The sequence below is a fragment of the Eptesicus fuscus genome, chromosome 20 (assembly GCF_027574615.1).
Source record: "Eptesicus fuscus isolate TK198812 chromosome 20, DD_ASM_mEF_20220401, whole genome shotgun sequence".
Taxonomy (NCBI): Eukaryota; Metazoa; Chordata; class Mammalia; order Chiroptera; family Vespertilionidae; genus Eptesicus; species Eptesicus fuscus.
The window spans coordinates 35,139,004-35,414,239 of record NC_072492.1 but is presented as its reverse complement, the minus strand read 5'-3'; the positions used below and the strand labels follow the sequence as shown (position 1 = coordinate 35,414,239).

The window sequence follows — 275,236 nt, the reverse complement described above, 5'->3', positions numbered from 1 at the left end:
GCTCCTGCTCCTGCTCCTGCTCCTGCTCTGGGGGATGTGTGTGTCCTTCTTGCCAGAAGAGTTTGGGAATCCAGAGGCACTTCTGCAGCAACTAATGTCCTCTCCAGGCTCAGGGGTCACTCTGAGAAAACCCCCCCTTCCCGCCCCCGCAACACCCCACTGGAGGGCAAGGGCAGGAGTGTAAATGAAGGCTCACATACGTAGATCTAAATAATGAACAGGTCAAGCTACCAAACTGTTAACTAAGATACACCTTGACAAGTACACCTTCACAATGAACTGAAGGGCTAGGATGGAACTGAGAATTCTGAATCCTTCTCAGAACATGGCAGCCTGGGGATAACTGTCCCCTGGCCCCAGCCCCTGGGCCATCTCCCCTTTCCTTCGCACCATGAATCCCCCCGCACACACACACACACACACACACTGCAGAGGACCTCCAGTACATGCGTGTAGACACCCCAGCTTGCATATCTGTGACGTGTCCATCCCTCCCCCATAACTGCCCCTGTCAGCCTTTGCCTGGTGCTGCTGGCCTTTCTCAGGAGGCAGGGCCAGCGGAAGGGACCCGCAGGTCCTACCAGCAAGAGTCAGTGATGGGTGAGGGGTTCCAGAGGGTCTGGTACCAGGATGTGGTCTCCAAGGGGAGAGGTATGAACTCTGTGTAGGCCTGTCCCCCTGGCCCTGTGGGGAGGGTGCGAGCCCAGGAGGGCCACGGGGCCTTCCCAAGGGCAGGAGCCCCGTCCCAGCCTGTGGATGGCTCTGCCTGGCTGAGAGAAAGGCCATGCTCACGGCGCCTCTTGGTTTTTGCAAAGCCTTGGATTCCAGCGCCTGCAGGGACCGTCAGTCCAGTGCCTGCTCTCCTTCCTGCTGCTGCACCGTGAGCGAGAGCGGCTGTGTGGTGAAGAAGGACCCTCATCAGCCCGAAGTTTGGCCACCCATCTGCTCGCCCAGTCTTTCTTGTTAGAGGTGGCCCTTCCTGAGGAACCGGCTTAGGCCCAGCAGGAGAGAAGCGTGTGTGTGTGTGTGTGTGTGTGTGTGTGTGTGTGTGTGCATGCGCTGGGGGGAGAGAGCTGACAGCTGACACGGCTGGCATTTGTGTATCTGAATCTGTGCCCAGGAGTGTAGATCCCTGAGGCGTGGGCACGGAGGCTGTGTGTGTGACTGGTGCAGACCTACATCTCTGCCTGCCTCTGCCTGGGGAAGGGGCCCCCACAGAAAAAGGCCAAGTCTGAACAGAGAACAGAATCTCCTCCACATCCTTATATGGGCCAGAGGCCCGTGGTGGAGGGCCAGGGAAGCCGACACAGACGCCGTTGGAGGAGGCCCCTGGCTGTTGTTCACCTCCCCCACCCTAGTGTCTCCCCACCCCTCACCCACTCCCCTCCCCCCACCAGCCCCTCACCTCACCCCTCTTTGCCAGCAAACTCTGTCTCCGGGGCAGCCTGGGACGGGCCACTTGGTGCTCTTTCCTGCTTTGCTCTGAGGCCCCAGGAAGCTGCAAGGCTGAATGAAGCAGATGTGGTCTTGGAGGCCCAGGCGCTCGGCTTGCACCGCGTTCTGGGCAAGAGAGATGAGTTTAAACTGCAGAAACATGAATTGAGGCTAAACAGCAGAAGGAACTTACCAGATTTAGAATAAGGAGACAAGGGTATTCACACGAGGCAGGCTGGGAAATCTCCCTTTCTAGAGATCCAGCAAACAAATCCCTGCCTTTAAAGGCTTGTTGGCAGGGGACTGGGTAAGATGGTCTTGTGGCCTTTCCTTCAAGTTCAAGCTACAGAGGAGGCTGTGGTCACAGACTCTCATTCTGACCCCTTATCCTTAGGCACCTCCTCACCCCGAGACCACATCCCCCACACAGACAGCTGATTATAAGAAACATCACTTTCTGATTCTTTTCTATTACCCTCAATGCCTGGCGCACACACACAGTAGGTGCTTAAGAAACGTCCAGAACATTCCTTGGTACAGCTCCTATCTCCGTCTTTCCTGATGCTGGGGTGGTGCCGCCTCCACCCATTCCCAGCCCAAGCGCTTAGCTCTGAGGCCATCATGTTACAGCACGTTCCAGGCTGACAGGCAGGGAGCATTTCGGGGAGACACACACACACACACACACACACACACACACACACACACAGGCTTTATTCTGAAGCCTTATTCTGCCCCTCCACCCCACTCACCACTCAGGCTCCTCCACCCTTCTGCAGTCAACCAGCCCTACCCTGCCTGTATGCTGAAGCTGGGAGAAAGGCAGGACTTAAGCCAGTCTTGGGTCTGGGAGGTGTGTGTGTCAGTGTGCAGGGTGGGGGTGGGGAGGGGGGCAGGGGAAGGTGTGAGGTGGGAGAGGGCGGAAGTGAAACCTTGGTGGTGGCAGCAGCCTAGGATTGTGAGCTCTTTTCCTCCCAGGCCGGGGACTGGCCACTACACCCCGTGGCAGTGTGGCAAGCAGGTGGGTGGGGCAGGGGTGAGGGAGGAAGAAAGATACTGAGATAAACTGGAGGAGGGGGAGTAAGGGAAACCAAGCAAAGGGCAGTGGTCCTGGCCTGTGGGATGGTAACTGGTTGGGAATGTTGACGTCTCCCTGGTCTCTCCCCCCCCCCCCCCCCCCCGCCTCGAAAAACTTCGTGGATGGCACAAGCGAGACTGTTTAGCCACTATTCCTTTCTCTGGTGGGGAGATGGGCCAGGGATGCTGGGGTACCGCTGCACAGCCCATCCTGTGTGCTAGCTTTGGGACTCTAAAGCTTTTCGGAGGAAGGACTCTTTCCTGACAGCCACTTCCCCCACATTCCCACACACAGAGTGGCTAACACTTAGCCCTTTGGGGGTCCTTTGAGGGCTGGGTCCATGTTGATTTTCCGTGTCATCAGGGTCTAACCCAGTGCCTAGCAGACAGCTGATGCTCAATACTTAAGTGTTGGTGAATGAATGTCTCTAGGACGCTTGGCATGTTTTACAGCCACGAGCAGGCGTTCCGTCCATCAACCACACAGAGGAAAGGCCCTCGTCTTCGTGACCTGCCTGTTGGGAATTTAACTGATAACTAATCCAGACGCTCCCTCTCACGAGGGGCCCTCTGCCTCACCTTCTTTTATGCCAGTGTCGATTTCCTTTAGATCTGCTGCCTGATGTTTTACCAACGATTTTTACAAATGATTTTCTCCAAATCATTGCTCTTCTGTCTCTACCCAAAAATATTTGTGTTTTTTTTTTTTTTGCCTTTTCCCGGCCCCACCCCACTACTTTGACATCTTATATATATGATATTATTCCCCCAGAAGAACACGTGGTTTAGTGGGGCTTGACATGAGAAGGGGGTCTAGTTCTCATTTAGGATGTGCCATTTTCTAGGCGTGTGACCTCCCTGAACCTCAGTGTCCTCATCTTTGAAATGAGGATCATTTTGTGGTCCTCATGCTTTTTCAGCATTGTCATGAGAATTTAAAAAACCATATCATTCATTTAAATTCTGGCATTTAGCGGTCGTCCCAGGGATTTCACAAACCTCACTTCATTTCATCCCCACACACAGCCGTGCGAGAGATATAGCTAATGTACCCATGTTACAGATGAGGAGAAACAGGGTGAAAAATGAAGTAACTTGTCTAAAATGAAACAACCACTAAGAGGCAAAACCCAAACTTTGGTGTTTTTATTCTAAATCTCACGGGCGCTCCATCTTTGGGGAAACAAATCCCGACCCAGCAAAAAGCCCATGAAATCCTATGCAAAAATGTTATTATGACTTTGTGGCAAGAGTGAATAAGCCCAGAGAAGCATCATAGCTGACGCTGAGTTGGCTGGCCTGGGAAGGCATTTGTGCTTTCCCACGGCGCCCCCTGACTCACCTGTTGGACAGGTAGGGGGAAGGGGAGAGTAATGAGTCCTACCTGCTCAGAGGTAGGGTGGGGCAAGACACACCCCATCCCTCCCATTGGTTCTTTCCTTAGGCTTACTGACAGAGCGTTGCCCAATCAGGAGGAAGTAACCTTATATTTGCCAATAGGTGCGGAGTTAGGATGGAACCTCAAGTTGGAGGCCGTCCCCAGAGCCGACTGGCAGTCCCTGGGGCCAATGGCCAGTGGATAAACAGAGGCGGCGGTGGACGAGGACTGGGGGCGAGGCTCCGCCCCTCGACGGGACAGTCAGGCGAGGCAGCCAGTGAGCCCGCACCAGCGGGTGGGCGTCTCCCTCGGGGGCGGAGCTTCGAGGGGGCGAGAGGCGTGGCTTGGCTGTCAGGTCCCTTCGCCTTTTGTTCAGTTACTGAGTTGCTGCCTTGGCCAGAGTCCGGAGCAGCCGCCGCCCGAGCTTGCAGAGCGCAGTTCGCTGCCCGCGCCGGCTCCCAGCCCGGCCCGACCCCATCCCAGCCCGGCCAGGTTCCACACGCAGGTGCGGACGACCGCAGCAGGTATCGCCGGGGCGAGGGGAGGGCGGCGAGTGGCGGAGAGGCCGAATCCTCCGTCTCTGGGCAGGTGAGGGCGGGAGCCGGGGAGCGTCACCCTGCACCGGCGGCAGGGGGCGCGCCGGGGTCCGGGGCGCGGCGACCTTAGGGGACGCGAGGCTTAGGGCCCAGGGCGCTTTCGGGCTCCGGGAGCCGGGGATCCGAGAAGGGCGGGAAGTGGTCAGGCAGGTGCCTTCCCCGGGACCCGCGAACGCGCCCGACGCCGCGTCCCTGACTCTCGCCTGCCTCTTGCTGGGGAGACTCTGACCTGCTCCTCCTCCGTCCAGGGCTCGCTCCGGTTAGGAATTCACTGTTTGGGAAACTTGCTGCCGCCGGTCTCTCAGGGCCACCCACACCCCACCTCACGCGTCATCCTGGCTTTCCCTCCCTCTCTACTCCCTCAGGCCTGGGTGGGGCCCTATTGTCTGCGCCCTGCTCGCCCAACTGTGGGGGCCGAGCGCACATTTTCCCAGCGACGCGGGCCCCACCTGCCGAGCAGGTGAGCACCCGGAGCCCAGAGGCCCAGTCCTCCAGCTCCCGGAGCCCCACGGGCACTGTACCTGCGGCGCCTCCCGCCGCCCGGGGGCGCCGGGCTAGGGGCTCACCGGCGGAGGTGGGGGGGCCGGGGATGGCAGTGGGGCTGGTGCAGGGCCAGCTCTGAGCCCAGCCGGTGCCTGGCACCCGTGGCCCGGACTGGGGGTCTGGGCGGAGGGGTCGTTCGTGGGTGGAGAATCGCCGGCCCAGTTTCCATGAGCTGCAGCTTCCAGAGTGTTAACAGGAGGACTACCCTCCTCTCTGATCTCTTATTGTCGGGAAAAATCACCCCAAACAAACTTTACGGGAGAAGTATCCGCGGCAGCTTTTCCTGCCTCCTTGCCAAGGGCTTACCCCACGTTTACGGGGTCCCCTTCTTGGAGCAAAGCCTTGTCCTCCAGCTGGCCAGGCTGATCCAGGGCCAGTGCTTGCGCTCCGACCCTGTCCTCCCTGCCTCCACCTCCATCCTGTTTGCTGGGCCCCTGGGGCCTGAGGTGGGGGTGGGGTGGGCCGAAGGGGAAGCAGCTTCTTCCTTCTCTTCCTGCCTCCGGGGACCACCACACCCCCTCACTGGAGGCCTGAGCTCGTGGCTCTCGCCCAAGCTCTGCCCCCTCCCCAGGAATGGGGGTGGGGCGGGGCCCGGCCAAATGACGTGCGCGTGGGGGAAGCGACTGCTCTGGCCCTTCCCCCCCCCCCCCCGACCCCGTCCCCCACGTTATTTGCTAACTGGCTGGTAATTGAGGCCGAAAAACGCGGAGCAGTGGAGCTTGATCTCCATTCCATTGCTGGGTTTTGAAGGAGCATTCCTTCTGGAGGCCTTTGCTGTCCTTCCCCCCCCCTCCCCTCTCTCCTGGGAGAAGTTGGTGGGGAAAGTGGGAGAGGAAGGCTTCTAGAAGGGGGAAAGGGTTTTCAGGTGGAGCTGCATAAGCGCCTCCCCCACCCCCAATTTGCTGAGAGCCCTTCCCCTGGCCAGAGTGGGGATCCCCACCAAGCTTCCAGCACTGGTTTTCAAAAACCTGAAGTGTGGTCTTTTTTTGCGGGGACTTGGGGCCCAGCCTCCTTGTTGGGGAACAGGGGCAATGTAAGAGCTGGGTTCTCCCTCGGTCCTGGCGTGAAGGGAAGAATGGGGGAGTCAGGGCTGCTTGTCTGGACTCAGTCGCCAAGACCTACCACCTCCTTCCTGTTTGTAGATGGAAGAGTGGGGGCGGGGGGTCACACCCCCATGGAGTGCCCCCCACCCCCAGGGATCAGGCTTCCTCCCCATCCCACTTCTGCTCTAGTGGGTGGTGTGCCTGTGGGGAGCCATAAGGGCATGGAATTTGGGCAAAACAACCTGTTTTCCCTCTTCTGGATGCCAGCGTGGAGGAGGGGAAGGCGTAGTAATTACATTGGTGAAATGATTAGTTTAGCTAATCTGGTTTGTGGCTGTGATGAAAAGATAATTCTGAGGAAGGATTGCTAGGAGGTGGCTGGTGAAAACTGGCTCCTTACTGGATGGGAGTGGAGGGAGCGGGGAGGTAGGAACCCAATTAGTCATTTCTTGCTAGATCAAGCCCTAGCTTGGATGACTGGAGTCTTTCCTGCCCTTCCTCCCCGCGTTCCCCCCTCCCCCCGCCTTCCACCCCATTCCCTTTGGAGCTTCTTTGGGGCTGAGGCTCTGAGAATGCACCTGTAGGCATGAAGGAGGTCAGGGCTGCGGCTGCTGCCTGCTTCCCCCCTGGGCCTGGCCGGGGAGGGATAAGGACAGGAGCCTCCTTGGAATAAGATGGGACAATAGACTCATCATGAGAAGGGCTGTTAATCTGGAGAGGTGTTACAGTGGGACTGTTCTGAGCACAGGGATTTGGACTTGGCCCGAGCAGGGTTTGAATCCTAGCTTCATCACTCCTTGGTCGAGTCACTTTACCTCTCTGAGCTGCAGTGACCTCCTTGGTAAAATGGGAATAAACCTACCTACCCAGCAAGTACTTGATAAATGGTAACCTAAGCAAGGGAGGACTCGACTGATACCAAGCACCTTCATTGACTGTTCTCACTTAATGCTGATGCCTGTCCCCGGAGGCAGTACCATGACCCCATTCTACAGATGCGGGAATGGAAGCTCAGGGAAGTTAAGTCACTTGCCCAAGGTTGCACAGGGAGACTCCAGCAGAGCCGAGACTGGCATTTGGGACCTCTGGCTCCCAACCCAGAGCCCACCCTGGTGTACTGGCCCACTGTGGCCCTGGGAAGTTTTTCCTGCCACTCCTTTGTGAGAGCCTTTGCTCAGAAGGACCCCTAGAAGGTACGCGTGGGTGGTGAAGGTGGGGGCAGGTTTATCAGGTGGGGGTGACTCATGGCCTAGCCTGCAGCCCTCTGAAACCTCCCCTGTGGCTTGGTTTTTAGTTTCTGGGTGGGGGGTGGGGGGAGCTCTCTCCCCAAGGTTGGGGTCTGTGGTGGATGTGTGGAGGAGGTTGGGGGTGGGGCGAGGAGGGCAGGGGTCAAAGCTGCTGCTGCTGCCTCCTGGCTTGAGCTGGGCAGAACCAGGGGCTGTGCTGGGCTGTCCCTGTTTAGGAAGTGGGAGCTGCCTGCTTTGCTGGGGGCGGGGCCTCTGCCAAGATAAAGGGGTCCCGCTCCCTGGAGAGGGGAGAGCAATGAGAGTCAGATTTAGACTGGGCCCACGTCCTGGTGGATTGGAGCGGGCAGTACTGCCAGGCGGCTTTGGGGTTGTCCTTTGGAGGGCTGCAGAAGGGTGTTTTTTTGCTGCTGGGAGGGTCTTTCTGGTGATGGGGCTGTGGTCCTTGCAGGAGGGGCTGGTGTCACTGTCCTCTCACTGTCCGCCTGGGCACCTGACACCAGATCGGGCCTGGGAAATCGGGTCCTCGATCTGAGCCTTTCGGCACTGGGCTTCCGGATCCCTTGAGGGCAGGAGGGGACCCCACATAGGATTATTGGGGGCTGAGGAGACGTGATGTGACGGCGAAGGAAAGAGAAGGAACTCGGTCCCGCCTGTTGGCTACAGAGAGGGTGAGGGGCTTGCAGTTGTTCGTCACCCCTGCGGGCACAGGAGAGACGGGACGGATGCTCTGTGAAGGGATGAGGTTAGACAGGAGGAAGGACTTTCTGGGTGCTACCGATGAGAGGAAGAGGGAGAGGTGGAGGCTCAGAGTTGAGTCTTCTCTCGAGGCTGAAGCAGGGCCCCATCCGAGTGAGCTGGAAGCACCCTCTTGCCCCAGGAGGGAGGCCAGGCAGCAGTCACCCTTGGGGTGAATCCGGTCTGTTGGGGTCCCTGGGGAAACTCTCAGCCTCCTGTCTTTGGGGAGAAAAGAGACCTGGCCTGAGAGGGCAGTACCCATGAGCGCCAGCTGGCCCGGCCACCCCTGTGAAGAGAGGGAGGAGTGTGGCTGGGGCGGGCCCTCGGGTGCGTGTCCCGGAGGCTCTCTCCTGGGACGGGACTGAATCTGGTGGGGGTCTGGGGCGCAGCACTGCCCCAATTCCCAGCAGCCTCTTAGGCCTGAGAGAAAGTTCGCTGGCCACTCCCCTTTGCTCAGTCCAGGGCACCTCCGCCGTTGGGGCCGAGCTCAGCTCTCTGTGACCTGCCAAGTGTGGGTTCATGGGCCTGTTTTCTCTCCTTACTGTGGATTCTTATCTCCCAGGCGTGGTGGCCTGGGGGTGGAGTTGGGACAGGGGCAGGGCCATGAGTAAAAAACAATTGGGAAGTTAGAAAAAGTTGCGAGGGAAGGAAAAAAATCCTACTCCATGGAGGCAGCGACTGGGAATATTCCTTCCCCGTCTCTTTTCTTAGCCTCCTCTTGTTTCGTAGCCTCGATCTTGATCATCTCACGCTCTGTGTACAGTCCCAAACGTCAGCCAAACCTGTGTCCAGAGCCTCAGTCTCCCCAGCAAATACTGAACAGGGAACGGACAGGGGGTCTTCCCTGCTGTCCCAGGAGAGGGCCAGGCCGCCATCCTTGCAGCATGAAACCCAGTGACACCTGCGGAGTGACGCCAGGCGAAGGGTGCACAGAGCACTGACATGTTTCCTGAGGCTGCGTGAAGTGCTTTCCCATTCCCAGGGGTCCCGGTGTGGGGTCCTCTGCCAGTTTGGGGTTTTGCCCCCTCAGGGTCACCAGCAGGGAATGGAGCTCCAGCAGAGCCCTTTCCGGGAAGCCCGGAGGTTCCTGGGCCGAGCACCCGGCCTGGCATTTCCCTCTCCCCCGAGTCCGTTTTCCCACCCCGGTTTGTTTGCTTTGGGGAGGAGCCCAGGAGGAAGAAAACAAACGGCAGCTGGGTCGGCCTGACCCCTAGCCCGTCCCCTGGCCACTGCTTGGGTGTCCTCCAGGCAGGAAATGAGGGCTCTGCTCCAGAAGCTCCAGATGGGCTTCTGTCTTCCCCTGTCCCAGGGCCCCGGCCATACCTAGCTCCCGCTTCGGGCTCTGCCCACTTGCAGTGACCAGTCTCATGGGGGAGTCTACAGCCTCCTGCCAAGGAGCGTCTAGTCTGCTGGGGGGGGGGGGGAGTCCTCGGGTCAGAGGGGAGAGGCCTCCTTGGGAAGCCCCAGCCTGATGGGGAGACAGGGCTCTCAAGGGATGCCGTCGTCTGTCCCTGTACTTTTCTAGAGTCTGTCTCCGTCGACATCGCTGGCCAAATCTCCGTTGGAGCCAGACACAGTGGGGAAGGGTGGGGGCGGGTGACCTGCTGAGCCCGGCCTCTCCCCTGGGGCTGCTATGTGGGGAATGTCCATGCCTGACCGGCCTCACCACCCTGCCTGCAAAGGCAGCGCATGTGACTGCGGAGCGGGGCGGCCCTCCCTCCCAGGACCTGGGCAGCACACTTCTTTCCCAGCCGTGCCCCACCCCACCCCACCCCACCCCACCCCAGGGACTCTGGCCTAGGCCTGGGAGGCAGCACCCCTCCGAGCCCTCATCAGGGGGCTCAGGGTCCTGGGTCCCAAAGAGCAGGCTGGCTGCCGGCCCCCTTGCCAGGCCCCTCTCTGCTGGCCTCCTCCTCTACCATCTCTTTGCTTCCTTAATGGAAGGATGCTTCCCTGGGTCTTTTCTGTCCACAGCCGGCTTCCGGGCAGTTGTGTTTGGTTCTCACAACGGTCTGAAGAAGGGGGTGAGTGAGTAGCACGGTCGTCTCCACTTAATAGAGGAGCACAATGAGGCTTCAGGACACGGAGTGACCTGCCCAAGGGCACATGATCCGTGAGCCGTGGGGTTGAAGCCCCTCGCCTCACTCCCAGGCCCTCCTGCTGCCCACAGCTCCTTTCCTTCGCTGTCTGAGTCCAGGATTTGAGTCTGCAAAGGCTGTTGGCTTCTGGCCCAAGGGACCTCCGGGGGCCCTGCCCAGCCTGCTCCTCAGGCCTCCAACGCAGTGTTTCTGAGCCTGGTTCCAGCCGCTTGGCCCCTTCCTGTCCTTGCTTCCACCCTGACGCTCGGTATCCTGCAGCCCAGCCCGCTGTGCCCGTCACTGACAGTGCGCGCTGGTGGGGGGAGGCAGGGGGCAGGAGCTGATGGGGCTCTGGTGGGAGTTCTATTTAATGTCAGGGCTGGGCCACACTCTGCCGGGACAGGCTTGGATTTAGGGTGCCCAGGGCCCGCCTGCTGGGTTGGCCGTGCCAAGGAGGAAGCAAGAATGAAGGGCAGAGTATGCCCAAGGCAGCCTCCTTGCTTCCTCCCAGATCCTTCCCCGGTGTGGACCTGCGGGGGGAGGCTCCTGCACACAGCCTCTCCGGGCCCTGTCCCCTCTCTTCCTGCCCCTCGCCGTCCCCCACCCCACCCTGTGGCCTCCGAGCTGCCCTCTTCCTCCTGTGGTGCCAAGAATAGAGTGCGCTGCTAAAGACAAAGGCTCCCCATTCAACTCAGAAAACCCGCCCTGTGTCTGGCTCTGCCCGTCTGTGTCCAGGGCGCACGGGCAGGGCCCGCGTCTGTCTCGCCCACTTCCCCCCCCCCCCCCCCCCCCCGGCTCTGTCCAGGGCCATTGTGGCAGGTCTCGCTTCAGGTCCTGGGTGGAGAGGGAGGGATGAGACCAAGCAGGGTGCGGCCCCCTCGCCCTGGGAACTGCAGAAACGGCACTTTCGTTCCTTGTGGGAGACTTTCCCTGTTCTCCTGGGGAGTAGGTGGGGAGAAAGGTGCGGCTGGATGACGCTCCGCTCCCGTCTGAGGTCTGACGTCTGTCTGGCCTTCCTGTTGCAGGAATAGCTCTCCCTCCCCAGGATCCGCCCCCGAGGAGACTTCTGCAGTGTGTCCTCTCAGAAATGCTTCCAGTGCTGCCCACCCGCAGCCTTCTGTCTGTCATGGGAATTCTGGTTCCTTATTCCTAGAACCTTAAATATCACATTCCTCTGAGGTCACCTGGGCCCTCTTCTGGGCGTGCAGCGCAGAGGAAAAATAATTGCCCAAGGACACTCTGCAAGTTTGTGCTGGAGCTGGGACTGGAACCGGGGCCTGCTGATTTCCCAGCCGCTGCTCTGCCTGCAACTGTGAGCACCCTTAGCCTTACCCACTGCCTCTCCCCTTGGTGAGGGGCTCAGCCCCCCTCCCTCCCTGCCCCCCATCTGCAGCTGTGTGTCTGGCCCTCTCTCCTTGACCCCAGGGGTCCCTCTTTCCCTGGATCCCCTGTTTGGTGGCTGGAGGCCTGTCTGCAGTGAGGCAGACCTGGAGTTGAGTGGAGCACCCCATTTCCTCAACGTGGAGCCTCCATTTCCTCACCTAGAAATTGGGAATAATAAAACACCTGCCAGGGTTGCTGGGAGGGAAGGATGAGATAGGAAAGGAAGCAGATGCCCTCTCTGCCAGGGATCCTCTGACCTGAGACCTCTGTGTCCCCTGGGCTGATGGGGGGAATGTGGGGGGGTGAGGGGCCTGCTGAGGAAACCCTCCTCCTGGGGCCAGCCTTGACCTTGGTGCTTCCTTTGGACACTGGTCAGGTGAGGGGATGTCCCTGGGGTTCTGGGTGAGGCCTGTGAGCCTCAGAGGTAGGCGGCTGTTTCTGCTGGGGGTGGAGGGGGCTTTTTCCAGCTCCAGTAGTGGGGTGTTTTTACTGATCAGGGTTCGAGATGCCCAGCCCGTCCTGAGTGGATTTGACGGAGGCTCGGTGTCCAGGTGTGTCGGCTCAGCCCTCCTCCTGGCCAAGTGGCATTTAGAGGGTTAATGCAGCTCATTTCCTGGTGCAGTTTCACCCTTTCTCCCAGTTCTGTGACAGCCTTGCTTCTCCGGACTCTCCTCTCTTTTCTCTCTCCAGAGAAGGCATGAGTGCTGGGCATGGGTTGGGGGTGGGGGTTCCTTCTGGTATAGCCACACTTGGTCAGTGCCTGGGAAGCAGCTGGCACCGCTGGAGGCACCGAGCCGCCTGTCTGGTACTCCGGGCCTGCTTCTGTTTATCAGCACGAAACTCTGAGTCACTGGGGCTGACGTGATGGGAGGAGTGGGGGGAGGGAGGAGGGGACGGAGGTGCTGGGAGCTGGTCTGGCTCCTGCCTCTGCCTGTCCAGGTGTGCTCAGGGCCAGGGTAGGAGCCAGGTGTCGCCATAAAAGGAAGTGAGTCCTGAAGGACATTTGTCATCCCTTCCTCCTGGAGGGTGGCACCCGCCAGGCCTCACCGGGAAGACACATCCCTGGTGATCTTTGTTCCTGGGTGGGGCCAGGTGCACCAGCCACCCCACCCTCATGCTCACCGGTCCCCCAACACAACAGGTTTGAGGTGCTGGGTGCTGCCCAGTCTCACGGGTGGACCAGCCCGGGCTCTGCGTGCCGTCTGAGGGCACCCTGGGTATGCAAAGCCCGCACACGCACACGTGGGTGTCACGCATGCCCGTGCCTGGACCCGGCTCTGCCATTTCTCTGCCGTGCCACCTCGCCTGGTGGAGCCTCAGTTTCCACATCTGTGAATGGGGACACAGAGCTTGTGCTGCGAAACCTGCTTGTGAGGGCGGCGCATTAGTGAAAGGTCTGGCACGAGGTCGGCCCTCATTGGAGCACAGCTTCCCTTGCCTCTCCTCCCGGGCGCTGACTCCCATGGTCAGTTCCCAAGACGGGGAGCCAGGCAGCAAGTGGGAATGCACCTCCCTGGTACACAGTAGGGCCGACTCTTCACTAATCCAAGTGCCCCAGGTCTCTGCAGAGAGAGGGAGGGGCTCTTGAATGGCGGTGAGCACCCCGAGGCCTGCCTCTCTGCCTATCCCTGGCCTGGGTTCCCGGAGGCCAAGAGGTGGGCAGACACTACAGGGGAGAGTAGAGGGGGGCTGACACACGGCCACTGCCACCAACATCTGTGCCTACTGTGAGCCAGGCACCCTGCTGGGTCCTTTACAGAGACAGCCCTCACCACAACCTGCTAGGGAGGCGGCATGACCCCGTTTCACAGATGGGGACACTGAGGCTCGGCAGGCAGGCGAACTGCCCCGGTAGTATGTGGCTGGCATTTGAAACGGTGGGTGGGACTCAGAACTCTGGGAAAAGTTTCCAGGAACTGGGGTGTCGGAGAGATGGGGGGATCTTAGGCCCTGGACCTCTGAGCCCACTTGTGATCCTGCCGCATCTGCAGGAAAGTGAGATCCCGAGGGATCCTGGGGCGCCTCTGACTTCCCAGCAGCCTCCCTGGCTTCCCCGAGAAACCTGTCTGACTGCTTCCCTGTCGGACCAACCGGTTTCTGGTGCAGCCGCCTCACATCCAGCGGCCTTTCCCAGGGGAGCCCCGGTGGATGGGGTGGGCCTGCGGGGACCCCAGAAGCTGCTGGAGGCCCTGAGTGGGAAGGTATCCCTCCCTGGGCCTAGGGCCCTTCTGCCCCCACTCCCTCCACCACAGCCCCCTGGGGCCCTTGGGGTGGTGGTAGGAGTAAGGGGTACCGGGCAGGGGCTGGGGAAGCCAGGGGCTGGGCCAGCTGACTTCCTGCCCTTTCTTTGTGTCCCCAGCAGCCACCATGGAGGTGATGAACCTGATTGAACAGCCCATCAAGGTGACCGAGTGGCAACAGACGTATACCTACGACTCAGGCATCCACTCGGGCGCCAACACCGGCGTGCCCTCGGTCAGCAGCAAGGGCATCATGGAGGACGAGGAGGCCTGCGGGCGCCAGTACACGGTCAAGAAGACCACGACCTACACCCAGGGGGCGCCTCAGAGCCAAGGTTGGGGACTATCCCACGGGAATCCATCCTCCAGCGGAAAACTGGGCTGGGCCCCGGAGGGAGGTCAGGGTACAAGGAGGCTGATTTCAGGGGCCTCCCAGTCTGAGGGGGGAGGCACAGCTGCTTCAGGAGGCCCCCATCGGGGAAGGAGGCAGATTCTTCTCCGTGAACCTCTAGAATGGAGGGGAGGCATAGACCCTGCCCATCAGTCTGAAGGGAGAGGCACAGTCCCTGCCTTCTAGGAAGTTACGGCATGATGAAGAGGCGTCGCTATTGCCCTCGGGGACCCGTGGACTGTGGAAATCAGAGTCCTTTTGTTCTGGGACCTTCAAGTTTGATGGGGAGGCAGAGCTCCAGCCCTCAGAGAGCCCCAGTCTGATAGAGGAGGTGCAGTTCTCAGCCTGACGGCTCCTGGTGGGGGGCGGGGCGGAGTCAAGGCTGGCATGCGGAATGCGCTGGCATGGAGGTGGGCCAAGGTCAGGTGGTGAAGTAACCAGCCCTGTTCTGGGGCTTAGGGATGGGGATGCCCCACCAGCATTCAGGTGGGAAAGCCATGTCCACGTCTCCTCCCTGATTAATTGGAGGGTGGAAACTCTGCCTCCCTCTCCCCAGGGCATCGGGACACTGGCCAGGACAGTGGACTCCCAGGTCCACCCAAGAGGTGGAACCTGGAGTCGGAGCTCAGAACCCACCTCCTGCTCTCCGAAACCCACAGTTCTTTCTCTCTGGTCTGCCTTATGATATTGGGTGTCTCCGGCCTCTGAGCCTCGATTGCCTGTATAATGGGAGAGTTGCCTCCTTTGGAGGTGATGAGGGTATAATTAGAATCATGAGATTTCAGGGTTGAGGAGAACCAGGCTGTCTCATCCGACCTTTACCTGGTTGTTAAGGGAGGGACGCAGAGTCGAGGTTGGGGCTCTGGAGTCAGATTGTCTGAGTTCAGATGCCTGCTTGGGTTTCATCATCTCTGCCTCAGTTTTTCCATCTGTAAAGTAGAAATAATAATAGTATTTATCTTGGCCCTGGTTGGTTAGAGCATTGTCCTGATACACTGAGGTTGTGGGTTCCCTATCTGGTCAGGGCACATACAAGGATCAACCAACGAATGCATAAATAAGTGGAATAATAAATTGACCTATCTCTCTCTCTCTCTCTCTCTCTCTCTCTCTCTCTAATCAATAAATAAAAATTTAAAAAATATATCAGTATCAAATCTTATTAACTATATTAAAATATTTTTTCAAAAATAGTACTTACCTTGTAGGGTTATACGATTAAGTGAGAAAATACAAGAAAAATGCTTAATTCACTGCCAGGTACCTAATAAATACTCAAAAAAGGTTAGCTATTCCTATTAATAATAATAATCACTAACATTTCTGTAGTGAGGTGTGCCTCACACACGAGTCCTTTCTTTTCAGAGAAATTCACAGCTATGATCTCATTTAATTCTCATAAGAATTCCCTGTGGTGGACAGAACAGGTGGTGCCCCAGGTTAGAGATGACGTGACTGAGGCGGTGGTGACCTCCTCCAGGTCCCTGGTTAGAGGCGGGACTGTAGGTGGCGTGCTGGGCCTTTGGTCGGGCTGGGAGGCAGCCCAGAGAATGCAGCCACCTGGGCTATTTGCACAGCCTGCCCTGCGCCCTGCTCCCCCGGCCTGCCGTCGGCGGCTCAGCCCCTGCCCTTTGGTCTCTAGGTGACCTGGAGTACCAGATGTCCACCACGGCCAGAGCCAAGCGGGTGCGGGAGGCCATGTGTCCCGGCATGACAGGAGAGGACAGCTCGCTGCTGCTGGCCACCCAGGTGGAGGGGCAGACCACCAACCTGCAGCGGCTGGCCGAGCCGTCCCAGCTGCTCAAGTCGGCCATTGTGCATCTCATCAACTACCAGGATGATGCTGAGCTGGCCACCCGGGCCCTGCCTGAGCTCACCAAGCTTCTCAACGATGAGGATCCGGTCCGTGAGGGGCCTGGCTGGGGTGGGAGAGGTCGGGTGTCCACCGGGGAGGGCCCGGGATAGAGGGAGGTCTTTGACCCCGAGCCCCATCCGTAGGAAGAGTCTGACCTGGGTCCCACTGAGCTTTGTGAATGGGTCCCCTGGCCACCACCTTTTCACAGTGGCAGCTGGACCTGGCCGATCTGCTCACGTCCATCCTCCCCTCCCCCCCTCCCCAGGTGGTGGTGACTAAGGCAGCCATGATCGTGAATCAGCTGTCGAAGAAGGAGGCGTCGAGGCGGGCGCTGATGGGCTCGCCCCAGCTGGTGGCGGCCGTGGTGCGCACCATGCAGAACACCAGCGACCTGGACACGGCCCGCTGCACCACCAGCATCCTGCACAACCTCTCCCACCACCGCGAGGGGCTGCTTGCCATCTTTAAGTCTGGCGGGATCCCCGCCCTGGTTCGCATGCTCAGGTAGCCACCCCTACTCACTGGAGGGCCTGGGGTCTCCCTCCCTTGGCCTTGTCCCTCTCTTCCCCGGGCTTCCATACAACATTTACTGAGCGCCTACTGTGTGCCAGGTGCAGAACCACGCCCAGTCTTGGTGCTTAGCTGCTTATAAAATGAGAGGTTAGACATGAGGCTCCAGTATAGACCAGGGCAGAGGTGTGTCTGAGACGGCTCAGACCTCGAAGCTGCTGTAGATGAAGGGAAGAGCATTCCAAGGGAGGGATCAGCATGCTCCCTGTGTCTTTTGGGCCTTGCAGTGTTGATCGGCCTCTTTCCTCAGCTCAGGACCAGCTGTGAGTTCCTTGAGGGTAGATGTTGATCCTACTCCCTTCTGAGCCCCTTCCAGAAGGCATGTGGCCTTCTATGTGGTAGTTATTCTACATGGTAGGGGCTGGTAACAGGGACCTACTCTCTGCTCAGCCCGGGCTGGGGCCTAGGAGCCGGAGGTGACGAGGTCCCAGTGGGGAGAGGAGAGGTGCTGTGTGCATACGTGGGCTGGGCTGGAGGGACGATGAGATTTTAGCAAAGGGCCGTTTCCATGGGGTATGGGTGCTGGAGAGGGCTTCCCGGGGGAGGTGGCCTACATTTATGCCAGGCCCCTGGGACCCGACTCACCCTAAGCCCCCGCCCGCCATCCCAGCTCGCCCGTGGAGTCGGTCCTGTTCTACGCCATCACCACGCTGCACAACCTGCTGCTCTACCAGGAGGGCGCCAAGATGGCGGTGCGCCTGGCCGACGGGCTGCAGAAGATGGTGCCCCTGCTCAACAAGAACAACCCCAAGTTCCTGGCCATCACCACCGACTGCCTGCAGCTGCTGGCCTACGGCAACCAGGAGAGCAAGGTGGGCCCCTCCCCGCCCCATCAGGACCCGCAGCCCCCTGTCCGTCACCGTCTGTCCAGCTGCAGCCTCAGACCGGTGCCTCCTGACCGTGTGTAGGTTAAATATACACGTATGTGCAGCTATGCATGTTTCATCATATATCTGAGTATAAGGAAAAGAAGAAAATTCATTATCCTCACACAGCCAGTGTTATCTCGATGTGCTGCCTCCAGTGCTATCCTGTGGGCATATTTGTACGTAGCCGTAGTCATAGCAGATGTCTAACTGTGCATCTGTCCTCAAAATTATCCTCTATGATGGCAAACAGCATTTCATTCAGTGGAGGCTCCAGACTTGATTCTTAGGAAGGGCATCTGAATTGTTCCTGATTTTCCACCTTTTAAAAAAATATATATTGTTATTGATTTCAGACAGGAAGGGAGAGGGAGAGAGAGATAGAAACATCAATGGTGAGAGAGAGTCACTGATTGGCTGCCTCCCACGTGCCCCACTCTAGGGGTCGAACCTGCAACCCGGGCACGTGCCGTGGTCGGGAATCGAACCATGACCTCCTGGTTCATAGGTCAACACTCAACCACTGAGCTACACCAACCGGGCTGATTTTCCACCTTTGTAAACAGTGCTGTGATGAACATCTTCAGGCACACAGCTTTTCCCAAAGAATGGAACATTTTTCATCATCAGGGCCAAGGGGTTTTAATATTTCTAGGCTTTTACCCCGATTGCCAGGTTGCTTTCCAAAATGATTGTGTTACCATGCCTCAGCGGTGATGTTTGTTAGCACAGTTTCACCTCATCCTTGTCAGCATTGTGGATTACCCTTGTGTCAGGATTTTGGCTTATTGAATAGTCACACCATCGATTCAGGTTTTATCTGAAGTTCAGTAATGGCAGCTCCGTGAGCCCCCTTCCCTTCCTTGTTCCTCGTCATGGTCCCCGTCTGTCTCACACTCCTTCTCCCCCTCTCCCCACAGCTCATCATCTTGGCCAATGGGGGACCCCAGGCCCTGGTGCAGATCATGCGCAACTACAGCTACGAGAAGCTGCTGTGGACCACCAGCCGCGTGCTCAAGGTGCTGTCGGTGTGTCCCAACAACAAGCCTGCCATCGTGGAGGCTGGTGAGTGCGGTGGCCTGAGGAGAATGCCCGTGTGGCCAGGAGGGCCCAGGTGGTGCCCTGTCTAGCGGCCAGGCTGTCAGCTGTGCTCCGCTGTGGCTGACGTCACCCCTGTCCCTCCGCCCCAGGTGGGATGCAGGCTCTGGGCAAACACCTGACCAGCAACAGCCCCCGCCTCGTGCAGAACTGCCTCTGGACCCTGCGCAACCTCTCAGACGTGGCCACCAAGCAGGTGAGGGAAATGTCCGGGCCTGGGTTCGCCTCATCAGCCCGCTTGTCCTCCTGTCTCACCACGTCCAGCCTCCTGTCTAGGAGTCTGACCTCAGGAGCCGGGGGGAGAGGCCTCTACGTCTTGCTGTGCTGTGGCCGAGGCTGGAGGGACCCTGACCCTCATCCCTTTAGCTTAAGGCTCTAGTCCCCATTAGGAATTCGGGAAGGGGAATCGATAGCGGGGGCTGATTTTTCTAAGCTGGGTTTCCGGGGGCCAGGGGGACAGTCTGACCTAGGCCCCGAGGCAGGGAGCAGCAGGTGTCAACAAACAGCTTGAGGGCCCAGTGGCTAAAACACAACTTCAGAAAAACTGTAGTTTCAGGACAAGCCTCCCGGCCCCTCCTTCCAGCCTGACTCACCCCTCAGAGCCCGTCAGCAGGTGTTTAGTGAGCACCGCCGTGTGCGGGACTGGGGGACATGGTCTTGCTCACCCCTTTTCACACTTGAGGAGTGTGGGACGGGGTTGGTTAGATGAAGAAACAGAGGCTCAGGAAGTCAAGCCGGGCCCTCGGTCCCAGCTAAGAAGTGGCGGTGCTGGCAGGTGAACGCAGGGCTGTCTGTCCCCAGAGCCTGGGTCTCCCTGTGCCACCACAGGCCCACAGGGCCCCCCCTGGGAGAATGAGGCTGCTGGGTTAGGGGTGTTTGCTGAGAGCGGATTTGGCCAGGGGATCGCTGAGGGGGCAGCGTGAAGGCCCAGAAAGGTAGAAGTGTGTAAAAATGGGTCAGCTGGGCCACTGAGGCAGGGACTTCAATTTCCTCCTGACCTGGGGGCCTCCTTCAGCCTGAGTGGGGCTCTGCCTGGTCAGAGGATGCAGAGGAGGAGCAGGGCGGCCGGAGGAAAGAGCGTGGAGCTGAGACACAGGCCGGGGCTCAGATCTGGCCCGCTAGCTGTGGGTCCGTGGACAAGCCACCTACCCTCCCTGAGCCTCAGTGCCCCGCAGGAGAGCTCTGCCCTCTCACAGGCATGCGCAGGGTCCCGGGGTGAAGGCTCCCTGGCACACCGGCAGGGCCCATTGAGGTCAGCCATCAGGCCATCGCGGTCCCCTGGGGCATGCCTGGGAGCGGTTGGGAGTCTCTCTCACTCATCCCTGCCTCCCCCACCCCCGGCCCAGGAGGGACTGGAGAGCGTGCTGAAGATTCTGGTGAACCAGCTGAGTGTGGACGACGTCAACGTCCTCACCTGTGCCACGGGCACGCTGTCCAACCTGACGTGCAACAACAGCAAGAACAAGACGCTGGTGACGCAGAACAGCGGCGTGGAGGCGCTCATCCACGCCATCCTGCGTGCTGGCGACAAGGACGACATCACGGAGCCTGCTGTCTGCGCCCTGCGCCACCTCACCAGCCGCCACCCTGAGGCCGAGATGGCCCAGAACTCCGTGCGCCTCAACTACGGCATCCCGGCCATTGTCAAGCTGCTCAACCAGCCCAACCAGTGGCCCCTGGTCAAGGTACCACCACCACTGCCGCGGTGGGGGGTAGGCCAGGGAAGGAGCTCTGCAGTCAGGACTAGGTGCTGTATCAGTATAGGCAAAGCTGCTGTAACAGAGAGGCCCTCAGTAAGACAGAAATTCTCTCCTCATGGGATGGTTTAGACCCCCACAGCGGCTCTGCTCCTGAGACCGAGAATCTTTCTCTCTTGTTGCTCAGCCATCCCCAAAGGCAGCGCTTCAAAGTTTTATAGTCACATGACCACCTTGGGCCGTCTCATTAAACTGCAGGTTCTGACTCTGTAGGCCTCGAGGGGAGGGGAGCTTCTGCATTTTCTAACAAGCTCCTAGGTGTTGCTGCTCGTCCATGGAGCTCACTTCTTTTTTCTTCTTCTTTTTTTTCTAATATATTTTATTGATTTTCTACAGAGAGGAAGGGAGAGGGATAGAGAGTTAGAAACATCAATGAGAGAGAAACACCGATCAGCTGCCTCCTGCACACGCCCCACTGGGGATGTGCCAGCAACCAAGGTACATGCCTTTGACCGGAATCGAACCTGGGACCCTTCAGTCCGCAGGCCGACGCTCTATCCACTGAGCCAAACCGGTTAGGGCTGGAGCTCCCTTCTTACGCTAGAGGGTCTCACACCAATGGTTGGGCGGTATCATCCCCACAGGTGCGTCAAGCCCCAGGAAAGTGGGAGGCGAGCGGTGAGCAGGGCGTGGGACGTGTCAGTCTAGCCCACACCCTGGAATTTGATCAGTTGGCTGCATCGAAGTGCAAGGAGGCTAGCGATGTGTCATGTGTCAGAGGGCGGTGTGTCTGCTAAAACTCAGGAGTGATGCTAAAAGGGATAGAGTGGATCCTGGGGGACGCCTGGTGTCAGCCATAGGGAGTCCAGGGTGTGAAGGGGTGGGGCCTTCTCAGGAGGCCAGCTGGCATTGGCTAAATTTTAGACAGTCTAACAGTACAGGTAAGAATGACTCTAAGTGATTATGTACATTTTTTAAAGGTCCATAGTTTCCGGCCGATGTGGCTCAGTGGTTGAGTGCTGACCCATGAAACAAGAGAGTTGCTGGTTCAATTCCCAGTCAGGGCACAAGCACGGGTTGTGAGCTCGATCCCAGTGTGGACCGTGCAGGAGGCAGCTGATTAATGAGTCTTTCTCATCATTGATGTTTCTATCTCTCTCTCCTTCCCCTTTTCTGAAATCAATTAAAAAACACACACACACATATATATATATATATCTCAAACAGACAAACAAAAATAGGGCAGCTCATGCCCCTCCTTGGGCTTGGTGCCTGCTGCAAGGCCGAGGGGGAAAGGATTTGCATCCTGACCCAGCAGCTAATGGACAGCAACCTTGGCAGTTCATCCACCCTGTGCTCACGTCCTCATCTCTCACATGATTTTCATCCCTGCCCTCGTGGCTTCTTGTTTTGAGGATTAAATGAGACAATAAATTGCTTTGCAAGACCCTGAGGGACCCTGGGAGACTGGAGTGGCTCCTGGGAGTCGGGGGACCCTGGGGAGGAGACCTCTGCCAGGCTGGGGATTGATTGCTACATGAGCATCACCAAAGGAGGGGGCTTTAGGGTTGACAATCACAAGGACTCCCTGATAACCAGGGTTTGGGAACTATCAGAAAAACAAGTATGACTCTGTTGTCTTGAGCGGGGGTCAGGGGGGGCGGGCGGAGCAGAGGCGTGTTAAGAGAAGGGATAAGGGTGAGGGTCAAGGCATGGGGGCTGGTGGAATGTTCTGGAATGGGATATCATTTTATTTTTCTTTTTTAAAATATATTTTTACTGATTTCAGAGAGGAAGGGAGAGGGAGAGAGAGCTAGAAACATCAATAATGAGAGAGAATCATTGATTGGCTGCCTCCTGTACACCCCACACTGGGATTGTGCCCTGACTGGGAATCGAACCATGACCTCCTGGTTCATAAGTCGACAATCAACCACTGAGCCACACGGGCCTTGCTGGGGTATTATTTTAGCAGGGGCTATTAGAGTTAGACATTAGACAGATGAGAAACCACAGATCCTATGGAATAAGGGACATGCGCTGGGGTGGTCTCATTCTTGGGAGACCATCCAGCACATCCATGTCCGGCCAGGGGTCAGAGAGATGATAGGGGAGGAGGAGATGATGCTGGGAAATTGGGATCCTCCAGACACACAAGAAATGACCCTGATTGTTCCTTTTCTTGCCAGGCAACCATTGGCCTGATCAGGAACCTGGCCCTGTGCCCAGCCAACCATGCCCCACTGCAGGAGGCAGCCGTCATCCCCCGCCTCGTCCAGCTGCTGGTCAAGGCCCATCAGGATGCCCAGCGCCACGTGGCTGCAGGCACACAGCAGCCCTACACGGTGAGTGAGCTGCTGGTGCCCGTGACTGCCCTCCCGGGGGGTCAGGCCGTCCTCTGTGAGCATGTGTGTGCACGTGAGCGTGCGCTTGGGGAGGCGAGTTGCAGCTGGTGCCACTCCAAGGACCAGTGAGATCTGTCAGTGTCAGGGGGTGTGAGGCCACGTCCAAGGGCCACCTGTCGCCACGCCCCAATGTCTCCTCTCGTGCAGGATGGCGTGAGGATGGAGGAGATTGTGGAGGGCTGCACTGGAGCCCTGCACATCCTCGCCCGGGATCCCATGAACCGCATGGAGATCTTCCGACTCAACACCATCCCGCTGTTTGTGCAGGTGAGTCTGGGCAGGTGGGCAGGAGAGGTCCCCCCAACCCCTGCTTTTCCCCACTGCTGAGCCGGGAAGGTTGGCAGCCCTGGGTCTGGTGGGCGGGGTGTGTGTGGTGGTGGTTTTGCTGCAGCATTCTCTTTCTTTCTTGAGTTTCAATGTGAACTCAGACATTTTCAGGAAAAGTCTTTTAACAATACAGGAAACGCTTTATGCTACGTCAGATGAAGAAACTAGGCTATATTGGCGACTATAATAAAAACCCAGTGTCAGCATGCCCGTGTGTTCACAGAGGCTGTCTGTCTGGGTGGGGAATTGCGGCTGGCTTTCTTTCCCGTTTCTTCATACGTTTCTTAGAATTTCCACACTTTCTTTATGAGCTTGGGGTGAATCCACAAAGGGAGGCGGAGAAGGGCAGGGCTCTGCGGGGTGCTGCCACCTGCCTCACCCCCACCCTGCGCCCCCGTCCCAGCTCCTGTACTCGTCGGTGGAGAACATCCAGCGTGTGGCCGCTGGCGTCCTGTGCGAGCTGGCCCAGGACAAGGAGGCGGCCGACGCCATCGACGCCGAGGGCGCCTCGGCCCCCCTCATGGAGCTGCTCCACTCCCGCAATGAGGGCACCGGTGAGAGGCTGTGCTGGGGGCGGGGGCGAGGGCGAGGAGGGGGCTGGGCCTTGGCCCCCCAGCCAGGGCGGAGGAGATGCCTGACCCGGCCTTCCCTTTCCTCTCTGCTCAGCCACCTACGCCGCGGCCGTCCTGTTCCGCATCTCCGAGGACAAGAACCCAGATTACCGCAAGCGCGTGTCCGTGGAGCTCACCAACTCCCTCTTCAAGCATGACCCCGCCGCCTGGGAGGCGGTGAGTACCCGGGGGGGCGGCAGCTAAGGCTGCGCGAGGTGCCCGCTGCACAGGGACAGCACTTCCATGGGGCTCCTGCCGTCCTGGCCACTGCATAGATTTTTATTTCATAGTTGAATCATGAGTGACGCTTCTCAGGAGATGGAAAGAGTAGGTTGAACCATCTGTGGATTTTAAAAAAGATTTTTAAATTGATTTTGAGAGAGAGAGAGAGAAGCACCGATGTGAGAGCAGCTCATCATCAGCTGCCTCCTGCGTGTGCCCCGACTGGAAATCATACTGGCAACCCCTGGGTGCCCAGGACCATGCCCAACCTGAGCCACACCGGCCAGGCCTCTCTGTTTTTGACCTGCCAAAACGGCGGTTTAATTTTGTCCAAGCTGATACAAACCGTGGAGGCGGGAGTGCCTTTTTCTAACCTGCACAGAGGTTCTCTGGAGGCTCTCGGGCTCCCTGATCCTGGGAGGGGCAGCTCCCGGCACCCAGGCTCAAGTCCTCCCCCCTCCACTCCCCTCCGCAGGGCTGTTCTTGTTCTGTGGGTGCCCCCAAGCATGAATGGTGGGACCCCCCGCCCCTGGGGCGGTGCCTGAGGAGAGGCGTTTATCAGGGTACGGGGTTACCCTCTTTCACCTTCGGTTCCCTCAGGTGATCTCGCTTTTCCTCTGGCCCCTTTATGGACGCATCTCTAGCTGCCCACTCGCAACCCCTGCGTCTCCTGCCCTCCCCCCTCCCTCACTGCTTCTCTGTCTCCTTCCTCAGGCCCAGAGCATGATCCCCATCAATGAGCCCTACGCGGATGGTAAGCGTGTGCAGAGTGCTCAGCAGCCTAGAGGGCGGGGGGGACATGGGGTGTGAGGGAGGGAGAGCCACTGTGTCTGCAGGGCCGTGGCAGCTGCTGTGTGGCATCCACACGCACTCCTGTCCGGGTCTCTGACGTGGGCGTTTAGGGAGGCGGGTCGGGCCCTCTGGGCTTGGGCAGGGGGCGAGGACGTGGCCGAGGGCTGTCCAGACCCCGCCACGGGGTGGCCTACAGACCCTGACAGAGGCCCCTTCTCCTTCCCAGACATGGAGCCCACCTACCGCCCCATGTACTCGAGTGACATGCCCCTGGACCCCCTGGAGATGCACATGGACATGGAGGGGGACTACCCCATCGACACCTACAGCGAAGGCCTCCGGCCCCCCTACCCCACCGCCGACCACATGCTGGCCTAGCCGGCCTGACCCGGTATGGCGCCTCCCGCTGACACACGCTTTCCCTTCCCTCTGTGCTCCCTCTCGTGGGGGCCCGCTCGAGTTTCTATTGAAACTCTGGCTCCTTTTGGGGGGAACGAGTGTGGGGCCTTTTGCTATTGAGCTCCCCCAAGGAAGCCCGCCTTAGTCTCTCTCTTTGCTGGGTGGGGAGTCCTGTCTCTTCTGTGGGTGGTGGTGGTGGGGGGGTGATGGGAGCTTCTAGGGGACACAGTCCTGCCCTGACCTCTGTGCCTGCCCATCCCCAGGTGCGGCTCCTATCGGAGAGGCTCTCCGTGCGGACGATGGGGCGAGACAGAAAAGTGCCTGAGCCCGGGGGACCAGGGCCGTGACTTCCTGCCGAACCCCGCGCCGCCATAGGGTCTTTCTTGGGATGATGATCTGCTCCTGCTTTTCTGTTCTGGGCTGTGGGTCAACGGCCCTCGGCCCCTCCCCCACCCGGTGGCCCTGGCACTAAAGCTTTAGACTCTGTTTCCCCAGCGGTCCCCCTCCCTGCGCTGGCTGCCTGCCTCCAGCCGCCTGGGCCCCACCGGGCTCTGGTTCCTTCTCTGGGCCTGATCTTCTCATTGTACTCCACCGACCAACTGTCCTGAGCCCCCGGGGTCTCCAGGACCCGGGTACAAGGCCCAAAGCCCCAGAATCCAAAGCTTCTCCTGAAAAGTTCAGGGACCGTCCAGGAAGATGTGGAGCGTGAGTCCCCACTCCAGACCCCTGCCTGCTCCTCTCCCCAGGACGCTCACTGGGCCTTGGCCCCCTCCCGGGGAGCCCTGGGGACAGCTTCCTCACCCGCCCCCCAGGGCTCCCCCGCCCCCCCCCCCCGTCCCACCCACACAACTGCCCTAGCTGACCCCAGAAGTGCTCTTGGCTGACCCCTCTGGTGTGCGGTGAGGGGCGTTCTCTTCCCCTTCCTGTTTCACCCCCCCCCCCCCATCTCCTCCTGCCTGTGGGTGTGGAGGCTGGGGAGGTCCCTGGGAGAGTTTTATTATTATCGCTTGATGTTTTTGGTTATTGGTTTTTTGTATAGACCAAAGCAATGAAAATAAAACTAACACACAGATCCAACGGATGCTGTTTTGGGGGCATGGGATGGGGAGACGGGGACTCTCTTGGCAGCCTCATGGCCATCCTGTTTGTGGGCAAGACACGGAGAGAGGGCGGTCAGGGAGAAAGGAACGTTTAAAGAGGCAGAGTCCATTTAATGCAGTACAAACGCCTACCTTTTCAACCCGGAGCCTTGGGAGCCTAAGAGGGGCTGAGCGCTGGCCTCAGGGACACCAGGCCTTACTCCTCTCTCCGATGGGCCTCCTCCTCGCTGGCCTCTCAGCCTCAGCCCTGCCCCGTCTGGCCTGAGTGTACATTTGGTGGGTTTCTCCTGGGTGCAACACTCCCTGTGGCCTACAGCGTGGAGTCCAGGCCCCTCTGGTCTGCGGTGGGCCTACCCAGCCCCTCCCCCCACCCCCTGTCCCCTCAGCCAGCATCCTGCACACAGTTTCTTGCCTCCTGATCTTGGTCCATGCTGTTCCCTCTGCCTGGAATGCCTGCCCTGCTCACCCATTGGGATCCAACTCGGCCCACTCCAGGAACACCTTCCCCAGGCCTCCCTGCTCCCAGCCAGGCCGAGGTGTTGCCCTCCTCTGCTCCAGGAGGCCCCGTGCGTGGCTGTCATTTCACTCACATTGGTGTAACTGTCAGCTTCTGTGACAGTCCCCCTCCACATCCCAAATTCTCCTGCCTGCGGATGGGGTGGGCCTGTCCTGGAGAAGGCTGATGGGGGTGTTGGGCCCAGGTTTCCAAGCTGCCGGGGTACGGTGTGTGTGTGTGTGTGTGTCCTGGGAGAGCTGAGGCTCTGCCTGGCCTCACACAGTCAGTGTGGACACTCAGCCTGGACACTTGATTCCACCCCTACCAGCACCTCTTCCCCATACTGATTGCAGGGCTCAACAGAGTGGCTATCACTGCAATTGTCTGAGGTTCTGGCTTTCTGAGAGGTGGATGGCTCAGCTGCTAAAAAAGGGGAGAGGCCCGGCCTGCGTGGCTCAGTGGTTGAGTGTTGACCTATGAACCAGGAGGTCACGGTTTGATTCCTGGTCAGGTCACATGCCTGGATTGTGGGTTCAATCCTCAGTCTGGGGCATGCAGGAGGCAGCCCCTCAATGATGTTTTCTTTTCTTTTATAAAATATTTTTAATTGATTTTTTTCAGAGAGGAAGGGAGAGGGAAAGAGAGTTAGAAACATGGATGAAAGAGAAACATCGATCAGCTGCCTCCTGCACACCCACTACTGGGGATGTGCCCGCAACCAAGGTGCGTGCCCTTGACCGGAATCGAACATGGGACCTTTCAGTCCGCAGGCCGACGCTCTGTCCACTGAGCCAAACCGGTCAGGGCTCAATGATGTTTCCTTATCATTGATGTTTCTATCTCTCTCTCTCTTCCTTCCTCTCTAAAATCAATAAAAAATACTTTTTAAAAAAGAGGGGAGAAAAATTGGACAAGTGAGCCCCCAGACAAGAATCCAGCGCAACTGGAGGCGGCCTCAGACCCAGCCCCTTCTGGTGGGGTCTCTTAAGTCAAGATCAGCAAAGGCACTGTTTATTTGTTTGCTTACTTACCTACTAACTGGTAGGCATTGAACTGAGAATAGAGATCCGCTCATCAGCATGAAAAGAGCAACACCCAAAACAAAGCAAAAAAACAACAACTCAAAGTATATGTTTGCAAACTCAATAGTGGTTACTCTGGGTAGCCACAGAAGCACAGGTGTGGTTTATAATCTGTTTGTTTATCTGCATTTAAGGACTATTATCTTGTCACATGCAAATGTTTGAAACTAGCTACAAGAATTTTTATTGGAAAATGTGCAAACATACATAAAAGTAGAGAGAACAGAATTCCTGTGGGCCCTCACCCAGCTTCCATAGTTCTTAACCTCCTCTTCCTGTTTTGTCTGCTATTCTCATTGTGCTAAGTCTGTTGAAGCAAAGTCAGGCATTGTGCCCTGTCATCCATAAATGCTTCCGTGCGCTTCTCTACCCCAGGGGTCTTGAACCATTTTTGTGCTGCAAGCACGTTTGGCAGGCTGGGGAAGTCTGTGAGCCCCTTCTTGGGATAATGTTTTTAAATGCCTAAGATAAAACACATAAGATTGTAAAGGAAATCTATCGTGTATATAGTATAAACTGAAATATAGTGAAGTTTTGTGTTTGTTTTTGCCTTTTAAAATTTATTTTAGAGAAAGGAGAGGTAGAGAGAGAGAAACATTGATGTGAGAGAGAAACATCGATCAGCTGCCTTCTGCACCTCCCCTACTGGGGATGGAGCCCACAACAAGGGAATCAAACCAGCGACCCTCTGGTGCATGGGATGGTGCTCAACCAACTGAGCCACACCAGCCAGAGCTGGTTGAAATATTTTAAAATGTGTGATATAGTAATATATGAGTGTCCTTAATACTTTGGATTATAAGCTCTAACAGCAGGCCTGTAACTACTGTTCTATGGAAGGAAGTCCAATGAGTATAGCCAGCCCCAGGGTGGGAGAGGGTGCAGATTCCCATGCCCCCTCCCGGATCTGGGAGGCAGTGTGGGACAGTGGACAGCACATGGGATCCTGGTCAGACAAACTGTGGCCTTATCTCCCGCTACGTCGTGGTTGTGTGGCCTTGGATAAGTTACTTGACCTCTCTGAGCCTCTTACTCATCGATACAATCCTTCCAGCGATGATACAATGAAATAACACGTACGAAGCGTGGACTTCGTCTGGGCTCCGTGAATGTGTGTTTCTCCCTCCCTCCCTGCCCTCCAACCCCATGAATCGCCCTGGGAAAGGCTCGGAGTCTGGACATGAACCCAAGGGTCAGAGGAAGCTGCTGACTGGGGACAGAAGTCAGACACTGAGGGGCTCCTCAGTCTTCTCCCTGAGCCTCGCGGTAGCTCAGAAGGCCCGAGGGCCAAAGAACATCATCCCGGGCCACCGCCCTTGCCTGCCCACAGGCGGCCCGGTCCTCCCTCGCCGATCTAATCAACTCAGTCCAATCAGAGGAGTTAATCAGTCCTCATTCTCTCAGTTTTCTCTCATCTCTCACTTCTCTCCTCCTACTTCTCTGAATTTTGCCTAAGAGTGGAGCCTAGTGCCAAAGTGCCCAGTCCAGTGCCCAAAGAGCTCACCCTGGTCCCGAGCAGCTGAGCCCAGCCCAGAGGGCGGAGCCAAGTCCGGGAGGGCGGGGCCCAGCCCAGAGGGCGGAGCCCAGTCCGGGAGGGCGGGGCCCAGCCCAGAGGGCGGGGCCCAGCCCAGGACAGCCCAGTCCTGTCCAGAAGGTCAGAGCCTCGCACCTAAAGCCTAGAGTAGCTCCAGGGAGTCGATTTGAGGCCTGAAGAGATAAAGCTGGTCCCCAGCGAATGACCTTGACCCCAAAGAGCCCAACCTACCCCAGAAGGTTGAGCCCAGTCCCAAGGGCGGGGCCTAGGTCCGCAGAGCCCTGTGCTGGGTGAAGACTGTTTTGGCTCATTTCGTGGAGAGACAGAGCCCAACCCACACGCTCTCCTCTGGACAGAAAGCATGCAGAGCAAGGCGGGCCCTGATCACCGCCACCCTCTCTCGCCGGCTCCTCCTTTCTGGGCGCGATGTTTATTTTTATTTTTTTAAAATATATTTTATTGATTTTTTTACAGAGAGGAAGGGAGAGGGATAGAGAGTTAGAAACCTTGATCAGCTGCCTCCTGCAGCCCCCCCCCCCCCACACACACACACACACTGGGGATGTGCCCGCAACCAAGGTACATGCCCTTGACCGGAATCGAACCTGGGACCCTTGAGTCCACAGGCTGACGCTCTATCCACTGAGCCAAACCGGTGAGGGCTGGTGAGGGCTGGGCCCGATGTTTAAAGGGGGACATTGACAGATGGGGGCGGAGGACAGTGAGGTCGCAAGGCATGCCTTTTAGGGGGCAGGTGGAAACTGGGTCTCTTTAGCCTAAGAAAATAAAACAGAATGGGTGTCCGGCCATGCTCTTGGCATTCAACTAACTGAAGGGTTATCGTGTGGAAGAAGCAGCTTTACATTTTTTTATTGTTATTTATTTATTTATTTTTGGTTATTCCTCACCTGAGGATATTTTTTCCATTGCTTTTCAAAAAGAGGGAAAGGTAGGGAGGGGAGAGAGAGAGAGAGAGCGCAAACCCGCAACCCAGGTACCATGCCCTTGACCAGGAATCAAACCCAAGCCCCTTCGGTGGGCAGGCCAACGCTCTAACCACCGAGGAACACCGGCCAGGGCAGGAGCAGCTTCGAGACAGAGGCGTGAAGAGCGCAAGACCCATCCAGGTGCCCTGTGAGGCGGGCGTGTCTGTCAGGGTTCCAAGGAGAACGCTCAGGTGGCCGCGTGAGAAGACGGGGTCCCCAAGGGGCCGTCCGTGCACACGTGGGAAGACCCGAGAAGGTTACAGTTCAGGGTACGACCTCGGAGTCAGGCCCCTGCCACGACCACCATCACTTAGGAGCTGTTTCCTTGGATACCGGTAAGGGACTCCCTCTTTCTGAGTGTCCGCGTCCTTACCTGCCATGGCAGAGGAGGCAGGCCTGTGCCAGGGATTGGTTGCAGGGTTTAGTAGGGTAAGGCACAGGACCCGTTTCATTCATTGAAGCCAGCCAACTAAATAACTGAATATCCGCGTAATGAGTGAATTGTGAATGAATAAAGGACTCCGGCCCTGACCGGTTTGGCTCAGGTGGATAGAGCGTCGGCCTGCGGACTGAAAGGTCCCAGGTTCGATTCCGGTCAAGGGCATGTACCCTGGTTGCGGGCACATCCCCTGTAGGGGGTGTGCAGGAGGCAGCTGATCGATGTTTCTAACTATCTATCCCTCTCCCTCCTTCTCTGTAAAAAATCAATAAAATATATTTTTTTAAAAAAGGATTCCGTAAGCAGTGTGAGGGTAGCAGTCAGGGCAGTAACCTACCTAGACCCATGGTCGGCAAACTGCGGCTCGGGAGCCACATGCGGCTCTTTGGCCCCTTGAGTGTGGCTCTTCCACAAAATACCACGGCCTGGGCGAGGCTATTTTGAAGAAGTGGCGTTAGAAGAAGTTTTAAGTTTAAAAAATTTGGCTCTCACAAGAAATTTCAGTCGTTGTACTGTTGATATTTGGCTCTGTTGACTAATGAGTTTGCCGACCATTGACTTAGACCAACCACTGCACCTGTAGGTCTGAGAAGGAGCCGACAGCTGAGTGAATGAATGAACTGTTGAGGTTTTCAAAATAGACGGCGTCTTTACTAACGAGATCAATCCCTGTGCTGGGGAGAGCCTGGACCAAATGTCCTCAACAATCCTCTCCAATTCTTAAATCCTGTGAGAACAAGCATGGTCAGACGGTCCAATTGTACGGTCCAATTGTACGAGTCAGGAAGTTTCTCTTCCTCCAGGGCAGCGAGAAAGGTCAAGGAACTGGAATCACAAAGCCGTGGCTAGAAAAAGGAACGAAAAGGCCTTCTGGCAATCCCCCCAAGTGCTCCCGAAGTAACACACCCACGAACTGCAGGCATCTTCCGGTTTTGAATTATGGCCTTGGACAATACTCAGTCTTCTTCTCGTCCTGCTCTGGACCTTTGACCTCGGTGTGAAAAGCAGAAAGGTCTGGCGGGCTCCGAGATGCGGACATACAGCTTCAGATTGCGCCATCTCCTGGTCACAGGCGGAAACCGACGCGGCAGACTCGGGTTCCTTGTTTGTTTGTAGTCAGGCACCAGCCCCCGCCACGGGGGGAGCCGGGCAGGAAACAGTCTTGCTCCCCAGAATTTAATCCTGGCCTCAGGGGAGCCGACAGCTTGAAATGCATTCAAATGCAACGATGGGACAGTTTGCAAAGTTCAGAGCTGGTTTATTTGGAAGCACACATTTCTACCACGGAGCAGTTGCTCATGCATCTCTAATGTCCCCTTTGGAAAGGGGACTGGAATTAGGACCATTCCGTAAAGTTCTGAGCTGCCAACGTCATCGGACAGGCAAGGCATTTGGTTTTGTTTGGGGGGACTTATTTATTTTTTTGATGTCTGAACACACTCAGAACTGTTTCTGTGACTCTGATAAAGAGAGAGGAAGAACCAGGATCTGAAACCCCCAATCTACTTACTGTGACCGGAGGTTGGCCAAGGAGCCATTCCAGGCCAACCCTGACGTGTGGATCCTTGGACGGGGTCTATGAGCTGCTTCACAAAATTGTATCTGAAAACCCCAGCTGACAGGGTGTTTTTCTGGAATAGAGAGCTACCAGGAAGACGTGGTCGTAAGGTACAGGTTGAAGTAATGCAGCATGCCCCCAAGAATGGTTCTTGGGACACCAGCCCCTCCAGCTGCTTGGCCAAAAAGAAAAAAAAGATGTTTTTACTAAAAAAAAGTGAGTGAAATGCTCTGGGCTTTATCTGCCTTCTAGGAGATTCACGAGGTACATGAACTTAGGAGGGATCTGAGACGTGTGACTGAAGTAAAGGAACCTTTTTGTGACAAACTAATGTTGCTTCCATCAGCATTTTAAGACTTCATTGGCCGAGGAACACTCGTGTAGACGACCATCTCTGGGCCTCCGGGAGCCGGGGCCTGAGGGACAGGTCGCAGGAAACTGCTCAGCAACAGGCAGGTGGCGAGTCTTTGGCTGGTCTCCCGGCACCAGGAGAGCCGCGCCTCAATAGGAGGACCGTGCGCCGTTGCCGTGGGACCGTGAAAACAGCTCGGTGGCTTGAGAACAGAGAGGAGAGACTGACCCAATAGGCCCTTCAGTCGCCGAGGACCCGGCTACATCACCTCAGGCAGCTTGGCCCACAATAACGATCTGGCTCCCAGGAAATGGCAGCGCAGCGTGTCGTTATGACAACAGCAACAACAAGATCATCTTCCCCACAGACCACGTGGTAGTGAACCGGCCAAGGAGCTGGCTTCTAACGTGAGTATTGGAATATTCTGTCCCCACTAAACCTCGTGGAATTTTATTATTATTTTTTTCTGCAAAACGCTTTATTGTTTCATTTGGTCGGATGCCTGGGTGAGGGCTTCAGGGTGGTTAAAAGAATGGCTAGTAGTTTCGGGGAGAGGCTCAGGTAAAAGCCAGACGCCAGGGGGATGCAGAGGGGCCCCTCCAAGGCCTCTGGGCTCCAAAGGCTCCTAGTCGTGCTTGAGGGTGAGCCTTTGGAAGAGATACTCGCCCAGCTCAGCCTGGGGGCTGGCAGCCTGCAAGGTGAGGCAGGTGTGGCCCATCTTCTTGATGAGTTCCACCTCCTCACCCCGGAAGTGGTTCTGCAGGAAGTCACGGAGCTGAGGGTCTGCGCGGGTAGAACCCAGGGCCGGCGGCTCCGGAAGGGCCTGGGTCAGGCTCCTCTCCAAGGCCAGGGCGGCTTCCATGGTGTCCTGAGTTTTGCCCACTCATCTTGGGAGGCTTCAGCACGTCCTGGAAGAGAACGTGGCCACCGCGCTCACTGCCCTTATGCTTCTTCCCTGCCAAATCGAAGAAGTGGCCCACGCCCTCCAGAGCCACATGGAAATAGAAGCCGAGAGAGGTAGGTGTGGGAGGCCCCAGAGGCAGGTTGGCCAGGCGGTTGACTGCAGCCTCCACCTCGGTGGGTGGAATAGTTCTGACAAGTTTGGGAGCTCATGGTTGTTGGGCAATAAGGAGTTAAGGTAGAAAACAACAACAACAGTGTGTTGTCTGGTCCCGGAGGTGGTTCTGAAGGTGGTGACTGGATAAGACGTAGGAGCGTGGCCGGAGGCTGACAGAAGGGGCCGTCCTGGGTCTGTTCCGTCCAAACACCGTTGAAGCACGAGACAGATCCGTGCCCGCCGAGGGCACGGCCCCTCGTGGAATTCTTGCTCTACGTATCTCTCTTCCAAAAACGATCGGACGCTGTATCTCCTCTGTAAAATGAGAATGTGTGGACTGGGGCTTGGAAAGGCCGTAAGAGGTATTAACACTTGCTCTAACCGGTTTGGCTCAGTGGCTAGAGCGTCAGCCTGCGGACTCAAGGGTCCCAGGTTCGATTCCGGTCAAGGGCATGTACCTTGGTTGCGGGCACATCCCCAGTGGGGGGTGTGCAGGAGGCAGCTGACCGATGTTTCTAACTCTCTATCCCTCTCCCTTCCTCTCTGTAAAAAATCAATAAAATATATTTAAAAAAACCCACAAAAACTTTTAAAAAAGAGGTATTAACACGCACACACAGCAAAAAAGAAAACCATCATGTCCTCTTTTTTGATGCTGCTCTAAAAATGTTAAATTCGTAAGGAACCTCTTTGTATGCTTCTTGTACTAAACGTAACTACTTTTTATTTCTGGGTCGCTGTCGTGGGACATTTCGTTTCCTGGTTTGGGGCGGAGGAGCAGGGAGGAGTGTGTACCATGAATTTTTTAAAAAATATTTTTATTGATTTCAGAGAGGAAGGGAGAGGGAGAGAGAGACATCAATGATGAGAGGGAATCATTGATGGGCTGCTCCCTACTGGGGATCGAGCTCGCAACTCAGGCATGTCGACAATTGCTGGGAAGCAGAATCTCAATGGATCGGGATAATGGGCCAGAGAATGGCCGTTTTTCACCTTGTTTTATACATGACAGTCAAAGGAGGAGACGTAAGTGGGTTACACGAAATCCATTGGTGATCGATTAGGGAGGCGGGAGAAAGCAAAGCGGGGAGGGGGGCACCTCTGGGATTGGATATAAAGTAAAATGATAGACACATACTTCTTATACTTACGTGGGTACAGGATAGTTAGCAGTCAGCAATAACATGATAACAGTAACAGTGAAGGAATTGGTGGTCTCCTTCCTGGTGCCCAGGGCTTTTGGTTGTGCCCCGAGGGGTCCAGAAAAAGGGAAGTTACACGTTACCCTGACATTTCTTTTTTTTTTAATTGTTTAAAGTATTACACACGTCTCCCTCCCCATTGACCCCCCCCAGCCACTCCCACCCCCGATGACAAGCCCCCACCTCCCCAGGGTCTGTGTCCATTGTTTATGCTAATGTACGTGACATTGCAGTGATATACAATAGGCTCAGTTAAGGTAAAGACTGACCTTTGTCAGGGAAGGTCCCGGCCTAGGATGTGGCTGTCCACCATAACTGCTTTTATTTTTATTTTAAAATATGTTTTATTGATTTTTTACAGAGAGGAAGGGAGAAGGATAGAGAGTTAGAAACATCGATGAGAGAGAAACATCAATCAGCTGCCTCCTGCACACCTCCCACTGGGGTTGTGCCCACAACCAAGGTACATGTTCTTGACCGGAATCGAACCTGGGACCTTTCAGTCCGCAGGCCGACGCTCCATCCACTGATCCAAACGGGCCAGGGCCACCATAACTGCTTTTCGTTACAGTTTAATTTCACACTTCCCCGTGGCCGCCCCGGCCAGCCCTTAGCACGAGAAAGCACTGCTCCGGGAAACTTTCATTTCCATTACGTCGGGGTGTGGGTGTGTGTGTGTGGGGGGGTACTATAATAATTTAAATATATTTGTGACTCCTGGGAGTGCAGAAAGCCTGGAAGGCCGAGGCTTGCATGAGAACGAGCCTTTGTCTGCTACGCATGCGAACTCAGACCTATTAAGTGACATTGAATGGCATCCTCATGGAAACCTAAGAGAATTTCAAATCTCAAATCATTGAAATTCTCATCAACTCTACAACAGTGCTACACGCGGGAACGTTAAGGTGGAAGAAGTACTGAAACACCCGGGTTTATTGGTTCGCTGGGCTGCCATCACAAAGTGCCACTGGCTGGGCGGCTGCTAGAGGCACCTCTCGCCAACATCAGAGAGGTGTTCCCCCGTCGCCCCCTCCTCCCCCCAGTCAGTGGGAGAGGGCTGCTCCCAACCTCAATCCTTGTCTCCTCATAGAAATGAATTTATCCGGGAGACCTTGGCCGCGTGGTGAAAAGCCAGTTTATTAAAGCAGTGAAAGCACGGCCCTTTATTGACAAAGCAAAGCGAGCAAACCTGCGCACCCGGCTGACGGAGCACAGACAGCTCTCCACTGACCTGAAGAGCAGGGTGGGTGGCGGCCTACGGCGTTATGTACCCTCCTGCCTGTAGGTCTCACATTTCCTCTGCTGAATACACGGTCCCTTTTTACCTGGTGTGGCCTTCCCAGAATTCAGGAGAAGCTCCTGGCAACTTGAGCTTGCCAAGCCTCGAGACGGCTGGCTTCTCTGCTTAGGGAGTAAAACTGCCCTTTGGCCCCTCTCCTCCCCGCCCTCCCTTTCTGCATTCTCTCCGTAGGGAGGTTTTTAACCAGTGGCTCCGTGTCCTGGGCTGGGGAAGACAGTGGCTTGCTCCTTACCAGCTGGCTGCAGGTTTGCCCACACTGTTGGGCCTTGTTTTAACTTTCCTGCCTCCGTTTCCCTATTCCTCCTGCCCTGGAATCCTGTAACACAGTGGTTCTCAACCTTCCTAACGCCGCGACCCTTTAATACGGTTCCTCATGTTGTGGTGACCCCCAACCATGAAACTATTTTCGTTGCTACTTCATAACTGTAATTTTGCTACTGTTAATGAATCGTAATGTAAGTATCTGTGTTTTCCGATGGTCTTAGGTGACCCCTGACAGCGGTTCTCAACCTGTGGGTCGCGACCCCTTTCACAGGGGTCGCCTAAGACCTTCGGAAAACACAGATATTTACATGATGATTCATAAGAGTAGCAAAATTACAGGTAGGAAGTGGCAACAAAAATAGTTTTATGGTTGGGGGTCACCACAACATGAGGAACTGTATTAAAGGGTCGCGGCATTAGGGAGGTTGAGAACCACTGCTGTAACGGCTTCACATAAATTTATTTGCTCACAATTCTGGAGGCTAGAAACCCGAGATCGAGGTACGGGTGGACTGAGTTTATCCTGAGGCCTGCAGGTCCCTTCACGTGGTCTGCTCTCACCATGTGCCCCTATTTTTATAAGGACACCAGTCATAGTAAGTGAGGACCCACCCTAACGACCTCATTTTAACTTACCTTTTTAAAGGTCTTAGCTCCAAATACAGGCAACGCTGTGATGTAGGGGGTTTGGACTTCAGCACAGGAATTTGACGGGGGCACGATCAGGTGATTGGATGGTGTGCCTCATCCAGTCAGTTCAAGGCCTTATGAACAAGCGCTGAGGTCTCCTGGAGATGGAGAAATTTGACCTCAAGATGGTAGCATCAATTTCTGCTATAATGTGTAGTCTATAGATTCTGAACTTGTCAGACCCCGAAACCACATGAGGCAATACCTTAAAATAAATCTCTTAATGGTGAGCCTCTATACACCACTGGTTCCGTTTCTCTGGAGAACCCTAATTGATACTCTGCCGTAGGAACTACCGAAATACCTGTTTTTTGACTTGCTGGGCCGCCATAGCAAATGCTGGGCTGGCGGGGAGGTTTTGTTGTTGCAAAAGGGAACCAGCCCCATTCACGCCACCTCAGAACTGTGAATCAGCCAAGCGCGGGCTGCAGTACTCACACAGGACTCCAGGTGGCGCCCCTGCACTACTCAGAAGAGGCTTCCTGGCTGCAGGCCTCACCTCACAGGCTTTTAAACTCAGATTTCAAGACAACCCAATGACTCAGCAATGCCAAAGGGGAAGCAGAACATTTGGACAAAGGATACTGCCTCCATGCCCGATGTTCACAAGCTTGCCACCACAAAAATCACTTTTTCCACGTGTCCTTTCTTGGAAGTCCCGTCTCTTTGGTAGGCATTAGCATGATCTGAGCCAATAGCTCCTTGGGCAATCTCATCCCTTCCCTCCCCTCATGAATAGGACACCCCAGGGTTAATAGAAAAGGAGGATAGCATTGTGGTTGAAGGCTGACGGGCCAATTTGTCTTGTTCTCTGTCTGCAGCAGAAAAGAGGTCACCTGCTCATTGTTCCAGGTTTTCTTTCTTTTCAAGTCTCCAGGGATGTGAGCCACTATGGCCCAAGGACACAGCAGGCCTGGGTGTTTGTGCCCACAGGGCATGACTCACCCTGACCCCAGGATGTCAGCTACCCACAGTGCTGGCCGGACAGACGCTGTGCCTGCTGGGCAAACCCCTCCGTTAATCCTGCCGGTGGTCAGGACCCTACCCTGTCATTAGGCCGTGTCCTTGACCACAAGCTCAAAACGTTTGGCGGCATGGGCTTGTCGGAGCCTTGTAATATTTTGTAAGAAAATGTGAGATGCCTTTACTTTTTAAATTTCTACGTTGGAAATGGGAAGCAGAACCAGCTTTGTGGAGTGACCCTGGGAAGGTCACCCAGGGATTCAGAATCAGAGTCAGGGGCCTGGACCTGCCATCGGGGTGCTGACTTTCCTAAATCTCTGCCACAAAGCTCTCCCTCCCCAGCCCGCCGCCCCCACCATCACTCCTCCTTTGCTGGTACCTAAGGCATTTGTTTGGCTCTTTTCTAAAGGATGCACATTCACACACGTACACAAATCCATGTCTGTGTTCTGCAGTTTTAAGCAATGATGTGCTCCTGGTCTAACCCAAAAGTAAGTGGAAGCATCACCTACCGTTTACATTAGAATCTGACTTTTTAAAAAATATATATATATTTTTATTGATTTCAGAGAGGAAGGGAGAGGGCGAGAGAGAGAGAAACATCAATGAGAGAATTATTGATCGGCTGCCTCCTGCACGACCCCCACTGGGGATCGAGCCTGCAACCCAGGCATGTGCCCTGACCAGGAATCGAACCGTGACCTCCTGGTTCATAGGTCGACATTCAACCACTGAACCACACCAGCCAGGCTAGAACCTGACTTTTAAAACATACACACAGTCTTCTTCTGGGAGATACACAATTCAGGGTAGCAGATGAGAAGCCCTGAGGAATCCCCGTAGAAAACAAACCTCATATTTTTCAAACTTACTTGAATATACACGACCTTTTCCGAGAGGGGGTACCCGTGAACATCGCTGGAACAATATTCCCGGAATACCACTTGGCAGTGCTGAATGCAACTGTCATCTCCTCGTGGCGCAGGGTTGGGTGTGTGGGCAGTGACCCCGCCTCCTGCTGTGCTGAGCCACTGGGGAGTTTACAGAGTCAGTGTGAGAGTTCATTGGGTTTTGTGGGCTCCAGGGCATTCTAATGGTTGACAAAAGCCAAGTCTCATGGCAGTTTCCCAAGTCTGAGATGACGGCACAGAGAGTAGAGTGAATAGTGCCCTCGCCTACCTCTGCTGGGCCGTCCCATCCCTTCCAAAGCACACAGGCATCTCCACCCAGGGCCACCCTGGGACCCCTCCAGCTGTTCCATCTCTGGCATCAGGGAACCTCCCATTCCCAGTCCCTGGGAAGTGACCTTCAGTCCCTTGAAAGACAAATTGAAAGGCAACTTGATGACTGGGATATTCATCTGCTCAGTTCTTCATCCCTCTCTAAACCAAAGCCATGACCCGGAGGCAGTAATTCTTTTAAGGATAATGAAAAAAATCCCTCTCTCTCTCCCAGGGATACTCCCTTCAATCCTTTCATTGGCCTCAAAGAGTGGGCAGCTTTGCACCAGAGCTGAAGTTTCTATACCACCCCTGGTAGTGTTTCATAATCATAGGAATTAGGAAGAGGTACATATTTAGTTTGAAGTCTTTTGGGGGCCAATGACCTTGTAGCAATGACCCTATGTGATGGCAATAAGTAGTTGAATGTTACTGCATGTGTTAGATTTAAAACTCTGTAGAAGTTCCCTGAGTTTTCCCAGAAAAACATATTGACTTATCTATATATCTATATATATAAAAGCCTAAGTGACGGGCCGAAGGCCGACTGTTTGACTGGTAGCTATGACGTGCACTGACCACCAGGGGGCAGACTCTCAATGCCGTAGCTGCCGAGTTGCCGTGACTTGGCAGCTGCGGTTCTCGGGTGATGCACCCGGAACCAGAGAGGTGGGAGCCCAATTCCGGGGTGCGGCACCCAAAAACTGCTCTCAGGGGATGTCGGAGAGCTGGTCCCTGGCCAGGCCCAGAGACCCCACCGGTGCACAAATCCATGCACTGGGCCTCTAGTAAGGAATAAAATTGCTGGGCAGTGGTGATGGTGTCATGTTGGGTGATTCTCTCTGGCTTCTTCTTTTTTTGTTAATCCTCATCCGAGGACATTTTTCCATTGATTTTTTAGAGAGAGTGGAAAGGAGGGGGAGAGACAGAGAGAGAGAAACATCGATGTGAGAGAGACACATTGACTGGTTGCTCCCCGACCCCCCGCACGCACCTAGACCAGGGCCAGGGATCGAGCCTGCAACCAAGGTACATGCCCTTGACCAGAATTGAACCTGGGACTCTTCAGTCCGAGGGCTGATGCTCTATCTTCTGAATCAAACTGGCTAGGCCTCTCTCTGGCTTCTTCATGAGCTTTGGGACCATCAATGAGACTTGCCTTCACTTTGTGGCTCTGGTAGAGAGGTCAGATGGCAACATCTCTTAATTGGTAAGTCTGGCTTTCAGAATCTGTCACACACAACTCATCAGTCAGGTCACCTGACAAACATTGATTGGTTATCAGCTGGACCAATTCTCAGGTGCAGGGCCACTAAATTCAATGAGATGCGAACCCTTTCCTAACGGAAGATGAGGCAGAGTCAAGGACATTCATCTGCTCTTGAAGAAATGTGCTTGCTCCAATATTTCTCTAAGTCACGTTAAAAGTCACAACTTTTTTAGCCTAGTGGTTCAGGGTACAGCCTCCAGCATCAGAGGGTCTTGTTGAAGACTCAGTGCTGTGAACTAGCTGTGTGCCCATGAGCAAGTGATGTCACCTCTTCAAGTTTTGGTTTCCACGTCCACAAAACAGAAACAATCATAGCCCCTGTCTCTAACTTGTCGAGAGGATTAAATGAGATCCTGCATTCAAAGCACGTGGTGCACCACCTAACAGATAGTAAGCTCTCAATAAAAAGTAGCATTTGCTAGTCATCTCCTTCTTCCCCATCCCAGCCACGTTCCGAGCTATCTCTCTACATCTCCAGTCTGTACATGGAGCCTTTTCCCAATCCAGCACATTTCAGAGAACCAGATCATTCCATTCTCCGCCAGCCTTCACACACTCGCAGGCATCACAGACGTTGGAAAACTTGGCTAAAAGAGAAAAACTACAAAAGGAGTGATAAAAGGAGGAGTTTGAGATCTACCTGAAATTCCTTTAAAATTCCTTCTAGCCCGTGGTGTTCACCCACACGGCCTTGTGGTATTGTTATCTGCTCTCCCAGGGGTCACACGCTTCGACTATTGCAAATCCCTGAGCTTCCCTGGGACGCTGTGGAGTCCCCACGTCATGGACCTCCCAGCAGCCATTCTCCAGGGACCTTGCCCAGACATTTGTGGGCTCGCCTGCCACCCATGAAGCTCCAGGGCAGGTTCTCCAGCGATTTCCAAGGATGCAGCGCACGGACTTTGCTTTTGTTGGCCCTTGCTATCCGTGGAGCTTGCCTGGTGCTCTTCCCACAGGGAGACAGAGTAGGGTGTTTTCTTCTGGCAGCTCTTCCTTAGCGGAGAAAACACTGCACCTCCCGCCTTTGGGGTGTGGTGCCTTAGAAGCACCTGGAGGATCACGGGTGCAGTCACCTGGGGACAGACCTCATGCCAAGACTCGCGGGCTCGTTGCTCGCCATCCTGACTCACCCTCACGGCACCAGGGCAGCTTGGTCAGTCTATTAGAACATGGCACTTGTACAGAAGAAATCCTAGTTGTTTCTTTTTTTAAAAAAATTTCTTTATTACCCCCAACCCCCAATTCATGCCCTTACCCCCCTGTTGTCTGTGTCCATTGATGAGGCTTATATACATGCATATAAGTCCTTTGATTGATCTCTCCCCCTTACCCTCCCCCTCCCCTACCTTCCCTGCCTAGTTGTTTCTAACCATGTTTTACACTCAAACGCCCTTAAAGAGAGAGAAAAAGGTCTGAAAACGAAATCAAGCCAACAGGATGTTTTAAAGAGGGTGAAGGATACAGGTCAAAGGATCACAACGAATTGATGAAGATTTTTACAAAGAGACCTCCATAATAGTTCATCATTGATCAAGTTTTTGCTGTGTTCTAGGCCCTATCCTCAGTGCCTTATGTCGATTTTCTCATCAAATCTTCTCAAAAACTTTTTAAGAGGGTGCAGTTATTATCCCCAACTAAAACCGAGAAAGCACGGAAGCTTGGTGGGGTTAAGCCACATGGTAAGTTTTGGGCTCGTCTTCATTTCTTTAAAATCTGGATCTGGGTAAAGTCACGTTTTAAAAACCCTGAAGAGGGAAAAAGAAAACATAATTTCAACATGTCTTAGATTGCATGTATAATAGAAGGGTGTCCTGGGCTGGCTGGATGAGTGGGATCTCATGCCTTCAGGTGTTGGCTGGGTGAGCCTTCTTCTTTCGCAACCAACTGTACCTGAAGCCTGGGCTGACGTCATCAACCGACTCTGGAAGTAAACATGTGGTCTGCGTGGTTTCACAGTGGGTCCTGGTCTCACCTCTCAGGCTGGGACCATCTGCTGGAACGGAGGAGGGAGAGGAGGTCTAAACAGAAGCAGAATCGAAAAGCTCAAAGCTGCAGGGGACCAGCGTGGAGCATCTGCGCGTCTAACCACTGTACTGTACACCCAACACTCACACAGAATAATCTCGAGTGTCAACTGTATTTAAAAATAAATTTTTTAGTGAAGAATTATGCTGATTTTAAGAAAAAGAAAAGCTCATAACCTTCTGTTCCTCCTCAGTTGACTTAGGCCACCCTCATGGTGTGGCCTGGTTTTCTTATTCGAGGTATAAACACAGTTACCTCCTGGCAGTCAAAACCCTTTGAGTCCTGCTGATTCCACAAAACAGAGTCAGCTCATCATGTTATGTTCACATACGCCCCCACGCATGCCAAACCCTCTCCACTCACATTCATCTGCCGACCACCGCTCACTAGGTTCAGAGTTAAGTATCCTTGAGTGTATTATCGCATGGGGAATCAAGCTGAGGATGGAAGACAAGCAAGAGTCCCAGGAAGGCATTTGCCTTCTCTCAGAAAACAGAAATGCGCTGTTGAAAGAGATTCCGCAGTTAACAAACTTGGTCATTAAACACATTTACAAATGCGGCATTTAAACTCACTGGCCTGGGCTCCAGGTCTGGACGGGCCACCCATGGGGAGGGTAAAACAGAGAAGTTACTCAACAGCCCTAACCTTCACCTCCCCGGGGTGTAGAGAAGAATTAATGTACATGGAGCAGGTTCGATGAAGGTCATATTTCACTTTCATTATTGCAATTATTATAGTCATGAAATGTCCTTGCTGCCAGGTGTATTCATAGCTCTCTCCTTGTTGACGGCCGCACTTTGTTTTGTGTGTTTTTAATTTATATATTTTTTAATTAAAAAATTATTCAGTTACAGTTGGCATTCGATATTACATTAGTTTCTGGTGTATAGCATCATGGTTAGACATTTGTAGAACGTATGAAGTGATCCACCTGGTAAGTCTAGTATCCACCTGGCACCAGACATAGTTATGACAGTATGATCGACTATATTCCCTATGCTGTACTTCGCAGCCCCATGACTGTTTTGTAACTGCCAATTTGTACTTCTTCATCCCTACAGAAGGAGTTCTTGTAGGAACTCAGTAACTGTTTGTTGAAATGGATGGATAGATGGATGATTCTAAAGCCTCGTTGTGTGTGTGTTTTCATATTTGACTATTCTGGAAGAGTGACACCTTCAATCTACAACATTAGGTGGTGAATGGAGCAGTGGGGCCATGAGTTTCTCAACACAGGGACTTCTAACAGGGTCTATTGACTGTCCATCTGCTGAGAGAAGTGTTTCTCCCCTTGCAGAGTTAAGTATCAGAAACAATCAGAACTCAGGGAGTATCTGTCATAGAGGCAAATAAAGCCAGAAATAGAAAGATGCCATTTCTGAATGGAACAGACTAGAGTGAATGCAGGTGGGACAAAGGAGTCCGAGAAGCAGCCCTCAGCCTAGATAAGAAGGCCACAGTCTCTACAGAGAAGGGATTTCATCTTCCAACAGGTCCAACCTATGAATTCCCTATCTTGCACCTCTGCCCACACTAGTCCTGCTTCTCCTTTTGTATTTCCCAGCTTCATTAATATTCTCATTATATACCACCCACCCATGCATTTCCTTCCAGCTCCCATATCTGCCCCACTGTCTCACTTCTGCCACCCTGAACCACATGGGACTTCTCTCCTCTTTCTCACTCTCTCAAACATTCTTCTTGCCTGGCCTTAGCTAATTACTGGAGTTCCCTAAACACATGTTGGTCTTTTTTTTAAATTCTCACCTGAGGTTATGTTTTTATTGATTTTGAGAGAGAGAGAGAGAGAGAGAAACATTGATCATTTGCCTCCCATACACACTCTAACCAGGGATCGAACCCACAACCTTTTGGTGTACAGAACAATGCTTCAACCAACTAAGCCACCTGGCCGGGGTGACACATCTTGGTCTTTCTAATCATTCCTTTGCACATCCTCTTCCCTCCACTCATCTTACAGGGCTCAGTTCAAACATCTCCACGTTCAGAGAAACAATGAAACTCCCTGATCTTAAGCAGAATTCACAGTTCCCGCCTGCATTTCTCTCATACACCCTGTCACAGGACATTTTAACTATTTGTTTACATGTCTGTCTTCCTAGCTACATGGAGTGTTTCTTGAGGGGAGGGCTCTTGTTTTGTTTATGTTAATATTCCCTCGAACCCAGTCATAATATGCCTGGTATTCGATAAATATTCATTAAGTGATATGGACAAAGATAAGAAATTAAAAACCCATTCTTGATTCCTGCCTCCTACCACTGCCAGGGACGGGCCACTGTCTTCCTTCCTGCAGAGATAACATCAGCATCTGGCTGTTTCCGAAATCATTATCCCCATTCCGCCCCCACATCTTGGCCGTGAAATTAAAAGGCTTGTCATTGCAATGACTCACAGTCCACCCACGGCCGTGTATCTAATGTTCAGGGTATTGTGGTTCCATAGCCTCGTAGAAGTGAGTGAGGATCTTCAGCTAAAGGAACTTGAGTGCGGGAGCCATTAGCACAGGGTCGTAGATGAGCGTGGCGACCTGCATAATAACACAGGTGTGGGGTGCTTCAACCCGATCACAGTCCAGAACCCCGTGGAAATGACGGCTTTCCTCCTTTCTTAGGAGATGAAGGTTAGGACATTCCCTCCCACACATGCCTGGAGCCCATGATGCTGAAGGAGTCATATCTCCCTGGGTCTCCCTCCGGAGCAGGGGAACCCAACCCCCACTTCTATGCGTCTGGCAGTCTGTCCTCCTCTGGTCCCCTGTACTGTGTTGGTCTGCTCAGGTTCCTCAAAGAGCCACCCTATACCAAGACCCCGCTGTGTGAGTCTTGGACAGCCACAGTTCCGACCAGGTTAGACACTGGGACTGCTCCGTCCTAGGGTTTTAGGGCCACACTGATGTGACACGCAGGTCACAGATATGGCAAGGGGTACGTTTGGTCTCTAGCCTGCTCTGCTGTTACAGTGGCCAGTCCTGGCCTGAGCAGTGAACTAAGGAAGCGTGAGGTGAAGGAGAAGGAAATACAGCCCTCGATGGGTCCAGAAATGCCCAGATGCAGGTGATGTGCAGTAGACCTACCTCCTGCAAAACACGTAAGGTGCTTTATCTTCTGAGACCTCACACCACAGATCCTGGAAGCCCCAGGGGCCCGCTCTTCCATTGTGATTCCCAAGTAGAAAGCATTATCCGGGGCGAGTGAGTGCGATAGGAACGGAGAAGAAGAAATCCAGGTGCAACCAACGTCTCCAAGAGTCTACTCCGGAAAAGAAGGAAAGAAGAAGCTCTTAGGCACACAATTATGTCTTCTGATGCAATCGCTTCTTGAGTGTTGAAAACCCCCATTTAGTCTCTGGACATGAATTACTTTCATGCCGAAAGGGGTAAAAGGCAGCCTCGGGACTGGGTGGGGTATCCATCCTCAACTTCCCCCTCTCCACCTCTCAGCACACTTCTAGCCGGGCCTCTAATCTTTTTTTTTATTTAAAAATATTTTTATTGATTTCAGAGAGGAAGAGAGAGGGAGAGAGAGAGAGAGAGAAACATCAATGATGAGAGAGAATCATTGATCAGCTGTCTCCTGCACTCCCTTGACTGGGGATCGAGCCTGCAAGCCAGGTACATGCCCTTGACTGCAATTGAACCCTGGACCTTTCAATCGGATGCTCTGTCCACGGAGCCAAACCAGCTATGGCCTCTTTATGTGTTTTTTTAAGTGCTTTATTGCACTGACCTTGAATAGAGTATCGGGTAGAAGTAATTGTAAGGAGACTTGTCTCATTCCTGACTTTCAATCATTCACCATTAAGTAGGCTGCTTCCTGTAAGTTCTTTATTGATAACCTGTGTCAGATTAGTTTCCCAGTTCGTAAGGAGCTCTCATGAATTAGGCATTGAATTTTATCAAATTCACTCTACGCGAGTTCCGAGGACCATATGGTTTTACTCTTGATTCCGTGAATTCTGTGCTGCGATGACCAAATGTTACCACAGAGCTGCAGCCCTGGATGCAAATGCACAAGACGTGTTAGTCTTCTGCATCACTGAGCTGGGTCTGCTAATATGTTCTTTAAGCTTTTTACATCTGTTTGCAAGCGGGATGGGCCTAGAATTTTCCTCTCTTGTGATGTCTTCATCAAGTTTTAGTATCGTGGCTTCATAAAATGAAAGCTGATGAATCATCTCAGCCTTTTTTTTTTTTTTTTAAATCTGAAAGTGTTTCCTCTTATATTTTCCAGGAAGTGGTTGCATAGAATTGGTTTTCATTCTTCTTTAGACAGTTGATACTCATCGCCAGCAAAGTCATCTAGAATTAAGGATTTCTCTCTGCAGAGTTTTAAAAGTACAAATTAAATTTTCTTAATGGTCACAGGGCTATTCAAACAATCTATTTTAGATTTTGTGGTAGCTTGAGCCTCTTGAGGAATTGGTCCATTTCACATAAGTTGTCCAATTTATATGTGTAAAGTTGTTTGTGATCTCTTACCATCCTTTTGTTGTCTGCCGTCCGCAGTGATACCCCTGTTTAATTTCTGGTATTGCTAATTGGTAGTTTAAATTCAAGTCACTCTTCCCGCCCCCCCCCGTAAGACTTGATAGGATGTTTCCATTTTCTCAGTCTTTCCAAAGAACCTGGTTTTTGTTTATTTTTACCTATTTTTGGATTTTTAAAAATCAGTCGCTTTAGGGAAGGTGGGCTGGTGACAAGTTCTCTCACTTCTCCTTCCTCTGGAATGCTTTTCCTTTCATTCCCGAATGGTATTTCCACTAGATGGGAACCGTGCGTGGGTTTTTTTCGCTCTTTTTTAAAAAATATATATTTTATTGATTTTTTACAGAGAGGAAGAGAGAGGGATAGAGAGTTAGAAACATCGATGAGAGAGAAACCGATCAGCTGCCTCCTGCACAACCCCCACTGGGGATGTGCCCACAACCAAGGTACATGCCCTTGACCGGAATCAAACCCGGGACCCTTGAGTCCGAAGGCCGACGCTCTATCCACTAAGCCAAACCGGTTTCGGCTCTTTTGCTCTTGAAAACGATCATGCCTTTTCCTTTGGCCTCTGTGGCCTCCAGAGAGACATGACAGTGACGGTGTCACATCTTTCTTCCCGCTTTCAAGATTTCCCCTCTGTCTTTACTTTTTTTATTTTATTTTATTTTATTTTTTTACTTTATTGATTAAGGTATCACATATTTGTCATTCTGTCTTTACTTTTCTGGGGTTTGATTGTTCTGTGTCTTGGCCTAGATTTTGTGGGTGTGGATTCCTCCGGGGGAAGGGCTGGATCTGGCCAACGGGACCTGCTTAGATGATCGATGCTACAGAAAACTTCAGGCCCTTTTCTGATTTTACAAGAGAACCTGGAAATATGGAGTTTTTAAAATTTGAAACCACCTGATTTTTAAGTCTTGCAATAAATTCTTTTTTCCTCCCCATTAAAGTACTGGATAAAAAAAATGAAAACAAAAAGAAAAATGATCTTCCAGGCCCCAAGGACTATGGGACATATTTGTTAGCCCTTACCTGTGGTTCTCTGGGCAGTTGTTTCATTTGATGCTCTTGGCCTTGGCTTGAACTTTGACACTAAGATGAGGGGTCGTACTTCCTTTTAATTGCATTTTCCCATTCCTTATGTTCAACTGCCACGAGTTACTTTGTTGTATTTTTTTTTTAAAAAATTGTAGTGCCTTATAAGAACAGTTTTATTGTTTTAAATATATTTTTATTGATTTCAGAGAGGAAGGGAGAGGGAGAGAGAGATAGAAACATCAATGATGAGAGAGAATCATTGATAGGTTGCCTCCTGCACACCCCACACTGGGGATCAAGGCCGCAACCTGGGCATGTGCCCTGACCAGGAATCCAACCTGTGACCTCCTGGTTCATAGGTTGATGTCCAACCACTGAGCCACACCTGCTGGGCTATTTCTTTCTTCTTCTTCTTTTTTTAAATCCTCACCTGAGGTTATGTTGAGAGAGAGAGAGAGAGAGACAGAGAAAGAGAGAGAGATGTGTCAGAGACACATTGATCAGCTGCCTCCCCTGCATGCTCCAACATACAGGCCCCAACCGGCTAGTGAAACCACAGCCTAGGTATGTGCCCTGACCAGGAATTGAACCGGTAGCCTTGTGGTGTGTGGGACGATGCTCCAACCCACTGAACCACACTGGCCTAGGCTAGTCACTTGGTTTTAACTACGCCTCTAGACTCAGTTCATCATTGGGCTTTCGCTCGGTAATTATTTTTGAAGTTAGGAGATCTAGCCCACTTACAGTCATTGACATGCTAGAGACGGTTAATCTTCATTTGCCTCCTCTGTGATGAATGTCTGGGCTTTTACACGTGGCTTCTGAAGACAAGGAACCGGCTACAGAAGAGACACAGCAGAGATTTAAGATAGGCGTGTGGTCAAGATGGCCACGTTGGCTGAGTTAACATGCTTAGTACTCATTCCCACACATACGTAACGTTTGGTATTCTGAATATTTAAAAGACCCTTCTCATTTATTTATAGTTACATCGTAGATTCCTTTGAACTAAAACCATTAAAAACAACGATTCTTTCCTTACTCTGCCCCTCTCTCAACGTGTCTAAAAGAGCACAAAGCCAGTTAGTTCGGGGGGAGGGTGTGGATGCTTCCTATCCGCCAGCTGGCACCCCACATTCCTCAGCGGTGGGCTGCTCAGCAGCTGGCCCTCGTTGAAATGAGAGCCCCAGCCTGTGACTTCGGGGCTACCTCTTCAGCCCAGGCCTCTGGAAACACCTGCTCTGCTCTTGCAGTCCTGCAACCCAGGCTGCCAACACCCAGAAAGGAGCGTGAGGAGATTACTTCCTTCCCTCACGCCTCCTGCTTCTTGATCCTAAATGGGGAAGGTTAGCAGGCAGAGCTGTGTCATCCGTCCTTGTCCTCTATTTCATGGACCCCAGATTCACTTCCTCCCTCCCCCTGCTTTCTGAGTCCCACATTCAGACGGACAGGGGCCAGGGGCGGGAGGGAAGGGGGAGCTGCTGCCAGGAAAGACTGAGGCGGAATGGAAAAGCAGAGCATCTCTTTGGACGGCTGTGGATGGGATAATGGACTCCCCAGCTGAGCATCCAGGCACCTGGGGTGGAAAGAAACATCATCTCTCCTCCCGCTGAGACGGAACGGCTCAGAGGGACCCGGTCACTCTGCTTCCAGCCAACCTGCGCTGGCAGGAGCCCGGGGCTGTGTTTTCTCTCCTCGCAGGCCGCAGGGAGGCAGGGAGCCCAGGGACTTGACTCTCCAGTCGGTCCCCTGTTCGGTTCCATTAGAATCTTCACACCAACAGGAAGTCCGTGATTCCAGTTTCAGTTTTTCAGAAGCCCTCCCCTGAGCCCCACGATGTGTGATTTGATGAGCAGAATATGGGGTTTGAAGTCAGGCAGACTTGGATTGAAGAGCTGTCTCGGCCTCTGAGTAGCTATGTGACCTGGAATAGTGCTCTTAAGAATGAAGTGAGCCCTGGGTGTGCTCAGTGGTTAGAGTGTTGGTTCAAGCACTGAAGGGTTGCAGGTTTGATCCTCGATCCCCCGGCCCCTGTCGGAGTGTGTGTGTGAGGCTACCAATCAATGTGTCTCTCTCACATCGATGTTCCTCTCTCTCTCTCTCTCTCTCTCTCTCTCTCTCTCTCTCTCTCCTCCCTCCCTTCCTCCCTTCCACTCTCTCTAAAAATCAATGGGAAAAAACATCTCCTTGGGTGAGGATTAACAACAATAAAAAAGACTGCAGTGAGATATTAGACAGGGTTCTGCAGAGAAACAGAACCAATAGGATGCGCGCGCACACACACACACACACACACACACACACACAGAGAGAGAGAGAGAGAGAGAGAGAGAGAGAGAGAGAGAGAGAGAGAGACTCTGATTGATTTGAAGGAACTGGCTCGTGCACTGGGGACGCTTGACAACTGCAAAATCGGATGGGGGAGGAGGGCAGGCTGGAGACTCAGGAAAGAGCTGCATTCAAGTGCAAAGGCAGGCAGCCAGCTGAAAGGAAGCATCCTCTCCTCACGTGTACACAGCCATGCAGGGGGGATGAGGAGGGATGGGGGATGTGCATCAGAAGGCAACAAGGGTGGAAACGGCCAAGTTTCACACTCATCAGTAATGCTGCCTAAACGATGAAGGGTGATTATAAAAATAACTCTGAATTCACACACATTTATTTTTAAAGAAGAAGTCATCCCATTCAGTTCTGTATTATTAGTAACAAATTGCTGATGACACATTTCACAGCTAATTGGACTCACCAGAGTGTGTTCACAGCGAGGCTGGAAACGGCCGCGGTCATGCCTCCTTGGGCTGGAAAGGCTGCAGAGGCGCAGGCTGCGTCTTACTTATTGAAAGAGCCTAGCTCTGTGCTTCGGTCACGGGAGGAATGTATTATCTACGCGTGGCCTTGACCTGGACTGCCCGGACCAGACGTGATGGAAGGTTGGGTCAGACGAGCTCGCAGAGGCGCAGAGAGGGCATGAGGAGAAATCGGGGCCGTGGGTAAACAGGCATTTACTGCACCCCTGGGGGCACGAGGCCCTGTGAGTAGACACTCCAGATAATGGATAGTGAACAGGCCCATCCCCACCTTTCAAAGAGGGTGTATGGGAGGCAAGAGCGACCAATATGTAATCAGCATAAACACGAGGAGAAAAAGACAGTAATTCCGAGAGTATGTTGAGGGGAAGAATGAATGGGTAAGGTGGGAGAAACGAACCACAAGATCACTGGGGAGAGAGCAGACTGCTTGTTGTGTCTCTGGTTGACCCCGTCATTAGTAGCCAGAGAAGAAAACCCCAGAAAGCAGTCTGGAGAGGGCCTCCAAGTGCACGTTCTCCACTGTGAGGGGATCAGCAGGGCCCTGCTCGGGGCTCCCGGGAGCCCCATTTGGAGTGCGGGGCTGTCGGTACCCACCCAGCCCACTAGGCAAGGGGACCTGTCCTCTCTGGGCACAGGGATTGGGCTCTCCCTCTACGGTTCTTTCCAGAATACCTTTGTGGTCACCCACTCTTCTTGGTAGGAAAGACAGCTCTCCATGGGATAGATCTTAGCCGTGGATGGCTGTTCACTTCTTGACCTCCTCGCTCCCGCCGGTGTGGATGGAGAAATCATCGTGGGGAACGTGGAGACGGTCGCTGCTTCAGAAAGTCACTGCGCGTCCCTCTCAGAGAGAGATGTGCAATGACAAAGGAAGCTCAGGAGAGACTGCTGGCTTCCCTCCAAGTGACATTAATTGGCGATTAGGTGAAAAAGGAACCTTTGTGCTGATAGGCTGTCCTTCCCATAACCATTTATACTCACTATTTTTACATACATTTCAGGAGCTCTCCTTTCATAGGAAAGATTCTTATTACCTCCTTCCTGCAATGCCGTTTTAATGGACTGTGTGAATCCGCAGGCTTCTCCTCCTGTATTTGACTATCCTGAGACTTGTCAGATGATACAGCTTGGTAGTTTTGGAGTGGCCCCCGCAAAAAAACTGGAAAATCTGTTCTTGACCTATCAAACCATTCCATTGAACAACTTTGCGAAGCTGCCTACCTGCCTGGGGAAAAACGTTAACAGGCTGGTAGAAAATGATGGCCTGCATATTATCCCCTAAGGATCTAGAGTTGCTGTTTTTTTAAAAAATTTAATGAGTTAGTTATCTTTTTGGCATTTACTTGTAGACTCATATTTTCTATCATACGCTAGATCTGTTTTTATGAACATCCATACCGTAGACTGAATGGTGGTGTTCTCCCCCAAATTCATATGTTAAGTCCTAACAACCAATGTGATGGTATTTGGAGGTGGGGCCTTTGGGAGATGATTAGGCTGTGAGGGTGGAGCCCTCATGAAGGGGATTAGTGCCCTTATGAAAGAGGCCCCTGAGAGCTCCCTTGCCCCCAATGCCAGTCGAGGACACAGCAAAAAAGATGGCAGTCTCTGATCTGAGAAACAGGTCTTCACCAGACACCAAATCTGCCAGCACCTTGATTTTGGATTTCCCAAGAACTGTGAGAAATAGTGTTTATAAGCCATCCAGTCTAGAGTATTGTGTTATAGCAGCCCAAAGGACTAAGACTATCAATCTTTCCTATCGTACATTGGTTACTTTTGGGTCAGAAGCAATGGAACAGAATGAAAGTATCTCCAGTGTTTAGGTAATTACCTGGGCTCATATCCTGGACCTAACCAGTACGCCGTGGTACACGGGTCTTACAATCTCTTTGGACTTCAGTTTCTCCCACTTCTACATGGAGGCAACTGTAGTTCCCCAGACAGAACTCTGGGAGAGGTCACATAGGAAAATGCCCAAGAAGCTCCTTTGTGAAGGGGGTATACTGATGTTAATTACAGTACTGCTCGCGGAGATCACAGGGGACTGGCCACCAGATTCCAGAGGGTCATTAAAACCCAACCCGAGGCATCAGCAGAATCCCACTGCTTACATCAAAACGTCACAGTGTGGCATTTAACTAGTTAGTGTTGAACCTCAGAAATGTACTTCAGTCAAACCGAGAAGGACTGAAAGATTTTTGCGTAATCTATATGCGTCAGCGTAGCTAAGCTTTCCTTAATTCTTCCTTAAGGAATAGGGGTGAGTGTTTACCACCCCCATGATCATTTTTCCTCCTGACATCATGTGGAATCAACACTTCTTCTTACGTGCAGAACTCCTCAAATCCACCTGATTCATAAAGAACAAGAACATTACCTCAGAGGAGATGACAGTAAACCTCTAACATCCTCCCCCTCATGTATGCCCGAGGCAGGCTACATGATCTGCCTACTTCTTTTTTAAAGTTTATTTCACTCTGGAACTCTGACTCCCTTCAGAGCCCTTCCAGAGAAGTCTGGGGTCCCCAGAGGGTGTCTCCTGCTGGCCTCTATGAAGAACTTGTTTCTGGGCCTCCTACAAATTGACCCACCTCAGTAACCCTTCTGGTCTCCAAGGTACCCTTAAGTCCCCGGGTAAGTATAGTATCTATCATTCACCGAGGTAGGACCTACCTAGAGCAGGGTCCCCACGGGAGACAGCACAGCCATAGAGCCAAGCTTTGGGACTCAGACTCAGATCAAACCCAGGCACAGCCACTTACTAACTCTGTGCCCTGAGTAAGTCGCTTGACCTTCCTGAGCCTCTTTTTTTTTTTTTTTTTTTAAATATATTTTATTGATTTTTTTACAGAGAGGAAGAGAGAGGGATAGAGAGTTAGAAACATCGATGATAGAGAAACATCGATCAGCTGCCTCCTGCACAACCCCCACCGGGAATGTGCCCGCAACCAAGGTACATGCCCTTGACCGGAATCGAACCCGGGACCTTTCAGTCCGCAGGCCGACGCTCTATCCACTGAGCCAAACCGGTTTCGGCTTCCTGAGCCTCTTATTCCATCTAAATAATAGTATCTATTCAGAACCCAAAAGATTTTTACATTATTTCTGAAATATACATAATTTACTAAGTGATTATCAACATATTTAATTCTAACAAGCCTTTCATGTAGGGACTATGATTATCCTCACTTTACAGATGAGGCCATTAAGCACAGAGAGGTTAAGTACAGTAACTTGCTCAAGGTCACACAGCTAATCCGTGGCAGAGGTAAGATTTGAACGCAGGCGTCTGGCTACCGAATTCTTGCTCTTAACCACCATCCCAACCAATTTTTTCAGAGTCAAACAAGGAAATATTTTTTTATACTTTTGTTATGATGGAAATTTTCAAACACAAAAGTAATGAGAATCCCTTGTACCGAGCACTCGGCTTCAACAAGTATCAACATCCCACTGTTGTAAACAAAGAGGTTTTTAATTTGTATTTTCCTTAAGTTGCAATAAAAAATATTTTTGTTGTTCTTTTTGATCTTGCTTAAGTCACTGGCTAAATTTAGGCAATTTCCTTTGGTTTCCTTGCACAATCATAAAAACAAGGCAGCGGGTTCTTATTTTTGTCCAGTGCTTTTACAATGACATTTGGGATGTTACTTTGTACAGTTTAATCAGTACATGGACTTCATTATTCCATTGAATTTTTCAGGGAACTTTTTAGACAAGCAGTAAGATTGCTGTGATCCCCATTTTACAAAAGGGTCAAATGAAGCCCAGAGAGCTTAAGGAATTTAGCCACGTCACATTCCTAGTAAGCAGAGGAGTATATCGAAAAACAAGTTGATTTTTAATGTTTTTCAGTTGATGTAATCTCTGGACATTAATACAGAGCAGAAAAGTAGCAGTCTCTGGAATTTGATAGACGTCAGCACAAATCGCTATTCTTCTCATGTATAATCTTACACAGACAACTCTCTGAGTCTTCCATTCCTCATCATTAAAATGGACAATACATCACAGGTTGATTGCAATGATTATATTTTTAATTATTGTAATATATTAAACTAGATGCCCTGTGCACGGATTTGTGCACTGGTAGGGGGCGTGGCCTGCAGGGATCAGCCCGCTGTGGTAGCACCACTCATGCTGGTCAGCTGAGCGGCTATGGACCCACCCTCTGAGCTGCTGCTCCTGCTGTGGGAGCGCCACTCATATGGGTCAGCTGAGCGGTGCTCCCACTGTGGAAGTGCACTGACCACCAGGGGGCAGCTCCTGCATTGAGCGTCTGCCCCCTTGTGGTCAGTGCACATCATAGCGACTGGTTGACAGGTCATTCTGGTCATTCCGCCGTTCCGTCACTGGGCTTTTATATATATAGATATTAATTATAAATACATAATGTGTGTAATCTAATATATATGCATATAATCAACATGTATGCATGTGTAAGAGTGTGTGCATGTGTGTGTGTATCACCCATACCATGACAATACCACCACACATGCTCATTAAACATCACTTCCTTTTCTCCCTTTTAGATGAGATCAATCTGAAGAAAATCTTCCCAAACCTTTTCAGCATTAAGATATTGACCACAGTCCATGTATGCTTTTATTCTTCCCCAAATTTTTTACTTCTTTGGGGCTCAGTTGCCCCATTGCCCTAAGGATGTCCCAGTAGTTTTATCAATGACATTCTTTACCTCTTTGGAAAATCTGACCCAAATCTCCATTATTTCATGTGAATTTTGTTTCCTTCTGCAAGCCACTTAGAGATTATATATGCTTTCATAAAAAGAATCATTTGTCTCTGATCACTAAATAAAAGAATGCACCACAAATTGCCCCTCCCCCATCCCGGTAGGCCTTTTCTTAGTCAAATAAACACATTCATGCTTTGCATTTTCCTTCCATGTTTATCCATAGAGTTTATTAAGATCATCATAGATGACTCATTTCTAGTTCAAGTCTGTTAGACTCTAACAGTGAAGGAACATTTTGTCTTCGGTGACTGGAAGCGTCATCTCCGCTGTTTCTGTCCTCATGTTTGCACTTAAGCTACTCTCCTAAATCAGTAAAATCATCAAGTGACTTAAAAAAGAAATTCAAGGAAAACAGTTCCTTTTACTTGCTCCATTCCATGGTGAAACTTCCCTACTTCGGAATGGACGGCACAGTGCCCAGTGCAGGTTGGCCCTCAATATATTGCTGAATGGATGACATCATCTGAGCATTAAGGAAGTCTGTGAATTATTACTTTTTCAAGAAATCTGTTATGATTCTTTTCCATACGTATGTGAGCTCATAGTTGTTTTCAAGTAGTAATCATTTGGAAACTTGTTTAATGACTAGGGCGTAATAATGTTTAATGGACATATTGATCATCGTATGCAAGTAGATATTTTTAAGTAGAAGAAAAATTGTACTATTTTAGTGTAAGTCTCTCACACACATTCTAGAACACACCTCGAGCTCAGGTGAGCTTACCTGGGAGAAAAATGAAGTCATCAGTGTTGAGACTCTTGGTAGAAATAGAATATATAACTCCCAAAAGTGTAGATGGAGGGAGTAAGTAGATCAAAGAAGACATAGTTCACTGAAAAAGTCAGAAATAAGCGGGGGGGAGAAGGGCAGAGAAAACGTATAATAATTAGAAAAAATAATATGCCAGACATTGGTACAAGTAGATCTTAGAATAAAGATACATAGTTTATACTAGAAAAATACTGATCAAAATAAAGATGTTCTAATCATGTAAGTGTCAAATAGAATAGACTTTAAGAGAAAAAATTACTTAGGAACAAGGAAGGTTATCATATACTACTAGTATATCAGAAAAGCATAAGAAACTAAAGACAACAAATATCAGCAATATAGCCTTAAAATATTAGGTTGAGCCGTATAAAATTGTCAATATTTGACTGACCTCCAAAGGCAGTAATTTCATATAAAGTAAAAGTCAATAAAATTATGAAAAATTAAATTTCGTAAAGTGTTATTTTAACATGCATCTGTTACAAACTGGTTGATCAAGTGACCAAATAATTAATAATGATGTTTGATATTTGAGCAACATGATTAAGACACTTTATAAAATCCACATATTTAGAATTTTATCTCAACTCTTAAATAATCTGCATTCTTTTCAAGTTTTCAGGAAACATTTCAAAAATTGAGCACATACTAGGCCATAAAGATTATCTCAATAAATATCAAATAATTGACAAACCATATGGACTATATTCTTTGACCCTCAATACAATAAAACGAGAACACCATACCCTCCCCAAAATAGCCCAAAATACTTTTGTATATTTAGAAACTAAAAATGGTTCTAAATCATTCATAAGTCATGATAGAAATTAGAAATAATGCCAACCTGGTTCATCATGATGTGATTTTCCCCATATTATTCAGTTAGTGTAATTTAACATCTGGCAATGCCAGGCAAACTAATATTGCGGACGTCAGGAACAAAACAAAAAAAAGCTGAGTTTTCAGTGGGAGAAAACCAACCTATAAAGTCTTATTTTACCTATTTGCCCATAAATTTTGTGTCTGGGTTTTATTCATATCCTCTCTATTTTCTTCCCCAGGGCTCATCTAAGAAGTGCCCCCTCTTTCTTCACCGTGGAAAAGCCCACAGGTGCATTACCACCCGTGTTGAGTGCTTCTCATGTGGCCCCCAGGCCCTCACCATCCAAGGCTCTTCTGAAAACACCTGCACCCTGTGGACTACTGAGGGAACCACCCTGGGAATATGTGGGGAGACGACAGAATGGCCCCTCAAAATACCAGCTTCTTTCATTTCCCACGGTAGGTTTCACAATCCATAATATCACATCTAAGTTAACCCTGGTAGGTGGTTTTGTTGAACGAGGCATCTCGCTACTCATGGATGTGGGTGGGTATGACCATGTCCCTTTAGAGTTCCAGGTAAATGGATCAAGCACCTGCTGAGAACAGCACCTACGTCCCAATCAAGAGCAATACACATTTGAGCAGGGGAATGTATTTTCCTTCACGGCTCACTTCCCAGTCCAAGTAAAACACTTTCTTACAATGCCACAGGCATTAGAACACAGCGGGCAGAGGGGAGGAATATGCAGAGGTAAGCAAAGCTGAAATCCCTTCTTTAGGACTTCAGTTAGAAAGACCTAGGGATTCCATCTGCAACATTCTTCCAAGAATATCACAATGTCAATGTTCCAAAGAAGTCTAGAGCCCCAGAATCGGGGTCTAGGATACCAGAGAAAGGATGGAGAGGGAAGCCCCTGAGTCCTGGGATTTTGTATAAGGGCAAAGGCTAAGCAGTAGGAAACAAAGTGAAATCCTGTCAACACTGTTGAATCTGAACAGCAGCCAAGAATGTCCCATTTCACGCATTGGAAGGTCTCCCAAGTAAGCAAAACCTTGAAGCCATATGACAATGTCAGGTAATCAGCTCTTCTCTCTTTTCCTCTCTGTGACCTGGGACACACTCTCAATGTAGCAGCACAGTCTTTCTGAGTCAGAGGCGTGGGCCAATCTGTCAGCCAGTATTTTAATAATGTGGATGAGGAAACCATAAAAAAAAAAAATAGGTGCACGTCCTTGCCATGGGATATCCTTGCCTCTGGATATTTTTCTTTCCATATTAATTTCCTTCCATGTTATTATATTAAAAATAATGTAATGGGTAAAAGTAATCATTGTATTAGATGAAATTCATTCACCACCCCAAATATGACCCTGTGGTTCAAAGGTAAAAGTCCAGCGTAAAGAGTCAACCTCGTAAGGAAGTCAAGGAGAGGGCATCAACCTTTATAGAGACCACTCAGGGATGTTGAAAAAAGTGACACTCCCTTCTCAGCATTCTCTTGTTCTGGAGCCCCTAGTCCGTCTACTGTCAGGGAAAAATAAACACCACCAGTGGAGGGTAACTTCCCCTGTTCTTGTTGGAAACATTTCACTGTGAGATGAACTCAGCCTCATTCAGGGAAAGACCCAGTCAACGCAGAGCCTGTTTCTTCCCTCTCTCCAGGGGTCACTGGTCCCCTCCTCCTTCCCAACGTGGTACCTGGGCGTGGAGGAAGTTGAAATAGCCTTGTGGCAGGGGTCCTTAGCTACAAACTGGTCTTGTGCTTAAAGGTCCCAGGCTGTCGTTTACTTAGGTGTGGCTAATCTTGCTGTCCTTCTTGAGCATCCTGCTGGCATCTCCTGCCAAAACCTGAAGTTCCTGTGGCCCCTCAAATCATCAGGTCCCCGTGCTTTGAGGCCCTGGGCTTCGTTGCCCTGGCCACAGGTCTGCGCCGGACACCGCTGCCTTCAACAGCTTAGGGGCCTCTAACCGGAGCACACAGGGGACTCTGGGCCATGAGAAACCCTCTACTCTGGCTGTTCCGACACCTCCAAACCTGGGGACACACAGTGGAGGCAGAGAATGAGCCAAGATGCGCTGACTCGCCCCCAGCCTTCTGGGCTTCCTGGGAGGACTTCTCATGCCTCATCCACGCCCTGCCCCAGTTTTGCTTAGGCCTGGTGGGGTGGCGGGAGGGGAGAGGCAGTCACTTCTCAGTGACCAAGCAGAGATGCTCAACGCTGGCTCTACCCTGGCAGAGGTGCCCTCTCATCTCCCATGGCAACGCTTTCTACTTCCTCTTCCGGTCTGGTAGAAATCTCTCCAAGTCATTTCTTCTGCCTGCTCGGCACCAGGGTTTTGATCCTGCTTGATCTAGCCTGGCTCTCTATATGTTCAAGGAAACCTCTAGAAATGTAGAAAACCCCTTCTCTCTTCACAAAGCCTGATTTGCACCTCGCTGTGGCTTCAACACGCCACCTTGAGACTGGGACCTGTATCCGAGTCACTGCTAGTGGGCATCCGAGTCACTGCTAGTGGGGGCCACCCGGAATGGTGGGGGCCCTGTACCACCTGACAGGCTTATAATCCACACTGCATAGGGAAGGTCTCCAGTTTTTAATTTAATTGTTCAATTTAACATTTTCCTTCACTTAAAACAATGGGTGAGTTGAAGTTAGCACACCAGGAGTTTCCAGTTTGCAACCTTTGCTAAATCCCATCCCAGCGCCCAGCACCCAGTACCCCAGCGCCCTCTACCCTTGGCTGTGAAGTTTGTCCCCAGCCTTTACAGGGTTACTGACCCAGAATGTGTTCCCTGTCAAACAGACAACCCTAATGTTTGTAAGGTTAGGAAGAGTGACATGATGGACTGTGCGTGGACACCAGCATGAATGAGGTAGGTAGCAAGCGAAGACCTTCCCCTGTGCCGTATGGCTTCGTCTCCACAGCAGCCTGCAGTTTACATCTAGCCCATTATCCACACTCTCAGGTGAAGTTACCTGGTTCAGGGACGGCAAGTCCCGAGCCTGAAGCCACAAAATAGAAGACAGCAGCGCTAAGGAGTCAGCTCAGGCATCTCTGACCGCAGCACTTCAGCTCTTTCTATCAAAAGTAGACAACTTCCTCCTGTACAACCCTGAGACTCTATGCGTGCAAACCGGAAACCCACAGGACAATCTGTGCTTCCAAGTCAGTTACCGGTGACAACCTCGAGATAGTGCACTTTGCGTTGCAGGCAAATTCACCCACCACCCAAATATTTGCTTCCTAAAAGCACCCTGGGCACCGCTAGAACACCAAACAGAAAGCGATAAGCAAAGTAAAGAGAGGGATGGCGTGTGCTCAGAAGAGGCAGGCTGGTGGAAAAGTCAACAGAACCTGCTGAGAATGAATGGGGAGGCAGAGACTTGGCTGAGGAAATGCTAAGAGGCGTCTCCTTTCATTTCATTTTTTCCCCCCCAAATCTGATTTACAGAGAAATGTCATTTTTAGAGTGCCTTTTTAAAAGATGGGTTCCACTTGCTGAAACTCACAGGACAATATTAAATCAGCAGATGGTATCACCCTCTAGGCATGTCTTGCGCGTCCCATGTACTTCCTCCTCTCTTTGCATCGTAATTCTCGTCCTCCTTTCCAAAACTTCCTGACATCCCTCTCAGCACACGCAGTTCTCAGACTCCCTGCACCCATATCTCATCGAGCAGTTTTGTTCCGATGCAGGAATGAAGTCTGGTCGGACAGGATGCCGCAAAGGAGAGAACCCATGCTTCCGTATTCCCATAGGCTCTGTCATTCACTAGATTTATTGCCGGCCCTTAAGTCATCTCTAATTCCCAGCTTGTGTCTAGCTCCATCTCATGTTCTTCCAAATGTTTCTATCATGACTTCTAAACTTAAAACAATAAATCAAAAGTGAGTCTTTTCTGAACAACATAAACTGATGAACAAACACAGAACCAGAGACATAGAAGCATCGAACAGACTGTCCAATCTATGAGGGAAGGCAGGGGAGGGGGTGGTGGGAAGAGATCAACCAGAGGACTTGTATGAATGCATATGAGCATAACCAATGCACACAGACAGTAGGGGGGTGAGGGCATGTGTTGGGGGGGGGGGGGGTGGGAGCGGCCGGGGAGAGGTCAATGGGGGAAAAGGAGACTCATGTAATACTTTAAACAATAAAGAACTTAAATTAAAAGTAATAAATAAATAAAAGTGGACCTTTTCAATAGGCTTATTGCCAAGGGACTTCTTTGTGTCTACATGGAAGCAGGAGGTGTCCCCGATGAACAAGTTCAAAATGGACTCTCATTCCCCACCTTCCTCTCCCAAAGCCCCCATCACTCTGAGTAGCACCATCACCCACCCTCTTGTTCAGGTCAGAACATCAGCAGGTCTCTCGAGTCTTCCTTTCCCTTATCCTCTCTAGCCAACACATCAGCAAGTCTTGTCCAGCCTACCTCCAAAACCCCTCGAGCCTACCCTCTTCTCTCCATCTCCAGTGATGCCATCCCAGGGCAGGCCACCATCACCCCTCACCTGTCATGGCGTTTCCCCCTGGCTTCCCATTGCTTTGAGAATAAAAATCTGAAATCCTGAACGTTTCTTACGAGGCTGTGCCTGACCTGACTCTGGCCTCTCTCCAGCCTCCTCCCATGGCTCTCTCTCCCTCCTCTCCCCTCTCACCACGCTGGCTTGTTTTCTCCTTAATTATTACAAGCCCTTGGCTGTCTCAAAGCCTTTACAATGGCTGTTCCCTCTGCCTGGAATACTCATCTTCCAGATTCTATTTGAGTGGTTTCTTCTTATCCTTCAGGCCTTAGCTCCTAACTCTTTTGCCCAAGAACCTTTTCTGACTACCCCATCCTTGATAGATACTCACTCTGTCTCCCTGGTTTATTTCCCTTCATAAACTACGATTGCTTCACTTATATATTTACTAACTAACTATGTTGTTCCCGCTCTACTCCTCGCACCCAACATAGAGCCTGAGGCAGAACAGAAGAGAAAACGAGTGTTGAATGAGCAGAGCCCACAGACACGGTCCTACCGCTCCAATAAAGCACACAGCGGAGTCCAAGCGAGGGAAAGGCCCCGCCTGATTGTGAAAGCAAACAGCCAGTTAAACTTACAAAAACATGCTTCCCGTTAAAATCACAGAAGATATTTTCTAACTCATTATGCTGAGCCGGGGAGCGACATGCAAAGATAATAAACACATTTAATTTGGAACAGGTGGCAATCTGGCCACTTCCCCACTGGCTGCTGACGTGGGGCCCTTTGAAAAGCATTCTTGTCTCTGACATTTTCTGAGTATAATTTTTATGGGCCAGAGTGGGCTCTGGGGGTGGTCACCCCAGCTCCCCAGCAGTCACTTGAAGCCCCTATTCATCTTGGCAAGACAAAGCTTACCTGAGCAAATGAGTCCCTGGGCCCACCCTCATTTGCATATCTGCCGGAGTCTGGCACATGGTTGTTCTTAGCTACAACTTTATACACAAGCAACCCAAACCTAATCCGATCAGTTGATCGATCAGCTTAGACCAGTCAGCTGACCCGATCAACGTGATCCGATCACCTGATCTAATCAAACTTGGTCCTCCCTGTGGGACTAGCTTCAGCTCTTAGGGTTAGTCTCAGCCCTTTGGGGCTAGCTTGGCTTTCGGGGGCTTTGCTGAGCTCTTCCGGGCTGGGCTCAGCTATCTTCAGAGCCTATCTCTCCTCCTATAACTAATCAAATAAAGGAAAACTTTCCTAACAGAGCACAAGTCTCTGCAGACCTAGGCTCCGCCCTTTGACTGTGTTTGGCTGTTTGGGACTAGATTTGGCCCTTCGGGGCTCGGCTCTGCCTTTCAGGGCTGGTGTTCAGCTCTGGGTTCGGGTCTTTGGGGCAAGGCCTCAGCCTTCGGGACAGGGCCAATCCAATCAGCTGAACCAACCAACTTGATCTAATAAGATGATCTGATCAAGCCTCCTTCTCTCCATTTTCTCTCATCTCTAGCTTCTCTCCTCATTCTCTCAATTTTCTCAGATCTCTCAGTTCTCTCCTCATTCTCCCACTTTAAGATCCTTGAACGGGGCACTCAGGCTTGTCAGTCTGAGTGTTACAACTTGCTAGAAAAGTTGGAGGTATATCAGTGATCACACACAGAGCAGATGTTCTAAGCTGAAGAGTTTTGTTTTTCTAAAAAACTGCCCAGCACACAGAGTGCTTCAGATGGATCTTCTGAGAAGAGCAAGTAGGGACACTGTTATTTCTAAATAATTAATTGTTCTTTTAGATTCTCACCTTGAGGATGCTGGTTTTCAGATTAAGTTTCTTCGGCTTTCAGGGGAGAAAAATAAACCCACACTAGATGTTACAACGTGGTGTTTCTGCAGATGGGCTGACTGAATGATGCCAAAACAAAATCCTATCATGCTCTCTGAGCCCTTACTGCAGCAGAATATTCTTAATGAGCCCCAGATGCAGCCTTCATGGGTACAGATGCACCTCCTTGACTGTCTGCTCCTGAGTCTGCTCATCGCTGTAGATCTGGGGCTGATTAAACATGTTCCCCACCTCCGACTCCCCCTTCCACGTGGTTAATATTTGGAATCTACTGTCTTTTGTTTCCTTCTACCTTCACCTAATACTTTGTCATCCATCCATCCATTCATCCATCCACCCATCCATCCAATATGAGTTGAACCAGACACAGTCCTACATACTAGGGATACACTAGTGAACAAGATCGAGTCTATGACCTCGTGGGATGTAAAATCTAATAGTGGATATAGGTATGAAGATGGACTGTTTGTTGCACAATTGTTCATTACTAGATGGAGATACTGTATGTTAAAGGTGATAGAGACTGGTGGGCGGGCAAGAGTGAGAGTTGAGGGGTATCGTGGACAGCACCATGAAGTATCACATAGGAGTCCACCAGGAGGAGAGGGGTGCAGAGGAAAGGGGTACATTCCAGGTAGAAGGACAAATACAAGCCAAGTCACGGAAGCCTGAGAGCCTATAGCATGTCCCGAGCACTGGGGCGGTTCTGCTGGTGAAATGGCACTAGGGGAGGCGTGGAAGAGAGAATGGACAAGTGAGCAGGGTCAGGTCAGGAAGGACCTTCTGGGTCTCACCAAGTGGGTGACTTGGATTTTTGAGAGCAGAGAACTGTTTAATACTTCCCCAAAATGTAAACACATAATTGATACGATGGGAAATGGGAAAAAAGGAACAGAAAACACAATTTGACCTGTAGTACATTAATCCTATCCCAGAAAGACAATATACTAGTTCTTAGATATTTCTTGACATGCAGTGTTTCATCCCTATAAGAACTGTCTTCTTTCTAATATATATGTGTATGTCTGTGTGTGTGTGTGTGTGCACCTGTGTGTGCATGCACACACGTGTTTAATTCTTCGGTGTTATCACTGGAAGCATTATATGTAGAACACTTGTCCTGCTGCTTGGGAGACATTCCCACCCTTTGTCATTATGACTATCTATATATATAAAAGCCTAAGCGACCGTCTGATCACCTGACCATCCAATGTCCAACAGTCCGGTAGCTATGACACACAATGACCACCAGGGGACAGACGCTCAATGCACAGGCATGGAAATATGGAACAGACTGATGAATCTCAGAGGGAAGTGGGGAGGGCAGGAAGAGATTAACCAAAGATCTTATTTGCATACCAGAGGCCTGGTGCATGTATTCGTGCACTGGTGGGGTCCCCCGGCCTGGCCTGTGGGGATTGGGCCAAAACCAGCTCTCTGACATCCCCCGAGGGGTCCCAGATTGCGAAGAGGGTGCAGGCCAGGCCGAGGGACCCCACCGGTGCACGAATCTGTGCACCAGCCCCTAGTATGCAAATAAGCAAAAATAAGCTGAAAGCATCCATTTCTTTTCCTTCCAGATTAAATACATGTTCATTAAGTTGGGGGTCCCACTTCAGCTCCTTCCTCTTCCGACCACTTGCGGGGCCACTCCCATGGGGCTGTTGCATCACTCAACACATCACACCTGATGGTGTGGTTTTTTATTTTATTGTTTCATGTCTAGAGTTCCCCACGAGAGGAAGAAGGAGAACAAGAAGCATGAGGAGCTGCCTGAAGGCCCGGCCCCGCCTTGTGGCCAGCTGCTGCAGAAGGGCGAGGGTGTCCACATCCCTGAGGACAAAACAGAGGACACAGGAGGGGACCAGTCTACTGAGGAAGGCCCTCCCCTCAGCAAAACAGAAGCACGAAAAGAAGCCAAAGGTAGGGCCAGCGCAGGGCTAGGGACCCAGTCCTGGTGCACCTGCCAGCATCCTTCGGTTTTATGAAACGGGGTCCCGGAGTAGGCGCCTCCTGGGCCGGGGGCAGAGCGGATGTGAGAGGAAACTAAGTTGTAAACAGCAGCTCTGCAGAGCTGCCGCTATTTGTGACAACTCCTGCCCCAGAAGCTCTCATTTCCAGATTGAAGGGTTATCTGGTATTGGGCCAAAGAGAACTGCTCCCAATGAAGCCAAAGGCTGTGCGTGTCAATGAGCTGAATAGCCACATACTGGCTCCTGGGTGCCTGAGGGTCAGCCTCATCTTTTCCATGAATCTGGCTCTCGGAAGGAACAGCGGAGAGCTCCATCTCCAAGGGGATGGCTTGCTTCTGGCCAAGGGCCCACCACGCCTTACCCCGTTCATTGCCTTTATTTGTGCAGAGTCGGGCCCTTCCACGTTGGGCTCAGTCTCTAAGCCCAGGAAAGCACACACCTGAGCCCCGGGCACATCCCTTTAAGGCAGGGGCCAGCCACCAGCCAATGAGGTATCTCAAGTTGGAGGAACAAATCGAATCCTTGGCCTCGGCTCCCAAAGCTCTCATTTACCAACCCTGAGTTAGACGTAGGGAGTAGCCTGTACTGTTTGTGCCCGGAGAGCTGGGGAAGGTGCAGAGGCAACACACCCCTGCATTTCCATCGGTGCCTCTAGCTAAAGAAATCAAACGATTTTTGCAAATACATCTACGTATGTGCTACGTGTGCCTTGCTGATCGAGGAGGGGAAAGCCAGAAGGTGTTTCTTAGGTGAAAAGTTACCTTTAAGCCTCACTGATTCACCGGCAGAAGCAACTCTGGTCATTAGCGTAGACCTATCACTGCAAGTGTTAAACGCAGTGACCAATTGCAGTTGCCAAAGGGGATACATCGGTTCTCCTAATTACCTCTGGAGCCCCATTCACGGAATCAGAAAGGGTGTCTAGTTACATCGACGCCGCTCACGTTTTTGAAAATCAGTTTCAATTCCCTCATGGTCTTCTTGGTTGTAGTCACATTCAGACCAACGAAAGCCGTGACGATGTAAACCAGGTAAGACCAAGGTTGGAAAATGGGCCTTTTGCAAAGCCCGGTCTTACTCCCCAAGGACGGAAACCGGTAATTAAGGGGAATCGCAGGGTAAGAAAAGATGCAGCAAAAGTAGGAGAGCGAGGGGAGAGAGAGAGACCCTTATCTTAGTGAAGCCAGGGCACCATCTTCATCGCACACGGAGTGCAGAATGAGCGTCAACTTGGGCCAAACTGCCTCCTCGCTCAGACACTCTGAGGCTCTGCCCATGGCCGACAGCTTTCGCAGACACCCCCACCCAGCTCCCTGGATCCCCCCTCACTCTCCCAGCCTCCCCAGTGTATAGTCCTCTCCACTCTGCTTAGAGGCCAAAGCCCCCTTGGCTTAGTTACCTTAGTTTCCCGAAGCAACCATTTATACAAAGTCAGCGAAGCGAAAGAACTGCAGAGAGTGCCGAGGACACAAATGGAATCGTCCGTTCGTTCAGTGACTTTGTTGAGCACCCACTCTGTGTCAGGCACTGTTCCAGGTGCTGAAAATGCCTCAGTGGATGACATCGATGAAGAAGATCAAAGAGACTCACGCAGGGAATGCATTCAGGGGCCCATTCCATTCCCCAGCTGGTCTCCAGCCTCAGAGAGCCACGCGGGGAGAGGGTGAACTGGAACACCACCCCCTCCCACGTATGGTCCAGTCTGGGCCAAGTAAAGACCTCGGAATGTCCGCGCTGGCTTCCCAAGAGGGCAGGGCTGTGGCCGTGCGGGGAACATTTGTCCTGGGAGCCTGCAGCTCCGAATCCACAGTCTGCACCCATGTGCGCTCATCTGTTTCTTATTTTCCTCCCACTTGAAAGCGATTAGCACTTTCTTCCAGTTGGGGGGTTCCTACCCACTTCTGACCCCGAAAGGCACAGGAAATTACAAAGCAAGTTTTCCAACAGATGCTTTGACCAGCGTCAGACGGTCCTACCCAGCTGCCAAGTTGCTCTCGCTACATCTTGTAGGCCTGGCGCGTTACGACGTCAGAGGTGGCCCGAGCGGGTGGGCCTGCTTGCTTGTGGAATGCCCAGCTGCACTAGGCAGTTGGCCCTCCGTGCCCAAGGAGAACCCTGAACCCACGGAGATTGTGCCGGGCAAGAGATCCTGGCAGGAAAGATCCATGCACATCAGATGTAAAGATTGGCAGTGGAGTGGTGTGTGTGTGTGTGTGTGTGTGAGAGAGAGAGTGTGAGAGAGAGAGGAGAGAGAGAGAGAGAGAGAGAGAGAGAGAGAGAGAGAGAGATTTTTCAGAAATATTTAAAAAGAAATGGGCTTCCACAGCAATTTGTGGAATCTCTGTGCAGGGAATAGTGGGGTGAGTGTATTTGAAGAACCCGCAGCCACTCCCTAGTCAGAAAGCCACGTGTTGCACGAAATGTGAACCACAGCCCTTGCCTATAACCCGCGTCTGCTCCGGGGTAGCTGGGGAGACTTGGGAAATTGCAGATCAAAGGGAGGTTTTGCTCCAATTTGCCGGAGGCAGGAAAACACATCATCGAGACCAATATTGAGTAACTGAGCATTCCCTACGCATGCTCACCCTGACGAGATGGGTGAGCCCAGCCCAACTTCGTTGTTTTTTTTTCCTTCTGAAAAGAACAAATGACTGAAAAAGGAAGGAGAGTCGATAGAGCAAAGGCTCAGGAAGAATGCTGTGTGGCTCTGTGCATCTCGTCCCAGGTCGTAGTGCCTTGGTTTTTTTTTTTTTTTTTTTCCTTTTGCAAGATGGAGCTCATCCGGCTCAGAGCATCAAAGAATCACAACGTTAGGAGAGATCTTAAAGGCTGATGTCTGGCCTCTAGGAGCCTGACACATAGTAGGTGCTAAATAATTCCTGAATTCACCAATGGTGAAGTCACTGAGAGAAGGAAGCAACCTGGGAATGTATGCTGGCAGCCCTGTGCAACATCCCTGCAAACGGTAGTTCAATCCACGCGTAAATATCACCCGCGATGGGACCATCTATTGGTGGTCCAAGCCTCCCCCACCCCCTACTGTGGATCCCCGGCCAAGTCCTTCAGCGTCTCTGTACCGGACTCCCTCAGGGGTGTGTTAGTGTGCTATTGCCATGTGTCCGGTCATCACACACTTAGCAGCTTAAAACAACACCTGCTCTTATCTCACTTTCTGTAGGTTAGGGGTCTGGGCACAACTTAGCGGGGTCCTCTGCTCAGGGTCTTATCCGAGGCTCCAGGTCATTGACAGGATCCATTTACTTGCAGCATTAGAACTGACAGTGGCTTTCTCTGCCTGGGTGGCCTAGTGGGTTGGGGCATCATCCCATACACTGAAAGGTTGTGGGTTTGATTTCCAGTCAGGGCACATATCTAGGTTGTGGGTTCAATCCCCAGTAAGGTACATGGGTGGGGGTGGGGAGGAACAATCGATTGATGTTTCTCTCTCACATTGATGTTTCTGTCTCTCTTTCTCTCTCCTTCTCTCTATCCCTGCCCCTCTCTAAAATTAACAAAAAACATATTCTCAGGTGAGGATTAAAAAAAAAAAAAAAAAAAGGCAAGGCCAGCAAGACTTGAGTATAACTTCTCAACCCTCTTTTAAAGGGCTCACCTAATGAGGTCAGGCCCACCCAAGTTAAGGTCCCTTTTTAATTAATCTAAAGTCAACCGATCAGAGACCTTAATTACACCTGCAGAATTCCTTCATCTTTGCCATAATGTAACATAATCAGGAGTGACATCCCATCATATTCATAGGTCCTGCCCACACTCAAGCGGAGAAGATAACACGGCAACACATAATTGGGGAAGGATCTCGGGGCACCTTGGAGTGCTGTCGACCACATCCTGTGCTGGAAATGCTGATGGCACCCGTCTCATCTGGTTGCTTGGAAGACTAATGAGATAGTGACTGTAACAGTATGTGACCAGCCGGCAGCAGCTGCTATAATTATTTTAGCATTTTTGAGCATCTGCTACATGGCAGGCCCCATAGTAGGAGCTGGGGATTTGGAATATAAAAATGCCAACATTGCTCTGGAAGAAACCGTGGCATTTCCCTAACACTAAGATTCCCTCTCCCTCACCCCATGCGAAAGTTGGCAAACAGCCAGAAAGCTAAAATACTCCAACTAAATAGACTCAGAGTTTTCTCGGCCTGTGAAAACCACTGTCAGAAAGAAAAAGTGCTGACTTCAATCCAATACTGCAATCCACAGGATTCTCATTTCCACCCGTAAGAGCTACTGGCTCTGACCGCTGATGGCTCAGATGGACTCGAACTCGCGCCCAGTGGTTCTTAGCCGCGGCTGCACACGTTTGAGTCACCCCGAGGGCTTGGGCAACTCCCATCTGCCAAAACTAGGATACCTTTGGCCTGGGGTGTGTCCTTGCATTGGAATTCTTTTTAAGCCCCTCACCCCAGGAGTCTCCAACACTCCACCAGGGATGAGAGCTGCTGCTGGGGCTGAAGCGTGAATGGTCTGGAAGCTAAATCCCCCTTAAAGAGAAGCTGCTGAGAATATGATATGCCAAAGAGACATGAGGGGCAATAAAGCATTTTTTCATTGGCTCCCAGCAAAGACATTGAAATTCACCACACATCACACCTTTACAAGCCACTCTGACATTAAAAAATAAATAAATAAATAATAAATAAATAAATAAATAAATAAATAAATAAATATTGATTTCAGAGAGGGAGAGGGAGAGAGAGATAGAAACATCAATGATGAGAGAGAATCATTGATCAGCTGCCTCTTGCACACCCCACACTGGGGATCGAGCCTGCAACTCGGGCATGTGCCCTTGACCGGAATCGAACCCAGGACCCTTCACTCCGCAGGCCGACGCTCTACCCACGGGGCCAAATGGCTAGGGCCCCTCTGGCAGACAGCTCACCTACTAGCCGGGAGAGCGTTGAGAAAAGATGAAAATGCCCACATTGCCCAGAAAGCCGCTGGTGCCGGCTTGCTTTCTGCTTGCTCATTCAATGCTTACTCCATCGCCTGCATGTATGAAGCACCCACTGTGTGCCAAGCTTCATGCCGGGGGCGGGCCTTCAAAGATCTGTAGGACCCAAACTCTGCCTCCCAGACCGCGGCCTCCAAGGCCGAAGACGCGCCCTAAGGATGGAGAGCGTGGAGCTCGTTCTTCGGTTATGAAGACTCATTTTTGAAACTGCCTCCGTCTTCCCTGACCCTGTGTATTTCCCTTCAGGGTTTAATCACTTCCAGAGAGCAGCCTCTTTTCAACATCCCTTCCTGCCTCCCCCGCCAGCATCCCTCCCAAAGAAAAATCACTACCAAAGATAAGAACTGAAAAATCGCCCAAGTGCAATCCTTATTTCACAAGGAAAAAGAGCAACAGGAAGCGGCAGCCTCATCCTCCCCCACCCCCTCTAACCTCCAGATCCCTCTCGGGTACCCAGGGGCACACGCGCTCCCCACCCAGGACGGCATCCTGAGCTGGGTGGGTGCCGGCCCCTGCTCCTGCCGGCTGGTCCCCGGAGGTGCTTTGGCAAAGCCCACAGAGGCTGTGTCCCCCGTGTAAGGTAACACTGAGCCGGCGGCAGCTGCTGAGACGGAGAGCCGTGTGTGGTCTGCTGTTGTAACGTGAAGACTGGACTTGGTTCCCCAGAACCTCACAGGCTCCTCCAAAGCCCCGAGACACAACAGTTCAGCTGGAAGGAAGCCAAAGTTCCGTTCAGACAGAATCTTCTCCAACCCCCCCCCCCGCCCCCTCGCCTCTGTTTTGTACACATTTACTGAGCATCCACTATGGTCAAGACATCGTGCGAGGCTGTGCTAGCCGCCACCCCCCTACCCCGCTCCCACCAAGGGAGGTTTTTAAAATGTCAGCCTTCCACGACGACCCCACAGAGTAAGTGTTTGGGCTGACCCCACAAAGTCATTTTTAAAAAATATGTTTTTATTGATTTCAGAGAGGAAAGGAGACGGGGAGAGAGAGAGAAACTTCAGTGATGAGAGAGAATCATTGATTGGCTGCCTCCTTCATGCCTCCCACTGGGGATGGAGCCCACCGCCCTGGCCTGTGCCCTGACAGGGAATCGGGAATCGAACCCGCCCTCCTTGTTTGTAGGCTGGGAGCACACAGCCATTCTGAGGGTTTTTTTTATCCTTCCTCTGACACCCCGGGGAAACGGCGAAGCCAAGCTCACTGCGTTCTTTTTAAATTCCGCGAGAAGAGCAGCGCTTCACTTCAGGCCGTGGAGCTTCCCGAGACGTCACCCAGGCTCCCACCCAGGCTCCCACATCAGCTCCTAAAACCTGGGGGAAGGAAGTGAGCAGCACCCAAGGTCCTGCTGGAGGAGGAAAACGTCAAAGGAAACCTAGAGATGCAGACGTGCCGTTCTGTAGCTCTTCACTGCATACGTGCGGGAGATGACTGTCTGACAGCAACAGGAGTTAGGTGGCACTGAGCTGAGGCGGAATGGCATCGCACCCCTGGATGTCGGCCAGCACGAAAATGGATGACTAGCGGACAGCGGAGACTTCACTTACACTAGGAGCTGGGTTTCTTCCCTTCTTCCCTTCCTTCCTTCCTTCCTTCCTTCCTTCCTTCCTTCCTTCCTTCCTTCCTTCCTTCCTTCCTTCCTCTTTCTGGTTTAATAGAAGGGAGCCTTGTATCCTAAGTTGGTGTTAAGTGTGGTCACACATCAAGTCTAGAATGTGAACTGGTTGACTTCAAGGTCCCGTGCCGCCCTAGATTCTGTCATTGCGTTGGGCCAGCCAGCCTGGGCTTGGTTTGTTTAAGGCTTGATCATGGGCCAGATGTCCAGCTTGCATACGGGTCTTGGCATTGCCGAGAAACTTCAGAATGCGCGTTTCTACTTTGGAAGCCAGCACATGTCTCCTGGCCACAGGAAGTGTATTGAGGCATCACCAACGCAGGGGTCGGCACACCAACGCAGGGGTCAGCACACCGACACAGGGGTCAGCACACTCCACGGGCCAAATGCGTCCTGCGACCTGTTCTTGGATGGCTTGCAAAGTAGGAACGGACTTACCATTTTTAAATGATTGAAAAGAAACCAAAACTATATGACATTTTATAGTGCCCACAAATAAAGCTTTATTGAAATGTAGCCACGCCCACTCATTTACATGTTCTCGATGGCTACTTTTGTGCTGCAGCAGCCGCGTTGCGTGGTTGCCATGTTGTATAGTTACAACAGAGTCCGCATGGCCCATGAAGCTGAAATATTGACTATCTGGCCCTCGACAGACAGAGCTTGCTGACCTCTGCACAAAAGTAAAAGGATAATTCTGCACAAATGCAGAAAAATGAGAGGGCCGCAGGACTCATTCTTTAGCTAACCTGATTAAATGGCATGCGGAGCCCTTGGTTATCTTCTCTACTTGGTTAACCCCTCAGCGTCAGAATCAACCCAACACCTGTGGCCTTGGCAAAGCAACTTCCCCATCCTTCACCTGCGGCGAGAAAGGCCCAGCCTGCCCATCACGTTCTCAGCTTCCAGAGAGCGGGTCAGAGTATCCCGTGGCTTCCCTTTGGGTCCCAACAAGCGCTTCCACACTTGGCCCTGGGTTGAGGGGCTCTTGCTTGTTATGTTTTGGGGTCAAACCCAGAGACGTCAACCCTGGTCCAGGCGGGGAAGAAGCGAGCACTGGGCGTGGGCTTCTACAACGTGGCCTCTCTCTCCTCGTCTCCTTGGAACAGACTGGAAGCTGCCGACGCCCCTGGGACCTGTGTACCCACCATTAATCTCGAGTCCGAGCTCCAAAGCTGTGGGACGAAGCTGGCAACTGTCGCCTCCCGTGGCGAAGAACTTCCAAATACACGACGTGAGTCTCCAAGGGTCCCTTTCTTCCCTCGGCCAGGCGGGCTGAGCGGTGCGACGGGGCCCCACATGGGGGTGAGCTGAGCAAACGAGGTGCCGGTGGCTTCTCTTTACCGCTGACCCCATCCCACCCCCATCACCTCCTGCCTCCACGTGAGACCGGTGCAGAGAGAGAGATGAAGCCCTGAACACGGGTCATGATGCGTTGTGAATCTCATCAGGGCTCCCCGAAAGAAGGAAAGAAGTCCTCAAGATCGGACAGTTTTCTGAGGTCCCGCATGGTCTCTTCCACCCCACGTGCCTCTGTTTCCCCCCCAGTTGCGGCTCCATTTCCACTGAGTGAGCTGCGATCTCATCCCCTGCCTCACCCTCTGGTTCACAGGCTCATTTTGTTTTGTGTGAAAGAGGCCTTTTGGGAAAGTTCGGTGGCAATCTAATCCTCTCTCCCTGCTGTCTCACAACCCAGAAATGGCCTTCAATTGCTCCTCACGTGACAAATCTCTGTTGAGCACTTAGCACGGGACATGTCATCCATCCAAGATGGTGAAACGCAGGCTCTGATTTTGAGGACCCTGGGGTGTAGTTGGGGCACGATTGGGTAGAGAGACCTTGCAGTAAGTCAGGTGGGGGGCACAGACTCTCGGGGGAGATGGTTTGGAAGCCCAGAGGAGGAGCTAGCTCTGCCTGGGGGTCACACACTTCCTTGGAAGCCAACATCAGGATTCGGAAAGATGAGGAGGGGAGGCAGGAGAGGAATAGAGGGGGGCTGCTCTGGCAGGAAAGGAGGTGCGTGCGGGTTTTGGCTCCTCTGTGGGAAATGTCCTGGGGTGACGATGGTGATGACGGCCTTCCCGAAGAGAGGCGCCATGACAAGGCGGGGAAGGAGCAGACAGAGGGTCCAGGGTGGAGGACTCTCATCGTTCACGGGATACGGCTCTGCTCTCGGTCGGCTCCAGCCCGATCCAGAGTGATGGGGCTGGTCTGGCCCGTTAAGGTCCCCTGGCACCCGTCTGCCTGTCCCCAAGGTGGACTCTGGGGCCGCCTTCCTTGGAACAGAGTCACCCCCTGAAGCTACCCAGGTGAATTTAAACTGGATGCAAGAGAAGGCGACAGAGACCGCGGGAAGCCCTCCCACCTTGCTGGGTCTCACTGTTTCCGTTTGGGATGTGGGATGTTGACCTGTAATGTCCCTAGGGGCCTCCGATGTTGGTCAGCTCCTCTGTCCCCGCAGCCTCCAGAGCTGCCATCGCAATGGCCGCCTGGCATCCCCACGGGCAGTGCTGGGAGAAATAAGCCAACACACATTCGTTTCCTGCTGTGTGGGAGGCAGGAAATGGTCCAACCCCCTAATTGGGATGAGGTTCCTGCGGTGTGTCCAGCCACCCACTCGTCAGCACACCCCCACGCCCCAGGTGTGTCTGCGAGAAAGGCGGGTACACTCGGCCATCAGAGGCCAGGCTCCATCTACCACCACCACCTTGCCAACCATTTCCCTGCCTGGAAGGTCTGCTCAGTGGTTGGACCATTGGCCCGAGGACCGAAGGGTCGAGGGTCCGACTCCTAGTCAAGGGCACCTATCTCGTTTGTTCATTCGTCCCTGGGGTCGGTCAGGGCATGTGCAGGAGGAACCAGCCCATGTGTCTCTCTCACATCGATGTTTCTCTCCTTATGTCTCACCCTCCTCTCTCCCACTCGCTCTCTAAAGATAAACGGAAAAAAATATCCTTGCGGAGGATTGTAAAAAAAAAAAAAAAAAAGAGTCAATTATGTAGAGAGAGGCAGCATTTGCTGGGAGCCGAGCATGTCCGGGGTGGGCCCTGTGGCCAAGAATTAGGCTGGACCTCGCTCTCCCGCTGGCCACACACGGCAGAGCAAGAAGAGGCGCCAGCTCTTCTGGAGAAACCGCTGGGCGGTTTGCAGGACTCGGTGGTTAGTCCAGAGAGGCGAGGCCGGAGGAGAGAAGGCAGGTGAGGGTGAGGTGGCTGGGGCCTGGGAAAGTCAGTTGAGAGCAAGCATCAGAGCAGCCGTGGGCACCCGGCAGGAGGTGCCTTCGGTAGAGAGCAGGGACGGCGCTGTGCAAGGAAGCCCTCTGGCTGGGGCGGGCCCCTGGGCACCCTGTGTCAGTGTCTCTGCAAGTGACAAACGGGGCTCCTTTGCTCCTCAATTTCTAATAGAAGTGAGATTAGAATCACAAGGGAGGGCCCTGCGTCACACAGTCACACGTCGGAGCCTGCCTCCGGCCTTCAGCAAGGATGGCCTCGGTCGGTGGCATTCTTGGCATGCCAGTGTCCCACGAACCGTGCCATTTCAAGGCCGGAAAGGACCTCAGCCACTGCACCGCCACAGAGGTGGGTGGTGAGTCGAGGTCCTGCAGTGAGTGGCGCAGTCAGAATAGAACTCAGTGCTGTGCAGACCCAGCGACTCCTGGAGCGGACGGCCCTTTTCTCTGCCTCCCACGGCTGTAGGCCATTAAGAAAGGCAAATGGCGGTCCGCCTAAAGCAGGAGAGGCGTGCAGTCGAGGTGCCTGTTTTAAGCAGTACACCCTGACCGTGTGAGCTGGTGGGAAGCGCTCTCTGGGCTCCTCACCGCAGGTGCCTGTGGCCTGCCTCCCCCGCCCTCCCCCAGCAGGGCCCTTTCCGGAACCTCCTGGACATGAAGACGGAGAAGAGACTGGCCGGCTGGAAGGAGCGTCGCAGTCGCTATGGGGACATCAACATGAACAAATGCTATCAGCTCGGGCAGGTCTTCACCCCTTTCCGGGCCCTCGCCACCATGGTAAGCTCGCTTTTCTTCTGGGAAGGGTTTCGAAGTCCTTTAGTGAGACCGGTGACAGACTTTTTGTGGGATGGATGCGTCCGTTCTGGCCACGTAAATGCTGCACAACCAACCTCCCCCAAACTCAGCGGCTTTCCCTCACAAGCATCTGTGCATCTTGCTCGTCTGCAGAGAAATAGCCTCATTCCGCTTCTGTTGACTGTGAGCTCCCACGGTAGGAGGGAGCAGGGAATTGAGGACAATAACCTCATTGGCCACAAGAGGCTAACTCTAGCCTACCTGAAGGTCGGTGGCCCGAGGTGGAGGAAGAGCTGAAGGCAGCTGTGATGTTCAGAAATACCCATCTCAAGGGGAGGAACAAGACTGGGGAAAGGAGAGGAGCCTGTGATGATGAAAGATGGTTCTGTTCCATCCTTTTATCTCACCTGTTACCTTCTGTGCCCAAGTCAATTCAAGTGGAACCATTCCCAAATGCACTTCCTTGGAAGTATTGTTCTAGCTGTGCATATGTTCTAGCTGTGCATATGTTCTAGCTGTGCATATGTCCTAACTATACATATGTTTTAGCTGTGCATATGTTCTAGCTGTGCATATGTTCTAGCTATACATATGTTTTAGCTGTGCATATGTTCTAGCTATACATATGTTTTAGCTGTGCATATGTTCTAGCTGTGCATATGTTCTAGCTGTACATATGTTCTAGCTGTGCATATGTTCTAGCTATACATATGTTCTAGCTGTGCATATGTTCTAGCTGTACATATGTTCTAGCTGTGCATATGTTCTAGCTGTGCATATGTTCTAGCTATACATATGTTTTAGCTGTACATATGTTCTAACTGTGCATATGTTCTAGCTGTACATATGTTCTAGCTGTGCATATGTTCTAGCTATACAGATGTTTTAGCTGTGCATATGTTCTAGCTGTACATATGTTCTAGCTGTACATATGTTCTAGCTATACATGTGTTTTAGCTGTGCATATGTTCTAGCTGTGCATATGTTCTAGCTGTGCATGTGTTCTAGCTCCATATATGTTTTAGCTGTGCATATGTTCTAGCTGTACATATGTTCTAGCTCTGCATAAGTTCTAACTGTACATATGTTTTAGCTGTGCATATGTTCTAGCTATACATATGTTCTAGCTGTGCATATGTTCTAGCTGTACATGTACTCTAGCTGTACATTCTTGGGATTCTCAAATCTGGGTGTGCAAATGAATCACTGGGGAAGCTTGGTCCCAATGTAAGGTCCCAGTTTGGAGGGTCTTGGGTGATGCCTTGGAATTTTCGTTTTTAACATATTCTCTCTTCACCACCTTTATGGAGCATGACTCAGTCAGTGCTTCCCACCCCAAAGTCTGAAGGGGGCCATTGTTCAGGCCGCCTGTATCCCACTCACAGCTCCAGTGCGCACAGGAACCCAGGCAGTTAATGAGATCAGAAAATTTGGGGGCGGGTCCCAGGCATCAGCATGTTTTAAAGCCTCTTGATTCGATGACGAACCCGCTCAGTTTTCCCAGGACTGACTCTCACACTTTTCCTGGAATTTCCCATCTTTTGACACTAAAAGTCCTGAGTCCCCAGGAAACCCCTCAGTTTTTTTTTAATAATAGAGTGTTGTTGTTTTTTAATTTTTTAAAAAATATATATTTTATTGATTTTTTACAGAGAGGAATAGAGAGAGATAGAGAGTTAGAAACATTGATCAGCTGCCTCCTGCACACCCCCTACTGGGGATGTGCCCACAACCAAGGTACATGCCCTTGACCGGAATCGAACCTGGGACCCTTTAGTCCACAGGCCGACGATCTCTCCACCGAGCCAAACCGGTCAGGGCTCAGTTTTTGTTTTAAAACTGAAAGTCTCGAGTCCTTGGAATTTGTACAAACCAGATGGTGGGGTCACTCTATCCAGGCATGATTTTAATGCACAGCCACGTTTAGAAGGACTGCTCTCTGAACATTCTAGAAATTAGCCCCAATTCCTCATGTCACAGCTGCTGCCCATCTATCCATTCACTAGCCAACATTCCTTAGGCATGTACACAGCCTGGAGCTGAGAACTCCGGAGGACCCAGCAATGAAAATCTCCATCCTACCCCCAAGGAGCTTCTAGTCTGCTAGGGATACCGAGTCATGAGCCAAAACCATGCTGCAGACACAAGTACGGTGACACATTCATAAGAACAGCTCCATAAATTGATAGGCCCAGAAGGAGACAAGGGCTCTCCAAATATGAGCTGCTTTCTGCTAAATCCAACCCCCAAGGTCATGATGAAGAGCAAAGCCTGCACGTAGGGACACCCTCTCGACTCATAGTGCCAATCGGGAAGAGCAGATCGGCCATGTATTGGGAGCAATGGCCCCCGTGTATTAAGTTCTTACTATGTGCCAGGTAGAGTGCCAAAGACTTCCCAGATCCTGAGCCTTGGGAATTCTACCCCATTAACATCATTTTATCAACGAGGAAGCAAAAGATGAGGCGTGTTCAGTAACTTGCCAGCCAGCGGCGGAGCCAGGATGAGCCTGCTGTGCTGGAACAGGTGTTCCCACCCTCCATGTGTTATTTCATTGCCGTTATTCTCTGCCTCACAGGAGATGCGAAGGCTGGTATTTCCCCAACACCTGCCCATGAGTCTGCACATGCGCAAAATGGGCATTTCGTGCACCGACGAAAGGACTCTCCGAGACTTACCTTTGTCTTCCACAGAGCTGGGCTTGGGAACGGATGACAACACCCATGAGAAAGAGAAACCAGCAAGCCATGTTAGAACACCTTTATTCCCCCCAATAGTTAAAGCAACAAAATTTAATAACATGAAAAAATAAAAATTACATAACTCCTCTCCGGCCCTTTGCTGCAAGGCTTTGCATTAAAACGCTTAAATCCCAGGGATCTGGGAATGCTAAAACATTCTCAAACCTAACATGGAGATAAGTTGAAGAGTTCCACCAGCATGCCTCTGTGTGGACATCTGGAGGAGGGTAGAACAATTAGGAGCTGTAATACCCAACTAGAATGGAGTCTGCAGTAAGTACACTTTTCTTCAAAAGTCTACAGGTAGGGGGAGGGAATGGTTACAGTTCAATAAGTCAAGGACCCCACTTTTGCCATCTTTCTGGTCTACCATCCCCAGAGTGTTGGATGATAACCTCAGGATGAGTTCCTCATGGTCACAAAATGGTTGCCACTGTGCCAAACACCACATCCTCACATGAGCACATCGAACACCAGAAGGCTGAAGTTTCTCCCCCCATGCCAGAAACTTCAGCCTTCTAGTGTTCGATGTGCCACACACACACACACACACACACACACACACACACACACATACACATACACACACAGCTGGAGAATCTCTTCCAAGAACCACTCAACAGATTTTCTTGGCAATTCTCCTTGGCCAGGATGGTAAGGCTTGCCCAGACCATAACTCCAAAGGAATCTGGGAAGATAAATATTGGGTATTTACAGGGAGGCAGGTTCTACGCTCTGGAAAGGAAAGTAGGACAATGGCTGATGGGAAAGTCTTGCATATCTGCCACAGTGGGGCACTGGGTGGAGGGTCGTGTGGTTTGCTAGAACAGGGCTATTCTTCTGGGCTGGACTGGAGATGTAAATATCCCCATCTCTATGCAAACCTGAACGTCAAGTTGCAAGACACAGACCTAGCAACGAACTACTGGAACCGGGCTCATGGAGAACGTGCAAACAGCCTGCACTTTTATCATGTGATTAAGATCAGGTACTTTCAAATGAGGCTTGTTCTTGCTAAAAGCACACCTGGGTCTCAGACCTTCCATATCCTTAAGAAGCAAAAACAAACAGAACACCCGCCCCCCATTTTGTTGTGCTTTGTTCCTGTTTCTTGCTGACTAGAACTAAATGTTGCCATACGCTCCGAAAATGCCCAGCGTTGGCATGTTGTTGTGTTTTTTTTTTAATTTAGTTTTATCTGGTCAGGGCACAGAGCCTTCAGCTAAGGAACCCTGTAATCTGTCCTTCATGAAGAACCATATAATTGAGCAATTGCCGTAATCGCTGAGGGCTGCTGTGTGGACAGTAAGCTTTGGGGTATTTTCCTTTTTTTTTTTTTCTGGAAATGCCAGGAAAGGGAAGGCTCGCATTGAGTCTTGGGCCCCAGTGTCCTTCCTCCAGGAATAACGAAGGTGAGGACAGAGGCCTCGGTAAGCCGAGTGGATCCTGCACCCAGCTTGGCAGCATTTCCCAGGCTGATCTGGTGTCTTTAAAAAAAATATATATATATTTGTTGATTTCAGAGAGGAAGGAAGAGGGAGAGAGAGATAGAAACATCAATGATGACAGAATCATTGATAGGTTACCTCCTGCACGCCCCACACTGGGGATGGAGCCCGAAACCCAGGCATGTGCCCTGACTGGAATTGAACCGAGACCTCCTGGTTCATAGGTCAACGCTCAACCACCAAACCACACCGGCTGGGCTGGAACTGGACATCTTGGGATCTATCTTCACATCCCTCTCTCTCCTTCCTTCTCTGCATGTCCCACTTATTGCCCCTACCTTCTAAGCATCTTTCCTATGAATTATGTCCGTCCTCTCCATCCGCCCTCCATGATTAGCCTTAGTCTTCACTATGCCTTCTCTACATTTACAATAGCCTCAGAACCATTCTCCTGGTCAGAAAGATTTTTCTGAAGCACAAACATGATTGTCTCTCCACACCTGGAATGGCTCCCCGTTGCCGCTGTAAGAGCCCAAGTCCTCAGCCTGTCGCACAGGGCCCTGCTTCACCTGTAGCAGCCTCTTCCAACTCCCCAGCCTCACATCCACGCTCTTCCCCTCACACCAACTTCCCTTCGCCATTGGCTGTCCTGGATTCTTATACTCTTACCTCTGCATCCAGTATTCCCTCTGCTGTGGCTGTCCTTCCTCTCCTCACCTCCTGGGGGACTCCTACGTACCCCCAGGAGTCAACTGGAAAGGCACCTTCTCTGTGAACCAACCCCCAGCTCCCAGGCAGGATCAGTGCCCTCTGTTTGGCTCCACTGTTACAGTGTTCATCACCATGAGTTGTGGTTGTCTGTTGTCTGTCTTGAGGGCTCTGCTTCCCTGAAGAGCAGTAATTATATGTATTATTCACCACTGTATTCCCCCGTGCCCAGTCCAATGCCTGGCACTTAATGGCTACTCATTAAGTGTCTGGCAAAGAAGTGGATGCACGGAAAAAACGACATGGCAGCCAGGCCTTGGAAGACGGAGTGTGGTTTTGCACTAACGTGACAGCTGTTACTAAAGATGCGAACGAGAGAGCACAGGGTGACTCAGCGGTGAGTGGACCTGTGACCCAGGGCAAGCGGGATGCTTGAAAGCTCCAAGAACCAAAAAGGAATGCCAGCAGACTCCCCTGCCGTCAGCAGGACTTTGCTCAGGCAGCGCTGTGTGCTTTGTGTCATTGAGGCAGTTCTGCCCACCTTGTAAACCACCGTCTGAGAACGGCCATGTTGCAGCAGGCTTGCCGGGGAACGAACGGGGGAGGGCTCTGCTTGGGGAATTGGTATTCTATCGTAACAGGACTACAGTGCACACCTACTGTGTGCTTGGCTTTTTGCTCTTCACTCGCATGAAATTTTAAGTATTTGATGTTCTCTCTCCACTCAGGAGATGGCAGTCTCACTGGAAAAGCTGGTATATACACATGGAATTATTAGAAGTCACAAGGCCATATGAGATCCATGTTAGATTGTAAGAAATGAGCTGGGAGCCCTGGCTGGGTAGCTCAGTTGGTTAGACCGTTGTCCTGATACACCAAGGTTGTGGGTTTGATGCCAGGTCAGGGCACATACAAGAATCAACCAATGAATGCATAAATAAGTGGAATAAGAAATTGATCTCTCTCTCTCTCTCTCTCTCTCCAACGAATACATTAAAACAATTAGCTGGGAGTAAACAGGCACCTAGGGAATGGATGGATGGATGGATGGGTAGATGGATATGGATAGATGGGTAGATGAATATGGATGGATGGATAGATGAATTGGATGGATGAACAGACAGAAAACTAAATATTCTCGCAACTTGTAATTGCTTTCATCTAATAAGATACATGAAAAAATTATAATCCTTCAAGGTGCCAATCTTTCAACACTCCAAGTAGCACAATGATTTAGCCCGTGGTCGGCAAACCGTGGCTCGCGAGCCACATGCGGCTCTTTGGCCCCTTGAGTGTGGCTCTTCCACAAAATACCACGGCCTGGGCGAGTCTATTTTGAAGAAGTGGCATTAGAAGAAGTTTAAGTTTAAAAAACTTGGCTCTCAAAAGAAATTTCAGTCGTTGTACTGTTGATATTTGGCTCTGTTGACTAATGAGTTTGCCGACCACTGATTTAGCCCAACTTAAAACACTCGCTATTACTTTAAGCTGTGATACCGATGAACGAGAGGTGAGAGTTTTTGGAAGGTCGCAGGTATCGGTATATTTTGGCCCCCAAATGACACCTTCTTCACCTGCATAAAGTGCTAGTCCTGGCAGGAAGTCCCAGCAACTCCTCACCACTTAGGACTGAAAATAAGAGGCAAACAGGAAACCGTGTTTATTTTTTGCCACGAGTCAGCCAAACTCCCACACCTGTGCTGTGCATTTCCTGTTGGGTGGTGCTGTTGAGTCCAGTGAGAGAAGGACGCTCCCCTCCTCCCTTTGTCCCAGGGAGCGATCTTACTGTCACCCTGCTGGGTACAGAGTGTGTGAAAGGTTGCAGGGGCACAGCGAGGGACAGGTGCAGGGAAAAGTGTCCCACCCTCCACCCAGCATTCCTCAGGAGGGTGGTGTTGAAACTCTCCCTAACGGGAAGCCACGTAGCTCTTTGGCAATGGCCATGCTGGCAGGGACGAGGCAGCCTGTGCTGGAAAGCCCTAACAGAACATGACTGAGTCACCGGGTAGACCAAGCAGCTTCTGAAAATGGTTCTGTAGTGAAATGACTTGGAAGAAAACAATAGAACCCTTAAGACCATGGGATGTGCTCCTTGTTTCTAAGCCTCGCTCCCCAGGCTGGTCACGTCCACCTTCCAAAGTTTATTTTGCCCGTGAGTCCTCCAGCGAGTTTTCTTTGTCCCACAGAGACTCCTCGAGAGAAGTGGAAGCGTGAGTACCTGCTCTGATTTAGACTCTTCTTTTAACTTCCTCTAAATTACTGTCATCATGGCCAGTCTCCCATGATGATGCACCTTGGGAGGCCAAGATGTCTCTGAGATGCAGGCCCTTAATGAGGGTCTTAGTCCAAGAGATGTAATTTGACGAGTCTGGCATTCACCAGCTCAGCTGGGCCTTGTCCCCGCTTGCCCTGAGCTCCCCTCACCCCTAGGAAGCGCTCTGCTTGGTTCTTTTCCGTCTTCTCGTGGCCAGGGCACCTGACCATGTCTGTCTGCTTGGATCTGCCTGTCTGTCCTTCACCGAACAATAACATCGCCACTGGACGCTGACAGGCAGATTGGAGAAATGCCTGAGAGGAAGTCCCAGCCGAAGTATGTCACAGATCAGTATGCTGTACAGCTTGAATTAAGAAGTAGAGGAGTTTGCCTTGGAGTAAAGGGAAGTCGAGGTGAGATCGGTTTAGTAACATTTAAAAACACCAAAGTAGAGAATGATGAGTGGAGGGCATAGTCTTCCCTCACTTATCCCCCTCCTATTCTTACCACTGTCCTGTCCAGAGATTAAATTACACATAAATAGTTGGGCCCTAGCTGGTTTGGCTCAGTGAATAGAGCATTGGCCTATTGGTTGTGGGTTCAATTCTGTTCAAGGGCACATGCCCAGGTTGCGGGCTCGATCCCCAATAGGAGGCGTTTATGTGCAGGAGGCAGCTGATCAGTAATTCTCTCTCATCATTGATGTTTCTATCTCTCTTTCCCTCTCCCTTCCTCTCTGAAATCGATAAAAATATATTTAAAAAATACACATAAATATTTGGTTAGTCGAGGTGATGGTCACCCCCAAACAAAATCTCCTCTCGGGAGTGCCTTGCTGCTTGCCCTTTGGCCCCCTAGATGCTGACCTCGTGTCTCCAACCAGAGGAAATGCTGAAGGGAAGACAATGACAGGCACGCCTTGAACCGTAACTACTGTTTCCTTAGGCCGGATGGGTCTGTCCTTAATTCCACGTCCTACTAATTGGTAGGTCACTGCTGTTATGAACTCGCTGGCATTTGGGCCTGGTCTGGTCTTGATTTAAGAGAAGGAAATAAGACACAAATCCTTATGGGCAAAGATAATTGCAATGGGACACGTTATTCCTAACCAAAGTCCCTTCCTCATGGCCACTGGATTCAAGGGGACTGTATCTTGCCAGGCTCTGCCCCAGTGCCTCCCCAGATTGGGCATCCGGGTCCTTGCCCTCTCAGAACCTAATCTTTGAGTTTCTTTTCTTCCACCTTCCTTTCCACTAGGTATTTCCTGAGGGTTAACCCTTTGCACTCGCTTGCTTTTTTCTCAATTCCTTTATTCTAATGCTAACCGTGTCAAGTCACACTTGACATCTGAGTGCAAAGGGTTAAAAGAAGTTTTTCTTTAGGATAACAAATTGAAATTGTCCAGCCCTAGCTGGTTTGGCTCCATGGATAGAGCGTTGGCCTGACGACTGAAGGATCCCAGGTTTGGGTTTTGGGCTCGATCCCCAGTAGGGAGCGTGCAGGAGACAGCCAATCAATGATTCCCTCTCATCATTGATGTTTCTATCTCTCTCTCCCTCTCCCTTCCTTTCTGAAATCAATTAAAATATATCCTAATATATAAAAAGCCAGGGGCCATCATGACCGAGACAACCAGATAGATGACCAAGCACAGGCTGCATGGGGCGACTAGGACAGCAGGGGGGTTAGTGAGGGACAACCAAATGACTGAACAGCAGGCTGTGTGGGGCTACCAGGCTGGCAGGGGGGGCAGTTGGGGGCGACCAGGCTGGTGGGGGAGGCAGTTGGGGGTGACCAGGCTGGCAGGGGGTACAGTGAGGGGAGACCAGGCTGGCGGAGGGGGGGGCAGTTAGGGGCAACCAGGCAGGCAGGCAGGCAGGCAGTTGAGCAGATAGGAGCCAGCAGTCCCGGATTGTGAGATCCCTGGGATCGGGCCTAAACCAGCAGTTAGACATCCCCTGAGTGGTCCTGGATTGGAGAGGGTGCAGACTGGACTGAGGGACACCCCCCCCCACCCGTGTACATTTCATGCACCTGGCCTCTAATGTGTGTGTGTGTGTGTGTGTGTGTGTGTGTGTGTGTGTATGAAATTGTCCAGATAAAGGACTTTGTGCTTGTGCATCCGAAGTCTAATTGTTCAGTGTATAAATTGATGAATGAATGGGGCTATTACTTCTACACTAGAAGCCTGATTCATGAAATTCATGCAAGACTAGGCCTTCCTTCCCCCCGCTGCCAGCACCAGCATCCCTCTGGCACCCGGGACCCCGGCTGGCTTCCCTCCGGCCGCCCGCAGGCACCTGGGACCCGGGCTTCGCTCTGGCCACTGGCAGGCACCCAGGACTCAGGTTTCCCTCCGGCCCCGGCTTTGTCCGGAAGGACATCGGAAATGACGGCCGGTCTAATGAGCATATTACCCTTTTATTATCATAGATAGCTACGTTGTGAACCAGCCTGAGGGTCATGCACACCACGTACATTCCTTTTGACAATAATGGTAGCTGCTAAGACAGTTTAGAGCGGGGAAAGTTCAGCTATTCTCTCCTAACCTTCCTGGCAGGTTATCAGGAAAGACCGAACTCTTCCTCTTGCACGCACATTTATTCAACAAACATTTATTGGCAAGCAGACACAAACAGTGCGTGGGGCTGCTTCTGTAGATTCAAACCAAGTCCCAGTTCTCTGCCTTTGGGGAGCTCTGAACACCACCTTCACGGGAAAGGCTTCATCCGGACAAACGCAGCGACGTTCCAGACGCAGGATTCAGTTACTCTCAGGTGGATCCAGGCTACCACATATTCCCAAGTCAGAGGCTGGACACAGGATTAGTCACCAGCCCAGCCTCAGGGGCCCGCTCGAAGAGCCCGGGCGATCCCTCGCAAGCTTTTCATACCCTGGTCATGAAATGGAGGAGGTGTTTCCAAAACGTTTTAGCCAAACACAAAACCTGAATACCTTCCTTTCTCCAATGAGAGCTCATTTCTAACAGCCGTCATGCTAGATGGAAAACTAGTACCTGCACCAATAAAAGTCATTCTAACATCCCCATGTGACCTAGCAATGGCTGCTGTTTCAGCCTCCCAGCGTGCAGGAATTTGTTACTGAAGCCCCAAGGAACTAACGCATCGTGGAAGAGGAGACATCAGTGGCTGGCTCCAGGGATCTGGAGCTCCGAAGACCGATCTGGACTGACATATGGACTACAAGTTAATGAGAAATAGATGGTAACCAAAGGGGAAGGATGGGGTCGCCTGGGAAAGAGTTGTAGGGTGAGCAAAGAGGATGTGGGACAGAGCGATGAAAAAGACCAGTATTCCTGGCTAGAGGTAGAAGTGAGAAATTTGATGAGGATGGATGCAGGAAACTGATGAAATCAGGGTAGGGTTGAGATAGGGAAGCTCAAGAAAATGAACAAATAGTGTAAGATCAGGGCCTGGGTGCCATGTGGGAAGACCTGTAGAAATACCCGCGAATTCAGGATGCGGAGGTGCGCGGTGGCAAGTGCAATGGAAGGGACACAGACCTGGACGAGAGGGCTGACAATCAAATGTCACGGTGTCGTTCTATTAAGATTTATGGACTCCTACCAAGCTTATAGTCACAGTACATGCTCGTGAAGAGCAAATCAGAGCAGGCCAGGGCATCCATAATAGTCCTTTTTTCCCCTAATGCAGACCTTAAACTTAAGGGGGTGAATAGCTCTGGAATTATAACTATTTATGGACTTACCTGGAGAGTCCCCTAACTCTGATATGTCCTCACTTCCTTTCAAAATGAGAGTCCTTTGAACGGACGACATTTAATTCACTGGAGGTATCTGTGTTAACAAGCCCACACAGATTTGTGAGTTTCGCTTTGTCCTATTACACCCTATAAAATGCTAATAAACACAGACCTTATGGTCTCCTGGCTGCTTTATAGAAAGAGACAGAAACATTCCCCCGCAGACAGTCCTCACTGGATTTTGATGATGACCCTAAAACTTCCCCTCTGGTACCCAAAAGTAATCACGCTCCATTGGGGCAAAGAAGTCTTTGTTTTTTAATTATAGAACAGATGTTTACAGAAGCAATTATCCCTATGCCACCCAGAAAAAATAATCTGAAAACGTGGTCTTGGATTTAGGAAACAGCTGTGTGGTTCTGCCAGCAACAAATCCTTATTAGGGGAAAAAAAAATGAGTCATCATTTATATGGACCAAATGTATTTCAGAGCAGCTTTTCCTGCTTTCCCAATTCGGAGATTCCAGGAATCGAGAGCAAGTACCTGTCACTGCTGGTTCCGTGGGAGCAGGAATGAGGGCTGGGGGACCGCACACTTTCTCTTGGCAGAAGAGGAATATCATGAGCACGCCTCTGCTGGGTCTCAGACCTGGGTGCACCTGCCTGAAGAGGGAGTGGTGACTCCCTACAGGACGGATGATCGGTCATTCACCTAACACTGAACTTTGACGAACCTACAGTCTCAGGGACAGTATCGCCGCCCTGCTCAAAAAGCGCTCAGTGGTTCCCCGACTGCCTCCTAAACTGAGCATCGGTGCTTCGCCTGGGAATTGGAGACCCTCCATGGATGCTCCCCTCATCCCTCCCCAGCCTCATTTCCCTGTCCTCTGTGCTCCCTCCACGCTAGACCACACACTGTCTCACCAGCACCCTCAGCTTCCCTGCCTCTGGTCCTCCCGCCTCGGGTGGACCTTCCCAGCCACACGTGGTCCCATGTTTATGCAAGGAAAGTGCTTCTTCACTTCCTGTATCGTAGGACTATTATCCTGTAGCAACATGTAGAAAGTTTGGCAGGTATGTTCTCCAAGCACAGAAAGCTACGGGCAATTTTGTTCTTCCAGAAGCGTAGCCACCAGTTTTCTTCATTGCCCCCATCATTGTGTGCAGGTACAGAACTTTTTGTGTGAACCTAAGCTCGGGAACCCACTTAGGAACCCATAGCTATGCGTTGTGTTGCTTTTTCCTCAACGTGAGCTCCAGTGCTTTGCAGAGAGCAGTCTTCTAAACCACAATCGCTGGGCATCACAACCTTCAGAGCTTTTCTCCACATCTAACTTCATTGCAAAGTGATTGATCTTTAAGGCACATTTGTCTTTGTATCGGGCTTAGCACCAGCAACTTTTAAAAAAATGTAGATAATATTGTCTCGTAACATATAAATATTTAAAATTACTAATAATTGTAAAAATTAAAACAATCTAGATATATCTATAAGGCTAATATGCAAATTGTCCTCTCGGGAGTTCAACCGGGAGAGTGGGAGTTCGATCACTTGCTATGATGTGCGCTGACCACCAGGGGGTGGTGCGAAACATGGCAGTGGGGCGCTGAGGGAGTGAGGGAAGGAGGAGGCGGGGAGGCGGGGAGGCCAGGCCTAGGGACCCTACCCTGCACAAATTTTGTGCACCAGGCCTCTAGTAGCATAATAATGGCCAAGATCATCCACAGAATTTTCAATACCCACAACAGACAGATTGGAATAATAACAATACGACATGGAATAGTGAGTATTTTGTTTTACCAACAAAAGAGGCATCAACATTTACTCATAATTTTAAAAAAATAAGTTTTTATTGATTTCAAAGAGAGGAAGGAAGAGAGAGAGAGAGAAACAGAAACATCAATGATGAGAATTATTGATTGGCTACCTCCAGCATGCCCCCTACTGGGGGATCGAGCCTGCAACCTGGGCATCTGCTCTGACCGGGAATCGAACCGTGACCTCCTGGTTCATGGGTCGACCCTCAACCACTAAGTCACGCCAGCCGGGCTACTAATAATTTTTAAATGCAGTTTACTAGCCACTTGGCCCATCAGCTTACAAATTAATTAAACAAGAAACTGTGTTTTTAATTTGGGGAATAAGAATCATTCCAAAGATGGGCAATTAATGAGACTTTATTAATATCGCTATATGTCCCATTTTCAAAGTTTAGATAGGACTCTTTCGGGGAAATCCATGGGGTTGGTGATAAAGAGCAGCAGGCAGGTGGGGAGGGGTGTATGAGTCAGAGTCACCTGGAGGAGCAGGACAGTAGCAGATCCACCTTAGGAAGGTCAATGCAGGGAATGGGCTTCCACCATGGCGGGGCCTGGCTAGGAGCCGGTCAGGAAGGGCAGGCTGGCATGGGCTGAGGCCACTGCCCACAGGCAGGGTTTCTTTTCATGGAAGCCTTAGCTCTGCTCCAAAGCCCTTCCTGCTGATGAATTATTTATTGGATTATTTAGGAGACTCTCCCTATCTTTCAATCAACTGATTATGAGCTTTCATCACATTTACAAAATACTTTCACAGCAACAGCCCAGGTTAAAAGTGTTTGATTGCAGAAGTAGAGTCAGAAGCCCAGCTAATTGGACACATCAAAGTGCTCTGGGTGGGATGGTAAAAACAGAGTGAACAAAAACTTGAGAGGAGAGAGAAAGAGAGAGAAAGAGAGAGAGAGAGAGAGAGAGAGAGAGAGAAAGAGAGGGGGGGGGCAAGCAGAAGGGAAAACAAGTATATAGTCTTGCTTGAGTTACTACAGGGAGGCCAATAGGCCTGGACTGTTAGAAGCCAGGAGGGAGAAAAGGCAAAATTCAATGGGGGATACCCAACTGTGTGGGACTTTCAGGTCATAGAAAAACGCGTGGATTGTATTCTAACTCTAATAGGTAATATTATAAGTTTTAAGCAGCAGAGCAACATAAAGCTACATCCTTTTAAAGAGACTAGTAGCCCATTTGCAGGAAGAATCCTGCAAGCGGCCACTGTGGCCGCGTGTGCTGCTGCTGCCGCTGTTGCCGCCATTGCGGCCGCTGTGCCTGCACCTGTGCGCCGCTGCCGCCCGCCCCGCTCCTCCCTGCTCTGCCCTGCCCCACCGGGGCTTTCCCTTTGGCAGCCACCTTGCTTTCTGCTTTCCTCCCTCTTCCTTCTAAGTTGTCTTCAGTCTTCACTCCTCCCTCCCTCAGCATATGCAAATTAGCTGCCATCTTTGTTGGGTAATTTGCATACTTGCCCTGATTGGCTGGTGGGTGTGGCTTTGGCTGGTGGGCGTGGCTTGGGTGTAGCAAAGGTGTGGTCAATTTGCATATTACTATTTTATTAGGTAGGATACCCATTCGCTGTGCAGAGAGACCAGCAGAAGGAGAGCCAGGTGAGAGTGGCTTGTGGTACGCCACGGATGCTGGGGCTGGCGATGGAGGAGAGTGGGTAGCTTTGGGGAGTATTCTGGAGGGGCACCAAGACAGGCATTGCTGTCTAATTACAGGCACACCTCGGAGATATTGCGGGTTCTAGATCGCCGCAATAAAGTGAACATCTCCATAAAGCGAGTCACACAAATTTTTGGTTTTGAGGGCATAGGAAAGTTATGTTTCCTCTCTAGTGTAGTCTATTAAGTGTGCAATTGCATTCTACCTAAAAAAAAAAAAAAAAAAAAGCAATGTACAGACCTTAATTTAAAAATACTTTATTACTAAAATATACTAACCATCATCAGAGCCTTCAGGGAGTTGTCTTGTTTTTGGGCAACAACAGACTTGCTCAGTGCAGGGTTGCCACAAACCTTCCACTTGTAAAAAAAAAAATTGAAATATTTGCAAAGAGCAACCATGCAAAATGTGGTACAATGAGGCATGCCACGAAAGGGGCGCCTTCATTCTCCCCTTTCCGTTACCGACAATCATAGTGTTGTTGCAGGCAGGCATATGCCGGGTTGCAACGTTCATTGTCCCCAGCTCTCCTGTCCCTGGAGCTGAGCACAGATGGGGAAGGGACTCCGGGGGTTCTTTTGAAGGACAGACTCCACTGGCTTGACTGTCTTCCTGCCTGAACCCGGCGTGCGGTTTTAAATACAACAGCCATCTCTCAACCAGGAGGACAATAGCCACACACTTATGAGTGTGCATCTGGGGTCTATCTGTACCGAGGCAGGGCGCCTTTATGCATATACGGTTGGCATTGAGAAGTCGAAACCTTTATAAATGAACTAATTTGTTCAGTCAGGACTTGAGTTATAAGAAGTAAAAGTTCTAGAAATCTCTTGACAAACAGAGCACCCATTTGTCCCCCCCCACACTTTTTTTTTCGAGACCCAAGTAGGCTTGAGGTAGAGATGGCAGGTTCAGATAGTATGACGCCATCCATCATGCTCGTCATTCCTTTATGCACTCGCATCTCTAAGGAACCAGATCGGAATAAACAAACTCCTGGCATCCTCTCAAATTTTGCTCTCTGCCATCTATCTCTCAATAATTTCCAGACGAGATGGTGAAAAGAAGCGACGGTTCATTCTGGGTCAGCTTCCATGGCAACTGACTGATGTTCGCATTGAAGTCTTTCTTCTGGAAATGTCTTTAGAAGAGAGAGAAGTCGGCGGGAGGGGGGTGGGGGGGGGTGGGCGGCACGCATAACGAGCAAACCCCATTTATTCTGAAGGAACGCAAGACAGAGTTGTTTGCAATCTGGTGCTTTTTCCTTTCTTTCTTTCTTTCTTTCTTTCTTTCTTTCTTTCTTTCTTTCTTTCTTTCTTTCTTTCTTTCTTTCTTTCTTTCTTTTTTCTTTTTCTTTGCTGGTTAGTTTGTTAGGAAGATACCTCCAGCTTGTTTCTCAGCAAGGCATGGGAGTTAACGTCAAAGTGGCTTTTGGAGTAAGAGGACTCAGGAGTTTACTCGTAGCATCTCATTATGAAACTAGAACAGCAGCCCAGAATCATTTGCTGCCCCGAGGTTTTGTTCTCACAGCTCTGGTGGCCCGATTGTCATCTTATTTAGAAACCAGGGACTAGCCTCACAGGCTGAGCCAAGGCCTAGGTTTTAAAAAGTGCAGATTCTAAGGCTAAACCTCAAACCAGCAAGCCAGAACCGTTAGGGTGGGACCCGGGACCCGGTGTGAGATTCTGATGACCTATGACTTCTTCCCAGCCCTAAGGGCCCAGGAGATTGTCTTGTGTCCTGGAAGCAAACACGAACAGGGCGTAGGGCAGTGGTCGGCAAACCGTGGCTCGCGAGCCACATGCGGCTCTTTGGCCCCTTGAGTGTGGCTCTTCCACAAAATACCACGGCCTGGGCGAGTCTATTTTGAAGAAGTGGCGTTAGAAGAAGTTTAAGTTTAAAAAATTTGGCTCTCAAAAGAAACTTCAATCGTTGTAACTGTTGATATTTGGCTCTGTGGACTAATGAGTTTGCAGACCACTGGCCTAGGGAATAACCCAAACGCAGCGCCTATTGAAATCGGCTCAGTTCAGTGCTCCCTCTACAACCTAATTGTGTTGGGGAATATGCAAGAGAAAAGCCAGACTTGCCACCATTTTTAAAAATGCATTTTTATTGCTTTCAGTTCCCTTTCCCTCTGGCCTGTTTCAAAACCCTCTGTGCATTTCCTACATAGGACTTAGGATTAAAGTGATTAAACAACCCTGTAATTATTCGCTCAATAACATTAGAGCTGTGCCGCTCTGGGGGCGACCTGGGTGCAGAGCCCAGCCTGTGCCTGACAGACAGTGCTCATGGGATGCACCAGCCTTTCCAAGCCTCCATCAAACACCGAGGTCAGCTATTCAGGAGAGTGTGAGACTCCGAGAAGGACCCTTGTCTCGTGAACATGACCTTAGACGAGGGACCAGAGGACTTAAGCTAAACTGCACCCATAGCTCCCATCACCGTGAACAAGTCATTTGACCTCCCTGACCTGCAGTTAACACGTTTGCAAAGTGAGAATACTACTGCCTGCCCTTCGGAAGGACTGCCGTGGGGATGAATGAGATAACCTTGGAGGAAGCTTTAGCTTCTGGGCACCTGGAGTGTTTCGTGCAACAAAATGAAAATGGAAAGCTATTGGTGACAGCTAATGGCTTCCTTTAGGAAACAGTGTCTTCAGGTTCTTAAAGACATGTACCACCTGACCCTCTCCCTGGCACAGACGCATCAGCAGAGCCAAGAGCGACCCGAACGGGAACTCCTTCTGAGCTGTCAGGAAACAGGGTTCCGTTTCAGGAAAGAAAACAAATGCTCGTTTTGTTTCCGTCTGAGACGCGGTGCTGGGGTTTGATCACAAATCTGACCTTCACTTCACCTCCTAGGAATGTGCAGTGGATACTTATCAGAGTGTAGGTCCAGCATCCCATGACCTGGCCCTGGTGCCCCTTAGCCAGAGCCAGGGCCTCTGGAAGCCACCTGTGCGCCGTGACGTCACCCCTGGCCACAGACGACTGCTCTAGGAATGGGCAGCGTGCCTGAGCCGGTCTAATCAGACTGCCTCTTCCAGGGACCTGATGAAGGTCAGCCTCTCTGTGGACTGACGCTGTGAAGCTTAACCCTGAAATGGCTTAACAATCTTCCTTTTTGTGGCTATTAGAAGTGGGATTCTGGCCTGGCTGGTGTGGCTCAGTGGTTGAGCATCGACCTATGAACCAGGAGGTCACAGTTCGATTCCCAGTCAGGGCACATACCCGTGTTGTGGGCTCGATCCCCAGTGTGGGGCATGCAGGAGGCAGTCAATCAATGATTCTCTCTTATCGTTGCTGTTTCTCTCTCTCTCTCTCTCTCCATCTCCCTTCCCCTCTGTTAAGTGGGATTTTGCCTTCCATTGACTCCCACCCCAACTCACAGGAGAGAATTTATCAATAGAGGTGAAACTCAAATCAAAACCCATTATCTATTTCTGGCTTTGGTCTCTCCCTCTCTTCCTCCCTTCCTGCCTCGGGTCATTCTCTTTGTAATCATGCACATAAACATAGAGGAAGATAAATTCACAAAGCATCCGTACGTGTCATGAACAAAATTTCCCCACTGCTGTGCAAATTAACCCCCACCCCCACACACAATAATAGGCTTTGTTATCCACACCCTCCACTCTCCACCAGCTGTTGAAAGCTTATAAGCCAACAAAACAAGGCTGTGGCTGGACAGAACAGCATGTAGAAGAAGTGGACGAATTACCTCCCGGGCCAGCAGTGAACTTGGATACAGTGGAGAAAACAGCTTGGCTTTTTCTGGACACTTGAGGCTGCCTTTTTGTAGCCACCACTTTTGTTAAAAACCCCTGAGTCACCAATATGGAAAGTCCCCAAACAAGTATTTTCAGAGAATGAGTTTCACGGCCAAGCTTATGTGATCGCCTCCCTACCCAACCCAACCTCCCCCGTAAGGAGCTGCAGCCTGGAGGGTGGGGTCGGAGGAATGAAGAAGTTGGCCAGAGAAACGTAGAAAAGAAAGGAGAATCATTGTTCCTGGGCTTCCGAAGGCTTTCCTGCTCCTGGTTCCTGTTCTTCTTAGGTTACAGGACACGCTCCAGCCCTTAAAATAAATTCCCCGGTGTTTTGCTGACGTTGGCTTGAGTGAGGTTCGGGTATTTGTAGCAGAAGAAGCCAAGGTAATACCGAGAGATGATACGTCTCCCCACCCCTTTCCAATGAGGAAGCTGAAGGTCAACGAAGGCCAGGCATTCATTGTACTAAGCTCTTAGCATGCATTATAGTATCTCATTCAAATGTAGCAATCCTACCACATACTCTCGTTATTTCACTGGAAAAATGGGTGGGGTTGAGTAGCTTGCCCAAGGTCAAGAGTACAGGAAGTGCCAGAGCCGGGGATCGAACACAGGCTTTCTCATTCCAAAGCGGATGTCTTCACCACCACCCTATGGGACACAGTAAAATGACCTTGCCGGCAGTATTATCTCAATAATTGAATTACTTACCATCAGTTCATCTCACCTCGCTACAAACTCACATGGGCGGGCCATCAGTATGAGCCCCATTTTGCAAAACCAGCACCCAGCAAAGTTCCCAGGTGTGCTGTGTTACTCTCCTCCTTCCTCCAGCTCTGAATCTCCCACCTCCCCCAACTCCACACTTCTTTGGCAGAGAATGGGTGAAGCTGAATAGAGAACGAATATGAGGAATCGCTTTTAGGAGAATGACAGTATCATGAAGCCGTTTACAGGGTGGTCCGGCCGGTGTGGCTCCGTTGGTTGAGCGTCGTCCCATGCACCAAGAGGTCGCCTGTTCGATTCCCAGTTGGGGCACAGCCTGGGTTGTGGGTTCAATCCCCAGTAGGGGGTGTGCAGGAGGCAGCCAATGGACGACTCTCTCATTCTCTGTCATGGATATTTCTATTTCTCTCTCCCTCTCTTTTCCTCTCTCTATAAAAAAATGATAAAAAAACATATAAAAAATGTTTACAGGGTGAAAAATAGTCTAAACACACTCAGATCTACCACGAATTACATCTGGGAATTAATCTGGGCCTTAGATTGTGTAGCAAGGTAATATGTTTCAAATATTAACTTATGTCCTTTCTTTTTTGGCCCTTCTATTTTTTTTTTTAACAGCAAAGCTATTTTATGATTATTGATTCAGGGAATGATGTAAAGAAGGAAGCAAATGGGGAAAAATATATTTTTCCTGTTTCTGAAGTTTTCAAAGCCTAGGATGTTAGGTCTCTCGGCTTAGATCAATGTTTCTTGGAAAACATCTCGAATAAGAGGAAAGCCGTGTAGGAACCGTACAAACCAGAACAAGAAAGTCTCTATGGTGACTTGCTTGGACCAGGGAGGAGGATAAATTGGGTGGCACGCGGCCCATGCAATGCCCTTATAACCAGGCTCCGTTAAAGGGCTAATAAGCCCACGGGACCTCTAGTTGCCCTACAATTTTTAAAAATATATTTTTATTGATTTCAGAGAGGAAGGGAGAGGGAGAGAGAGAGAGAAACATCAGTGATGAGAGAGAATCATCTATCGGCTGCCTCCTATACGCCCTCTACTGGGGATCAAGCCCGCAACATGGGCATGTGCCCTGACCGGGAATCAAACCTTGACCTCTTGGTTCATAGGTTGATGCTCAACCTCTGAGCCCCACTGGCCAGGCATAGTTTCTGTGATCCATAGTACAAAATGCAATCCTAGCGCAGGAAGAAACCTCACATGAACTGAAATTAAGTTTTTACCACCCTGGGGAAGTGGGGCCTGAAATAGAAATTAGACGGAATTTCAAAAAATCCAAGTTGTTTCTCTTGTGCCCTCAAGCGTCTGGGCTGAGATTCACACCCATGACAATTTATACCAGTGACTGCAACCCAGGAGAGCATCCCGGGCAGAACCCTGTCTCCAGGGGATCTGGAGAAAGGACGGAAAGGCAGAGGCTCCGGGCCACAAGGGTGGGAGACTTCTGAGCAGCCGAAGGGCCAGGCCGCGCTCCGCTGCCAGGCCAGCTCACACAAAAGGACACGTTGTCTCTTGATCGTCACCCCAGAGCAGGGACGTCAAACAATTTCGAAACGCTTCGCTTCTTCTTAGGGAAAGGGCCAAACGTTACATAATCCGAAAGGCCGGCTGGCAGCCCGAGGCCCGAGGCTGAGACTGAACCCGCTCCAAGGGTATCAGGAACCCTGTTTCCCCGGAAACGATGGGCTACGGCCTCGGACGCTGTGACCTTGAGGCCATTGTTCGCGCTTCTCTCTGAGAGGCGCTGCAGAGGCTCCCTCATTCGCCACAGATGCGGGGAGGGAGGACTCCGCAGTCACAGTCACAGTCACGTGCGCTGCATCGGCTTCCCTCTGATTGATGGCCCAACATCCTGTTTCCCTGCCACGAGCTGGGATCCAGCTTCCCGCACACTCTGAACTCGATGGATGCCTCGGGGACAGCGCCTGCGGCCGAGGGCAAGAGGGGCGCCTCCTGCAGTAACAGTAGGTTCCTGGTCTTTCTATGGAAAGCGCGGTCCACGGCCCCGTGGGAACAGTACCGCCACCTGCGCGCCTGTTAGAACTGCCGGACCTTGGGCCTCGCGCCAAGGCGGGCCCAGAGGAGGTTGTAGGGCAGTGGAAAGGTTCTGTATGGTTTTGTAACAGTGGGTATAAGTCAGGGTGCATTGGTCCGAACCCAGGGAACGCACAACACCGGGAGTGAACCCTAAGGCAAACTGTGGATCTGGGTGATTCTGATGTGTCCACGTGGGTTCATCAGCTGTTCACAAATCTACTCTAGTGAATGGGGTTGACGATGGGGGAGGTTGTGTACGTGTGGGGGCGGGGGTGTATGGGAAATCTCTGTATCTTCCCCTCAGTTTTAAACCTAAAACTTCTCTAAAAAATATAAAGTCTTTAAAAAAAAAAAAAGTGAGGTCCCCAACTGCTCCAGCGGGATTCCTTGTGAGGGCAGCTGTGTAAAATCAGAGCAGGCGCATGGAGCAGAGGGCAGGCCCTGGAGTTAAACCGCCCGAGTTCAAACCCAGCCCTCGTTGCTTATTAGCTCTGGGGCCTTCAGCACATGCTCTGTGGGCCTCAATTTCCTAACCTGTAAAATGGGACAATGATAATAATGGATGTAGTCCCCAGGGTCATGGTAAGGATTTAATGAAACAACCTAAAATAAAACATTTAGCATAGTGCCTGGTACACTGAGCCCACAATAAATATTAGTATTTCCTCCCTAGCTGGTTTGGCTCAGTGGATAGAGCATCGGCCTGCGGACTGAAGGGTTCCAGTTTCAAGTCTGGTCAAGGGCACGTACCTCGTACCTCGGTTGCAGGTTCCCGGTTCTGTCGGGGTGTGGGCAGGAGGCAGCCAATCGATGTGTCTCTCTCACATCCATGTTTCTCTCTGTTTCTCCCTCTCTCTTCCACTCTCTCTAAAAATCAATGGAAAATATCCTCAGCTGAGGATTAACAACAACAATTAGTATTTTAAGAGGAAGTGTGTTGTGTTTTGAATACCTGACAAAGGTGCTGACACAGTCTTGGAGATTCCGTCCACGTTCCTTCTTTCCAGCTGGGAGGACGCAGTGAGTGATTATCACCGCTTCCGGCGGGTCCATGCTAAGCGGTGGGCAGTGCTGCCAATTCTTGGAGGGAATGGCGTACATCACTGCTTCTCCAACTGTATTCACCCCACTCGTCACTCTTTTTAAAAAATCATTTCCACACACAACCCGTATGTATTATTTTTATTTAAATCAATTTACAATGAATTTGTTCTTTTTAAAGCCACATCCTAAGCAATAGACAACGTCTATGAAGTCAGTAGCTGTGTTTCTTTAATCCACATTCAAGTGGAACCGTAACCATGGAAATAAAAACATCCACACACACATCAAATGTTACTGAGAGCTCCAGGAAGCCCCTCCATTCTTCTTCTTCTTCTTCTTTTTTTTTTTTTTAAATCCTCACCCGAGGATATTTTTCCAATGATATTCAGAGAGAGTGGAAGAGAGAGGGAAAGACAGAAACATCGGTGTGAGAGAGACACATCGATTGGTTGTCTCCTGCACAAGGAGGGCCAGGGCCTGGGCCAGGGAGGAGCTCGCAACCAAGGTATGTGCCCTTGACTGGAATCGAACCCGGGACCCTTCGGTCCGCAGGCCAAGTCTCTAACCACTGAACCGAACCGGCTAGGGCCCCTCCATTCTTACATGAGCATTTTGTTAACTCCCAGCTGCCGCTCTGAAGGTTTTGACTTCACATCTCTCCACCCCAGTGATTTGAGCAAAACCTTTTGGCTTCCCTCTCATCCAGCTCAGCTGGGGACCAGAGCCACCGAGTGGCTTGCCCAAGATAACCGAGCTCGCAGGCAGGAAGGTGGGGCCACAGCGTTTCTAAAATACAAGCGGGGGAGGCGTCCTTACTGTCCGCAGCCCCGGGAGACCGCTGCGAGGCCGCCTGCCCGCTCGGGGACCTTGGTCTTGTCCCTGTGACTGCTTCGAGCCCCCTTCCCTCCACATCCCTGTGCTGGCTGGCTCAGACCACAGAGCAAGAAGTCGTCATTTCTAAAGGCCATGGCTTTCATTTCGCCGTTGGCCAACGTCAGAAGGGCCCCTATCTGTGGGCGTTATCAGGGTTTTTCTCACGTTACCAAACAAACAACGGCCGGGCTGGCTCCTTTCCTGCCCTCCTGCTGGTCACAAAGCGGATTTCAAAGGAGGAGTCTCACGGGCCAGATTCCATTCCCCTTAAATATGTGAGGCTGCTGCGGAAGGAATGCCTGAGCGCTCCCACCAGGGAGGCCTGCAGCCCAGTGGTTGCGTCTCTGCGTTTTGCTCTCTGAGAATTAATCCAGCAACATGCTGGCCATCCTCGACCACGTTCGTGGATGTCCGAGGAAGGAGGACAAATGGGCAGCATCGCTCTGCTCCGCTTTACGGCCGGCGTGACCGTGTGCTTGGGCATCGTGTTATCCAGTCAGGTCGGTTCAGGAAATGTTTTCTGAGGGCTCCAGGCAAACGACGAGTCACAGGTCACAGGACAGATCTGGCATCGCGCAGCCCTCACCAAAGAGGGAGGTGTCTTTGCAATAGGGTCGGCCGATGAAAAAGCGTTCAACTTGTGTTTGCCTAGACCAGTGGTCGGCAAACTCATTAGTCAACAGAGCCAAATGTCAACAGTACAACGATTGAAATTTCTTTGGAGAGCCAAATTTTTTAAACTTAAACTTCTTCTAACGCCACTTCTTCAAAATAGACTCGCCCAGGCCGTGGCATTTTGTGGAAGAGCCACACTCAAGGGGCCAAAGAGCCGCATGTGGCTCGTGAGCCGCAGTTTGCCGACCACGGGTCTAGATCATGCCTTCGGGAGGAGGGGTGTTTAAAGCCCCCAAGGGGGAGTAGAAATGGTTGTTGGAGGTGAAAATATTGTGGGTACTACATTGCTCAATTCTACCCAACAGAATCGTATTCTTTGGGGAGAAATTGAATCTAATTAATTTAAGTAACTAATGCCATTTAATCACTTAAGTTTAATTTTTTTTCTTAGTGTGGGGTGATAATGGGGAAAAATGGTAGAGAAACAGTCATGTGAGTGATCTGTGTTTCCGAGGTGCTTCTCTTTGGACCTAGCCATTCTGTTTCTATTTTCTCTCCTGGAGGAAGAGTCTCCGCAAGAGGCATGTGTGCAAAGTCGCTGACTGCATCGTCTTTTAAAACAGTGGAGCAACCTCCCTGGCCAGTTTGCTCAGTGGTTAGAGCATCGGCCCTCAGACAGAAGGGTCAAGAGTTCGATTCCTGGTTAAGGGCGCGTACCTGGGTTGTGGGTTTGTGCGTGCGGGAGGCAACCAATCAATGTGCCTCTCTTCCATGGATATTTCCCTCTCTCCCTCTCTTCTGCTCTCTCTAAAAATCAATGGAAAAAAATATCCTCGGGGTGAGGATTAAAAAATAAGTAAGTAAATAAATAAAATAGTGGAACAAGCTAAATGCCCATCACTTGGAAATGGTTGAAAACCTACAGTGCATCTGTAGTATGAGATACTATATGTCAGTTAAAAGGAATGAGGTAAATCTAGAAACAGAGAAATTGACATGGAGAGGACTTCAGGTCATATTATTGGGTAGAAAAAGCAATCTGCAGAATATATATGCATGATCACATTTATATCAAAACAAACGCCCAACAGATGTGTGTTTCCATATGCAAATGTTATATATGTAAATGCAAAAGAAAATAAAAGTAAGGGTGCCTGCCAAAGTGATAAACCCAGCCAGGTTACCTCTGGGGAGAGTGATGCATTTGATGGTAAAAGAGGTACATCCAGGTTTGTTTTACATGAAAATGATTGTGATTTGGGTTGTAGATGTTATGTCCCCAAATGGAATCTTAACTGATACATCAAATTATTTTCAGTATTTAGGTAAGCCCTGTCAGAGAAGATAATAAAAGGCCACATGAGAGCCATGGAAGCGGAAGAAATCTCTCAGAAAGAGTCCATAGAATGGGGGAGAAGAATAAAAAGAGATTTCAGGAAACCTCAATACGAGAGACAATTCAGCTAATGAGTCTTGAAGAGTCAGAAAATTGAAAGATGGTGTCAAACCTAGGGCTATGCCACTCAGATCCCCTTCAAGAAAAGACTCCCTGCCCTGGCCAGGTGGCTCAGTTGGCTAGAGTGTTTGTTATCCGGTACACCAACAAGGTTGTGGGTTCAATCCCCGGTCAGGGAACATATGGGAGGCAACTGATCTATCTTTCTCTCTCTCTCTCTCTCTCTCTCTCTCTCTCTCATTTCCTCTCTCTAAAAAACCAATACACATATCCTCGGGTGAGGATAAAAAGAAAGAAAAATCTATAATAATCAAAGCATAATATGCTAATTAGACTGGACATCCTTCCGGAAGAAGCCGGGGCTGCGAGGGAAGCCTGGGTACCAGGTGCCAGAGGGAAGCCGGTGCCAGCACCGGGGGAAGGAAGGCCTCCTCTTGCACGAATTTCGTGCATCGGGCCTCTAGTAACTGAAGAAAGGACTCACTGTGAGGAGTGTAGTTGATCGATGGCCTCCAGCTGTTACCTCCACGATGGTCCACCTCAGCTTCTCAGGCTGTGCGTTGAGTGAGGCAATGGTAGCTAAGATCACTTCTGGTTAGGACAGCCCTGCCAGTGACCGAGCAAAGCACAGCACAAAGTTTCCCCCACACAGGCCTCCCCCAGCAGGCCCTCTTTGCTCCAGACCGTCCGCTAGGCTGGTAGAGATGGTCACATCTGCTGGCATTGAGCTAGCCCCTCGGCCCGGTACCTCTTCTGCACGGCTCACTCACTTCAGCATCTGCTTCCTAGACAACCCAACTGGCGCAGAGGATGCTAAGAGGCTCCACGAGTTAACACATGTTACCTGACTTGGTTAAAGAGGCATTTAATAAGCGCTAAAGTGAAGAAGTAGGAGGTTAATGTTTCTTCAGTGAAACTTACCAAATATAAACCCAAACTACCAAATACAGGTATTCCTACTCAAAGCAATTCACTCCCCAACTCATGTGCTCAGCCCTTCCTGGGTTTTTTATTTCCGCTAACCCAGAATATAACCATATTTCAACCACAGTCCCTCCAAATGTTATCCATTTTTATTGTCTTACTTGCCTCTTAAATTTTATCTTGCAGCCCTGGCGGGTTTGGCTCAGTGGATAGAGCATCAGCCTGCGAACTGAGGGGTTCCGGGTTTAATTCCGGTCAAGGGCACATGCCCAAGTTGTGGGCTCGATTCCCGATGGGGGGCGTGCAGGAGGCTGCTGATCAATGATTCTCATCATTGATGTTTCTATCTCTCTCTCCCTCTCACTTCCTCTCTGAAATCAATAAAAATATATATTAAAAATTTTTTATCTTGCAATCAAGTATTATGCAGAGAAAATAAACAAGGATGAACTAACAAATCACGGGTAAAGGATTTCATTCAAGCCCTTTGTGGATGTCACTACTGATTATTTTCCAGATTCTGCTATATTATAACATAAACCACAATCTTTCAACACATAACTCCGTATGGCAAAAGCTCTGTACAATCAGATGAACTTATAAGGCAAGTATTAAATCTGTTCTCAGAACACAATGGCCAATAGAATTAATTGAAAAGATTCTTGTTTCTGAGAATCTAACCATTTATTTCACAAAGACAGAGGTACATTTTCTCTTACTTCCTTTTATGTCATTTAACCCACATTACTCTTCCAAGAAAAGCATGCATATCTGTTGTCATTTCCTTCTTATAAGAAAAACAACAAAGCAGATACAAATCTGCTCTCCCCAATGCTAGAGAGCTGGTAGCATTGGTATACTAATGCAACTTTCTACTGTTTTCGTTTGAGGGTCAGCAAACTGCCACCCATGGGCTTAATCTGGCCCACCACCTGTCTTTATAAATAAAGTTTTATTGGAACACAGCCATACTCTTAGTTTATGTATTGTCCATGGCTGCTTTTCTACTACAACAGCAGAGTTGAGTCATTGTGACAGAGACCATCTGGCCTAGAAAGTCTAAAATACTATCAGAAAAAAAATTGCCAACTTCTGTCCTAGTTTGAAAAGTATGGCATGTTTTTGCATTTCTCTTTATCCATTCTTAATTATTCATTCACTAGAGGCCCGATGCACGAAATCTGTGCCAGAGTAGCCTTCCTTCTCCTGGCTGCTGGCACCAGCTTCCCTCGCAGCCCCGGCTTCATCCAGAAGGTTGTCTGGAAGGGTATCTGGAAGGATGTCCAGTCTAATTATCATATTATGCTTTTATTAGTATAGGTAACATTCTAACTGACATCTTAACATGTTAACATCATCTATATACACTGAGTGGCCAGATTATTATGATCTCTGATCGCATAATAATCTGGCCACTCAGTGTATATCCTATATAATAAAAGGCTAATATGCAAATTGTCCCCCCAACCAGGAGTTCGACCAGCAGGCAGGCCGGCCAACCGCCCATGTCCCCTCTCCCTGGCCAGGCTGGCTGGACCCCACCCATGCACGAATTCAAGCACCGGGCCTCTAATATATATATACATACACGGAGACTGAGTGGCCAGATTATTATGCGTTCAGAGAGCCTAAGCAACCGTTATAATTATAATTATATAAAAGCCTAAGCAACCGTTAGGAGCAGTTGACTGCTCTACTGGTTGACCAGTTGCTATGACATGCACTGGCCACCAGAAGGCAGACACTCAATGCAGGAGCTGACCCTTGGTGGTCAGTGAGCTCCCACAGCCAACCTTCTGCGGCCAGCCAACCTCCCGTGGTTCCTCCCCCAGGCTGGCTGTGAGGCAGCCCCGATCGGCCCTGATCTCCGGCCAGGCCAAGGGACCCCACCTGTGCACAAATTCGTGCACTGGGCCTCTAGTTGTTATTAAGTGTCGATCTGAAATCAGCAATGATTTTTAAAGATAATGAATGCTCTCATTTTCCTTTAATAGGTGGTTATTATTTTTAGTAAACCAAATTAAAAAAAAAAATTATCTCCTACCCAGAACACAGAATCTTGAGTAGAGCACTTGATAGTCACCCACGTTTCAGGATAACTTTAAACATCAAGAAAAACAACAACAAAGTTAGTCCTCACAGGAGACTGGAAATAAAACATCTATGGCTTTAAGAGAAATAAAAAGGTAATGATGCCCTGATCCCATGTGTCCCTCTCTTTCCTTTGGGAAAGATTGCCTCTCTACATAAAAACGATGATAGCTTTTTCAAGTGCTTTTTGATCCTCGGATCTTTGACGTCACAGACCCTCCTCGGTTAGTGGAGCAACAGCGTCCTAGGAATTCATCAAAGATATCGTGAGAACAGGAGACGGGGGGCAGGGAGGAGATCTGCAGTGACAGGCAATAGGGAGATTCCAGGCTTGGTCAGCTGCCTCAGAGGTGGGGCTACCCAGGCCACAAATTTGCTCGACTCAGATGCCCAGGAGGCTGAGTGTGGGTTTCTGGTTATCAGCTTCCCTCTGTGCAGCGCTCGGCTGGGAACCCTTCAGGTACCCCTTGAGCATAAATGAACATAGGTCTCCAGTGATGAATGGGCCCCTCCTCCTGAGCTTCTTTATTTTCTCTGCTGTCTCCTTCTCCAGGTAGGCACAGTTGTTTGCACTGACGTGAACTGTGGGCTCAACCATACCCTCAAGACAAAGAAATCAGCACGTCTCAAGGTAGGCCCTCATTTTTCATATGGCAAGTACTTTTTTGTTTTGTTTTGGTTAATCCTCACCAGGGGATACTTTTTCCCATTGATTTCTTTTTAGAGAGAGTGAAAGGGAGGGAGGAGAGAGGGGGAGAAGAGAGAGAGAAACATCAATGTGAGAGAGACACATCGATTGGTTGCCTCCCTCCCACAACCCAGGCACGTGCCCTTGACTGGAATAGAACCCGAGACCCCTTGGTCCCTGGGGCCGGCGCTTTAACCACTGAGCAACAACAGTCAGCACAACCAAGTACTTTTTACTTCAAAGAGATGTTTACATGAAGTCATAAAAATACTGGTAAGCAAACAAAACAAAAAAAAAAGAGAGAAAAAACCAAAATTCTTATTACCTATCAATCCTACCACACAAGGAAGCCACTGTAAAATATCGCTGTGTATTTATTCACACAGTAGTGGCTTGAATGGGGCTCACCCACCCTCTCAAAAGATATGTCGATGTAATTACGTTAAGGATCTCAAAATGAGGTCATCCTAGATTATCTGGCAGGCCCTAAATCCAATGATGAGAAGAAAACCCGCAGAGGAAAAGGCCATGCAGTGAGGGAGGCAGAGTTTCCATGGATGAGGCCACAAGCCAAGGAAAGCCTGGAACCTCAAGAATCGAGAGCCTCCGGAGGGAGCCCTGGAGTTCAGACTTCAGGTGTTCCGAATTATGAGAGAATAAGTTTCAGTAGCTGTAAGCTGCCAAGTGTGTGGTATTTTGTTCCAGCAGCCCTGGGAAGCAGGAACAATACATTGGTTCCGTAAATGTGTACAGAATAACTATGAGCCATGATCCAAGGAGCTGATGAATAAGACACCAAGCTTTTCAAAGTTTTCTCTGCATACATAGAAATAAATGTATATTTTCATGAGTCCTAACAGTTATGAACACACATTTTTCACCTCATAATATAACAATAAATCAATCTGGCTTTGCCTTGGAAATGACCACATTTTGCTCAAGCAGTCCTTAATTTTTGAATGGAGCTTGTTTCCATTTTTTTATTACCGCAAGAACCATTCTTTAAGTCTGAGGCACACCTTTAAGTATGTCCTTAATTTTTAAAAAACAGAATTCTGAAGTCAAAGTCTCTGCCAGTTGTGAATGTGTTGTGTCTCAGCTCCAAACTGACCCTTCCTTCCGCGGCTTTGAGAACCCGGCGCTGGGTGGACCCCACAGACATTTCTCCTCCACCAGTTGGCACAGTGACAGGCTTTGTCCATAGAGGGCGCCATAGGAACACTGCAACCCACTGAGCGGTGGCAGGAAGGCATCCTGGGTCCCAGTCCATTTGTCATGCAGCATGGAAGCCCAGCAGCCCCCACAGGCCTGTTCCAACCACTCTCTGGGCCACACTCCCCCACACAGGGTAGCAGTTTCCCCAGGAGCTCTGGCCATGGCCTCATGCCTCTGTCTCCCCTTCCCATGGGCACATGGCCTCCTACGGGGAAAGTTGCCTCACCACCCCTGGCTGTGTTCCCAGTGGCGGACACGTGGTCCTCAAAGAAGCCTAAATCTCGACCTTGGGCTGGGGTGTTGGAACCCTCTTAGTCCTTGAGTCCTCACTGTCCACTTTCCCCAGCCTACAAGTAATAGCTTCGTTTTGCACATGCTGACTTCTGGATCTTTTAGAGGTGTGACTTTCACTCGTTAACAATTTATTTTGATTGAAATGTTCTTATTCAAATAACTGGCACGTGCTCAATCTCCTGACTGACATCAAATCTAAATGTGTTTACGTTTCCAAATTAACTTTCAGAGCCGTGGCTCCAATGTAAAATTCCTTCCCAAGCCCTAGCCAGTTCTGAATATTTTCATTCATTTGTAGTGATGAAAATATGATAAGAAGTTGTCCCTTTCCATTATTTCCATTTGCATTCCTTTAATTACTAGTAAGGTAGAGGGAAAACGATTCGAGTAGACAATATATTGAAAGGAGTTGTAACCAGCCAATAGTGGCTACCTCTGGGGAAGGAAATGAGAGAAGGGGAAGGGGGTCCCACTTTTTACTCTAAAATGTTGCGTAGTGTCCAAATATTATACAAAGATAAAATATTTGTATATTGTTCATATAACTAAATATAGATGCATTATGAAAGGCGCAGCCGAACCCTCTGACGACACACGCGTGCTGTGGCTCAGAGTTGCCTTCTTCAGCAGAGCTGAGCAATCAAAAGGAAATGAGGCCCTGGCTGGTTTGGCTCTGTGGATAGAGTGTCGGCCTGTGGACTGAAGGGTCTCGGGTTTGAGACCAGGCAAGGCCATATGCCCGAGTTGTGCACTCGATCTCAGTAGGGGGCGTGCAGGAGACAGCCAGTCAGTGATTCTCTCTCATCATCGAGTTTCTATCTCTCTCTCTCTCCCTTCCTCTCTGTATACAGGCAGTCCTTGGGTTATGTTGTTTTACATCGCCATCTCCATTTATTTATATTAAAAGAAAAGGTTCGTCATTTTGACGTATGTATATATATGTGCTTTGTTTTTTATTATTTATTTAGCACAAGTAAAGGTCAGGAATTATTATCTTTCTTTTAAAATTTGTTTTTACTGTTTCACTTCATTACTGCTGTGTATGTGCTCCATGTGAGTGACGTAGGTGCTTAGGTAGGTGGGTTCCGACTTACGGCGAAAATCGCATTACGTTGCGCCTTAGGAACGGATCTCTGATGTAACCCGAGGACCTATTGTATATATAGAGGCCCGGTGCATGAAATTCATGCACTGGGGGTGTGGGGGGGATTCCCTCAGCCTGGCCTGCGCCCTCTCAGTCCAGGAGCCCTGGCTCTTGACTGCCTGCCTGCTTGCTGCTCCTTAATACTTGGCTCGCTGCTTCTTAGCACTGCTGTGGAGGCAGGAGAGGCTCCCGCCACTGCTGCTGCACTCACCAGCTGTGAGCCCGGCTTCGGGCTGAGCGGCGCTCTCCCTGTGGGAGTGCACTGAGCACCAGGGGGCAGCTCCTGCATTGAGCGTCTGCCCCCTGGTGGTCAATGCGCATCATAGCGACCGGTTGTTTCGCCGTAATGGTCGCTTAGGCTTTTATATTTATATATATATATTATAATAATTATTATTTTTTTAAGAAATGAAGAGGGGAATGGCAGCCAGCAGGAATAGAGCAGACTGCCCTACATATGAAAGGATTGGGGAGTGATGGAATAAAGAGAAGAGGTACAAGCATGTGGGGTGGAGTTGTGGAGGCGGGACATGGAGGGGAAGAAAGGGAGAAGGTGAGACCATAAAGCATGGACTTTGTGAAGAGAGAGGTCTGTATTAAGGATGTTTAGAAAAGTAGAGGGTCATCACATACCTCACTAGTGGAATTCTCACTTCTCCACCCCCTCCAAAGTGACTGAGTCAAGACCTATTCTAATTTTCAGAGCTTTTTGGGGTCATTTCTATTTATTTTCACTGTATTGGTGTTCTGACACTGACCTTTGAGCCCGTCCAAGATATTGATTTGTGTGACATTTGTTTAATGTTTGTCTCTCCATGAGTTGTGGACTCACATACGGGATTATGAGTTGCTAGACAACAGTTAAAATACTTTAAGAGACGGCTTTCTAAAGACCCCCCAAATCCCAACTTCCCTCCTTCTGAAAATAGGTGTGCTGTCAAGGGAGTAAGAACTGACGCAGGGAAAACACATCTGTTGTTATTCTGGTATAAAAACTCACATAATGTACAGGGTGCTGCTTAGAAGAATTGCATGATCTGAAATCAGCTACATGAGTGTATGGATTTCTTCTGATTCAAAATATAAACACAAGTCAAGGTTATTCTTACACATATATTTTGCCCTCTATCCTGTATCTCCTTTCAAAAAAAAAAAACTGATGCAACTTTCTGGACTGCTGACCTTTATTAACCTGCTTATTCTTAATATCAAAGCTCAACACGTTGGTTCAACCATCTCTTTAAGAAAATAGCAAAAGCTAGGATATGAGACCACAAGGTAAGTTTTTTGTTATTTTTGGATTTAGTTGATTTTACTTACAGCTTGTTTTTTTACATTTCAGAGCATTACACAATTACAATTTTCTGACCTGCAAATAGATACCTTAAATGGAAGTATTTTTAAAAAATTATCAAATTAGGTACAATGCAACAATTACACATATGACATTTTAAATGAAATATTGTATGGAGAATAATATAACCAACCTCCATATATTTACACTCAACTTTTCCAGCCTCATCTCCCACCTCTCCTTTATATGCTCCCCCCCCCCCCCCCCCCCCCGTCATATAAAACTTGGACGTTTTGATTTGCATCTCTCGGATGATTAGTGCCTTTGAGCAAAAACAAACAAATTAAATAAAAAACGTAGTCAAATTTTAACAGTTTGTAATATATCCTTCAGACTTTCTTTCTTTCTTTCTTTCTTTTTCTTTCTTTCTTCCTTTTTTTCTTATCGATTTCAGAGAGGAAGGGAAAGGGAGAGATAGAAACATCAATGATGAGAGAGCATCATTGGGTGAACACGGCGGGGAGGGGCGTGTCATATAAAGGAGGTGGGAGACGAGGCTGGCCAAGGAGACAGAAGCCAAACGATGAAAAGTCACCTCAGGAGTGAGCTAGTCCAGAGGCAAGGTGAAGTTATGAAGGCTCTTCAACCATGAGGGCATCAGGGTTGTATCCGAATGCTACAGAGGTCACTCTGGCAAGGGTTCTGATGACGTCAAAACACGGCGGGGGGGGGGGGGGGGGGGCCCCGAAATGGGCCATATTGGAAACAGAGACCAGGTAGGAGCCCGTTTGCAAGAGCCTAAGAAACGACGAGGCCCCGGGAACCTTCGAGGGTAGGAGGAACGGAAAGGGGCGATGAGGAGGCTTGAAACTGCAGGATGAAACAGCAGCTGGGAATAAGCTGGTGTGAATTGAGGGGATGTACAAGAGGCTGGTGGGGAAGCCAGGAGCCAAGATGTGGAGTCGGAGCAGGAGCAGAAGGGAGAGGCTCGATTCTGGGAGGGAAAGGGAGAGGTTTGGACAAACCTGAGGAGCGCGGCATCTGACTGGCCAATCCTGCCTGCAGCATTGCCACTCTCCCGCTCCAACCCCGTTCCCACTTAGAGTCTGACTTCCACATAGTTTTGCCCTTGACCTTTATAGGGCAGGGAAAATGTGCTTAGTTAATCTCCAGTCCAGTTAGGCATATTGCTCCCTAATTGAGGCCGGACAACAGAGTCCACTCGGGGAGCAGGACCCCAGGGATGGGGGAGGACGGGAGGCACAAGACCTGTGAGGCCTCCATGCCGTGTCCTTTGCGAGGCCAGAAAAACGCAAATCAGCTCGCCACTCTTACTGTGCAGGGAACACGGTTCAGTATCTGACTCCCTCATCCACTGGCCATGACGTCAGGAGCTGAAACGTTTCTCTGACACTGGAGACCAGCTAAAGTTTAATTCCAGATAAAAAGAAGGAGGTGGGTCAAGAAACTCTAAAAAATGCCCCTCCCCATACCCAGCTGGCAATCCTGTCATCCCGAAAAAGGTCCTTTTCTGGTATCTTCCTTTCCCATCCTTTGCTATTTGTGTCTCACTCATGAAACAGTCTCGAACCTACCCCAGGGGTACTCCAGAAACCAAGAAGTCAGCGTATTTCTAGCAAACACATTTCACTCTGTCCTGGGGCTGGCTGTTCTAAGCAGGTTCTGTACTTTAATTCACTGAAAGCCGTACAATGACCCCAGGGGGAAGGCTCAATGCTGTCTTCATTTACAGATGAGGGGCTGGCAAAGGCCGCAAGAACCACCCACAGATGGGAAGAACCGCGATCCGAACCCACCAGAGTGTGTCTGCGGGTCTTGACTCCAGCAGCGGAAGGAGGATTAACGTGCACGGGAAGCGTCGCTGCCTGGACAAGCAGCTCAAGGCGAAGATGTATTTTCCTGAACATTCAGGGCGGGGCCGCCTCTTCAGTCCCATCAGGCCATCAAGCGGAGGAGCCAGGAGTTCAGGCCCGGGTTCCCCCGCCGCCTCCCACTTTCTCAAAAGGACAATGGGGTGGGGAGGATCCCGGGAGAGGGCCTACCTTGTGTCCTCCGGTGATTCATGTGGGTGGACTACTTTCACCCCAAGCGAAAGGCAAAGGCGAGAGGTCAGAGTGGGGGCAGCAGGAGGCCGCTCCCTCCTGGAGTGCAAGGAAAATTTCCCCTTTGTGAAGCTCAGGCCCCGTTGGAATCAAGCTCCATCCGAACAGGAAATCACCAAGATTCTAGGTTCAACTTGGTGCCTTCTTTTTAAAAAGCCAAACGTTTTCATTCACGAATCCGGGGGGGGGGTTTCCTGAGCGCCTATTTCGTGCCGCGCGCGCGGCGCACAGTTGATCTGGATGGAGTGTGTGGTCTGTGGGTAGAAACAGAGAGAGAAACGACAACACGCACACATCTGGCCAGTCTTCCAGGAGAAGGGCTTTCAGGGAGCTGTCGTGTGTCTAAAAAAATAAAATAAAAAATAAAGGAAAGCAAAGGTTTCACACACACACACACACACACACACACACACACACACACACACCGCTTGAGCCCCGCAAAGGACAGGGCAGACCCTGGGCTGGGAAGGGGAAGGCCTGGGGCGAGGGGGATGGGCGCGAGGAGAGGGCCGGGTGACCAGGTGGAAGGGCAGAGCCGGCGGAGGAATCGGAGGCGGCGGGCGAGCTGCGCCAGAGGCAGGTGCCAGCGGCGAGGGGGCGGAGGTGCGGGCGCCCGGCCAGGCGGGGGAGGCCGGCGCTACCTCCGCCTCTCGGAGTCGGGCGCGCAGACCCGCTCGCCCGTTGGAGCCGGGGGCACGGGCGTCCCCGCCGCCCGCAGAAGGAGCCGCGGGAGCAGCCGCAGCAGCCACTGGCGACAGCATCCTCCGGAGAGACGCCCCAGGCTCCGCGGTCGCCTTGCTCCTCCTAGAGGCGAGCGCGCCGCCCGCGCCCTGCGCTGCTGCCCGCCCGGCGCCGCCATCCGCCGGTCCGCAGGGACAGCCACGCCAGCGCCCCCGGCCCTTCACCTGCCGCGGGCTCCCGGGCGGGCGGGTGCGGGGAGAGACAGGGGCGAGAGAGACACAGGGGGCCCCGGAGACACCAGCCCCTGGTCTCCACTCCGCGCAGAGAAGGAACGCCCGCCGACACCGCGAGACCACGCAGTCCCTGCACCCGGCTCCCAAGTTCAAGGGCGACGCCCCTCAAAAGCGAAGTTACCCCGCGCGGTGAGCTCTCCGGGCCCTATCGACCCCGGCCGACCCTCTGCGCCCAGCGCCCCTCCGCGTCCCCGGAGCCGCCCGCGCGCCCGGCGGGGCCATGCCCGGGCTGCGCCGGGACCGCCTGCTGACCCTGCTGCTGCTGGGCGCGCTGCTCTCCGCCGACCTCTACTTCCACCTGTGGCCCCAGGTGCGGCGCCAGCTGCGGCCCCCCGGGCGCCCGCGGAGCTGCCCGTGCGCGCGCCGCGCCTCCTCCCCGGCCCCGGGCTCCGCCGCGGCCGCCTCGGACCCCCGCACGGCCGCGCACAACTTTTCCCGAGCCCTCCGGCCCGGGACTGAGCAGGACCGCGCTGGCCCCGGCTCCAAGCTGCAGGCCCTCTTCGCCCACCCGCTGTACAACGTCCCGGAGGAGCCGCCGGCCCTCGGGCCGGAGGACTTGCTCCTGGCCGGCCAGGAGGCGCTGCGGTACTACCGGAGGAAGGTGGCCCGCTGGAACAGGTGAGCGCCCCTCCGGCCCGGCCTCCCCGCGCCCCCGGCCCCCGGCCCCCGCCCCGGCGGCGTCGCCCAGCCCACGAGCCCTGGCCCCGGGCTCCGAGTGCGCTCCCCACCCAGACCCCACCAGCTGTTGCAGACCTCAGAGTTCAAGTTGATCTCAGGGCAAGAAAAAAGTTTCTCTGCAGCAGCGCAGCCAAGCACTGTTCCCAGCCCCTCCCGCTGGAGCTCCTCTGGCTCGCTCCTTCGCCCAACTTCTGTCCCCCGGGCCATTTCCGCCCTCTTTCTTCTCGTGGAAAGTCGCCGTTGGACTCGGGTTTTCCAGAAGGAGGTTTCCAAGCAGAGCCATTCCAGGGCTGGTTGGAATTCAGCGCTCCGCGCGCAGGGCGGACCTGGGCGCCTTCCAGAAAGCCAGGCTACTCCCTGCAAACCGGCTCTGCCCCTCTCCCCGCGCCGCCGCCCCGCCCGAGGTCAGCCGGGCCGGAGAGTAAACCGGCGGGTCCCTGATAAGGTCGCCGCTCCGTTTTATTTAAAAGCCTGGTTTGTCCCTTTCTGGTGAGGGTTACAACCCGAAGGCGGCTTTCGTGTCCTGGGGGATTTGGGTTGACTTGGGTCTGAGGCTTGATGCTTTCACAGAGGAAACGAAAATCTACCTGGGAGTTTTTTAAACCCGAAGCAAAAGATAAAGGAATAAGATCCCACACGTATTTAGGATACAATTAGGAGGGATGTTTCTGTAAAAGCACGGAGAGGGGAGGTTTTGGAGAAGATGAAGTGGTCAGTGCTGAGATCCCTGGCTCATGGATAAAGCTGTCCTGCGAGGTAGGACTCCCATTTGAAGTACAGACTTGTCTGAATATCACTCACATCCATGGTTCACTTGCGCACCACACCCATCCATTTTCTTAATACAAGAGATTGCAAGATGAGATGTCATGGGGTAAGCCGTCCCTCCGGACCGTGGGGGTGGGGCGGGGGGGACCATGGGGAGACCATAGATCGCAGTGCCAGCCCCCCCCCCCCCCCCGTTACTGTTTGCTCATTATTCTGGAGTGCTGAGACTGCCTGGGGGGAGGGAACTCTCCAGAAATTAAAGAGAGAGTTATTGGCAGAAATCACTGTGGTGAATTTCGGTGGCAACTCTGTGGCTGCTGATTTTCTATTAGAAAGAAAGTGGTTCTCAATTCTGTCGCTAATTGTGTGCCAAAAAAAAAAAAAGAGCAATTTGTGATTGCTTCTCAGACAGTCACTTTGGACGTTATCTTTATTGCGTCAATAACATGGGAGTCTGGCTCAGTGAACTAGGAAATGCTGCCCTTAGGAAATTACATGTCTGCTGCCGAGTTAAGAACGAGGGACTGCGGGCAAGTCCCTTGCTTTTGTAAATGTAGATCAGCCTTCACTTAGTCACAGCGCCGTGGCCTTAAACTTCCCCAGGTTACTCTGGTCCTGAATATTTTGGCAGAAAAGCAAAACTCTTTCTCACCAATCTGTCCGACAGTCGATACTGAGCTTGGTTTCTCCGCCGCCGCCGGTGTCACAGAAGTGCATTTCCTGGTCAGAAATGATCTTGGTCATTTCACTGAATATAAACGGTCGGGGAGAGGGAGGGCTGGTGGCCTTGCTGTAGTAACAGGCATGGAGCAGTTTTGTGTGGCTGGTTGAACGTGACAGTGGTGATATCTAGTCATCCCTTCCTTCGACTGCTGGAGGTCACAAGTGAGATGTGTGGGCCGTAGCAGGCTGGCCCGCTGCAGAGAACACACTACCTGCTCCCAAACTGTATTGTGAACGCCAGTGGGGGGGTGTTAGTAAGCGCATCATTGTTGCGTATATCAGGGTTACAAGTGGAACGGGGAAGACTCATTAGCGTTCATTGGAATCAGCTCAGAGCTCAATTGTGCGAGAGAGTCACTCCTTACCTTAAGGGAGCGAGTGCTCTGACCACTGGTCTAGGAGGGCGGGCGGAAGCCTGGCCAGTGGAGGCTCCAGATCACAGTGCAGACAAATAAGTAGGGACAGACAGCAAAGGAAGGAACATCGAATGGCCTCGCTCATGGCTCACCTCGTGCACAGACGAACCTTCCTTATTTGGAGCCACAGCCCAGCCACTGTTGGAACACCAGGGGCTGACAGACGTGTGGGAAGGCTACCCTGCCAATAATGACCTGCGTGTACTGCTGCCCAGAAGGGTTGTATCAGCAAACCGTCTGCCATAGTGAAAGAAGCCACGTCATCATTCTTCTCCACTTGCCCGAGAGGCCATTAGTCTGAGTGAGGGATTTTTTTTTTTTTTTAAACCATCACGCTAATAAGTAATGGTATGAAGCCGGAAATTATCTTTCTATAACTTGAGCTCATTACCAACGGGAGAGAGGTACCGGCCCCTCTTCCCCCCAGGACATTCCTTTGGGGTTTCAGAGCGTGGAAGATGGAGCTTATCCATTGTTTTGGAGGTCGTAGGCTCTCGATCAATATTTGCCCATTTGGGTGGCCGTGATCAGTGGCGGTGAAGGGTAAAAGGCATGCTGTGCGGGGTGGGCTGTGCACGCGCTATCCGACAGGCTGTCTGCGAACCTCCGGGACCCGCTGTTCTTCCCTCCCTCCCTCTCCTTCCTCCTCCAAAATGTAACTAAACGCGGCACCATCCAGGTTAAAATGTAATCAGGGGAAGTGTTTCTGCGACTGATCGCGGCGGGCGGGTGAGCGAGCCAGCGCCGGGCTCCATCAGGCATGGTGGCACCTGTCTTGAATAGTGAAGAGGAGAGAGCTGCACAGGGAGCCAGGGAAAGGCAGTCCTCACGGTTTCAGGCCACGGACTTCGCAGCCAGACAAAGCCTTTCCCTTCCTAAGGGGCGATGGGAGGCAGGGCCGACCTGGAGCCCAGGTAACTCCTGTCCAGGCTGTTACTGTCCTGGCCTCCTAGAGGCCGAGCTTCCGAGGGCTCCCCTGCCCACGAGCTGCCGGGCCAGAAGACATCTGTCCTTTGACACGTCACAGCACGGGTGCTTGGCCTGGTCTTCCCGCCCACGTGTCTTCGGTTGGCTCCTCTGGATTCCGCTCGTCTTGACAGGCAAGGTCAGACCGGGTCAGGCCTCACTGGTGAGAAAACTGCAGCAGCCACCACGCAAACATGAGTTCTCTGCTCTCTGCTCTTCTTTCTTGGCACCTGCCTCGGGCATCAGGGACGTTACAGGCTCCCGCAGGGACCGACCCGGCGTTTCTCAGGCGGGTGCGCCGACACCTGTGTTCTTCCCTCCTGAAGTTCCCTTCCCTCCTGTCTCCGGGCTGTCACTGAGAGAGAGCAATCTGAGTCTCTCTTTGAAAATCACCGCAGAGAGACTGGGCAGCTTTTCAGAAATGACAGTTGTGCAAGCGGGAGTACATTGACCCAAGTTTCCCAGGGGGTGGGGTGGGGGGTGAGGAGGAGGGGAGAACTTTGAGAAGATCCAGAAGCTGAGGCAGATCTAGGAGGGAGGGGAGAGAAAGAGCCACGATAGAGGGCAGAGCACCAGCTGGAAATGAGAATTGTCTAATCTAGGCAGTTTTGAAAGGAAAGCTTCTTCCCACCATGGCATCTGTGGAATGAAAAACGCAAGCTTTTGATTCTCGCCGCCACTTTTTTTTTTTTTTTTATCTCTTTCCTGCTTACCTCATGCTGGCCCCAGACCACTGGGAACGTAGCTTTATTGGGAGCAGGCAGTTCAGCCCACAGAGCGGATAAAAGCCCGGGTTCTTTCTCATGGGTGACGGCCAGTGGCCTTCCCCCGGGGTCAGCAGGGCCTGGGACCATCGTCCGATTCTCCGCCTGGGATGCCAGGCTAAGAAAGGAAGCGGCCTCTTCCACGTCCTGTGTGCGGTTAGCAGCGCGAGTGGGGACCCGACTTCTGTTTCCCACTTCCCTCAGTGAGATCCTTGCTCGTCCTGTTTGGGGAAAGCTATGATGTGAGGGGTTTCTGGATCCCTGGACCTATAGCCGGAGGAAACGTCTTCACTCTTCCCGAAAGTCAAAATCTCGGAGCAGATGGTTCCTGAGAGAGCCAGTCCAGAGGCCCCTTCCTATCCCGAAGCCCGGCCCATGGCCATTATTAGTGCAGCAAAGTCAGGGAGGGTATCAGCGTTGTTCATCCAAGGAGGAGAGGCACTTCCTGTTTCCAAATATATCGAAATAAAGCCCCTCAGCCGAGAACTGGAGGATGTTCTTCAGCTGTCCCATTGCTCCCACCCCTTACACACTCCTTTCACCCCAACCAAGGTCTCCCCAATCCTGGGAACTCAGCTGGCTAATTCTTTGCTGGCAAATCTCTACTCGAAACTTGCTCGGTATGTGCTAAGTACTTACCTACACTTGCTAATTAGGCCTCACAACTTCTCTACAAGTAGGTGGGTGTGGCAGACAGAATTCTAAGGTGGTCCCCTGGATTCATGGCCCTGAGGTACCCACATCTTCTCCTGCGTATTCAATCAAATGCCCACCCAGGTACTACCATAAGGGCAGCTGATCTTGGCATAGGGAGATTATCCAGGTATGCTTGACCTCATCACACGAGCCCTTTAAAAGAAGAGTCTTCTCCACCTGGTTGAAGTTGAGGACGTCAAAGATACAAAGCAGGAGAAGGATTTGCTGACTTGAAGTTGGAGGGGGCCACCAGGCACGGGAGGTAAGGGATCTTTAGGAGCTAAGATTGGCCCCCAGCTGACAGCCAGCAAGGAAGCGGGGACTTCAGTCCTACAACCACAAGGAACTGAATTCTGCCAACAGGAATGGGCTTGGGAACAGATCTCTCCCCTCCCCCAGCCTCCTGAGGAGAACTCGACCTAGCTGACGACTTTGCTTCAGCCTTCAGCCCTGCAGAGAACAGAGCCACACTAGTGGACTTCTGACCTCCAACTCTGCAAGCTCCTATGTGGGTGTTGTTTTGAGCCACTAGGTTTGTGGTCATTTGTTACACAGCAATCGAAAACAAACAGTACCGCTGTTTACTTCGTTTTATAGAGGAAACCAGGGACCAGGAGGTTATATAACTTGCCTTCTAAAGTCAGGCAGTAAGCAAACCACAGGCAGGCTTTGGACCTGAGGGCCTGGCCCCGGAATCCATATTCCAACCAGCGACTCCTCCCCAGGCATCCTTTGATGTCCATAGGTCCTCACTTTTCCTCATGGGGAAAGGCTGTTCTGACTACCTCCACCCACCCCACCCGCCCCTCCCTGGCAGGATGCATCCTCTCCATATAATACCATATTGCTTTTTATGACTGTGCACTGTCTGGCTTCATGGCGGCTGTCTGGAGCCTCAGGTGACAATAAATAGCCACTTGCTCCCGGCAGGAAACGCGCCCAGCTTGCCTGTGGTCACACGGACACATCTGTTTCGTGGTTTCCCACAGGGGAGAGCCCGGGTAAATATCTGTGGAACAGATGATTGGGGACAGAGGACACCAGGATTTCGGGGGGCTGTTAACCAATGGCCTGTTATCGCCCATGACAAAAGCCTTGAGCAAAAACAATCCCAACCCTAAGATCGCCCCACCTATCACTTGTCTGCTCCTCCCTGTAAACGTCTAAGGCAAAACCACCTTCCTGAGACGGTCTAAAATTTGGATCTGTGGTTCTCTCCAGATTTGGCTGTAGTCTAAATATAATCAATTGCAGCCGTCTAGATAAAATCAGTTTTTAAAAAAATGCCCCGAACTGGGAAAGGGGCAGTCAAAAAGAATCTTTCTGCCCTGGCCGGGTTGCCCAGTGGTTAGGGTGTTAGCCCTCAGACGGAACGGACTCAGGTTCAATTCCAGTCAAGGGCACGTACCTCAGTTACAGGCTCGATCACCGGCTCCAGTTGGGGCACATGCGGGAGGCATGTCTCTCTCACATCAATGTTTCTATCTCTCCCCCTCCCTTCTACTCTCTCTAAAAATCAATGGGAAAAATATATTCGGGTGAGGAGTAACAAAAAAAAAAAAAAAAAAAATTCATAAGAAACACCCCAAAGTTGAGAAGGTGCCATTTGCCAACAAGAGGGAATTTCCGGAGCTTCCGGTGCTTTCGGAGAAAGCAGCCAAGGCCAAGATTGTCTTGCGTTAACGTGGGAAACGCGGAGACCCCGACTGAGCCAGAGAAATCCATGCCCTGCCCGCGGGCAGGTGCCGACCTGTGCTTCTCCTGTGATTCTCCGTTAAGCCGGAGGCTGGGAGAGCCTGCGGATCCTGCCGAAGCAGGCTTGCCGCTGGCGGCACGCCGCCCGGGAGGGCGTTTTAAAGAGCCGCCGTGGCGGTGAAGCAGAAGAGCATCTGTGTACCTGTCATTACAGGCGGGCACACACTCAGAAGCCTAATGAAAACCAGAGTACGGAAAGGAAAAAAAAAAAAAAAAAAAAAGGCTTAGCTCTTTTTGCGGCCTGTCGCTTGGCAGGGTGTCCTGCGTGGAAATGTGAAGTCAGGACAGAGCTGAGTTGGAGCGCCTTGCAGATGCTGGCATCCCGGACTTCCCGTCCCTCGAGCTGACCTTGGAGGCCGGGCGCTGGAGACGGCCAACCTCATTTGGCTTGAGCGAGAGGCAGAGTTAAGCAGCAGCGAAGGGCCTCTTTTATTGGATTCACTCGCAGTAAACCGCATACATTTGGGAAGCCACAGGAAATAGAAAATAGTAGAGGACTACGGTTCCTAAGAAACCGAGAACCTGCCATAAAATTCAGCAAAATATGGAGAGTGGAAGGGAAACCTCGGGAGGGCTGGCCCAGGGGCACAGGGACGGAGAAGCCGGGCCGTGGCATACAAGGCGGCCCCCGGGGAGGGACGGGGTTGGAGGGAACGTGGGCAAGGTCGATGGGTTAGTAAAGAGCTCTGCTGGCCTAACATCGGAGCTGCTCACCCCGGGAAGCCAAGCGCCGCTCTCCCATAGGGAGCGAGCCTTCAGCTGCCGATGCCTGGGCCAAGCTCCGTAGGGCGTGAGTCAATACTGTTGATGATGGTAACCAAAGCGGAGTCCGTGGGGGAGGGACAGATCGGCTCTCCTGGCCAATTCGAATGTGCCACGGGGTCTCAGTTTCTTTCTTTTTTTTTTTTTTGGGTCTCAGTTTCATGCAAGTGGGATTTCTGTATCTCTGACTCATTTTCCCCCCTGGCTGAATGGTTACCAATCCTGTAGGGAAGGTGTATTTGTCTCACACCCAGCTCAGCTCATGCTTTTTCACTCTGAGGGAAGAATGATGCACACCCAGCAGCTGATTATTCATCCATTCCGTGCTCCTCTGAGCATTCAGGAATATGAGAGAAAGTCAGATTGACCAAGCACAGCTTCATAAGCAAATCAAGCCCCATTGTTTCATTGTAGGGGTTTTTTGTTTTGTTTTAATATGTGTGTGTGTGTGTGTTTTTTAATTGATTTCAGAGAAAGAGAAGAGGGGAGAGGGAGAGAGAGAGAGAAACATCGATGAGAAGGAAACAGCAACACTGATTGGCTGCCTTCTGCCGGGGACCAAGTCAGCAACTCCGGGCATATGCCCCGACCAGGAATCAGACCAGCGACCTCCTGGTGCATGGGTCCAGGCTCAACCATTGAGCCTCACTGGCTGGGCTGTAGGGTTGTTTTTTTTAATAGGGTCATTGGAGGCCCCTTAGTCCAAGTGATGAGGCCTATATTTCCCTTAAATTTTATGCAAAATTTGCATTCCGTGCATAGTTCATTATTTTTGCAAAGTGTTGCCTGCATTGGTTTCAAGTGATAGAAACCCAACTCGGACGAACACAAGCAGGAAAAGGGAATGTGGAGACTCAAGAAACCAAAACTCAGGGCAGCTGTCTCCACTCTCCTTCGCCTTAGTCCATCTGCCTGTCTTACTCCCCTCCTGCAGTTTCAAATCCCAACAGCCCTGGGACCACAGCCACTGAGTCAAGGGCTTCTCCGATTTCCAGAACGAAAGACCTTTTACAAAGACGTTGATTGGCCAGGGCTGGGAAACGTAGAGGGCTATGATTGGCCCAGCTTTGAGGCGGATGCCAACCCCTCAACCAATCACTGACACGGGGAGGCGGGGTCATTGGAAACTCACCATTCAGTCCTCTCTTCAGTCCACGTGGCTCAGTGTGGGGAACAGCCCGTCCCCCAAAACCTGGGTGGGTGCCCAGAACTGCTGTGACCAGAGTGATGTTCGAAAGGGTCTCAACGTATGCCTCCCACAGTGTCTGACTCCTAGAGCTACTGTTCTGGAGTTTTAATAAGACTTTTTAAAAACAACTTCATTTGTAACAAATTCCTAACATGTGCAGATTTTTTTACAGCAACCATTAAAAGCCTCCCAAGAAGATAAGAATCTTTATTTATTTGGGCTTTCTCTTAAGCCCACCTTACTCTCTTCGTGGGAGCCTAAAGAAGAAATGACGTAAACTCAGCTCATTCATGGGCTCAGGTCTCTTTCTCCTGAAAAGAGATTCCACGTGGAGCCAATAGACCTGCATTTGAATCCTGAGGAAAGCCCGCCCCTTGTTCAGGAGGGTGAGTCTGTGGTCCCTGAAGCCTTCCGGAGCCTCTGTTTTTCAAGCTTTGCCCATCTTCAATCAGAATTTCTTCTTCAAAGGCTGTCGGAGGGAGAATATGGGGCATTTTCCAAGTGTGCTTTGTGGATTTACAGGGTTCTGGGAGGTGCTTCGTGGGTCGTGCAAATGGCTATTTTCATCATGAAAAAGTGTCCCTTAAGGTAACGTTGATGAGAGAACTCGCACTGGGTTGTGTTATGCACATGGTAGCACACTGAGCCTTCCACGTGGAACTTACGTGGACAGATGGCTCCGCCAGCCCCCCGCCGTGCGTCTCTGTTTAATTGAGGAGAATCTTGAGATTGCAAGGTGAGCTGTTGAAAACCGTTTCCAATCCCAGCTACTTATGTGTGCTTATCAGGATCTTTTAGACTCTGCTGCCAAACAATGTGCAGAAATTAATTAAGTGCAGAAATAAGACTATTCCTGTCTTCCCTGCGCCCTGGTTTTGAATGCTTGAGTTCATAATCCTATTATCCCTCTTGTTCTTACAGATTAGCTTTTAAAAATAATTTTACATATTTAACCACCTAAATGAGATTTATAGCAATAAATTACAATTTTTACCTGTTTTATACATTGGGGATTCGGTATAAGATTTTTTTTTTTTGAAAAGAAGGTTCCATTTCTAGAAAAAACAACCAATTTGGAATATGGAAATAGAGTCAACTTCTTTTCTTCCGTTCTTTAAAATTGATGTGCCTAAAACTCAAGCCTCCTTCTCCCATTGCTCCCCCCGTCCCAGCTGTTATCACCAATGAGAGCATGGTATTTACTCTCTACCACCTGCTCCCCACCCCCATGGCTTAACCAATGTTTCTGGTCCCTTGAACACAAGAGAACATCTTTTAGGCCCGAGAACTAAAATTTGTTACCTTTTCCATTTAACAAATCACTTCAAAACTTAGTGACTTAAAGCAAGAACCATTTACTTAGCTCCTGATTCTGCAGCTCGGCAATTGGGGCTGGGCTCAGCTGAGTGGTTCTTCTGGTCTCTGATGGGCTCACTCAGGCATCCGTTATCAGCTGCTGCCTGAGCTCTGCTGTTCTGGGTCCCAGTGTATGGATTTGAGACCTTGACTGAGATGATGACCTCAGCTCCACACGGCCTTTCATCCCCCAGTTGGCGAATCAGGCGTGTTCACCGGGCCTCAGCAGGTTACCAAGAGAGAGTGGAAGTGTGCATGGTCCCTTGAGGTCCTGGCCAGAACCTGCTAAATGTCACTTCTGCCACATTATTGGCCAAAATAGATCAAAGGCCATCTGGGGAGATTATCAGGTATCGTGGCCATCGAAGAGGAGGTGGTCTACGTAGCTTCGTACTATTCTACCAAGCAAAGGTTCAGGGAAGTCCCTTATGCTGATGAGTTGTTGGGCAACGGGCAGGCAGCTGTTAGTGGTAAGAGCTCTTCTCGTGTCAATGAGAAAGAAATCTAATAGAACCCTAATGAAGCTGGTGTGGACTGAATTGTGTTCCCACAGAATACATACATTGACATTCTAATGCACAGGACACCTCAGATTGTGACTGTATTCGGTGATAGGGCCTTCAGAGAGGTGATTAAGGTTAAATGTGGTCGTAAGGATGGGGCCCTAATCCAACATGACTGGTGTTTCTATAAGAACAAGGAGAGGCACCAGGGATGTGTATGCTGTTCGAGGACAGAGTGAGGAGGCAGCCACCTGCAGGCCAAGGAGAGGGGCTTCCAACCTGCCAACACCTTGATCTTGGACATTCAGCCTCCAGAGCTGAGAGAAACCAACTTCTGTTATCGAAGGCACTCAGTCTGAGGTGTTTCGTTAGGCAGCCTGAGCTGACTGCTACAGAGGCAAAACCATTTCCGAAACTGTCTCTCCTCCCGTGTGGTCCTTCCAGCTTCAAGAAGCACCCCTCCCACGCCCCCTCGTCAAGCCTCCGTAGCCTCCCTAAATCCCAAACAAGACAGCCTCAACCCCCTCGTAGGACCAAGTGATTAGCTCCTTCATTTGTTCTCTTTTTAATCTGTTTCTGAGTAGATATCAAGCTCCCCTTCTTCTGAAGACAATTTTCTGAGGCCAAAAGGTGGAAATTGGCTCTTTGTCTCTCTTTGCATTCCTCCTGTAATAGCCCGAACCCGGATCCACGTGACACTCTCGGGATAGGTCTTACTCAACCGCTGAGCCAGAGCAGTGGCTGTGAGGTCAGGATGGGGCTGGGACTCAGTTAGCCCAGAGCGAGCACAAGTGGTCTGTTGCAACACAGCATGAGAGCACTTCTGAGAGGAGGAAGTGATTGTATTTCAACCAGAAGGGAAATGAGTTTGTGTCGGGAAATCAGCCCATTTGGCAAAATCTCACTAACATCTTGGTACAGTCATTGCTTTCTCAAGAGCAGCCGGATCCGGGGGTTTCACGCTCCCACCACACCACCACCCTGGTCTTCAGGGCGGTTCCATCAACAGTCTTGATAAATCTTGACAAGGCCTTGCTTTCTCAGCAGACTCTGTGGGAAAGCAGAAAAGATCCAGGTCAGACAATCAGGCTGTTAGCTCCTCCTCACTTACTCTGTTGTCACCTCCACCTTGTGCACCTTCCTTTCCTCCCTTGTGGGTCCGAGGAGTGATCTAGTCACAGGCCCCAAGGGGACCCCAGTAAGATAATACGTGGAAAGAATCCCCAACATATATTTGTGACAAGCTCTACACAAATGCAAGGTATTGATAGCATTAAGTGAAAAGACATCCCAGCCCGGCTGGTGTGGCCCAGTGGTTGAGCATTGATCCATGAACCAAGAGGTCACCGGGTCGATTCCCGGTCAGGGCACGTGCCCAGGTTGTGGGCTCGATTCCCAGTAGGAGGTGTGCAGGAGGCAGCCGATCAATGATTCTCTCTCCTTCTCCCTTCCTCTCTGAAATCAATCAATCAATAAAAAAAGACGCATCCCATATTAAGCCAGTAGTTAACCAGTTGCTCCCTTTTCTTGCCGGGCTGACTAGGAAGGCCTCGCGGTGGGATCTTGGTGTGTCCACCAAGCTGGGTCCCTGAGTCACTCAGTGGAATCCCTACCGATCTTCACGAGACCGGTGGCATGAATGAGAGAGGAAAAGGCTTGGTTGTGTCAGGCCACTGAGATTTCAGGGTTCAATGGAGACTGTAGCAGGACCTTACTTCGTTCCACAAGTGTGGAAGAAATACAACATTGATTATTTTCCCCCTAAAATTAAACCAAAAGGAACTTACGCCCCTTTTCCGTGAGGTGGGTTGGCAGCTCAATCTCGGTCATCGCGGGGACCCCTCTCTCCATACCCGCTAGTGTTGGGGGGCCGGGCCGTCCTTAGGGTCTTAGGTGGCAGGACCTTTGAGGAGGGCCCTCTCGCCACGTGCCAACACCTGGTCTCGTGCCGGTGGTGGCACTGTTGTTCCTGTGCCAACCTCGGGCTCAGGATTGGGATCATTTGCTGGCGTGCACCTTCCCAGGCACGGCACACGGCCGTCTCCTGCCCCCGGCTCACCTCCCGGCCCGCACACGGCCCCAAACCAACTCGCCTCTCCTCGTCTTGGGGTATCTACGTGCTTCCCCCGAAGTCTGTGCTTCTGCAGGCACTGCCTACTGTCTGTCAACCCCCTGGTCTAGCACATTCCTGGACTTTTCCAGAAATAAAAAACACACCAAAGCCGGAGGAGCAGGGTGACCCGTGGAACCATCCGCTGGGTCTGGGGCTATGGACGCTCTCAGACACCTGCTACCTTCCTAGGACGGGGGCGCGTGGAATTCTGTAAGCACAGAAAACACACTCCTATCTCCGTAAATTACCCTGCCCCCTGGGGGACTGCCGATGCTGAGGAGGGGAGCGGGCCAAGATGTGCAGTCATCCCGTTTGGAAATCAGATGGAAAAACCAGACCATGCAAATGAGCACCAGCGCACAGGCCACGGCCTTGAAAGAATGTCATCGGTGGGCGGGCCGCCGGGAAACGGGCCTCCGGACCATGAAAATACGTGGCCCGGCCTGACCCCCCCGTCCCACCCCCGGCGCTCAGCTCCCTCTGCACTCGGATCTCCTTCAGATGCCCATGCCTGCGTGACAGGCAGGAAGGCAGAGTTGAAACACTTTTTTAAAAGAAATATATTCTGGTAAACCCTTGAATGTTAGAGGCCCCAGGGTGTGGATGTTTAAAGCTCCCCCTTTTTCTTGGTCCACGCTGAGTACCGCTGTTTTCTGCGCTCAGGAAAACGGTGCAAGAGAGAGAGGACCCACACTCGTCGGTGTCACTTGCGAACAGTGTGAGTGTGTGTGTGAGTGTGTGTGTTTGTGTGTGTGTGAAACATTTGTCTATTTCAGGGCTGCACAGTTCGAGGATGAAACGAACCGAAATTATGACATTTAAATGGATCAGTATCGCCTCCTTTGCAAGTAACACGTGTGTTCGTGTTTTATCAATATGCTTGTTAGGTTGGTCTGACCACCGAGTGTGACTCACATTTGTTTTTTAAACAATGAAACAACATTTGCGGTTCTTGCTGAGCAGAAGGTGCAGCAGGAGCTCAGGAGGCCCCGAGGCAGGCTTTTTGCTATCTATGGACGATAGGAACTTGCGCAGCGTCCAGAATCCACCCGAGCCACGTCCGGGTCCATCATCAGGGGGTTAAGTGCTTTATTTGCTCCCGATTCCCTGGCTCCAGCCCAAGGTTTCTCACCCTCCGCTCTACGGACCTTCGGGGCCAGGTAATTTTCTGACGTGCGGGCTCTCCGGTGCACTGGGGGTGTTGAGCAGCACCTCCTAACACCGGCTGTGACGCAAACACGTCTCTCAGTACTGTGCCCCTTGAGGCGTGAAGCGGCCCTGAGTTGAGCACCTCTGGCCTCCACCAGGGAGGCGGGTGCCCGGTGGAAAAAAATAGCCTGCGGCTGTGGACTCACCATTAGGTTGAGGGGCTTCTCGGTCCAGTGTTAATATTTACTGTTTCCAGAAATGAATTGTGTGGGACACAGGCTCCAGGGCATGTGGACTGGGGCTGTGTCAGGGAAGGGTTTTCCAATGCCCCCTGAGCAGAAGGCCTGACTGCCGAGCCTTGACTGCCGGGATGTGACTGACTGTCCGAGGGGGTCTGCAGCTCACAGCTCTTGGCGGTGTTTTTTGCGTGCAGCCAGTGACGTTTGCCAGTCCTCTTTGGGGCTTAGTTCTATGGAAGAGAATCTTGGAAACTTGGCCCAGCTCGAAGCTTTCTGCTAGTTCCCTGCCATGACTCTGGGGACCCCTTAGAGCGGGGGTCATTTTTACCGTTTCCTCCAGGGAGTCCACGCTATCCTGTCTGGAAGTTGTTTAGGCTTTTTTTTAATCCTCACTCGAAGGTATTTTTCCACTGATTTTTAGAGTGGAAAAGAAAGGGAAAGACATAGAGAGATCAATGTGAGAGAAACACATCGATTCAGGGCACGAGGCTGGGAAGGAGCCTACAATCAAGGCACGTGCCCTTGACTGGAATCGAACCCGGGACCCTTGGGTCCCCAGGCCGACGCTCTGTCCACTGAGCCAAACCGGCCAGGGCTGGAAGTTGTTTTGAAGATAGAGAAGCAGGTGTCTCACTGAGGTCATAGTCCTAGCTTTTGGGGTGTCCCTCCTAGCTGAAAATGGGCATGTAGCGCGTTCTGTTAGGTCATCCAAACTCGGATGTCTACGGAGATGCTCTCCCTCCCTGGATCGAGCCTCCTGGTTGCATTTATGGGCTTCCAGGTCCCTCCCTGGGGTGGGGGCGGGGGAGTGGAGCCTCGGCTCGGAGCTGCAGGGTGAGGAGCCAGAGCGTGGCACGTGGACCAGGTGATGAAGAGCTTGGCCTCGGAAGCCAGTTGGCCAGATTCCAATCACTGCTCTCTGGCTGCCACTCACCAGCCAGGGGACCTTGAGCCAGCTCAGGACAGTTTCCCAACGGGGTCAGTCTGTCCTTCTGTAAAATGGGGCTGGCGGGTGTGACTACATTCAGGGCCCGCCCGGATCAGCCGGGACCATGGCGCCATCTCTGATCCCTAACGTAATCGCTTCTGCAATTCCTTCGCTCATATAAGGAAACAGTCACCAGTTCCGGGATTAGGATGTGGATATCTCAGGCCATTACTCAGCCTCCCCCGGGGCTGTCCCGAGGGGTACAGGAGCGAGCTCTTGCTGTTACCCTCCTAGGCAGACTCAGGTCACGGGGAAATTAAACAGTAGTTGCAAATAATTCTTCAAGGTCCCCCTTCCCCACCCACAGGAGGCAGAGCGTTATCAGCTTCATGGTTAATATGCCTGTGACCCACCGGTCTGGCTAAGAAGGGCCATATACAAGTGGAATCCCGGAAATCACCGTGATAACAACTCACATAAACACCTATGAAATTCGCTCAGTCCTCACTCAAATCGCACAAGGGCAGACACATTTATTATACCTGCCTTGTAGTTGGAGTGGGCAGAGTGGTTGGATAACTGCCCTGCGTCACACAGCTGTAAGCGGCAGAGCCAGAACTTGGGGCAACAGACCCGTCCCTCCCACCCTCCTCTCTCTCTGGATTTGCAGACGCAGCACTAGGAGTGACTCTGATTCACGATACAGCAGCCTTGCCACCCACCACCTACCCCTAAAAACCGAGCTTTGGTCCATGAGGGAACGAAGCAGATACTCCTTTAGGGCTGGAAGACAGACCCCAGAGGGTGCACTCACTTCTGTCTGGGAAGGGAAGTTAGGGAACGCACTTCGGGGCCTGCCAGGTGGCTGCAGCTCAGGCTCGCTCACACTGCCTCACAGCTGCCTGCCATGGGCTTCCCTCGGCCTCCAGGGCTCAGAGGTCGAGATGGACGAGGAGGCAGATGGGCAGAAAGGGATGACATGGGAGACATGCCCTTGGGGCCCCTGGGATGAATGGGGGGAGCATTGTCAGCATCCTGTGGCCTGTTGGATGAGCCGCAGGGTTCTGGTGGTGAGCCAGCCGGTCTGCTGAAGGGGCGTTGGGGGAGAGTTGGTCGCCCCACATATTTCTGTAGTGAGCACATGCTGTTGTGCTGACGGTCTCACACATAGGCGCTGGCTGAGACGGTCCCTCAGAGAAAGCTAAACGAATGGGCCTGAAAGGGACAACACTGGGTGTCCAGGAGACATCTCTGGGTTGTGAATTGCACAAATCACAGGCACATTGACCACAGAACTGACAAAGCTTCAGCCCAGGGGCTGTCCCTCCCCTGTGGGGCAGAGAGCTGTAGGGCGGGGAGGGAAGCTAGCTGGGGAGGGGAGAAGGGGGGTGAGGGGGTGGGCAGGTCACAATCAGGACATAGTGCATGCAAGTATGGAATCTCAGAACAAGAGACCTAAGTCTTCGAGGCGCTAGTGATTTGTTGACATCTTTTCTCATTCTGCATAAATAGTCACGCTCCTGCCTAATTTTGTATTCGTAGTTTTGTTCTCTTTTTTCCTAAAAACGGGCCCCCAAATTGTCTAAGCACAGGAGAAATAAAACATTACGAAGGAGGATTTTTCCAAACTCATCACCATCATGACAGAAACAACTCTGAGGAACAGTCTTTCTGAGACGAATGTCAAGAGAAAGAAGATTGAAACGGACAGATGCACGGATTTCATTCGAAAGCCCAGCCCCATGGAAATTCACTCTGATGCTTTTCACATTTCTTTGTGAGTGCTTCTGGACCAACCTTAGGAGTCCCCGGGACCTGGAGCATGGGGCCCAATCCTCCCTGAGCCCCTCTGAGTCGCCGCTGTCCCCCCTCCTTGCCAGGCTTCCTTGTAGACCCCAGAAGGGACTGGGGCATGGGTGGTCCCCCTCCACGTGCTCTCAGCTCCCCACGTCCCAGGAAGAAGATCCAGGCCCCCACTTAGCCCACCAGTAGCAGCTGAGGTGCCCAGCTCCAGGCTTCCCAGCCCCCGCCCCCCCATGCCGGGAGCCGCCCCCTCCTATGCCCCAAGGCCAGACCTGCCTGAACATTCAGAGGCTGGAAAACAGCGCTTCTCTAAAGCCTCCATCACTTGGTTCCTTGCTTAGTTCGCACACGGAGAGACCGCAGACAAGCTACAGCAGCAGCCAGGTTGCCTGGGTGATCCTGCACTCTGCAGACGTGCCAAGGCATGACCGTGGCGGTGTCTAATGCAGCCGCATGACACAGATGTCATGCCCTTGCTTAGGGGATATTCCGGGGGTTTGCTCCGGCTTGCAAAGCTGGCTGTTTCTGGTTACCCACGACAACTGTGTCGTTGAAAACCTGTCCTCCACCTGGTCTCCGGTCTTCACAAACACTAACAATTAGAGAGAGCGACCGTGCCTGGGGGCCTACTCTGTGGTTGGATGTCACCACGCTTAATTCCTACGACGCAGCGAGACAGCTGTCAGCATCCCCATTTTCCACAACAGGTAAACTGAGGCCACCCTTTTGAAGGCCATGCCCTGTCCTCAGTCTTCTCATCCGCAAATTGGGAATAAGAATAGGTGTCTTGTAGGGGGGGTGTAGGCTCGCAGGAGACTGTGTGTATGGCAACGGCACCTGGCCCGATCCTCAGGGTCATGTTGCTGGTGAGGCAGGACCAGGCCCTTGTGACACGTAAGTCTGTGTCCTTTTCTTCTGTCCCCTCCCGGTGAGCTCTGGCTGAACTTCACGGTGCTTAGTCACGCCTGCGTTCTGCTCACCTCCTTTCGGCAGGGGCGGCACTTTGTCACCGTCATCACTGTCCCCCGAAACAGGCCTCGTGTTTTGCTTCTGTGCTGTTGATTCTTTCTGTGGGAGAGGCGGTAAGGTGTTCATGCCGGAGGGGGGGCATTTGAGATGGCCCCGGTAGGAGTTCTGTAGGTGGAGACGGCTGTCCTGCCACGTGGACTGAAGACTTAGAAGCATCCTAGGGACAAGAGTGGGGTTACCTAGAGAATGAACATGCTCGCTAAGGAGTCTCGTTTAGTCTGGAACTGAAGCAAGGGTTTAAGCAGGCACTGCGTGACAATGATGATGATTGAGAACGGCATCTATCGTGTCCACTCACGTGGGTCTAGGAAATGGTTTTGTTTATGAGAAAATTCCCTAATAATTGCGGACATGGGGAACGAATCCCGGGGGTGTTGATTGGGACCCAGGGGACACATGAGGTGGCCGGGCTCCGTCCTCCCCCAGCGCCCCCGTGTGTGGGCCGTGTAGAGTGGCAGGCGACGCCATCTCCCCAAACCAGTGCAGGTGTGAGACAGCAGAAGTGGGAAGGATGCTGTGAGCCCCCCGCCCCCCCCCCCCCGGGTTGCTCTGGGAAGGGCAGAGGAGCACACCAGAGAGCCATGTGCGCCCAGCTAACAGGAAACGGAACGCTTGCAGAGCAACATGTCCCCATCTGGAAGGGGCCTCCAATTCGCCGCGTTTGGTTTTGGACGTGGTAACCCCAGCCGCTGTCGTAGCTGGAAGCCCTCGGCTGTCAGTCCACTTAAGGACGCTCCGGCCCTCCCCGCCCGCCTCCCCGTTATGACTGTTGCCCTTTCTCCTGCCTTTCTCTGCGGCTCTGGTCCCGGGTGACTAACGTAGCTCAGGCCTTTGCAGGCCTCCCATCAGACTCCCCAGGGAGTTCAGCAGTCGCAGAGTCCTAGCCTCCCAGTAGCCTTGGGAACTGGAGCCTGGCCCGACTGTTTTTCCAAATAAAAATAAATGTTAACATAGTGTGTTTTCTAAAAACCTGGCAGGAGGCCTACTGACCTAGTCAGCCACTTGCCCTTTCCCTTGACTTTCATAGAGCCCTGGGTCTGAAGCAGTTTAAGAGGTGTCACTTTAAACAAGTATATCAGTTACCCCAACCTCCCCCACCCCGAGCTGGAAGGCTGCAGAGGAACTCGCTCTCGCGGGAGAGAAATCTCAGCTTTGAAAATGCTCCGAGACCTGGACAAAGAAAAGGTGTTGGCTCACAAATGAAAACTCCAGAATCAAAATGAATGAATACAGAACCAAATGTTTACAAAACCACGACTCAATGTTGAGTCACTTTTATGTTACTAGATACTTTATTCGGCACAGAATTCACGATAATAAAAGGAAACATGCAAAAATTTTAGCAAAAAAAAAAAAATTTGATTGTGGGGTGGACTTTCATATGTTAGTAGAAATGCCGAGAGGCTGCAGGGGACCTGGAGCAGGTGCTGAGAGAAAGCCAGGACCTAAGGCTACCAGGGCCCACTCGCCCGCTGATGTGAATACCTTATAAACCTGTGCGCCTTCCTCAAGAAGCTGCCTTTCACCCACAAAGGACAGTCATGCTGTTACTTTATTCACATGGAGGTGGGGGGGTGGGAGGTGGGGTGATGGACAGCTCAGTTGCATATTGGACCTGAACTCAGTGACCCAAGTTGGTACTCAGCACTTCCCCAACACTTCCACTAGGGGGCAGTGCAGAATCAAAACGCCCTCTGCTCCCGAGGGTCTGGGTTCTGAGAGATATGGTCTGGGGGTGACCAAGTGAAATTTTCTTTGAGAATTGGGGTTTTATCTTAAAAATTATTGTGGATATTGCTTTCTTCTGCATAACACGTCTACATTTAATATAGAGGTAATTTGAAAAACTTTGGACGAATAAGCAAGTGTAACACTCTAAGAACATCGGCCATGTCTGATTTGCCATTGGCTCCATCACAGACCTGGGGGTGTGGCATCACAGTTGGGGAAAACGCATGTGCAGGAGCACCCAAACCCTGACCCGTCATCAGCTAGACCCAGCCGGGTGACATCGTGCTAATTTGCCTCCTTTCCAACCAGAAGGCTTCCATCTTTTACTCAACCATTGACGGACTCAGCTTCCTCTCTAACCCCCAGATACGCCTGTCCCTGCCTGCCTGCCCCGCTAGTGCTCAGATGGTCCCTAATCCAAGAGCACCCTCCACAGCTCCTCTTCCATCCAAACCCCCACCCACCCACTGAATCCCGCCGAAGTCCGCCTCCTCCCACCGTAATCTTCCCCTGCTTGTCACGCAGTCGTCTTTCCTTCCTCAAACCTGTGAAGGCGTGTTCGTCCAAACCACTGCCTTGCATGTTGCTCTGATCATGTCCTAGACATACAACTTGTCCCCCAAACTAGACTCTACGCCTCTCAAGGGCAGTGGCCTGGCTTTTCACATTGTTCTTTTTATCCTGGAGGACAAACAGGAAATGGACCATTAATTCTTCTTTTCCTATAAGATGTAGTAGTTCATCTAACTCGGCCTCCGGCTCTACGTCAGGCCCCTCAGCCCTCTAGTCTTTCCATTCCCACCAGTTACCTTCTCTCCCATCTCCGGACTCCTTAGGTCAGAAAATACTGGGAAACAGGATACAGACTTGTTGATGGGAACGTGCACGGAGAGGCTCAGGACTGCTTCCTGAGCCCAGATCCTATGAGGTCCCCAATTTCACTTTTAACCATCTGCCGTCTCCTTCAGTTTGTATTAGGTGTTTGTGTATTAGGTGTGCTATTGTGTTACTTGCTTGCCTGCTTCGCTCACTAGATGGTAAGCTCTCTGAGGGCAAAGGAGGGCTGTGTGGCTATTTTGCCGCCCCCCCCCGCCCCCCGGGGTAGGTGCTTAATGCTCCTGTTGATAATTTCAGCGGGTCTTTGCATTGTTGTGTCTCCTATTTAAACAAAACCAACTCTCCTGCTCTTTCAGACGACACAAGATATACAAAGAGCAGCTGAACCTCACTTCCCTGGACCCCCCAGTGCAGCTCCGACTCGAGGCCAGCTGGGTCCAGTTCCACCTGGGAATCAACCGCCACGGGCTGTACTCCCGGTCGAGTCCTGTCGTCAGCAAACTGCTCCACGACATGAGGCACTTTCCCACCATCAGTGCTGGTGAGGTCCCAGCATCAGGCAGGGGCTGAGTGTCCCCCGAGAGGCTGGTTAACCACCCAGGTGTGGGGTGGAATAGCAGAGGGTTGTCTCTGACTCCTGATGGGCAGAAAACAACACACACACACCCTCACACACAAACACACACACCCTCACACTCTCTCTCCTCACAACCCCACAGGGGAGGCATGAGGAGGTGTCCGTCCACTTAAAGAAACGTGATGGCTTCCCTTTAGTGAGCGCTCCCTTTCCGCCCGGCAACCCTCTCTTGTCAGTGACCTTAGGCGTGGACCCCTCACTGCCATCTTACTGATGGGCGAACGGAGACTCAGAGAGGATGCACAGCTCGGCCAGGGACCAGGGCTGGAGCCGGGTTCCGACAGGCCTGCCGTCTCCAGGTCTGTGCGGTCAGGCACGACAGTCTACCTGACGGAGCAGGTTGTTAGCAGACATAACCAGCATCGGCTCCCCAGACAGGCGCTGAGGCCTGCCCATGAAGGGCCAGCGAGCACGGGGCTGCATGGAGCAGGGCGAGAATTCAGCCAACTGGGGCTCCGGGAGGTGCCCTGGCTGCCTCAATGTCCCCTTTAGTGAGTCCAGGGCCCCGTGTTGTTGGCGCCCCTCCCGACGGCTGACGGTTCTTTCTGCCCTTCTCCTCCAGATTACAGTCAGGACGAGAAAGCCTTGCTTGGGGCGTGTGACTGCACCCAGAGTAAGTGAGCTGGCCCTGCCCGCCTCCAGCCCTCCACGTCACCGCTGTGTGAACCCTGGGACCTGGCGGCCCCTCTGTGGGGTCCTGGTTGAGGACTTGAGGGGGCGGGACTCTGCCTAGTCCCTGAGAAGCCAGCATTTCTCCCCATCCTCCACCCCCCCATGACGGAAAATCAACCTTTTAAGAGGGGCTGGTGTGTAGGTCCCTGCTGGTCAGTGCGTGATCCGGGGACCAGCTTCATCGGGGTTGGAGTGCCTTTCAGATTTAACAGGCAGTTGTGCAGGACAGTGGTTCTCAACCCCGGCAACTTATTAGAGTCCCCTGGGAGCGCCAAACAGGCAGAGGCCCGGCCTTGACCCCAGGTTCCCATTGGGTTGTATAGGACGAGGCGCGGGCATCGGCATTTTAAAACCGTTCCTAGTGATTCTAATGCAGCCGAGGTTGAGACCCCCTCACTAATAGGACCAGAGAGACAGGCGTGAGATGCAGCACAGGCCCCTCCCAGGGGTCATGAATTGGGTATAGACGTACCCAGACCCTACACAGCCCTCAGAGTGGCCAGGCCTGGACACCAAGCCCCAGACCAGTCACCGGCCATGAGAAGCCTCATCCGTTTACCTCAATATACCGAACACACATCAGACATTTCCATGTGTGTCGTGACGTGTTGAAGGTTTGAAAGAGGTTCGTGGGGCCCAGGACTTCCCTTTTCTTTAACACCTGCCATTTGCCATATTATAGAGCATAGACATTGTCTGGACTCTACCAGGGCTCACAGCAGGTGGGGACAGGGTGGGGTGAGGGCTGTGCCCAGGACTGGACACATGAGGAGGGAGCTCTCACTGGCAGGGTCATGCGAGCTTATCTTAGGTGCCTTGCTCACCCAGCCGTCCCAGCCCCGTTTGGTTTTGACATGGAAGATACGTAAACTAGTCCACTAATGCAGGTTGGCAGAGGGCATCATCAGAAACTACAAGGTGCCAATGGACAGAGTCAGCGGCAGTTCTTAGGGAAAGTTCTTTGGGGTCTGCTGTGTCTGTGGGGGAAACCTATATTGTTTGCTCTTTTCCCATAACCCCATAACAGCAGAAAAGGTATTGTCTTGAGCTGCTGGCACCCTCTCCCTGGCCTGATGCGATGGAATGTACCCTGCAGGCTTTGCAAAGCAAATTCTAGTCCTTAGAGAAGAAATCGGTTGGGTTTATTGAATGAACGAAGGTCCCAGCCCTGAGCTTCGTCCCAGAAGCATGGTTAACTCACCCTTGTCCCCTCACAGTTGTGAAGCCCAGTGGGGTCCACCTCAAGCTGGTTCTGAGGTTCTCGGACTTCGGGAAGGCCATGTTCAAACCCATGAGGTAAGTGACTGCCTTCCTCACCTCCATACCCAGCCTGGCAGCTCTGCGGGGTGTTGACCCAAAATTAGTAAAAGTGGCCTAAGGTCTTCAAGCCAGTCATCTGTAGACTGAACTGTTCATGGTGATAATTTTAAAGGAAGAATAGACCTTATCAGGTCATTGCTAGCATCTGTGCTACCACAGTACATGATTATCTGTGGGTCATCTATAACTTTGAGCCAGGAACTGTTCAAGTGCCCACTTTACAGATGACAACACGGAGGCTTGGAGCCTCCCAGCTGCAGACAGTGGAGCCAGGATTCAAACCCGGGCAGCTGGACTGTTAACACTCTACCACTGTCATTCATACCCATTTGTTTCCAGGGCTAGAACTCTCAAAATGGTTCTAGAACGCCACACAGTATTTGTTTTGACTGAAAAACTAGGCAATGAAAAAGGCTACTGTGAAGTCAGTTATCTTAAATCAATTTCATTTCATTTATAAGGCAAATATATGCCTTTAAGACTTTGTAGCACGTGGGTGAAATAATGTGTGTCGTCTACAGAGCTTGGTATACCTATAGATTCCTGGCCCCCAAGGGTCTGCAGCCCACAGGCTGGGGACTCCTGAAGTTTATGTCCCCCTGGAGGAGACATGCACAGGAGACAATGGCCCCAGGAGGGAACCCAAGTCGTGCCGTCCTCCACTGGAACCCACTAGAGGGGTTTAGGTTCCAAATGTCCAGTCAGTTGAGAGGCCCATGGGCTGAATGGCTCAGTAGATGAGCCTGGGGCAGGGCCTCGTGGAATGAGCATTGAATACAGAATCTTAGTTCTGGTCCCTGCACTGCTTTGACAAAAGCACCCTTTAAGGAGGGGTTTGCAATAGACTGGCTCCTGGGAATCACTTGGGGAGCCTTGAAAGATCCTGGTGCCCGAGTCCCACCCTCAGAGTCCAATGGGATGGTTCTTGGACCCCAGGGCCCAGAGAACCTGAGAACCGCGCTAAGGCAATCCCTACGCGTACACGAAAAGCAAAAGGCCTTTTCCTTCCCCTGTGGTCATGCTCATCAGTCTTCTCCGGCTCCCACTGCAGCCTGCGTCCAGCCTGATTCCTCCCTTCTTTTCAGACAGCAGCGAGAGGAAGAGACGCCCGCGGACTTCTTCTACTTCATTGACTTCCAGAGACACAATGCCGAGATTGCAGCTTTCCACCTGGACAGGTAGGGTCTGGCCCTGCGGAGCTGGCTTTGATGGCAGGGGCCACGCTCAAGAGGGGGCCCTGGGCAGATGCTCAGGGGGGACTTCCCTGGAATGTCTTCCCTCAGTGATGCCTTTGGACCCAGCAGGTCCCACCCAGCCCCGAGTGAAAAACAAAAAGACGTTGCAGGTAACAGAAAGAACAACTTAGAAAACTAACCGCCAGGCGGGTCACGCTGCCATCTGGGCATGACGTTGCCCTTTGCTCTGGTTCCCAGATCTGAAAAGGAGAAGACTCCGCTCCCATTTATCCGGGCAGCCTGAAGGCCATGGTTTTAAGAGGTGAAAGCACGTTCCTAACTTCCCGGCTCCTATTGGCCCAGTCCTTGTGACTCATGGTGCAGTCTGCGCACTGGCAGCCAGACACCGCCCGGGAGCGTTTCAGAAATTCAGCATCTCGGCCTGGCCCACCGAATCAGAGCCTGCACTGGAACAAGACCACACACACACACACACACACACACACACACGGAAACATGAGCTCTGACCTAGAACACAGCGGGTGGGCGAGGGTCCCTCCTCCGCCCCTTCTGAAGTAGGGCTGCAGAGACCCCAGCGGCTGGGTGTGGTTGGGAATGTCAGTCCATTTCTAACGGGCGACCATCTGACTCCCCAACCATCGCTCCGATCTGAACAGGGCTCCCCCCCCCCCTCTCTTTCAGGATCCTGGACTTCAGACGGGTGCCACCAACAGTGGGGAGGCTAGTCAATGTCACCAAGGAAATCCTAGAGGTCACCAAGAATGAAATCCTGCAGAGCGTTTTCTTCGTCTCTCCAGGTAGAGTCTGGCCAAAGCCATCTAGGACACGGTAGGCCAGCGTGGCCACCGGTATGTTCAGCAGTGGCCTGTCCAGCCACTAGCCGCGGCCGTTACTGGGATGGGTGTATGCCACCATCCCACTCTCCACCTTGGTCCACCCGAGCTTCACAGGAGCAACGGGGAGTGGGAAGGGTCATACCTGAGATGCTAACTAGCCTGGGCGGGCACCCAGCTGCAGTGCAGCCTCCCTGGAATCAGGAGTTATCCAGACCAAGACCACTCTGCTCCTGTGGACAGGATGCACGGTTTAATAGCTTCCACCACCTGGAAAAGGCAGTACTTCCTCCTCCCGCCTTTCCCCAGCTGTGAGTTCAGGGGTTCCCTTTCCTCCCGTGGATCTCTGGGGACAGGAAGATGGTCTGCCTCCCTAACCCTTCTCTCACTCCTCCTCTCTCCCCATTCCCCAGCCAGCAACATGTGCTTCTTCGCCAAGTGTCCGTACATGTGCAAGACCGAGTACGCCGTCTGTGGCAACCCCCACCTGCTAGAGGGCTCTCTCTCCGCGTTCCTGCCGTCCCTCAACCTGGCCCCCAGGCTGTCTGTGCCCAACCCCTGGATCCGCTCCTACTCGCTGGCCGGAAAAGAGGAGTGAGTTGGCCCCCTGGCCGTGCACGTTAGCCTCCGAGAGTGACCACAGTCCTACAGGAAGGACTTATGGCTAGCCTGGCTTTTGGACCCCAAAAGCGACCTCAGCCTTCCTTTGTCTCATCTCATATAGATCACAGATCCTGGGACCAGCTGGCCGAAGTCATTCTCTCCCCTTAGTTCATTTATTCAGTTAAAAAGACTACTTACTGTCTACCCAGCTTTAGGTGCTAGGGATACGGAAATGAGAGACACAGGCTCCCCCTCCAGAAGCTCCGCTGTCTAGCGGGTGTCATAGAAACAGCCCGATTCTGAAAACACAGCCCAACACCCGCTGTGATAGAGCAACACACGAGGAGCCCGCATGTCTGGGACGCCTGGTCCACCTGCGTAAGCCCGTGAAGCCAAGGACCCATCGTGTATCCCTGGGGCTCAGCACACTCCCTAGCACATAGTAGGCACTCAGTTCCTATCAGCTGACTGAATGAACAGGGGCTGAGGAATGTCAGAGGAGCTGCAGAAGCAGCAGGGAGGAACACGGAGCCAGGCGTTCCCCTGCTGCCCGCCATCTCCCCGCTGGCACACGGTGCCCAGCCATCCGTATGGCGCCCAGGACAGCAGATACTCAGGAGACATGTCCTAAAAGGACCCAGAACCTTCTCACCACATGGAATCTGCGCCTCCCAGGTCTTTGCTTAGCGCCCACCTGAATGTACCCAACTACCAAGTGTCCATACAGGCTTAGGGAGGCAGGGGTTTGAGGGGTGGGGAGAGGTGTGAGGAGGGCCCCCAACACCTTGCCATCTTGGCTTTTCCAGCCCCAGGACTGGTTCTCCCCCTCAGGTGGGAGGTCAATCCTCTGTACTGTGACACAGTGAAGCAGATCTACCCGTACAACAGCAGCGACCGGCTGCTCAACGTTATCGACATGGCCATCTTCGACTTCCTCATCGGTAGGTCCCTCCCCCCTCTCCCAGGGCTCCGGGCACAGGGCTCTGCTGCTGGTCCGGATTGTCCCCGACCTTGGGCACCAGTTAGAGCCTGGACCACGAGGCCTGATTAACCCCACAGCGCTCAGGGCCTCAGAAGTTAGCATGTTCCCCTCCTGAAAGGGGGTGCCACTCCAAAGGCAGGGGTATCAGCTTACAAGCCAGGCCCACGCGGGCCTCAGGTTTGAAGTCATTGACCCCTTTGACCAAGGCAGGCAAAACCAGGGAGGAAAGGAGGAGGGTATACACTGAACGGGGAGCAGCGGAAAGGCCTCGGTGTCCCACCCAGAATGGTCAGGAAGAGTTGTTATGAATGCGGCCAGTACACACGTACACAGACCTGAAGGCCTACAGCACCTGCCCCAGCTCACTCACACCCTTGGGGAAGTCAACCTGTGTCTGCTTTCCCAATGGGCCTCCGTTGAGGCCTCAGGTGAGGAAGGAAAGCCAACATGGTTGCAGAGTATTTGAGTCCCAGGCCTGAGGGTTTGCGGAAACCCTGTGTACGCCTTAGATTTGCAAAGCCCACACTAGGGTGTGTTGGTTTGTTTAGTTTCCTTCTCCCTCGGCAACATCCCTAATCGCCCTGGGGAAATGACAGCTTGTGGCCCTGGGTTCAGACTCTTGTCTGAACTGCTAACAGGCCTCTCTGTGCTGCCCCCGACCCCTCAGCCTATGGGCCCTCGCTCCAATGCCTCCCTCCCTTTACAGGAAATATGGACCGTCACCATTATGAGATGTTCACCAAATTTGGGGATGATGGGTTCCTTATTCATCTTGACAATGCCAGAGGGTAAGTATCACCCACTCCTCCCGCACAGCCGCAGCCCTTGCAGCCGCCGAGGGGCTCTGAGGTCCCTCCCGTCTCCTTGCCTGCTTCTCCTCTACCCTGAGCACTAGTGAAACGTGGGAGCTTTGCATAGGTTTTTCCTCGAGGGCTCCCTCCCGGAGGTAGAGCACGTGGCTCATGCTCCGAGTCTGGCCCTCAGTAGTTGGTGAGTAGATGAAGGGTTGCTTGGGTTTAACATCTTTGGACATTTAGACAAAGGCTTTTGTGACCTGATTGAGGACAGGGGCTGGAGGGGCAGCTGCCATGAGCCCTAAGCTGTGCTTTCAAAAGAAAGGCTGAGGCAGAGAAGAGAGAAAACACAGTGAGGAGGGAGGTCTGCTGGCCACTCACAAGATCCTGGTCCTCCTCCTAGGTTTGGGCGACACTCCCATGACGAACTCTCCATCCTCTCGCCACTCTCCCAGTGCTGCAGGTGAGCTTTCAGGTCAAGGCACCATTGCGACACTTGATCCTGCTCGCAACCCCGTTCTGAGGCTCTCCCTCAGTTTCCATTGGTCTGGACGGGTGGGTGGAATGACAGGAATTACCGACATCTCGGAAGCTTTCATCTTTCAGCACGGGATGAATTAGGACCTTTTTTTTTAAACCTTTCACTCACTAACTTCAATATTCAGGCCACTGTGGCACAGCCTGTCTCTGATAGGAGTAATCAGACCTCTGCTTCACCCAGCACTCACAGAAGCTCATAAATAGGACTACCTGACCACCTGAGTAAAAGGCTGTGTCAGATGGAAAGGAAGCAAGACACCTTCGCCTGGCCACCGTCTCTCTGCAGAATCTCCAACCTCCTTCAGGGTCCTCTCTGGGCTCAGCAGGCTTGTGAAGTTGTCCAGCTGCTCAGCTGCAGTGAGAGCTAATCAGAACCATGGGACTCACACCTAGGAAAACCATCTCATTCATTTCCAGCTGAAAATCTCGGAACAAAGCCGGACTTTTCTTTATAGCTTAGTTTAGACGTGCTCCCCTTCCTGAATAGGGCAAGCGGTTTGACAAAAGTTGGACAATCAGGCTGCATCTGAGTCCAAGTCAGATTTCCACATGGAAATAAATCAGAACCCTAAAGTCAATGGCAGTTCCACCTACCCTATTTTCATCCCTCGGATTCAAGAATCTCACACCGAGAAATAAAGTTGCCAAGAAACAACTTGGAGGCCGGCAGTACCTAGAGCTCCTGAGATGCCCAACTTCATCATTTCATGACTAGAAACTTCTCGCAGCTTTAAATCACTTCTGATTCTCTTAGCAATATCACATGTGTATGACCCAGCATTGCATTACAATTACTATAGTATAAACAGTTCAGCAGGCCTTTGACCAAAAGGCAATTGGGAAGGGGCTGTGAAATATAGGGGCATCTTTCATTCACTCCCTTTTTACCTGGTTTTCATTAAAATGTGCTCAGAACATCAACAACTACAACAGTTTTTTGTGTGGGGACAGTCAGTTCAGGATGTTATTTTCTTTACACTTATGTTCCTATGACTGTGTCCTTCCAGGATAAAAAAGAAAACGCTCTTGCACCTGCAGCTGCTGGCCCAAGCTGACTACAGGCTCAGTGACGTGATGCGGGAGTCACTGCTGGAGGACCAGCTCAGCCCCATCCTCACAGAGCCCCACCTCCTCGCCCTGGACCGGAGGCTCCAGGTCATCCTAAGGACCGTGGAGGGGTGCATCGCGGCCCACGGAGAGCAGAGTGTTGTAGCCAGTGGCCCAGCAGAACAGGCAGCCCCAGACTCTGGCCAGGCTAACCTGACAAGGTAGGGGCTGGATGAACCCAACTGCAGACACAACACCTGGAGCCACGGTGGACTCGAGTGCGGACCTCTGCGCCCTCAGGTGCCCCGGCCCAAGCTGGGGGCCCTGGGTCGTGAGCTCAGGGAGCAGGCAGGGCATTGGGACGGACCTCAAAGAGCCAAATGGGACCCTGGCCTGCCTTCCTGGCGCACCGCTCCTCGAGTGGACTGACTGCCCTGGCTCCGCAGACCACCTCCTGAGCCCACTGGGAAATGTGGATGAACCCCAGGTCAGGCTTGAAGGGTATGGAAGCCTTAATCCCAGAAGAGAGTATTAATTGTTACAAATAAAATAAAAGGACATCAAGTGGACACCTAACTGACCTCCAGATCCTTACTGTATCTGAGGGTAACTCCTAATCCAGACAAAACTTCTGACTTATCACAAGTGAACAAATCTAAAACTAACTCAAATAGGTTCCAAGTAGACCTCACACTTTCCACTTCCATTCCAGTCACTGTGGCCCAACCTGAGGACAAGAATCACTACTGACCGGTCCTCCAAAGTAATTTCTGTGCAATGGTATTACAAGAGGTAAAAATAACAGGGATTTGCTCAGAATATCAGGAAAGGGATGTTTCAATCTAAAGACTATTTAAATATCAACTGAAATAACACCAAGTATGACAAAAGAGCATCCAACACAGGAGGGATTTTAGTGAAGGGACGCGGGGGATGGGGTGGGGGGGTCTTGAAGGCGGGACAGCACAGGAGGGGGCTCAGCAGGTTCATGAGCCTGGACTGAGGCTGGAGAAAGCCAGGGCCTAGCACAGCTCACCAACCGGTGTTTCCCAAGAGCAGCAGGGACCACCTTGTGAGCTCTGGCACGCTAGATGCCCTTTCTCAGCTTCTTCCTCAAAAAGGAATCAATCTAAAGTTTACTTCCCAAACCTCCCTCAAAAGTGGGTCTTTTGAGGATTCTCGGTCTCTTCTCCCTTCTCCCTCCTGACTTGCTGACGCCTGAAACACCTGTATTAGGAGATGTTTCTTAGTCTGTAATTCATGACTGAGAATACAAATGAGAGGAAAGTGTTCATACTATAGAGCAGTGGTCGGCAAACTCATTAGTCAACAGAGCCAAATATCAACAGTACAACGATTGAAATTTCTTTTGAGAGCCAATTTTTTTAAACTTCTTCTAATGCCACTTCTTCAAAATTGACTCGCCCAGGGCCGTGGTATTTTGTGGAAGAGCCACACTCAAGGGGCCAAAGAGCCGCATGTGGCTCGCGAGCCACGGTTTGCCAATCACTGCTATAGAGTAACCAGTTAGTCAACAAGTAAAAACTCCTGGTTCTATCAGGTCAACTCACAGATAAACATCAGAAGAGCTCAAATACAGTACAAGTGTAAGGGGAAGGGAGAGGGAGGGGTAGAAAAAAGTTATCACTAAAAGTACAAGGTCAAGACTAAAAAAGTCATCAAAGACTTCTGCAATGTGTCCAGACAGCCCCAAAAGGCAAATGGCAAGGAATTTCTGCCCCACCTGCTGCCCCACAGCACACTGCCCCTGAACCTGGTCTCCATCACTCCCATTCGCTGAGCTCTTCCCGTGTGAGAATGAACACACAAGGTTTCCAATCCTCCCCAACATAGATAGGATCCCCTGCTTCCAATGCACAGCCAAGAAAAATTATGCTGAGATTAACGAAAACCACACAACTCAATGATTTAAATCTCAATTTCCAAAGTGCTCTTTCTACCGGAATACAGAAGCTCAAGAATCTTGCCCAACTTATGAAGCTGCATCTCTTTAAAGAAAACAACTCTTAATTAGAGGAACCTTAATTTAATGCAGAGACTTCTGCAGCCCAGGACTTCCCACTTCATGAACTGCTTGCCTACTTCGGGCCGGTAATTCCCTTTGGGGGAGGGACTGGGTAATTAACTCAGAAGAGAGAGAAATATTCAGGCAAAGACCTTGCAAGAGCAGCACGGCGGCCTGGGACTTCCCGAGGGCAGAGCGTCAGGAGGTAAGCTGCAGCTCCACCTCAGCCTTGCCAGGACGAGCGCTGGGTTCCAGTGGCCTGTACCACAAAACCTGGTGTACTTTACAGAGAACTGAATTTGACCGCAATGTGTAGATACCCAGGTACCTAACTATCCCCTTATCCTAAACATTCCATTATGTTTGCACTAGTAACAAAATTAAGACACTGTCAATTTGTCAAAAACAGCAGAAAACAAGACTCTCTCCTTAGAACTTTCAAGTTCTTGTAACATGTTCATTTTGGACAATCGTTCAGCTTCCCGTGACACAAACACTGCCCGCCCCCCTGTCCGTCCCCCCGGGTCTCTAGGTAAAAAGTTGTTTTCACTGCTGACAGCAAACTAAAAAGTGAAAGGGAATTCTACAGCATGTGACTTGTCGGAGAAAAGGCGTTTGGAGGAATTAATCCACTGTATCCTTCCTGAAAGTCAGGAGGACATTTGAGTTTGCAGATTGTAAAAAGTAAAGTTGATTCTCTTATTCGGGCTAGTTTCAGGGTCTACAGTCACCACAGGCACTAAATTAATGGACACTGAACCGTTTGCTCCTAGAGGAAATGAGGGTTTAGGTTCCTGTGAGCCTCTGATTATTTTGTCAACCTATCAATACATAATCTTGCTTTATGTGTTAAGTGTGTCAAAGAAACCTTAATAGTATTGTTGATTCATTAACACTAAACTTGTGGCCAACAGCACTGTATGTAACTCATGCCTGAAAGAAGCTTACTTAATACACTTATTTTCTCCAAAAGGCACACCACACATCCTTCTTGCACTTAGGAATGCTGGCCAGCACTACATTCGGGGGCCACTTTAAATAGCGAAATCACCAATAGAAAGCACAAATACACAAAAAAGGGGCACTAAATTCCCGAGAGCACGAAAGACACCTGATAACAGTATGACGGCAAACCAAAAGCAGAGCATCGCCTTGTTCAACCTGAGGGGGGCGCATGAGGGAGACTTGCTCTTCGCGGCGTGTGCCTGGAAATAACTGTGAAGGGCTGCAAGTATTGATTCTGGGGTTACAAATAAATTTTAGCAAGTCGGCAAATACACAAAATTCACAAACAGTATCTGTGAATGAGAATCAACTGTAACTCACTTGGAGATTAACCAAGATGACAAAAAAGCTCTCCATCTAGTGGTGACTTTTAAAATCACAAAGCTAACAAGTTCAATTGGCAGGACTTTCACAAAATGAAAACTTATATTCAGTAGCGGTTGTGGTACAGTGGCAACAGAATAGAGTTGAGTCAACGCTCAGAACTTAGGTCGGTAAGCACATTCTAACTCTATAAGTACACAATACTGATTTCTGTGTAAAAGTTCCATAGAGTAAGAAGAGAGATTATGATTTCCCCTTTTAAATTCTATTTACAGCCTTTACTGATAATTATTATGATAGCTACCTTGGGGGACATATTAAATGGTGATCTAGCCATTGCTTCTCAAGGTTGTTTTACAAAAGTGATCAGCTATTAATTTGTGGTTGGAGATACAGTAGTATTAAGAAAACCAACATCATGCTACTTCAATTTTAAAATGTTGGTATTTGAATCATTAAAAAGAGAAACCAATTCTATATCAGCCATGTTTTAGAGAATTAAACTATAACCAGTATAGTCCACCTAAAAACATTAAAAAATATACATATATATCTATACCTCTCTCTCTCTCTATATATATATGTTTTAAGCCCAACTGGTGTGGTTCAGTGGCTGAGCATTGACCTATGAACCAGGAGGTTGAGGTTCAATTCCCAGTCAAGGCACATGCCCCGGTTGTGGGCTTGATCCCCCGTGTGGGGTCTGCAGGAGGCAGCTGATCAACGATTCACTCTCATTATTGATGTTTCTGTCTCTCCCTCTCTTCCTGTATGAAAATAAAAATATATTTGTCTGTTTTTACTGATTTTAGAGAGGGAGAGGGAGAGAAACATCAATGTAAGAGAGAAATATTGATCAGCTGCCTCCTGCACACCCTTGGATAGAACCCCAGCATGTGCCCAGGTAAGGAATCAAACCAGACCTTTTGGCATATGGGAGGACACTCAACTGAGCCACACTGGCCAGGGCAACCTAAGGAACATTTTTAGTTGTATTCGGTTGTAACTCTAAGGGTTCCACTCCAGTAAGCTGATGGAAGGGATTACTGAATCTGGATGAGATACAAAGCAGTGCAAATGAAAGGGTAATCTAGAATACAACACATCTCCAACTCGTTGGACATAAAGAAATACCGATATACTAATGAGTACAACTTAATTAAGTCACTCATAAATAAAACTTTATATATGCAAAATATATAAACAGACCTCAATATCTAAGTGGCTATTGAGTTTAACCAAGGCGAGTATGCTGACCAGAAATATTTCCCTGTTAAGTCTGGGAAAGTTCCAAACCAGAGAACCAGTCTTCAATAAAAAGGAAATGTTGAGCTTCTGATTTAATCCTTCCTCCCACTACCCTGTGAACAGACGTGCTATATCTCAATTACTCTTTAAGCAAGGTTTTCAGATTCATTCTTTGACAAGCTGACTTGGAAGCCACTGAAAACAAACACTAATTTGACTCTTTCCAAACACTAATTCCATAATTCACTTGTGATTTTCATCTTGCCCACCAGATTTGGAGATTCCAGAGAGAGAAGGGGAGGGAGAAGGATAGGACAAAGGGAAGAAAAACGGATTCATTTAAGAATTTAAATTATTTAATCTTTTTTATTACTTGACCTACCATTAAGACAATCTATAACAAAAAGAATAGAGTATATTAGCACACACAGTATAATCAGACTAGTAACCAGGAAACAATATAAAATGTTCCTTTGGCCATCTATACTTTCTAGAGCAATAGATCTGAGAAATTCACTTACCAAGTCCAGAAATGATGACTTCAAAAGTCCTGATTATCAACTAAGACAAATTACACCATCGTGATATCTCACATATACTCAGATTGCACAAAGATAAAGCTTTAAATGTGTTAATTTTTAAATTTAGACTTAAATTTTCTTAGATTAAAAACTACAAAAGGGAGTAAACAGCAAGCCAAATTATTTAAGAGCAAATTTCATTTAGGAAGCATTATATGTGAACATGATTATTATATACAGATATGAAACTGCAATTTATGGCATTCTAAATAATTCACTGAAGTACAGTTTTGGCATTTAAACAAAGATCAAATCAAGCTTTACAAAGCTAATAAGAACATAATTTTTACTTTAAAATTTTTAAATATAAAAGGTAGCTAAACACAACACAGAGATCAGAAACCCTCACTTAATATAGATTTGAAACATAAAAAATTTGTAATAAGGTGGCTTTCTATCCCACACTAAAATGTAAATAAAATCTCTTTCCCAGATTTATACTTTAAACTGAGTAACAACCTAAAAACTGCTCAAATCTATGAAAAAACTCTACCATGACCAATTTACCTTTTAAATGGCCTGGGAAAGGGTAGGAGAAAGGATTAGTAATCAAAGCCAGTTGCATACAATTGGAAAAATGCTTGCAGTCACTCCCAAGTATAACCCTACATTACATATAAATCACGACGAAAATAAAAGTGCCCACATTACAGAACTGTGAGATTTTGTTTAAAAAAAAATAACATAATAAAAATAAACTGTTGGGTATCATTGGTGCACGTGGAATAATGTAACACATAAGGTTGACAAGGCTGGAAAATACGGAAATACAGTTAAGACGCAAAACACAAGCTTACTTTAAAAGAACAAAACATCTGCCAGAGAATAAATGCTAAATAGGAAAGCAGAACTTTTCAGCAGGATGGCCTTTGAGACCAATTTGAAACAACACAGGCACCCCCCACCCCACCCCCACCCCCCATACACTCTAGTTGATGTAAAAAGGAGGGGAAAACATCAAACCAAAGTAAAAAACATCTCCCCAAAATCTCTTGTCCCAGTGAATTTAGTGGGGCAAAGTTCCCAACAATGAACTCTCCACCTGGCATTTCTTCCTTTACCAACATCACCTCCGTTTTTGTTATGACTTTTGCTCCATATATTCTATCTATTCCCAGCAAACTAAATCTCTTGGAATCTGTGTTAATGAGCACAGATTACCCTGGAGTCCACTAACCAAAAGCTCTAAGTCAACAACCAAGAGTGGAGACCTGGAATTCTAATTCTCAATGATCAACATTTGGCACTAGCTGGATCAATAAAGAATTTCTGAGCTGAGGCAGATGTAGTTAAACCATAATCAGTATTTGCAGCCTATGATTTAGTTTCAAACTCAAAAGGCAGGTATGAATAGCTACACCTAAATGTATTTCAGAACTGGAGAGGAAACAATAAAAAGATATAATCAATACCAGGCAAATTCGCTTGACAAACACAAATTCTGGTTAAAAGGAAGAAGAAAACATAACAGATCATATCCATCTGATAACTAGAAGAAAATGGGTATTTTCCCACCCTTAATCTAGTTTAAACACAGGCAGATATCTTCCTAAGATTTTTTCTGTATCAGTTTTCCTAATCCTTAGAGCTTAATGAGAAATCGTTTATTTTATAAAGAAATACAGCATAAATGGCCACAGTCTAAATATGCTTATGATAATTAGAAAATTATATCACTTAAAAAAACATCTTGCACTGTGACATTACTCTATGGTAATTATTTGGTGCAGGGATCTGCCCTCACCAAAAAGCATGGCATGTATTGCCAGATGGAATACTAACACTGCACAAAGAGAAGCAGTAACAGCAAAGTCTCCATAGAACTCTCTATTTATTTAACTGTGTAGGAGCATCCAGTTAATGCTCCAAATTAAAAACAGTGCAATAAAAGCAACTTTAATATAAACAGACAAGAAGCTGCAATGCCAGTGGCCACGTGGTGCTGCAAATAGGGAAAAGAAAGCAGTGTGCAAGAGTGAGGCATGGATTGGGGAGGTGAAAAGGGAGGCACAGGAGGCAGATTTCAGACAGACAGTGACACAAAACTATTGTACTGCTGGATGTTTCGTTTGAGGATATCTGAGCACGGGCCAAGAACACGTTCAAATCTAGGTCGGTCCAGCTTAACGCACTTCAAAGGGCCACGAGCCACCACCGTGGCAGCTCGGGGACGATTCATCAGTAGTGCTATTTCACCTGGAGAAGGGAGAAAGAGGAATAAGAGGCGGCTAACTTCTATGAGGAACATTTTCTGAGATGTGCACTTCTGAGAAAAAAAACAAATACGTATTTCTCTTAATAACTTAGTACAGGCCACATCAAATCTGTACTTAAAAAACTGATCGGCCCAGCTGGCATGGCTCAGTGGTTGAGCATCAACCTATGAATAAAGACCCCCCCGGTTCAATTCCTGGTCAGGGCACATGGGTTGTGAAGGCAGCCAACCAATGATTCTCTCTCATCACTGATGTTTCTTTCTCCCTCTCCCTTCCTCTTTGAAATTAATAAATATGTATTTTTAAAAAGTATTTTTTAAAAACTAACTGATCGATAAGATAATCAATAACTTATTTATTAACTGAGTAAAGGTCAAAATCTCACACTGGTTCTCTGAGAGGCAAAAAAAAGTGCAATCTATATATATATAAAAGCCTAAGCGACCATTCGACCGGTAGCTATGATGTGCACTGACCACCAGAGGGCAGATGCTCAATGCACAGGCATGGAAACATGGAACAGACTGATGAATCTCAGAGGGAAGAGAAGGTGGGGAGGGCGGGAAGAGATTAACCAAAGATCTTATATGCATACTAAAGGTACAGTGGGGTCCCTCGGCCTAGCCTGTAGGGACTGGGCCAAAACCAGCAGTCGGACATCTCCTGAGGGTTCCCGAATTGTGAGAGGGTGCAGGCCAGGTCGAGGGACCCCACCGGTGCACGAATTTGTGCACTGGGCCTCTAGTTAAAGAATAAAGTCCCCGGATATTGGCACCAAATCTCCACCCCTACCCAAAGAATAAAAAAATTAAATTCAGGAGAAGAAAAGACAAATCATGAGACTACGATATTGCACTTAAAGGTGACTTAAAGAAACAATGCCTGTATATTATATTGTGAGGAAATCTACATACCAAAATAATCAGAAGGCCCCAATCTTCCCACTTCAACGAACTCTTCATTTTCTGATCTACGCTGCAGCACAGCAGCTGACCCCTATAAGAAAATCACCAAGAAGCAAAACAAATATTTTCAAATTTAGGGTAGCATTTTTACTAGTATATACTATGCAATTTTAGCTACTCTGAAAGAAAAAAAAAAAAAAAAAGAATTTCACGGTTATTTAAAATCCTGTGTGTTCATATGACAAAAGCTGACTGAAAAGAGTAACTGCATGAACTTAATTCCTATTTACCCAGCAGCCCCTGATAAGGAGCCCTTCTCATCAAGCTAAGGTGCTTGGGTAACTTGAAGGGTTCACACAGATTAGTAAGCTAGGGGAGGCGGGAAGCGGGTGATCTAAGCTTGCTACCTGTTTTTATAGGTAAATTTCATAGGAACAGTACACCAGTTTATTTATAGTGTCTGCGGCTGCTCCTGCACTATGACGACAGAAACTCTAGGGCTCACAGAGCCTAAATTACTTATCATCTGGCCCTTTACAGAAAGAGTCCCTTGATCCCCCTCACAACACCCCCAGGTTAAATAAAACCAATTAGCATCTACGGTGCCACATTCATAGAAAATACACTTTTTGGATCTACTTTTCAGTCGAGAGTATCTGCTATACATTCCCATGGGTTGTGAAGCTATAAAATATAGTAACTTTTAGAATTTAAACCCTTGTCTTTGATCTTTGGTTGCCAAATAGCCCAAACACATAATTTTAACAAAGATGGTGTGGAATCATTATAGTCTGCTATGCTGATAGTTTGTTTGGCTTGCTTAAGGGGGATTAATTTCAGCAGGCCAGAATTGGGCTATTACTTCATGAATAGCCCTTCCAGAATTCTGACTCAAACACATTTAAAATGTGGTGGTCTGACAGAAAACCAAACAACTGCATTCCAAGATGAAAGGCAATTTTTAAATAAAACTGTCAGATATTCTTTAAACCTAAGAGTGTAAATAAGAATTAACCCTTTTTTTCTCTACAACTTCTAAAGGTATCAAATGCAAAGTCCTTTACCTCTAAGATAATGAAGAACTCATCCCCTGGTTCTCCCTGCACCACAATCTTCTGCCCATCTTCAAACTGGACTGGTTCCAATGCATCAGCTACTGTGAGACGTTCCCACTTGTCCAAGGATTCTGAAAAGAATGACAATAATTTCTCATAATTCGGTATTGTTAAAAACTTTAAAACAAAAAGTATAAAGAGAATCAACCATATAGCCATGCCCATTCAATACTCGGTGAGTGTCTCAGATTAAGCATGGTGCCTCTCTTCAATTTCCTCTAGTCTCAAGCAAGATCCTCCGATTACTCACAGATAACCCTTAGGTCCTTACTTAGCAGTCCCAGTGGCCAGGTTAATTTAGACCAAAGGCACCCAATGGTAAAGGAATTAAAAATGTAATCATTACGTATTCCTAAAGACTGCCATCAATGCAAATCAAACCTGCAATTACAGAACCCAAAATAGTGTCACCATCCATATTATTCCAGAGGTTTATAGAAGTCATTTATCTATTTAAATCCTCACTTGAATTAATTTATCAAACTACAAGAACTAGAAAATAGTTTGGCCTTTGGAACATAAGTTAAGACACTAAGCAAATGGAAACATTTCAGAGAAAGGACAAATAAGGGGGTGGGAGGATGGAGTCAATTCACTGTAACAAAACAATGGCAGAAGGCATCCTACCTTATAAAAACTGCCATTTACCCTCTCAATGGTTGTAACAACACATAGACATAGCTCTAAAATTTCAACAAAACTTGTAGCTTTTTTTGAGAAAGCATACAACACCTCATCTTTCTACAGAGGAAATACATTCTTGGAAAACTTTCCTTAACCAATAAGCTCACTGATGGAGCAACAGAGACAGACGTCACAGGAGGAACTGTAAACGTGCAGAGGCAGGGAGAGGACACAGCCTTCCTGTCTCTCCAGGAGAAGTGAGTAGCACCTAATTCCAGAAAGCTGCTCCCAGCTCCAATCTTTCCTAAGGTCTGTCGTATACTAGCAAATTAAGCACACTTTAAAATTACTTCTTGGTCCTACTTTAACTCTGTATTCCATGTGTTGTATGTTACTATTAGTAAAAACAGAATTGTTAACAAGTAGTTTTTATGAAATACAATAGATTCTGCTTAAGTATAGCTAACACTTTCAACTTAATAATTCTCTATGCCATCTTCCAAAACTCACCTAAAATAGACACTTTACTAAGAAACTCCTCATACATCTTCCGCTTTCTCAGAGTGCTTCCCTATAAAAAAAAACACACACACACAAAAAAAATCATGTCAAAATATGTGTAATTATCAAATAATGCTGTGGAAGAATAAATACTAAGTTTCAAGTAAATTGAGAGAGAAGTCACAGCTTGCTGCTGCTGCTTCTTGATACATGATTATTTTTCTTCATGTGACTATAGCTGAATATAGTTCCAGCTCAGGGTTGTTCCCCATAACTCCAGTCCTCCACAGAAGGAAAAAAAAAACACTGCTACCACTTACAGCCCTCCTCCATCCCCCAAAAGTGCCAAATTGTCTTATCTGCAAAGTCTGTTAAATATATGTAGGGAGGAAAAAGGGGAACAAACAGTACCCTATAATAGACATTCCTTACACAATAAATTGCTTTGGCAATTATAAATATTGATATATATACACACACATCTACCCCCCAAATACAGAAAATTTTCAAAGTACATCTAACTGCATATTGTCAAATAGCCAGATAGGCTCTGCACAAATTTAGAAAACCATTCAAGGTGACTAATGCCGTCATCTGGGAGTTAAACATCCAAAGCTACTCTATTAATTTGCCACGAAGTTCTCAAAAAGTCTGACTATGTCATCAGAATGTTCCAAAGGTTTTATTATTTTGTTTATTCCTTTAGTGAGAGGGAACATGACATTTTCATTACCGATTACCCACTTTCAGTTTAGAGAGCTGATTACTTCTGAATGGCCTTAAAGAACTTTATGCACTTAGAAGCAGCAGCTATCAGACTATCTGTGATGTGTAAAGAGTAGGCAGGTGAAGATGTGCCTATGAGCAAATGGAGAGAATTCCAAAGGTATGCTGACCATTTCATATACACTACATTTGTTTCCCATGTAATTCCTGGTCAAACTTTTGTTCTAAAAGATCACTGTCTCAAATGGTACAATGGATAATGCTAAACTGGGCTCAATGCAAAGCACTCAATCATTAAAAGTAATATTCTCATTTTATTTTGGTGATATTATTCAATTTAAACATTAGTTACATGGACAGGTAGTCTAAATCACATTTCAAAAACCACGGTCTTACCATAAGGATTCTTCTATAGCTGTCTCGGTCAATACCCCACAATTTCACATTTGTCTTCGCTTTGACAGTGGCTGCTCGAGGTGTTCCATAAATCAAAGCAAGTTCTCCAAAGCTTCCTCCCTCCCCAACGCTGGTTGCCCATTCATTGTTGACATAGACCTAAAATGCAAATGACAACTGCTTTTTTCCTAAACACACAAATATCTTATTAAAAACAGGCAAACCTTTTTTAGGGGTCAGAATCCTGAACTTGTTTTAAAACAGAATATACTGTTTTCAATACACAGCAGAGCAAAATACTTGACTTCTGACAATGAGTTCAGTTCCGAGTGTCTGTGATTTACCTGGTTTAATCATCTGATAAGAAAAAAGTACTCACTCAACTGATGATCAGGGCAGAAAGGTGAAGTAAGCATTAATAAAAACCATACACATTTACAGAGTACTGTGCTGAGCACTGTGCTAATAATAAGCATTTCACTTGCATAAGGCACTGAATTTCCTAATAAGCCTGAGAACAATGCCATTAGTATCTCATTTCATTTATTATCAAAACTTACAGAATCAAAAAAAAAAAAAACAAAACAAACAAACTTACAGAATCAAAAAGTTGTAACAAGTCTCATTAACTAATGACAGGGTCTAGAGCAGGCGTCCTCAAACTACGGCCCACGGGCCACATGCGGGTGTTTTTGCCGTTTTGTTTTTTTACTTCAAAATAAGATATGTGCAGTGTGCATAGGAATTTGTTCATAGTTTTTTTAAACTATAGTCCGGCCCTCCAACGGTCTGAGGGACAGTGAACTGGCCCCCTGTTTAAAAAGTTTGAGGACCCCTGGTCTACAGTCTCCCCTACACCTGTCTTACTCCACAGCACACACGCACAACTTAACCATTACTCCAGCAAAAGTTCTGAACTGCATGTCTACCTAAAGAAAATAAAGTTTCTGTGTCATTAAAATATGTGGCAAAAATATTGATGGAATTAACATACAAAGGCTGTAACAGCCCTTCAGAAACTCTTAGAAGCAATATATATATCAATACATTGACTTTTAAGATTATCAACATATTTTTGTTATTAAATCTTACATCCATCTCTCCTTGATCAATCACATAGAAGTTATCCCCTTCATCACCTAAAGGAGAGGAGAGTAAAAAAGTTAGAAGCATTTTACAAATTAAAGAAACACAAAGGAAACTATGAAATTAATGTAAAATAAACTTATTTCCAGTTCTACTATGAAAGAAGAGAGTGTGTTATAATTAACACAATCTTTCAAGGGGAAAAAGTCCAGTAATATATTTTAAAAATCATGAAACTGATCAAATTTTCAGTCATCTCATGATGAAAAATACCTCTTAAAAATAACTTCAAAAACAGCCATTATGTGTGTGCAAAAATATTAACTGCCTATCATCTGTAACAACATAAAAACCCAAATAAGTAAAATATCAGGCTGTCAAATATAGGAAAATATATGGATCATAAAAACCCACAAAGATATCAAGAGTACATAAGAAAGGCAAAAGGTGGGGAAGGACCCAAAAGAATAGATCCATGTTAGTATATGTGGGCAAAAAGGTAACAATCATTAGAAGGTATAAAACCTCATAAATAGAGAACTACATGACAGAGAAAATAGTTATGCTTATTTCCTACTTTATTTTATGTGATTAAAAATATGAAGGATATGAGATTCTGAAATTCCATACATCCAACATAAAAAATGCAGGAATTTCCTTTAACAGTTACTATAAACAAAATTGTATCAGATGATAGGGAAATATTAATCCCTTAGGGTAAGTGTGCCTTTTAGCTGAGTCAATTTTAATTTTCAAAAGAAATAAAAAAGTTCAGTAGTTTAACAAAAAGGAAACTGGTAGGTTGAAAGAGAAAAACAAACTTCAGTATTAAAAATCCTACCATCTGGTCTCCTATCCCGGAATAATATTGCATGCACAAAAGCAGCAGCCCTTACCTTGCTGAATAACAGTCTCTCCAGCAATAAAGGAAAGCGGAAACATGGCATCAAAAATATCACTGCAAGGGACAGAAGGCCTCGTGTTACATTTCATGTGCCTCTTCTGTGGATTTCAAGCATTAACCTTAAAATTCAAGCTCCTAAAATATTCAGCAGGGATTGTCATCAGGTGAGTCATGAACGTGAAAATGTGCAACTATGATGAGACTAGTTTGGGACTACAGCTATACAGGAAAAGAGCACATAACAAAGAACCTCTACCTACCTTCTCTCATTATCATCAAGATGTGAAAACAGCACATTCTTTTCAATGGCCTTGGCTAACGCAGCCATTGTCTTATAATCTTTTGGTATAACCTAGAATAGAAGGTCAAATGATGATTGCATAAACAAAAAACATTTCATGCTTGAAACCTGCATGTCAAGTAAATGACAAGCTACATGATGGTATTGAAACAAGACTGCTTTGAGTTAAGTATTTTCAACATAACCCGCAGGTACTACTCAAAGTACTCAACAAATACTAATTAATCCCCTTGCTTATAGCCAGACCTGTATTTAAAAGCTGGTATTTGGTTCCCAGTAAGCAACTAAAGAAACAAACCAAAAAACGCCTTGACCAAGGTCATTATTCTAAGGCAAAGTGAACATTTTATGATAGTCATTTTTTAAATTGTGATCATGTGCCATTAGTTCCACAAGCTTCTTGGCAGAACGATTCTCTTCCCCCTTCAAGTTAATAACATCACCTGAAATGGCGGGTGGGTTCTAAGGAAGAACCAATCAGGTTGATGCTTACATGATATAAGGTTAACAGCCAAAACATAAATTACAGGATGCCAAAAAAATTGACACCATGATTCAAGAGAAAAAGGAGTACTGCCGCCTTCTACTGCAAAACATCATGGAAAAGAAAACTCCCCAAAATGAAATTATTCACTGTTTAATAACCACTTAGTTATTTTCTCTGATGGTACTGTCATCACAGAAATTTGTCCCTCAGTACCCAAGAACAACACAGGGTGGATATAATCTAGCCTGTTTGTGTTTTACTATTCAAAATCATGAATGCATTCATCAAAGAAACTAGAAGATTACCATGTGGGTCCCGAAAACATTGCCCCAAATGTTTAGACATCCAAGCTACCTTTCTAACATATGATGCAGCGTCTTCCTCCGTGTAGACTTCAGCGCTGATAGCACCTCGTCGCCTCCGGCCTTTAACCACTGGGTTCGGTGGAGGAGGAGAGATTTCATCCTCCCTCGAATCTCCACGAGTGCTTGCTTTCTGCAGATTCTGAATCTGTTTGGCCTCCTCCTGAAAAAAAAAAATTATACATTTATAAAGGAGATCTTTCAGCATGTAAAGTTGGTGTTCTCATATTTCAATGATAAGTTACCTCAAATCTCTTCCTCAACACCAATGTAAAAGGGAAAAAGCCAATTCCAAATGGGGAAAAATGGAGTTGAGTTTGAAAAGAAATATTCTGAAACAAGGACTGTTTCTCAGATGATAATAGATGCCATACTTATTAATGAACTAAAGTCATTAGTATAAGAATACATAACATGCAAGTAAAAAATTACTCATTATAATAACACTAGAGGCCCGGTGCACGGATTCATGCACCGGTGGGGTCCCTCGGCCTGGCATGCAGGGATCAGGCTGAAACCGGCTCTTAGACATCCTGAGGGATCCTGGATTGCGAGAGGGTGGTTCTTGGGTGACACACCCTGGAATCGGGCTCCCTCCTCTCTGGTTCCAGATGCGTCACCTGAGAACTTCTGCTGCCAAGTGACTGCAGCTCTGCAGTTCCTGCATTGAGCATCTGACCCCTGGTGGTCAGTGCATGTCATAGCTACTGGCCGGTGGCTTAAGCTTTTATATAGATAGATAGATAGATAGATAGATAGATTGACAAGGATTGTAACACACACAACAGCAATAAACTGCAAAACAAAATCCTGAGGAATTAGGTTTTTAGTATGCTGCTGAAGATAGCATGAGATCCCTCCTTCCCCCCAAAATAGAATGTATTCAGGCATAGCAAAGTGATTCAAGAATGTCTAGATTACTGTGTTACTTCATTCATTCAATAAGCATTTGCTAAATCTGCATGCTAAGTCTATGATAGGCAAGGGAAATATAAAAACCAATGGAGGAGGGTCCTGAGCCCATGGAATTCATTTCTAACTGGAGTCTCAGAAAAAAACAAATAATGAAATTATGTGATGATGGTAACCAAGAATTTAAATTAGATCAATATTTCTCCTAGCAGAGCTATAAGCATTCTTTATTATTATCAGTGTTTACACTTGTAGTTAAATTTTAAAAACGTTACCTGCTTTTAAGAACATCTTGCTAAATTAATTCACATTAAAAACGGAAATGAACTATTTAACATTCTTATTTATCAAATCTAGAGCCTTAAAAAGAAATTCCTCAGGTCTGCAGCAAAGAATGAGTTTATTATGCCAAATATAAACTAAGAATGAAAACACAGAATGTGTTACCCACTACTTTCTCATTTGACTCATTCTCCATTATTTTTCTAAACCATCTTTCAAATTCAAAATGAAGTTATTAGCATTTATGATTTCAGAAAAGTTTTTGATAAAAATGAAATCAAGGAGATGCCTACTTTTTCCCCCTCTTGCATGGTACTCAGCCCTGACTTTGGCCTCAAGCCAATACACATGCAACAAAACATCCGGAACAGTAACCATCAAGATATTAATAGTGTTAATTTCTATTAACAGAACCATGCCCGATTATTACTTTTTTTTTTTTTTTTTGGAGGAACAGGGTTTGCTTTATTTTCTCATTTGTTTGGATTTTCTAATTTTCAATTAAGAAAACACACAATAGGAAAAACATATCACAAAAATAGATTTAATACATTTGTATATTTGATTACAAATGCATTTACTTCTTGCCTAATCCATTCTACTTCTAAAAATTTATTCTAAGATATGCATATATGAGAAATGACATATATACAAAGTTACTCCTTGTATCGTTTTTAGTAGTAAAACACTGGAAACAACCAAAATGGTCATTAATGGAATGACTTTAAATAAATTATGCTATATCTATGCAGGGAATTGCAACACACACATTTGAAAATAAGAAACTCTTTTACATCTGAATTTGTCTATAAATGCCCATAGGCCTATGAAACAGCGGTTGCATTCAAGGAAGACAACAGAGATGATTTTATTGTTACACCCTTTTGTACCTGCAGAATTTGGAATTATGTGTAAATATGTAACTAATTTTAAAAAAACAAACATTTTTAGAAAATTCACTTCCATTTTCATTCTGGTAACTGCAATAATCAGTAAGGTTTTCTGATTCCTTATTAACATAGAACTATAAAACTCAAGTCTCCCCTAAGTTTAAAGAGTATAAATGAAAACACAAATTCCAACCCCTAAATTTGTCATTGGAATATCACAAAAATTTCACAAATGACATCTCATTTGGAACTGTATTCTATCTAACTGTATTTTTAAGATTCTTTTGAAGGTAACTTTTTCTTAAATCCTCACCGAAGGAAATTTTTCCATTGATTTTGAGAGTGAATAGAGGGAAAGACAGAGAGAAATACTGAAGTTAGAGAAACACACATTGATTGGTTGCTTCCTGCATGAGCCCAGGGCCCAGGTCAAGGAGGAGCCTGCAACCTAGGTACCGGAATCGAACCCGGGACCCTTCAGTCCACAGGCCAACGCTCTATCCAAGCCAAACTGGCTAGGGCAGCATTTTGATTTTAACAATGTGCATAGATTCTCATCTTTACAGCAATCAGACATAACCTAATCTTGATGACTCAGAGCCATTATCAATTTCGATTTCTAATTATCCTCATTCTTGCTGTTGTCATTCTGTCAGTCTCTTCCCACTTCATTTCTTTCATATATTAAAACAATCCACCCCCTTCCCCCAAACCCTCCCAGACTATCCTTTTTCATGTTCAAACTAGAGGCCCAGTGCATGAAATTCATGCACTGGGGGGGGGAGGGGAGGAGTGTCCTCTCAGCCTGGACTGCGAGCCCTCGGGGGATATCTGAGTGCAGCAGAGGCGGGGAGAGGGTCCCACCATCACCACTGCGCTGGCTCAGGGCTCTTGGCTGAGTGGCGCTCCCCCTGTGGGAGCGCACTGACCATCAGGGGGCAGCTCCTGCGTTGAGCATCTTCCCCCTGGTGGTCAGTGTGCGTCATAGCGGCCGGTTGTTCCACAGTTTGGTCGATTTACATATTAGCCTTTTATTATATAGGATTATATAGGATTCTGTCCTGACCACTTAGTGTTTTTAACAATTATTTGTTCCCTCCCTTTCCTTACCAGTCTATTCTTCCCTGTAGGTAAAGTTACCACCCCACTGACTTGGGGCTTGACCTTATGACTTGCTTTGACCCTGGACTATAAGTGGACATGCCATACCATGCCCACTTGTGCGGTCTGACTCTGCCCCCTTGAACTCTGTCCCCTTTCTGCCTTGAGAAGGGCATGCTCTAACAGTGGCTGCTCCTTCCACTCAGCCCCTGAGTTAAGACATGTGGAGACAAGACAAGATGTGCTGAGCTCAGAAGATTTGCCTAGGATTGAGAAATAAGAAAGGTCTTTTGTATAAACCACTGAAATTTGAGGGTTATATGCTGCTGCAACAATAACTATTACACTGTACAATCATAACCAAGTTAATCACTCTTAGTTTTATCTGCGACCTCTGTAAAATGGTGATAATCACCTAACTCACAAGTTTGAAATGAGTATGTATGTAAAGTGCTTCACATAGTATTTGGCACATACATACACTCAATGGTCGCAGCTATTGAAATTCTTCTATCAGACAGGCAAAGTTCTAATATATGCATAAAAGGGAACTTGAATTCCAGATGACAGTCTGAAGTAAAACACAGCAGCTTTCAATAAACGCTGTGACAGCCTGGCTGGCGTGGCTCAGTGGTTGAGCATCGACCTATGAACCAGGAGGTCACGGTTCAATTCCTGGTCAGGGCACATGTGCCCTAGCTGTGGGCTCAATCCCCAGTGTTCGAGTGCAGGAGGCAGCCAATCAATGAATCTCTCTCATCAAAGATGTTTCTCTCTCTCTCTCTCTCTCTCTCTCTCTCTCTCTCTCTCTCTCTCCCCCCTTCCTCTCTGAAATCAATTAAAAATATATAAAAATTAAAATAAAAAATAAAAAATGCTGTGAAAGTTTTTGGTGCACTGAGTAGTTGAGGATACCAGAAACATGACCCTTGGTTAACACAAGGAAGGAGGTGAGAAGAATGTGACTGATTTTCAGATATCTAAACCTAACACCTAATATGTAGAACTGACCTGTTAAAAAATTGAAAATCTACTTACTTAAAAGCCCTGGCTAAAGAAATGTATGCAAGTGAACAAAGACCCTTGCATTATAGGAAAAGCTTGTTAAGCTGTGACCTTCATTAAGAGGTAAAGAAGCCAACACACATTAAATCTAAAAAATCCCACCTGCAAAGAAGCTAATAATGATTTCTTGCCTTCCCCTTTGATAGTGCTTAATCAGTGCTATTGTAAGTTCAGGCTTTGAAACTAGCACCATACATTTAACATTCCCTGTAAAAAGACACATCATGTCTAACCAACTTCATCCCCTCCTTGGATGGTTTCTAGTGATATACAAAGAGAAGAAGAATCATGTTACAGTGACCCATTTCAGAAACAAATCTCTAGGAACGCACTTTATCGCAAAATAGAAATGCCCATAGCAGCTGGATCTAGAGTATCTCACTATTTGGCCACAGCTTACAGAGAAAATCTGCTCTGGCTAGGTGGCTTATTTGGTTGAAGCATCATCCTATACACCAAAAGGTTGGTTCGGTAAGTACAGAAGGCAATTGATTGAGGTTTCTCTCTCACATTGATCTCTCTTTCTCGCTCTCTCTCTCTCTCAAAAAATAAAATATAAAATAAACATATCCTCAGGTGAGGATTAAAAAACCAAAAAAAAACAAAAACCAACAACACAGACTTTCTACTACAATTCCAAGACAGCAAGGGTACATTCACAAGGACCGGTTATTTGTTGTTATTGTTAATTATTCTAATTATGGTACTAAACACCAATTTTAACAGCTTTTCAAGAAAATAGTAGAAAATGCCCAATCATTGAGCCACTGAAATTTTTAAAACCTTAGTACAGAGTATTTTACAAATAAGTAAATCTGATTAACTGTCCAAATCAATGGGATTTATCATACATATTTCCATTAGACAGATAATGATCATATACCTAAGATATCCCTGAACCATATCAAAACTTCAATATGCATAATAAAACCTGTAAATTTATCTCACAAATTTACAGAAGCAATTCAAACTACGTACTCAAAACATTTAGGGATCCCAACTTTCTCATTCCTCATTTCTTGAGGGAATAATTAAAGCATGGTCTTTGATGCAAAATTATCATTTTGCTTAGAAAAACATATACATATGCTTTGGGCACACTGATATACACACAGTGAGGATAAAACAAACAAAAAGAAAAACTGGTTTAACTTTTTTTTAAGAGGAAATGAGTCCTAACCAGAACTGTAAATAAAGTACAATTTTGACAATCATCAACCTTGATCTCTGCTCTACAGTCAATTCATCTGAGATATAGTCTATAAAAAAAATGAACTGCACTATTTCAAAAGTTCTGATATACTGGTCACAAGCTAGACTCAAATGCTTGATTCACTTGGTTTTAAAAGGTGGGATAAGGCTTAAGTTTACTTGCTTTGCTGAGGAAGAGAAAAACATTAACTGCTTTCAAGTACTTTAGAATTTCTCATTCCATACACTGCTATACTACTTCTGATCAATTGTATGCAGTCAGTTATTTTATTTAACCCGTTTTATGTATTAATTAAAACAGTTACAAGTTTGGAAACCCTTTGTTTGCCATGTAAACTTAGCATACAGATTTGTTTTCTGGTAAAGCCTACTGATTGCAAAGTTAAAAATTACAAATGCCTTAACTGCCCCCTTGTTTTGAAATTCTATTTTAGATTTCCTATTTGGTCAGAATTTTGTTTCTTCCAAAAGACAGAAATTAGCAACATTCTACAGCATTACATTTAACAATTGTCAGGGTCATCTCATCTCCCCACATTTATTTTTACCTTCTCCAACCTCTCGAAGTACTCCCTGAGGAATGCCATGGGTCTCTCGGGTCGAGCAGTGCACAACTGCACAATGGAATCCTTCAGCAGGGCCTGAATGTTGTGCTTCTGCACGTAGAGCTCACATTCCCGGAGGCTGCGCTCCTCCTCAGTGGCTGCAGAGGTACCAGTCGCCATGGTTCTCGTTCTCTACAAGGAGAGACACACATATGCTTGTGTCAACTATAAAGAGCAAATGCCAATTTGGCCTTTAACTTAACAAATTCATTAGGACTGATTCACAAAGGTGTTTTCTCCCCCTCCCTAAGTAGATTTTTATTTTAAGGGAGGCGAGAGCTAAGGAATGCTATGACATGCAGAGAAATAGCATTCTTCCAAAGAAGTGTTTCATTCTGTTTCTGCTGCAGGATCTAGACTTTGCAGGCAGCAACAGTAAGAGGCAATAACCTCAGCTCCAGGGAGGAAGTCTGAGCCACAATCCCCTACAGAGGCGGGGTGCTGAGGAGTCAGGCCCAATGGGAATTTCATTCAGTTCTCCCCCTGCAAAAAAAATCATGATGACGTGGGAAGTGTGTAAATGGTAAACAGGACAGAGAATTACAAGGGCACACAAGTAGGTTCTAAATGAAAGCAAATAAGCACAATGAAGAACATCTGACATTCCCTATACGAAACTCCTATCTCAAGGGAGTGTCCTAATGTCAGCCAGCAAACCACTGGGGCAAAGGATCTGATGCACCAACTACTAGTGTAATCAAACAATTTTAAAGCACACAAAAAAAAAACCCAGATGAGACTCTTTTACCAGATTCCAACCCTAATTGATAACACACTTATTAACCCATTGGTTGAGGGAAAATCCTTAATAGAAAAAAAAAAACACAAACACTTACCAAAAAAACTATAAAAGATTTAGACAGGAAAATGTCAAAACATTTTCTTCATCTGGACAGGAAAATATTAAAATACTCTAAGTTTTAAACTTACATAAAGATTCAATAGATAAACTGCATTCAATGAATTTTAGAGGCTTCAAACTATCTTGAACTATCTCGACATGAAGTAAAATAGAGATATAGTAACAGGTAGCTAACCTTACCTTGGAACTAAAAGCTTAGTTAATTTAACCAACAGATTCATAAACTGTTTTCCTTCTAACTCCTAATTACTGAATAATTGATTAGAAAATAAAAGCCAGGTCTGCTCTGCAATTAAAATCAATACTAATCTGACTTTTCAAAATATAATGCACACAAAACTACCGAAATCAAACGGTACATGTAAAAGTAGAAAGAAATACTAGAATAAAGTGCTACTCTATTACTCATGTTATTTTGGTGACTTTCATAAGGGTCAATAAAGAGCAGATCAATTAACAGACCACATAAAGTGTGTAGCTCCCTGACAACATACATTAAAGGATGCAGATAAGGAATCATGCTACTATTTCAGAAATAGTTAAAAAACAAAACAAAACCCAAAACATCCACTTGAGGATGGGTTTATGCCAGACACTTTTTCAGGTCAATCATATGAAATGAGAATAACCTTCACCAGAATTTTATGCATTTCTGATAATACTGAAGGCCACCAAGAACAATAATAAATCAGATCTCTTATGCTTTAAAACAGACATTTTTTTCCCCAGGAATAGCAATACATATATTCAACTGACCAGAGAAATCATTCAAAGATTAATGAGAACTGGGTCTAAAGGGATGAAACTGTTCTGTTGGAAACAAAGTAATGTATTAAAAAGACCCAAAAGTAGACGCTGGTAATACGGTAGCACATGAACAAAAATGCCCCGTTATAATAAGAGTCACCATGTGAATCCCCGAATACCCAAAATTTCACGGTCTTCATATTTTTAACTGAATATACTTTGACTCTGTACTTGTAACTTAGTCTGAAGAGCCCAACAATTTAGCTTCTCCCTCCAAAAATTATTGAATACTTTAAAATGTCAATTGCAATGTCTCTGCACTCACATTCTCTTGTTTGGAAGTTTCGGTTGGGATAAAATGCAGTTCCAAAAGGATTACATGCTAGGAAATATTAAAAACGCTTGGCGAAACGCTTGCAGATTCCGGCTGCACCCTCTCGGAGCAGCCAGGAGCGCTTCCCTGGAGAACACGTTAGCTTTCTTTCCTCGGCTGAACAGACCAGCCCTCCGGGAAGCTCTCCGGTCGTTAAGTCTTAGGGCATCGCACCTGCCCTGAGCTGCAGGGGTTAACAGATACCGCGTATTTTTAAGGGGAAGGACGGGAGAGTGCCCTTCGTCCTACTCTAGTCGGAAGGCCACCGTAGTGGCGACGAGGACTCGGGAGAGGGGAAAAAAAAAAAATCGGGAGAAGGAGGTGAAAGGGGACAAAATGAAATTTAGGAGCCAGGCTAGAACCGTGGGGGGAGGGAGGGTAACCCCGGCAAGGAGGAAAAGCGATCGCTAAAGAAGAGGAGAGGACAGTCGAGAGGAAAACAAGAACGGACGGGTCTCAAAGATCCGCCAGAAACGCCGAGGGAAACCATGGCCGAAGCCGGTAGAAACCGAGCTGTTGTCCTTCAAGAAACGAGGGAAGGCGAGCGGGGCGGCCGCGGCGCGCGGGGGCGGAGGCGGCGGGGCGCGCGGGCAGCGGTGGGCCAGGGAAGGCCGCGGAGGGCCGGGGGCCGGAACCATGAGAAATAGGGGGAGCGCACGGCCGGAGGGTGGGGGGCGGTGCGGTCGGGGAGCCCTGCACCGGAGCGGACGTCCCGGGGGCTGGAGGCCTCGGAGGTACAGAATCGGGGTCGGAGGCGCGGCCCGGGGCGTGAGGCCTGCGGGGAGGCGCCCGCCGGGGAGGGGCAGGGGGTGCGGCCATCCCCTGCAGGTCGCTCCCCGGGACGCCATCTTGGATCGGTCCAGCGCCCCCCAAACCGGCGACGGGGCGGCGAAGCTCGCCGCAGCGGGGCCCCTCGTCGAGCGCACTTGCCTGGGGACGCGAGGAGGCGAGCGCGGGACTGCGGCTGCGAGTCTGCGGCTGGCGGAGCTCTCTCGGCGCTTCCCTCCCAGCCCGGACCCACTCTGCGATAGCGGCTCCGCGGCGGCTCCACCGGAAACGACCCGGCCGCAGCCAATCACCGCTCGGCTACTGACGTCAATGCGCCTCGCTCTGGCCAGAGCCGTCGCCTTGACAACCTTAAAGGCGCAGCGAGCGGCCCCATGTACTCTGCCGCCCCTTCTTGAAGGACCCCCCCTCCCCGCCCCTCCTCACCCTCGAATCGTACCCCTTCTGCTCTTCTTTCCTTCTTAACTCCTCCGTTATCCGCAGCCCTTTTCTCACTCCCGCCTCTTCGCCTTTTCCCCCCACTCTTTCTAGCCCGGCGCTTCCCTCCTATTCACCTGTCCCTCCTTACCTGCTCCTCTCCGGATGCCTCAGGGTCCCCTTTATCCTTCCCGCTGCTCTTGACTCCCTCTCCGCGCGGCGTTCAGGAGCTCCCTTCTCTCCTCCTTTTCTCTCCTCTCCTCTCCTCTTCCAACTCTCACTCCCGCCGCCTCCGCTTTTTCTCTCTCCTTTCAACCCCACGCCCCCAATCCCACCCCCAGCCCACGTGGGGCGTCTCGGATGTCAGGTGGTCGACTCCGCCCCTGCAGGGGAGGACGCGGGGGCCCCCGCGGGGAGATTCGTGCAGTTTCCAGGCCCCGAGGAGGCGGCGGCCCCCGCGGATCTGCGGCAGCTGCGCCGCGGGCCGAGCGCGGGCGGATGCCCGGGATGCGCACGCCCGGCCGCGCATCCTGTGCCCTGCCACCAGCGCCGCGCGAGCCTCCGGCCCCGGTCCGCCATCCGGTCCAGGAAACCTGAGCCCTGCCAAGTGTCTGCTTGGCAGACCGGGCTGCTCTCCCCTCCGGGGGTGCTGTCGTCAGTGGAGGCCACACGGCCCCCGTGGGCACAAGGCACTGGAAAGGATGTTGTCAGGGTCCAAGATTGGCCCGAGTCCTAGAACCTGAAATACCACCACCACCACCACCCCATCACGCCCAAGCCCGTGGGGTGAGGAGTACAGAGCGTGCAGACGGGCACGAACGCTCTGTGACCACACAGAAAATCTCCACTGCCCACGAAAGCTGCACCAATCGAGGATGACTGGGGGAGGGGGAGCGCCTTGACTCCTTCGGCCATTTTTTTCCCCCTTCAGAGTATCTGCCCCTGGAGGAAGAAAGGGGGAGCAGGGGACAGGTTTCTACAAATAAAGTCGCTAAATGAATACAGAAGGCCCTTGGAGTACACGGGTCCTTGGGTCCGACTGGTACCTGTGGTACTCGCCTGGTATATGCCTCCAGGGCTGTAGGTGTAAATACAATGAATGTAAAACTGAATTCATAGCCCTGCCTGCCCAGGTGGCTCAGTGGTTGAGCATGGACCTATGAACCAGGAGGTCCCGGTTGGATTCCCGGTCAGGGCACGTGCCCAGGTTTTGGGCTGAATCCCCAGTGTGGGGCGTGCAGGAGGCAGCCGGTCAATGATTCTCTCTCATCATTGATGTTTCTATTTCTCTCCCCCTCTCTGAAATCAATAAAAATATATATCTTAAAAATAAAATAAGATTGAATACATAAACTATCTCACTAGTAATTTTTATATTGATTCCAGGTTGAAATGGCAATATTTGGATATATTACATTAAATGTGACTAAAATTAATTTCACCTTTTTTTGCCTTTTTAATGTAGCTTTTAGACAATTTTTAATTATGTATATTGCTGGTGTTATATTTCCGCTGGACAGCACTGATGTAGGAGGCCAACTGCTCCCCTCACTCCACTGGGCTATAATAAGAGTCCTGCTCATTAGAATATTCTAGTTAAGTACGGTTATCCCCCTGCTTTCTGAGAGAGGAAGCACAGGCAACATCAGAAAAACCGATTATGCCTCCAGGGGGGACATGTAAGAGGAAAGTTTCTCCTCCCCCAACTCGGTACCCCTGCATGTTGACCATTGGCCTTTTGCCAGGGATGGGTGGCATGGGGGATTAAAGACAGAACCTGAGTCATATAGGATTTCACCCTTGCCCGTACAAAGAAGCGCTAATAAACTGAACCCTGAGCTGGCAAGCAGGACAGGGAATTCGATAGCATTGAGCAGGCCCGGTCCTGTTTGGAGAAGAAAACAGTTCAGTCAGATAAATCTGAGTTAGGTTTCAGGCTCTGCCATCTCCGGCAATTGACTTAATCTCCATGAGCCTCAGTTTCCTCAATTATAAAAGGATAAGCAGGGCTGTGCTAAAATGACCTAGGAAAGAAAATAATGGCAAACACGTACATAGCACTTACCATGTTCCTGGCACTGTTCTAAGTGCTTTACACATAACAATTAATTTAATCCTCATAATAACTCTGTGACGTAGGTATTATTATTACTGTTATTGTTACAGACGGAAAAGGGGGCGTGGAAGAGTTAAGTGACGTGCGTGCGCAACTGGTCTTAATCACTCTCCGCAGCATGCATCTATAATAAAAGTGCAATATGCTAATTAGACTGGACAGCCAAATGACCTTCCGGACAACCTTCCAGACGAAGCCAGAGCTGCGAGGGCCGAGCCCCTTGCACGAATTTCGTGCACCGGGCCTCTAGCATATAAATAAAGTGCCCAGCACAGGGTGGGGCACATCAATAAATGTTAGTTTGCCTCCCCCATTTCCTCCCCTTGCTAAAGAGCTACCCAAACTATAAGAGTTGTACTGTGTCCCCACCATTAGTGTTACCTTCCTGAGACCATCAAGACGCTTAGAATAAGGAAACACCGCGGATGACATGGAACTGAGTGCTTTGAGTGGCAGCTGCTTCCTTGCTAAGGCCCTGCTGTCCGTGTCCCTTTCAGCTACCTTCAGTCCAGCCACGGGCCACTTCCTGTGTCAGCCGTGCTCAACCTTGTTCTAGCTGCCAAATCCTCCGAAGCTGGGGCTTTAAAAGACAAAACAGGAATTGGCCAGTGGCTCGTGGAGCCTGGGGAAGAGCTCAGGGAGACAGCTGTTCTGAAAAACCATACAGCCTCGGTGGCTCCCCAGTGATGGGAATGCTCCTTCGGTGCCCCGGTGAGGTCGTGAGAATAACAACTTGTAAGTTTCATTTCCGAAATGATCATGGCTCCACTGTCGTGTCTGGGGTCTCCCCTTCTCCAGAGGCCCTCCGCCCTGGATTCCAAGGTCTGTCGGCCTGTCCTTCGGCCTGGGTAAGCGTCTAGGGTGAGGTGGCAAGTAAAATGTTCTCTTTAAAGCAAAATTCCTTAGTTGCTGTTACAATGTTTGCGAAGCAATAGCAAACCATTTGAAAACCAAACATCAGCAGTGCGTTCAGTAGGAAGAAGTAGAACTAAGAACCAAATCATAAGAGAGAATGTGCTGAAACCGGTTTGGCTCAGTGGATAGAGCGTCAGTCTGTGGACTGAAGGGTCCCAGGTTCCATTCCGGTCAAGGGCATGTACCTTGGTTGCGGGCACATCCCCGGTGGGGGGTGTGCAGGAGGCAGCTGGTCGATGTTTCTCTCTCATCGATGTTTCTAGCTCTCTGTCCCTCTCCTTTCCTCTCTGTACAAAATCAATAAAATATATTTAAAAAAAATAAAGAGAGAATGCTTTGGTGGCCCATTTCTTAGCGTTTCTTATGCTTGAAGCTTCCCTTGGCTGAGGACAGGCCCACAGGTTTGAGATGTCCGAGGGGAACTTTTCAGACTCTCAACACCTATGTGAGGTGTGCAGTGGCGCTGAAAACAAACCCGTGGAACCCAAGGTTTGTTTCCAAACTTAACTCAGTTCCAGCGAGCACACAAATGCCCGAAGTCTTCCTACTTTTCTCCCTGGCAAAAGCTTATCTAAACAGAGAATGGGTGCTTATCTTGAGCATAACTGAAAACATCAACCACAAAACCAGAAGAGTGGCCCTCTTGGGTCTAATAGTCAGGAGATTTCCAAGTAAAAATATCTTCAGCCAAAACATGTCTTCATCCAAAATAGCATATGTAAACCCACAATGTTCAACAAGAGAGACAGAGAGTACTCTCGTAGGTTTTCCAGAGAAACATCGCCAATGGAATGTATATATAGAGAGAAAGGAATGTGTTTTAAGGAATTGGCTCACGTGACTGGGAACCCTGGCGAGGCTGAAGTCTGAAGGGCACACCAGCAGGCTAGAAACCCAGGGGAGAGCTGATGTTGCCACCTTGAGTTCGAATGAAGCCGGGTGATAGAAGTTCCTCCTCGGGGAACCTCAATCTTTTTTCTTAAGGCCTTCAACTGATTGGGTGAGGCCCATCCACACAATGCAAGGTAATCTGCTTTACCCAAAGTCTACTGATTAAAGGCCAATCACATCTAAAAAATACCTTCTCAACAACATCTAGACCCAAAGGGGACCATGGCCTAGCCACGTTGACATGTAAAACTACTCATCACAAGCATGATTCAAGTTCAGCCCAGATATTTGTATGAATCTCTTCTAAAGGTTCTCTCTCTGAATATCCATTTTCTATACCTATACTATTTCCAACTAATGCTAAGGCTTTAAAAAAAAAATAGGTGCCAAAACCGGTTTGGCTCAGTGGATAGAGCGTCGGCCTGCGGGCTGAAGGGTCCCAGGTTCGATTCCAGGTCAAGGGCATGTACCTTGGTTGCGGGCACATCCCCAGTAGGGTGTGTGCAGGAGGCAGCTGGTCGATGCATCGATGTTTCTAGCTTTCTATCCCTCTCCCTTCCTCTCTGTAAAAAAATCAATAAAATATTTTTTTAAAAAAAAAGGGGGGGGGGATTGGGCCCAGCTGGCATGGCTCAGTGTTTGAGCATCGATTTATAAACCAGGAGGTCACGGTTCGATTCCTGGTCGGGGCATTAAAAAATAAAATAGTGGTTGGTCTGTCACCCACAGAGACCTTTTGAGTGTGTTGACTAGGGTCAAATTGATAAAGTCAACAAATCTTATTCATGTACCTCATTTAACTGACCACGTATCTACCTATTCCAGGAACTAACTCTCTCTCTCTCTCTCTCTCTCTCTCTCTCGCTCTCACTCTCTCCATATATATGACATTTGTCATCCTTTTTCAGGGTGCTCACACATCTCGAAGCCCATCTGCCCATAGACACCAGGTTCAGAAGCCTTTAAAAGTGTTTCCTGAGCCTCCACACAGCAGGCACTAGGTGTCGAGGATGCAGAGATGAAGAACCACGGCCCACCCCCCCAAAGCTCACCGTCTCAGGGGACCAGCAAGAACGTGGTGCAAAAGGGTCAGGGCAATTCGCAGCACAGGTGGGAGACTGGCCACCAAGGTGGCACCTTTGATCTGCCATCAGGAGGGACCTATGCTCATAGCTGTTTTTCCACGTTTGCATGGACCAGACTAGAGTAAGTCATCAGGAAGCTGTCACGCTGCTGAACGTTCATTTGAAACTTGGATCAAAAGGCGGCGGGAAAATACAGGGACCGCCAAGACTGCATTGTCACTAACTGCTTGTCCACTCACGTCTCACGGGGCGGATCCCGAATCGTGTCCTTACCCAGTCACACCACAGTGTGATTTAAATATATATATTATTGATTTCAGAGAGGAAGGGAGAGAGAGATAGAAACATCAATGATGAGAGAGAATCATTGATCGGCTGCCTCCTGCACGCCCCCTATTGGGGATCAAGCCCGCAATCTGGGCATGGGCCCCCAACTGGAATCGAACCTGGGACGCTTCAGTCCACAGGCTGACGCTCTATACACTGAGCCAAACCAGCTGGGCCACAGTGTGATTTTGAATATTGTCCCCAATTGACACATTTTCCCAAGCTTCTTCTCATGCCTTCCCGGAAGTTCTGTGCGTCACCCAATATGCATTCAATAGAGTCCTTCCCTACTTCGGTCACCTAGGGTCTGTGTGCTTGCTTACCTACACAGCTCTGACTGACAGAAGCCCCGCGTCCTGACCTGGAAAATAACAGTATAAAAGTCTCCAGGCTCCTAATTGGATAATTAGGAAATGGCCTATTCATTCATGTGCGGTCTTAATGTCATCCAAGAAGGGAAGACCCTGAGAATGAGCATGGTCACCAGTCAATAGTCACAACTGCATGGCGAGCCCAGGCTGGCCACGCTTTGGCCAACTCGGACCCATGCTCACCTGAAGGTGGCAGCCCAGAGCAGGTGAGTCCATTTTATAGCTCACTGACCGCTCATCACTCCACAGCTCAGTGGCCATCTATTTTGTGTAGAGGACCAACACAAAAAGTTCTCTGGGGGGCGGGGGCAGGAGCAGGGGCAAGCTAGAAGGGGTCAGTGGGCAAAAAAACCAGGGACATATGTAATATTTTCAACAATAAACATTAAAAAAATTTCTCTGGCCCTAGCTGGTTTGGCTCAGTGGATAGAGCATCAGCCTATGGGCCAAAGGGTCCTGGGTTCGATTCTAGTCAAGGGCACGTACCTTGGTTGCAGGGTCCTCCCCAGCCCGGTTCCTGGTTGGGACACGTGCAGGAGGCAACCAATCGATGTTTCTCTCATATCAATATTTCTCTTTGTTTTTCCCTCTTTCTTCCATTCTCTCTAAAAAACAATGGAAAAATATCCTCGGATGAGGATTAAAAAAGAAATTCTCTGTAACTTGAAGAAAAGCATTTAAAAAAGGTTCCAACACCTGCACTGAGAAACCCTAATACCTTTTCCACTTCGAAATAAACATTCTATACGTGATGGCCTTCATGTTGGTTATTGGTGAGCCTTAATAAACAGCATTGGCTGGCCCTTCTGGACCGAATCCTGGCTTGCTGCCCAGCCCTGCCTGCTCCTAGATTTGGATCCCAGGATGGAATTCGGTGCCCCATTTCTGAATGTCTTCTCATCCGTGGCTGCTGAACTGGTCTTATCTACTTAGTTCCCTCTTCTTCCTCCCTCTCCTGCCTCCAAGACATCCCTGCCCTCTGAACTAAGTTTGGCATTCTGGATTTTCAGCTAACCTTCTGGCCATGATCCCAGGTTCTCACAGACCCTTCTTATCCTCGAATCTCCTTGATACAGTTCAATTTCCCTGCTCCTCCCGATTTTCATACTGTCCACCAGTTCTTCAGCCCTAGTCAGGGATATAAGGTGTTCGCACTTCAGGCAAAGCATACATTCCTGAGACTGATCCTGAGACGGGCTGGTGGGTACCAGCTGGAGTGGTGCCACCAAGTGGAAAATAGTAGAAACAGCTTAAGAGTCTGTCCGGCTTCGAAATTATGTGGTTGGAACTTGATGATGTCACCTTATGTCAGATTTGCATCATTCTAACGCACACACTTTCGTCTTTAGTGCACTTAGAGTTGTCCGGGGCAATCGTCCTTTCATTCAGTAACAGTTCCATGTGTACCTACTCCAACTGTTATAGTTCCGACAAGAGCGAGCCACACACAGTCTCTGTCTCTAGGGGGGGGAGAGAGACTTCTCTGTCTCTCTGTCTCGTAACAATAAGGCTAACACACATGTAGAGTGCTTGCTGTGTGTCGGGGACTGTTCTCATGTGTTCCATGTTACCTCACTTTACATGTGTTCCCTCACCAGAGCCTTCTGAGGTAGGTACTATTGTCATTCCCGTTTTACAGATGAGGAGCCTGAGGCATAGAGAAGTTCAATAACTCTCCCAAAGGTAGAACTGGGGTGTACACCAGGACCTTGAGCCAAGCGAATGAACTTGGGCTTTCATCTGAGAACAAGCAGAACTCTCCAAGGAGGCAGCGACCCGATCGGGGTGTGCTTTAGGAAGATTACAGGATGCCAGTGTGTTCTCCGATGTCAACGACAAGATTGAAACCAAGGACGTTTGGGGTTAACGCTCGGAGCTGACACCAACAGACATCAGAGCCAGGCCCGGAAGCAAGCAGGGGATGGAACTGGGGTCCTGGCCAGGTTTCCAAGAACTGAGTGGGGAGCTGCCAGGATCCCAGCCGAGGCTTCCGGAGAGAGGGGCCCAGGGAGGGCACCCGGCTGGCTCAGGCCGCACCTTCAGGGCAGACGTGGCACCAGCCTGCTGGAGCCTCCCTGCCCAGTGCCAGACACCGACTTATCTTTTCAGACTGGCCCCTGATCTTTCCAGGCTTATCGTCTGGCCTTCACCCTAGATCCTCACCCAGCTCCAACCGATTCTGTTACTTACACCCAGACACCAAGGGACCGAAGGAGCATCACAACACATAGGCCTAAAATAAAACTGTATTCGCTCGTGAATAAGAACAATCCTTAAGATCAGAAGAAACATAAGTAAGAACAGAAATCAGGCTTGGGTGGCTGGGGGAGAGGGGAGAATATTGAAACACAAATGTTCAGCTGTCAAGTTCTCCTGCTGTTGCCATAGTTAAGCTCCAGTTTGACGCTAAGCTTCCAGTCCCAGCGAGAAGGGCGGCCCGGACATTACCTGTCGTTGTTGATGAAAAGGAGGAGGGCACCCATTGGACAAGAGAACGTTGGTGGCCCTTGGCTAGTGAAGCTCACCTGGCTTTTCAAACTGGGCTGCTCTCCAATCCCTTAACGCCCCCTCCACCTCCCCAACACCACACCTTTGTCTAGGGCCGTGGTCGGCAAACTCATTGGTCAACAGAGCCAAACATCAACAGCCCAACGATTGAAATTTCTTTTGAGAGCCAAATTTTTTAAACTTAAACTTCTTCTAACGCCACTTCTTCAAAAGAGACTCGCCCAGGCCGTGGTATTTTGTGGAAGAGCCACACTCAAGGGGCCCAAGAGCCGCATGTGGCTCGCGAGCCATAGTTTGCCGACCACAGGTCTAGGACATTGGTCCTCCTCGCTTACAAGCAGATAGCTATCTGTCAAAATCCCGCCCATATGTCAACGTCCGGCACCCATGATGATGTCCGTCTCCTCCCTGATCCGATGTTCTTCCCCCATCCGTTTCCCTGCCTCGTTTTCATTTATTTCATGCACCCAGCACATTCACACATGTGTCACAATTCAGTGTGTCCATGTGTCATGTTACTGCGGTGGGATAGCCTCGTGGAAGCAGTGACAGCTCTGGCGTCAGTCTTCCTGGCTTCCGCCTTTGCCACGCACTGGCTGCGTGGCCTTTGGTGAGTCACTTAATCTCTCTAGGCTTCAGTTTTCCCGTCTGAAAAATGGGAATTGTAAGAGCGTCATCCTTGCCTGGCTGGTGTAGCTCAGTGGTTGGGCGTCGACCTATGAACCAGGAGGTCACGGTTTGATTCCCGATCAGGGCACATGCCTGGGTTTCGGGCTCCATTCCCAGTAGGGGGTGTGCAGGAGGCAGCTGATTGCTGATTCTCTCTCATCATTGAAATTTCTCTCTCAGTGGAAATTTCTCTCTCCCTCCCTCTCTGAAATCAATGAAAATATAATTTATTTATTTATTTTTTTTTTTCAAGCAAGATTCTTCATGAGAACATTTCTTTTTTTTTTTTTTTAATATATTTTATTGATTTTTTACAGAGAGGAAGAGAGAGGGATAGAGAGTTAGAAACATCGATCAGCTGCCTCTTGCACACCCCCTACTGGGGATGTGCCCGCAACCAAGGTACATGCCCTTGACCGGAATCGAACCTGGGACCCTTGAGTCCGCAGGCCGACGCTCTATCCACTGAGCCAAACCGGTTTCGGCGAAAATATAATTTAAAAACAACAATAAAATAAAACAAAGTGAAGCAGAAAAGTTGGGGATATAAAAGCGCCCAATCGCAACAACCTCGTACCAATCAGTAGAAGACTACATCCATGTAACAAAAATACATTTTTTTTTAAAAAGAGCATCATCCTTGGTCTCAGCACGGTTCCTGGCACGCGGTGAAATGATCATCTCACCATCGTTTCACATCATCAGCATCTCCATAATCCTCAGGTCCTCTCCCAGCGCTGAGCTGCCCCAGGCAGGAGCCACCCGTCACAGGTGGCCCTTTAAATGGAAATCCATGCTAATTGCATAAAACGTAAGTCAGTTTCCGGGGCACTGGCTTCACGTCGAGTGCCACACGTGGCTCGTGCCTACCACACCAGACAGCTCAGGTAGACGGTGTTTCCATCACCATGAAAGCTCTACTGGCCTTGGCGAGTCTAGAGCAAGGGTCAGCAAGTTCCCCTGTAAAGTAATTCTTTTAGGTTTTGCGACCATCCTGTCTCTGTACCGACTCCGCCACGGGAGCATGAATGCCGCATAAATGAGTCAGCGTGACTGTGTTCCAATACAACTGTGTATGGACACAAAATGGAACCGCCTCTGATTTTCCTGTGGTACAGAATATTATTCCTCGGAGTTTTTCAACCACTTAAAAAAATGTAAAGGTCATTCTTACCTTGCGAGCTGCACAAAAATAGTTGGTGGACCATCCTTTGCTGACCCCTGCATTCTGAGCTCCTTCTAGACAGATCTCCCATCTTATGCAGAGCTCTGCATCCTGGAATTCCCACGATTCAAAGTGCCTGCTCTGTAACAGGTTCCTGCTGCATGTTGGAAGAGAGTCAGACATACTGTATAGGCTGTGTATCGTAAGATCTCACAAGCTGTAGGCAGCAGAATAATGCCCCCCAAAATGTCCCCATTCTACTCCCCAGAATCCTAGCCGGGTAGCTCAGGGCTGGCTATTCCCTTTACGTGAAACACTGACCGTCTTCTTTCAAATTTCCACCTTCCACCCACCTCCAAGAGTACCCACCATGCTCCCACGTGCCCCATATTTATCACCATGACATACGATGCTTATTTTACTAGTTTGCTCTCTCTCTCTCTCTCCCTGGTTAACATGCGCGCGCGCGCACGCACACACACACACACACACACACACACACACACACGCGCGCGCGTAAGCTTCATGAGAGCAAGATTTGTGTTTCGTTCACTGCTGTGCCTCCAATACCTAGAACAGTGTCTGGCACATAAAAGGTGTAAAAAGAATCTTTGGATGAGTCAATGATGAATAAGTAAATACTAGAAAGGGTCTGAGCCAGAAGAACGTCATAAAATGTTGACTTAAACTACAACTATATGCCTCTCACTATTTAGCATGGTGTCTGGCTAACGACATTTGATTAACTAATTTGGTAGCCTTCGTTTGAAAACTCCAGAATGGGAAAATGTACCTGAAGGCAACGTTTATTTCCCAGCAGTCCAACTATAGGTAGTTTTAGTTGCTTATATTTTTTTCTGATTCTTGTTAGTAAAACGGTATTTGGAGCCTGGCGCCGATGTGTGTATGGGACTGTCTGACGGAAGCCACACCGCGTCAGCCCTGGGAGGTAACCAGCACGAGTGGAGCCCCTGACACCAGGTAACTGAGGTGTGCTGATGAGTGAGTTTTGCAAGGTAACAGCTGGTCAGCAATGGAACCAGGTTTCAAAATCAAGGTTGGTTCTGGAGCAAGAACACCTCTGCACCGTGTTGCTGCCTTCTAGAATGAGCACTACTTACTAGTCTTTCTAGAATATTCAGAGGAAAAGAGAACGCTTGTTTAAAAGAAGAAGGAAGAAAAGGAGAAGGAGGAGGAGGAGAAATGAGAATCTCCTCATCATCCAGAACGGGAGCCCCCTGACGCGATAACAGACTTCAGCCCAATGATTTCCATAAAACAGCGCCCTGGAAAGCCATTAGGCTTCCAAGACTCCATAATCGCGCAGGCATTTATAAAACCCCGCGGGGCCTCTCTGCCCAGCCGGACATCAATCTGACTAATGGGAAATTGATTGCAAAATTGGCTGGCTCCTGAGAGAATCCTTTCTTTCCTTTTGATCAATCAACGGTTCACTGAAACCCTAAACATGATAGGGACCGTGGGACTTGATCGAGGAGCTGAAAGTATGTTTCCTTAGAATCAATGGAATGAAATATATATATATATTTATGAAAATATATATATATATATATATATATATATATATATATATATATATGCCTGTTGCATGAAGTTTCGTGCAATAGACTTTTCCTTCACCTGGCTGCCGGCACCAGTTTTCCGCCAGCAGCAGTTTTCCTCTGGCCACCCGTGATCAGAGCGCCTCCAGCCAGTACGATCGGCCACCCCGAGAGGAACTCCGATCGGGAGGTGCTCTGATCGGCGGGTGGCCAGAGGAAAACTGCTGCCGGCAGCCACGCAATTGGCCACCCCGAGTTCCGCCACCAGCGTCTTCCACCGGCCCCATGGGTCCTTCTGCAGTGCTGGCCTGTTTAGGCCAGCGGGAGGAGTGGGGGTCGCGGGGACTCGCGAGTCCCTGCCCCCTGCCCCCTCCTATCGCCAGCCAATCAGCCACCCTGAGTCCCGCCCCCCGCGCCTCCAGCTGGCCCAATCGTGGGCGTAGCGGAGTGATGCAATTTGCATATTACCTTTTTATTATGTAGGAGATATATATATATATATATATATATATATAATTTTTTTTTTTTTACATGAAGAAAGTGTAGCTCTTCTGCCTTGGCAAGAACAATTAGAATGTCTCCTCCTTTATCCCCCACAACCTCTTGTCTCCAAAACCTGGCTGCAAAACAAAGTCTCTACCTTGGTGGTTCAGGCATCACCACTTTGCAAACACGGGGAGAGAGTAAGAGAGTTTCAAACAGTGGTTCCCAATGTGGGGCACCCGCCCCACAGGCGGGCAATTTGAGTTTTAAGGGGGGCAATTCAAGAATGAGTTATTAGCAGTGAATTTTTTGCATTTCTTCTGGTTCTAGAGGCCTCATGTACAGTATAGAAATATATATTGTAACATATTTATGCAATTCAGTTCTCTATTATATGTTTTGAAACTTTATTTGCTATTTTTCATATCACTTCATATTATTATTTTTTAAACAATTTCTTAGTGATTTCTTCCTCAGTACTTCAACTGTCCTTTCGTCCTTTGATTTTTCTCTTTTCATGGATGCCATGCTCTTTGGAAGCTTGTTTAGACCAAGTTAATGGCCTTTTTGGCTTCCTCCACATGAACAGGAGTCCACTTTTTGAATAATAAGAATTATATGTCACGGGGTCAGGGGGGGGGGCGGGGAGACAGGATTTTAGAGATGCTTAGGTAGGGCATGGGTAAAAACAGGTTGGGAACCACTAGGTTTAGAAAGTCCTCTTTCCAGAGTAGGATCGAAATAAAAAGGGATCACTAAAAGAGAAATCTTTTTAGAAGGCTTAACTCACTAGTAATAACAGATGCCCTCTCCTTTTCACCTTGCCCTCTCTCTTTTCCAAAGCAAACCTACTCTTGTATTATTACAACACAACCCAAGGACTCGGAGTAACTCCGAGGTCTAAGCTAATTCCTTGCACAGCAACAGCTGGTCTAGAGGTCATGTGACTCATCATGGAAGTGCAGTCAGTTATGGCCCCCCATTCTCCACCTCTGTTGAGCTTGCCTGAATCCTAGACAAACAGTCATGTGTGCACAAACTTGTGCTGTTCTTTTCAGGATTTTGCCAAGATAATTTGGTGGGTGAAATCACCTAATTTCAGGTCGCTCTTTGAGTCCTGGGTAAAACATACATCTGTGAAGCCTTGATATATTTCTAGGTATTCCTTTAGACTGCTAATTTGTTGTTGCTTTGCTCTCAAGCACTAACACTCATTTGATAGAAAATGAATGCATTTTAAAGTGAATGGAGCAAATATAACTTCGACTTGAACCATGAAATTTAACACTGCCCAGTGAATTGCCACATTGATTTTCATGACGAATACAGGGACGTTGGGTTAGTTTGCATGGCCTCCAGGATCTGAGACAGAACAGATCCAGGGATGTCCCTTTTTCTTTTAAAAAAATTTTTTTATTTTATTGATTTCAAAGAGGAAGGGAGAGGGAGAGAGAGATAGAAACATCAATGATGAGAGTGGATCATTGATGGGCTGCCTCCTGCACGCCCCACACAGGGAATCCGAGCCTGCAACCTGGGATGTGCCCCGACTGGGAATCGAACCGTGACCTCCTGGTTCATAGGTTGACAATCAACCATGGAGCCACACCGGCGGGCAGGACGCCCCTTTTCCTTCCTCTAACCACACCCCAACCTCTTTTCCAGGTGCCTCCTTCAGAACCATCTCAGCCGTCCTCGGCCTCCGAGACCAGCTCACACCATGTTTTGAGCTTAACTCCTTATTGCCGAGCAACATGAGCTCCCAAATTCATCCGAATTATCCCATTGCAGTGGAGGCCCCATCAACGGCCTGGTCGTCCGGCACCTGCAGGCCCCCTACACCTACCTCTCTCAGGGCTTCTCTTTCTACCTCGAGGTGGAGGGCTTGGGCCTCTTCTTCCCAGAGTTGGCGGCGGAGAAGCTGGAGGGCGCTGAGCGTCTCTGGAAGATGCACAGCCAGCGTGTGGCCGCATTCTCTTCCAGGACGTGCAGAAGCCTCCCCAAGGCGAGTGGGTAAAACTCAGGGCGCCAGGGAAGCCGCTGCGGTCCTGGAGAAGAACCTGAGCCCCAGGCCCTTTGCATCTGCAGGCTCTGCCCACGCAGACCCGCAGCTCCGTGACTTCCTGGAGAGCCACGTCCTGGGTGAGCAGGTGAAACGCATCAAGAAGGTGGGCGACACCTCCCTCATCTCCGCAGGCCGCCCCCCTCAAGCATGGCTAGGCGCCTCTGGAGCCCAGAGGCCTTTGAGGGGCCCCTGGGCCTCCCCCTGGTGTCGGGCTTCTGCCTGAGCCTCTCTCTGCAACCACGAGGCAGCCTTTTAACGCCCCGGGAGCCCTCTCCCAGGCCTTGGACCAATGGAAACCATAAAGCTTCCTGTAGCAAAAAAAGAGAGGAAGCTTTTGCTCTCTGAATATTGGAAATAAAACAGTATTTACGACAAAGGCGTGTTCGGAATAAAGAGAGATACCGTATAGAGATAAAAGAGCAATATCCTGGGGAGATGTAAAAACCCCACCTGTGACACCCAACCACGTGGCCTGAAGATCCGTGAAGCCGAGTGACAAAGACCCAGATCAATAAGCTCCCCAGAAGGAGGCCAGGTCCACACGGGGAAACCAGAACCACCCCTGGAGGACCCAGAGGAAGACTTGGACCGACGGAAGGCATGTCATTGTTCAGGGCCGTCACCCAGGTACTGGGGTCCCCTCAATAAGTCTATGCATTTAACGCGTACAAGATACAAAGTTTTATACTTCACCAGATTTTGTTTTTGCCCCGTTTCTGAAATACCTATGCTATTTGCTAGACCCGGGGTCAGCAAACTGTGGCTCGCGAGCCACATGTGGCTCTTTGGCCCCTTGAGTGTGGCTCTTCCACAAAATACCACGGCCTGGGCGAGTCTATTTTGAAGAAGTGGCGTTAGAAGAAGTTTAAGTTAAAAAAATTTGTCTCTCAAAAGAAATTTCAAGCGTTGTACTGTTGATATTTGGCTCTGTTGACTAATGAGTTTGCCGACCACTGTAGATGTTTTGAGTAGATACCTCCCATGAGGTTTAAGGGAGTTTCTTTCTATCCCCAGCTGGCTGAGGAATTCTATCGTGAATGAATTTGAAACTTGCCGATCCACGCATATGTTAAATCGCACCGAGTGTATTACATTTCAAATGCTAAACCATCAAATACATCCAATGTAGACGTCATGATTTTTTAAAGACATTTTTACATGTCTCAGTTACTTATTTAAGCACAGCGGAAAGCTCGGGTGTGTTGGATTCGCAGGTTGGTGTTCTGTGGTTTCCATTTGATGAGCTGACTGAGAAACCCTGATGGGGAGCGGCGAGCGGCAGCCACCTGACTTCCTGCTCGGCTGACCATTCATCACAGGACCGGAGGCGGCCCTGCCCGCTGCCGGCCTTCTCACTATGTGTGACAGCAGGCAGCCGGAGACCAGGCCGCCCCTGGGGCGCTGCCGTCCAAGTCGCCCAGCCCTCCTGCCCTCCGGCACACGCACGGGGTGGCCAGCGCAGGAAATAGCCTTCTGCCGGCTTCCTCCTCAGGCCTCAGGAAGCACACCTCATCTTTTGAAAAGCAGCCACAGAGACGACAGCTGACGCCCTACCTTTCCGAAAACCTAGCCCCCGACGACAGCAGAGTGGATCTGACTGCATGCTCCAAGCTGGGAAATCTCCCAGGCTTAACAGTGTTCAGCCGAAGCGAAGATGCCAAACTCCACAGAGCTATGTACAACATAAAATACATATGAAAATATTAATGGTTTTAGAAAGATGAGCACGAGTCAGAACATTACCAATGGACAGCAGAGTGCTGAGACTGTAAGGCAACCTGCATTTCTTTCTCCAAGTGTTCCTTTTCTTGTTGACGGGCTTTTTTTTTTTTTTTAAATATATTTTATTGATTTTTTACAGAGAGGAAGGGAGAGGGATAGAGAGCTAGAAACATCGATGAGAGAGAAACATCGATCAGCTGCCTCTTGCACATCCCCCACCGGGGATGTGCCCGCAACCAAGGTACATGCCCTTGACCGGAATCGAACCTGGGACCCTTGAGTCCGCAGGCCGACGCTCTATCCACTGAGCCAAACCGGTTTTGGCTGTTGACGGGCTTTTTAACTGAACAGGTAATACATGCCCGTGTTTAAAACACCAGGGACAGATTATACAAATGAAGCGTAAGCTGGGACCTCTTCAATAGGTTCAATAATTAAAAAAAAAAGAGGAGTAAGCCCCCTACCACTCCACTCCCCCTAATCTCCAAGCCTTTGGAAATGACAAGAAACCTGGAAATTACTGTTTCCTGTTTATGTTCATTTTTCTGGAATCAACAATGCACATTCAAGAGAGACAGGGCACTTGGTCCTGGCTGGTGTGGCTCAGTTGGTTGGTGTCATCTAGTGCGCCTGGGGGTTGCCGGTTCGATTCCGGTCAGGGCACATGACCGGGTTGTGGGCTTGATCCCCAGCAGGGGGCGTGCAGGAGGCAATCGATCTATGTTGTGCTCTTGCATCATTGTTTCTCTCTCTCTCTCTCTCTCTCTCTCTCTCTCTAAAAACCAATAAAAATTTTTTAAAAAAGAAAAAGATAGAGAGAGCACTTGGCTGGCCAACGGACAGATAGCGGCCGCTAGATCAATAGTTCTGTCTCTTCCTGCTCATCCGTTCTGTGTGAGTCTGAACTTAAGTTTGAATGCACGTTTGTACAGTGGTGCCCTCAACCTAATCCTCCTCAAAATCAAAAGCGAGCCCTAACTGGTTTGGCTCAGTGGATAGAGCGTCGGCCTGCGGACTCAGGGGTCCCAGGTTCGATTCTGGTCAGGGGCATGTACCTTGGTTGCAGGCACATCCCAGTGGGGAGTGTGCGGGAGGCGCCTGATTGATGTTTCTCTCTCATGGATGTTTCTAACTCTCTGTCCCTCGCCCTTCCTCTCTGTAAAAAATCAATAAAATATATCTTAAAAAAAAAAAACACAAAAGCGATTTACAGGCTGGCATTTGCAGAGAGGAGCTGACACCTATCACAAAAATAAAGTTACAAAGAGTAGAACGTTGAATGACCTCATCAAGGAATTTGCAAGAAGTGAACCAGGAAACCCGAATGATCAATCTAGATATCACATTAGCAAATTATCTATCTATATAAAAAGCCAGTGACCAGAATGCCATAACGACCAGAACGATCGGTGGCTATGACGCCCACTGTGGCCAGCAAACCGGCCTGATCTGGGGGTGAGGCTGGCCAGCCAACCTCCTGAAGCCCCTCCCCCTGCCCAGCCCCACCCCAGATCGGCCCCCCCCACCCCAATCAGGAGCAGGGCCCGCTGGCCAACCACTCGGAGCCCCGCCCCGCAGCCAGCCCAGCCCTGACCGCCGTCTCCTCCTCCTGACAGGCCCGCCCTGATCCGCTGATTGGGGCTGAGCAGGCCAGACCCCTCTCTGCACGAATTCGTGCACTGGGCCTCTAGTTGTGTTATATAAGTTATGACCTCAAATGGTTTTTGTTGTTGTTTTTGTTTGTTTCTGCAGTTTGTACATTTATGTTGATACTCGTGTATCTCTCTTATTGTCATTGGGTTTTATAGTAATAAAATACTTTTAGTCCTTGTCAGTTTGGCTCAGTGGATAGAGTGTTAGCCTGCGGACTGAAGGGTCTCAGGTTTGATTCTGGTCAAGGGCATATGCCCGGGTTGCAGGCTTGATCTTATTGTGGGGCATGCAAGAGGCAGCCGATCAATGATTCTCTCTCATCATTGATGTTTCCATCTCTCTCTCCCCCTCCCTTCCTCTCTGAAATCAATAAAAAATATATATATTAAAAATATTATTAAAGAAAATAGCCTTACATTTTAGCGCCTTTAGCAGCACTTTTTCCTGCTTTTTAAGCAAACAGCCCTGCACTTCCATTTTGCACGGGACCCTGCATTTCCATGCTTACCTGCCAATGATGTCGCCGGCCCTGGCTGGAAGCTTTGTTGGGCTATAAAGACCCATAGGCTCCACCCCACGTGCCTGGGCAGAGATGGCAGGAGCGTACTTGGGAGTCTGGCTGTGTCCCCTAGAAGGTGGGCAGGAAAGGTGTGGACACAGAGCCGAGCGCCTGCTCCTCACCACGGGCAGCAGTGGGGGAGGTGAGGATCTTGCGCTCCCGAGTGGAGTGACGGAGGCTGCGGGAGTCAAGGCTGGACCCATCTCGAAGGGGCCGCCCGCCGCCTCCAGGACAGCAGAAGCGATGGCTGTGGACGGGCACTGGGGGAAGCAGCCGAGAAGGAGCCACAAGAGGTCCCTCACATCAGGAATGGGCAGTGCCGAGGGGCCGTGAGAGACCACCAATGGGACCCGTGGGAGGGCGTCTTTTGCAGACATTTGGAGAGCGGCCCTAGTGGGAGAGTGTGAGGCAAGAGAGGACTACGGGGTGTCACTGATGAAGTCCTCTCCTCTCTCCTGCTCATCCCACCTCCCAGCCCTGACTCAGAAGATGGAGATGGAGGGGGAGGCAGGCAAAGAGGGAAAGAAAGCTCGAAGGTGCTGAATTGGCTTTGAGAAGGATGTCTCCTACGCTCCAGAAGGACTTGAAAATGTGTGGGATCGGCCTGTACCTTAATTTCTGTAACTCTGATGATAGAAAAGTAAGCAGCTTCCTGTTGGCCCCTCCACTAAGTTCATGTACGAAAGCAATTAAAAAAAAAGATAAAAAATAAACCAAATCATACACACATTTTCTAATAGAAATGGACCTTCTGCTATTTCTTTTCATATAACAACGTATCTCAGCGATGGTTCTGTGTCAGTACCAATGATGCTACCTCACTCCTTCAGTGACTGCGGGGTATTCCATGGAGGCACCACAATTAATGTAACCTGTCTTGCGCCGATGGCATTTTGATCTCCAGTCTTTTGCTGTGGGTGTATTAGTTTTCAAATCAGAACAAAAAGAAAAAAAAAGCACTGACTTTCTTTTAAGTACACATCACTGAGAGGAAATAAAAAGGAACTACATTTTTTTGATTCCTTGATTTGTTTGTAAAAAGCAACAAGGCTAATTTGTATAGTGCCGTGGTCGGCAAACTGCGGCTCGCGAGCCACATGCGGCTCTTTGGCCCCTTGAGTGTGGCTCTTCCACAAAATACCACGGCCTGGGCGAGTCTCTTTTGGAGAAGTGGCGTTAGAAGAAGTGTAAGTTTAAAAAATTTGGCTCTCAAAAGAAATTTCAATTGTTGTACTGTTGATATTTGGCTCTGTGGACTAATGAGTTTGCCGACCACTGGATAGTGGACTCTTCATTGTTTCTCGTGTCTCTCCCCCCAACCCTTTACCCCCGTATTGTAGTAATCTAGCATTTGATGGTAAAACATACGTATCTTTGTAGTAACTGAGACTTGAGTATGGTAGTTACCACTCCATCACTGATTAGCCTGGTGACCTTGGATAGGTTAAGTTTTTAGAGCTTCCATTCCTTTGTCCACAAAATGAGGTTAATAATTCTTACCCGGGCCCTAGCTGGTTTGGCTCAGTGGATAGAGCGTCAGCCTGCAGACTTAAGGGTCCCAGATTCGATTCCAGCCAAGGGCACATGCCTGGGTTGCGGGCTTTATCCCCAGTGGGGGGTGTGCAGGAGGCAGCCAATCAATGATTCTCTCTCATCATTGATGTTTCTATCTCTCTTTCCCTCTCTCTTCCTCTCTGAAATCAATAAAGATATATTTTAAAAAAAATTCTTACCCAGGAGTGTTATAAAGAGTAGAGATAATCTTTGGAAAATATGGAGCATATAGGACGTGCTCAGTAAATGCTTTTACTATTGATGTTTTTGTGTGTGAAATGTGTCTGAGTGCAACAAATGATTAACCATTGGGTTGCTTCTCCACCATTCAACACCCGCTATGCATCTTGATATGCACAATGATATAGTCATGAGGAAGGCAAACATATTTTACTATTGAGATAAGCAAAGGATGTTAAAGGGGAAGGTACGGTGTTTAAAGGCAATGGCGTTCAAAGGCAAGAAAGGTATTCTTCTCTATTAATATCGACCATTTGTTCTCAAACTGTGCTTCAAGGATGCCTGGGGCCACCCAAGAATCTCTTGGGACATCTGTGAAGACGAAACTATTTTCAAAATAATACTAAGACGTGATTGGCCCTTTTCACTCCCATTCTTCGGCAAAGGCACAGGGGGTTTTTCTAAGCCTGTGTGATGTGTGACATCAGACCGAATGTAGAAGCAGCCATGAGAATCCATCTGTCTTCTACTAAGCCAGACACCGAAGAGGTTTGAAAAAGATGTTAAACAGTGCCTTGCCTCAAGAGCCACTAATACTGTTTAGTTCCTGGACATTCAGTGATAATACTAACTCAATTTGGACAACATTATTTTTCAAGAGAGGCAACAACAAAAAAACACATATGATGAGTGAATGGAAAGATAAGTTGAAAAAAAAGATAATTTGAGTGTGGCTTTTTAAAATGATTGTTTCTGTGAGTCAGTCAGTTGGCATATATTTCCATGAGTCCCTATTATGTGGTCAAGCATCATTCTAGATGCTGGGAGAAGACACAAGAGACCCTTCCCTCATGGGGTTTACCTTCTAGATGGAGGAAACAGATAGTAAACACTTAAATAAACAAACAATATAGTTTCACATTGTGATACCTGCTCTGAACGAAACGCGTAGGCTAATTTGATAAGAATCTCTGGGGTAGCTCCACCAGTGTGGCTCAGTTGCTGAGCATCGTCCTATGTACCAAGAGGTCACTGGTTTGAGTCCTGGTCAGGGCGCATGCCTGGATTGTGGGCTTGGTCCCCAGTAGGGGTTGTGCAGGAGGCAGCCCATTGATGTTTCTCTCTCTCTCTCTCTCTCTCTTAAAAAAAAAAAAAAATCAATAAAAACATTAAAAAAAAAAGAATCCCTGGGGGTAGAAGGAATTTGGCTATATGATCATCAGAAATTACATACCTAGGTCAAGAGGATAGAAGAATCTATACTATGTTCATGGATTAGAATGAAAGAAGAATGGAAAATAACAGCCTGCCATTCAAATAGTCAGTGCATAAAATGGTACAAAATAAGTTATTTCTGTCCTTGGTTTGGAATAAATCTTTAAAAAAAAAACAAACCTCTCCACCCCCCCAAAGAAAATACAAACAAAAAAGCAACCCCACCGAATTCCCTGGGGTTGCCAAAGCAAGACTCTTTCAAGAGCTCAGGAAAAAGATCCCATCAGAATGCCAGGGGAAGTGTTGATGTGCTCTGGGAGGAAAGTCAGAGCCAGGCAGAACATTCCAGCGAGCGAGGTCAGACGTGGGTCATCTGTAGATAGTTAGTGGCTTAGATGCCCGCGTGTGGGAACAGATCCCTGGGAGAAAGCAGAGAGCGAATGGAGGGCCTCGGAAACAGCCACGTCGGATATTTTAAGACCTGTCTCGCCCACTTGTTATCTCTCCCAAAGGCTCTTCGGAAAGGACCTCTGGAGCCAGACTTCCATTTAAAATTAGAACCCCACGGAAGGGTGTTTCCCACCTCAGAGAAATAATAAAAAACCTAAGTCACACGCCCTTCAGCTCGGCAGCTGTGAAAGCTCTCTGTCCTGTTTTTGGAAAACGCCAGCTTCTTGTCCCCGACAGGTATTTGCAATTGATAAAGAAAGTAGCAAATCACGTAGATAACAGGCACCAGAATAAACCGGCGCAATCGGCGTTAGCCAACGAGCGTTTGCCAGTCTGCGTTTCCCTTTATAACAGGGGTTCTCACTCGTGAGCGACACGTGACTGGCTCGGAGCTGCTGCCCCGACAGGGTTCCCGAAATGAAAGGAATACTCAAAACTCCAAACCAGGACATTTCTTTCCAGTGTCCAGCACGTCCTCCGTGACCTCTGCCCTGGCATCAGCTGCCACCTCTTCACCAACGTCTCTCCCAATGCCCCCATCCACCTTACGCCCAGGATGTAGATATCTACCAACCGTCACATTAATATCAGATGGGGGGACACAACACGACCATTTCAACAGAAGCAGAAAAACCACCACATGTTGGTGTTGTCACAATGGACCACAGTCCTGACAGTAATGAGGCACCATCCTCAGAGATCATACCCAACAAGGCAGGCCCCTGCGTGTGTGAGACATTTCTGGGGACTTTATAATTACTGGGGGAGGCTTTGAAGGGAGAGGCGGGAGCCAGCGAAATGTGGGTAACCAATGACACAACCTCGTTCCACCAGGAAGCCCGTGAGGCCCAAGGAAACCCAGGTGACACTGGCTGCCAGTCTACATGCTGACCTGTCTCTCCTTAGTCCCGTGTCTAATTGCCATCGAGTCCCACCGCTTCTACCCCCATCCCCCCGTTGTCCCTGAAGTTCAAGTCTAATCATCTCTAACCTGATGCGCCAGCCTCCCACCTGCTCTCTGCCTCTGCTTCCCCATCCGTCCTCGGCAGCCTCCACTTCTGCTGCCACCTGAGCTTTCGAAGATGCAAGTCCGGCGTGGTGGGCCAGCTTACCCGCGCACACAACTCCTGTGCGCTAAGGAAGTGTACGTTGCTAAGCCTGGAGCCGATTCGGCCTTTCTCCGGACCTCTGTGTATTACCCGAGGCCGTCCAGGGAGGCCCAGGGCGGGAGGGAAGGGAAGAAGCCCTCGTCACGCCAACAGAGCCTACAGCACCAACGCTCGGCCAGAAATGTTAACCTCAGGAGGGGCCCGGCAGACGAGAGGCAACTTACAAAAATAACACGCGCACTTCCTATAACAAAAATTTGGCAAAACAGTCCTCGCCCCTTTTGTTCATCAGACACTCTTTTCCAACTGGTACACTAGACCAGTGGTCAGCAAACCGCGGCTCGGCAGCCACATGCGGCTCTTCGGCCCCTTGAGTGTGGCTCTTCCACAAAACACCACGGCCTGGGCGAGTCTATTTTGAAGAAGTGGTGTGAGAAGAAGTTTAAGTTTAAAAAATTTGGCTCCCAAAAGAAGTTTCAGTCGTTGTGCTGTTGATATTTGGCCCTGTTGACTAATGAGTTTGCCGACCCCTGCCCTAGACAATTTCAGCGGGTGCAGTGTTGCCACTATAGACTCACAGAATTTTATGGCAGGAAGTCATCGTTCCGCCCAGCTTTTCCTAAACTCTGTTCTATGGAATGCTTGGGGGGGGGGGGGCGGGGGGGATCACACCTGTAGGAAACCACCACCAGGCTCACCCAGTGATGGCTGTACTAACTTATGGCAGCAAAGCAGTGTGCACACCAGAGGCGCCACCAGGGGGCGTCTCCGTAACAGGCTGTGGGCAGGGCCTTCGGTAAGCTTCCGGCCTGTGCTTAGGGATTTGAAGGTGGGAAGGGAAGGAGAAACAGAAATCAGGTCAGGCCGGATCTGGTCAGGAAGCAGGCGTTTTAAAAACTGGGTGTCTCACACCCCTTTGGTTAGGAGGCAGGAGGAATGGAGTGAGTGGGGGGAGGCACTGATACGAAAGCATTAGCCACCCAGTGCTGGTCATTCTGCAGCTGGGGTGTGGCCTTGAGAACAGCACTGTTTGCTGGCGGCCTCGCCCCGGCCTTGCTCCTGACTGTCCGGCGGGGACATCCCAGAGCAGGGCTCATCTCCACGTTCTCAAGTCCCACAAGGAGTCTGCGGGGGTTCCCGGAAGGAAGAGACCTACGTACGCCTGGAAAACGTCTGTTGAACAACGTTCAATAGGCACAACGCTGGGCTTTCTGGCACTTTCTTTTTTTTTCTTTCCATTTCCCCCCAGCACTTTTAGCACGCCAAAGGGATTAGAAATTTCCAGAGACACCTTCAATTCATTTTCAACACAGCTGCCTGGGTGATTCTGTTCAAACAGAAGTCAAAATGCCCAGCATATCATTCTGACCTCTTTTCCTATTCATTGTGCCCTCCTCCGTGTTCCCCGAGTATTTTTGTTCCTTCTGCCCAGAGCGCTGTTCCCCCACGTGGCTGCACAGCCTGTCCCCTTCTCTCCTTCAGTCTTTGTCCAAATGAAATCTCCCGGTGAGCTCCTCCCTGCCCACGCTCTATAAAAATCTCCCCCTCCCCACTACTTCCAAATGCCCGTCCACAGCCGGATGTGTCTCCCGGCCACTCACCGACATGGAGGATGCCAACAGTTTATTTACTTTTTTTGTTTTTGGTGTCTCTGCCCACGTGGGCAGGCATTTTTATCTACGGTGCACCGGATGAAAGAGAAATGGTCACAGGCATGCATATGAAACCCCTCCCAAACTCCTCCTTGGGCGGAGGAAGTGGGGAGGCCTCTGGGGTTTTCCATGTACAGACCGTAAAGAAGTTTGGGAAGGACAGCTGGGGAGCCTTGGGGGCTCTCGGATCAGCTCTGTCTTCTTCAAGCCTGACTTTCCTTCAAGGCCCACCCACGGGCCTGGAACTAAACACTGTGCTTCACTAGATGGCGCTGTTCACCAAGAATCGTGGGACTCCGCTCTCTCAGGGATCCTTAGGCCTTTAGTCCCCTTCTCAGAGGGAAGGATTCTGAGAAAAGGATACCACTCCCTACATCATTTCTCTAGAGTCTAGACGAAGAAACCCAGAGCCCGACAGAACCACTTATCAACTAGCCGGACCCGCCCTGAGCTCAGGTTAACCCTTTGCTTGGGAACAAAAGATGCTTTTAAATACTTCTAATAATACCCTGGCAAACATAAGCAAAGCTTCCATCCTCCCTCACCCCCGCCTCCCATCCCCCGGAAAGCTGCAGGGCTCCATAACCTGCCCTTGCACTTGGCCTGTGTCCGGCCCTCTTGGCACAATGCTGTCCCTCTCTCCCCACCCCTGGCCTCTCTGTCCCTGTACAGTTTGAAGTACAGGTTAAGATGCCAATTCTATTTCTAGCCTTGAGCCACAGCAGGCTGAGAGGCAGCGTGGAATGGTGACCTTGTACTTGGGGACTGAACAGGAGCTACATCTCCATCACAAACTGCCCTGGCCCTTTAGCAACTTACCCAACATCTCTCCAATTCGGTCTATGCAGCTGCGTGGTGGGGATAAAACCCGCGGAACCGGACAGATGGAGTGAGCATGAAATAAGATGGACGAGGCTTCCAGTAAAACCCCCTTTTCCATGTTCAGATCCGTTGTACTCGGAAACTTAAGTCAGGGTGACTGGCTGACCTGCTGAATCCTTTCCTGCCGTCTCGGCCGGTCTCGAGATGGCCTGGAGAACCAAAGCCCCATCACTGAACGAACCTCTCCACCTTGTCTCCATACTAAGTAGGCCCTTAGCTCAAGGTGTGTCTGCAAATGCACACTCAGCGAAAGCTACTGTCATCATGAATATCAGCCCATCAGCGAGTATTGATGGAGATCTTATGATCTACCTTGGGGGGTTAGGAAGATTATTCTGGAAACAAAAATAAGACAGATGTCGCGGGGGGGAGGGTGGGGGTGGGGGGAGGAATGAAGACAAAGACACCAGTTCACTCTCCAGTGAAATGTCATTATTTCTGACTCGTGAGAGGAAATACATAAGTCAAGGAACACGAGAATGGTTGTTGGTTTTGCTCTCTGCCCCGCCCCCTTAAATCAATAAAACCAGGAATAATGGTTCCACGTTGGGAACCTTTGCATATCATAGGACTGTTCCTTCCCTGCAGTCATGTTCTCCCACACAGACTGTGCCTGTGATCAGGAACAAAGAGTTCACATGTGCCTGCTGCTTGGCCACACACCTGTGGCCCTGGACTTCCTGTTTGCCAATCTGATAGGGTCACCTGCCCTCCCAGGAATCACCCCACAGCCAGCCACCCTCTCCTACCTCAGGCGGACTCCCCGACCTTCCTTCACGTTGTGACACATCACCTGGCCCCTGGCCCCAAGGCTTACCTATTCCGTCCTGTCCCCATCCCTTCCTCCCCACACTCTTCTCCCAAAGGCCTACCACACACCCGTCCATTAGGGTCCGGCTCTTTTTCCGCACAGGCTCTGGGTGCTGAAACACATCAGAAAAGCACAAGGAGATTACTTCCTGTGGCCTGATTTTATAAAAATAGACTTTATAAAAAGAAGATGAGGACAGGAGTGGTATTTGCTCACCTAGTGGTTACTCTAATTATAGACGGTTGGGTGTGACGGGCAACCTTACTGGGTGACAGGAGGGTTGCGTCAGACAGGATGTCTCCTTCCCAACTTCCCCTGGAAATGCCCCAATCGGCGGTTTTAAATGACAACCTGATGGTTCTGCAAATAGGACGCCTCCCCGTGAGCTGAATTGGGGGCCTCGGCAATTTTGTATTCCCAAGGATGTTCGAGTCCCAGAGCCCAGCTTTATTCCCCCAAGATTTGCTGACTTGCTGTTTCTCTAGGAATAATGGGCATTTTGTCTGGGGAAAAAAATAGCCACTTAGACATTCTCATTTGGAAAAAGGAGAAAAAGCCTTATTCCCATTGCAGTACAGTGGTGTGTTCACGCCCGCCCCCCCCGCCCCCCCATATCTTCTGCTTCTGCTATTTAGCAGTGAGATTTCTGTTCCAGCAATGGGAAAGGATTAGGATGATGTAAATCCAACATTCAAATTAGGAGCTTCCACTCCCACGGGACCTAGAATTAGGCCTGGGGCTTAAAAACAAAAAGCGGAGCCTGACATTAAACGAATTCAGCACCTCTGAATTGAGCTATCGCCTTTCCCTTGGCTTCTTATGTGAGTGGACACCTGGGAATTTGTGTGCGGGTGCAGCCCCTCAAAGAGGCTGCTTACGCCTTTAACAGGTGTCACACCCTGGCCCTCCACGAACCACATCCAGCCGGCTGATGTATTTAGTTTGGTCCACATGGTGGTTTTTTAAAATAAGAATCAGTGGTCAACATTTTAAACAATAGTTTTATAGAAAATAAACAGGTTTTTCTAAACATAGATTAATATAAATACAGATTTATATAAACATACATTTATGTAAAAATATAGATTTCTGAATTGTCTTGGGAAAAAAAATAAAACCAGATGAGGCCCTAGTTGGTTTGGCTCAGTGGACAGAGCATCAGCCTGCAGACTGAAGGGTCCTGGGTTCGATTCCAGTCAAAGGCACACGGCTGTAGGCTCGATCGCCAGTTGGGGGCGTGCAGGAGGCAGCCATTCAATGGTTCTCTCTCATCATTGATATTTCTATCTCTCTCTCCTTCTCCCTTCGCCTTTCTCTCTCTAAAAAAAAATCAATCAATCAATAGAAATATTAAAAACGAAACAAAACAAAACCAGATGAGGCAGTCCTGAGATGTTATTTCCACTTGGGTGGATGGTGGATCGTGAGCCCAGGAGGAAACGTACAAGGGGGATCATTCACAGGAAGGGTGGCACTAAAATGGCCCGTTTTCTTCCGTAACTACCTCTCCAGGCCCGAACCTCAATCCCAAGGAACATTCAGTTCCGCTACCTCAACGTATCTGAAGCGAAAGGCCTCTTCCTAAATACCTGCCCAAATATCTGAAAGCAGCACACCGGGCTGCCCTTTCCTAACCACAGAACCAGCTTTAACCCTCCCCTCCTCTGGCCTGCCACGCCCCTTCCCCATCTGTCAGCAGGCCCTGTGGTGTGCCACATGGCGCTTAACGTCTAGCTAGGACAGTGATGGCGAACCTATGACACGCGTGTCAGCACTGACACGCGTAGCTATTTCTGATGACACGCGGCCGCTGAGGCGGCCGGATGCCGAGGATGAAACATTTGCTGCTCCTGAGGATGAAACATTTGCGAAATAATGTTTTTTCCTCAAAGTGACACACTACCCGAGTTATGCTCAGTTTTTTGGCGAAGTTTGACACACCAAGCTCAAAAGGTTGCCCATCACGGAGCTAGTAGGAACTAGCTTACAGCTAGTAGATATGCCGTAAGTGAAGAAGACACACTGGGTTTTAAATACTTATGCAACCACCACCATCATCATCATCATCATCTAAACTAGCTGATCAATCATTTTACATTGATTACCTATTGAGATGGTATTTTTGACATCTTGGGTTACATGAAAAATATTAACATGTACGTGCCCATTTCTTTTTGCCCTTCTTAAATGTGGCTTCTACAAAATTTAAAATTACATATGAGGTTCACATCAGTGGCTCACATTGTCTTTCTATTGGACAGCACTACCTGAAAATATCTCTTGGTGTAGAGGTGCTTATTAGTGTTACATGGCAATCATATTACAGTATATAAATGTGTAAAATCAACGTGTTACACACCTTAAATTTATACAACGTTACATGTCAACTATATTTCAATTTAAAAAATATCTCGAGTTTGTCCTAACCTATTTGACCTGGCCGCCATCCAATAGCCTAGTAGTATCTCCCTCCTAGAATATCACATTAGTTTAGGCTTCCCCTACGCCTTCTAATCTGTTTTTGCACGCCCTGGCTGAGTTTATCTGACTTTTATCATGAAACAGTCCTGCTCAAACACTAACACCAGCTCCCAATTCTACTCCATAAAGTCCAAACTCTTCGTAATAACAACTTCCACTTTTAAAAGCTGTTCGGCACCTCATGCAATTCTCCCAGCAACTTAGCAACTAGCATGCCAGACACTTGGTTTTCTAAATAGAATAGAAAGGACTGAAGCTTTTGCCTGAGCTGGGAGGGAGAGGGAACACACCTTTGATCCGAGAGGTCATAAAGATGATGCAGTTAAAGCATCCAAACAGCAGCTCGTTCCACTTAGGATGCTTATACAAACACCACACAATCAACCAAAGAGCAATCACGCACATTGTGAACCTATGAGACAAACTATTTTTACATCAATCGAGAGAAGAAACTGCTACATTTGCATTTCAGAAAACCCAAACCGGAAATCGAACCAGAAAAGCTTAAGTGAAATAGTCCTCTTCTCTCATCCATTTTATGTCCAAGTTTCAAAACAGATAAATTTGAATTATACCAATTTGAAATGCCGTGACATGACAATAATTGAAATACTATTTCATCTCAAAACTTGAAAAGCATGAATTAAAATTCTTCAGGAATTAAATAAATCTAAAGCTAGCAGAGCTGATAGAGGTAATGATTCATAAACCGTGCTGGTAATTCTACATGGCAGCATGTTTTTACCTGGGGAATAGAGACCCTTTGTCATCTCGAATTACATCAGTTTTGAATTGTGTATTCACGACCTCATACCTTTCATAAAATACATCATCCTATACATATTTTCTTGGATTTTTTTTCAGCTACAAAAATCAAATAGGTTTTGTCCAATACTGTCTAGTAGAGCCGTTTGGTGCTCGGATCTTGAAATCAGACAGACCCACATTCTACATGGCAATCATGTTACAATACATAAATGTGTCCAACCAGCACATTATACGCCTTACATTTAAAAACACCCTATACCATTTATTGTATTCCTTGGGACAGATTGTTTAGCAGTCCCGGCCTTCAGCGGCCGCTTCTTTAAAATGGGCATAATTATACTTTCCTCACAGCGTTTTATAAGAATTCAACGAGATAATACACATCAATACAGAGCTTGGCATGTGGTAATTCTCCACGGCAGTGCAATGGTAAGATAACTTATCTGTCCGGCCTTAGCATCCTCATTTCAGAAACTTTTTTTTCAAAGCAGCTTGGAGACTCGACGGAAGGGTGGGGCTTTGGCGTCTCACGCTCTCTACTAATCTCTGTAAATTTAATAGACCCAGAGTTACACATGACGGGGGACTGGGTGGGGTAGGAACCACAGCGTCCGCCGGTCCCCTTCGCGGCAGCCGCGACGCAGATGCCGGCCTGGAGCCAGCAGGTCGGGCCCGCAGCTGCATTTGTTCTTTCTTTCTCCCGGCTGGTCGGCGGCTCTGGCGATGAAAACACTACCACGTGGCCTGCAGCCGCCGCGTCGGGCGCCTTCGCCCAATGGCGAGCCACGTCACGGAGTTGGGGGCGGATCTCCAGCCAGGCAGGCCCGCCCACAGCCGTCTCCCATTGGCCAAAGGTGCGCGGCAGCATGGGCTCGTGGCCAATAGCGGCCTGAAGTTAGGACCCCGCCCTCTTTAGTTGCCCCGATCGGCGGCACTGGCGGGAGGGGTGGGGCGAAGCGGGATGGGGCGGGGCCGGGGCGGAGAGGGGCTGGCGACCCGGCCCGCAGAGCCGGCGCCAGCGGGCTGCTGAGGTGGCCGTCGCCGGCTCGGAATTGCAGCTTCCCCGGGCCGAGCCCCCGATGGAGGCCGAGGCCGCGGACGGCCCCGCGGGCGGGGTCGAAGCTGCGCTCAGCTGCTTCTCTTTCAACCAGGACTGCACGTAAGCCGCGGAGCCTGCCTGGCCGGGAAGTGGGGGACAGAAAGTCGCGACCAGGGGTGTTGTCCTGTCTGCAACTTGTAGCGATAGAGGCGCGGGCCTACGCCCCAAGAGGCCGGCGGCGGGAAGGCCGGCGGCTGTCCCCAACTGGTTCGGGTCTAGGTTAGCCACCTCCTCTCCTCCCTCCTCCCCCAGCAGGGGCGATTTGGGCGGCCCCCCAAACCCTTGCTCGGGTCGAGAGCCAGGAGGGGCTGGCCGAGGGTGAAAGGGGAGAGTTAGCCAGGGGAGTAGAGCCGAAGAAAGCTAGGGAATGGGGGTGGGGTGGTGACCAAAGTGGGGGTCTGGGGAAGGAGTGGGCAGAGACCAAAACAAAGGAGATGGGAGGGGAGGGGCAGGCTGCAAGATGACCCGAGGCGTGGTAGCTGGGCCCAGGAAGATGGGAGTCCAGGAAAAACTTTCCCATTTGTCCTTGAGCATCTCAACGTGGCATTTGGGCAGGGCCTCGGACCAAGAGGCAGCCTATCCCTGCGGCCAGGCCGGCCCCCGGCCCAGCCCCGGCGGGGCATCTGGCCTGCCCACTCGGGATGTCAGAAACCTGTCCCTCCCGCTCGCTGTCTCCACACAGCCGCCCAGCGAGGCCGAGTCGCCCTGTCCGAGTCCACGAGCCCGTTCTCCGAGCTCCACCCTGTTGCTTTGTTGAGTGGATTTTTCATGTTTCACCTGGATGTTCACGTCTGGGCTCGGGCCAGGGAGCTGGGATTTACCGAACTGTATTTCAGGCCCCCGGAGGATTCGGTCCCTTGAAAGCATGCGCCTTCTTTCCTTCCCGCTTTTCCATGGAGTTGTTCGATGCCAGCCCTGGGCACCATATGGGATAACCTCTTTGGAATGTGCCCCCAGCGCATCGGGCAGGGACGCCCTCTCCCCGGTTTCCCACTTCCTGCTGTACCAGTTTCTGCTGTGTTCTTGTTTGGAGTCCGCTTCGGGCTTGTGCTTTTGGCCTGCGACTGGGCTGTGCTAATATTGAACCTTCAGTGGTGTAATTAAGGCCATGATGTACCATAAGCAATTCTGGCTTCCATTCCCTTTGTCGTTCTGTTTAAAAACATCCTATGCCAAACAGTATGTCTTTGTTCAAAACACTGTATGTGTGATCCTGTAATCTGGTTGCTGGGCAGCCCTGGTCAGAGGTGTGACTTGGACGCTTTCTTTGACCATAACCCACAATAAGAAATAGATATTACAACATCACCCCATACCCATGTACAAGTAATACCACTAAGAAGTGCATCACAGAATGGTGTTTACCTTTATTATGGGGAATCCCCTCTGGTATTTTCTGTTTCCTTTTTAAAAGCCATTTGTGACTCCCTGAATTATTTTTAGGATTCACTCATGGTTGAGACGCACAATTTACAAAAACGATAGTCTAGATAAAATTCTGATGTTTTGTAAGAAACATTTTGCAAGAGGGGATGGCTGTTGAAATGCCTGGGTGTTTTCCTTCCTAATTGAACACAGTTTAAGGAGAGGAGTTAATTTGCTTATTAGCAAATGTTCTAATTTCTGCTTTATAGCATTGTTTATTAGATTATTTTTTTATGTTTTTAAAAATTGATTTTAGAGAAGGAGGAAAGGAGGGGGAGAAAGAAACATCGATTTTGGCTGCCTCTTACTGGGGATGGAGCCTGAAACCCTGGCATGTGCCCTGACCTGGAATGAAACTTGGTGACCTCTCAACCTCTGGGTGCCTGGGACAACGCTCAACCAACTGAGCCACACGGGCTAGATCCTATTAAAGTAATGTTAATCTTTTTTTAAAATTAAAGTAATGTCAATCATGTTTTGTTTTTGTAATTCTCACCCGAGGATATTTTTCCACTGATTTTTAGAGAGAGAGAGAGGGAAAGACAGAGAGAAATATCGATGGGAGAGAAACACATGGATTGGTTGCCTCCTGCATGAGCCCTGACCAGGGCCTGGACCAGGGAGGAGCCTGCAACCGCGCTAACATGCCCTTGACTAGAATCGAACCTGGGACCCTTCGGTCTGCAGGCCGACACTCTATCCACTGAGCCAAACCGGCTAAGGCAAGTCATGTTAATCTTTATTCTAGTTAAGTCCAGGCTTTCAGAGCCGTTGGATACGAATGTTATTTTCAGATCTGCAGGGTGCTTGGAAAGTTAATTTCCTTAGCCCCTACTGTCAGTTCTGTTTTTTTGGATGAAGGCCCTGCGGGGCAGCTCCGTCTCGCTATAAATAAAAGTTTTTGTCACCGTCAGTTGTCTTGAGCACAGAGGGTATGACACTGAATTTTAAAATGAGTCGAGCCCCTTACCGAGCACTTTTAGGGTTACCGGTGTGTCTTTCCTCTCAGTGTAGTCGGAGTTTGAGATCTAACATTTCTGGGGAAGGTGGGTGAAGGTGGCTCTCCTTCACTCACGCTTCCTGCGTGGCCCTGTGCTGGACAAGTTGGGTGCATGTTTTCATTTGATTGGAGAGACCGATGTGTCCCAAACCCTATGCCCATGAGAGGGGATGAGAATTTTTTTTTTCTATAAAAAGGCTTAATGGATAAAATAAGGTTTTCGTCTGGATTCTTTGATTCAGAGATGTTTGTAGCCATTGATTAATCATTTACAACATAAATAGTGACCACCCTGCCATTTTCTCATATATAAAATTCTTCTGTTCCAGGAGCAGGGCATATGTTTAAAAATTATTTTAAATTGCCAGGTCTTTTGGTTAACATTATAAGACTCTAGTTACATTTTTTTTTTTTTGTTATTTGAAAACTTTAGAAACCTCTGTTCACAACGAAATGTGTCTATCTGTATGTGAAAAAGTGTATGTGAAAACATTTAAAACACTAAACACTACAGAGTGTATTTGGAAGGTTTAAGATGCTGCTGGCTTGCCTTTTCAGTAGCTGACGGTCATCACTCAGGCTGTGTTTACAGATGCCAAACCTACTCATACTCTGAAGCAAAGGGCCAACACCATTTTGGCCACAGGGCAGGTTGGAGGGCTAAGGAACAGAAGCCCTTACCTCGCTGATTACAAGTTGGCTCGAGTCACATATCCATGTGTCCCAGGGAAGAACCAATGTTTGGGTAGGAAAAATATATATATTCCAGAGAAAATCATGTGACCTTCTCTTTTTTAGGCAAGTGAAACAAGAGCCGTGGCCACCTGCCTTGTAGCAGTAAGCTAGCTGCTTATTTTAGTATAGGCTGCTCTGTGAAGAGCGAATCTCACCTTTTCATTTGTTTCTTGTTGTTTTTTTTGTTTTAAATAATGTATTTTTATTGATTTTTAGAGAGAGAGGAAGGGAGAGGGAGAGAGAGATAGAAACATCAAGGATGAGAGAGAATCATTGATCGGCTGCCTCCTGCATGCCCCCCACTGGGGTTCGAGCCCACAACACGGGCATGTGCCCCGACCAGGAATCCAACCCGGGACCTTTTGGTTCCTGGGTCGACGTTCAGCCGCTGAGCCACACCAACCGGGCTCATCTGCTTGTTTTAAATGAGGAAGTTGGACTAAGTTTGAGGTCCACTGAGGCCCATGTTAAGGTCCCTTTCAGCTCAGACACTCCACTTTCCCAGGATGGAAGTGCTCAGGGTCAGACTGCTTATTCTGCGCATCTTGTGTGTCAGATTCGGTTCATCACTCCAGTCTTAGGGGCAAAGCAGGGGAGAGCTGGATGGGGATTCCCCGCTGCCGAACAAAACAAGCTTCGTTTTCAGATGCCTTCATCCTGAGGCCAAGGAAACCTGGCTTCACACTCTGTCTTTATCTATGGGTTGAGAAGTGAAAAATTTAAAAACAAGATTTTTTTTTAGCTGACCTTGTCCCAGATAAGCGTTTAGTTTTTGTTTTGTTAGTTTGTAGAGCATATTGGGGGAGCAGGGGTGGACAGTGATCAGCATATACTTTTTTAATTTCCCAAGTGAGTTTAATGTCCATCCGGGGATGAGAGCCACTGGTATAAAGTGTCTGGGAAAGTTTCATGGAAAGTGGTCAAAGGAAGCATCCATTAAATTTTGCCTACTAGGAACATGTATTTCCTTTTTAAGCAAAAAAAAAAAGTCATCAAGGGAATGAAAAATGACATACCTCTTGGTAAAGCACCTCTCCCCCAACCAGAAGACCCCTGGTTGTGTTGGGGATGGCACCATGGTGAATGGTCTTGAACAGCCCATTTTTCCTATTTCTGCTCAGCTGGGAAAGCATGGTCTCTGGCGAGTTCGCCATTTTCATTTGATGGTTGAGCCCATGACGTTTCATGTCTCTTGGCCATTTCACCTTTCTGTGTGTCGTTGTCTTTAACCTCATCCCTTCTGCCATGCCTGCCCACCTGACAAGGTGTGCCTCACCAAGTTAGAAAGTTACCACATGGCACCTGGCCAGTGTGGCTCAGTGGTTGAGCGTTGGCCTATGAACCAGGAGATCACAGTCCGATTCCCGGTCAGGGCCCATGCCCGGGTTTTGGATTCGATCCCCAGTGTGGGGCGTGCAGGAGGCAGCCGATCGATGATTCTTGTCATTGATGTTTCTATCTCTCTCTCCCTCCCTCTCTCTGAAATCTATAAAAACATGTTTGTTTTTTTTAAAAAGAGAGGAAAATGTCATTAAAGCATTAAAGCCCCCCCCCCCCCCCCATATTGAAGCACCTGGAGCTGTTGGCTTGTCTGTCTCCATGAGGTGAGAGGGGAAAGGGGTGTCTGTCTTCACGTCTGTGGTTGGGACTCGGTACCTGTTGTCATTCCCACGCTCTCCTTATCGCCCACAGATCCCTAGCAATTGGAACCAAAGCCGGTTATAAGCTGTTTTCTTTGAGTTCTGTGGAGCAACTGGACCAAGTCCACGGCAGCAGTAAGTGTGTGCGTGTGCGGTCTCAGGGACGCCAAATCCTCCCTCTGGACTTTAATCCGTGCTACTCCTGAGCTTCTCTGCCTTTCTCTCCCTCACCCATCAAACCTGAGTCAGTATTTCTCGGGTTAAACATACATCAATGTCTTCGCTTGCTTTGAAACCAGAACCATAGCGAAGCACTTGGTGGGGTGTAGCAGTAGCTTAGGTGACATTTTATATTAAGAAATCCCTTGCTTGGAACCCTACTGCTGACAATGTTTCCTATACACACATGCACCGCCATCAGTTTTTATAGTTGTCATAGCAAAAGATCAGTTAGGATTTCCCCCCATTATATTGGCACTGTAGAATATTGGTAATGTTTTCAGCCATGGAAGCATGTCCTTTGCTGATAAAGCAATACAACCCCAGGTACACAGTCCATATTGAAGATGCTGGCGTACTGCGGGTAAAATATTAAAAAAAAAAAAAAATTCAGCTTAGAAATGTGACTCCCTTTTCTTCCCAGGGAACGTAATAGTTTATGCCACCATAATAGTGAAGAATCTAATCTTTGGATTTCCTGGAAAGAAAGGGGTTTGGTAGCTAATACATTGGGCTCCTAATTCATTTGTGAGATGTTATTTTTATTATGCCATTTTCATGGACAACTTGCTCTGTATCTGTCCCGGGTGGCTCCCTACGGGACTTGCCCAAGATCAAGAAAGGCATGCCTAGGAAGAGAGTCTTCTTCGGAGGCCCACGAATGTACCTTCTTCCCGAGTACAGAGGCGCTTCCCTGGTCATAACACTGACGTCCAGATGGTTTTCAACAGGAAAGGGATTCCAGAAATTGTCAGGGAGCATAGCAGGATGGGGAGGGGGTACAGGTTTTTCTGTGTCGCTGCCCCCCATGGTGGTCCCCCTCGTAGCAACAGGGACAAGAATTGTGAAGGCAGAGGCTCCCGACAAAGCAGTCACTTCTTTCAAACCTCAAAGAATGAGAAAAGGGTAGCTGAGATGGCCCACACCCCTCATTATGTTTCACAGAGCAAACAGTGGCACCCCAGGGCCCTGGACGGGGGGGCTCTGGAAATTCTGACTTGGTGTCTGGTCACTAGCATCTTCTTTAGATCCGTGAAAGGGCTTTGGAACTGTTCCATTCGGAAGTGGCTAAAGTTTCCCCTGGGGGAGGGGGGGGCATCATTGCAAATGCATGCTAATGGAGGGTGCCCAGTCAGCAGGCCCTAAAGGACGCTGGCTGACTGGCCGAGGCCAGAACCCGGGTAACCTCGGCTGCTTCCCCTCCCAGATGAAATCCCTGACGTCTACATCGTGGAGCGCCTCTTCTCCAGCAGCCTGGTGGTGGTGGTCAGTCACACAAAGCCGCGGCAGATGAACGTCTATCACTTTAAGAAAGGCACGGAGATCTGTAATTACAGCTACTCCAGCAACATCTTGTCCATAAGGCTGAACCGACAGGTAAGCGGCGGGGGGGGGAGGGGGGGGGGGAAGATCCCTCCGGATTGCAAGGCTTCTGCTCCTTGGGACCGAGGAGGAAGAGGGCTATCGTTCCAGAGGAATGCCTCTAAAACATGCATCACATTCTACAGGGCATTTTCATCCCCAGGCCTCCATTTACGGGGCTCCTGTAAAGAGAGTCTACTCCATGCGCTTGTCTCAGTGGCGGGTCCTCCCTGGTCCTCCTGCCTCTTGTTCTTTCTCAAACGTTGGCCACCGGCGAGGTGAGCCCTCCCCTGGGGGCAGGCTGGGCGGACCTCTGGCTCTGAAACCCTGTGCTGTTGCGGGGACACCTTCCACACAGAGGGACGCCTCTCTGGTTTGGGTCCCGGATGGTGGCATTCGCTGCAGACTGGCGGTCACGCCTCTGGGAAGGAAGCTCCTGAGGACAGCGTGTGGCCCTCCTGGGGTGGCTCTGAAGCCAGTCAGTAAAACTGCCCAGCGGGCCAGGTCCTCGGGCTTCCACGCCTCTTCCGCCCAGCTAACCCTTGAAGATTTTTCTTGTAGTGTTTTCTTTGTTGAAGGAAGGATTATTCTTATCTCAACTATGCAGCACCTTCTCTTGAAAAATATCCGTTCTTGTTTAAATAAGTGGTTGAGGTATTAGCCGAGTTTCCGTTGAATTATTAGATTCTACATCCTAGGAGCAGGGCAGGGCCGTATCTGTTTTTGCTCACTGCTGTAAGACCTGGTAGGAAAGAGAGTGAATGCCTGGTAGGAAAATCTCCCACAAATGTCTGCTTCCTGAGCGCCTGGTCCATAAACAGACAGGGACAGTCTCTGCATGACCGCACAGCTCTGTCCATTGAGGCAGACATTCCCAGGAGGGTGGAGGCCGAGGACAATGGTCTCTCCTGTCTTTGCACCTAGACGAGGTGCTGATTAACTTTTTTAAACAAGTGAGACAGAGTGCTTTCTGAAGTTTATGGTAAGGAAGAGATTATTTCTTTGAGTTGATCAAATATTTTCATTGACTCTCCACTTAAGCCTGCATAAAAGCAGAGAACAGCCTGACCTGAGAAATAGGATACGGGGATTTTTTTTTTTTTTTATTTTTTTTTTTTACGCAAAGAGGAGCCGGAGTAAAGAAGAAAATAAACCCGGGTTCTTAGCAAGAGAGGAAAAGGCAGTTTGAGAGTTTTCAGCTTGCAGGCTTTTAATTTTCAGCACAATGCTTGGCTCAGGTGCTCGCTCTGACGTCTGTTGGGAGCACGTTCAATGTTGTTGTCGAACTGTCTTGTTTTTTGCCTCTGCATGTAGGAGTAGCCAGTGTGGGAACATTAACTATCCTTTTTCCGTAGCTGATTGCCTCCGTAAGGTTGTTTAGGCCAGTGGTCGGCAAACTCACTAGTCAACAGAGCCAAATAGCAACAGTACAACGATTGAAATTTCTTTTGAGAGCCAAATTTTTTAAACTTAAAACTTCTTCTAACGCCACTTCTTCAAAATAGACTCGCCCAGGCCGTGGTATTTTGTGGAAGAGCCACACTCAAGGGGCCAAAGAGCCACATGTGGCTCGTGAGCCGCAGTTTGCCAGCCATGGGTTTAGGCAAATGTCCTGGAAAGATCAGAATTCTCCAATAGTATCTATGGCATGTCTTTGTATAACTTCTTACTTGCTCTCTGATATTTTCATTAGCCAATGGGACAAGGGAGGATTATTCAAGTGTCCGACCCAGTCTGTGGACCGTTAGAGTCACCCCACTCAGCATAACACTCATTGCCTCTAAGGCTCTCCTCCCCCACCTTCCAAAGGACATTATTGCACCTGGAACTACCTGGCTTATAATGGCCAAGCTAATGTGAACCCGGGGCCCACATTTCTGCTCCTAAGAAGGTGCTTTGGAACAGGTCTGGGAAGCGCTTGGGGTTTGCTTTTCTTAAAACATTCAGGTTTGGGCCTTAACTTCTGGTTTAGGCAACTCCTGCAGCCCCTCCCTGCCAGGTGGCGGCGGCAGCTCCCTCAGATAGATAGAAAGGAAGAATATCTAGTAATTGTGCTATTTTAGTAGATGTGATCCCCCCCCCGGCACTTAATTGAGGAGATGTGTTCAGCGGAAGAAAGGCGGTTACCCAGATGCACTTCAGTATGCGAGCGTTTACGGTTCTTTGCCACCTGTTCTCAACCTCCGTCTGGATGCCAAGGGCCCTAGCACAGACGCAGCATCTGCATCCAGGCTCGGACGCCGAGTCTACGTCCGTGGTGCTCGGGAGCAGACGCTATAAATACTTTTAATTGCTAAAAGGGTTATTAAACTATAAAACCTCGAGAAGTCGACGAGAGTCGGAGTGACAGGGAACGAGCTGGAAGCTGGCTGTTAAAGGAAGCCAGCTCCAGGCTCCTGCCCTCCCAGAAGCGTGCTGTCCCGTGAACTGGGGACAGAGCGCCTCCGCTTGCCCTCTGCGTGTTCTCGGTCCGTTCCCCTCCCGCTTAATTCTCGTCTGCAGCCCACACGGGGGCGACCCGAACGTGGGCCACGTGGGCCACAGAGCAGACGGTGCTGTGGGCGCTGGTGGGAAGAGACGCAGACGGGACAGACTAGCAGTAGGGGCCGTTTCTGCAGGAGGCGTGTGTGGAGGACCCAGTGAGCTGGGGACTGGGTGCGGGGCTGGAGGGGAAAGAAGAGAATATCAGAAACCTAAGGACATAAACACGCATAGAGTGAGAGAGTCCACACCATGGTGAGTGCTGGCAAAAGGCACAGGGACCGGGGCAATCGGAGGATATGTGCTCCACGGAGGAACACTCCTTTGTCACCAGTTTGGAGGTTCAGCGCCCAGCCTCAGACCTGTGACCACAGAGCCTGCGTTAAGATGAAGATGATGACATTTTCTTTTTCTGCTTTTCTGCTTGGTCCAAGTGTTCGTCTCCACTTTTCTGAGCTTTGAGGAAGGAGTCTTACTGGGCAAACAGTAAGGCAGGCTTTTCCCAGGAGGAGAGCCTCCTGCTTTTTTGTAGTGTGTTAGGTACCTTCCTTTCCACGTTCTGTCCCCCGGGGATAAACGGGTCTGCTCCGTCAACAGTGGTTCTCAGACGCAGGTGTACGTCAGAACCCCCCGGGGCACTGGCTGAGCCACCTCCCGAACCAGAATCTCCGGGGAGAGCCCAGGCCTGGCCCCTTGGGTGCTCAGATCCTCACCCAAGTCCCAGAACCACTGGTCCCGAGGGCCACCAGTCAGGCGTGAGCAGAGGTAGGAGGTGGCTCGGAGTGAGGCCAGAGCTACCAGATGCGGAATTCTTCCCAGCAGCTCCTCACCATCACCCGCATCTGCTCACCTGTGCTGAGCTGTGCATCCAGTTCCTCACACACCAGCACGTTAACCCTGTGGCCTGTTTCCACCGGGTAGAGAGCACGGCTATGGGGAAGAGGCTCCAAACCTGACAGGTCTCGTTGGAAGAGGAAGAGAAGGGTCTTACGGCACGGGGGAGGGGGATCCCCAAGGAGTGGAGCTGAGCATGGGAGGGGGACGGGGTGTTCCCCTGCCGAGGCTGGAGGGCGTGCACAAAGGTAGGTCTGCAGGAGAGTTTAAATAAGTTAACATCTGACCATTCATTGGAGAGGGGTAAATCAGAAGATTGGGGAGCACAGAAACCTACGTCTGCACAAGAGGGAAGAGAGCCTGTCTCCATATACGACAAACCCACAGCCAACATGATACTCAATGGGCAAAAACGACAAGTGTCCCCCTTAAGACCGGGAACAAGACAGGGATGTCTGCTTTCACCACTCTTATTCCACATAGTACTGGAAGTCCTAGCCATAGCAATCAGACAAGGAAAAGAAATAAAAGGCATCCAAATTGGAAAGGAAGAAATAAAACTGTCATTATTTGCAGATGAAGTGATACTGTATATAGAGAACCCTAAATTTAGATCCTACCAAAAAACTAGTGGAACGGATAAATGACTTCAGTCAAGTAGCAGGGTACAAAATAAGTATTCAGAAATCAGTTGCATTTTTATATACCAATAATGAACTATCAGAAAGGGGAACTAAGAAAACAATCCCATTTATAATTGCATCAAAAAATAAAACACTTAGGAATAAATTTAACCAAGGATGTAAAAGACCTGTACTCGGGAAAGTATAAGACACTGAAGAAAAACAGTATGGAGTTTCCTCAAAAATTAAATGTGGAACTGCTGTTTGACCCAGTGATCCCACTTCTAGGAATATACCCTAAGAGACTTAAAACACCAATCAGAAAGAATGTATGTACTCCTATGTTCATAGCAGCACAATTTACCATAACTGAGATCTGGAAATAGCCCAAGTGCCCATCAGTAGATGAGTGGATAAAAAAGCTGTGGTACATCTACACCATGGAATACTCTGTATCAGTAAAAAAGAAGGATCTCTTACCTTTGAGACAGCGTGGAGGGACCTGGAGAGTATTATGTTAAGTGAAATAAGCCAGTCAGAGAAACACAAGTATCATATGATCTCACTCATATGTAGAATCTAATGAACAAAATAAACTGATGAATAAAATAGGTCCAGAGACATAGAAGCACAGAACAGACTGTGGAATCTCAGAGGAAAGGCGGAGGTGGGTGGGTGGGAAGAGATCAACCAAAGAACTTGTATGCATATATGCATAACCCTTGGTCACAGACAATAGATGGGGGAAGGCCTAGGGCAGAGGACCGGGTCGGGCTATAAGGTGTCAATGGGGGGGGGGGGGGGGGGGCGGAAGGGGACATACTCGTATGTAATACTTTCAACAATAAATATTTAATTTAAAAAATAAGACACTGAAGAAAAGTTGAAGAAGATATAAATAAGTGGAAGCATATACCGTGTTCATAGATAGAAAGAATTAATTTCGTTAAAATGTCAATACCACCCAAAGCAATCTATAGATTCAGTGTAATTCCTTTCACGATACCAATGGCATATTTCACAGAACTAGATAAATATCCCCAAAATTTATATAGAACCACAAAAGATCCAGAACAGCCATAGCAATCTTGAGAAAGAAGAACAAAGTTTGAGGAATCACACTACCTGATACCAAACTATACACTTCAAGGCCATGGTAATCAAAACATCATGGTACTGGCACAAAAACAGACCTATAGATCAATGGAACAGAGTAGAAAGCCCAGAAATAAACCCAGGCCTTTAAGGACAATTAATATTTGACAAAGGAGACAAAAACATACAATGGGGTGAAGATAGTCTATTCAATAAATGGTGCTGGGAAAATTGGACAGTTAAGTGCATGACCTTCTTACTACCATACACAAGAATAAACCCAAAATAGATTAAAGACTCAAATGTTAGACTCGAAACCCTAAAACTCCTAGGAGAAAGCATAGGCAGTGAATTCGCAGACATTTTTCGTAGCAATCTTTTTTCTGATATATTGCCTTGGACAAAGGAAACAAAAGAAAAAAATAAACAAAGGGGACTACACCAGACTAAAAAGTTTAGTGTATACGTGTGTGTGCATGTGCATGTGTACATACATAATAAACATCATCTTCAAATCCATCATCCAGAGTTTTCCTCTGTCAGACTTGGTTTCGATTGGCTCGGTCCCCTTTCGATGCAGTGACGCGTCTGTGTGGTTACAGAGGCTGCTGGTGTGCCTGGAGGAGTCCATTTACATCCACAACATCAAAGACATGAAGCTGTTGAAGACCATCCTGGATATTCCCGCAAACCCAACAGGTGAGCTCCGGAACGGGATAGGTGCCCCCTCCTCTCATGTCCAGGTGCCCCTTTCACAAGCCATCTTTCCGCCTATCTTGAGAACCTGAAGCAGTTGTTTTGCTTTATAAGTCTTCATGGTGTTTACCCCGAGGCTGTGTGTTAATGGGGGCAGGTTCAAGTACATCAGGCTGTGCGCCCTGCAAGAGGCTGTGTGGCCCTCACGGCCGCCTGCGCCCCCCCCCCCCCCCCCCCCGAAACTCCTTTCATCTGGGCCCGTTCTCAGCAAATGTGTCAGGGCGTTTAAGGTAGACGCGTGGGAGATTCCATGCATCTGTTACCGAGAGGTGTTTACCCCTAATTATTTTCTGTGGTTGCTCAGCACAGAGTAGGCGTAATAATTAAGAGCAGGTTTTGACTTGGTATGTCTACGTGACTAGGAGAGAGACAAGCCGAACCGCAAAGAATATGTTCTGTTATGTTACAGAGAAATCTCCACGTTGCACTTCCCGAACTTCTCAGGATGGGACGCTGTTGAGTCAGTTTCCCAGTTTAAGTTTGTGAAGTGCGGTGTTCTAGCGTTTCCTTCTGAAAGGCCAGGGTCAAGTTGAACAACCACAGTGTGTCTTTTTTTAAATATATTTTTATTGATTTCAGAGAGGAAGGGAGAGGGAGAGAGAGAGAGAAACATCAGTGATGAGGGAAAATCATTGATGGGCTGCCTCTTGCACACCGCACACTGGGGATCAAGCCTGCAACCCTGGCATGTGCCCTGAGTGGGAATCAAACCCTCCTGGTTCATAGGTTGATGCTCAACCACTGAGCCACGCTGGCCAGGCCACAGTGCGTCTTATTACACCTTTGCCATCCTTTGGAGAGAATGTCCAGGAGTTCTTCAAATCCTGAAATTTATACTTATCCTCTCAACAACCACTTTAATAAAATGGAGATGATAATGATCGCCCCTCCCCCCCCCAATTACTTGGAGGATTAACTGGGGGCAGGGAGTGAGAGCCATGGCACATCTGCCCCACATCACACTCTGCCCGCTAGGCTCACTCACTAGCCCAGCGCCAGCCTGGGGGGCACCCCAGCATCGCATGACATGACCGCTCCCCACTCCAGAACCATCGGCTGCCTCTGAACCTCAGAACCACGACTGTAAAATCCTGAGGCCGGTGGCCTCCTTCATCTGCTCATTCTCTAACAGATTTTCTGAACAACACCAAAGATGGAAACGCTGGCTCTGATCCACATAGACCTTCATGTCCACAAGGCAGACAGAACCGCCTGTCTCGAGCACACATTCTGCATGCACGCTGCCCACGTGAACCACGAATCAGTGGCACGCACCGCGTCCTCCCGCTGCTCTGCGCTCAGCATCTGTGTGGCTGTAAATTTCCTCCCTCTTCGTCTGTGTTTGTGTCATGCCCGTTCCTGTTGTGTCAGAGATTGCAGGCTGCTTCCTCTAAAGAGGTAGGCCCCACGGGGCTCGAAGCTAATTTCCTGCCAGCACAGCAGTCTGTGCGCCGAGCCGTGGAGGGCAGAAATCTCTGGACAGGTCTGCGAGCCATGGACTCAGCTGTGCTGCTGATCTCACAACCGTGTACGGGGTACCAAAGGGTCAGTCTACACCCCCCATAGTGTGTCTAACAGGACAAAGCCGTGGGCATTGTCCAGTGAGCCCTCTCTCTGGAAATGGTGCTGCAGGCCGCGAGCTGGCTCTCATGTGCAGAAACAGCGCATTTGCAAGCACAGATTCCTTTCTGTGTCTGAAAACGGGAAGGCACGCTCTGGGCCACGCGTCAGCCCAGAGGGAACTGCATGTCATCAATCACCGTTAACTTGCGTGAAGTTGGACGTGTCATACTAGGAATCCCAGGACGCCGGTGGCTTAGAATCCCAGGACGTCCCTGTCCTCCAGCGGACGATGCCATCGGCTCTTGAAGTGGTAGCAGGCCCTTCTCTTCCAGCTGTGGAAGGATTACAGCCACACCGCCGGGTGAAATCACAGCTGACAGTGATTTGTGAAAATGTGTGTCCAGTGTCAACCATCAAAACCTCGTTCCCGTGGAAGGAAATGTGCTCCCATGTTGAGAACAGTGAAAAACCTCTGGGTTTTAGGATGGTGGCTGATTTCCTCTTCCTTCCTATTTCCTGGGCTCTGCAAATTGTTGATCACTTTTCTGTTATAAAATACTCTCAGAGGAAAGGCTCGTTTCCTTCCTTAAACGGCTTTGTGCGGCACCTGTGACAGGAACGGAAGACTTCGTGCTTTCCCTGGGGGCTTCACAGCTGGTTGGACCCCAGGCAATCGAAGGAACTCACGTGAAGCGTTTGCGGGGGCCTTGGTTTCGTCTGCGAGGGCCGGCGTGCAGGACCCCTTGGCTACAGGCAGATGGGTCGGCACAGGTGCAAGCCCAGAGCCCAGCTGTCAAACACGTGGGCTTGTGCCAGTGTGCCCCTGCCCCAGCCGTCCCCCTCCGCCCCTTTCTTGGTAGAATCTGGGGCCATGTCATTCTCCTCCAGGTAACACAGGAGGTGCCATGTTAGCTGAAGACGTTGAAGCCTGTCTCCCTTCCTGAGATATTCGATTTGAACATAAAACTCTGAAGGGCACCTGTTAGAATGGCTTATTCAAAAAGACACGAAGTAACCAGGATGGCTGGACGTGGAGAGAAGGGAGCCCTGTGCCCTGTTGGTGAGAGTGTCAGGGGTACAGCCACTGTGAAAAGGAGTAGGGAGCTTCCTCAAACAGCCGAGAGTCAGTAGAGCTGCCACGTGATCCAGCGGTCCCACTTCTGGGAATACAGCCTGAGCAAATGAAATCACCTGCCAAAGAGCTAGCTGCACCCCACGTCCATCGCAGCATTGCTCCCAATAGTCAGGATCTGGAAGCAACCTACGTGTCCAGCGATGGATGAACTGATAAAGAGAATGTGGTGTGTATGTGCAACGGAATCTGTTCAGCCATAAGAAGGATGAACTCTTAGCATTGTGACAACACGGATGGGCCGTAAGGGTATTATGTGGAGTGAAAGATGTCAGGCAGACAAGGACAAATATCGCAAAAAACCGTACGATCTCTTATATGTGGGATTTAAAAAAAATGACTTTGTAGATACAAAGGACAGATTAGTGGTTGCCGGAGGAGGGAAGTGAGGGGTGGGGGGCAAAATTGGTTGAAGGGGGTCAACAGGTACACACTTCCAGTTATAAAATATGTCCTGGGAACATGCAGCATGGTGACCACATGAGTAATGCCGTGTTGCATATTTGAAAGTTGCTAAGAGATAAGATCTCAAAAGTTCAGCAAGAAAAAAACTGTAACTGTATGTTGACAGGTATTAACTAAACTTGTGATTATTTTGCAATATATACAAATACTGAATCATTGTTTTGGCAGACCTGGATCTTGAACTCATGTCCCCTGTCTGTCTCTGCCAGATAGATAGTCTTAAAACACTGCCTGTTTTTTTCCTAACAGCTTATTGCGATATAATTGGCATGCCATATGATTCACCCATATACAGTACACAATTTAATAGCTTTCAGTGTATTCAAAAAGTTGTATGACCACCAGGGCAATCGACTTTAGAACATTTTATCCCCTCCTCCCCCGCAAAAAAAACACACCATACCTCCTAGCCATCAGCCCCCATACCTCCAGGCCTAGGCAACCCTAAAGTACATTCTATCTCTAGATTTATCTCTTCTGGACATTTCATAGTAGTGGGACGATACAATATGTGGTCTTTTGTGACAGGCTTCTTTCACTTAGCATAGTATTTTCAGTGTTCATCCATATTGTAATATCTATAATAATAAAAGCATAATATGCTAATTAGATTGAACGTCCTTCTGGACAAAGCCGGGGCTGGGAGGGAAGCCCGGGTCCCGGGTGCCTGCTGGTGGCCGGAGGGAAGCCTGGGTCCCGGGTGCCTGCTGGTGGCTGGAGGGAAGCCTGGGTTCTGGGTGCCAGCAGCCAGGGGAAGGAAGGCCTACTCTTGCATGAATTTCATGCATCGGGCCTCTAGTGTGTGTGTGTGTGTGTGTGTGTGTGTGTGTGTGTGTGTGTGTGTATATATATGTGTATATATATATGTGTGTATATATATGTGTGTGTGTGTGTGTGTGTGTGTGTGTGTATATATATATATACATATATATATATATATATGTTAGTATTTCATTTCTCTTTATTAGCTAGAGGCCTGGTGCACAGATTCGTGCATCGGTGGGGTCCCTCAGCCTGGCCTGTGCCCTCTCACAATCTGGGACCCCTTGGGAGATGTTGGATAGCCAGTTTTGACCTGATCCCTGCAGGCCCGATCCAGACAGGAGGGAGCCCGATCCTGTGTGTTGAACGTCTGTCCCCTGGTGGTCAGTGTGCGTCATAGCGACCGGTCAACCAGTCGTTTGGTCGACAGGTCGCTTAGGCTTTTATATATATAGAATAGGGAATATTCCATTGTAAAAATATACCACAGCTCATCCACTCATCAGATGATAGACATTTGGGCTGTTTCTACCTTCTGACTGTTACAAAGAATGTTACCGTGAACATTTACATCCAAGATTCTACGTGGCTGTGTTTTCATTTCTCTTGGGGACGTGTCCAGGAGTGGGATTCTTGGTTAGATGGTAACTCGGTGTTTAGTCTTTTGAGGAACGGCCAGGCTGTCTCCCCAGCACTGGCCCGCGTGACCTTCCCAGCGGCAGTGTGAGGGTTCCAATTATCTGTCTTTTTGATAATAGCCGTCCTGGTGGGTGTGAAGTGGTATCTCGTTGTGGTTCCGATTAACTCTGCTTTTTTTAAACACATGTACTCAGAAACCTTCAGAACCTACCAGACACATTTATAAGACCTGAACTCTGCAGTTTGGTACTCAAGTCCGATCTTCACCTCCTTTCTGCTAACCACCCCTCTGGGAACCCACATGCAAACCAACCTGGTGTCCTGGCCTTCCCTCCCCCGTTTCCTTCTGCGGGGCAGGCTGATCTTGAAATTGCATTTTGGATTGCAAAGAACCCAGATGAGATGGGGAATTGGGTTGCCAGAGCAGAACTGGGACGGTGCGAGTGGTCCCTTGTCAGGCCTGGGCCAAGAGTGACCTTGTACCCGCCAGGGGGCTGCAGGGAGCCAGAGCAGGCAGGTCATGGCTGCCACGCCGTTCCTCCCCTCACCAGGAGGTGGCAGTGTAGGCGCGCCGTTTTCAGGGGCCCTTTGCAGGTAAGTTCTCTCTCTGGACACGGGCTTCTTCATCTGCTGTTTGTTCTCTGCCAGGTCTGTGTGCCCTCTCTATCAACCATTCCAATTCTTACGTGGCTTATCCTGGCAGCCTGACCACAGGCGAGATTGTGCTGTATGATGGACACTCCCTGGTAAGTTGGCAGTGACCGGGCTGGCCCCGCCCACCTGCGTGGCTCTGCGGTCAGTGACAGGTGGTGAGCGGGCTCTGTCGCAGTGGGGTGAGGTGCAGGGGCAGAAGCAACACCGGGGGAGTTTGTTCTGGCCACGGCGCTGGGGTGTGGAGAAAGTAGTGATATTTGCCCTTGAGCCATCAGTCAACATAGCCAGGAGGCAGCGTGCCAGGCCAGGGCAGACAGCTGCAGCGCCAGGGAAACCACCTGCCAGCTGGTGGCCCGCTGTGGGCTTGGCGGCGTCATGCTGCAGCGTGGCCCTAGCGCTTGCACACTTCCTGTCCTCCGCTTGCCACGCTTCACAGAGCGGGCAGCGTTGCAGGGGGGAGCTCCCTAAAGATGCACATCACTCCACACCGGGCACAGCTGGGTGTCCGTCTTCCCGAGGGCAGGACGAGGGATGGAAACGCGTGGCCCTTGATGCAGAGTCTGGATACACCTGAACACGTGTACAGCTTCCATGTGAAAGGGCTGCTGGAAAGGGAGACGGGCGACGGGCAACCGAGGGAGGGTGTCTCGGAGGGAAAGAGGAAGCAGAGGGAGGGGAAATCCATCGTCCCTCTTTCCCGGCATCGATACCCGTTGTTCCTTTCCACCCACAGAAAACAGTCTGCACGATTGCGGCCCACGAGGGGACGCTGGCCGCCATCACCTTCAACGCCTCGGGCTCCAAGCTGGCGAGCGCTTCTGAGAAAGTGAGTGCGCCCAGCCTCTTCACGGGGCTCTCCTCCTGCGGGGCTCGCTGGGTGGCCATCGGTGGCGCGCGCCTGGTGACACCAGGACCGACGGGCCTCTGGGCCCGCCCAGAATTCCTTTCAGAAGAAGCCCATCAGGCGCGGTGTGGCATACTGATGCCTCTATTAACTCACGAGCCCAGAGGCCTGAGCTATGCAAGAGGCAAGATACTTTTGCACAAAAACTCGCCGCCTGACTGAGAAGCGGGTGTGCCCGTCGTGGATACAGACAGAGGCTGCCTCTCTCTAATGCAGTATAAACAGAAAGCTTTGCGCGTTAGCAGGAGGTTGAGCTCTTCTGAGTGGAATAATCAGGGAGTGTGAGCAAGCTGAATTTTCAAATGCCAGGAAGAACAGGTCTCTCGTGACCGGCAGAGACTGGCCATTCCAGGAAGCCAGAGCCGTTTGAGCGAACACACGCCGAGCCTTGGGCTGGGGTGGGAGGGAAAAGGGAGACAGACGCGCCCCGAGAATTGCTTATGTGGCACATATGCAAACAGACAGGGCCCCCCCCCCCCCCCCGCCCAGCACTCTGGGCTTCCTCCCCGGGGACAGATGTTCAACGCCAACACAAACACGTCTTCTAAAGAGGCGTGTCTGTGCGAAGCCACGGATGGCATGCAACGTCCACCTGCTTTCTTTTCCAGGGCACGGTCATCCGGGTGTTCTCCGTACCTGAAGGGCAAAAGCTCTACGAGTTCCGGAGAGGAATGAAAAGGTGTGTGCTCACTGTGAGCCCCGCTGTCAAGTGCCCACGGAGTGCTGCAGTGGACGGCCGGCAGCCGTCTAGGGAGAGGAGGGAGGGGCGGCTCTGTGCCCGCCTCTCTGTGCCCCAGAGGGGGCAGCACTGTGCTCTCTCAGTAGCTGACCTAGAGGCCCGCTCACTGCTTAGTACACCTGAGAGCGAAGGTGCCGTTTTAACACGGGTTCAGCCACCAGAGTCCTTGGTGGGTGTCGCTGTGTGGCCAGCAGAGGAGAAACGAGAGAGCCAGGGGGGGTCGCAATCCAAAAGCAATTCCTGGTCCCCTTCTGCGGACAGAAGAAGGGGTGATGGTCTGGGACCCCGCGGGCTGTAGGGTTTGCAGCCAGTGGTGCAGAGGGCCGCTGGAAAACCTCCGTGGTGACCGGAAGGAGCAGCCCGTTCCTTCCTGCCTGAGACCGTGACCCTGTAGGAACCTTTGATGTGAGAACTCCCAGACTCGGGGGACACGTGGTTCTCTCACGAAGCTGGTTTTTTCCTGGCTCGCCGGTCCACACATGCTCTGTGTTCTAGGTACGTGACCATCAGCTCCCTGGCCTTCAGTATGGACTCGCAGTTCCTCTGCGCCTCCAGCAACACCGAGACGGTGCACATCTTCAAGCTGGAGCACCTCGCCAACAGGTGAGCTCGGCGCCAGACGTCACACACCCGTTCGGCGGGAGGATCGGGCCCCGAGTCCCCTGTGCTGGCGGCCACGGACAGCACGTGCGGTTCCCTCTCTCTCGGAAAGCCACAACCTTGGCCTCACTCGTCACGTCTTCTCAGAGCGGCGAGGGTGCGTGAGCAAAGGCTCGGTGGTGTAACGCATGGAGGCCACGTCTAGGGACCCTCCAGCTGGGGCAGTCACTTAATCTTTCTGGACTCGGGTACAGATTCATCGTCTACACACCTTAGGCTTGTTGGCGGGATTAACTGAGCGCCTTGACCTCAGGGGTGGGGAACGTCGGGCCCGCGGGTCGTGTGAGTCTCCGCACCCGAAATCATTTGGTCTGGCCCTGCCCAGGCATTAGGGGTGAGCTAATGGGATGTTTGACCAGACATAGCAGGCTGATGTTTTGAGTTGCTCTAACTCAGGGGTCCTCAAACTTTTTAAACAGGGGGCCAGTTCACTGTCCCTCAGACCGTTGGAGGGCCGGACTATAGTTTAAAAAAAAGCTATGAACAAATTCCTATGCACACTGCACATATCTTATTTTGAAGTAAAAAAAACAAAACGGTAAAAACACCCGCATGTGGCCCGCGGGCCGTAGTTTGAGGACGCCTGCTCTAACTCGAGTAATGCAGTCATTGCCATTACCCGCCCCAGAGTGCGAGGTGAGCACTGTCAGTGCCCTTGTGCGTGACTGGCAGGCGTGGGTGAGGTTGGCAATAGAGAGCATGTGTTAGATTGCAGTCGGGGCCCTAATATCGCCATAACCAAGTACCACAAACGTAAAACAGCCAGCGGGCGTACCTCACGGTCCTGTAGGTCAGTCGGCGGGACGGCTGGGGGCTCCGTCGGGGTCTCAGGAGGCAGACGTCCCCGTGGTGGCCGGCCGCGTTCGCATCTGGAGCTGAAAGTCCTCCCAGACTCCTCCGTGTTGCTTCCTCCTCGGGCTTCGGCTTCCCCCGGCTCCCCCTCTGCCTTCCTTCCCTGCCAGCACGCCGAGAAAGCTCTGTGCTCTAAGGGCGCACGTGATTCGATTGAGCCCAGCTGGGTAACCTCCCTCGCCGCAGCCAGCGGGGCCCTCCAGCCGTCACTGCTCTCAGCACCGGCAGGTCCCGGGGCCAAGGTCCGGGGGCCGGGGCGGAGTCTCGGGGCCACTGCTGGGCATTCTGCCTGCCGTCTCGTGAGCGTGAATTCACGGGGCTGAGTGCTGCGGGCGTGCCCGTGTCCTCTCCTGCGGACGTTCACACTCAAAAGCACCACAGCTGTGAGGCGTTCTCCCGCCCAGCCACCGTGCGTGGCAGCGTAACCATGCCCAGCCCGCCTCCCAAGGTCAAGATCCCGCTCCAGTAGCCGTGTAGATGGCTCCCACCTTCCTCGGGGGACGATGGCCACTCGGGTCTCCTGACACTTCTCTTAAGTGTCATTAAGGGAAATGGAAACACGAAGGCTTAGCGATCAGCTCAGTCCCACTCAGAAAGCAGGTGGTGGAGTCGGCGGTAATGGCTCAGGCCGTAGCCACTCCAGGAGCAGAGGAGAGGGAGGAGATAGGGTCCCTCCTCCTCTGGGTTCCCACTTCCTGCATTTGTACCTCGGGGATAACCATGGTCACCTCGCTGGGACAGCTACGCAGGGGAGTAAGCACAGCGCCTGGCACACAGCCCAGCTGTTTTTTTTTTTAAATATATTTTATTGATTTTTTACAGAGAGGAAGGGAGAGGGAGAGAAAGCTAGAAACATCGATGAGAGAGAAACATCAATCAGCTGCCTCCCGCACCCCCCACCCCCACTGGGGATGTGGCCGCAACCAAGGCACACGCCCCTGACCGGAATCGAACCTGGGACCCCTGAGTCCGCAGGCTGATGCTCTATCCACTAGCAAAACCGGTCAGGGCAGCCCAGCTGTTTTATTAGATGGCATCTCTGGGGCTGGTGGCCTCTGGGAATGAAGGTGCCTGAGGAGGGAGCTCCATGTGCCCAGGAGCGTATGCAGGAGACCAGTCCATTGAGAAGACAGAGGATGGACTGGCCAGAGAGACTAGGAGGGGACCACACAGAAGAGTCACAAATTGCACCAAGAGATGCATTTCCGTTGGTAGAGCCCCTCACACAGTGCGCCCTGGGTCCCACCGTACCCCTGCAAGGCAGGCGGGGAGGTGTTTCAGGTGGCACCTGACAGTAACTCCCCGTGTTTTTTTATCATCATTCTCCTGGGCTGTGTCTCCACCGTGAATGCAGGACCTGGACTCTAGAGCTCTTGGTAAATCCCAACCCTGAGCACAGGGCTCCAGGGAGAGCGGGGGAGCCCGGGGCGACAGCAGTCCGCCTGGGAGGGCCGGCTTTCCGATGAGAACAGGGGGCCCAGAGGTCTGTCCAAAAACCGCCAGCCAGCGCCGGGAACAGAGTGAGAGATAGACCCCTGGGCTGTGTGTGTGTTTCCCGCCAGGATCTGGTCCCCCAGACCAGCACCTCGGGGCAGGCGTGGCCACCCTGGTCCCTGCTGCTCCCTGTGCAGAGCCGGGGCCGAGGCAGGGGCCTGTGAGCCGTCCACACTCACGTGTCTCAGCAACAGAGCGGTCACCGCTCTGGCGACTGCAGGGGGCGCACCAGGTCCCTCGGAAGGATCTGCACCACAATGAATCCTGGGTACTGGGTGCTCCGGGCCGTAATCAAACACCACCCAAGCGTCTTGCCCTGGGGGGTTTCCTTCCCACTCGTCTGGCCCCGAGGCCACACACTGAGCTCCCAGGCAGGCTTGAGCCTGTTTCCAGAGCCCAGATAGCGATCCCATCTCGCTCCCTCCCCTCACCCGCTTTCAGGAACCTAGGAATCAGACGAATCACCAGATGCAACGTTTTTAATGCAGGAAAAGTGTGACACTGGGAACCTCTTAAGAGCTTTGTAACGGCCCTTCTGAGGGACAACGGGGCACTTGCCCTTTCGGCATGGCCAGGACACGGTGCCCCGGGCTGTGCCGGGCGGGCAGGACGTCACGCTGAGGCGGTTCCCTCCTCCCGCGTGTGGGGGTGGGGGTCATCGCATGGATGCCCGTGCCTGCAGCTCGGGCTCATCGCGCCTCTGCCTGTGCGTTGCTCCCCCCAGCCGACCCGAGGAGCCTTCGACCTGGAGCGGCTACATGGGGAAGATGTTCATGGCAGCTTCCAACTACCTCCCCGCCCAGGTGTCAGACATGATGAACCAGGACAGGGCCTTCGCCACGGGGCGTCTGAATTTCTCCGGACAGAAGAACATCTGCACCCTCTCCACGTACGTAGGGCACCACCCACTCTCAACGCCGCGACACATTCATGTCCCCAAAGCACCAACTCCCCAAACACACGCACAGAAAATAATAATAATAAAAAGAAACGAGAAGAAGGCCGAGAGGAAGGGTGAGCGAAGGGAATCTATGGCGACACTGTCCCGAGAACAGCTTCTGTGTTTACATAATTCTGTGCAAAGGCCCAGACACCTACGGGGTTGACAGATGTTTTACCCAAGAAGCTTACAGGGGTTAAACACTTAAAAAATGTCGTAACACTAGCCAGCCAAGATGCAAGCCAGCCTCCCACTCTTTTCCTTCCTGTCACTGTTCAAGGTGGAGACGCCGTCCCGTTCAGGTAAGCTCATGTTTTTGTTTTTCGTAACAGCTCTTCCTGGAGGAATGGTGTGGACACACATCATTTTGTCTCTCCCACACAATTAGGTTCAAAGACAAGAATTAATCCTCAAGGTAGATCACTAGGTCAGAATGCAAAGAAACAGCCAGACACCCAGAACCCGGGCCCAGTGGGCTAAGGGTTTGTCGGTGGCAGAAGTCGGCGGCGGTCGGGGGGGGGGGGGGGGGGGGGGGGGGAGCGAGGCCTGGTTGTCGGAGGCCGGCCTGTGACCCGCCTTCGTTGTAACCACCACACGCGTTTCGCTTGGCTCTCAGGATCCAGAAACTGCCGAGGCTGTTGGTCGCATCCTCCGACGGACACCTCTACATCTACAACCTGGACCCTCAGGACGGAGGAGAGTGTGTCTTGATCAAGACTCACAGGTGGGGTTGCTAGTTTTCAGCCGGTTGTGTCGCGTCACCCCTGGGCCAGGAACAAGGACGAGCTTGATCTTCCCCCGTGCTCTCGCTTTCCTTTCTCCTCCACCGGCAATCCCGGCGCAAACCGCTAGGGGGCGCCCGCTCCGAGTGGGGCTCCGTGTCAGGCTCACCATGCCGTGCGCTTCTGGGAAAGGGAATGACACACGACCGTCTCCCTCCTCGTGCGTGATGGGCGCTCAGAAATATTTCCCGAATGGAACGGGAAAGTCCTCGTGACTTCCACGGCCCAGTACAGGAGGGCCCGTCCCTGCAGTGGACAGGACAGGACCCGGAGCTGCCCACGCCCCTCCCCCGGGTGCACTCCTTGCGAGCTCGTCTTTGCGTCCTGGCCTGAGTGACCCGGGCAAAGCCGAGCGCCAGCCCTCCCTTATTAACCGTGAAAAAGGGGTCACTGTGAGTCGCATGGTTGACCCTGGCCACCGAGGTCCCTTCCGTCCGCCCTGACCCAGCAGCAGGGCCGAGGGGCTGGAACTCGTGGCCGGGCGTGCGCCTCCTGGTGCTTCTCCTCGCGGCGGGCGCCTGGGTGTGTGACGACCGCTCCCCTTCTCCCTCCTCATTGCTGCCCTCAGGCTGCTTGGCTCGGGAACCACGGAAGAGAATAAAGAAAATGACCTCAGACCTTCATTACCTCAGTCCTACGCAGCCACAGTCGCCAGACCAAGCGCATCTTCCGCCTCCACGGTGCCAGGTGAGGCGTGGGGACGTGCTAGCAGGGGCCCTCCCTGTGTCCCCTTCACCGTTACCTGCGGAGGGCGCGCTCTCCCCAACCCTACAGAGGCCTTGGGAGGAGCCTCTCCAGGCAGCTCCCTGAACCCGGCAGGCCCGTTTCCCTAACAAGTTAACCCTTGGCCTCTGAGGATTGGCAAACCAGTGGGAAGGTTCAGGCGCCCGGGTGGGGGGCGGTGAGACGAGCCCGCCCGCCTCTCGGGACTCGGAGGCCATCCACGGTGGGATTTGGACTCCCCTGCAGGGCAAAGGCGGCCTCCCTGGCCCCCCCCCCCCCCCCCCCCCCGGTTTTCTGAGGTCCTGCCCTGGTCGTGGCGCAAGAGGAGACCCCGTGGCTTCTCTCACGCCCCCTTCTTGGTTTCCAGGTTATTCCGAGGACGGCGGGGCGCTCCGAGGAGAGGTTATTCCCGAACACGAGTTTGCCACGGGACCAGTGTGTCTTGATGATGAGAATGAGTTCCCCCCTGTGAGCATTAGGAATCCTTAAGAGAGCGGCTCAGTCTGTGCGCTTCGAGGGCAGCCTTCGCCTGGGGCAGGAGGCGCAGGCACTTCCCCCTCGGCTAGCGTAGAGCTAACCCTCCTCTAATGCCCCGAGGCCCGAGTGCTGGTCGTGCCGCGCCGCCCACTCTACGGGCCAGCCCGCAGGGGGCGCTCCCCACGGACACTCACCCGGGGCGTCTGGTGGCCTCGCTCGCTACCTCCCGGCCCGAGTCCTGGACTTGGCTTCCTTAGCACTGTCCTGGCTGCGGGGTGCACTCTTAGTTTCCTGAGGCTCCTGGGGCGCTTTCGCAGGACGCTGCGGTCTCTGGACTCCAGGTGGTGATCTAACAGGGCTGGGCCACACTGCTCTGCGGGGCGGGTGAGCCGGACCCTCCCCCTCCAGCCAACCGGGCAGACCCCAGGATTGTTCGCTCACGGCCAGCCCCGCGTTTCCCGCCCCCCTACCGCCCCCCTGCAGCTCCCCTGGGGTCCCAGCATCCTGCTCCCCCTGTCCTGGCAGCAAGGGCCACGGGCTGGCTGGGCGCTGGGCTTGGCTTCTCCCAGCATCCCCCGGTGCAAACAGCAGGTCCTCTCCCTGGGTGGCCATGGCCGCCTTCGCTTCTGACTCTCCAAGCTTCCATTTAAGGCAACATATAGACGCCTCTTGTGAGCTTCAGTTCGGGAACAGCCCAGGTAGCGGACCTGAAATCGGTTAGAGACAGGAGCAGCGCTTGGGCCGAGACCTGGGGAGTCCGCTGAGTGACCCGGAGGCAGAGCCACGGCCACTGGGCACCGCTTCAGGGCCCCTTAGTCCTGGTGTGCAATGTCTCCTGATCAGCACTTTCTGTCAGTGGAGATTCGGTGGGCAAAAGGATGGCGTGCAGGTCTGGCTTCTGGCTTGCATAGGTCCATAGGGCAACCTAGTAAGCACAGTCACTAAAGAAAAGGGCCCCCAGACCCAGTGCCAACCAGGAAGGTTTATAGTTTAGGGGTGGAGAGCGATGGTTCTTAAAAAGACTAATTTTCACCAATTTACAAACCTCTGCCGGCTTGCTGCCTCCCATGTGCCAGGTGCCTTGCCTTTGGGTTCTCCAGCCCCACCCAGCCGTAAAGGTGTTTTTTTTTCCCATCACCCAAAGTTGGTGGTTATTTACCCGAAGTGGCATCTTCTGGGAACCAGAGCAAGTCAGACGCAGTTGGGCATAAAGGTGACGGTGAGGTTCCCTTTCAGTGACTTCGGCCAAAGTCTATGACTGCTACAAAGGTTATTCGAGTCTTAACTGTTATCAGAGTAGTCCTTGCCACCCCTTATATTTACAGAATCAGGTACTTCAGATACCGGCCTGCAGGAGTGGTCCCTTGCCAAAGAAAACCTGTATAAAACAATAGGTTCACGGGTCGAGCATTTGTTTGGAGTAAAAACAAAAACAATGGAGATGCTTAAGCGCTGGCCCCGAGGCCTGACCCCGGGCACTGCCCCAGGAGGGAAAGATGGTTTAAAAAACGATGTGGGGCTCCCCTGAGTGAGACCACCCAGTGAGGTTCCCTAGATCGGCTGTCAGACGCCAGCAAGCGTAGGGGGCTGGGGAGGAGAGGGCCCTGTTCCTCCGAGACACTGACCTAGCAGCAGGCGGTTCCCCATCTCCCCGCACAAGGACCAGAGACACGAGCGGCTACGGGGATGCGCTCTCAACATGGCCCATCTCGGTCATGCCTTTCCCGCAATCACATGCGGCTGGAGAGCACAGACGCCTTCCTCTCCCTGCCTCTCTTCTATGCCGATGATAGACATACCTGTCCAGAATCCACACCGCGACCCACATTCCTTAGAAACTCCCAGGACAGGAGAGAATCCTGGTCCCAGCTCGGGGAAAAATCCCTTCTGTAGACGGGCGCGTGGGCTTGCCCGGATGCCGTGAGAGCACGGGTCTTCACGAGTCTTCTTTCTAAAAAACACATACTGACACATCCCTGGGCATGCTCCCTCTCGTCTCCTTGGGTTTCCTTTGCTCCGGGGAAAAATGAAAGAAGAGAGAGTGGATCGCCTCTGGTCCCTTAGAAAGACGCAGCCCCTTCTCAGGAGGGCGGGCGACCTTGGTTTCGGTAACGGGCCAGCCTTACGGTCTGCGTGCTTCCTCACACTAGGCTTCCTCTGGTGGGCACGAGGGAGGGGCTGGGACCAAGCGTTTACTGACGTTTTCAACAGTGATTTAGCAGCCTGTGTTTACACGATGAGCCTTTTTTAAAAACCCCGCATACACATATCAATACGCTTGCAAATATCTTCCGTACCGTCCGTGTGTTCTGAAACGGTGCCACCCCTCGCCTGCGCCCGAGTGAGACGGGTGGCTGCCTGGGGCCTGTGTGCCGGCCGCCCCTGCCCACCCCGCAGGCACAGGCCGCCGCTGATGCAGCCTGCTCCACCGCCTCTTCCTGGGGAGAGTAAGGCCATTCTGTTTTGATTCCGGTAGATAATCTTGTGCCGCGGAAGTCAGAAGGGCAAAGCGAAGCAGTCCTGATGAGAAGCGCGCCTCAGAAATCAGGACACCCCCCCTGTCAGGTGGTTTTGGAGAAAACAAGGAAGGTGGAAGAATGGCGTGCGATTGTGGGCGCCGAGTGGGGGGCAGGAATCCCAGGTGCCTCCTGCTTAAGCCACAGGACGTGGCTCCCTGCTCACCAAGCCCCCCTCGGCCCCGGCTGCCTGTGGGTACGGGAGACACGGTATACGCATCCTGCTATTGAAACTGTATTGCAGCCATAATGTCAATGCTAACTAACCATATGGGTCTATAGCCGGAATTTTGTATTAAAAGGGGCATCCTTTTCCAATGTATGCTGTGTAAAAATGTACCTATAGGAAAATGTCTTCGAATTGTACTTCTTGTATATTACATACATAGAGACTATTTTAACCAGGCGAAGTATTTTTTTTTTTTTTTTTGGCAGTGATTGGAATAAATCACGTACTACCTTTGAGTCCCATTTAGGACACTAACAATAAATCATGGCAATGCATTTTTAAGGCTCTGAAAGTTTATTTCTTCATGGTTTTAGGAAGCAGGAAGAACTCCTCAAGTCTTTAAAATACAGCCATTTGACCGTTAAAAGGTGACGGTGAGGTTCAGGGGTGGCGGGTCGGGCCAGGGACTTATCTGTGGGCTCTTCTGCTTGGAGACCTGGAACCTCTGACTTTGTCTAGTCAGCACCCACGCCACCCAAGCACCCCCAGGGGTGGCCTAGAGATGGAGGTGCTCAGGCCCCAACCCAGACCTCCCGGGTCAGAATCGGTACTTTCACAAGCTCCCGGTGAGAGTCGTGTGCGTGTTAGAGATGGAGAAGCCTTGCCTAGATACCAGTTGGCACAAATCTCTACGAAAGTGACCAGTGAAATGGAATGCATTAAAAAAAAAAAAAAAGACTAAAACGAATTAAGTGCCTGCCTCACGTGTCAGGTAATATATGCCCGGCACGTCCATGGACTGCCTGACCGAATCCTCAACATCAGCTGGCAAGGTAGGGTAAGTCATGGCCCAAGTTCAAACTCCAGGCCTTGACCCTGGGCTGCCTCTGAGCCCGTGGGCGTCCCCGTTACAGCTCTCGGCAGCCGACCTCCCAAGCCAGCATGCAGACGGGACGGTGGGGGATGCAAGGCGGTGGCTTCCCGCCCAAACCCCGAGACTTGTAACGCGTACGTCACTAGAGAGAGGGTGGGTGTGCACTCGCCGTCTCATTTCCTGCCGCTCCTGCTCGTGGGAACTCGGTCTGGGAGGCGGTCTGGCAGCGGCAGGCAGGCTGGTGGGGGTCACAGCAGGGAGCGGCCGCAGGGTCCTGCGTGTAGTCTGCTCTGGAGACGCTGTCCCCCGCGATGTCGTGCAGGACGCCGGCAAGAACCTCGCTGACCTGGGGCAGCACGCTCTGGTACTCGGCACTGCCGGCTTCCAGAGGCAGAGCTTCCGCAACATCCTCTTCCAGGTTGAAAATAAGGGGGGGCTCGTGATACCGCGCAGGCCCCACACTCCCGTCGCAGGCTCTGGCTCCACCTAGAGAGAGGGTGACAACAGGGCCCCGTCAAACCCAACTCTAGCCCGCGTCGTCGGGGGGGGGGAGACCCGTGACTGACTGTCAATGAGCTCAAACACACCAGCACTTGACTTTTCAAATGACTGCCCTCCCTGTCCAAGAAACGACCGTGAGAATCTGCGTGCTCGTTCCACGATGCTCCTGCTGTCCGGAATGATCTGGAACTTCTCCTTGGACTTGCCTTCAGAGCCAGCAGAACATGCATCCAAATGTCTTTCATCTCTGCCCTCTGGGACTAAAATTTGTTTTTAAATGGATTTCTTGGATAGCAAATATATTCAATTTTCAGCATCAGGCAGGCAGACAAGGTGACTCATGCCACTTCGGGCTGAAGTTGAGAGGGTTGTATGCATTGTCTGGCTGTGAAGGCCGTGCCAAAGAGGAGGGACAGGTGCCTGGGGCGATGGCAGCATCCTTGGTTGTTAATGATTCAGATGACTTACTTTGTTTGTCTTTTCCATGCAAATAAGTAGTTAAGGTAGCTGACAAAAATGAATATAATTGAATGAACAAAAGGAACGAAGGCCAAGGACGGCCCTCGGAAACACGGGAGTTCGTTCCTAAAGACCTCCTTCCACTCGGAGCCTCTCGGCGGCCAAGCACGACTAAGTCAGAAACTGAAATCCAGTTGCTCAGGGGAAGCAGAGCCGCTTCTGGCACTGACGTGTGAGAGAGCTTTTTCCAACGGCTCCGCACACATGCTTATGGGAAACACAGCTGTGTGGTTAGGAGGGCCCGGCCGATGGCCTCTTCTCACCCCCTTTTTACCAAGGTGAGAGCCTAACACCGAAGTGCCAGTCGGTGAAGGCAGACCCGCAGGGGCCAGGGCCAGGCTACCCGAGCACGCGGCTTTCATTCTAGTCCCATGTGGCCAGGGCTGCCATCTGAAATCTCTGAGGGACGAGAATGAGTCGGTGGCGTGGCCGTCAGGGAACCGACCTTAATGGTTTTCCTCCTGTGACTCAGATTCAGGTTGTTCAGCTGCGAAAGAGAGTCACTGCCTTTGCCTGGAGTTTGGGGTTGAATCAATAATAAAGAGTGGTCACGTGAGGTTTGGCCGTCAGTCAAGTGAAGGCTGGGGTGGGCTCCTTTTATGAGAATGAAAGACTTCGGCTCGAGCCAGTTTGGCTCAGTGGGTAGAGCATCAGCCCAAGAACTGAAGGGTCCCAGGTTCGACTCCAGTCAAGGACACCTCCAATGGCTGCAGGCTCGATCCCCAGCCCTGGACTGGCCGGGGGTGTGGAATGCAACCCATCAATGTGTTTCTCTCACATCGATGTTTCTCTCTCTCTGTGTCTCCCCCTCCCTTCCACTCTAAAAATCAATGGAAAAATGTCCTCAACAGCAACAAAAAATTAAAGACTTCCCATGAAGGTTATAGTGGGATAACTTACATACAAATAACCTTCCTATGGACAATTATGCATTCTAGACAACGTACTATAAAAAAACCCTGGGGGGGAAAAAAAAAGAGAAAAAAGAAAAAAAGAAGAAGAAAATAAATAAAAACACACTGAGGGCACTAGAAATTAACCAATGCGAAGGCGGAAACCTAACAGGACTCGATCCTCGAGAGAAGGAAGCCACACTGGTTGGGTGTGTGTTTAAAGGATTTCCCCGGGAAAGAGCAGCTCCACCCGAGGAGAAAGCTGTGGTCCCTGTGGCCTGAGGTGTCAGGGGACAGAGCTCAGGGCTGCCACGACGGACGACAACGGCTGGGCAAAGTCCTGGGTAAGAGGGAGCTGGCGAGGGGAAGCCTCAGAGTCCGCCAATAAAGCCCCTCCAGGTCCTGGCTGGGCCCTGACCCGCGGGCACCGGGCACCGGGGACACGGGCTCCAGCAGCAGCTACGGCGGGAGGAGCTGAGCGGGCGTTTCTGTGCGGCCCGGCGGGGAAGACGGGCTTAGAGCGCGAACGCTGTTCAGTGAGAAAGGCCTCAGAAACATTGCGTTTTTCCCAGGGAAGTCCCGAAGGGTTCGTGCTAGGATTAACCCTTTGCACTCGCCTGCTTTTTTCTCGATTCCTTTATTCTAATGCTAACCGTGTCGAGTCACATCGACATCCGAGTGCAAAAGGTTACAGACCACGGCCCAGGACCGAGGCATTTACCTAAGATGAAGGACCAAATCTGCGAGGGCCAGTTCCAACGACGTGGAAAACCAACCTCCACAAGTTGGAGGGAACAAAAGACCCACACTCCTTAAATACCAGATGTCAGGATCTCTACGGTCCAGCCCTATCCGGTTTAGCTCAGTGGATAGAGGGTCGGCCTGCAGACTCAAGGGTCCCAGGTTCGATTCCAGTCAAGGGCATGTACCTTGGTTGCAGGCACATCCCCAGTAGAGGGCGTGCAGGAGGCAGCTGATTGATGTTTCTTTCTCATCGATGTTTCTCTCTATCCTTCTCCCTTCCTCTCTGTAAAAAATCAATAAAATATATATATTTTTAAAAAAGAATCTCTACGGTCCAGCAACGACCAGTGACTAAGTCGGAAACGTCCCGTCTCTAGCCCAGTGTGTCAGGACCTGAAGAAGCATCACTCCATCCCAACAAGTAAAAAGCTGAACCAACTGAAACCGCCGCCACCTTTCTGAGAGCTGTCGGAGAAGTGACGTCACAGGCACACCGCTGCCCCCCAAATGGAGGATGCAGAGGAGTGAACTCCCCCACACCAGAGCAGACCGGTCGCCTTTTTCAGGCCACTCCTAGTTCACGACCATAAAATCCCCCCCTCCTCATAGAAGGACACACATCTTTCTCCATGAACGGACGTCCACTGCGTTCTTGGGAGCTTACCCAAGACCAGCCGTGAGTGAGTGGGGTGCAGACGTCCAGGGGGTCAGGGGGAGGCATCCGAGCATGGCCCCGTTCCATCCCAGCCCGTTTCAGGCCATCTGCTGAGTTGTCAGTGGCCCCCACCCCGACCCTGCTGGGAGTTGGTGACTCCTCAGCACAGACGTCCCCCGGGTGTTAGGATTCCTGTCTGACGGGGATCACTTTAAACAGCCCTGTGACTTCACCGTCACACTTGTGACTCCAACGCGGCGGTGCCGAGGGCCGTCTGGCAGGGCGCTGCCTTCGGAAATGACCTCGGCCCGGGGAGGCCGTGCCTCTGAGATAATGTAATGTAAGGGCTGTAATCTAGACACGTTCCATCGGAGAGCGTCACAGCCATCGGCTGGTTTGCGTTTTAGGGTCTGGAGGATCAAAGACGCCTGTGGCATTGTTAATATCCTCCAAGCGATGAACTCATAGAACTTGTTCTCATGCCACGCTCTCCCCGGGGTCACTTATCGACACTCCGGGAAAATCATTTCGGTTCTGTTTTATATAATTCTTCGGAAAGTTCCAACATGATTAACTGAACCAAATTAGAATCTGCAGCAAGTCCCAGATTTTGGTGGCGTTAGGGTTTTTTGGGGGGTTTGTTTTTCATTCATTAAAAAAAAAAAAAGTTACTGTTCCTTCTAGATGCAAGACACTGTCCACGCACATCAAGATAACAAAGATGAAAGGGCTTACGGAGCTCTGGGCTCAGAGAGCTTGAAACCGGTCAGGGGAGCCTGGCTGGTCTGGCTCAGGGGCTGAGCAGTGACCCATGACCCATGCACCAGGGGGTTACCAGCTGGATTCCTGGTCAGAGCACATGCCTGGGCTGTGGGCTCGATTCCCAGCAGGGGGCCTGCAAGGAGGAGGCAGCCTATGGATGTTTCTCCCTCACTGATGTTTCTCTCTCTCTCCCTCTCCCTTCCTCTCTCTGAAAAAACAAAACAAACAACTAGCAAGGGAAATAAAGCACGCACCTAAATGACTGGCATAGAGGTGAGAAAAGAGTGAAAATAGGGCACGTATAAAATGGAGCCACTTGAACCAAGCTGCTAAAATTAACACTATGAAGGCGGAGGCGTGAAGGACAGGTATGTTCTTGTTGCAGGGAGCCTGGGCACTGGAACGTTTTGAACTTCCCAGTCCTGCCTCCATGCCTGGGGGTGCGTCTCCACCGGACATCTGACTGACAGCGGTCCTGGGCAAATCCTCAGAATGCAGGACTGATCCTTCTCATGAATGTGCTTTTTACTATAAGAACCCTTTATATATATATATATATATTTTTTTTATTTATTGATTTTTTACAGAGAGGAAGAGAGGGGGATAGAGAGTTAGAAACATCGATGAGAGAGAAACATCTATCAGCTGCCTCCTGCACACCCGCTACTGGGGATGTGCCAGCAACCAAGGTACATGCCCTTGACCGGAATCGAACCTGGGACCCTTGAGTCCCCAGGCCGACGCTCTATCCACTGAGCCAAACCAGTTTCGGCTACTATAAGAACCCTTAACTTTTCTTTCTTCTTTGGAACACGTCTGGGTTTTTGCCTAGCTGTGTCCCCAGTTTGCAAACTCTGAGACCCTTAAATGAATAAATCTTTACCACTTAATTCTAACAAAGCCTGCGGTCTCTTTCTGAGTCTGTTCGAGAATGTGACAAACATCAGAGTTCTCCAAATCCTACACTGCTAGGAAGATGAAAGTTTTATGTTTTATTGATTTCAGAGAGGAAGAGAGAAGTCTCTCTTGATCAGCTGCCTCCTGCACGCCCCACACCAGGGATGCAGCCCGCAACCCGGGCATGTGCTCTGACCAGGAATCAAACCGTGACCTCCTGGCTCGTAGGTTGACATTAAGCCACTGAGCCATGCATGCCGCCCGGGCAAGAGGGAGTTTTATGACCGAGGTGGGGTTCGGTTTGAGGCCTTAAAAGTTGAATGGAATATGGAGGCCGAGGCCGTGGCCCTCGGAGAAGACAGGAAGGGAGAGGGACCCAGGAGGCAGGGCTCTGAATGCAGTGGGCAGCGAGAAGCCCTGGGAGGTTCTGAGAAGCACCCTAATCCGGTACCGCGTTTCTGAAGCACCATGGAAGGTGGCCCCCCAGGCTCCGTCGGTTTGCTAAACCGACCTCCAAACTCTGTTTTCCGAAAGTCTCTGGTCAAGTGAATTACACGTTCAGGTATCTCTGTTCTTCCCCTTAAAGTTCACCCCAACGGGCATCTAAAGCGCAACAGTGTCACGTGGGGAACAGAACAGAAAGAACCACAGGCCGAGGTGGAGTCCCTGGTGCGAAGCCACATCACCAATCCCAAACTCTAACCTCATTCACGGCAGGTGCAGCCTCTCCCGGGAGTGGGATCTTAAAACTCATCAGTTCGAATGTCTTATCAATCCTAGTGAGGGAATCTGCAGGATAACCCCACCCCCACCTCACCGCGCTATTCCTTCCCTCCCAAAAAGACAACTGTCCTAAAAGTAATCCTTTCTTTTATTTTTCTAATAACGCCCCCGCCACACCCTTCTGCCTATAAAACCTTCCCTTCTGTACACACCCCCATCCCCCAGCGCCCTTCTATTTGTTAGATGGGCTGCTGCCCAGCTCATGAATCGCTTACTAAAGCCAATTCGCTCTCCAAATGTACTCGGTGGTATCCTGTTAACAAACGAAACGGTCTTCGAGTGAAAAGCACCGTGCACTGTGCCCAGCAGCTCTGGGCTTGCTGGAAGAGGAACAGCGGAAAGACCTGTTCGCTGCGTGTGCTGGGTGCAGAGCGCCTGCGCTGGGCCCTTGGGTGCTGGACCTTCTGCTGGGCCCAGGCTTTGGATGGGAGGGTTGGGGGGATGGGGGTGGAAGCGCTTCCCAAGGAGGGCCACCCACACTCATTCCTGCAGGCCTGAGTGAGAGTCCCGACTACGGGGCAGGGGCCGGGGCCACCCTCCAGGCCTGCGGGCGGGCGCCTCCCTAACTCACCGGTGACGTAGAAGGCCTTGTAACGCTCCAGGCGGACAGTCTGCAGGGCTCCGTACTCTCCCGCTGCCCCACTGTTGGGGTGAAACAGCGCCTGCAGGAGGGTGGCGGGGCTCACTCATAAGAAAACCAGGCTCTCTCTTCTCGTCCCCCCAACCCCACATCGAGGTACGTTCGTCTGCTCCATGCCTCCCTGCTTCAGGTCTTATTTTGTTGGTCAATTCATTTTGTTCATTAGATTCCACAAATAAGTGAGATCGTGTGGTACTTGTCTTTCTCAGTATATACCTATACGCGTGGCCCATAGACACGGGCAATAGGGTACTGAAGACCTGTAGTGGGAGGAGACTGGGGGGAGGGGGTAAAGGGGAGGGGAATGGGAGATATCTGTAATACTATCAACAATAGAAAATATATTTAAAAAGAAAAGAAAGACAACCAGGCTAGAGGCTCCCTGGGAAGCTAGCGGGTCCCCCCCCCCAACACACACACTTCCCTCGGCCCCCCCCGCCCCCTCCTGCCCCAAACGCTGACAGACACCGGCCCAAAGTCCACACCAGCCCCGTCCTGGGCGCCTCTGGGAACGATCGGAGTGGGTCACAGCTCCGGCCAGACCCCTGGGCCCAGCACCAGCTGCAGGGTCCCCAGCACAGTGAGCCTGGAAGGAACCTTGTCCAAAAACTGAGACTTTCAAGGAGACCACAGCAAGTGCACTCTGAACCCAGCGCAGGCCCTTCTGAGAGGGGCTCCGTGTGCGCACACAGCTCACGTGCCGGGGGCCGGCCCGCCCGCTCCACCCGCCAGCTGCCGGGCCTGGGAACCTGCCCGCTTCACAGGGACACCCAGGGCCTCTGGCGCAGGTGACCCTCCGATTTCTCCAGCAGCCAGGCCATCTTTCCACTGCCACCTGAGCCCGGGCGGCCCCGGGGAGGCACCCTGCGAGACCCTCTCAGTGATTCTTCCAGGAATGGGCGCCCCCTGCCCTCTGAACGGAGCCTCAATCCTACTCCACCCCGACCGAGGGGCCCCATCCTCTGCAGGTCCCAGCTGAACGAATCCCTACGGCCTGGAAACACCTACATCGGGGACCCCCAGGGCAGGGTTTGGTAGGAAACCAGTGGCCAGCGTCCTGGGGAGGCGGGTGGGTTTGGGCTGGCAGCGGGAGACCGCCCTGGTATGAATCATGACCAATATACATCACTGGGAAGGCGCTTCTCTGATTCAAAGTTTCCATGGGGCAAAAAAAAAAAAAAAAAAAAAATCAGAACCATCTGTTGGAGCCGTAAACAGCTGTCCCCCAAGTCTCCCGGCCCCGGGAGGATGCCGAGGGCGGGGCTCCTCCCACACCTGCCTCTTCCAGGCCGCGCTCTCGTGACAACCTCGGCGGTTCCCCCGGCAGCGTGATGACAGCGGTTCCTTCCAAACAGGAAAAGAAGCCGTAACTCAAAACCCTCGCTTCTCCCAGGCCCGCGGGAAGCCAAGCCTCTCTCCGCAGGAGGCTGTGTGGTTTCCTCCTGGGGAAGGCAGGAAGCGGGAGCCTTGGAAAGCCTTCTGTCAACTGATGGGTGATGCGCTCCCACATCCAGGAGACGGGGGTCGAGCCTGCTGGTTCCAATCACGGGCGGGCGCTGCTTCTCGGTCGCAGAAATGCCACCGTGCGGGCTGGGATGTTTGTGCGCCGTTACCAGAGGCAACCTCCACAGCCCCAGAGGATGCTGGCTGGGGGGGCGGCTCACTCAGAAACCTGGCTGGATTTCAGAGACCTTGTCTGTGCCTCCCCCCTGCCCCCCTTGGAGCTGACTGATTGTATTCTTGTTTCTATCAACACGGGAAGGAGGTTGGCAAACCGAGCCATGAATCACAGCTGCGGGAAGACGTTTTCTCTCGGAGGGCGCCCGGTCCAAACGTCGACGACGAGACCACCTCCCGAAAGCACGCGGCACCCCCGCGGCCGCCTTCCCCGCCTGCTGGCTTCGCTTTGCTCTATGCTGTGTCTAAGCACGCGAGCACCGCCCTGTCCTCGGTCCGGAAGGCCGGTGCCTCTGTGGCACCCCCGGGAGGCCCTCCTATCCCACAGGATGGGGGTGCACAGCTCTTCCTCCAAAGTGGTCAGCCCTTCGCCAGCCACTGGGGATGGTGTCCTTCACCACGAGGGGCCTCCCTAAGAGAAGTGACGGGTGAGTGCAAAGTGGGGGTTTGGTGCCAGGCTGTGCCCCCTCCCCTGCCTGGCTCTCCTCCGTCTCCCCCCTTGGGGTTGCCCTCTCTGCCAAGACACGGACAGACGTATCAAGACCAGAAGCAGGAGGCTCAGCAAGTGCCAGAGTGTGCAGCACGGCGGCCGCTGCCTTGGGGTTTGAGCATCACGTCACAGGGTCCCCAGCTGCCCGTGAGAAGACCATTTAGTAGGAAACCCCATCGCCCATTAACCTGCCTTTCCACCTCTCAGCAAAGGACCCGGAGAGGGTGCCAAAAAGTCAGTGGCTCTAGGTCACTTCATTGGCAAAGCAGGGAGGAACCCGCTGCTGAGCTATATTTGCATACTAGAGGCCCAGTGCACGAAATTTGTGCACGTGTGTGTGTGTGTGTGTGTGTGTGTGTGTGTCCGTGTTCCTCAGCCCAGCCTGCACCCTCTCCAATCTGGGACCCCTCAAGGGATGTCCGACTGCCCGTTTAGGCCCGATCTCATAGGATATCCCTCTCACAATCCAGTTGGGAGCCAGCAGTCGGACATCCCTCTCACAATCCAGGACTGCTGGCTCCCAACTGCTCGCCTGCCTGCCTTCTGATTGCCCCTAACCACTCCCCTGACAGCCTGATTGATGCTTAATTGCTCCCCTGCCAGCCTGGTCACCCCTAACTGCCCTCCCTGCAGGCTTGATCACCCCCAACTTCCATCCCTTGCAGGGCTGGTCCCTCCCAACTGCCCTTCTTGTGGCGGCCATCTTATGTCCACATGGGGGCAGCCATCTTTGACCACATGGGGGCAGCCATCTTGTATGTTGGAGTGATGGTCAATTTGCATATTACTCTTTTATTAGATAGGATTGTACTGAGATGACCAGGGGTTCCTTTGAGCTTCCTGAAACCGGGATGGTTTTCTTCCAAACCAACCCACATTAGGATCGTTGTAAGCCCGAGACATACCTATCGGTGGACACAATCAAATGGTGCTTATTTTAAAACACATATGACATGCATGTACACGCATGTACATGTACGTGCACAATGTATACCTACATAACCATAGTTTTACCCCCTGGCCTCCCTTCAGCAAATTAGAGATGGTTTAGTGTAGTGTCTTTAGTCGCTGATCAGAGAACTCCAAGGCCAAATCCGGACCAGGGCCAACAACGCCCTATGTGGCCCTCCATGGAGGTCCTCACCAATGCGGCCGAGACCCGGTGCCCCGAGAGGCAGGGTGGCCACAGGTGTGTGCCCATGTGCTTTCGCTCATGCAGACGACAGCAGCAGCGCCGGCAAGCAGCACCTGGCGGGCTCCCAGGGGGCCTCGGGGTGTGGTCAGGGAGCAGATCCACCCGCCTGAGCTGCGTAGCCACATGGACGTTCCCACGAAAGCCCGGTGGGCGCTGTGGTCTGTCTCCGGTCCTCAGGGCTGCGCCCTGAGAAGGGGCCTTGTGAGCCCGCAGACTGGAGGAAGAGAGCGAGCGCTCTCCCCTCTGGGCACGGAAGTGAGCGCCGATGAGCTGGCTCCACAGGCCCCGACCACATCAAGGAGGCCACAGTCCTCGAAGCGCTTCCTGGTGACTCCGATGATTCTGTTAGTCGCCATGGTGACGCACACTCAGGAGCATCTCCCTGACGTCCTGAATCGGCCCCCAGGGTCACATAGTGTGACTCCCCCTTTCCTGCCTCTCCCTGCTCAGGAGCAGGGCGCGGCCTGGGAGCGCCTGCGGCTCCAGAGGGTCGGTCGGGTGTTCCAGAGAGAAGCGGTACTTCTCGAGGGGCGCCGGGCGGGGGGAGAGGACGTGCCAGGCATCATCTGACAAACCCCAGGCACAAGTGAGTGTTCACAGAAGCCCGGCGTGGGGCTTGCTGGGGCCGGCCAAGGGGAAGGGCAGCTGCAGTAGCTGCCACAGCACATTTGAGCGGCATCTGAGTCACTTCCATGTGGCCCTCGGTGAAGACATAAATAAAAATAGACGCTTTGATGCGCGGCCTCTAACTGAGAAGCCCTGGGCTCACAGAGCCTTGCAAAGGGGGTTCCGGTCCCTCCCTCCTCCTCCCTCCTCCCACTTCCTCTTCCCCTTTGGGCAAAAGGAAAACTGGGAAGTGACAGGGACAGGCCATCAGGCCCAGCATTTCCTGGTGGTGCCTCAGAGCATCTGAGGAGAGGACACCAGGCCCTGGCTGGTGTGGCTTAGTGGATAGAGCGCCAGCCTTCAGACTGAAGGGTCCCAGGTTCAATTCCGGTCAAGGGCGCATGCCCGGGTTGCAGGCTCCATCCCCAGTAGGGGGGCATACAGGAGGCAGCCGATCGATGATTCTCTCTCATCATTGATGTTTCTATCTTCCCCTCCCACTCCCTTCCTCTCTGAAATCAACAAATACATTGAGAGAGAGAGAGAGAGAGAGAGAGAGAGAGAGAACGAACACCGGGTGCTGGGTCGCACCGCCCGGAGCTAGTGTGGGGGCTGCAGAGCCTCCTGCTGGGCCTCCGGGAGCCAGGGTCTGTCCCTGCCATGCAACGTGCACCCCCTCGGCCAAACGGTTAGACTCAAATCCGACGGACATTCCGGCTGATTACAGGGAAGAGGAGGAAGGGAGAGGAGAGAGAGGTTCATCTCAGAGGAGTCGCCCTCAGGGTTTCTCAGACTGGATCTGGAGTGGCCAGCCGCCTGCCTGCCTCCCCTGAGGGGGCTCTGTTTGCACAAAGGGTCACCCCGAAGAGCCGGGCGGGGTACATATCTCCTTCACTTACCCTGTGTCCGGTCTGCGACCCGCCAAAGAGCACGTCGGAGGCATCCAGACCGTCGAAGTGGCGGCCTCGGGGCAGGCGGGCGCCGGCCAGGGCCACCACGGTGGGGAAGATGTCCAGAACGCTGCGGGAGGATCAGACAGACAGACTTGGCCCTGGCTGGCCCCCGACTCGCGCTGGCCACGCCGTGGTCAAGACCCACCCGCACCAGCCCGAGCCCAGCACTGGCGGCCGCCTCTGTGGCCCGCCCTCCCGCGGCCTGTCTTCCCTCACGTTCCACCCGGGTCTCTGCTCCTCCAGGCGGCGGACCGGCCCAGCGGCTCAGCACCCAGGCCCTGCGGCCAGGGGTGGCCTGGGCTCAAATCCCAGTGCTGCCACCTGTGCAGCTCCGGGGCCCTCGGTTTTCTGTTCTGTAAAATGGGCACGATGCCCTGGCGGGTGTGGCTCAGTTGGCTGAGCATTGTCCCTTGCACTGAAAGGTCACCAGTTCCAATCTGGGTCGGGGCACATGCCCAGGTTTCTTGCTCAATCCCCAGTCGGGGTGGGGGCAGAAGGCAGCCGATCGATGTTTCTCTCTCTCTCTCTCCCCTCTCCTTCCTCTCTCTCTAAAAATCAATAAAAAGATATTAAAATAAAATGAGCGTGACAATAACCATCATAAAGGCAGTGAAGAAGCCGGCCCTCGGAAAGGGCTCCCGGGATGTCTGTGCTGTCACCGTTCCCAGGGACACCCCGTGGGCCTGTCTCAGTGGCTCTGCTGTCACCAGCTGGGCCACAGCCACGCGCTGAGCGGGAGCAGTGAGAGGCAGGTGTCTGCAAGAGAATGTGCCGCCCTTTTCCTTCCCTGGGCCTCTGTGTCCTGAATAACTGGGCTTTGTTCGGAACCCTGCGATGTGAGAAACATTCCTTCTCCTTCAGTTTAGCGCTTTTCCCATTAAAAGAGCAAACGGCACTGACAGAAACAGCACGTGCACATGTGCAAAGGATGAAATGACGCCCAAGCAGTGCACCGCCCAAGCACTCGTTGTCAACCGAGGCAGCGGTGGTAAACCGAGGCAGCGGTTGTAACCCGAGGCAGCGGTCGTCAACCGAGGCAGCGGTGGTAAACCGAGGCAGCGGTCGTAACCCGAGGCAGCGGTCGTCAACCGAGGCAGCGGTGGTAAACCGAGGCAGCGGTCGTAACCCGAGGCAGCGGTCGTCAACCGAGGCAGCGATGGTAAACCGAGGCAGCGGTCGTAACCTGAGGCAGCGGTCGTCAACCGAGGCAGCGGTCGTCAACCGAGGCAGCGGTTGTCAACCGAGGCAGCGGTGGTAAACCGAGGCAGCGGTGGTAAACCGAGGCAGCGGTCGTAACCCGAGGCAGCGGTCGTAAACCGAGGCAGCATCGGCAACTGAGGCAGCCGTGGTGACCGTTTGGGGGGTCTTGGTTAATGTGACCTTTTAAAACTCATGTGGTAAATTTTACTCCACTACAGGGCACCCCCTCGCCCTGCGTCCAGCCTGCCATGCTCACGGCGCTGGGAGCAGCTCTCCAGCAGGAGCACGTGGGCTGCCCTTTCCACGGAGCTGTTGACCCGCAGCCCAGCCCACCGAGCGTCTGTGGGACCTACTGGCACAAGGCGGGCAGGGCCAACGGGAGGCCGGCTTTCCTCTACTAACGCTGTGTTCCCTCGGCCGGGACCCACTCGGCTAATGACGAAGACCCTGCGGAAATAAATTAGTCTTCAAGCAGACCCAATCCTCCGGGCACGGGGATGGCCTCCCGGATCGGCCCCAATGAGGAGCTAAGAGCGCTGGCGGGACGTCACCGTACCGCTGCCCTTCCAACGGGGGAGGCACCCAGGGACCCGCTCCTGGCAGAAGCTTCGTTGCCAGAAGTAGGAAGAAAGCCCTCGCCAAGGGTTCGTTCCCTCGGCTCCAGCCTGGTGGCCCTGCCCCCTCCCCCCGCCGCCCCCCCCCTCCCCCGGCCCCCCCTCCCCGTCCTCCAGGGCACGTGGACATCTACACTCCTTTCTTGGGGCCATGTGATTGCCCGTGAAGGGCTGGCTTCCCACAGCACCCCTCGGACACCTGCCCCGCCTCATCACTACAGCTCCGACGAGGATTCCTCCCGCCAGGTGGGGCCAGGGCAGAAGGGAGAGGCTGTTCTGTGCAGCAGACACACCACCCGGACTCAGCGCCCCAGGCCACGAACCCGCCCAGCGCCCTCTTCACCCAGACGTTAACCCAGACGGCTGAGAAGACCCCACCACGCTGCTGCCAGAATGGCCGGCGGCAGGCCCAGGCTGCTCCCATCCGAGCTTCGGAGCTGCCTGGGGACACCTGGCAGAGGCAGGCGGGGAGGAGGTCTCTCCTCCCGAGGTCCCTCACCCATCGAGCGCCTGTGATTGCCTGGCGGTAAACCCCAGCGTGTCAAGGTCGTGTGGGTCTCCTACCTTAACAAGGCGGCGCTGGTGACATTGCCGGGGACTCTGCCAGGCCAGTACGCCACCGCCGGGACCCGGTGGCCTCCTTCCCAGGTGGTCTGCTTGGCTGGGCTCCCCCCTGGAAAGGAGGGGCAGTTGGTGGTTTGACAGGTGACTCCGGGCTCCCCCTCTCACAGCCGCCCTCTGGGACAACGGTCCCTCCGTAAGGGGGCTGCCAGGAGCCTCTGAGAACACAACAGTAACCAGCTATTTTTTTAATAATATTTTTTAATCCTCACCCAAAGATATTTTCCCATTGATTTTTAGAGATAGTGGAAAAGAGAGGGAAAGACAGAGTGAAACACCGATGTGAGAGAAACACATCGATTGGTTGCCTCCTGCACGAGCTCTGATCAGGGCCCGGGCTGGGGAGGAGACTGCAACCGAGGGACGTGCCCTTGACCAGAATCAAAACCGGGACCCTTCAGTCCACAGGCCGACGCTCTATCCACTGAGCCAAACTGGCTAGGGCATAACCAACTATTTTTATTCAGGTGGTTAATATCTTTCAATACGTGCTTCTATTTTACTGGACTCAACATACGTAAGGAGTGGCCTCAGTCCCTCCCTATTAAGTCAGGTCACTTTATTTCCTTCACGACACTTTTCACACTTCACCTCGTCTGGTTTACTGGCTGATGGTGTGAATCCACACCATGAGACTTCATGTCTCCTGGTCCCAAGACACGGGTACTTAACGAATATCCATTAAAGTAAGCGCATCTGTCATTCCACTGATTATAATGTGATCGTTTCGGATGAAAATATACAATTGGCCCAGCCACAGCAGCTCAGTGATTGAAGGTCGACCTATGAACCAGGAGGTCAAGGTTCGATCGCTGGTCAGGGCACATGCCCGGGTTGCGGGCTTGGTCCCCAGTGGGGGGCATGCAGGAGGCATCCCATCAATGATTCTTATCATTGATGTTTCTATTTCTCCCTCTCCCTTCCTCTCTGAAATCAATTAAAAAAATGTATTTTAAAAAATAGTTGTTTGAAAAGAGGCAAAGCAGAACATTCCCCAGCTATGTGATCTGCCCAACGCCCAGCGCCGGGTCTGGCCCGGATTTCACTGTTGTCTCGGCTTTGCTTTGTTTTTCCTTGAATTCATGAGTTGTTCTGATGTCGTGGAGACGCATTAGTAACAGCTCTGACCTCGGGCCTCTCAGGAGGAGGCGAGAGCAATCTGTGCAATCTATGAATTTCCACTTTGGTAACGAAGGGAATTCTTTCTGCATCCGCCAAGGCCAAAGTGACCACCAGGTTAACGGTGGCCGGCGGGCTGGAAGAGATGAGGTCATGTTTGATGGAAACATCCTGCGTACGTGTTGCCTTGAGCTAACCGTGACCTCCCCACTCCCACACACACCCCACCCGCATCCTGGCTGAGCCAGGGATTCCACAACGTTAGCGTGTGGGAAGCCCTGCCAGAGCAGACGTGTGTGGCTCCCGCGTACCGTGGTCATGCAACTCCCCCGCCCGGCTGGCGTGCCTGTGAGAGCTACGGCGACGGGAAGGAGCGGCCACAAGCCCGAGGCGTCTGCCCCGCTGCCCTCACACCGACCGTCGAGGCCCACGGTCCTGGCCCGGCACGCCACACGGGAAACGCTCGGCGTCGTTGAGGTTTTCTCATAGCCGGCTTTCCAGTCCCCGAAGTGTTCAAGTGACAATCAAAGCACAGAACAGCTCCCCGCCTGGGGACGGTTCATGTGTAGGGGTGTGGGGCTCTCGAAACCAAGTGGCGTTGTGCAGGCTGAAGGGGGAGCCCTTTGGCCTGGCCCAAAAGGTCTCAAATACAGTCTTCCGCACGAGAAGCACACCTTCCACAAATACACACAGAGCCCACCCCCAACGACTGATGCACAAGCATGGAACGCACTCCCACGCGGCTGCAGGTGCATGATTACGCCCCAGCTTAAGGCCAAGGAGCAGGCAGGCAGGGAGTGTCCACGCTTGCCCGTGCAGGCTCTGCAGAGAATTCCACGCCCACGAGGGGAATTTATGTGGAAGCCGGGAGGGGGATGGGGGGGTCAGGTAGGTGGATCATGGAACCTGTTCATTTGCATGTCCACGGTGCATGCACTCCGGACAGGTCTGCTTAGCCGTTGAGGCCAGATGCTAAGGAAGGTGAAGGCTTTAGTTCCCAGAAGTGAGCCGACAGTGCTGACAGCCCACCAGGAGGCGGGCGAGAGCGCTGCGCGTGGCGGGCGAGGGCCCCCAGGGTCGGCCCCGGGAGCTGGTCTCCGCCTCCGGGATGTTTCTAGAACAGTGCACTGGCCCCTAATGAACAAACCTGCTAATGGGCCTCTGCCACTAGGGAGTCTGCTTGTTTGCCACAAGCTTCTGTGCTGCTGTTTCCAGGCAAGGGACGGCCCTAAGTCATTTTTCAGAGGCGACTATTTCCGTGTTTGCCTTATTTCAGCAGAGGGCTGAAAGCTGGAGGGGCTGCAAGGCACTCCGTCAGTTATAAGATGTGTATATGCCAACCCAGCGCAGAGTTCACAGGCAAAGGCTCAGAACTAAGAGGAAGCGAGAAGAGGGCTGGCTGAGCGAAGCCCTCGGCGTGTCCACTGGAGGGCCCTCCCCCGTCTAGGTCTGGCTGCACCCAGGGTTCTGGCTCTCACAGAGAGACAGGCCCAGAGACCTCGCGCTCGAAAGCCATCTATCTGAAAAGCACCCAGGGGGTGCGCAAGCAATGATAAGAGTGTGCGTCCCACACGGCGTGGGCGCCGTCTTACTCTGAATCCCAGCATCTGTGGTACTGCTGGGGGTGGACAGACTTACAAAATCCAACTAGCGTTTTCCGTGGGTCCCCAGGGCTGTGGAGTCTGATGATCAGAATAACGTTGCTCGTTGTGATTTATCGGCACCAGCAGAGGCAAATCCCAGGGGAGCTGCCTCCGGTCTCCCAGGACTCTCCAGTGCCGCGTGCTACTACTAATGGAACCTCATTTCCAGTTCAACTACAGTAACACGACCATCTCCTGTTCACGGAGCCCTGACTACGCACCGAGTTAAGCACCCCTGAGCGCAACGCGGAGAGCTTCCCTGCAGGACCTCATTTAATCCTTTTGATCACCTTGAGAGCCAGGTGCTTCTTATACCCGTTTTTCAGATGAAGAAACTGAAGCTCAGAGAGGTTAAGTAATTTGCCCAAGGTCACACAGCTAGCAAATGCGAGAGCCAGGATTTGAGTCCAGGTCTAACTACACAGCCAACCCTCTCAGCCATTAAATCTCCTAGGGCAGTGGTCGGCAAACTCATTAGTCAACAGAGCCAAATATCAACAGTACAACGATTGAAATTTCTTTTGAGAGCCAAATTTTTTAAACTTAAACTTCTTCTGACGCCACTTCTTCAAAATAGACTCGCCCAGGCCGTGGTATTTTGTGGAAGAGTCACACTTAAGGGGCCAAAGAGCCGCATGTGGCTCGCGAGCCGCGGTTTGCCGACCACTGTTCTAGGATGGCGTGCCCACTCATCCCTGAATGCGTATTAGACTCACTAGGGGAGCATTAAAAAATGCCCACACCGAGGACCCTTTCCCAGAAACCGTGATTTCATTGGCCCGGGATGCACTCCGGTGAAGAGCGTCCATTCCAGAAGTAGGAGGGCTGGGACACGACCAGAAAGTGGACACAATGCACTTGAAAATTAAATGCAGCCTCGTGCTTTCAATCACAGGGTTTTATACTGCCCACACCTCTACACCTTTAAGGCGCAGGATCATGAATAGGAACCTGTAAGTTATAAATAAGAACAGGTGAGTCCATAGATGAAATGTCTACAAACTCTCTGATTCCAAAAGCCACTTCTCGGCGTGGATAAGCCCTCACCCCCTGACCGTGGCACGCACGGGAGCAGTGCTGGTTGCGTGTGGCTTTCTGTTGAGAAAAGCACATCCCACGGTCGTGAGGACGCGTTGCAGTGCGCTTGCGGTTAGCTATGACTCTCATTAAGGCAGAACCTCTTACTTAAAGCAGTAACTATTTAGCCTCAGCAACCGAAGGATAAACAGAACCATGACTCACGGAGCCGCTTCCTTGGTCTTCCCTGGCTACGGAAGTGAGTGCCTTCCCCCGTGCGTGGAGGCGGGGCCGGCCACCAGGCTGCCTCGGCCCACGCTTAGGAGCAGCAGTCTCTCCCCGAAGGGACGCAGTGCCACACTGAGTCAGGAAGACAGCACGCGCCACTTCTCCACGGGGGAGGACCCCGGCTTACGAAGTCCGGGGGGGACTCGGGGTCAGGTGACTCCGGTGCCGGTGGTCTGAGGGCCAGCGTTTGAGGGATGTTAGCAGGGTGAGTGGGAGGCGCCTTGGGCACCGGCAGACCCGGGGTCTGGCTCCAGGGCCACGCTGCCCGTTGGGTGGCCTGAGGCAGGACTCTGAACACCCCCGTCCGACTCAGTCTCCCCAGCCACGAAGGGCAAACGTGATGGCATTTATCTCCCGGGGCTGGGCGGGAAGCTACGTGCGTGAATGTATGTGAAATTCGAAGCAAGAGCCTTTGGCATAGTGCCTGCCATGGAAGTGCCCCAAAATTGCCATCCAAAGATCGAAAAATTGCCCTGCCTGCGTGGCTCAGTGCTTGAGCGTTGACCTATGAACCAGGATGTCATGTTTGATTCCCGGTCAGGGCACATGCCCGGGTTGTGGCCTCAATCCCCAGTAGGGGTCTTGCAGGAGGCAGCCGATCAGTGATTGTCTCTCATGATCTTTCTTTCTTTCTTTCTTTCTTTCTTTCTTTCTTTCTTTCTTTCTTTCTTTCTCTCTCTCTCTCTCTCTTTCCCTCTCTCTCTCTCTCTCTCTCTCTCTCTCTCTCTCTCTCTCTCTCTCTCTCTCTCTTCCCCCCCTTCCTCCCTCCCTCCCTTCCTGAAATCAATAAAAATATATTAAAAAACAAACAAACAACCGAAAATTACCTACAGACAGAGAACAGCCGAAGTTGCCACCTGACGGCTCACGCACTGAACTGAGCCCTCTGACACGTGGTTTGGCAAGGATGGTTTGGTTGTGTTTAAACTAACTTTGTATGTCTTTGGACAGGACCCAGTCTCCAGGGTCCTGAATCCCTGAGCAGCCCACGCCAATGACACGGACAGGTGTCCATTCGGGTCCCCTGCCCGGCCCGCAAAGGCATCCGAATCTGTGGCTTGGGCAGAGAACACGCCTGTGCCGAGGCGCGCACGTCCTCCAGCCTCTGAGCAGCCGGCTTCCTTCCTAAATAGAAACACACGCGTGCCCTTGCCAAAGGTGCCCGGAGCCGACGGGCTTTCCAGAACCAAAGGGCAGCCAGGCCTCCGTGGGGACTGAGGACGCTGGCTGGGCTGGTGGCCTGAAGTGTGATAATGGGGGCGTTTCAAGCCTGGTGGCCAAAGGCCCGGGGACACACACAATTCAACCCCCCTGTCCCCGACCAGGGCCCCCCCTCCCACATTGGGCAGAAGCGCCCCCCCCCCCCCGCCCCATGCAGAGCCCGTGTCCCAGTGGGAAAGGTTATGCAACAACCTGATAGCATCAGGTTACAAACAACCAAGGTCTCTTCGCGCTGGGGATGCCAAACTCAACAGAATGTTTCCTCATCACCCAGGGGAGGAAGGAACAGTTCTGCTCTTCAAATAAAACAACAAAGAAAGAGTTTCCAGACAGAGGAGCCGTCTGTTAGGGGACAAACACGCGCTGGTTCTGTCCCGGGCGGGAGCGGGGTCTGCTGTGGGGAAGAGCGGGCAGGGCAGCTGCTCTGGGCCAGGCCCAGGCCGGGCCGTGCGCTTGGGGTCAGCAGTGGGCAGGCACACACGTCCTCTTTGTTTGGGGGAAGGCAGGGCCACTTTGGGTTGCCGCCTGCCTGCCCCCCTCCCCCAGTTCGGTTTCTCCTCACCCATGCAGGGCACAAGGCAAGCCCAGGGGAGCACCCTCACTCCTGCACGGGGTGAAGCTGTGACTCCAGGAGACCCTGCCTCATCCCATCAGCTGAGCAAGGCGGCGTGGCCAGGAAAGGCAAGGCAAGACCAGGAGGGGGCCTGGGGGCTGAGAGCCGGGGAAGGCAGCTCGTGCCTGACGCAGCGGGCTGGCGGCGGAGAGGGAAGAGCAGGGCTCTGGGTACTGTTTGTCCTACTCGGTTGCAAAAACAGCGACTGTCTTCTCTCTTTCATCTGCTCTTGAGACCGGCCCCCTTACCGCAGGAAGTGCAGGCATCCCACCGACGAGGAACAGGTGGTCTAGAAGGACCCCAGCTCACCTCCCGACCTGAGCCCTGGCTACACGCCTTCCACACAGGGCTCTGCCTGGCTTCCCAGAGCCCCCAGCGGCTTTCTGGGCAGGAGGAATAGCTGACAGAAGCTGGTTTGGGGAACGAAGATGATGACGTACTAGGTGTACCGGTTAATAATGCGGATTAGCTCTTAACCGGTTAATAATGCGGATTTTATAATCAAAGGAAACACGGTAATTTCGAGAAACATCTAAAGTGCTTTGTTTAAAGTAATGTCCATCGCTAGCTACACATTTCCCCATCTTTCAGGTAATTTGTGGGTACCGTCCCAATAGAACTTGTTTTGAGGCAAACCATTCAGAGACCCAATTCTCCACTTCTTATGTTTTGAAGTGCTGCTCAGAAAGCGCCTGTGCCATCGATCGGAACAAGTGGTAATCTGAGCCATCGATCGGAACAAGTGGTAACCTGTGCCATCGATCGGAACAAGTGGTAATCTGAAGGAGCAAGGTCTGGTGAATACGGAGGGTGGGTTAATACTTCCCAGGCAAGATCTTTTAACATGTCTTTAACTGGTTTTGAAGTGTGTGATGGTGCGTCATCATGAAGCAAAATCACTTTGCCGTGTCTTCTGGCACATTCTGGTTGTTTCATGATCAAAGCGTGGTTCAAATTGATTATTTGTTGTTGGTAGCGATCAGTATTAACCGTTTCACCTGGTTTTAGAAGCTCATAATGCACCACACCTTCCTGATCCCACCAAACGCAGAGCATTGTCTTCTTTCCGAAGCGATTTGGCCTTGCAGTCCATGTTGATGGTTGACCTGGATCAACCCATGATTTTGTGCGTTTGGGATTCTCAAAATAAATTCACTTTTCATCGCCAGTCACAGTTCGATGCAAAAAAAGACTTTCTTTCATGCCGTTGAAGCAACATTTTACTGATGACTTTTTGGTTTTCCATTTGTCTTTCTTTTAGTTGATGTGGCACCCATTTTCCTTCCTTTAAAATCTTCCCCATTGCTTGTAAACGATCGGAAATTGTTTGCTGAGCAAAACGTTTAATCTTTCTGCAAGTTGTTTTTGAGTTTGATACGCATCTTCATCAAAGAATGCTTGTAATTGGTGGTCTTCAAACTTTTTCGGTTGACCTGGACGTTCTTTGTCTTTCACATCGAAATCATCACTTTTAAAGCGTTTAAACCAGTGTTCACAAGTATCCTGAGATGGAGCATGTTCACCATAAGCTTCCCGAAGTATACGATAACTTTCAGCAGCACTTTTCTTCAAAATAAAGTCATGAATTAAAATTTCCCGCAAATGCTCTTTTTTTGGCACAAAATTAAGCGGAAAAATATCTATGATGTTAACACCTTCAGAAAATTTGACATACAAAGTTTTGAAGCTTGCTGTCAATACAACAAAATAGCATATCTATCATATTGCATATATATCAACATATGTGTAACTCCATCTATTGAAGAAAATCCGCATTATTAACCGGTACACCTAGTATTTAGCCTTAGGCCAAGTTGGCCTTCAGGATCTCCTGAGGAAAGAAGAATGGATCCGGCCCAGCCCCACCACGAATTCAGGGGCTGAGCCTGCCACTCAGATACCACATCAGGCCTCCCTCACAAACCCCTGGCTGTCTCCTCCTCATGCTTCAAAACCAACCACTCAGGAAAGCCTTCCTGCCGCCCTCCCAGTGGACGAGAGGCCCTTGAGCGTCCTGCTATCATGGCAGGACCCTGCAGCAGAATGACCTGCTGACCTGTTCGCTCCCATTCTGTCCAATAGAAGTCTTTGCCATCATGCAAATGTTTTCTATTTGCACCATCCAATAGGGTAGCCGCCCGCCACACGTGGCTTCTGAGCCCTTGAAGTGTGGCTAAAGTGACCAAGGAACTGAATTTGAATTTAAATTTGAATTCAAGTAGTCATGTGTGGTTACTGCCACAGATTTCTGGGTCCCGTCCCCAGAGTTCCTGATTCAGCAGGTCTGGGCAGGAGGGGGGCGGAGGGGGGCAGGGGGGGGCGCAGAAGGGAGGCCTAGAACCTGCATGGCTAACAAGTCCTCAGATGGCGCTAATGCCGCTGGTCCCGAGACCACGCCTCAACAACATCTGGCTGACATCTGGAAGTTCAAGACTTAGATGACTCTAGAATCAACATGGTCTGAATGTAGATATTCTAGGTTGGTGGTTCTCCAAGTGGGGTCCCTGGGGTAGACTATCAGTGTCACCCAGGTGCTTCTTGGAAATGTAGCATCTCCATCGCCATCCCGGACCCACTGAGTCAGAACATCACCATCCCTCAAGCCAGGGCCTTTGATGACCTGTGTCCCCAGCACTGAGTTCCGGGCCCACGGCAGGTGCTCAGCTAAAGGAAGGAAGAGGGCAGAGTAGGTTGCCCAGCTAGTAAGTGTGTTTCTCCTAAGGCAAGGTGCTTCCCTCAGAGAATGGGTCCCCGGCCACAACCTGCAGCTGGAATCCCTCTTCCAAAACTGCCTCCCAGGAGGGGGAAGAGACAAGATGAGGCAGGTCCTCAGGCAGGAGACCAGAGGTCAACTTGGGGGGAACAGAGAGCTCCCCACAGAGGAGCCACTTAGAAACCTCCTTGGTTTCCATGCCTTCTGGATTTTCACCCTGGCGAGTTCTGATTCCAGGCTTTCCAACTGAGCGTGGGAGGTGGCCGCTGGCCTGCGGGTGTCCCAGGTACAGAGAGCAGGCCCTGTAACCCGCTAATGCAAACAGCCACTCCCCGCTCACACCTGCTGCCGTTCCGGGTGTCAGACATGTCGCCACCCACGTCAGTCCTGGCACCTTTTCCTGGACCAGCTCTCCAGGAATCAGAAGTAGGTTACAGTGTTCTTGAACTGGAGAGAACCAAAGAGATCAACAGAGGGAGAAACCCCAACCCTGAACGATAAAGTATCCACTCACGGCACGGGAGAGGGGAGTGGCACCCGGTGCCCTGACGCCTAACCCCACTCTCCTGACCCGAGACGTGGCACAGTCCCGGCAGCCGCTCCCTCGTCAAGTTCTCCAGGGTCTGAGCCAAGGAACACCAGGTTAAAGCTGACAGAGAAGGAACGATTGGCATGTCTCTCTCGCCCCCGGCCATGAGGGGCACAAAGGTCACAGTCCTGGGAACGACAAATATTCTGCCCAACAAATATGGGAGGGACTTTGTGTCCTTTGACCTGGACACTGGAGGCCACAGCTCAGGATCGAGCTGGACGGCAGGAAAACCCGGGCACAGGGGGTAACCCCGCCACGTCCACCTCCGAACCCCTCGCACCATACAAGCACCATCTAAAAAACGTATTTTAACTTTTTCGGATATAAATAATACCAGTTCGTTGTGGTGGGAAAAAAATCACACTTCAATCCTCCAGAGAGAATTACCGCTAATCATTGGTTACCTTTTCTTGCCTCTTTTAACAATTTTCCCAAGAACACCTATGCAACAACCTGATAGCATCAGGTTACAAACAACCTGATAGCATGTTCTTTTCCCAAGAACACCTATGCTTATTTTCATATAATTATCCCTTACCTATTGTTTTTTTGTGTGTTTTTTATTAATCCCCACCAGAGGATATTTTCCCATTGATTTTTAGAGAGAGTGGAATGGAAGGGGAAATACAAAGAAAGAGAAACATCGATGTGAGAGAGAGACATCGATTGGGTTGCCTCCTGCACGTGCCCCAACCGGGGTCAGGGATGGAGCCTGCAAGCAAGGGACAAGCCGTTGACTGGAATCGAACCTGGGACCTTTCAGTCCGAGGGCTGGTGCTCTATCCACTGAGCCAAACCAGCGAGGGCCTTTACATGTTGTGTTGCAACCTGCTTTTGCACGGGAAAGCACTGCATGCAAATGCTTCCAGGTCAATGATATGCAGCATTTCACACTCCTCTATCGACAGCTACTTGGGCTATGTCCAACAAGCATCGTTGTATATGCATCATGGTGCACGTGGTCATTTCTCTCTTCAGGACACATTCTTCGGGGAGACGCGGAAGCATCAGCAGGCACGCGCCTTTTTCAGGGTCTGGTCCACACTACCGAACTGTCAGAGCAGATGGACACGGAGCTGAGAGCCGAAGGATGTTTGAACAGAGAAGGGCAGTGTGGCGTAGTGGGGAGATCGCCAGCTTTCACTGTGTGACGGTGGGCAGGCTACTTGGCCTCTCTGAGCCTCTCTCTCTCCTCATCTGTAAATGGAAATGAGCCTACCTTTCAGGATGGTAAGCGTTAGAGACAACGGATACAGAAACCGTCAGTGAGCTCGGCACTACTTATCTCTTGGATGCATGAAGTGAATTCATGGTTGGATGGATGGAGGGATGACGTTTTTAAAGGGAGAGAAAGAAGGGAAAGAGAATGAGGAAGGGCAGCGGGATGAAAGAAAAGGGAGAGCGCAGCCCTGGGCAGGTCCAGGGGTGGCTCGTCGGGAGAGGGTGGTCCCTGAGGGAGTCCCAGGGGGAGAGGCGAGACCAGGACGCTCCGGGCTGACCAGAGACTCTCTCTGCCCCATCAGGTTCTCTTCAGGGGCCTGGTGGCTGGTGAGGATTTTGTCCCTGGTTCACAATGATGCCCTGAGGCCCGGAGATAGAATCCCATGTCCTGCCCACAGTGGGACCCACCAGCCCCAGCTGAGCCCCTACCTCGAGGAACTTGCCACGATCCGGTGAAGGGACCCACGCTGCCTGCCAGCTCACATTTCTGAGCCCACGGGCCGTTGTCGCCTAAAAACCAAAAGGAGCAACATGGGAAGGTCAACAAACCGGTAGCACTTTGGCCGAGTCTCTCTCTCCAGCCCTACACCCCTGGGCACGGCAGGGGACGGGATAGAAGAGGGACCTGTACAATCAACTAGGACCCTGCCCTTGAAGAGCTGCTGGGCTTTCAAAGAGCGGGGCTCTCCCTCCCTGAGGCGGTCCCATCTGGAGGCGCCTGCCTTGTGGACCTGGCCTTTTACAGCTTTAGCAATCTCATCACCCGTGCCATCAGCCCAGCCACTGCTTACTGAGCACCTATGATGCGCCCAGGGCTTCACACACACGATCTCACAGCCTCCAACATGCTACGGACTAGACTCCATGGTGAGCTTCACTTTGCACACGAAGAGACAGAGGTGTGTCGAGATCAACCTTCTCAACAGTCGCATATGGATTCAAGTCCAGGTGTCTATGTGACTCAGCGGCAGCGCTCTGACCCCCTGCCCTCCTCCGACAGGGACCTGAGACCCACAGGGCCGTGGGGGCCTCTGAATGGCCCGCCAGTTCAGCTCCACTCGGCCAGAAGACGGGACCTGGCGAGCTGGTGGCCAGTAGCAACCGGAGTCCCTGGGACCGGGCAGATGGTGAAGAGGGAGTCTAGAACAGTCTGAGGACTACACAGGTTCGCAACGTCAAAGTTATTCATTAATTAAGGGCAACGCCCAGAGGGCCCTGATCAAGACTTAAGGGGCCAGGGGGGAACCTGCTCTCTCTGTGCACACCTGTCCGGGGCTCAGCCTTGGAGGCCCCAAATGGACAGGTGCTCAGCATTCAACCCAACCATCACCGGTAGGGCCCCAAGCTCGGAGCGAGCCCCCTGCCCGGTGGAAGACGATCACTTGACCAGACGTAGCTCTCAGGGCGCACGCGCAGTCAGCCGTTGGCGCCCAGTTAGGCAGGCTGGGTTTCGCCACCTCACCTGTAAACCAGAGGAACGTATTTCCCTTGGCCGTGCGGTCAGCGGTGTCTTTGATCTGGCCCACCAGGCTGTCCATCTCCCGGAGGCCCGCAGCGTACGGGTCTGCCGCCAGCGGGGTCCTGGTCAGGGGCACATGCATGTGGGCCAGGCCCACGTAGAGCAGGAACGGCCTCCCGCTGGCGCTGGAACAGAGAGCCGAGCGGTCACTCTCCAGAGGTCTTGTCCCCTGTCTCTCCCGGGCCTCAGAGCAAAGCCCCAGGATACCTCCACCCCACGTGCTCAGGGAGTGCATGTCTACCTTCCTAGGATATGTGGAGATAATCTGATCAGCCAGTTAAAACCTGAAGGAGCAACATGGAAAGTTTGGCTCGGTGGTTTGGCCAGTTTTGCTCGGTGGTTAGAGCGTCAGCCCTCAGACCAAAGGGTCTGGGTTCGATTCCCAGTCAAGGGCATGTACCTGGGTTGCAGGCCCAATCCCGGCCCGGTCGGGGCGTGTGCAGGAAGTAACCAGTCGATGTTTCTCTCTCTCTTTCCCCTTCCTTCCCTCCCTTCCACGCTCTCTCTAAAGATCAATGGAATAAATATCCTTGGGTGAGGATTAAAAAAAAAAAAAATTCTGCCCTAGCCCGTTTGGCTCAGTGGATAGAGCATCAGCTTGTGGACTGAAAGGTCCTGGGTTTGATTCCAGTCAAGGGCACATGCCTGGGTTGCAGGCTCGATCCCCAGTAAGGGGCGTTGCAGGAGGCAGCTGATCAATGATTCTCTCATCATCGATGTTTCCATCTCTCACAGACCATTGTGCAGGCTGTTCCCTGCATGGGCACGTCCCGCTGAGATAGTGAACGGGAGCTTAACTCCTGCCCACCGTCCCCTGGCCCAGCAGGCTCTGGGGCCCAGGTCAGCACCCACCCGAGGGGGCGCCTTTTTCTAATTTGCAGGGAGATGCCGCATTGCAGTGGCCGGATACAGCTGGTTGGAATGTCAGGAATCCTGCAAGCCAGCTTTAAACATGACCGACATTTAACAGGAAGTCAAACCAGCTTACAATGAGATTATATTAAAAACAAAGGTAATACGTGCTCATGATGTATCACGTCCTCATCATTCCACCGCATTTTACTGTTACCTGTGCTCTGAGGTTTGCGTCCCCTGCATCCGTGTGATGGACATACCATAGCACGGTGTGCTGCTGTGCCTCCCTCCCCAACTCCACACTCAGGGACATCGCGCTGGGAGCCGAAGCCAGCCCGGAGAGAGTGTTTATAAAGAGAGACGGGGCGTATGCTACAAATGAGGGCCTTTCCCTCCGAGTGCCGGGTATTACGCATGTAGCAGCTCACTACTACATATGGGCCGGGGGGAACGGGGAGGGGGGGGCGGGGGTTCCCATCGCCCACTCTCTGTCTCCGCCCTCTTCACTATCCTCCACACGCCCAGCCATCACCAACGTCCTATTAGCATCCTCGGCCAGAGGCTGAGGGGCGTGCGGTGATGACAGAGGGCACACGTGTGGACTGATGAAAAGCCCAGGCCTTGGAGACCCCCATCCAAATTTCAAGAACTTTTAGTTCATGGCTGTCTGGCCCTGGGCGACTGGCTTAACCTCCACGGTAGCCTTTTTATTAATAACTACAAATAATACAAGCTGGCAGGAGTGAGGACACGAGGTACCCAGGATGCACCTCCTCCCCTGTATCTTGATGCCACTTGAGAACCCGAGAAGATGGCATCTTGCAAAAACCACACAAATCGGCTCCCTGGGGCCCCGAGCCCCGAGGGCACCCCCTCGTGAGGCTCCTGTGCTGAGTAGAGAATAAGGGAGGATAGCTGGTGCTTGGGGGGAAAAGCCGATGGTTAGACAGTAGGATTCTGTTTTTGTTTATCCACAAGCACCGGCACAGAATGAGGCTGGGAGAACACGCCCCGCCTCTCTCAAGGGGTTATCTCTGCGATGGGCATTTAGGGTGATTTTTCTGTTTGCTCACCTCTGCTTTCAGAAATTCCTAGAGGGAACATATGATTTGTGTGGCAAAAGGAGTGGGGCGGCAAGCAGGGAAGAGAAAAACAAGTGAAGATGCCAGAGGGGACATTTCCGGGGAGAGAGGGCGGGACGGGCGGGGAGAAGCACTGGAGGTGAGGGCCCGGGGACAGTAAGGCCGGAGAAAACCCTGATCTGAAATTATCAACGGCAGGCGAGGGGCACCCACTGCTCAGGAAAGGCCCTGGCAGGCACCTGGCTGGGGTGAGCCAGGCGAGGAGGGGGAGGCGGGGCTTCCCAGCTGGCAGGATGGCACTGGCATTCAGGGATGGCCCCAGGGGGTCGATGGACAGGGGTTTCTCCGGAATGGGCTGCTGCAATAGCCCCCCCCCCCCCCCCCGATTACCCCATTCCCCTCTGGGCCTCCTGTTACAGACAAGCTTCTGGAACCCGGACTGGATCTGTCGGTTCCGTTTGGAAACCCACTGGGCTCCTGCAGCCTGCCAGGCCATCCAAGCAGGATGGGGGTGTTAGGTGGGGGCTGGGTGAGGGCAAGATGAGGAGGGGCAGCCTCACAGGGGGGGGACAGACCAGTAAGGACAGCCCCTCAGGGGGAGGGCCCAGGGCAAGTGGAAGAGGGACTCAAGATCTCGATGTGGGTCCTGGGCTCCAGGCCGGGAAGGTGGGGCTTGGGCACCTCTAGGACCTACTGCCAAATGGTGAACACCCCGAAATCTTGAGCCTCCCCTCTGACTCCAAATATCCCTCGTTACTCCTCATACCCGTGTCCCACACCCTCCTCCTTGTCAGGCCCGCGCCCCCTCAAGGAGCTTCAGTGCCCCTGTCCCAGGCCCCGCAGGAGCAGAGGCCTGGCCAGCGGGGACGCGGGAGCCCACACCATCTGCTTTCTCCCTTTTTGTCCATTCAGAGCTTCGCCTGCTGCTTTCAAAAACCCAAGTCGAGGATTAGCTTTCAGCGTCACTGCTAGAGGAAGGGTCTAAGTTCAAGCAAGGATCCAAGCCAAACATTCAAAGACGTCCTAGGGCTGGCCCCTTGCCGAGGAGAGCAGGACCCCACACTCCGGGGACCCTGATAGTTCTGACAAACAAGTCCCGGTGGGGGCAGGGGTCGCAGGGGGAGGTGAGGGGCGGGGTGGGCAGGAGGAGCGAGGAGCACAGACCTGGGGGCCTTTTCTGCTGATTCTGAAAATCTCGGAGGAATTGGAAAGTCACATCCTAAAGAGACCTGCATGCCTGAGGGTCACTCTCTGTCTGTTAAAAGCCAATGGGATTTGGGTGGCTTTTCACCTAATCACCAATGAATAAATGAGCAAACGCGTCACCTTTTTCATGTGGTAAGTGCAGTGTTCATTGATTGGTTTGTCCTTTGACTGATTCGTGAACTGGTGAATGAACAGTATCGCACTCTTGCCCGGCCGGCGTGGCTCAGTGGTTGAGCGTCGACCTATGAACCAGGAGGTCACGGTTTGATTCCTGATCAAGGCACCTGCCCAGGTTGCGGGCTCGATCCCCAGGGTGGGGCGTGCAGGAGGCAGCCGATCAATGATTCTCTCTCATCATTGATGTTTCTATCTCTCCCTCTCTCTTCCTCTCTGAAATCAATAAAAATATTTTTTTAAAAAACAACCAGTATCACACTTTCTTCGAAGCAAGGAGTAAACCGTTCCTAGACCCAGCCGGCTGCCAGCCCTGCCTGCGGACGCTGTGATGCTGGCCGTGGGGCCTGCCCTCCGCGGGAACGGGGGAGCCCAGGACTAGGAACGTCAACCCCAGGCCTGGGGAGTCCGCGGAGGACTGCTTTCCAGTTTGTTTCCGCGAGTGGGGTATGCATTCCCCTTGGCCGGACAGGGGAGCCCGCCATGGCTCTGCAGAGCTGAGGGAGGCCAGGGGGCATGGTGGACGGGAGCAGGGGGTGGCGGGGCACTCGGGGCCAGAGGACTCCTCACCTGGCACGCTGGATGAACTGGGTGGCCTTCTCGGCGTACCTGTGCGCAAGGCCGCTCAGGTTCACGGGCTGCTCCACGATGCGCAGGTTCTCGTACAGAGGAAGGGCCACGTCCGTGTAGCAGTCCCTGTCGGGGCTCCTGGGTGCAAACCGCAGACGGAGAGCGTTCAGTTCCATGACCTACGCGGTCCTAAGGCGGAGCAAGATGCTTCAACCCAGCGACGCACCTCACTACGAACCCCTTAACGGCCTGGCGCCCGGAGGTTTTCCCAGCCGGCCACCTCCTCCTCCAAGTGTAAAACCACCACCATACCTTCTTGCATTCCCTTTGAAGAGAAAGACTTTTGTGAGCTAGGAACTCTATTACTCCCATGTTGCTGGGAGAGAAACTGAGGTCTAAACAGACTGAATTACGCAAGCAGAGCCCCACAGCCGATCAGTGGCCCATCCCTGGCTTTTCCCGCTGTCCCCCCTAAATGATGACTTGTCCGTGGGGTGGGACAACATCATGAGGCACAACATCTGACAACAGAACAGCAGATGGCCGGGGACAATTGTAAAATTTCAAACCATGCTTACAGAATTTGGAGAAACTTTAGCCATTGGAGAAAAAAATGGAGGTCAAACCAATAGCCCCTCCAGGAAAAAACAAACTCAGCCCTTGGTCTTACAGAGCAAAATGAGTCTGACCCGTACACGCGTCCTCCGTGCGGCTGAGGGAAGACGCTGGCCCTGAGCTTGGGCAGTTATCATGCTACGGGGCATCACAATGCTAATCTCAACATTCGTCTTGAGTTTTTCAGCTTTTTATGATCTCATTGCAGCTCCATCATTTATACTCTTCCTCCCCGCCCCCACAAGCCAGACCATTTTCTATTTGATTTGTTAATTTTTAATTATTTTATTTTTATTGAATGTATATTGGTTCATAAAGTGATATAGGTTCCAGGTGTACAATCGCATAATACAGCATCTGTGTATACGGTATTGTGTGTTTATCAGCCCACGTCAAGTCTCCTTCCACCACCATTTATCTCCTTTACCCTCTCCTACCTCCCCCACCCCTATGTGATTTAACATGGATTTAAAAGGAACTGCTGACATCTGTCCTATGGCCTCCGTGATCCCCAGAGAAGAAGGGCGGAGATGCTCTATGGCCTCACTTCTCACGCTGCAGTGTGCACACAGGTCACCCAGCATCTTGTGAGACGCAGGCCTCAGGGTGGGGTCTGGACTCAGAGACACCAGCCTGAGTCTCCATCCCCTCTTCCTTGAGCTCAGGGTCACCTGGGCACAGGTACGCTTCCTCCCCTGTGCAGCCCAGACAAACCCGGCCTCGCACCGCGGACTGCAGGGAAGTATACAGAGCGCCTAGAATGTAACCGCTTCTCAATCAGCGGCCATCATTATACAAACTGCTGTGCTGTTAACGAGCCAGCGAGACTGCTTTCCCCAAGCGGCTGAACCGCCTGCGACCTTGTAACCTCCATGCACAGTCTGCACAAGCGGAGCACGTGGTTTGTGGTGCTTTATTACCTGCATAAGGAGTATCACCTTTTTCTTTTTTGGTAATCCTCACCCCAGGATATTGTTCCATTGATTTTCAGAGAGTGGAAGGGAGGGGGAGAGGCAGAGAGAGAGAGAGAGAAACATCAATGCGAGAGACACACATCAACTGGTTGCTTCCTGCACACGCCCAGACCAGGGCTGGAGATAGAGCCTGCAACCGAGGTACATGCCCTTGACCGGAATCGAACCCAGGACCCTTCAGTCCACGGGCCGATGCTCTATCCACTGAGCCAAACCGGCCAGGGCTTTATCACCTTTTTCTGATCGTTAATGTATTGCAGGCTCATTACTGACTTTTGGGAAATGCAATGAGAAAGAAAAAAAAACCACAAAACCTTTAGTCCCACAACCAGAGTGGATGGCCCATTGTTGGCCCACTCCTGTGGGTGTCTCCTGACAGTCTACACGGCATAAACACTGAGGTAGCTATGATCCCACTGGTGGCGATTGTTTCCTGCTTTCTTCACTTACGTGGTGAGCATTTCCCAGGTCATTGCCTAGGTTTGTAAATGAGTGCCCCGTGGCAGTCCAATGTCAGATGCAGGCTTATCTGTCGGGGTGTGGAGTGGGGTGAGCTTGTAAGGAGCCCTGAGTGCTTCCTCTCTGGGCCAGGTGAGTGTCCCAGGAGCAAAGCCAGCAGGCAGAGAAGGAGGGAACCCCACCTGTGAGACCGTGGCCGTGCCGGACTCTGCACAGCAGAGTTCAACAGTCCAAGGAACCCGGCGAATTCTAATAAGGAAATTCTGTGAAATTCTGTTGGCCTCACCTTTGCTAAAAGTTTTCTTGCTCTTTTTTTGCTGTCTTTTTGTTGTTAATCCTCACCTAAGTATATATTTTTTCCCTTGCTTTTCAGAGAGAGTGGCAGGAAGGGAAGGAGGGGCAGAGAGAGAGAGAAACATTGATGTGAGAGAGACACATCAACTGGTTGCCTCCCACACGCACCCCGACCGGGGACAGGGAGCGAACACGCAACCCAGGTACATGCCCTTGAATGCGACCCTTTCGTGCACGGACCGACGCTCTGACCACTGGACGGACCACACCGGACAGGGCACTGTTTTGCTGTCTTGACTGTCCCCTGTCAGCCCCTCTGAGTTCCTCCTGATGGACCACACCCCCAGGACTCGTGGCTCTGGACCCCACAGCCAATTACCTGGATGGTCTCTCGCCCCGGGGGCACGCCGGGCAAGGAGGGAGGTTGAGGCCCGGGCTGTCTGTGCAGCCCATATCGTGGCTGTATGGGATCCCAAAGTAGTAATCAAACCCTGGAAGAGAAGCAACTGGTTAGCACCCGCACTCGGCTTCGGTTCCAGGAACTTACATTCTTACACCCAAGACAAATGTGTCACCTTCCCCGATCTCATACCGCAGTGCTACAGGCGGGGATGTAATTAAAAGAGGATTTGATGAATATCCCTTTGTAGTCTGCAATAAACACTTGGCTGGGTTCTGGCTGGAAGGCCAGATTTGGGACACGGCCTGTGATTAGTTAACCCAGAGTGGGAGGACGTGGAGAGAATGATTAAACCCCTACCATCCCCGTGCAGTTCCTGACACTTCGGGGAAGTATTTGCTGAAAGTCTACTACATGCGTGACGCTGTAAGGGACCAAAGAATAGGGTCTGCCCTCAAAATACTTCCCATCTGAAGGGAACGTAATATACAGAGATCAAGCTGTAAGAGATGGAGAATCCGTAAAACAACAAGAGCGATTAGGTCAGGGGTGGGGACCCTTTTGCTGCCAAGGGCCGTCTGGACATTTATGACATCATTCGGGGGCCATACAAAATGATCAACTAGCCCTGGCCGGTTTGGCTCAGTGGATAGAGCATCGGCCTGTGGACTGAAGGGTCCCGGGTTCCATTCCAGTCAAGGGCACATGCCTGGGTCGTGGGCTCGATTTCCAATTGTGGGTGTGCGGGAGGCAGCCCATCAATGATTCTCTCTCATCATTGATGTTTCTATCTCTCCCTCTCCCTTCCTCTCTGAAATCAATAAAAATATATTTTTTAAAAAATTGCAAAATTATCAACTAAAAAAGTCAGCCTGCTGTATTTGATCAGATATATACATATATTTGTGGTTAATCCTCACCTAAGGACATTTTTCCCCTTGATTTTCAAAGACAGTGGAAGGGAGGGGAGGAGGAGCCGAGAGAGAGAAACGTGGATGTGAACGGGAAACATGAACTCACTCCTAATGCCTCGGCAGGGCCAGACCAAGTGACTTTGTGGCCTTACGTGGCCCGCGGGCCAGATGTTCCCCGCCCCTGGCTTAGAGGAAGACGTTACCCCCAGGTGCTGGGCGTGGGGGGGTGGGGGCAGAAATCTCAAAGTGCTTCTAGGGAGGGCTGGCATTTCAGATGGACCTCAGGAGGCTGGTGGGCCTGGGCCTGGGGCACTGAGGTGGGGTCGGGAGGGTGGGGGAGGATGTGAGTTAAACTGAGGCATGAATATCCGTGTGGGCTTTTTTTCTGAGATCCTTCCTCATCCCGTCTCTTCTCCAACCCAAGCTTTAGTGTGAAGTTTCCCACGGGATTTCTCTACTCCTCCCCCAAGTCCCACCGCGCCGGGGTCCCTGCGTTGGAGGCCCTATCGGACAATGTTTACTTCTTCCCACACTAGATGGGTCTGGACCTCACATCAGCCATGTCCCCTGAGATGCGAGGAACCCGGTCAGGGAGAAGAGTGGGGCTCGCGATGGGGAGCCAGGGGCCAGACAGGAACCAAGGAGAGGGGACAGGGAGGAGGATGTGAGATCGAGGGGAGCCCAGGCACCCCAAAGGCCCCCGAGGGATACTGTGAACAAAGATATCCTAACTCAGGAGCGGGATGGCTTCAGGGTTATTCCGGTCCTTTTACACAGAGGTCCTTATTTCCCGTTTCCCCGGTAACAAAGCCCCCAAAGAGTTCTTACCACGGAAGTTGGGGTGATAAGAGCTGTGATGCCCAAGGTGCCATTTGCCTGCAGGGAAACGAGAAAGGGACTTTCAGAGGCCTCTCCTGGGGGCCCCAGCCCCTCCGGGGAGCTGCTCACACTCTCGGTTCTCCATCAGGTTGGCCTTCACTGGGTTCTGGCTGGGAGGCCAGATTTGGCTGCAAAGTGATGAGGCTGCAAAGACAGTGCCAAAGCCGAGCCCTGCTCTGTGGGGCCCAGAGGGAGTCCACGGGGAGACAGAAAGCGAGCAAGGGTGACTCAGCACCTCCACAGGAGAAGGCCGTGCAAGGGGAAGACACGCCATTCCTGGGAGCCCAGCGAGCCAGCAGGCTGAGCTTCGCCCCTCCACGAGGTTCCAGTGCCCACAGCAATCCCCCCCCAGCCCCCCGCCCCCAGCCAGCTGCACCCGCCACTCTGCTCTCGGGGGGGCTGGGGCCCTGCCAAGGGTGCAGGTGCATGCCCCACACGGTCTCAGAGACGCCTGGGTCTCGCCTGGTTGCATCACCTTTTCTGGCCAACGCCCACAGCCTGCAGAGCATGAACGAGATCGGCCTCCCGCTGCGGTTCAAGCGCACCGCCACCTACCCAGCTGCCAACGAGCAAACTCCTGGCTCTGTCGATGCCTAAGGTCGGGGGTGGGTCGGGGGAGGGGGGGACTGGTGATGCAAGCCAAGTGCTCCCATAATGCTGGACCTCTCTGACCTGCTCATTCTGCTCTGAGTAAAGAGCCGGGGGAATCGCTCGCAGGCAAAGGGGCCCGGGAATGAATGTGCTTCAAAGGTCTGAGCCGTGGACCCTCGCTGCAGCCCGTTTGTCGGCACACCGACCCTCCTACCTCACGCCCGGGGGGAAGGAGGCAGGATTCCCACAGGACCCGGCTCTCGGAGAGTCGGAATAACAAGCACAGGCAGCCCGAGGAGGATGCCGGGACGGCTGGGTTGCCTCAGCGGAGAGACCAGCAATGAAGCAAAACACGAGAACAAGTTGGACCAGACACACCTGTCTCATCTACCCGCTCCGGGCCGGGCAGCGCTGAACCAGCCTCCACACCTGCCTGGAACTCGGCTTCCTCCCTAGAGTGTGGGGCAAGCCAGACCCAGGGCACGGCCATACGAGGAGCAAATGAACACTTAGCCCAGAACCGGGCACAAAGTAAAGACTAGGTAAGAGGTGCTTAGTGAGAAAGGAATGCACGCGGGGGGGCCGTGTGGCAGACGCTGCTGTTTGCCTGCCCTGGGTCCCCTCTCATCCCGCTCCCAGAACTGTGGTTTTGGGAACCTGGGGTTGGGAACCTGTGCCTGAGGCCAAATCAACCATTATAATCCTGACCGCCCCCCCCCCCCCATTTCCCAGTCTTCCTTGCAACGAAGAGTGGCCATGTGACCCAGCTCCGGCCAATAAGGTGCACGTGCACTTCTGGGGCTGAGAAAAGACCGTGTTCCTGATAAAAGGGGACAAGTGGGCTAGCACTGCCTCCCCTCTTTTTCCTTCCTTGAAGCCAATGATGGCGAATGGACTGAGGCCGCTCCACGGCGACCAAGAGGCAACAAGCAGGACAAAAGCCAACAGAGTAAGGACAGCAGAGCAGAAATGATGTCTCCGAGTGGCTGAGCCAACAGAAGCAATCACTTACCTCTACGCTTACTAGAATGAGAGGAAAATAGCTCAGATACCCTTTAGCCCGCGGTTAGGCCTTCACAGTTACTTACCGCCGAAAGCATTCCCGGCTTAGACAGCAAGAAATCAACAGGAAAGCCGACAGGAGCAGACGAGGCAGCGTGTGGCGTGTTAGGGCTACACAAAGGCGAAGCAGCCAGCCCAGCACAGCGGGACCTCGATTCTCAGACTTAATTCGTTTGGGAAGGCTGCTCGAATCACATTTCCCCCATTAGAAATAATGTAACTGAATGAACCCGTTCCAGACCCCCAAATGATCCTCTGTTTTAATCTCTCTCATATACAGTACACGTCTAATGTACTGTTTAATTTATAAATAAGCACTCTGAAAACCAAAAGGAAATGAAATGTACATGAAAATAAATGAAAAATCGCCCTGACCTGTTGGCTCAGTGGATAGAGCATCAGCCTGTGGACTCAAGGGTTCCAAGTTCGATTCCGGTCAAGGGCATGTACCTTGGTTTGCGGGCACATCCCCAGTAGGGAGTGTGCAGGAGGCAGCTGATGGATGTTTCTCTCATCGATGTTTCTAGCTCTCTATCCCTCTCCCTCCCTCTCTGTAAAAAATCAATAAAAATATATAAATAAATAAATAAAATAAAAATAAAAAAAGGGTGTGGGAGCAATGTACTCCACCATATTAAAAAAAAAAAAGAAAGTAAATGAAAAGCCAACAAAATGGAAATGAAATGTATAGCAAAAAATTAAAATGTAATAGTAATAAGCAGCAACGAAAGCAAAAAAAACACACACAAATATCCACAGCACAATTCCCTGAGATGTTAACAACATGAGGTTTAGTGGTAAGCCGACTCATACTCTTGCATTCTCTCCTTTGTCACCTGAGAGACACGTGACTGATCACACAGGTATCAGCATGACAGGGTTGTTGGGTTGAGAAGCGAACTGTTTTAGATGGGAGACATTCGAGAACCCAGGTTTGACTGTAAATGCAGTGGGAGATGGGGCTGGGGCCGTGGGGCACCCACGTTACCTATCATCCCGGTGACGTAGCCGGCCTGCTGCAGCACCTCGGCCAAGGTGGTCTCGTTGAGCGGAAGGCCCCCCACAGAGGTGACGGCAAAGTTGTGTGTGACCCCGTTGCGCAGGCCCAGCCGGCCGGTGAGCAGGGCGGCCCGGGAGGGCGAGCAGGTGGAGGCAGCTGCGTGGAAATCCACAAACCTGCATGGAAAGGAAAGTGATCGAGATCTCTCCAACCACAGGAAGCCAGGCCAAGAGAAAAGTCAACTCCCACTCTGTTCTGGGGATTCTGGTGCTGGGAAAAGCTCGCCCAGTAGAACAAGTAAAGAAAAGGAAGCCAGAGGTAAGGGGACTAATCCAAGGTCACACAGGTCATTCCAATGGACACAATCCAACATATTAAGTGGATCCTCTTTATCCAAAGATTCCATATTTCTTACGTGTATTTGTAACCCAGAAATCAGTACTCCATGGCTCTCACTCAGTTATACAGAGTCACAGGCAGACCTTCGGAAAATCTCAGCCACCCAACCTGCACAGGCCCAGCTGAAGTTGGCTCTCATTCTGTAAGCAAGTGTCCTCCTTTTCAGAGTCTGGTCAGTACCCTGGTTTTTGCATTTTTGTTCTTCGTGTTGCTGACTTCGCTGTTTGACACAGCCCTCGAGCAGAAGGCTGAAGTACTGGCCAGCGGTCCTAAGCTCAGGAAGGCTGTGATATGCCTTATGGGAAGATATACATGTTCTATAAGCTTCATTCAGGAATGCGTTCTAGTGCTGTGGGCTGTGAGTTCAATGTTAATGAATCAAAAATATATGTTAAACAAGCTGCCTTTAAACAGAAACACACACAAAACAAGGTTCTGTACTGATCAGTTGATGAAAATGTGGCCAGAGGCACATAGGAACCTAGCCCTGTATTTCCCCTAGAAGCAATGGCTCAATATTCTTCATCTACACTAATAAAAGAGAAAGATGCAAATTGACCATACCTTTGCGACACCCACCAGCCAATCAGGAGTGAGTATGCAAATTAACCCAACAAAGATGGAGGGTTAATTTGCATATGCAGGCCGAGTGGCCGGAGGCAGGGTGGGACGCCTGCGTCCTGCACCGCCCCAGCCGCTCCAGGCCTCTGGGCGGCGGAAAGGCAGCTTCGGGCCGGAGTAAGGCGGAGGGGCGGCTCCGGCCGGAGCGAAGGCGGTGCCGGCAGCCAGGGGAAGGAAGGCCCATTCTTACACAAATCTTTGTGCATTGGGCCTCTAGTAATTCAATAATTATCCAATAACTCAGTGTTCACGGAGACCTTATAGAACATAACTACCACCAATAACAAGAGCTGACTGTATCCACTACACACTACACATGCCCAGCCCTCTGTCAGACACCATGAAGAAGCATAAACAGTCTAGCCATTTTCCTATCCTCGAGGAACATGACTAAACTTAATGTCACCGACAATGGGGCAACCCGGCCTTGTGTGTCTCCTGATGGGATGCAGCATGAAGTTTGTAAAGTCGAGGATTCCTGCCAAAAACATTTAACTCGAACCTAATCAGTCCCCTGGAGCTAATTTCCAGGTTCCAGAAAATATCGCTAATAGAAGAACAAGCTGTTTGACACCTCAAGGAAATAAGTGCACAAACCAGTCTCTAGACATTCTATAAGACAACTGGTTGGGGGAAAAGAGCCAATATCTGAGGGGAAATTGGATAGAGGGGGGGGGGATACTGTAACATTAAAAGAGACTAAAGAGACATAACCAAATGGTCCTTGATTGGATCCTAGTTCAGACAAGCTAACGTAACAACACATGTGGGGGCTAATTAGAGAAACTTAATATTGACTGGATATAAGATGCAGTTAGGGAATCATGGTTCCTTTTCATGATTGTGGCCATGTGGAAAAATGTCTTTATTATTTTTTCCAGCTTTATTGAGATATAATCGACACATAACATTGTATCCATTTAAGGTGTGTGACAGAATGATTTGATATGTCTATCTATTGTGAAATGACCACAATAGTTAACATCCAGCACCTCATATCCAAGTATTTTTCCTTGTGATTAGAACTTCTAACATCCACTCTCTTAGCAGCTTTCCAATGTACACTACAGTGTTGTCAGCTACAGTCACCACGCTGTACATTACAGCCCCTCACTCTTGCTCACTCCTCATGTCAAACTGGTCACCAAGTTCTATTGATTCTGCCTCCTAAATGGCTCCCAGGTCTGTCCCCTCTGTCACTGCCCCGATAGATCATTACAAGAGGTTGGTCTTCCAGCCATCCCAGCCCCCAGCCCCCACATTAATGCCAAGATCTTTCCACAATGTGAATCTGATCACACCAATTTCTTATTTTAAAAAGCACAGTCTCTCTCTGCCTGCTTCCTCAGGCGCACCGGCTTCTCCACTCTCCACACCCTGTGCCCCAACACACATATTACTCCCATACCTCTGTGCCTTTGCACATGCTGATCCCACCACTGGGAAGGCCTCCCTCCTACTCCCCTCCCCCATCTTGATTGACAAGTCCCAGCTGTCTTCATGACCTAGCTCTACGTCATCTTCCCGGACTCTGCCCCCCATGCCTGCACAGAGTCAGGCCCCCTCTTCCCCATACAATCATATTGCTTTGGGCATATCCTTTATAACACTGAAATATAATTCTTTATGTTCATGTTCAGGGCGGTGTAAAGGTGACCACAGATTCTCTGATAAGCCTCCCATTGGGAGGTGAAGTCTGAGCCCTGCCCCTTAACTCCTCCGTCAGCTCCTCCGATTCCTAATGGTGCCTATGACATGGTCCTCATCTAAGTCAATCTGGTGACCTTCCAAGATGCCAGGCTAACTCTCCCAACCCAGGACAGCATGCTGACGAGACATGCCATCCCCCAACCCTAGGTTTTCAGTGACCACCTTCTGCTTGGCCACTGTCACTGCCCACGCTCTGGCTCACCCCACCCCTTCGGCCTTCCGAGTCACGGCTTCCTGCTCTGGGTAGAATTATCTCCCAAAAGCATATATTGTAGTCCTCACCCCACTACCTCAGAATGTGACCTTATGTAGAAACGAGAGGCCCAGTGCACAATATTCATGCACTGGGGGAAGGGGGTCTTTCAGCCTGGCCTGCACCTTCTCGCAGTCTGGGTCCCTGAGGGGGATGTCTGACTGCTGGCTTAGGCCCGCTTGGGCATCCCCCAAGGGGTCCTTAGCACTGCCGCGGAGGCAAGAGAGGCTCCTGCCACTGTTGCTGCGCTCGTCAGCCGTGAGCTCGGATTCTGGCTGAGCAGCACTCCCCCTGTGGAAGTGCACTGACCACCAGGAGGAAGCTCCTACATTCAGCATCTGCCCCCTGGTGGTCAATGCACATCATAGTGACCAGTCATTCTGCTGTTTGGTCAATTTACATATTAGCCTTTTATTATATAGGATAGTCATTGCAGAGATAATTAGTCAAGGTTACAGTGGAGTAGGATAAGTATAAGTTTTCTCTCTTTACCACAACTAGCATGGCTAGAGAGCAGATGAGTTCCTGAGTAGGGGCGGGCTGGGAATTGAGAAAAGGAAAAAAAAGAGACAGATACAGAGACAGCAGGGAAAGCTGGGACCAGGTAGGACAGCTGCCCTCTGATAGAGAGACAGTGACCCAGAGCTGGTGCAGTGCATTTATTATATACAGCATGATTCCAGGAAGTTTTATTAGAGTTTAAGACAAAGGAAATTATGTGAAATCATGGTTAAAGATCAAGCTGTAATTCTTCATTCTTGTGGCTTCTTTGTAATTATCACTTCTGGCTGAGCCCGGATAATTGCACTCATTCCTTGCGCCTGGCTGAACTTAGATAATGAAACCCCCCCCCTGGCACCTGAGCTAAGGGTCCGGCTGACAACATACCTGCCTCTGGCACGGTATGTTTCCAGGACATGGCTCTGCCAACGCCACTGGACTCAGCTGACAATTAGCTCATGTGCCTTCCCAGGTGCTCTCTACAGGTGAGTCCTTAACCCAATATAACTGGTATGTTTATAAGGAGAGAGAGACAGTGAGGAGAATGCCACATGCAAACAGAGACACACAGAGGGAAGGTGGCCCTGTGAGGACAGAGGCAAGGACTGGAGTCATACTGCCTCAGGCTAAGGAATGCCTGGGGCTACCAGAAGCTGGAAGAGGCAGGAAGGAACCTCCACTGGAGTTTCCGAGGGAGCGTAACTGCCAACACCTTGATTTTTAACATCTAGCTTCCAGAACTGTGAGAATAAATTTCTGTTGTTTTAAGCCACTCAGTTTGTTACAGCAGCTGCAGGAAACTAATACACTATCTACATAGGCCCAGCGCTCATCCCAACAGGACCCTGATTCCTGGAGCATCTCACATCCCACACACAACTCTCCAGCTCAACACCTTGGCTCTGATGTACCTCAACCCAGGTGCTTTACCCCTCACCTCCCTCCCAAATTCCTACCTATCCTCCGAAACCTACCACTGTCTGTCACACAGTCTTTCTTTGTCCCCCAGGAGGGTGGGCCTTGACCTTGACTTCTGCAGCCTCTTCATGTCTGAATGGAGACATTCATCTGACATCAAAGCCCTTATGAGAGCCATACCTTCCTGTGATGCCTGCACCCCTTCTCTACCTGCCCATCCCCAGGACGCCTGTGGGGCTGCAGATGCCTGTTCCCTGCCCCCACTCTCACTGGCCTTAGGCTGAGGAAGTCTCAAGACCCACCCTCGGTGGTATCAGCTCCAAAGCCTGACTTACTTCCACACAACCATGGGAGCCAGAGAGAGAGACACAAGAACACCAATTCCCAGCTGACCTCCGGGGATGGGCACAGCACATCAGTGGTCCATGTTTAATTCCTGCTCACAAACTACAGGAAGCCAGACTCCAAAGTTTGCCTTGGTGGGTGTGGAGTTAACCAACTAAGGGCATCAAATGGATCAAAGAAAAGTCCTTCGGTTGCTAAGCTTAAGGGACTTCTGTCCACAATGGAGTTAACTTTGCCAGTGGGTCTGGGATGCTCAGAGACTGTTGACCACCACTTCTTCTCCCCTGGTGCTACAGGATGAATGTTTGTGTCCCCCAAAATATGTCTGTTAAATCCCTAAAAAAGTGATGGCTTTTGGAGGTCGGGCCTTTGGGAGGTGATCAGATTTAGAGGAGGTCATAAGGGTGGGGCCCCCACAATGGGATTAGTGCCCAGATAGAGAAGGAGACCAGAGCACTCTCTGTCTCCACATGAGGACACAACGAGGGGTCGGCCATCTGCCATCCAGGAAGGAGGCCATCAGCACAATCTGGCCACGCTGGCAACCTGACCTTGGACTTCCCAGCCTCCAACACTGTAGAGCAAGCATGTCAAACTCAAAGGCTAACACGGGCCAAATAAACGAGGCATGTGGCCCACGGGCCACGAGTTTGACATGCTTACTGTAGAGAATAAATGCATATTGTGTAAGCTCCCCGCTCTGTCATATTTGTTGTAGCAGCCCAAGCGAATACACCTAGGCAGTGCCAAAAACACATGGCGATCCTGACCCTGACCCTGCTCGCCCGTTTCTCGTGACTCTCCTGAGAGCAGTCTCTCCTGGGCCATGGTAACGCCATCACCTTGGAAACAGCTGCAGCACATTTCTACAGCAAGATGGAGCTTCGAGCTCCTTCCCAGTCTGTGGGTTTTGTGAGGATGGGACCTAGAGTTGCAACTCCAGCCCCAAGCAGGGCGCCTTGCTGGGATGGAGCAGCTCTGGCAAAATCTGGTGGACGAACAAGCAAAACTGGAAGAGAAAGAGGCCCATGTCGTCTGATTGGAAAAAACACGTTAGTCCACTTTCCACATAATCGCTTAAGCGGATGTCTTCAGGGCTCGGTTCCTGCCCCACCGTGTGATCAAGTTCACAGCTTAACTCTCAGAAGCAACCTTACTTCCTTTAGTTCCAACTCTTCGGCAAACCCTGACTGCACCCCTTGCAAATAAAACCCTAACCACATCCCACGCAGCCCTCTGAGCTGACCTGCCTGTCACCTTCCCCCCTCCCACCTCTGCCTCCGTTTGGCAGGGACTAATTAATAAGGAATAAAATGGTCTTGCTTTTTGGAAAGCCTCTTTTGTTTTCCCCCAGATCTATCCGGGCAGGCTCAGGCCAGTTCGCCAACAGGGGTCCTAATTAAAGTCTGAAAATGCATTGTAAAGCGAAGCTGGAAACACAGAGCCAGACATTACAGCAGCCTGTTAACGGGAAAATCAGCTCAAATTAAGACACAGCCAGACGGAAACCAAAGCAACTTGCCATTGCATAAATTACGTGCATTAGAATCAGGGGAGGTTAGCGCTGGAAACGCCACCACGAGAGCCCTGCAGAGACATAACGTTGCAAAGTTAAGCGTGTCCGGGCCTTCGTTTATAAGGAATTTAAAATAGATGATGACACCTTCTGTGGCAACACTCTAAATTGCTATGTGACTGGAATAAACACTACCTTTGCTTCATTCATAATTTAAAGGCTTGGAGGGGGAAATAGGTTTGAAAAAATAATTTGCTGTGGCCTTTGTGGGTAGAGGGACAGGATTGCGAAGTTAAGAACCAGAAAAAAGCTAAAGTAGGACTTAGACCAGCTCACCTCAGCCCTCATGTTCCCTTCATCCTTCAGAAGGTTAAGTGGGATTATTGAGATAAGCCAGTATGCAGGCCCTTTATAAACTACAAGCAAATGTGGCAGCAAATAGCAAAGTTTGTGTGTTTTGTTCATTTCTTCTTTCATTCATACACCTACTCATACTCTTGATCTTTTCAAAGAAAGATTCCTGACAGCTGAACTTGGTATGATCCTTGGCGTTTTTCCCCTTTCTCCTTCGCGCTCTCCTTGTGGATATGTGTACATTCACACTCAAGGAAGGACATACACAAGGTACATGAAAGCAAGATGCACACACAGGCCTCTCCGTGCCTCCTAGACCAACACTTCTCCCCATTGCCACGACCTTGAACCAAGCCACCCTGGAGGCACCTGCAATGTGCCCCCGGCCCTCCACCAGGGGGGCCCACCCCTAGAAAGCTGGAACAATCCATCTCAAATGCAGGTCGATGTCCTCGGCATTCAGGGCTGCCCACTGACTTCAGGATCAAGGTCAAACACTTGAGCTTGCACACGATGCCCTTCACCACCCACCTGCCCCCTAGATCAGCCTCACGCTCCCTGTCCCAGCCCTACTCAACCACTCCGATGCCAGCCAGCGCCAGGAGAGCGAGGGCTTCCTATTGTTTGGGTCACTCATACATTCCCAGCACCGAGGGCAGTATCCGGGGGAGCCTCTAGGAAGGGGCACCTTTCGGTTGTGGGTCTTCGTTCATGCTTTTCCCTCTGCCTACAACACTCTTTCCTCTCCCTTCATCTGGCTGATGCTTACTCATCTTCAAGGTCTCAGCATTCACTTCAGCACAACCTGACCATGCTAGCAACCTGACCTTGGACTTCCCAGCCTCCTAACAGATGAGCATTATTGAGTACGTGTGGCTTCCCTGAGGAGAAATGGCCTTTCTTTCCTTACAACCCCACAGCACCGTCTCCAATATGATGTAGCTCTGAGGAGTTTAGCTCTTATCACCCAGAAGGTGAGAAGCCCAGCGAAGACATTCTTTTTATTATTATTATTATTATTATTATTATTATTGATTTCAGAGAGGAAGGGAGAGGGAGAGAGACAGAAGCATCAATGATGAGAGAGAATCATTGATCGGCTGCCTCCTGTACGCCCCCTATTGGGGATCGAGCCCACAACCCACGCATGTGCCCTTGACCAGGAATCGAACTGTGACCTCCAGGTTCATAGGTCGACACTTAACCACTGAGCCACACTGGCCGGGCAGCATGGACATTCTTAACTGTGACCAAGCTGTACATGACGTACTAATTCCGTCCTGTAGGAGGTAAACTCGGGTCATGAAGGGTGGGTCACATGTCACAGTTCCTGCACTGACAGCACATCGCCTTCTGCATGCCAAATGCTGGTTTTCTTGTCTTCTTTTGGCCAGAGGACTGCAGGCCCTTGAAGGGCAGAGCTGGCTGGGGTCTCCCGGCCTTGTCTCATGACCTGCTCTTAGTCGAGGTTCATCGTTGAATGAATGTAGTGGGGAGAGCCACCAGGCAGCTATTTTGAACTTGCAGTTGTGAAGCAAGCGGGCGCCAAGGCCTCGCAGGTTACTATTCCAGTTCCTTTTCTCTAAGATGAGCTGCCACCCAGATCATCGTGTGCCTGGACGACCCCATCTACTGAGACAGACACGAGGTTAAAGCCCGCGGTACCACTTCTCTAGGCTTCCCCTTCCCCAGGCGGGCAGGACGTGATCTCTACGTCTCCTTGACCTTCTTACCCAATGGCAACGACATACAACCGCCTGTCCCAGGATGCTGAGAGCCTACAAGGAAAAGATGGGCCGGGACCTCCCAAAGCAACCATCTCAGAGTTCACGACGAAGGTCACAGGACAAGAGGATGTCTCCCTGATGAAGGTCCTCAGCCTTGAGTCTGAATTACCATGGGGGGGAGGGGCCAGAGCTGGGTGGGAATTCCATGGTGGGGGAAGGACCTCCTTCCTGCTGATGTAGGTCTCCTTCAGAAAGTTCTAGCTCTCACAGCGGCGTCCACCAGACCTCATTCCACTGCCCCGCAGCTCTGGGCGCCAGCCTGGTTCTCCTCTTCCTTTAGGTTACTGCGAACCCCAGGGGCGGCAGCGGGCTGAGGCAGTCCTGAGAGGTAACAGGATGGAGGAATAGTTGCGAAAGCCAATGCTGAGAACAGAAATCCCATCGGGTGTTTGGCTGAACTGACAGCTCAGCTCACTCCTTGCTGGGGCCCTTTTTAGAAACAGCTTAAGCCCCTGACAGCCTCTGACCTCCCAGGGCAAACACTGCCCTTGGCTTTCTAGCTCAGCCACCGCCTAGAAGTCTCAGCAACAGCACCGACCTTAAGGAGAATCAAACTGTTGGCGGAGAAGAGGTGAAGCAGGAAGGGGGAGCATTCCAGTGCAGAGTTATAGCCCAGTGGTTGGCAAACTCATTAGTCAACAGAGCCAAATATCAACAGTATGACGATGGACATTTCTTTTGAGAGCCGAATTTTTTAAACTTAAACTATATAGGTAGGTACATTGTTATTAGCTTAATTAGGGTCCTCCTAAGCTGGCCTTTGCTAAAAACTCAAGGGGCCAAAGAGCCGCATGTGGCTCTCGAGCTGCAGTTTGCCGACCACTGCTTTAAGTCATCGGGTTTGTGGTGCTTTGTTGAGCCTGTCCTAGGCAACGAATATGCTAATCTTTAAAAAAGACAATAGAAAAGGTATGTTCTCAAGTCACCCTGTTCGGCAGTAAGAGTTCTGGTCTGGGAGCCCTGGCTCCCCGCTGGCCTGAGCAGCAGGGGGAGCAGCCAGGGAGATTAATCCTCGGCCACACAGGAAGCCCGCCTTCCTGTCAGCAGAGCCCAACGTGAGAAGCCCAAGACCTCGGGCCAGAGGGCTGCCTGCCTGGCCCGTCACAAGGCTCAGATGGAGAAAGCATTTCCATCCATGGGAGAAAGAACCCGCAGAGCTCACCACACTCTGTTGCCTCTGGTCCCCGAGGCCCCTTTTTCTCAGGAGGAGAGTGTGCAGGTGGGGACGGCCCCTAAGAATGTCCACCCCCCCCCACCCGCCCCCACATATCAGTTTCCCCACTAACCCACTCGCCACCAAAAGCATAAGTTCCCAAGCTTTTGGAACCCATTTTCCTTTGAGGATTTGGTAAATGGCATGGTTTAACTCCTTCCCCCCCCCCCCCCCCCCGCCCCGAAAGAAATCCCTATGTGGATTTCTATTGGGGTGACATTTCGAGGCATTATGAATGCCTAAAGCCCATTTATTGACGAGCAAAGATTTATGAATTGCCTACTATAGACTTATGAATTGCCTACTATGTGACGAGCACTGCGCCACGGGCTAAGAATATAAAGGGGAAGAATAGATAAGGCACTTCTCTTCCTGACGCCCAGAGCTAGGATCGAGGCGTATGAGCTTCCTGTGGCCGCCGTAACAAATGGCCACAAACTAGGTGGCTTACAATGACAAATTTGGTCTCTCGCAGCTCAGGAGGCAAGAAGTCTGAAATCCAGATGTCTACCAGATTGGCTCCTTCTGGAAGTTCAGAGGGAGAATCTGATCCAAGCCTCGCTCCCAGCTCCCCGTGGTGGCCAGCAACCCTTGGTGTTCTTGGCTGGTAGGGGCACCTCTGCCATCCCTGCCTCCATCTTCACATCTCCACCTGTGTGTGTCTCTCTGTGTCCTCTCTTCTTGTAGAGACACTAGTCAGTGGATTTAGGATCCGCCCTCAATCCTGTAGGACAGTGGTCGGCAAACTCATTAGTCAACAGAGCCAAATATCAGCAGTACAACGATGGAAATTTCTTTTGAGAGCCGAAAACCGACTTCTGCGCATGGGCCACGGAGTTTCAATCGCACTGTGCGTGCGCGCCCGCACGTGGTATTTTGTGGAAGAGCCACACTCCAGGGGCCAAAGAGCCGCATGTGGCTCGCGAGCCACAGTTTGCTGACCACTGCTGTAGGACATCCTCAAAATTCTCACATACATTTGCAAAGACCCTGTCGTCACAGAAGGTCACGTTCTGAGGTTCCGGGTGGACATGAATGTGGGGCGGACGCTGTTCAACCCAATGCAGGTGTTCAGGTGATTAGACGATCGATCGCCATGGAGAGCTGCAGGGGCAATGGCAGAGCTCACCTGAGGCATCCAAGCAGGCTTTCCTGAGGACCGTGCATGGAATTGGCGTGAAATTGGAACCCAAACAGTGAGTAGAAACTAATTCAACAGGAAGTGGGACGTGCACCAGGGGGAACTACTAGTAATCTCATAGGCGAGGACAGCTGCAAGCCAGGGGGGCCGTGCAGACCAGTGTGGAGCACGCGCTGGCCTCGGAAGCTGCTGGGCGGAGCTTGGATTTTATCCTTAGGGACACCGGGTCACCCTGAAGGACTGGAAGCAGCGGAGTGTTTCTAGAGGGGTCACCTTGGCTGAGGAGGACGGACTGGAAAGGTGATAGCACAGGCGGGACCCCAAGGGTCCACAGCTCAGGGGCAGCTCCGGCCCCAGATGCCAGTGGCCGAAGCTCTGTGGACATGCCCCCGCGTTGTCCCTCACAGCGGGCTGGAGCGGCCCCACTGAGCAGGATGGAGGAGCAACCCAGGGCAGACGGGACCTGAGCCGGGCAGTCCGATCAAGGTCAGCCCGAGAAGAAGGCCCAAAGGGTTGAAAGCTGATACTTGTATTCTAGCTATGTGGGGAGGGGCTCAGCATTTGAACAAAAAACTCAGGAACACTTCTATCCGTTCAGACGCAGACCCTCTGGGGTAAGTGTGCCTAAGTATCACCTCGAGAGTCAGTCCTCTTACCTTCTCTGCCTCCCGGATTCTGTTTTTTTGAAGGTCACCTTCTCCCTCAAACCCCCAGGCTGGGTTCCAACCCCTCCCCTGGAACTCCAGATTCACGTACTAGATCCTAATCCTTACTTTCCAAGGAACCTGTCTCCATGACAAGACAATAAATACCTCGAGGGCAAGGGTTTTTATCTTGTTCCCCTTGGTATTCCGATTTCCTAACACACACCGATTGTGAACGTTATCAGATGGATGGATGGATGGATGGATGGATGGATGGATTTCTCCATGAAGCTGTCCTGGCTTCATACCACATTAATCAATCACATAACTAAATCAACATGGACCCATTAATTGCTCTTCAAATGCTTTATGCTGTCCCCTCCCCCCCAAAAGAGGCAAGTAACACATCCAAAAGGAAGTGGACTGCCTGGCCAGCGTGGCTCAGTGGTTGAGCGTCGACCTATGGGCTAGGAAGTCATGGTTCGAATCCCGGTCAGGGCACATGCCCAGGGTTGCCGGCTCGATCCCCAGTGGGGGGCATGCAGGAGGCAGCCTATATGATTCTCTCTCATCATTGATGCTTCTATCTCTCTCTCCCTCTCTGAGATAAATTTAATACATATATATTTTATATATATATACTAGAGGCCCAGTGCACAGATTCATGCACGGGTGGGGTCCCTCGGCCTGGCATGCGCCCTCTGGCAATCTGAGATCCCTCGGGGGATGTTGGATAGCCAGTTTCAGCTGATTCCCGCAGGCCAGATCCAGACAGGAGGGAGCCCAATCTCCACAGGTCTGATTCAGACAGGAGGGAGCCCGATCCCATGCGTTGAGTATCTGTCCCCTGGTGGTCAGTGCACATCATAGCAACTGGTTGACCGGTCGTTCGGTCACTTAGACTTTTACATATAGATTAGAACTTAGGATCCTCAACTCACCTCATTCCTTCGGCGGCCATCTGATCAAGGTTGGCAGTGTCCTTTGTTTCTGCCCAGTTTGCTCCCAGGTCACCCCACCCCATGTCATCTGCCAAAATGATCACGAAATTTGGTTTCCGGGCTCTGGTTTCCCCACTGAAGCAAAAATCCACAAGAGGATAAAGACATCCCAAGAAACTCACCCCCACCAATAAAACCTTTAGAGAAAGCCAGGGCATGGTGGGAAGGGGAGGGTTCGGGTTCTATGGAATGATGGCGGGCCACACGAGAGGCGTCTCTGAGAGTCCCCTTCTGCTCGCACTCAGCGCAGGGAGTCTCCGGAGGTTGGTGTTTTGCAAGGAGATATTGCCACACCCTCACTGTAAAGACGGGGATGCTGAGGCCCAGCGTTCTGGTGGTGATGGTGGTGGAGGTGGTGGTGTCTATGCGGAGGGTGGGAGCTGCAGAAATGAGGCCCTCATCTAGAATCCCAACTCAAGAGAGTCGGGAGAGTTGCGCCCCCAAATGTGGCTTTCCCCAAGATGACGGGCTGCGTGCAGCTACTGGACGTCAGCGTCCACCACGGCCCTTTGGCCGATTAGAAAGAGACCCCTCGGTGCCCCGGGCTGTCTGAGCCGAAGCACACGTCGCGCATCTGGTCGGGATTCCAGCTGCCGAGTGCAGGGCACGATCTCACATCTGCAGAACACCTGGATGTTCCAGAAGCCGCCGTCGGTGCCCAGTGAGTTTCCGAGCTCCAGGTGGCTGAGGGCTTCATGTTTCTGTGAGGTTTCCTGAAAGAACAAAAATCGACAAGAAAACAGACTGAAGAGTGCCAGCGCAGCTGTGTTTTACTCAGTAGCCTAGGAAATAATCGCTTTCCCATGCCAGCACATGTTTTCCTTATTATTCGGATATTTCACTGGCTCATCAGTTTCTCCACCTGAGAAACAGTGACGATGATAATGTTTACAAGAGCCTATAATCACACGGTGGGAGCAACATCAGAGGTGACCTCCCTCCACCCACTCACTGTGTCCATGAGCATGCCGAGGCCCGGTGTTTGGATGGGGCGAGGACCAGCACGCCACTCTGCATGACCCCAGGGCTCCCCCAATGCACCCACCAGGCTTCTCTGATTCACAAGAAATCCCCACACTGACTGTGACGCTATCAAACCCACCGAGGAATCTGGAAGGAAGGGCGCGACCCTGATGACCCAGATCTGACCTTTCCTAACTGTTGTGCTGCAAACAAACAATCCCATACAAAATTCTTGACAGGTGCCCGGCCACGGTGGCTCAGTTGGTTGAGCGTCACCCTGGGCACCAAGAGGTTGCTGGTTTGATTCCCGGTCAGGGCACGTGCCAGGGCTGCGGGCTCGATCCCCAAAAGGGGGCGTGCAGGAGGCAGTGGTGAGATGTTTCTATCTTTCTCTCCCTTCCCCTTGCTCTGTCTCTAAAAATCAATTAAAACCTATTTTTTAAAAATCTTGACAGAAATTAATTGGGAGAAAAAGGAAATGTAAAGAAATAAGTTCATGGTAGAATCTAAGGGGAGATGCTATGAGAGCTCATTGTAGACTCTTTTAATTTTGCTGTATCTTTTAAAATTGTTCCATAATAAAATGGTAGAAAAAAATTTTTTAAAATATATTTTATTGATTTTTTACAGAGAGGAAGGGAGAGAGAGTTAGAAACATCAATGAGAGAGAAACATCCATCAGCTGCCTCCTGCACACCCCCCACTGGGGATGTGCCCACAACCAAGGTACATGCCCCCGACCAGAATCGAACCCGGGACCCTTCAGTCCGCAGGCCGACGCTCTTTCCACTGAGCCAAACCGGTTTCGGCGGTAGAAAAATTTTTTATTTCTTAATGAAACTGTGTCCGTTTATATCTTGACAATGTTATTTTTAATAAGAAAATCTAAAGACATATACTCAACCTGTGCTTCTCATACTTCGATGTACATACAAATTACCTGGAGAGTTCAAAATGCAGGGTCAGCCTGGCCACACTGGTTGAATATCGATCTATGAACCAGGAGGTCAACGGTTCAATTCCCGGTCAGGGCACATGCCCAGGTTGCAGGCTCGGTCCCCGGTGAGGGGTGTGCAGGAGGCAGCCAATCAATGATGCTCTCTCATCATTGATGTTTCTCTCCCTCTCTCCCTCTCCCTTCCTCTCTTGAAATCAACAAAACATATTTTAAAAAATAAATTAAATAATGCAGGTTCAGGAGGTCAGGCTGTGGCCTGGGTTCTGTACTTCTGTCAGGCTTCTGCTGGGCCGAGTCACACCGAGTCTTCACCAGCAAGATGCCCGGGAAAGAAGAACGTCCTGACGCAGGTCCCGGAAGAAAACTAACCCAACTTGGGAGGAGGCGGCTTCCGTGGACAAACACAAACGCGATCAGTCACGTTCCGGTTCGAAAGACAGGAGTTGAAGGTTATGCGTTCCACACCGCTTGCAA

The 275,236-nt window shown here is 50.8% G+C and overlaps 6 protein-coding genes and 1 long non-coding RNA gene across 14 annotated transcripts; 4 read left to right on the top strand and 3 right to left on the bottom strand.

Annotated features, from left to right (window-relative positions):
• Positions 1-4,266: 4,266 nt before the first annotated feature.
• Positions 4,267-25,801, top strand: JUP (junction plakoglobin). 4 transcript variants are annotated; one of them, XM_008149386.3, is made up of 15 exons: positions 4,267-4,394; positions 13,874-14,089; positions 15,788-16,047; positions 16,266-16,504; positions 17,181-17,382; positions 18,357-18,501; positions 18,627-18,730; positions 19,881-20,219; positions 22,421-22,576; positions 22,784-22,903; positions 23,367-23,517; positions 23,630-23,751; positions 24,511-24,550; positions 24,815-24,979; positions 25,251-25,801. In XM_008149386.3, exons 2-14 carry the CDS (start codon positions 13,882-13,884, stop codon positions 24,964-24,966), a joined length of 2,238 nt encoding a protein of 745 aa, XP_008147608.1. In that variant the 5' UTR covers positions 4,267-4,394; positions 13,874-13,881; the 3' UTR covers positions 24,967-24,979; positions 25,251-25,801. The 4 variants fall into 4 exon arrangements, with proteins under 4 accessions (XP_008147608.1, XP_028013097.1, XP_028013094.1 ...); XM_028157296.2 differs by having other exon boundaries at positions 4,267-4,413; positions 13,877-14,089; XM_028157293.2 differs by having other exon boundaries at positions 4,267-4,413.
• Positions 25,802-53,142: 27,341 nt separating this feature from the next.
• Positions 53,143-57,961, bottom strand: LOC129147407 (uncharacterized). The gene is made up of 3 exons (XR_008554767.1): positions 57,944-57,961; positions 56,370-56,478; positions 53,143-53,239 (listed from the first exon to the last, which is right to left on the bottom strand). It is a non-coding gene; the product is annotated as an uncharacterized LOC129147407 (long non-coding RNA).
• Positions 57,962-58,104: 143 nt separating this feature from the next.
• Positions 58,105-78,969, top strand: LOC114234382 (uncharacterized). 2 transcript variants are annotated; one of them, XM_054709383.1, is made up of 5 exons: positions 58,105-58,318; positions 65,280-65,476; positions 73,228-73,352; positions 75,978-76,124; positions 78,721-78,969. In XM_054709383.1, the coding sequence occupies exons 1-5, from the start codon at positions 58,251-58,253 to the stop codon at positions 78,952-78,954; spliced, it is 771 nt and encodes a 256-aa protein (XP_054565358.1). In that variant the 5' UTR covers positions 58,105-58,250; the 3' UTR covers positions 78,955-78,969. The 2 variants fall into 2 exon arrangements, with proteins under 2 accessions (XP_054565358.1, XP_028013101.1); XM_028157300.2 differs by having other exon boundaries at positions 75,975-76,124.
• Positions 78,970-111,756: 32,787 nt separating this feature from the next.
• Positions 111,757-141,370, top strand: FAM20A (FAM20A golgi associated secretory pathway pseudokinase). The gene is made up of 11 exons (XM_008149387.3): positions 111,757-112,390; positions 132,534-132,718; positions 133,377-133,427; positions 134,704-134,782; positions 135,892-135,984; positions 136,684-136,799; positions 137,249-137,429; positions 138,270-138,379; positions 139,127-139,208; positions 139,618-139,677; positions 140,762-141,370. The coding sequence occupies exons 1-11, from the start codon at positions 111,993-111,995 to the stop codon at positions 141,024-141,026; spliced, it is 1,620 nt and encodes a 539-aa protein (XP_008147609.3). The 5' UTR covers positions 111,757-111,992; the 3' UTR covers positions 141,027-141,370.
• A 6,427-nt stretch (positions 141,371-147,797) lies between these two features.
• On the bottom strand, positions 147,798-165,135 carry PRKAR1A (protein kinase cAMP-dependent type I regulatory subunit alpha). Of its 3 annotated transcripts, none has more exons than XM_028157302.2 (11): positions 165,012-165,135; positions 161,619-161,807; positions 155,601-155,771; positions 154,719-154,810; positions 154,451-154,512; positions 153,561-153,607; positions 152,469-152,627; positions 151,356-151,416; positions 150,171-150,292; positions 149,116-149,197; positions 147,798-148,181 (listed from the first exon to the last, which is right to left on the bottom strand). In XM_028157302.2, exons 2-11 carry the CDS (start codon positions 161,793-161,795, stop codon positions 148,009-148,011), a joined length of 1,146 nt encoding a protein of 381 aa, XP_028013103.1. In that variant the 5' UTR covers positions 161,796-161,807; positions 165,012-165,135; the 3' UTR covers positions 147,798-148,008. The 3 variants fall into 3 exon arrangements, with proteins under 3 accessions (XP_028013103.1, XP_008147610.1, XP_054565123.1); XM_008149388.3 differs by lacking the exon at positions 165,012-165,135 and adding an exon at positions 164,588-164,731; XM_054709148.1 differs by lacking the exon at positions 165,012-165,135 and adding an exon at positions 163,610-163,730.
• A 29,900-nt stretch (positions 165,136-195,035) lies between these two features.
• On the top strand, positions 195,036-223,128 carry WIPI1 (WD repeat domain, phosphoinositide interacting 1). Of its 2 annotated transcripts, XM_008149389.3 has the most exons (13): positions 195,036-195,212; positions 200,005-200,087; positions 201,379-201,548; positions 207,169-207,265; positions 212,532-212,629; positions 213,271-213,363; positions 214,050-214,120; positions 214,676-214,783; positions 217,911-218,075; positions 218,743-218,850; positions 219,477-219,595; positions 219,999-220,099; positions 222,585-223,128. In XM_008149389.3, the coding sequence occupies exons 1-13, from the start codon at positions 195,133-195,135 to the stop codon at positions 222,630-222,632; spliced, it is 1,341 nt and encodes a 446-aa protein (XP_008147611.1). In that variant the 5' UTR covers positions 195,036-195,132; the 3' UTR covers positions 222,633-223,128. The 2 variants fall into 2 exon arrangements, with proteins under 2 accessions (XP_008147611.1, XP_054565915.1); XM_054709940.1 differs by lacking the exons at positions 219,999-220,099; positions 222,585-223,128 and adding an exon at positions 218,459-218,541 and having other exon boundaries at positions 219,477-219,558.
• Positions 223,129-223,134: 6 nt separating this feature from the next.
• Positions 223,135-273,193, bottom strand: ARSG (arylsulfatase G). The gene is made up of 11 exons (XM_008149556.3): positions 272,782-273,193; positions 260,427-260,614; positions 257,735-257,782; positions 255,972-256,083; positions 253,251-253,388; positions 249,307-249,488; positions 248,274-248,354; positions 237,361-237,469; positions 234,929-235,049; positions 229,993-230,083; positions 223,135-224,153 (listed from the first exon to the last, which is right to left on the bottom strand). The coding sequence occupies exons 1-11, from the start codon at positions 272,997-272,999 to the stop codon at positions 223,810-223,812; spliced, it is 1,632 nt and encodes a 543-aa protein (XP_008147778.2). The 5' UTR covers positions 273,000-273,193; the 3' UTR covers positions 223,135-223,809.
• Positions 273,194-275,236: the final 2,043 nt, after the last annotated feature.

Bases quoted from the DNA above. Each gene is read 5' to 3' on its own strand.
- JUP (XM_008149386.3), top strand. From the start codon at position 13,882: ATGGAGGTGATGAACCTGATTGAACAGCCCATCAAGGTGACCGAGTGG. The intron at 18,502-18,626 runs GTGAGTGCGGTG...CCTCCGCCCCAG, and splicing joins GCCTGCCATCGTGGAGGCTG to GTGGGATGCAGGCTCTGGGC. The intron at 23,752-24,510 runs GTGAGTACCCGG...CTCCTTCCTCAG, and splicing joins ACCCCGCCGCCTGGGAGGCG to GCCCAGAGCATGATCCCCAT.
- LOC114234382 (XM_028157300.2), top strand. From the start codon at position 58,251: ATGTCCCATTTCACGCATTGGAAGGTCTCCCAAGTAAGCAAAACCTTG. The intron at 73,353-75,974 runs GTGAGTCTCCAA...GCCCTCCCCCAG, and splicing joins AGAACTTCCAAATACACGAC to CAGGGCCCTTTCCGGAACCT. The intron at 76,125-78,720 runs GTAAGCTCGCTT...TCTGCCTCACAG, and splicing joins TCCGGGCCCTCGCCACCATG to GAGATGCGAAGGCTGGTATT.
- FAM20A (XM_008149387.3), top strand. From the start codon at position 111,993: ATGCCCGGGCTGCGCCGGGACCGCCTGCTGACCCTGCTGCTGCTGGGC. The intron at 138,380-139,126 runs GTAGGTCCCTCC...CTCCCTTTACAG, and splicing joins CATCTTCGACTTCCTCATCG to GAAATATGGACCGTCACCAT. The intron at 139,678-140,761 runs GTGAGCTTTCAG...GTGTCCTTCCAG, and splicing joins CCACTCTCCCAGTGCTGCAG to GATAAAAAAGAAAACGCTCT.
- PRKAR1A (XM_028157302.2), bottom strand. From the start codon at position 161,795: ATGGCGACTGGTACCTCTGCAGCCACTGAGGAGGAGCGCAGCCTCCGG. The intron at 151,417-152,468 runs GTAAGACCGTGG...TTTTTTTTATAG, and splicing joins GCTATAGAAGAATCCTTATG to GGAAGCACTCTGAGAAAGCG. The intron at 148,182-149,115 runs GTATGTAGATTT...TCCCTTCTCCAG, and splicing joins GGGGCCTTCTGATTATTTTG to GTGAAATAGCACTACTGATG.
- WIPI1 (XM_008149389.3), top strand. From the start codon at position 195,133: ATGGAGGCCGAGGCCGCGGACGGCCCCGCGGGCGGGGTCGAAGCTGCG. The intron at 195,213-200,004 runs GTAAGCCGCGGA...TATCGCCCACAG, and splicing joins TCTTTCAACCAGGACTGCAC to ATCCCTAGCAATTGGAACCA. The intron at 218,076-218,742 runs GTACGTAGGGCA...CTTGGCTCTCAG, and splicing joins AACATCTGCACCCTCTCCAC to GATCCAGAAACTGCCGAGGC.
- ARSG (XM_008149556.3), bottom strand. From the start codon at position 272,999: ATGCCCTGGCTTTCTCTAAAGGTTTTATTGGTGGGGGTGAGTTTCTTG. The intron at 257,783-260,426 runs GTAACGTGGGTG...GTTTCCCTGCAG, and splicing joins CTACGTCACCGGGATGATAG to GCAAATGGCACCTTGGGCAT. The intron at 249,489-253,250 runs GTGAGGAGTCCT...TCTCTGTTCCAG, and splicing joins CAGTTCATCCAGCGTGCCAG to CGCCAGCGGGAGGCCGTTCC.